This window comes from Microcaecilia unicolor, chromosome 9 (genome assembly GCF_901765095.1).
Source record: "Microcaecilia unicolor chromosome 9, aMicUni1.1, whole genome shotgun sequence".
In the NCBI taxonomy this organism is placed as follows: domain Eukaryota; kingdom Metazoa; phylum Chordata; class Amphibia; order Gymnophiona; family Siphonopidae; genus Microcaecilia; species Microcaecilia unicolor.
The window spans coordinates 28,156,205-28,420,839 of record NC_044039.1 but is presented as its reverse complement, the minus strand read 5'-3'; the positions used below and the strand labels follow the sequence as shown (position 1 = coordinate 28,420,839).

General features: G+C 43.6%; 3 protein-coding genes and 1 long non-coding RNA gene across 10 annotated transcripts; 2 read left to right on the top strand and 2 right to left on the bottom strand.

The window, feature by feature from the left end:
- Positions 1-9,947: 9,947 nt before the first annotated feature.
- On the top strand, positions 9,948-25,362 carry LOC115477827. Its single transcript, XR_003943382.1, has 3 exons — positions 9,948-10,069; positions 25,289-25,298; positions 25,330-25,362. It is a non-coding gene; the product is annotated as an uncharacterized LOC115477827 (long non-coding RNA).
- Positions 13,508-48,432, bottom strand: GLT8D2 (glycosyltransferase 8 domain containing 2). Its single transcript, XM_030214919.1, has 11 exons — positions 48,128-48,432; positions 47,931-47,996; positions 45,653-45,697; positions 34,164-34,256; positions 31,172-31,352; positions 29,128-29,245; positions 23,784-23,868; positions 22,443-22,555; positions 19,153-19,319; positions 17,288-17,400; positions 13,508-14,124 (listed from the first exon to the last, which is right to left on the bottom strand). The coding sequence occupies exons 3-11, from the start codon at positions 45,669-45,671 to the stop codon at positions 13,952-13,954; spliced, it is 1,062 nt and encodes a 353-aa protein (XP_030070779.1). The 5' UTR covers positions 45,672-45,697; positions 47,931-47,996; positions 48,128-48,432; the 3' UTR covers positions 13,508-13,951.
- A 10,332-nt stretch (positions 48,433-58,764) lies between these two features.
- HCFC2 (host cell factor C2) lies at positions 58,765-165,357 on the top strand. 7 transcript variants are annotated; one of them, XR_003943341.1, is made up of 17 exons: positions 58,765-58,928; positions 78,747-78,895; positions 80,124-80,284; positions 89,009-89,217; positions 89,743-89,827; positions 90,461-90,567; positions 90,968-91,156; positions 93,923-94,165; positions 103,091-103,188; positions 105,443-105,605; positions 117,961-118,161; positions 129,541-129,617; positions 140,305-140,424; positions 146,355-146,540; positions 146,738-147,026; positions 147,793-147,897; positions 148,006-148,226. XR_003943341.1 is itself a non-coding variant. In XM_030214415.1 (17 exons), the coding sequence occupies exons 1-16, from the start codon at positions 58,766-58,768 to the stop codon at positions 152,738-152,740; spliced, it is 2,478 nt and encodes an 825-aa protein (XP_030070275.1). In that variant the 5' UTR covers position 58,765; the 3' UTR covers positions 152,741-152,760; positions 162,463-165,357. The 7 variants fall into 7 exon arrangements, 6 of the variants coding, with proteins under 6 accessions (XP_030070275.1, XP_030070274.1, XP_030070278.1 ...); XM_030214415.1 differs by lacking the exons at positions 147,793-147,897; positions 148,006-148,226 and adding exons at positions 152,700-152,760; positions 162,463-165,357 and having other exon boundaries at positions 140,308-140,424; XM_030214414.1 differs by lacking the exons at positions 147,793-147,897; positions 148,006-148,226 and adding exons at positions 152,700-152,760; positions 162,463-165,357.
- Positions 165,358-174,226: 8,869 nt separating this feature from the next.
- NFYB (nuclear transcription factor Y subunit beta) lies at positions 174,227-231,658 on the bottom strand. The gene is made up of 7 exons (XM_030214952.1): positions 231,521-231,658; positions 207,576-207,669; positions 206,234-206,367; positions 200,176-200,373; positions 198,326-198,407; positions 184,973-185,052; positions 174,227-174,804 (listed from the first exon to the last, which is right to left on the bottom strand). Exons 2-7 carry the CDS (start codon positions 207,667-207,669, stop codon positions 174,772-174,774), a joined length of 621 nt encoding a protein of 206 aa, XP_030070812.1. The 5' UTR covers positions 231,521-231,658; the 3' UTR covers positions 174,227-174,771.
- Positions 231,659-264,635: the final 32,977 nt, after the last annotated feature.

The following is a 264,635-nucleotide window of genomic DNA, read 5'->3' as shown; positions in this document are numbered from 1 at the left end:
CCCAAGCAGTGGATTTTTCGTTGTGGTATTTGACGGATTTCCTTTTGTGGTGTTTGATGATAATCTAGAAGGTGCTGGGTGGTCAGAGTTAAGTAAGAAAAGAGATTGCAGAAGATTGCCTGTCTGAAAGCCATATCATGTGAGGAAGTTGCTTTGAGACGGTGTTTAGTGAAAATATGTAATGCTGCCACCTGGTCCTCAGTTCAGTTTTCCACGAGAGGGGTGATTCTAAGGTTAGCCATGCATGCTGCTCTGGCTCTAAGGTGATGGGCACCATGCTGGTTGCTGAGTGACCTGCTCTTAGCAAAAGTCAAATCAGTCTTAGACCCAAGTGGAGATGGTGCATTTAGCTGCCAGTAGACCTGGGTTTGAGAAGACTGACAGACTTTATATTCCACAGAGGTAGTAGAGGAGGGCATGTCAACAGTTAATATACATTTTTTTAAAAAGGTCACATTAATATTAGTGTAAAGCAAACCAATTCAAAACTGCATAGAGCAATATAAAATCAGAAACTTAAATACTATCTAATTGCTCCAAATCACAAAGGTTTTAATGAGTCTTTGAACTAATATAATATCTTTTAATTATATGTAGCCTCATAAGCCCAGGGTACCTTTTTTCATATTAGGACACCACTGACTGACATTCATCATCGGCTACCACCACCTACCCAACACCGCAGAGAAAAACTCTCCTATCTATTTCTAATCATGAGAGAAAAGTCTGCAATGTTCAGGCTCATGGAAAAGAACCAATTTTATAAATTCACAGTTCAAATGCTCATCAAATCCTCAATCTGACCTATGAAACTCTACAATAGGTCTAAAAAAGAAGAAAAAAATGTAATTCAACATGAGCATTTGAACTGTGAAATTGGTTCTTTTCCATGAGCCTGAACATTGCAGACTTTTCTCTCATGATTAGAAATAGATAGGAGAGTTTTTCTCTGCGGTGTTGGGTAGGTGGTGGTAGCCGATGATGAATGTCAGTCAGTGGTGTCCTAATATGAAAAAAAGGTACCCTGGGCTTATGAGGCTACATATAATTAAAAGATGTTATATTAGTTCAAAGACTCATTAAAACCTTTGTGATTTGGAGCAATTAGATAGTATTTAAGTTTCACATTAATATTAACAAAAGTACAACTAAACTAAATATACAAATAGCTAATAATGTGACCTTTTTGGAAAGGGACTTCTTCAAATGTTTCATGGTAGGCTGCAATTGTGGATAGGAGGAAACACATAAATAAATGGAGGAGTAGCCTGATGGTTAGTGTAGAGAGCTGAGATCACGGGGAACTGGGTTCAATTCCTACAGTAGCTCCCTGTAACTCTGGGAAGTCACCTAACTCTCCATTGCCCCAGGTACCAAAAAATACCTTAGATTATGAGTCCACTAGGGATACAGGAAGTATCTGCTTATAATGTGTACAGTGCTGTATTCATCTAGTAGCACTATAGAAACGTAGTAATAGTAGTAAATGCTGTCTTGATTTGTAAGACTTGCAGGAAATGGGAGAGAACGTGCAGCAAGGAGCATGTAACGAGATTGTGTCCACTGGATTATGCACAGCATGAAAAATGCATCCTTTTGAACTGGTAAGATACTGAAGCTTTTTTGCAGGATATGATGAACTGAGATGGCTAAAACTTTGAGAGCTCTGCCAATACAGACAAAAAGCACCATGTCTTGCCTCATGTTTCTGCAGCACCTAGCTCTAGGGCTTTGGAAAATCTCTGCAGGAAACACGTATAGGAGTTGTCCTCTTGAACTGGGTGTGATGTGGGTGAGGGAGGCGTAGTTGGTTGGAGGGTGGCAATATCATCCTCTAGTTTATCCCCATTAGAGGCTCTTAACTTTCTCTGCACTGAGGGCAAATAGGATCAGAGAGGTGGAGACCAATCCTCCATGGGCACCAGAGGCAGAGTTTGGGCTGCAGGCATAGGTTCCAGGATAGGGTGCAGTGTGGTGGAGGAAGGGCAGCTGCTGCGTACACAGGTGTGCCATTGTCTACTGCAGTATGTTGGGCTCTAGCCTGCATAAACCTCTGCAGTAAAGTATGCCTATAGATAGCATGGTGGCTGGGGTGAACACACAGATTGGGTTGGAGCTGCCTTTGTGGGAAGGGATCAGTGGGCTTGGCCTAGCAAGGATGAAGGCCTTTTGGTTCCTGCAGTCTTTGGGGATTGTTCAGATCTTTTTGTTGTGGCCTGGCACAGTTTCTTTAAGGTAGCCAGGGCTGGTACAAGTTGGGGCAGCATTAGGGTGGAGTAGCAGTCCAAACGATGTTGCCCATGCACTCCTTTCAGTGGTGCCACCACCGCTATGAGGACTTTATCTTGGTGAGAGGAAGGGCCAGGAGAAATTTTGTGTGGAAGTGACTCCCTTGACAGCACTGTGCTTGGATTGTTGGTGCAGCTGGTGAGGAGACTCGGAGCAGCAAACTGAGGATCTGCTGGCAAGTGGAGCTCTTAATGTAGTTTGTTTTAGGGTTTTTATTATTATTTACTTATTTTTAAGGAAGAAAGATCTGGTCAACTGCTAGTAATAAGCCTCTTTTTTTCTGAAAAGTTCAAGGGGAGCTGTGCCTTGTCAGGAGTGCAAAAAATGACAGAACTGAAGCGATGAGGAGCCTTTCCCAGAGCAGAAACCTCTGTCCATGCTTTGAGCTGATGAAGGACTCTGGCACACAGGATGTCTGATGACCTTGCCATTCAGTGTGCTGACATGGTCCCTGCTTGTCTGCACAGAATAGTTGCTACAGTTGGATGTCAATCATATAAATATTTTACAAATTTTGCTGAGGTCATTGGCTTCATAGTTTTGCAAAAATGTTCAGTTGATTCTGTGCTAAACTCCATTTACAAGTCTGATTGCTTCTGAGAGGTTTAGCCCTGCTGGCTTTACAAAGAAGACAACTGTCAACAACCATCAGTGGGTCATCATAGTGGGTCACACCAATGGTCCATCTAGCCCCATATACTGCCTCGAACAGTAGCCAATCCATGTCCCAAGTACCTGGCAGAATCCTAAAAAGTAGCAAGATACCCCCAGGGGTAAGTAGTAGCTTTCCCCATGTCTGTCGTAATAGCAAATTATGGACTTTTCTTCTAGGAACTTGTCGAAACCTTTTTTTTAAACCAACAGATTCTAGCTGCTATTACCAAATCCTCCAGCAATAAGTTCCAGAGCTTAACTAATCATTAAATAACAACGTATTTCCTTTTATTTGTTTTAAAAGTATTACCATGTAACTTCCTTGAGTGTTCTCTATCCTTTGTGCTTTTTGAGAGTCAAAATATCAATTAACATTTACCCGTTCTACTCCACTCAGGATTCTGTTGGCCTAATTAATTTCATTTAGTATGTTTATGGATGTTTAACAAAAGCACATTCCTAAATATCTACATTAAGGTCTAGATTCTATATATGGTACCTAAAAAATCAGCGCCAAGACATCTACTATAATAAAACTCACCCTCAACATTCTGAAGACAACGTTCTGAAGTCACTCAGTCACTCCCTGAAGGGTTCATGGATACATGGTGGTGAAGCCACAACACTGACCATGTCTCTGCCCTGCCCTCGCATGACGGACCAATCAGAAAAAACACCCTCAACATTCTGAAACACAAAGGACCATCACAACACCGTTCCCAGGCAACACTAGGCAACGTAAGACGGACCAATCAGAGGAAACTACGTGACAATAAGGGAGGAGCATTCCCCAGCAGAATGGCTCATTATCTGTGCAGCATGGAGAGCACAGAACCACCGCTGGAAAAAAAAAAAAAAAAAAAGACACATCAACAACCTGCACACACACCGCACCCTCACACACACACACACAAAATAACTCTGTGACACATACATACACACAAAAAAAGCCACATGCTAGCACCCGTTTCATTGGTTTCGGAAACGGGCCTTTTTTACTAGTATTCATATAAACGGTATTCTATAAGACACACCTAAAATTTATAGAATACACACTTAAGCAGAGAGTCATGCATAAATATAGGCATGGTCATTTGCACCAACAAAAACATGGTGCAAATACCTATGCCTAAAATTACAGGTAGAGCACCACTATTCTTTCATTATTTATTTCTTGCATTTGTACCCCACATTTTCCAAGATTGTCGGTTCAATGTGGCTTACAGTTTACAACAATTAAGGCATTTTACATTGTTGTTCAAAGTCAATGTGTGCTTTGTTCAGTTTCTGTTCGTGATGCGAGTTTCGTGGTGTGTTCGTTTCAGTTTTGCTGTGCGGGATCGTCTAGTAGAAATATTCTGACGAAGTGGGCTTTCAGGTGTTTTCGGAAAGTTAGGTAGTCGGTCATGCATTTTAGGACTTTTGGTATTATGTCCGTATCTTGGAACAAACGTATATTCCTTAGCATCCCTTCGGACCGGCCCAGGATTGGACTGATGGGTTGTGCACGCCTACTAGCAGGTGGAGACTGAGAAAAAACTCTTACTCTAGAGAGCCAATAAGAGCCCTGGTCATTGGTTGAGTATGAAGATTTGTATTTCAGGCCTCGACATCTTGGGAAATGTAGGGTGAGGTAGGTTCTTGCGCCTACTATTGTGTTGCATATAGGTAGTTTGATTAGGTTTGTTATGTATTCTGGTGCAAGGCTAAAAATTATTTTATAGGTCAGGGAGCAGATCTTGAAGGATATATGTGTTTTAATGGGTAGCCAGTGTAGTTTTTGGAGCACTGGCCTTGCGCTTTCTAATCGATTTGTTCCGAATATTAGTCTAGCAGCTGTATTTTGTGCTTTGCAGTTTTTTTTAGTAGTTGTTCCTTGCATCCGGCATAAATTCCATTGCAGTAGTCTGCAGGGACGAGGACCATGGATTGGACTAATGTGTGGAATACATCTCTCGGGAAGTAGTTTTTTTATGCGTTTCAGTTTCCACATGGTTTGTAACATTTTCTTCGTAGTGTTTGAAATTTGTTTATCAGAGGATAGATAGCGGTCGATGGTGACTTCTAGGATTTTTAAGTTGTCAGATATTGGGAGGGATGTGCCCATGGCGTTGATGTTGGGAAGTGTTTGGTGTTGTGTGATGATGCGAGTATCAGGCAGCGTGTTTTTTTTTTCCTTGTTCAGTTTAAGCTTGAATGATGATGCCCAGGACTCCATTATGTTTAACCGTCCATGATCCTGGTTGTAATTTCATGCAGATTCTTTTTGAAGGGGATGTAAATTGACACATCATCATTATATGTGTAACTTGAAACCATGCCCCTGTTCTCCCCCAAAACGAATATGACCCATTTCTGGGCTCCCTTTTTTGGACTGCACATGAATTTTGGGCATGGATCCCACACTTAACTATACGCATTGGTCCCAATTAAATCTAATTAGTGCCAATAATTGCTTGTTAAAATGCCAATTGTTGGCACTGATTGGATTGTTATTCAATTAAATGGTGCACACAAGTACGAGAAAGATCAGTAGCCCGCAATATGAGACAAATTTTGGGAGCGTTGGAGAGCTTACATGAATCATCAACCCCGGCCTTAATAATTAGTTTTGACGCCGAGAAGGCATTTGATCGGGTTAATTGGGACTTTATGTTCGCCTCCCTGAGGGCATTTGGGATGGAAGGGTTTTTCTTACATGCCATAGAAACGTTGTACCAGGGACCTATGGCAGAGGTATGGGTAAACGGGCAAGCATCGGAAACATTCAGGATAGCCAGGGGTACCCGACAGGGATGTCCCCTCTCGCCCCTTCTGTTTGTGTTGGTGCTTGACCCTCTTATAAGAGAAATCCAGAATATGGAGGAGGTGAGAGGGGTACAGATACAGCAAACTTCCTTTAAGATCTCAGCCTTTGCTGATGACCTCTTAACTATAATACGGGATCCCCAGGTGTCTTTGCCGTCCCTACTGGACATTTTTGCTGAATTTGGGGACTACTCTGGTTTTCGTCTCAACTTAGACAAATCTGAGGTCATGACACTTCAAATGAGCGAGGGGCAGTGGGAAAATCTGTGTTGTCCACTTAAGAGAGTGGGGGAGGCGTTCAAATACTTAGGGATACAGCTCACCAAGGACCACAAGCTGCTATATAGTGCAAATGTAGAATACCTGTTAGAAGACACCAAGAGAACATTGGGAAGATGGGCAGGGCTGCCGATATCGCTGGTGGGACGCATCTCCTTGTTTAATATGGTGCTTTTCCCTAAATGGCTATACTTTTTACAGACAATTCCACTGTATCTCAAGCACCAGGAAGTGAGATCTTTACAAAAACTGCTTACAAAATTTTTGTGGGCTGGGAAACGTCCCCAGATAAGATTTTCACATCTGATGAGGCCTTGGAGAAACGGGGGGATGGGGATGCCGGATATTAAACGCTATAATGTGGCATGTTTACTGCGCCATCTAGGGGACTGGTATCTGCAGAGGGAGGATTACACCCCATTGGAGATAGAAAAGGCAAGGTGCAGCCCCTTGGGCCTGATGTATGTCTTACACGGGGCATTAAAGGACCTACCGGCAGGACTGCGGACTAGTGTTTTGGTGGGGCCTTTAAAGGCCGTATGGAAGGACTTGGCTAGGCTGTGGTCCTTCGATCCTAGATGCAGTAGATTACTACCCCTTATAGGGAATGAAGCGTTCCGTCCGGGGGATGAAAATCCTATAGTGAGTTCCTGGGGAGAAGGGGACAAAGTACTTATACATTACTGGTTGGAGCCCAGCGGTAAGCTTAAAACAATGGCCGAACTAAACCTAGATGTAGCAGATTGGGGGGTATGTTTTGCATATGAACAGCTTAGACACTATATAGCTTCACTCCCCCGTGCTGCACTTGGTGTTGATTTGTCCACTAAGATGGGGGAATTATTTGAGACGACAACAGAGGACCCTATCTCGATATCAGTATTACATAAAAGGTTGTTAATGGCTAGACCACAGGGAGACCTTACACGAGTGGCAGCAACATGGTCAGCTGACATACAAAAAAGGATCATCCCGGGAGATTTGTTGAAGGGGTGGAGGGGAGTCCTGAAATGGACGCAAAACGCAAACCTTCGAGAATGCCAGGTCAGAGTGATCTACAGGGCTTATACCTCTCAGTCGCGTCTGTGTCAGATGAGATATATAGAATCTGCCACATGCAGACGCTGTAATGCGCCAGACAATAACTTCTACCATGCTTTTTGGAAGTGCCCAGCTATAACAGCCTTCTGGACAAGAATAGTTAAATATTTAGAAAAAATAGGAGGGAAAAAGGTTACTCAGCAGCCTACGACCATTTTGTTGGGTTGCCATGCGCCAGTAGAGGGGGGTACGAGATACCAGAATATAATGGCCCATAAGGCGTTTTTGGTGGGCATGAAGTGCATACTTGTTAACTGGACGCAAGAAATGAACCCCTCCTTCTGGCAATGGAGGAATCGCTTACATGACTTACTTATGATGGAGCTCCGGGACTCCCTGCTTAACCCTCGGACACAAGGCTATTTTTTCCTTACCTGGGAAGGTTATATTAACACCCTGTCTCATAGGGCGAGGAGCCACATTATTAATAAACTTGGAGCATTGTCTAAAGTTCCACCGGCAACTAATGGGAATTAAATGGGAATAGAGATCTTTTTCTACCAACCCTTTAGCAACTGACAAGACGGTAGAACAGACCATGGCTGGGGGGGGGGGAGGGGGGAGGGAGGGTTTAGGGAGGGGGGCAGGAGAGGAGACTGTTTTATTTGGAGTTCTATTAGTCCTTTCTCAGGGTGAAATGGATATCCTCCGTAGGGGGGTAGGGGGGCCATCAGAGCACAGGCCCCCTGGCTCGCCTGTGGAGGGGTATGAGCCCATATAGTAAGGTTTGATCTTAATTTGAGGCTTTGTGGCTGCACAGTTGACACAGGCAGGTGGTTATAATTTGGGGGGCCCAGCGTTTGAACACACGGTGTCAATTGGCAGTAAGGAAAGTTGGGGGGAAAGGGAGGGGGAGAATTTGTTGTTATTAGAGGTTGATGATAACATGTTAGTTAATAATATAGGAGGGGGGGGGGATAAAGTAAAAAGATTAATGGAGATAAGCAATATCGTATAATTTCAATACTTGGTGTGTGTTGATTGTTTGTAGAGACATTTACAAGATGTAACCACCATTTTTGAGCATTATTTCTGTGCTTCATTAATAAAAATGTTGAAACCTAAATGGTGCACACAAATCAAGAACACACCTAAATTTGTGCACACAATTTTTGGCAACCTTTATAGAATCAGGAGGTAAATGCAAATGAGTGCATGTTAATAAATCTAGCCCTTAGCTTACGTGGTTTGGGGGCAAGGAGATAGCTTCTGTACCTGAATAATAACTTACCTTGACCTCGGATTTAGAAAGACAAGTAATTAAGGGGCCCTTTTACTAATGCTTAGTGTGCATCCTATTTTATACCTATGGGCTACATGACACTTGGTATACACTAATGTTTGTTAGCATGTAGCACCCCTGTTTACTAATCCACGCTAGCAGCTGTCGTGCTCTAATGCCAACACAGCCCATTCACTTTGAACGGACTATGTGGGCATTGCCGTGCAGCTTAATAAACAGGGGGGTAAGTTTTAGTAAAGGGGCCCCATAATACCAAAAGAGATCCACTTTACGTGCTATCTAAGCCACGTAAGAGAAAAAAAAATGGAAACTACCATTGAGAATGATTGTAGAGGGCTCGTTGATTTTAACATACTTATTAACAGACCTACTTATTTGGGCAAGCTTACCCTAAAGATCCAGTCCTGCATCCGTGATTCCTGGACTACAAATCCTTTCAAGATTTTGTGAACTCATAGTAACATAGTAGATGACGGCAGAAAAAGACCTGCACGGTCCATCCAACAAGATAAACTCATATGTGCTACTTTTTGTGTATACCCTACCTTGATTTGTACCTGTCCTCTTCAGGGCACATCTTGCCCCTGTAACTTTACGCCATCCATATCCCTTTCACTTAATTGTACTTTACTGTATGTTTCCTAAATGTTGTAAGCCACGTTGAGCCTGCCAGTGGTGGGAAAATGTGGGGTATAAATTATATAAAATAAATAAATAAATATAAACTGCTACCAAAGCAATCTGTAAGAAATCAAACAGGATCTGGAACAAATCACATTTACCATTTTTATTGCAAAACTGATCATAGTTTTACATATTGAATGTATGCCCAAGCAAAATTAAATAAATAGTTCAAAGCTAATTTGCTTAAAAACACCAGGGTATGCCATAAATTCTTAAAAACAGTCATCTTATAAATTTCTTTCCTTACTAATAATTCCTATGCACAAGGCTGGGCTGTATGGCCCCTAACATCGGTGCACTTCATGCTCTGTTTTCTAAAACCCTGATGTTTTTAACAAATGCATATGTCAGTTTGTATGTATCTGTAACCATTCTAGTACTTCCTACTGGGAGAATGATGTTATATACTGACTAACTACTTCTCTCTGTTTTGAGTAAATCAATGTCAATATCTTCTCATTCTTCCATTAATGAGGAAAGATCAGCATGGTTTCCAAAGCTGGTAGTAGCACTAAATGGCAGAAATATAAGACCAGAATGCAGTGGCATCGCGAGGGCAGCTGAGACCCGGGGCAGGTCGCCGCTGCGCACCCCCCCCCCCGGGTACAGTGCGACGCACCCTCCCCCCTCCGTAGCGCACACACCCCCCCCCCCCCCACGAGAACATACTTGGAAGGCGGTGAGGGGCGGGCGGGAGAGCCAATCCGCCGAGTGCACGCCACTGGGGGGTGTCGACGCCTCGCTGGTTCCTTGCTCTCTCTGCCCTGGAACAGGAAGTAACCTGTTCCGGGGCAGAGAGAGCAAGGAACCAGCGAGGCGCCAACACCCTCAGCGGTGTGCACCTGGGGCGGACCGCCCCACCGCCCCCCCCCCCCCCCCACTTCCTAGGCCACTGCCAGAATGATGGCCAGGGTTGTACCTGTGACTGTGTGGGTTAACCCTCCTTTAAAGTCTTTAGAGTTGTAAGTAATGCTTGGTGCAGCCCAGTGGCATAGCCACAGGTGGGCCTGGGTGGAACAGTAGCACACGTTTAGCGGTAGCTGGTGGGGATCCCAAGCTCGGCCAGCTGAAGACTTACCCCCTGACGGTAACAAAAGTGCTACTCTCCACAATACCGGCACCTGAGCATGCTCATTTTTCAGCACATGCCTGCTACAGCCTGCTAAGGTGGCAAGAAGCGTTTTTCCGTGAGTTGAGATATTATTTTGGTGGCGGTTGGGGTTGGGGGGAGAACACTTGGTGCCCACCCACTTCTTGCCTAGGCCAACCCAAAATCTGTTGTCTGGCTACGCCCCTGGTGCAGTCTATCCCGGGCAAGATGGTGGAGGCTATTATTAAGAATAAAATTGCAGAGCATATACAAAAACATGGACTGATGAGACAAAGTCAGCACGGATTTAGTGAAGGGAAGTCTTGCCTCACCAATCTAATGCATTTTTTTGAGGGGGTAAGCAAACATGTGGACAATGGGGAGCCGGTTGATATTGTATATCTGGATTTTCAGAAGGCGTTTGACAAAGTGCCGCACGAAAGACTCCTGAAGAAATTGCTGAGTCATGGAATCGGAGGTAGGGTATTATTATGGATTAAGAACTGGTTGAAAGATAGGAAGCAGAGAGTAGGATTGCGTGGCCAGTATTCTCAGTGGAGGAGGGTAGTTAGTGGGGTCCCGCAGGGGTCTGTGCTGGGTCCGTTGCTTTTTAATGTATTTATAAATGACCTAGAGATGGGAATAACTAGTGAGGTAATTAAATTCGCCGATGACACAAAATTATTCAGGGTCGTCAAGTCGCAGGAGGAATGTGAACGATTACAGGAGGACCTTGCGAGACTGGGAGAATGGGCGTGCAAGTGGCAGATGAAGTTCAATGTTGACAAGTGCAAAGTGATGCATGTGGGTAAGAGGAACCCGAATTATAGCTACGTCTTGCAAGGTTCCGCGTTAGGAGTTACGGATCAAGAAAGGGATCTGGGTGTCGTCGTCGATGATACGCTGAAACCTTCTGCTCAGTGTGCTGCTGCGGCTAGGAAAGCGAATAGAATGTTGGGTGTTATTAGGAAGGGTATGGAGTCCAGGTGTGCGGATGTTATAATGCCGTTGTATCGCTCCATGGTGCGACCGCACCTGGAGTATTGTGTTCAGTACTGGTCTCCGTATCTCAAAAAGATATAGTAGAATTGGAAAAGGTACAGCGAAGGGCGACGAAAATGATAGTGGGGATGGGACGACTTTCCTATGAAGAGAGGCTGAGAAGGCTAGGGCTTTTCAGCTTGGAGAAGAGACGGCTGAGGGGAGATATGATAGAAGTGTATAAAATAATGAGTGGAATGGATCGGGTGGATGTGAAGCGACTGTTCACGCTATCCAAAAATACTAGGACTAGAGGGCATGAGTTGAAGCTACAGTGTGGTAAATTTAAAACGAATCGGAGAAAATTTTTCTTCACCCAACGTGTAATTAGACTCTGGAATTCGTTGCCGGAGAACGTGGTACGGGCGGTTAGCTTGACGGAGTTTAAAAAGGGGTTAGATAGATTCCTAAAGGACAAGTCCATAGACCGCTATTAATGGACTTGGAAAATTCCGCATTTTTAGGTATAACTTGTCTGGAATGTTTTTACGTTTGGGGAGCGTGCCAGGTGCCCTTGACCTGGATTGGCCACTGTCGGTGACAGGATGCTGGGCTAGATGGACCTTTGGTCTTTCCCAGTATGGCACTACTTATGTACTTATGTACTTATGTACTCTATAACCTTTTTTTCTTTAAAGCGTGAAAATTAAATTTTACTTGTGTGGAAACGCTTTATACCTTTATTCCATTTCAGGCCATATCTGGAACCTCTGTGTTTTCCCCACACTGTTTTTAATTCAGTCACTGTTTTCATCCCCAACACTTCCCACGGAAAAGCATTCCGGGCATTCAGCACCCTCCCTATAAAAACTATTTCCTGATGTTGCTTTTAAAAATTTCCCTCCTGGCAACTTTATTTCATGCTTTCTAGTTCTACAACCTCCATTTGTTGGAAAAGGCTGTTTTGTTTCGTAATATCTTTCAATAAATGTTTGTATTGATATCTCCCCTGTTCCTCCTCTCCTCCAGGATATACGTATTTAAGTATCTTCAAATCATTTTCTGGTACAAACCCCATACCATTTTGTGCACTTTCCTCTGAAAAGCTTTGAATCCTTTACATCCTTGACAAGACATAATGGCCTCCAAAAGTGGACACAATACTTCAAATGCAGTCTCACTAATGACTTGTGCAGGGGACATTGTCACTTTATTTATTCTGCAGATTACACCCCCTCTCAATTCAGCCAAGCTACTTCTGGCCTTGGCTACCACCTTGACACAATAGTGTTCAGGATCTTAAGTTGGTGAAACAATCACCCCAAGGTCTCTTTCCTAGTCCAGGCACTTAAGCCTCACCTCATATCAGATAAAGCTCCTTTGGAAGCTACACCACAACTTCATTACTCTCTGTTTCTTCACATTAAAGCTTAACTGCCAAGCATTAGCCCAAGCTTCTTATGCTTTAAGGAGTTCTTTTACTAAGGCACACTAATGGAATTAGCATACGCTAAATGCTAAGACACCTATTATCAGGGCTTTTTTTTGAGGGGGTACTGAGTACCGGCACCTTTTCCATTGTCTGCTAAAACTGACCCATGGTCCCCAAGTTTTAATGAAAGAGCTCAGGCTCTAAACGCAAATTCTGCCTTCTGTGACTGGTTGCAGGGGGCCTGGCAATTGTGGGGTGTGTCCCTCAGTGATCACCCCACCCCTGAAAGGTGGCCTGGCATTTAAGTACCAGCACCTTTTTCGCTAGAAAAAATGCACTGCCTATTATACTCCTATGGGTGTCTTATCATTTACCCCCTGGATTTTATATGGCGTGCCTAGCATTCCACGCCGAGATCCAAGTGGATTCTATAACTGGGTAACTTAATTGGCTTAACAATCAGCGTTAACAATACTTAAGCAATAATGAGCACTTATTGACAATTAGAATTTACGCACACAAATTGCTAAGTGTATCCTGTAATGCACTGTGCCTAAATTTTAATGCATGCAGGCAAAAAGGGGCACGGTTATAGGTAGGGAAACAGGTGTTTTGTGGGTGTTCCAAAATTTACATGCGTAATTATAGAATATGGCTCAGTGTGCCTAAATCTATGCGCCGGGATTTATGCCATGTTTTTCTTGATGTAAATGGGTTCTCATAGTTTTATTCGCTGAGAAACCAACTACGTATATTCTAAATACCATGCCAAAATCTAGGTGCCGCTTATAGAATATGCTTAGGCGGAAATGTTTTCTGCGCCATATACAGAATCCCCCCTTAGCGTGCGCTAATCATAAGCGCACACTTCATCCATTAATGTGCCTTAGTAAAAGGGCCCCTATGTTATTTTTCTTCTGTGTTTGCATTTCAGTCCACCATGTCGGCATGGTGCTAAGTGCGGAAGTGTGGTCACAGTTCTCTTGTTCCAGAATGTTCTGAGCTTCCTCGGTAACTAATTGATTTCTTTTTGTCTGTGGCCTTTTAATAAGCCCAATGGAAGAAGGGGGCTAGACCACAGCCAAGAAGATTAGCTATGAGATGTTTTAGCATGTTCATCTTATTTGCCATTTTTCAGAACAAAAATCCTCATTATATTTTCTGCTGGGATGTTAAGCAGGATGCAGTTGAGGTAATATAGAAAAAGGACTTCACTGTGTCCCTATCTCTTAAATCATTTTTTTTTAAGTAAACTGATGATCTTCCCGATTGAAGTCTTGGTTTTCTTTACAAAAGTAAAAATTCAGTCCATTGTAGATTACATGGATTGTCACTTTTCATCATTTATACAGGGATACGTAGGCATAAATTAATCTTCTTTCCGTCATTATCAGTGCTTGGGGCGTACCAGTTTGAATTGCCCTGTGGGGTCGGGAATATACCAGCTTTCCCATATTTCAGCATGAATGCTGGGAGAGTCCCAAGGTTTATATCTGCCATTCCAATGAAGTAATTTGGCCTCTTGCAGAAAACGTTCAGAGTATCTAGCATCTGGACTCCACCCTTTAAATGAAAAGACAAAAGACTGATGAGATCTTTCTGTAAAGGAATTTTCTTAACTGGGCATGTTACTTAATCCTCCACTGCCTCAGGTACACAATTAGGTCTTCTTTTACAAAGCAGCGCTAGCGATTCCTGCATGGCAAAGAGAGGAAACTCATTCAATTCCTATGGGCTTCCTCTCATTGTTGCGCAGCTTTGTAAAAGATGCCTTTCAATTGTAAGCCTTCCAGGTATAGGAAAATACCTAGGGCCCTGTTTATTAAGCCGTGCTAGCGTTTTTAGTGTGCACTAAATGTTAGTCACCCATATGTTTCTAGGGGCAACAGCATTTAGCGCATGCTAAAAACACTAACGCACCCTTACTGCTGCTTAATAAGCAGGGCCCCCTAGTGTACTTGAATGTTTCATGCCTTAAACTACTACTGAAAAAGGCATGAGCTAATTCATAATCCTTTACTCATCCCCCTTTCACCTTCAGCCAAAACTCCACATTTTTAACATTTTCTTTTAATTGAAAGAGGCCCATCTCCCTTGCATTTAACATCATCAAGGTTTGTAAAATGTGAACTGAACCCATATACATTTCCTGAAAATTAAAAAAAAAAAACTAAAAATATTAAAAATGTTCATCTTTTATTTATAATTTCAAAGCAAATCTATTAGATTATTTCTCTCTATTTACTTAGGGATCCCTTTACTAAGCTGCAGTAAAAAGTGACCACAGCACACCCTTAGCTGCTAAGAATATTTTTGCCACAGCTAGAAAATGGCCAATTTTCCTTTTATCTGAATTAAGGGCCAAGCACTAATTTTGCCATTATTATGTGGCCATTAAAAAATAGAAGAGAGCAACGGATATGTTTCCAGCTTATACAGAGGAGACGTTCCTTGACACAGCGACTTGTGCGAAACATGATTTCATGTCAGATTAAAGATGTCTCCGAGATGAATGATTACTTGTGAAAACAAGAATAAAATGTTGAAAAACATGGATCAATGACTAATACATGCCCACCATAATGAATTACCTGGCTTAAAAGTATATAGCCTGAATGGTGGAGACATGATTATCTGAGGGATCCAATACTCAGAACCCTTAAAGTGCTATATACAAGACATTGGTAAGGATTAATTGGAGCTAGGTATTGATAAGGATTAGTTAATAACCCTCTCCACTAAGGTTGAAACGATACTGTTTAAATTGGACATTAAAGAATATTAGCATGTGCTAACTTACCAACACCTATTTTGTAGGTGATGAAGGTTCACATGCTAATCCTGCACTAATCAGCATACGGTAATATACATGCACTGATTAGTGCAGAAATGCTTATTCTCCAACCCCGCCAGACACACCCCCTCTCAGAAAAATATTTTTAGCATGTGTTTTGCATGCACAGATCCAAACCTTACCACAGGACACCTAAGCATGTCCCACGGTAAGCCATTTTAACCCGCCATAAGCAGGTTTGTAGTTGTACCTGGGGTGTTCAACTTCGGTTTTAGAGGGCCACAACCCAGTTGGGTTTTCAGGATTTTCCCAACAAATATGCATGAGATCTATTTACATACACTTCCTCTATTGTATGCAAATAGATCTCATGCATATTCATTGAATCCTATACTACATAGTAACATAGTAGATGACAGCAGAAAAAGACCTGCGTGGTCCATCCAGTCTGCCCAAGAAGATAAATTCATATGTGCTACTTTTTTATTTGTACTGTCCTCTTCAGGGCACAGACCGTATAAGTGTGCATCCCTAAATGACAGCCAATAACTGGAAGATCTCTCCTCTCCGTCCATGTTCCTGTTCTATTGTAATCCTTAAGTGCTGGATTTACCCTGGAGTTCCCTACCACTAGCTATAAAGGAGGCAATTGGCCAGTGGCGTACCAAGGGGGGGGGGGTGGTCCGCCCCGGGTGCACGCGGCTGGAGGGGTGCCGTGCGCCGGTCAACGTCGTTAGTTTCCATGCTCCCTCTGCCCCGGAACAGGAAGTAACCTGTTCCGGGGCAGAGGGAGCATGGAAACGAATGACGCTGACCGGTGCGCGGCACACCCCCAGCGGCGTGCACCTGGGGTGAGGGGATTCTTTCACCGGGGTGAGGGGGGTGTTCTTTCACCGTGGGGGTCACGCTGCATGGGGGGGCGCTGCACATCGGCGATCCGCCCCGGGTGTCAGCGCCCCTAGGAACGCCACTGCAATTGGCAATTGTACAGGACTTAGATGCTGTGTACACATGTACATGGTTGATTTATGTATGTAAGTTGTCCTTGTGTATAATGGTAGCTTTACAGGAAGGTGCTAGTTCGATGCGTATGGCTCCTTAATCAGTTCCCCACAGAAGTGCAGGTTTACCAAATCTGCCACTTATGTGTACCAGCCACCTCATCATGGCTCTCCATTTTTTAAAATGCTTGTTATAAAATGACACCAAATAATTGTGCTTCTTTGGCAGCACTATACACCAGTGGTGTAGCGAGGGCGGCTGACACCCGGAGTGGGTCGCTGCTGCGCACTCCACCCCTGGGTGCAGCATGGCACACCCCCCCCCTCGGTGCGCGCACCCTCCCTTCGGAGCGCATTCTTACCACTGGCACTCCGCCCCGAGTGCACGTCGTCACTGGGAGCTGCATCGGCTCCGCTGGTTCCCTGCTCTCTCTGCCCCGGAACAGGAAGTAACCTGTTCCGGGGCAGAGAGAGCAGAGAACCAGTGGAGTCGACACCCCCCCCCCCCCCAGCAGCGTGCACTCGGGGCGGACCGCCCCACCGCCCCCCCTTCCTACACCACTGCTATACACATTTTAGAAAAAGTTCCAAATTCACAGAAGAAATGGATCCTCAGAAGCTTAGCAGAGATTGGGTGGCAGAACCGGTAGTTGGGAGGTGGGGCTAGTGATTGGGGGCGGGGCTAGTGCTGTGCAGACTTCTACGGTCTGTGCCCTGAAAATGGTAGATACAAATCAAGGTCAGGTATACATATAAAGTAGCACATATGAGTTTATCTTGTTGGGCAGACTGGATGGACCGTACAGGTCTTTTTCTGCCGTCACCTACTTTGTTACTATGTATGTATACGATGCTAGCATTGTTTTAAAAGCACAGACCTAAATGTTTTCTGATGTTTTCCTCCAAATATTTCAAACTGCAACAAACTTACCCAGATGCCTTATGTGCCACATAGGATCGATACTGGAATGCAGTCCATAAAATACTATGAGCATGGGAGGGGTGGCCACACCTCCACCAAGGGTGCTGCTATAGAGGTTATCACTATGGAAAAGATAAATAAATAAAAGATTTCAAAGTTCAGAATAAATTATTGTTAGGGTCTGTTCTGAATGGAGAATAAAAAGACCTGCACACCAGGGGCGTAGCTATGTGGGGCCATGGGGGCCTGGGCCCCCGTAGATTTGGCCCCTGGACCCCCCTGCCAATGACCCTCTTGACCCCCCTCCCGCCGCCAACCCGCCGTCACCTACCTTTGCTGGCGGGGGACCCCAACCCCCGCCAGCCGAGGTCCTCCTCTTCCTTCGTTCTGTTTCCGAGTCTGATGCCCTGCACATACAACGTGCAGGACGTCAGACTCAGAAACAGAATGAAGGAAGAAGAGGACCTCGGCTGGCGGGGGTTGGGGTCCCCTGCCAGCAAAGGTAGTCGACGGCGATGGCGGCGGGAGGGGGGGATCGAGAGGGTCAGCGGCGGGGGGGGGGGGGGTTCAAGGTGGTGGTGGCAACGGGGGGGGGGGGGTCAGCAATGGCAGGGGGGGTCGGTGGTGCGGGGGGGGGGGCTAAAATGTGCCCCCTCACCTCAGGCTCTGGACCCCCCTTCCCGCCTAAGTCTGGCTACGCCCCTGCTGCACACACAGAAAGTCACTCCACCAATCTCCAGGAACCTTCCTTTCCTCGGCAGCTGAAACTACACGTGCTGTTAGATGGCTTGCATACTTTCCTTGCAGAATAGACAATGTGCCAAGTCAGTGCATGCACTTCTCCGTTTGGGGCAGGTATAATGTGTTAATAACAAAAGCTTCTGAACAGAGGCAGTTGGAGATCCAAAGATTTTAGCGTAGTACAAACTTTCCCTTGGAACACTTAAGTACATAAGTATTGCCATACTGGGAAAGACCAAAGGTCATTCAAGCCCAGCATCCTGTTTCCAATAGTGGCCAATCTAGGTCACAAATACCTGGCAAGATCCCAAAAAAGTACAAAACATTTTATACTGCTTATCCCAGAAATAGTGGATTTTCCCCAAGTCCATTTAATAATGGTCTATGGACTTTTCCTTTAGGAAGCCGGCCAAACCTTTTTTTTAAACTCTGCTAAGCTAACCGCCAGTGGATTTAAGAATGGAAAGCAGCTTATTGTCCTTCTGTAAGAAATTGATCATTTTTTCTCCTCAGCTTTAGGATTTGTTGAATTTATTCTAACTTTGTTTTCTGTATCTTTGTATATTGTTTATAAGCCTGTAAAAGGGGAAGGGAAATGGGACTTGATATACCGCCTTTCTGAGATTTTTGCCACTACATTCAAAGCGGTTTACATATATTCAGGTACTTATTTTGTACCACATTTTGAATTACCTTTATTTAGTAAATTGATATCTAAAACCAGATCAATATTGGGTATATATACTTTTATATCCACATCGACTAGGTAATGATCAAAACATTGTTTCAAAATGTGCTTTTACTCACATGAAACAAACATTAACTTGACTTCTTTGTATCCCACAAGATAACTATTTGTACTTTATTTTGTCTTCAGTTAATGTTCTTAAGGCACACTTTTCTTGGGGTGCACTGTGTCCTACTGAAATGCATTTCTAAAATAATCTGCAACTGAAGGAGTCTTCCATATCGCTGCCCCCATCTTTCCATTACATTTTAATGTCAAACTCCCCACATATTTTCATCATCTGAGAGCTATGCGTGCCACTAAAAATACATTCTGAAATATAATATGCTCTGCAAGATAAAAAGTGTGGTGCAATCACATAACTGATTTGAACATGTGCACATACTTAGCGTTCCTCTGCATCCAGCTTTCTAATTGCCTGGTAATGCGCTGACGTTTCCACTCTGTCATATTGGCAACAATTACACCGGGATTAAAAGAACAGGAGCTGGGACTGATGCCAAGTTCTCGAATCGCCACCTTTCGGTAGTCTAGAAATCCCATGTATGTGTTCTGCAATGTAAATATATCTTTACTATAGGATGCATACATTTTTTTAAAGTGAGAACTACTGTGAGCTATTTGTTTATTTAGGGCTCTGTTTACTAAGCAGCGTTATAGGTGCATTAACATTTTTAGCGCGCGTTAACCATGTATGTGCCTACAATATCCCTATAAGCGCCTACAGCGCACTAAAAACACTAACGCATCTTAGTAAACAGCAGGGGCGTAGCCAGACAACAGATTTTGGGTGGGCCTAGTCAAGAATTGGGTGGGCACCGTGTTCTCCCCCCCCCCCCCCCCCAAAAAAAAAAAATCTCAGTTGGTGGAAAACGCTTCTTTCCACCTTGGCAGCAGGCATGCACTGAAAACTGAGCATGTGCAGGTGCTGGTGTTGTGGAGAGTAGCGTTTTCGTTACCATCAGGGGAAACTCTTCAGCTGGCGGAGCTTGGGATTACCACCAAACATGTGCTACTGTTGGGTGAAGCCCACCTGTGGCTACGCCACTGGTAAACAGGGACCTTAGACATTTATATCCCACATTATTAGAAGAAACGGGATATAATAAATAAACGTGCATGATTAGGTTTACTGCCCCATTTCAGTGTCCCAATTTCTTACTGTCACGCAGTACATATTATCACATTTATGTGCTCAAGTTCTGCTGAGTTGTGCTCCGATGGTAGTGGCAGGTATCACTAATCATACAGTTACTGTGTGCCTCTGCTTTTAATATTTATGAACTTGGAGTCTGCTCCCACTTTTTTTTCAGTAGCAGCTCAAGTCGCGTTACATTCAGATACATGGAGTATTTCCCTGTACCTGGAAGGACTACAATCTAATTTTGTACCTGAGGCAATGGAGGGTTAAGTAACTAGCCCAAGATGACAAGGAACAGCAGTGGGATTTGAACCGGGCACCAATGCCACTAGGCTAATCCTCCACTCCAATGTGAAAGCATCCTTGTGACCATAGGCAAGTCACTTAACCCTCCATTGCTCAGAACTTAAACTGTGAGCCCACTATGGACAGAGAAAGTACCTGCATAGCTTTGGTTGTAGCACAAAGGCGGTATCCCAGATCCGTGACCCTTGACTTAGCTGGTCTCTGAACTGATACTGGTTCAGACATCAGTGTGAGAAACAACATTTTTTTTCTGGATGGGTCAATACAGTGCAGTCTGTGCAATCATTTATACTTTGGTCAGTTACACAAATTCTTCCCAAGCTGCCCCTGCAGGCTGGGGGGGGGGGGGGGGGGAGGTAGAAAGAAGGTAGCCTGGAAGCCCCTTGCCCTGCAACAGCTACACAAATTCTTCCCAAGCTGCCCTTGCAGGCTGAGGAGGGGGGGGGGCAGAAAGGAAGGTAGCCTGGCAGCCCCTTTCCCAGCAACAGCTGATCAGCAAAAGGAGGCAAAGATAAACAGAACCTGTGAGTCAGCATGCACTCACAGGCCTTTGGCAGCCACCACTCCCCACTTCAGGGTCTGTGAGTGCATGCTGCCTCACAAGCTTGCCCTGACTTTCCTTCCTATTGCTGCTGCTGCTGCTGCCACCATGACCTGGACCAACCATAAAAGATAGGAGGAGAAAATGGTAGAATGGAGAGGACCCAGGAAGGGACCATAGAGGGGTTAGCGGGAGAAGCTCTGGGAAGTAGAGGGTAATAGGGAACGGGGCGGATTATGGGGAGAGCTGGAGGCCATGGGGATGGGGCTAGGAGCAGTGGTGTCACTAAACACTGGCACATGGGCCAGCATTATGAATGTTGGTCACTATATCTTGACCACTACTCTAAAAAAAGCAACATTTATAAGATGGCTACAAAAATTGAAGACAGGAAGTGGATCTCTAGAGGGGAACCTCCTACCCCCTTCTCTAGGAAGGAATCATGTGTGTGGGAGGGGGGGGGGCTCTCCAAAATTTTAGCCTGAGGTCAGTTATTTCATCTTTAGGAAACTGTCTCTGGCTTCATCATATACTATAAATGGATATCATAAAATAAATAAGAGACCAGAAGGAGAGAAGAAGCTTCATATTGGGACTCGCAAAGACGAGAGTTTATTCAAAAGCGCATCAGAGTGTTCTTGAATATAGCATTCTGTTGACTGATGTAGGACATCCGCTTACTTAATTCTTGCAGTATGAAGATGCTTGGAAGGGAAAATAAAATGTTTACTGAACATTTCTTTATTCTGTTCAGTAATTTGGTTAGTTTTATTTTAATTGTAATGACCTCCACTTTCAGACAGTCACCTTTTCCCATGCCCTCATGAATTAATTAATAATAAATTTCAACAGCAATCTGAAAAACCACAATGCCCCAATGGCTGTACATCTTTTTAACATGCACATTCAATATGAAGGGTTCTCTAAAGAAAAGGAGGAAAAGCCTTGAGAAGCTGGGTTGTCTTCAAGGAGCAGGACTTCATCATTGGCAGACCTGCCGTTGGCTTAGTTGAATGGATTTACAGATCAATAGGGCCCGTGATCCTGAAGCAGAAGCTGAGATTCGAAACACTGGCAATCATTGACCACGGTCAAGACCCAGAAAAATACGAAGAGATCGACTGACTGAAGATAAGTTTATTATACTAAGCCCTTCACCGAGATAATAACAAGTATAGTAAGCATGACGCTACATGGAGGTTTTTGCCAGTGATGAGGAAGTCCTGCTCCTTGAAGACAACCCTAAAAGTCTAGGAGCTTCTCGAAGGCTTTTCCTCCTTTAACAATCAGTGCGTTCACAGTTTCTTTAAAGAACCCTTCATATTGAATGTGCATGTTGGCAGAATAGGGATCTCACCCCCCCCCCCCCCCAGCTACTATTTTGTACATCTTTTTAAGTCATTTGCTCAGGTTAATCCAGGGGTTCTCAGGACATACCTAACCAGTCAGGTTTTCAGGACACTCACAATAAACAAGAGATAACATTGCATACAATGGAGGCAGTGCATGCAAATTTACTTTATGTGTATTCTTTGTGGATATCCTGAAAACCTAAAGGGAATAGGCGTGCTCCGAAGACTGGGTTGGGAATGGTTGAAGTATTGTACAAGGCATTGGATGGTATGTACACACTGTTCCTCTGTAGCTTCTGGTTTGAAAGACATGACACATAAGATGCAAGAACCACCTGCATGCCAACGCTTCGAACCATTTCATGAGTAGATGGTAAATCGCAGTCATCTGAAAAAGCAGCAACATGCCCGGGGGCTATCTTGGTCTCGTACAGTTCTTGAATGTCACCTAGTTGCAGAATCACAGCAAATGACACAAAAAGTACAGTTTAATGGTTGAGTTGCTCTGGGATCAAGATTTAGATGATTTATCCTTTGAACATTGGGAACCGACTGGATTTATTGTAGTATTTAAATTTCCCAAGCTGCTGACTGCATACATTTTAAGGTGAACAATTTGTCCTGCTAAAAGGTATGTGGTTATTTTAAGGAAGGGTAAGAACATGCTGTGGGTGTAGCCAACCGTTAATCGAATAGCACTGATAACCAACCAAAGGGATCATCTTAACCAGTTACTACCGAATAACTGATTATTAGTCCAATGGGGAAAGGGTGGGGCCTCTGGTTGTGATTCCCATCAGACTTGTTCTAGGACCATCCTTATACATAAAAACATAGAAAATGAGGCAGATAAAGACTATGAGGCTCATTTTCAAAGCACTTAGCCTCCCAAAGTTCCATAGAAACCTATGGAACTTAGCCTCCCAAAGTGCTTTGAAAATATGCCTCTATATGACCTATCCAGTATACTATATATCCAGAATATGAATACAGGATATACAGGTAAAGTCTGACCCTCAAAAAAAAAACAACACACACACACACATTTTTCAAGAGCAGGCAGAACAACAAAAAAAAAAGAAAAAAAAAAAAGAGGTATATTGTTCATAGTGAATAAATGAGATATTAAAAGAATGCATTTGCCTCAGGGGCGTAGCCAGACAGCAGATTTTGGGTGGGCCTAGTCAAGAAGTGGGTGGGCACCAAGTGTTCTCTTCCTCCCCCCCCCCCCCCCCCCTCCCAATGCGATGAGGCCAGTATCAGCAGCTTAGGAAGCTTAGACTGCTGAAATGGAAAGCAGTGTTTTCAACACCATCAGGGGGAAGTCTTTAGCTGGCGAAGCTTGGGATCCCCACTAGCTAGCACTAAATATGTGCTGCTATTGGGTGGGCCTGAGCCCTAAGTGGATGGGCCCCGGCCCACCCAGGCCCACCTGTGGCTACGCCACTGATTTGCCTGGTAATAAAGAAAAGCACTCCAGCAATATTAGGGAGGGAAAAAGTAATGAAAAAGGCAAGTTGGTGTTTTGAGGGACTGAGGTAATGATGCTACCACTGGTGCAGATGTCCTGGTGCTCTGTAGTGCTCTAAGTCTTAGGTCCAGGCTATGTTCAGATGTAGGGTTGTAGAACATAAGCGTCTATAGTAAACCCTCTCTAAAGAGCAGAAATAGCTCACCTTGTACAATGATATCATCATCCAGGTATATGACTCTCTCATGTTTGTGGATAAGCAGGGGAAGGTAAAATCGAACAAAGTTCAGCTGTTCCAAGATAAAAGATAAAATATAATGGTATGATTTCTTCATGTGTCACCATCTTAACAGAGCAGTCTCATTTCCTTCCATCAGGATTCCTGCCTTTCTCTGGGCAGACATACAATGAGTTTTAAGGGCTTAGTTGTGTCTCACTTTCTGTCTGCATGGACAGGAGAATGTTAAGCATTTTCTCCTTACAACACACACTAATACCTGAAGACCAGGGTCACATGAAGGGGTCCAGTGTTATTTTGGGTTTTGTTTTTTTTACTGCCCAATGCATTGCTTCCTAAACCTGGTCCTGGAGGCACCCCAGCCAGACAGGTTTTCAGGATACCCACCATGAATATTCATGAGAGAGGTTTGCATGCAGTGGAGTCAGTGCATGCAGATCTCTCTCATGAATATTCATTGTGGGTATCCTGAAAACCTGTCTGGCTGGGGTGCCTCCAGGACCAGGTTTGGGAACCACTGGCCCAATACATACTGGGCCCGATATTCAAAGCCATTTAACCAGGCAGGAGATGCTCCTACCCAGTTAAATGTCATTCAGCACCCTGGCCACCAATATTCAGTGGCACTTAACTTGGCAGTGCTGCTCTACATCAGCTCTGACCACCACAGCACTGTCCAGGTAGTTCCGGGGATGGTCTGTGGGCGGAGCTTAGATGAAGCCAGTGCTTAATCGGACTGTGCTGATATTTACTCCGCTAACCAGTTAAGTAAGTTTATAGAGTTAGGTCACCAAAAAGGCTGTCTAACTATCTGCCAGGCTAGGTGAATATTGACTGGTACATGGTTAGCTTCAGGGTGGCTGCTGGGACCTGGATATTCAATGCCAGTGCCTGGACATGATCTGGAATTTACAAATCTAGGTTCAGTTCAGCCCACAGCGGTCAGTGACTTGAAAAACACTGTCCACCACAGGTTGATTACAGAGGTCTACTCTGAAATAACTGTCCTTCTTCAATGTTGGTCACGTTTCTGGAAAGATCTGACTAACATACGGACTCCATGCTGACTGATTGATCAATTTCGCTCTCTTTCTCCACCTTCAACTTTCTATTGAAAAACTGGGGTCAGATTTATCTTTCAACAACTAATATATTTTGTTTGCCTCAGCGGTGCTACTCATTGAACTTCACTGTAATCAATGAGTTTTCCAGCACCCACCTCCTCAATCGACAAATCAATACGAACAAGTGCTTACGATTGTTTTGCATACTGAAATATTACTAAATAACCTCCACAATCACAAATTCCGGTAAAACTGGCATTACAGTGCAAAAAGGGGACAGTCCTTGAGACAGCTGGGTACAGCAAAACATGAATGTTGGACGATTTAGTCCCTGACCGACAATTTCTTTCATCATTAGATGAAAGTTTCATTAAGAGATAAGTGTATGTGACAGTGGCGTAGCCACAGGTGGGCCTGGGTGGGCCAGGGCCCACCCATTTAGGGCTCAGGCCCACCCAACAGTAGCACACATTTAGTGGTAGGGGTAGGGCCAGCTGAAGACTTCCCCCTGATGGTAACGAAAACGCTACTCTCCATGATACTGGCACCTGAGCATGCTCATTTTTCAGCGCATACCTGCTGCAGACTGTCAAGGTGGATAGATATTTGTTTTGGTGGTTGGGGGGAGGGGGAACACTTGGTGCCCACCCACTTCTTGCCTAGGCCCACCCAAAATCTGTTGTCTGGCTACGCCCCTGGTATGTGATTTAAGAAACTATCTAGATTGTGAAGGCTATCTAGTAACATTTTAGATAGTGGGTGCTGGAAATTTCATTGATTACAGTGAAGTTCAATGAGTAACACCGCTGAGGCAAACAAAATATATTTGTTGTTAAAAGATATATTCTGGTATTTTAGAATACTATCACGTATGTGCATATCTGTGCACATACCCACATAAGTTCCAGCAAGGCGCCTAAGCACGTTTCTGCAAATACCCACTAAACGTGTATCTGCAAGGGGGCGTACACAAGGGTGAAGCATAGGTGGGCACAGGCAGGGCCGCCGAGAGACTAGGCCGGGCCTGGGGCAAGGCTGCTCTGCCTCCGCCCCCCCCCCTTGCCCCCGTCGCTTACCCTGCTGCTGCAGTCCGCGGTCTCACCTGCCTGCCTCCATGGCTCCGGGCCCCCTGCATTCAAAGCGGCAGTCGCAGATCGCCTCTCTTTGGGCCCTCCCTCCCTGTGTCCCACCCTCGTCTGGTGTAACTTCTGGTTTCCGTGAGGGCGGGACACAGGGAGGGAAGGCCCGAAGGGAGGCGATCTGTGACTGCCGCTTCGAATGCAGGGGGCCCGGAGCCGAGGAGGCAGGCAGGTGAGACCGGGGACTGCAGCGCCAGCGCCGGGGCCCCCCTTGGAGGCCCGGGCCTGGGGAATTTTGCCCTCCCTCTTGGCAGCCCTAGGCATAGGTGAGGTTCCCGCTTACACATATGTCTTACAGAATACTGTAAGTTATGTGTGTCCCTGCCACATTTAGGTCCCCCAGAGGGCGGCTACTAAAATGGTCAGTGGTGTTCATCATAAAGTGTACAGAGACAGACTTAAAGATCTCAATACGCATACTCTGGAAGAAACGCAGGAGATGGAAGATATGATTGAGACATTTAAATACATATGTGGCATAAATGCACAGGAGGCAAGGCTCATCCAATTGAAAGGAAGCTCTGGAATGAGGGAACATAGGATGAAGGTGAAAGGGAACAGATTCAGGAGTTACGTGAAGGGTGGTGGCTACAAGGAACGGCCTCCCGGTGGAGGAGATGAAGACTGTAATTGATTTCAAGAAAGCTAGGGACAAGTACATAGGATGCTTAAGGGACAGGAAGGGATAGTAGATGACATGGGTGGGCAGACTGGATAGACCATATGGTCTTTATTTGCCGTCCTTTTCTATGTTCCCATGTGACATTTATACCAGCTCCAGGTACCTAGTTTTGATGCATCTACTATTCAGGTTATGCTAGTATTTCTGTCATGGAACCTACTTACCTAGGCTCCTATCATGCAGCCCTGGGGCTCCTAATGGAGGCACCCAGTTATAGAATCACCTCCAAGGAGTGCATGCATACAGATAAGTGTTGATTACATGCGTAACACATTAGAATAATGGCATAGATCTGCATATGTGTGCACATACATGTAAATGAATACATATCTTAAATAGCACATATTTTAAAGGCAGGAGTACATATAGATGCAATCTGGGTGGAGAATGGGTAGGATTCACACTTACACATTGTGATAAAGTCACCTCCAGGATAGTTGGGTTAAGGCAGTTTCAGTCTGAAATACAAGTCCCAGAAGGCATTGCAGGCAAGGAGCCAGAGGGTGATATGAGGAACCCGGACTGGACTCCTAGCTGCAATCAGGGAAGACATGGGTGTAAACTGGCAGGTTGTGTAGAGTGGCTGCCACTAGGCAGAAAGAGAGTTGGGAAACCCTGTGTACAGGAGCTTATCATTGGTCTCATTAGTCTAATGCTTAACTCAGCTGGTTTGGGTGTGAGGAAGCTAATGGAAAGAGAATGATTGGTGGTGATAGCTGAAGCCAGGGATTGATTAGGCGGGTGGGAAGGAGGCCTAGCAGAGGAGTTCAGTTCAGGAGAGAGAAGCAGAAGGAGAGAAGGAGTTGCAGGCTGAAAACCCTTGGGCAAGGCGGTCCCTAAAGTACTGGCAGTTACAGGCTGAGAATCCTTGGGCAGGGAGGTCCCTAAAGTACTGAAGCAGGCTGAAATTCCTTGGGTGAGAGGAAGTCCCAAAAGTATTGAATTAATTGTGAAGCTGATGCAGGGGAAAACCCTTGGCTAGAAGGAGTCCCTAAAATATTGAACGCTCCTGAATGTAAAGAGGACAGAAGGTAGAAAATGCTGCTTGGTGACTGAACTGTGATGATGAACGGAAAGAACTGTTTGTCTTGGGAATTGAATTACTGTTTATTGTGCACTGGATAAAGAGCCCAGACTGGAGCTGACTGTGAGCCTGTATTGAATCCTGGTATGTGCTATGCTGCTATTGAAACTGTGTACTAGAAACCTGCATGGAATAAAAGTCCTTAAGATTGAAGTTACTGGTGGACATCTGTTTCTTCACTGTACCGGGAGCCTGTGGCTGGACGAGATTGTTCTATCCTTGGCTGCACAAGAGAGGTAACCGTTTACAACATGTACCACCAGAACTTTTAGACACACACTCTTATATTCCTTTATAGAAAAAGGTCCTGTCAGATGCCCTCTGGGCATCTAGCTATAGAATTACCCCCGTTCTGCCTGGGTGGAGTTAGGGCAGAAACAAAAAGCTATTCATGTAACAGTCATATTCAGCTGCTATATGGATGGCACAGGTGGTTTATTTTAGGACTGTAATCAATGCCGCTGACGATACGTGTAATAATGCTAAATCTGCATTTTTTGTTGATGCCTCAGCCAGCATTTTCAATATTGACTCTGCTGCTTTTATTACTAGAGATACTTTTGTTAATACGCAAAGAAACATCATGTCAAAGACCCATGAAGCTACAAAAAGGAAAAAAATATATATAGAGGTAATATGTAATAAATAATTTTTTAAATGTATAATTTGTTTATATAATGTGCTCAGGAATTCAAAAGTGTCACATATCAATTAATGAGAAGGCAGCTTGTAACACATCATAAGTACAGCCAAACTGGGACAGACCAAAGGTCCATCAAGCCCAGCATCCTGTTTCCAACAGTGGCCAATCCAGGTCACAAATACCTGGCAAGATCCCCAAAAAAGTACAAAACATTTTATGATGCCTATCCCAGAAATATTTTCCCCAAGTCCAATTTAATAACGGTCTATGGACGTTTCCTTTAGGAAGCTCTCCAAACCTTTTTTAAACTCTGCTAAGCTAACTGCCTTTACCACATTTTCTGGTAACGAATTCCAGAGTTTAATTACACGTTGAGTGAAGAAAACTTTTCTCCGATTCGTTTTAAATTTACTACTTTGTAGCATCATCACATGCCCCCTAGTCCTAGTATTTTTGGAAAGCGTAAAATACTAGGACTAGGGGGCATGCAATGAATCTACAAAGTATGTACACTCAAGTAGACTGAAATATATATATTATTACTTTCTATTATTATGACTACAAAAAGTTAAAAAAAAAATAAAAAAAATCAAAGCGTGTACTTATCTGAGTGAGGGTAACAAAAATCTGTGTTTCATTGTAAGCTTTCTCAGGGGGAGGTGAAATAAAACCTAAATTGAAACACACATATATACTCACAGGCTGCAGAAGGTCAGGGCGTGCTGCATCTGGTCTGATTTTCCCTTTAAGGACCAGAGGATTGAATTCCACAATTCTGAATTTTATTTCTTTCAATTTGGAATGTTCAATCCACTGTCTGAAATGCAAACCAGACATTAAAGTGTAAGACAATTCATGGGTGCAGCAAAGGGAGGCAATGCCCTGTAATAATTCCTAATCAACCTACTTTCCATCTTATAATTTCCCACTATTTAGGTGCCAAACTCTGGAATGCTCTTTCTCTGTATTTCAGAGCTGAACCCTCCCTTTGAAAGTTCAAATCCCTCCTCAGAACCTACCTTTTCTATGAAGCTATGAGAAAGGAAGTGTTGATGCCCCTGTACAAGTCGTTGGTGAGGCCCCACCTGTTCAGTTTTGGAGGCCATACCTTGCGAAGGATGTTAAAAAAATGGAAGCGGTGCAAAGAAAAGCTACAAGAATGGTATGGGAATTGCGTTCCAAGACGTATGAAGAGAGACTTGCTGACCTGAACATGTATACCCTGGAGGAAAGGAGGAACAGGGGTGATATGATACAGACGTCCAAATATTTGAAAGGTATTAATGCGCAAACAAATCTTTTCCGGAGATGGGAAGGCGGTAGAACGAGAGGACATGAAATGAGATTGAAGGGGGGCAGACTCAGGAAAGATGTCAGGAAGTATTTTTTCACAGAGAGGGTGGTGGATGCTTGGAATGCCCTCCCGCGGGAGGTGGTGGAGATGAAAACGGTAACGGAATTCAAACATACGTGGGATATACATAAAGGAATCCTGTGCAGAAGGAATGGATCCTCAGAAGCTTAGCCGAAATTGGGTGGCGGAGCAGGTGGGGGGAAGAGGGGTTGGTGGTTGGGAGGCGAGGATAGTGGAGGGCAGACTTATACGGTCTGTGCCAGAGCCGGTGATGGGAGGCGGGACTGGTGGTTGGGAGGCGGGGAATCCTGCTGGGCAGACTTATACGGTCTGTGCCCTGAAAAGACAGGTACAAATCAAGGTAAGGTATACACATATGAAATTATCTTGTTGGGCAGACTGGATGGACCATGCAGGTCTTTTTCTGCCGTCATCTACTATGTTACTGTGTTTTACTATGTAAGCTTTCAGCCTCCCCCTCTCTTGATGATCTTCCACTTGTTTTTCATTTTCCTTCCTTGTTTTATGGTCTCCCTTTCCTTCTTTCTAGCTCTTCTCTGTTCCTCTACACTGATTTTGCTTTAGCTGTTTTAATCATTGTAAACTGCGTAGACACCATTGATGGATAATTAGCAGTATATCAAGCAAAGTAAATAAATAAATAATTTAACTGTTATCACTCTTTGGAGATCATTTACTAACAGTGTGCATTAATGGCATTAGGATCTGCGATCTGTCGCAGGGTCCACGTTATCTTGTGGCTGTTAGTGCGTGTTGTCAGTACATGACCTGCTTTATTGTTCATTATCTGTCAAACATACTGGGACATACTGTCTACTGGAAAGGTTGAGAATATAGACACTGGATACCAGTAGCCACGTTTGCTACCACAAGCTATAATTTCAGCTTTAAGAAATGTAATGAATAGTAGCTGAAAGTTCTGTGGATCCAGAACCAGTCCAAGGGTATGTAACACGCCAGTTAAAACTTCAAATACTCACTTCCCTTCCTCACCATCTGGCAACTCTGGGTGTCGGGCACAGTAGCGATGGTGGGCAGGAAAGAGTGGGGTTCTTTCCTGCCCCCAAAGAAGCCACAAGACCACCAGGGTCTTTCAAGGTAGAACCGGGAAGGGCCCACTTTGATTCAGGATGTGTGTGTGTGGGGGGGGGGGGGGGGGCTGTAGTGTGCAGGAGGGGGGGGGGTAGTGATGGAGCGGCAGGTAGTGACCTTTACTGCCCGGGGAGGGGGGCCCCAATGACCTTTACTGCCCGGGAACCCTGACCACTGTCAGTCTGCCCCTGCCTTTAAGAGTCCTTTCCCCTCCCCCCATCTCTGTCCTCCATGTTCTCCATTAGGCTCCTCCCCTCTCTCTCTCTTTCTCATTACCTGATATGGAACAGGGAGTTCTTTAGTGTGACAATGTAGAAAATCACATTGGCATCTGTATTACTGGAGATACTATTGATTGCCGCTATAGTCCCTCCCATTCTGCCTGCAGCCGCACAAATCACAACAGGTATCTCTTCTTCAACGTCTTCACGATTGTCATAATCCTCTGGCAAGTTCCCTCAAGATGTAAAGATAAATAGTGAAAGCAATGTTAAACAACTGTGCCCCAGTTCTGGTGCATATCATCAGAATGGTATGGTAGCCATGTTAGTCCACTCTTAAGGTTATCAATAGAAATCAAACAAAATAAAACATGGAAAAGAAAATAAGATGATACCTTTTTTTATTGGACATAGCTTAATACATGTTACCTTTCAGGGTTCTAACTATGAAATCACTGGTGCAGTGTCCTGGGCCAGCATTTTACAAGACCAGGACACTGCACCAGTGATTTCATAGCTAGAATCCTGAAAGGTAACTTTAAAACAATACAGGAACGTAAGACCTTTGAAGTCAGAATGATTGAATATTTTGACACCCAACAGACAGGACTTAACAAGGATCTGGGTTTTCTAGCCCATTATAAACCATAAAATTGTATTTCTCTGTTTATCACCATCCTCCCATCTACCCACACCCATCCTGTTAGAATATCAATGAAATGCTTTGATGTCCCCATGCATACCTCCTACCCACCCCCACCCTGTCAGACTGTCAAAGTAATGCTTGGATGTTTCACTTATATATACTATCTGCTACCACATTTGCTTATTTCCGATCTGACGAAGAAAGCCAACCTTCGAAAGCTAATCAAGAAATGTATTAAGTTATGTCCAATAAAAAAGTATCATCTTATTTTCTTTTCCATGTTTTATTTTGTTTGATTTCTATTGATATCATCAGAATGAAAGCTAATGTATGGTGCAGCACGTTGGCATAAGGAATTACCTGAGTAATGATATGTGCCCCTTGGACTTTTATGCTGGACCTGCTGCTGGTTTAAGCTGAAACTTTTTCTCACCCTAAAGTTATTTTCACAAAGTGAAACCAAAGATACAGCAATGACTAATGAGAAGGTGCGACAAGAGGTGAAGAGGGCCATTTAAGTTCTACAGCAGGGGTACACAAGTTCAATCCTCAAGGGCTACGCAAGGGTCAGGTTTTCAGGAGATCCCTAATTAATATGCATGAGATAAGATTTGTATGCAATGGCAGTAGTATGTATGCAGATCTCTCTCATGCATATTCATGAAAACCCCAGTGGTCAAGATGGGTGATTCCTTTCTGATGATATGGCAGATCAGTCATTCTTCAAATACATAACTGCACTCTAGCAGCTACATCACTGGAGGAGGATGGACAGACTGGCTGTGAAAGGAAGCCTTTTATTACTACTAGCACATGGAAAGGGAAATGGGACTTGACATACCGCCTTTCTGAGGTTTTTGCAACTACATTCAAAGCGGTTTACATATATTCAGGTACTTATTTTGTACCAGGGGCAATGGAGGGTTAAGTGACTTGCCCAGAGTCACAAGGAGCTGCCTGTGCCTGAAGTGGGAATCAAACTCAGTTCCCCAGGATCAAAGTCCACTGCACTAGGCTACTCCTCCACTAGCAACATTCCATGTAGAGGCCTGCCCTTGCAGATCAGCAATGCGGCCGCGCAAGCTTTTATTCAGGTACTTATTTTGTACCAGGGGCAATGGAGGGTTAAGTGACTTGCCCAGAGTCACAAGGAGCTGCAGTGGGAATCAAACTCAGTTCCCCAGGATCAAAGTCCACTGCACTAACCACTAGGCTACTCCTCCACTCCATGGAGCACTGCTGTCCTATCTTTCTCGCTTCTTCTGATGGCTCTTCTTGCTCCCAGCCATAGTGCCTGTATAGACACACATTTCCTCATTCTGAACGTAGCCTCTCTCATGTCATATGCTGCACTTATGCAAAAAGCCCTGAGATTTATACAGAGGCAGACAGCAGGAGCGATTTGGCCTTTTGACATTTTTCACATGTTGAAAAATAGATATTTTTGTGTCAGCTCAGACGATATCTGACTTTCTCCTGTGGATTGGTTCATCTATTTAATTTTGCATGCCTCTGGACTGCACAGGTCTCACAGTCACTCATGCTGCTGCACATTCTGACACTTGTCATACCCCTATTCATTTTATTTATTTAAAAATATTTATCCACACCATTTTCTTTCTTACTCAATTGTAAATGGAATAAACTTTTTGAACTATTAGTTTTAGCGCAAGCTTTTTCGTAATTGTGGCCTGCTTGGGCAGGAGCAGATACCACAGTTCCGTTTGCAGCCTGGTACACGTGAATGCCGAGTCTGCTCAGTAGATGTCACTGTTGTATAATGACCAAGGGCCCCTTTTACAAAGGCGTGCTAACTTTTCATTTTCAGCATGTGTTTAATGCTAAGACGCTTATTATATTATTATGGGCATCTTAGCATTTAGCGCACATGAATTTTTAGTGCACTCTAAAAACGCTAGTGCGCCCCCCCCCCCCCCCAAGACTCTGAAGCCTCTTTAGTATGTAGGTGCCTCTTTTACAAAGCCACGCTGCCGATTCTCGGTGCGTCAAATGAGAGGAAGGCCATTCGATTCCTATGGGCTTCCTCTCATTTGCTGCGCGGGAATCACTAGTGCGGCTTTGTAAAAGAAGCCCTAGTATAGGTATTATTAAAATTATATCTTTGTGGTCAAGAAGGCAAAACAGCTGTAGGACCGCAACTAGTTATTTCCCTAGGTAACAAAAATAATTCTTTGTAAACTCAAAGATAGAAACTGAAGCACATTTTTGGTTGGTACGGATCATTCCAAATTAGCACAAACTGAATAATCAGTAGCCCATATGACCCAAACAAGTCTGCCACCACGATGCCTAAACAATGCAAGACGTGAAAAGCAAGGTCAGAGAACTCTCATAATTATTGTGCTTTGTCTTTCTGTAAATTTCTCTGTCATTTGCTTACCTGGTTCACCACTTCGAATGGATTTCTTGTGATTATTATTGTACCAAATCACAGTTGCAGTCAGAAGAAGAAGAAACAGCAAAATCTGATTAACTGAAATTAATAAAAGCCAGCTAATTAAAAAGCAAAGTAAAAAAGGAAGATTTAGGGACCCATTTACCAAATAGCATTAAAAGGTGGCCCACAGTGGCGCTGGTGCATGGGATTGCCACATGTTGATTTGCCATGCGCCAAGCTGCTGGTAGCCCTACCGCCCTTTAGTAAAAGGGCCCCTAACAGTTTCCCCTTAAATTTCAGCCCTTATTTTATTTATCATGTATTTATTTCTCACATTTAATATTCTACTTTCTCAAACAGCTTAAGGTAGCTTATAATAATAAAACATTGATAAATATTTAAAAATTAAATTAATGCCTGATTTAATCAAACTTAAATCGAAGGTTTCACAAACTAGTAAAAATATACAAATAAAATCCATGCCCTCTCTATGTCAGGGCTTCCTAGGGCTGGCCCTACCACTAGGGCAACACAATTTGAGCAAAACCAGTGTGTGGCAGTCAGGGTCACTAAACAAGTATCAGCCTGGTCAGCACAGGGCCTTCAGCAACTATAGAGCTCAGGCCTGCCTCATCCTGTCACCTCCAAAACAGGAAGCTTGGAGACAGCAGAAAGCAGCAGGCCTTGATCACATATGGATGCTCAAGACCTCTGACCAGCCACTTTGATTCTTGTTTAGTACCACAGCCTTGGGTGAATTTGGTGGAGCAGCAGGGACAATGAGTGCAACAAGGGGTGAGGGGACGGGAAGAGGCTTGACACTTGGAGAGATAGGAAGAAGAGAAGTTGGACACCTGAGGGGTATGGAAGGGAAGACGCTGGACACAAAGAAGATTGGAAAATGTAGAGGAGACAATGGACATAAAGGGAAAGGGCCTTGAGCTACCCCGGTGGGTAGGAGAGGGTATGCAGGGATGAAGGTATGCCTAGGGTGTCAGATACCCACAGGCCAGTCCTTGGGCTTCCTGAGCCTGCCACAAGGAGCCCACAGCCAGTTAGGTTTTCAGGATATACACAATAAGTATGCATGAGATAAAACCTTCATTCATCAGCAGCCCAGCATATGCAAACATAACAATATAAGAATTGCCATACTGGGTCAGACCAAAAGATCCATCTAACTTAATGTACTGTTTCCAACAATGACTAATCCAGGTCACAAATTCCTGTCAGGATCCCAAAGGTAGCAAGATTCCATACCACTTACCCCCAGGGATAAGCAATGGCTTTTCCCAAGTCTATTCTTTCTGGAGACCCTGAAAACACGACTGGATGTAAGGTCCACAGGACAGGTTTTAGAGGCCCTGCTGTAAGTCTTTGAGTTATTGCAACACCTTTTTGTTTAGTATCCCCCCTGCTTACTAAGCTGCACTAGCAGCTGCCATGCGCTAATGCCAACACAGCTCATTCACTTTGAATGGGCTGTGTCGGCATTGCTGTGCAGCTTAGTAAACAGGGGGGTATGTGTTTTATTTTACTGATTTCAGCTCAATGCAATATTTATAGAACACTAGTAAAAAAGGCCCGTTTCCAAAACCAATGAAACAGGCGCTAGCATGTGGCTTTTTTTGTGTGTGTGTGTGTGTGTGTGTGTGTGTGTGTGTATGTGTCACAAAGTTATTTTGTGTGTGTGTGTGAGTGTGTGAGGGTGCGGTGTGTGTGCAGGTTGTTGATGTGTGTCTTTTTTTTGTTTTGTTTTTTGCTTGGGGGTTGGGGGATGTGCTGTGCTGTCCTTGGTCGCTGTTTGCTGCTGGCTGGGTCGCGGGTAATCCTTCCAGCTGGGCCGCAGCTTGTCCTGTGCGCCCACGTCCCTGTTGGTGACGGGCACGTTGTTTTCCGGCTCCTCTGACTCCATGTCAAGCGATCCCAAATATAGTCTGTGCTATAGGCCCTCTGGCACTCTTCAGTACTGGCATTAGGCATTTAAAAATTCCCCCCCCCCCCGGTCTATTTTTGCACATACCCACAGCAGGAATATTCTTCTCTCATTCCAGCGGTGGTTCTGTGCTCTCTGTACTGCACAGATAATGAGCCATTCGGCTGGGGAATGCTCCTCCCTTATTGTCACGTACTTTCCTCTGATTGGTCCGTCTTATTGCCTAGTGTTGCCTGGGAACGGTGTTGTGATGGTCCTTTGTGTTTCAGAATGTTGAGGGTGTTTTTTCTGATTGGTCCGTCATGCGAGGGCGGGGCAGAGTGACATGGTCAGTGCTCTGGCTTCACCACCATGAATCCATGAACCCTTCAGGGAGTGACTGAGTGACTTCAGAACGTTGTCTTCAGAACGTTGAGGGTGAGTTTTATTATAGTAGATGAGAAGTACTCAATGCAATATTTATAAAACACGAGAAGTAACAATATTCAACACAGTAACATAGTAAATGACAGCAGATAAAGACCTGTACGGTCCATCCAGTCTGCCCAACAAGATAAACTCATTTTACATGGTATGTGATACTTTATATGTACACCCGAGTTTGATTTGTCCTTGCCATTCTCGGGGCACAGACCGTCGAAACAATTTAAAACCAGTTAAGTTTTTCACCATTACATTATATTCACTGCCTCTAGTTTCCTGTGGCAATTCAAGGGTAGACACTGGCAAACTGTCTGAATTAGTTTGCTTATTTAATAACGTAAATGTATTTTTATAATAAAACTAAAACAATTTTTCAGCCTTCTTTTCAGTCTGTGTATTGTATTTTATATTACGTGTATGTATATATATATATCCTATATAATAAAACGCACCTCCAACGTTCTGAAGCTGACTCCGTGGAAGTAAAGCCTGAAGCATTCGTGCTCTCAGAAAGGATGCATCCATCTCCTGAACTGACGTCACGTACTTCCGGGTATGTCAAACGCAAAAGCTGACCAACCAGAGGTGGGAGGGCGGACACAAAAGCTGACCAACCGGAGGTGGGAGGGCGGGTGCACAGCGGTGAATGGATCGATTGTTCAGTGGGCCTGCACGCTGAGCTGTGCAAGGCAGCGGAGGTTGGCCGGTTGGTGGAGGGCCAGAGATTTGGCCGGTATCGTTAGGGGCAGGGGAGAAAGAAGAATTGCTGGGTGGCTGGAGGGGGGTGGCAGGGGAGAGAGGAGCATCGCTGGGTAGCTAGAGGGGGAGCAGAGCAGAGAGGAGAATCACTGGGTGGCTGGAAGGGGGGCAGTGGAGAGAAGAGCATCGGTGGGTGGCTGGAAGGGGGTCAAGGGAAAATGGAGAACCGCTGGGTAGTTGGAGGGGGGGGCAGAGGACAAAGGACAATCGCTGGGTGGCTGGAGGGGGGGCAGGGGAGAGAGGACAATCGCTGGGTGGCTGGAGTGGGGGCAGGGGAGAGAGGAGAATCACTGGGTGGCTGGAAGGGGGGCAGGGGAGAGAAGAGCATCGGTGGGTGGCTGGAAGGGGGTCAAGGGAAAATGGAGAACCGCTGGGTAGTTGGAGGGGGGGGCAGAGGACAAAGGACAATCGCTGGGTGGCTGGAGGGGGGGCAGGGGAGAGAGGACAATCGCTGGGTGGCTGGAGTGGGGGCAGGGGAGAGAGGAGAATCGCTGGGTGGCTGGAGGGGGGGTAGGGGAGAGAGGGGAATCACTAGGTGGCTGGAGGGGGAGCAGGGGACAGAGGAGACTCGCTGGGTGGCGGGAGGGGGGCAGGGGAGAGAAGAGCATCACTGGGTGGATAAGGGGGGGGGCAAGGAAAAAGGATAATCGCTGGGTGGCTGGAGGGGGAGCAGGGGACAGAGCAGGCATGCTCGCACCCAGCAGTCTTACTCTCTCTCTGTCACACACACACACTCGCACATTCACTCTCTCTCTCTCACACACACAGTCACTCTCACACACACTCTCAAACATACACAGTCCGACAAAAACCTTGCTAGCACCCGTTTCATTTGTGTCAGAAATGGGCCTGATTTACTAGTATATATATATATAAGGTTTGGGGAATTTTATGGATGGAGAATCTTTGGTATCAAAGTGAGGGTGGGGAAAAAGAAGAGATCTAAGAGTAGAGGGGGAGAGGAGGAGACAGGATCAGGAATAATGAGGTGAGGAAAGATAGAAGATGGTGGATGAAGAGAAGACTCCAGATTTCTTTCCTTTTATTTTTTTTTTATTATTTTATTTATGAATATACATAAATTTATGCAATTTAGAAAATAACAAATTAAAGATATATAGAGGGGCATAATTGAACGAAAACGTCTATCTCCATGGGCGTTTATCTCCGAGAACGGGTCCGTGAAGGGGCGGACCGAACCGTATTTTCGAAAAAAAATAGACGTCCATGTTTTATTCGACAATTTGTGAGCTGGGCGTTTTTGTTTTTCAGCGATAATGGAAAATGAAAGCGCCCAGCTCAAAAACGAATAAATCCAAGGCATTTGTTCGTGGGAGGGGCCAGGAGTCATAGTGCACTGGTCCCCCTCACATGCCAGGACACCAACCGGCCACCCTAGGGGGCACTTTTACAAAAACAAAAAAAAAGGTAAAAGAGCTCCCAGGTGCATAGCACCCTTCCCTTGTGTGTTGAGCCCCCCAAATCCCCCTCAAAACCCACTGCCCATAAGTCTACACCATTATTATAGCCCTAAGGGGTGAAGGGGGGCACCTACATGTGGGTACAGTGGGTTTGGGGGGGGGTTGGACGACTAATAAGCATTAAGCAGCACAATTGTAACAGGGGGGATGGGCCTGGGTCCACCTGCCTGAAGTCCACTGCACCCCCTAACAACTGCTCCAGTGACCTGCATACTGCTGCCAGGGAGGTGGGTATGACATTTGAGGGTGAAAATAAAAAGTTGTGAAACGGCATATTTTGTGGTGGGAGGGGGTTTGTGACCACTGGGGGAGTCAGGGGAGGTCATCCCCGATTCCCTCCAGTGGTCATCTGGTCATTTAGGGCACTTTTTGGGGCCTTATTCGTGGAAAAACAGGATCCAGGAAAAGTGCCCTACATTCTCGCTAAAAACGCATATTTTTCTTCCATTATCGGCGAAAGGCGCCCATCTCTGATCGCCCGATAACCACGCCCCAGTTCCGCCTTCACCACGCCTTCGACACGCCCCATCAACTTTGTCCGCATCCGCGACGGAGTGCAGTTGAAAACGTCCAAATTCGGCTTTCGATTATACCGCTTTATTCGTTTTTGTGAGATAAACGTCTATCTCCCGATTTGGGTCGCAATATAGGCGTTTTTCTTTTTCAATTATAAGCTGGATAATATGATTATCAACTTTAAATTTAACTATTTGCCCACAAAGTAATTAGATCCAAGAACAAAGAATGCATTATAAAGGAAATTAAGAAAAAAAAATTAATATACAATCGAGTGGAAGGAGAAAAAATCATGCACAATTCGACATAGCGTTTACTACCAAGAGGATCAACCTTGTTCTTTACTAGAAATAAATTGAACTAAATTCTTTGGGTCCAAAATTATATAAGTGGATGAATTCATGGAGATCAAGCACTTACATGGAAATTTAAGGAGAAAGGTTGCTCCTAATCAGGTAACTCTCTCCTTTAACATTAAGAATTCCTTTCTTCTTCTCTGAGTGTCTTTGGAAATATCCGGAAAAATCTGTATTTTGGCACCCAGGAATTCAGAGTTCAAGTGGCGGAAATACAAACAAAATATACTGTTCCGATCATGTTCAAGTGCAAATGAAACAATCATTGTGGTCCTATCAGTAATAGTTTCAACTGAGTTCTCCAAAAAAGCAGTTATGTTTAACTCAGGTTGCGTTTTTTCTGGCAATGTTCTTAAAGTGGTAATATATTGAGCATTGGTAATAGGTGGAAGAGCTTCAGGGGATAAACCCAAAACCTCTTTAAAATATTTATTCAACATATCCCTGCTGGAAATAAGCGGGGAATTAGGGAAATTCAGAAAACGCAAGTTGTTCCTCCTGGTTTGGTTTTCTAAATACTCAAGTTTCCGTGACTGAATATTGTTAGTTTTAACCATATCTGAGGAAAATTGTTTGAGAAGTTTAATTTCAGTCTCCAAAAGTTCCACTTTAGTATTTTGTTCTAGGACATTTTCAGTAACTTGTTGTGATTTTTTTTATCTCCGCCACTTCTCCACCCCAAAAGTTAGAGCCTTGTTGAATGTTCTTGTTTAACACTTGGATAGTGTCCCATAACATTTCAAGGGTTATAACAGACGGTCTTACAATACCTCCAATATTCTGGGGAGAGTCCTCCTGTAGATTTAATGGCATAGATGTTAGTTCTGCCTGCACCGATGTTCCGACAGGAGTAGGAGTGGCTGTTGGGCCTCCACCTGTAGCCGCCGGGACAATACCTTCCGTGGGAGTTCCCATAAGCTGCAGCACTCCAACCTCCAATTCTCTCCCCGGTCTTGGAGGCGCTGTCAACAAAGGAGGAGAAAGCGTCACTCCTTCGACGCTATGCGCGAGCTCCTCTACAGGGCTTCCCGAAGGGCATGGTTGTTCTCCCGGCGTCTGCGCTCACATCTCTTCGAGAGTCAACTGGCGCATGGCTGGGGCTTGCACCGCACTCGTGGAGGTGAGTGTCCCGGATTTTCCCTTCCTTTTCCCCATTGTGGTTGGGTTCTAGGATTCTCCACGGCCTGAAAGACTGCACGGAGATCAGAGCTAACGTAGCGCACGTCCACTCAGAAGCTCCATCTTGGATCGTGTCTTCTTTCCTTTTATATTGCCGCCCTATACATCTGGAATAGACTTCCTGAATCAGTATGTCAAGCTCCAGCTCTGGCCATCTTCAAAAGATCTAAGCTAAAAGCGCACCTTTTTTAAGCTGCTTTTAACTCATACCTCCTATTTTGTTCAGTACCCATGTCTATTTTATCATTCCCACCTTAAATAATTCCCTTATTTGTCCTTTTTGTCTGTCTTGATTAGATTGTAAGTTCTGTCGAGCAGTGTACAGTGCTGCTTACGTCTAGTAGCGCTATGGAAATAAGTAGTAGTAGCAGTAGTCTTTGGGATTCCGGAATCTTGTTATTCTTTTGGATTCTGCACAGTATCTTGCTACTCTTTGTCCTTATCTCTTATTTGTCTTGTTTGTCCTGATTAGCTTGTAAGCTCTGTCGAGCAGGGACTGTCTCTTACATGTTTAGTGAACAGCTCTGTGTACGTCTAGTAGTTCTATCGAAATGATAAGTTGTAGTAGTAGTAGAAGAGAAGGAGGGAAGATCATGGGAAAAAAACTGGGAGACAACCAGGATAGGGTGGTAGTAGTGAGGAGAAAGCTTCTAGTTCTTTGGGGGGGGGGGGCTAGAGATATGGGAGATCTGGAAAGGGACGTTTTGGAATATTGACAGGGATTTAAAAGAGGGTGAGAGTCTGAAAAGGGAGGTTATGGAATCTCAGGAGGATCCAGAAAATCTGGGAAGAGGAGAATAAAGCGTTCCTCCTCTGCTCTCGACTTGCTTCCTGAAACATCCCCAACCCACCCAGTTCCTCTTTCCCATACCCTGACCCCAGCTTCCCTCACTTTCACATATCCTCCAGGCCTAGGGCCAGGGCTGTACATGAGTTGTAGGCATCTTGGCAAACCTTCAGCTTGTCCTCCCCTCTAACCACTCTCCTGAAATGTTGATAATTAAACTCAACAGTTCTTATTACCCTAAATTCATGCTTCCCAAAACAATCTTGCACAAAATGGCTCTTATCAGGTATTAGGTTGCTCTCTTGAAACCTATAACAGTTGTGCCAGGAAATTAGCCAGCAGACACCTGTCTCATATTGACTATTCCCTCCCTCTCTCTCTCTCTCTCTCTCTCTCTCTCTCTCTCTCTCTCTTTCTACAAGCTTCTCCCATACTGCTTGCCTTTCTCCCTCTGGAAAGGCTCTAGATCAGTGTTTCCCAACCTTCTTCTGGAGGCTCATCTAACCAGTCTGGTTTTCAGGCTATTCATAATGAATATGAATGGCATACATTTGCATACATTGGAGACACACTGCATGCAAATCCTTCTCATGCATATTCATTGTGACAATCATGAAAACTCAACCAGACAGGTGTGTCTCCAGGAGAAGATTGGGAAACACGACACCCTGACATAATAGCCCAGACAAAAAAAAACCTGACAAAAAACCCCCCACCAAAACAGACTAAAAACAAAACAGACCATAACAAAAACAAAAAAAAAAACCCTTACAAAACAACCAACAACAAAACAGACCTAGACAAAATAGTCCCTTCCACAAATTAAACCCTGACAAAATAAATCAGATAAACCAAGTTCAAATAAACTAATCTAAAAAAAAGCTATTTTGATAAGGAACCATTATGTATCCAACCACATATGCCACAACCCATTTTGAGGGAATCTCAAAAGTTACAATCTTTTTTATTGCAAACGATTTTAACGGGATTCTTTTGTCACTAAACTATTTTGACGGGTCTTTAATGATGAAACTATTATAACGGACCTTGTTTGACCAGGTACCGGGAAAAACACTGCTCTAGAACATTCCTACACCTTATCAGTGACAACCTGGATCCAACCACATAGAGTGTCAGTACAGGAGTTGTTCAGGAGCTGGATCATCTAACCATAGGGTTACAGCAGTATTAGCATAAACCAATGCCTTTGCATTTGGGAGGTCTGGTGTGGGGGTATGGGTTTGGGGTTAAGGCTTGTAGTGAATTTAAACAGGTTTAATCTATGTTAACTCCTTTTTTTTCCATTCACAGCCTTCAAAAAAGTCCCAATATCATTTTACTAGTTACAAATGTCTTTGTGAATAGTGAAACAGTTTTGACAATTTTGCAGTTCTGCTGGTTTGAGATGTATCTCAGGATACAAAAACATCAGAAATGCAAGCCCACGGCAAACCACAGACACCAATGCAAAAACGTACATTGTTCCTCATTCCACAACATTTTCAAAGGTTTAACTATTTCCACCCAGACTATTTTATAGTGGAAATGTAATCATTTCTTTGTAGATTAGCTTCCTGCATTCAACTAGAGGCTCTACTGTAAAAACATGTTCCAAACAAAACTAAAACATTCTCCTGCATGGCACTGTATTATTGCAATGTGCTCTCACTGCAATTAAATCTGGAAAGGGATTTAGCCTGGTTTTGTAAACTATGCAAAACATGGTTATTTTCTGCTGGGAAAATCCACTACTTTTTTCTAGGAGAACCAGCATAAAATCTATTTTACTCTTTTCAGAACTGTTGGAAACAGATGGACTTTTGGTCTGTTCCAGTGTGGCAACACTTACATTGTTGTTACATTTGTAACCCGCACTTTCCCACTCATGGCAGGCTCAATGCGACTTACATGGGGCAATGGAGGGTTAAGTGACTTGCCCAGAGTCTCAAGGAGCTGCCTGTGCCTGAAGTGGGAATTGAACTCAGTTCCTCAATTCCCCAGGACCAAAGTCCACCACCCTAACCACTAGGCCACTCCTCCACTCCACTCTGACTGATATTTATTATTATTAATTTTATGGTGCTTATTGTAATTGTTATTTATATCGATTTATGTATTTTACCCCCCCCCCCCCCACACACACACACATGCACACACTTACTTAGCCGCTCTACCAGCTGCCAACACAACCCATTCAAAGTTAATGTGCTGTGTCGGAATTAGCGCATGACAGCCGCTAGTGTGGCTTAGTAAACGCGGGGGGGGGGAGGGGGGGTTAATATTGTTAATCTGCTCTGCAGTCCTGCATAGGAGGTCGATGTTTAGGGAGCTGTTTAGGAAGCTAAAAATATATATTTTTGTGTCAACTCAGAAGATATCTGACTTTCTCTTGTGATTGGTTAATTTATTTCATTTTGCATGCCTCTGGACTGCACCGGTCTCACAATCGCTCACGCTGTTGCACATTCTGACACTTGTCATACACCTGTTCGTTTTATTTATTTACAAATATTTATCCACACTCCCTTCTTTCTTACTCAATTGTAAATGCAATTAGATAAATAATTTGGAATAAACTTTTTTTACTATTAGTTTTATCTCGAGGCTTTTCCTCAATTTTGGTCTGCGGCCCTTGGGACAGGACCAGATACCACAGTTCCCTTTGCAGCCTGGTACACGTGCATGCTGAGTCTGGTCAGTAGATGTTTAGAGAGGCTAAATTAGAGTGAGGCAGGGTGAATTAAACTGTTTGGTGTATGTGTGTGTTGTGGGGGGGGGGGGGCGTAACACCCATGGCAGCAGTAAAGGGACAGTGGGGGCACTTTAAAATCTTAATACAATTATGATTTGCAATAACAAATAATATATATCAAAGTCTGTTGTATACATACAGCCCCACTAAGCAATCATACTTCACAAGGAGACATGAGATAAATATTCTACAAAACAGAAATGTAGCACTGGAAAAAAAAAATAGAGAAAAGAATACACATATACATTGCAGCTGTTACTTAAAACATTCCTCCAAACCCTTTAAAGAAGTACATATGAGAGACTTAACGCACCCTGTAACCCTCCCTTCCAGTCTCACCTGCACCCTGGTGCCACTTAAACACAGCAGAAAATAACCCTTTCACTGCTTGGCTCTCCCTTCATTATCTTTCTCTCTTTCATTTAATGCCTTTTTGAAAGAATTCACTCAAGGTGGTTATAGCATGAATTAGTTAAACATAAGCAATAGACAATTACAGCAGTAAAGATATTCAAATCAAACATATAAATAGCAAGTGACCGACTCACCTGCAAGTGCGCAGTAGAGACTTCCCTCTCTGTCCCGCCCTCACGTCAAGACGTGATGACATCAGAGGGCGGAACAGAGAGGGAAACGGAGTCGGAGTCACTGTTGGACGCTGCCACCTGGAAACGAACATCACGCGCATCAACCTCCACCCTCCCCCCCATCCCCGCCGCTGCTCCCGCCCCCCTCCGTATCGGGCCCCCTGCACTGACCTGACAGCGCCTCAGAGCGATCTGCTGCTGCCTGCAGTGCTTTCACATGGAGGTGAGAGGCGCTGTCAGGTCAGTGCAGGGGGCCCGGCACGGAGGGGGGAGGTAGCGGTGACAAGGAGGATAGCTGGAAATCTCGCCTGTTTTAACGGGCTTAACAGCTAGTAACAATATAAAGTATGGCTTGGTTTACTACTTACAATGTCAACACAATATGTAATAGAATATTTTAATAGACAGCATAGCGTATAATCAAAGATGGAACATCTGGCATATTTTTTGACAGGACCCCCCCCCCCCCCCCCCGTGATGTTATGTGGCTTCTCTTTCCGTTTTCCGAACCTGGGACCCTACTTTTACCACCGTTGTGAGCCGTGATCCTGCTTTTACTGCCTTTGTTTCTGCATTGTTTGAGGGGTTACCCTTGTTTTCCAAATTATACAATTTTCATTTATCCAACAACAGGTCGGTCCCATTTAGGTCAGATAAGCGAGACTTTACAGTACTACAAAGCAAAAAGAAGTGAAAAATATTGTCCATTCTCCTACCTTTTCTTAACAGAGCCATGTCTTTCTTTGGTTACAAATTCTGAGCTGTCAAAAGAAAAAACTCAAATTTTTGCACAATAGTGAAAATTGTCAGCTCCTAGGAGAGAGCACTGATGCTGGAGGAGGGCTTGGTTGCTTTGTTTTGAGCATCTTTCATCTGTACATTATGATTTTTAAAATCTTCAAGAAGCTTTATAGATATATTTGCATTAAGTGCACATATTCATACGGCTCACATATTTGTACATCTTGTTTATTTCTACCAATTTTTATGTTGTAGAGCTTGCTACTTTGGACGGCCATGTAGATTAGGGAAACCAGAAACAAATTTTAACAAAGGGGTTTTTTTTTGTGACACTTTTTTAGACATGATATATAGAATCTAGCCCTTAGTGCCTAACTTTAGACATGAGGATCTACATCAAATAAATCCTGGTGTAAATCTTCGCATCTAAATTAGGCCTGAATCCCCCTTATTCTATAACAGCGTGATAAATTCTAGGAACACCCATAACCATCCCCTGGTTGCGTCCCATTTTCAGAACCACATGTAAATGTTGCACACAGATCTGCATGATTAAAAATGCATGCATAAATTTAAATTAAGGCCAATTAGTGCTGATTATTAGCACCCAATTATCAGTGCTAATTGGCTCATCAATTAAATTGTGCGTGCAAATTAGGAACATGCCCAAATTTGCACATGCAATTTAAGTGCCATTTATAGAATTTGGGAGGAAATATTTCTTTTTAGCCCTGTCTTAGAATATTTTTTTATACAGTAACATATAACATAGTAGATGACGACAGAAAAAGACCTCTTCGGTCCATCCAGTCTGCCCAACAAGACAAACTCATATGTGCTACTTTCTGTGTATACCTGACCTTGATTTGTATCTACAGTGTATTTATGTATCTCAAGGGGCTCTTTTACTAAGTTGTGCTAAGAAATGGATTTACTGTGCTACTTTGCAGGACTTTCAGTGCGCCAAATTCCTATTCTGCTCATAAACAAATATAAATCTAGTGTTGTCACAGAAAAGCATTGCACTACAAACTGAGGGGCCCTTTTACTAAGTGACAGTAAGCCCACTATGGGCTTACTATGCGCCAATCTGGAGCTTCTGCTGATTGTAGTTCCACCCCCAGTTCGCGGCATTTCCGCAGAATATATCAAAAATGATTTCCACAGTGTAATAAAAGTGAATTTTAAAGATTGTTTTTTCAACTCTGTCTTGACCAACCAGTGCACTCGGGGTCTGTATTGTTGATTAGAAGTAATTCTGTTTAAAAATGGTTGTTTAACTTTGATTGTGTGAAAATAAGTTGGAATGCAGACGATAAGACACAGCTCTAATTAATTTGGTATGTGAAGAGGAGGATGGTGCTTGTTTTCGGAGTTCAGCCTGGCCACCTGGACTTGGAAAACACGTGAGCAAAATATAAATAAATAAATGACCCAGTGCCAGATTCAGTAAATGGTACCCAGAGCCTTATTTGATAAGCATACGTCAATAGGAGAAAAACTCTAGGCAGACTTTTACTAAGCAGTGGTAGCATTTTGTTTACCGTCAGCTGATTTCTACTGCAAACTAAAAACAATACCGTGGCTTAGTAAAAGACCCTCTTAAGAAGAGGCCTCTGAAAATTAAAACAGCATGAAGAAAGTTCTTCTAATAATCAGAGGTCCTTTAGATTTTGAACCATTCTGCACCCCAGAAAAATACTGTCTCAGCATAGCATAAAACCTTGCAGCTTCAGAGATAACAAGTTACCCATTTCTAGGCCAGAGAGTTTTGGCTCGACCTGGTTTTGAACTTAACATTCCAGAGAAGTGTGGGATTTGTAGTATCTGATCCTGCCCACTGAAATCAATGCTGCAAGTCCCACAATGCATTAGGATGGGGTGATCAGAAATCCAGGACTGTCCCAAAATCTCCAGCCTGGAACTGGGCAACTTGGGCATCTCTTATGAACTCCACAAAAGGGGGGGGGGGGGGTAGAATCCTCTGGAAACAATGCAAGTGTTGAGGAAGCATTGTTAGAAATCTCAGAGACTGAGATCATCTCCCGGGCATGGGGGTGAGGTTCATTCCTGTTTTGGCACACATTTGGCCAGACTGTCCAGACACAAAACAGTTCCCCATGTTTACAACCAAAAACAGTGACTTTATACACACTTTATGCATGCCTCATTTGCCTTTGGTGATCTATGTTATACACTTGGGACACTTCAAAACATTTCATGCTATTCTGTCCGGTAACTAACGGTACCTACCCCAGTTGCAGCCAGCTACTCATGCCATGTCTGTCTTGCCCATAGTTCTCAAGTGCTCCGGTCTCCCTGCAAGGAAGGAAGACACGTTGAAATATGGTAAAGAACTGCCCTCAAATGTGTCGTCTTGGTTTTCTGTAATGATTTACACTCTTTTCGGTTGGATTGAGTTGTTGTTTTTTCTAAATAACACGCTTTACCTCGCTTCTCCTTGACAAGCTCCTCAGAAGTACAACGTTGCATTTGCTAAACGAGTTCCAGATGTGCGCTTCCATCCCCTCCCTCTTTGCCTCACATCCATTCCTGCTGCTCACAAATCCACCCAGAAAGAAATGAAGTGGACAAAAATATCACTTTCTTTAACACGATCTTCATTCAGTCACGTCTAAAGGAAACAAAACCACGGGTTAACGTCCCGACTGAAAATAAGGGCTCTGGCAACGTGATTAAAATGTACGTTCTTTCAGCTTGCGTGTCAAACTTTCCAGAGCTGAGAGCTCTGAAAGGGGAGAGGGTGGGCTCAAGGAAATGCTAGAACGGTGTTCATTTCTATTTGAGAAGAACTTATGTAAACTAACTTTTAGAAGGAAGGAAAGGGAAAATTAATTTTGCTTTCACAAAGGAGAGCTGTTAACGATGCGGAAAATAGAATGCTCTGGAATGTATTTTGCCTATTTCTGTGTTATGACTACAGTAAAAAGGGAGCAAAATTTCAGATATAAATATTTTGGTTTGGTGTGGAGGTATTGTTCATACGTGTTCTCAAATATAATAAAAGTTTATTAGCATATTTTACACTAATTTGCTTTTAATTAATGTTGGACAAGGGGGGGGGGGGGGCTTGGAATCAAAATAGAAATAGATAACATGGGCACCAGGGGAAGAGGGATGGTTTTGATCTGCCTATCATCTCAGAATCTTGGAAAAGACGTTTTGGGGAAAACCAAAGACCTTTAGTCTGCATAGTTTAGATACTTGCAAAGCACACATACCTGAGCAGAATAAAGCCAGATATTCTCTCCCTCCTCTCAAGCCAGACAGCACATTATTATTATTTTACAATATGAAGAAAAGTGCCAACAGCTGAATATTTCCAGATATTCAGTCATGTTCAGGAGTGAGGGATTTTGCAAAATTAAAGCCAGTGGGAAGGGTTTAATACTACTTCTTACCAGTCTCAAATAAATCTCAGCATCTGAAATATTTTGAAAGAGAAATTTAGAAAAATAAACTGGAGAAGTGATCATTTTCCCTTGAAATAAATTAAATAATGGGTCTTTTAGGAGGGAGAAAGTGGAAAATGATAAGTCCTTTGGCCATTATGAGAGGAGCCTCCTTCCTAAAGAATGAACCTTATCGAGAGGTCCTTTTAGTAAGCTATGGTAAAAGGGGGCCTGTGCTAGTGTCAGTGCATGTTTTTGAAGCACACTGAGACCCCCCCCCCCCCATTTTACTGCAGCGGGTAAAAGGCTGTGCATTTCTGGGAAAAAGAAATGGCTGTGTGGTAAGCAGTGGCGTAGCAAGGATGGGGCGGTGGGGGCGGTCCGCCCCGGGTGCACGCCGCTGGGGGGAGGGGTCAGCTCCGCTGGTTCCCTGCTCCCTCTGCCCCGGAGCAGGTTACTTCCTGTTCTGGGGCAGAGGGAGCAGGGAACCAGCGGAACTGACACCCCCCCCCCCCCGAGCGGTGTGCACATGGCACAGGCAAGAATGCACTCGGGGGGGGGCTTGGGTGATGCGCCAGGGGGGGTTGATGCGCCGAGGGAGGGGGTGTCATGCTGCACCCGGGGGGGGGGGTGCAGCGGCAAACAGCCCCTGGTGGCAGCCACCCTCGCTATGCCACTGGTGGTAAGTGAACCATTTTGTTGGGGACCCCTTACCGCCACCTATTGAGATAGCAGTAAAGGCTCACTCGCTAACCCAGCAGTAACCAGGCAGCGATTACCACTGGTTAAGTTCAGCACCACAAAAATAGGACATATTTTTGTAGCGCCGGAAATGATGCGCAGTAGGGGTGGGAACTACCACTGGGCTCCTACGGTAGCCCTGCGGTAGATCAGAAATGGCGTGCGGCAAGCCTGCAGTGGGCTTACAGCTGCTTAGTAAAACGGACCCCAAATGACATTGCAGACGTCGGATCTTAAGCACTGGAGGAAGCTTAAGAAGATCATGGTGGTTGATGATTTTCCCAGGGATTAGAAAGATAGTAATCATATAACTCCTAGTCAAAAGTGACAGACTGAGCCAGCCTTGCATTTACTGCCATCGGATGCAAAGCTCTTATTTTTTGAAAGAAAAGCTGGACTGCTTTTCTCTGCATGGAAAGGGATCCAACCAGGATTGGCTCAGCCTGTCCCCTATGCCATGGTGTTATATAGTTATTTATTTATTTATGATCACATTTATACCCCACATTTTCCCAACTGCGTCAGGCTCAATGTGGCTTACATCACACTGCAAAGGCAAACACCAATCCAATTAAGCTAATACAAAATAAAACCTACATAAGAAATAATTGAGAGGATGGGGAAGGAACAAAAGGAACAGGGAAACCAGGGGAGAGGAGGGAAGGGTGGATGTGTCCAGAATTGTCATAAAATTGATGTATATCAAGCAGTGGAGACCCCAGCTGAGTCCTTGGGGTAGGCCTTTCCTTTCCAAATAAGATGGTCTTAAGAGATTTCCTGAAATTTAGATGATTTTGGTTTGTTTGGTTTATAGTTATGTTGGCAAGGCTTGTCATAGAAATGGATACTGATGGCATAAAGAAGTATGCTTAAATTTCTCCAACTAGGACCTTTAGCTTTGGAGGTGAGTTAAAAATAATAAAGCTAAAATAAACCAGCTGCCTGTATTATGAAGTAATGTATAAACCATGCCTTTGCACTTCAAGATAGGTTCACTTATTATCCTGTAGGGCCACCGTTAATGTTTATTTCAATTTTGTTATTTGATCATAACCCCATGTGAGATTTATTTTGTGCAAGTTTATGTATGCACATTTTTGGAGATAGTTGTGAGAGAAAGAATGCTCGAGGAAGTTACATGGAAATACTTTTAAAACAAAGAGGAGGAAATATTTTTTTCACTCATCAAATAGTTAAGCTCTGGAACTCTTTGCCGGAGGAGGTGGATTTAAAAAAGGTTTGGACAAATACCTGGAGGAAAAGTCCATAGTCTGCTATTGAGACAGACATGGAACGCAACTGCTTGCCCTGGGATTTGTAGTATGGAGTGTTGCCACGATTTGGGTTTCCGCCAGGTACTTGTGACCTAGCTTGGCCACTGTTTGGAAAACAGGATACTGGCCTAGGTGGACCATTGGTCTGATCCAATATGGCTACTCTTATGTTCTTATGGCCTACCTACATTTCCTGATGAACTTCAAGAGCTGTGCCTGAGTAGCAAGTAAGACACAGATAAAATAACTTGAAACTTACAGGAAACAGCTGATTGTGTAAGGGAGAGCTAATAACAAAAGCTGCTGTGGCTATAGGTGAACTGGATTTAAATAGTACTTTATATTTTAAATCTGTTTATTATGGAACAAGACATAACTTAACACATCAGCTAGAAACATCCACCAATTCAAGCACACATTATTGCGATAGTTACAGAACTTTCAGCTGTCTATACAATAATCACCCTGTTCCATATGTTTTTCTATTTCCCCCCTCCCTCTATCACCCCTTTCCCCCCCACTTCTTCCCTAACCCTCCCTCCCACCCTCCCATGCCTCCGAGACTACTGTTACACAATATTTCTCTGTCCTCCTTCCTTGACATTGTTATAAATTTAACAGGTGTCCCCGTGCTGCTGGCGTTAGCGTTTGCCAGAATGGTGCCCATCTCCGTTCAAACTGCTGTCCTCTTTTATTGTCCAACTGCACTATATCAAATCTCTCCATTCTCATTAAAGTTATCATCTGGGTCCTCCACTGTTGTAGAGTTGGAACTTTCGATGCCATCCATTCCAGCAGAATCACCTTCTTGGCTGCAATGACCGCCCTGTTTGTGAATTCTTTAAGTCCTTTAGGTTTTGGGGCCACAATTTTTACATGGCCGAACAATAGTTTGTAATCTTAAATAGTACTTTAAAAGAAAGAGAAGGATCACTTAAATCTGCACTTGTGTTTGAAACTATGAAAAGAGGGAGAACGATTAACGATTATGAATTAAGTGATACAACATTTGCTGGTTGAAATACAAAAGAGCATTGTCTTTCTGTAAGAAGATGCGAGAGAGCTTTTTCTATCAAGTAGTAATTACCCTGCTCCCATTTCCATTACACCCCAGGCACATTTTTAATTTTTAGACCCTTACTCCAATTAAGAGTCAGTTAGGCATTTATATTCACAAATGAGTAACCTTGATTTCAGGGACAAATTTTAGTCCTTTTACTGGTTATTGTCAAATTAATGTGAAATACACCAAGTAAATGAATAAATGTAAAGGATTAAGCACCCTCCCACTCCAAACAACTTTAAATAACTAATAGCAACATGAAGATGCAGACAGCAGTGAGATGGAAGCTACCCAGTCTTTTGCACCATAAGCCATATGAATCATTATCTACCAGATGGTGAGAGATTGTAAGTATGTGCCTGGTGCAAAGAGCTCCTGAACTTCAGTGAATGAGTTTGATCTCTTGGGTCAGAGTATCAGGCATGGTGGAGCTGAGGCACACAGAAAGGTAAATAGAGAAGCTCTTCAGCTTAGCAGCCCTTATGCTGCTTAGGAGGAGCAAGGTCACCTAAAAGGAAAAGATTGCCTAAGTGTTGCAAAAAAAATAATCCTCTAGCTAGGGTTTGTCCTGCAGGTAGTGCCTAGCATCAAGGATGTGTCTCCAGGGGATGTGCCTAGAAAGGAAGAATTAGAACTGCCATTGTAGTTGGCAAGTCAATCATTAGGAATGTAGATATCGAAATTAGGAACGTAACAAAAAAAAATCCAAAAGAACTGGGAACACAACAAAGGAGAAATGTAAATTTATGGACCTTTGGTCTGACTCAGTCTGGCACATCTTATGTTCTCATGCTGCTAACTGTCTTGACCACATCTTCCAGCAACAAATTTCATGGTACATTGAGTGAAAATACTTTTTTACAATTTGTTTAAAATGTGACACATTATTTTTATGGAGTGTTCCCTCATCATAGTACTATTTGAAAGGGTAAACAACTTTTTAATATTAACATCCCATATCACTCATGATTTTACAGACTTCTATCATACCATCACTCATGATTTTACAGACTTCTATCATACCTTCTCTGTCATCTCTACTCCAAAATGAAGAATTGTAACTTGTTTAGCTTTTTTTTCATCCTTATCCTCATCTTGGTTGCCCTTCAGTATCTTTTCTAGTTTCAATATATCTTTTTTGATTTGGGATAGCCAGAATTGCAGACAATACACAAGGTGCAATCATATCATGGCTCATTACAGAAGGATCATAATATGGTTTAATTCTTCATCCCTTTCTCAATAATTTTTAGCTTTCTATTGGCTTTTATAACAATTGTACACTGAGCCAAGGATTTCAATGTATTTTTTCCCCTGGATGATGACTCCTAATATGGAACTCAGCATCATGTAAGATTATTTCTCCCTATACATATCACTTTACATTTGTTCACATTAAGGCCGGATTCTATATATGGTGCCCAGATTTGCGTGCCCAAGATGCACACACAAATTAATTGCTTAACGAGCTCAATATCAATAATTGGATGCTAACAACCAATTATGGAGTTCAGCAGGTGTAAGTCTGGCATCCTAAGTTAGAGGCAAGATCTACGCTTAAGCACTATTCTATAAAGGGTGAAAAAAATGGTAGCACCCAAAGGGCATCCTGGGATGCAACGGGTATGGTTAGTCTGACAAATAAGGGAATTTTTCTCTCATTTGGTAGTCTGGGTTACGACTAACAAATAAGGGAGAAAAATGTCTTATTTAGCAGATTGATCCCACTTGGTCCATCTCATGATGCACTACACAGAGGCTCCACCATCTTGCAAGATGGCGGCGTTGGAGACAGGATTGATGGGCATTGCTCCTGCCTCTTAAGGTATGACGGAGGGGGATTGGGGAGCCCCTAGATGACAGGAAATGATTTTTTTAATTGGGGAGGGAAGGGGGATCATGTCAGGTGGGGGGGGGGGGGGGTCTGCTAGATACCAGGGATTTTGTTTATTAAGCAGGGATTGGGGACTCAGTTCTGGGAGTGAGAGGCCGTCAGCTGGTGTTTTGTGGGTTTTTTTAAATGTCACCCTTCCTGTCAGTGTGTGAGACAACCACTGTTCATGCACTGACTGGAAGGGTGACATTTTGCTATGAGCTGTGGACTTGTGCCAGTAATTTGCATGCTTATTAATTTGCATGCTTATTGATTCAGCATGCTGAAATATATTTGGATCATTAATTTTGCAGTAAAAGCCACATAGCTTTCAGCTTAGCCCCTCAGTCATCTATACAGTTCTATGCATCTGGGCAGAATAGTTTATAACCTCATTACCACTGATTATTTTTGTTTGTTTGTTTGTTTGAATTTAAAAGGTGTTTTATTGAAAACAATACCAGGAGAATGTTATAAAGGACAAATTGATTTTTAGAACACTGGGTTGTACACCTTCTGGTCATGCTGATTTCTTATTCTTTATTTTGTCAATTTACTCCATCACATCTTCCAGGTTTACCATGATATGCTTCAGTTGATCTGAGTCATCAGTATTTCCAATGTGGGCCTCTCCATAATGTTCTCATCACTAAAGACTGAAGTAAATAATTTAGAGGTTATATTAGCCCTCAACTCAAGTCACTTCACTGGCTTCCTATCCGTTTCTGCATACAGTTCGAACTCCTCTTATTGACCTATAAGTGCATTCACTCTGCAGCTCCTCAGTACCTCTCCACTCTCATCTCTCCCTACATTCCTCCCCGGGAACTCCGTTCACTGGGTAAATCTCTCTTATCTGCATCCTTCTCCTCCACTGCTAACTCCAGACTCCGTTCCTTTTATCTTGCTGCACCATATGCCTGGAATAGACTTCCTGAACCGGTACATTAAGCTCCATCTCTGGCCGTCTTCAAATCTAAGCTAAAAGCCCACCTTTTTGATGCTACTTTTAACTCCCAACCCTTATTCACTTGTTCAGAACCCTTATTTTATCATCCTCACTTTAATATTCCCTTATCTCTTGTTTGTCCTGTTTGTCTGTCCTAATTAGATTGTAAGCTCTGTCGAGCAGGGACTGTCTCTTCATGTTCAAGTGTACAGCGCTGCATACGTCTATTAGCGCTACAGAAATGATAAGTAGTAGTAGGTCCTTTTACTATGCTTTTGTCCCTACAATGAGCTTCTTTTCAAAATCTTATAGCCTTCCTTATGACATTTTTTCAGCTTATCTTTATGTTCTTTCTTATTTTCTTCATTTGGATCCACTTTCTAGTTTTTGAAAGATGTCCTTTTGGTTTTACTAGCCTTTTTTATTTTACCATTTAACCACGTAGGCAGAGTATTGTTCTTTCACTGACCTTTTCAATAAACAGAATTCCATTTGGTCAGAGCTTCTAAGAGAGTATTTTAAAACAATGTCCAAAACTGTATGCAAACTATAAGCTTTTACAGTTGCTTTTCTTTACTCTTTTTTTTGTAACCATTCTCTTCATTTTATCTCTTCTGAAGGTTAAATACTAGGCCAGTTCAAGTTTATTTCATTCTTGATATACCGCCCTGGAGCGGTCACGTTTTCCAAAAAGCAGGAACTAGGTTTGTGAGCCCTTGGGCCACTGCCGAGGAGCGGCAGTGGCAGGCAAAACCACCCCAAACCGGGATAAGGCAGAACTCTGACAGGGCCAGCTAGACTTCACCTGCACTTGACCACCGTTCCTCAGGAGTTGAGCCCCTGAGTGCAGGTGGCCGGCAGGACTCACTGGACAGGGCCGGAACTGGATACCAGCAGGATACCCAAAGGGACTAGAACACACAGGGAGGCTAGGCAGAATACTAGACTAGGACTCTCAGACAAGGGACAGAACTGAAAGCTACATGCTAATTTTATAACAATGCGCATAAATTTTAGGAATGCCCAAACCCATCCATGCTCCTTCCATGAACATGCCCTGTTTTCGGATCCATGCACTAGAATTTATAAGCACCTATTTATAGAATATGCCTAAAAAGATGCACATGTAAATTCTAACTATTGCCAATTAGTGCTGATAATTGCTTGCTCTTGCCCAGTTATTGGCACTGAGTGGCTTGTAGTTGCGTGCAAATTGGATAGACGTCCAAATTTGCGAGTGTAACTAAAAGCACCTTATATAGCATCCAGGGGTATGGTCCTTGTGGAAAAATGCGGGACAGGGTTCCCAAACTCCCCCAACAGGCTGTGTGCCTCCTTCAGTCTCAGACAGTCTCTACTCCTCTTCCTCCGCTCTCGATCTCAGTTGATAACACACTCATCCGCCCCTTCTCATCTGCCCACAACCTCGGAGTCATCTTCGACTTCTCCCTCTCTTTCTCTGCGCAAATCCAGCAGACAGCCAAGACCTGTCGCTTCTTCCTCTTTAACATCAGCAAAATTCGCCCCTTCCTCTCTGAGCACACCACCCGAACTCTCATCCACGCTCTCATTACCTCTCGCCTTGTCTACTGCAACCTACTCCTCACTGGCCTCCCACTTAACCACATATCCCCCCTTCAATCCGTTCAGAACTCTGCTGCACGTCTTATAGTCCGCCAGAACCGATATACTCATATCACCCCTCTCCTTAGGTCACTTCACTGGCTTCCGATCAGATACCGCATTCAGTTCAAGCTTCTCCTTCTTACCTACAAATGCACTCAGTATGCAGCCCCTCATTACCTCTCTACCCTCATCTCCCCTTACGTTCCCGCCCGAAACCTCCGCTCACAGGACAAATCCCTCCTCTCAGTACCCTTCTCCACGACTGCCAACTCCAGGCTCCGCCCATTCTGCCTCGCCTCACCCTATGCTTGGAATAAACTTCCTGAGCCCTTACGCCAAGCCCCCTCCCTACCCATCTTCAAATCCTTACTCAAAGGCCACCTCTTCAATGTTGCTTTCGGCACCTAACCTCTATACTTTTCAGGAAATCTAGACTGCCCCAATTTGATGACCCCTACTTGACTAACTGTATATTTGTCCTTTAGATTGTAAGCTCTTTGACCATGGACTGTCATTCTATGTTGAATTGTACAGCGCTGCGTAACCCTAGTAGCGCGTTAGAAATGTTAAATAGTAGAAGTAGTAGTAGACAGATGTGGGGTCTTCCGTGACATGAAGGCCCAGGGCCGTTGCCTTGTTTACACCTCCTCTCCCCCCCCCCCCCCCCCCGGGCCAGGCCAGCTCTGACATACAAGACTAGCCAGGGGTGTAGCCTGGCAGAAGTTCATTTTTGGACGGCCCTGGGGTAGACCACATGTTTTCTCTCATCCCTCCCCCCCGGCACCCCTGTAGCGGAGCAGGCACTGAGTATGCACGTGATGGGAGTGTTGGCAACCTGGCATCGGCAGCTGAAGTACACCACTGCCTTTTTTCTTTGCTACTCAGGTAGCATAGGAAGGGGCTTGGGCATCAGACCCCTTTCAGCTGGCATAGCTTGGGCATCCCTGGCAGCCATTCCACGGATGCCACTTCAGAACCTACAGTGAGGAGGAGGCCCAGGTGAGTCTGCAGGGATTCCTGGATTTATAAAAGTTTATCGACATGATAATTTTAAGATACTATAATACATATAAATGGTTAAAAGAAAAGGAAAGCCCTCAAAGTTCGAAATGCCTTATATGTTGATAAGGTGTGGCTGCCTTCAACAACCTTTCTTTAAACAAGAGTTCTTCATAGTACTCGAGTGTAAATTGCAGGTTTTGCTTCGAATGCATTCATAAATTGCTTCCCCCCTACCCTCGTCCTACCTCTGTTACCTGTCCACTGATATTCTTTGGTGTGATTACCTGATTATTTCTTGTAATTTGTAATTCCTACCCCTGTTATTAAAATTTAATAAAAAAATTTCTTTAAAAAAAAGTAAAACATGGAAAAGAAAATAAGATGATACCTTTTTTTATTGGACATAACTTAATACATTTCTTGATTAGCTTTCGAAGGTTGCCCTTCTTCGTCAGACCGGAAATCGAAGAAGGGCAACCTTCGAAAGCTAATCAAGAAATGTATTAAGTTATGTCCAATAAAAAAGGTATCATCTTATTTTCTTTTCCATGTTTTATTTTGTTTGATTTCTATTGATAACCTTAAGAGTGGACTAACACGGCTACCACACTCCTCTACTTAAAAAAAAAAGAAAAGGAAAGCTAAGAGGGAATTGGGATGATTAATACAAAATCCGACCTCACTGTACTCCGTTCTGTGCCTCGTCCATCGGAGTAGTTTGCCTGTTTACTTGCAGGGCCCCCCCACGTCCACCCAAAACTACCCTTGACCTCGTATGAAAGTGCTAACGTCATCACTGTCCCCCTCCTCCCCCCCCCCCAACTTGTCGTGTGACTGAAGACCCACGTCCGGCCGGCGTCCGCAGCGTCTTCAGCAGCTCCCCTCCACCCGTATCCATGGAGACCCGAATCCTCAGCTCCCCCCCACGCCCCACCCATGTCCATGGAGACCTGTGCTCAGTTCCCCTCCACCCGTATCCATGGAGACCCGAGTCCTCAGCTCCGCCCCCCACCCGTGTCCATGGAGACCCGAGTCCTCAGCTCCCCCTCCCATCCGTGTCCATGGAGACCCGAGTCCTTAGCTCCCACCTCTTGCGCCCCGTTGCATTATGGGAGCAGAGGCTGGCTTGCTCGGGGGGGGCGGGAAGATGGCGGCTCTCAGCCTGCTGAACTGGAGGCGGGTATTATCCTTCTCTGGTCCGGTGCCTCGCTCCCGCCATGGGCATCGTGCCGTGGCCATCCGCGAGCTGATGATCATCTTTGGGGGTGGTAACGAGGGTATTGCCGACGAGCTGCACGTGTACAATACAGGTAACGGGAGCTGGTGGTGGGCGGACAGGGCCGGCGCCGGGATTTCGGCAGCGCCTGAGCCGCCGGGGAGGAAGTGAAATTTCCTGCCTCGCTGCTGCAGGCTTCCGGTTTCGGGACTTATACGAGGGCTGGGGTTGCAGGGAGAAGGTTGCCGTTTATTATTTATTTTTTTTTGCAGTGCCACCGACGCTGCCAGGGCTTCATGCCAGCTTTTTATATAGGGTGGGTATGAAAGCTTCCTTAGTACCCACCGGGTGAGAGCAGTTTTCGGAGAGATATCTTCCCCAAAGGTGTTTTGATGCGTAAGGTTCCGGTTTCAGGAAGACTGGGAGCAAAACATACATGCATTGCCAGAGTAGGGGGGGGGGGGGGGGGGTGTAAGTTCAAAAGAGTCGGATGGTCAGAAGTTCATCCCTCTGACTTGGCTCTTTGCTGTAGCCTGTGTATGGTTCATGATAATTTATTGTCTAACTTTTAAAAGCAGACTGTAAGATCAGGCGTTCGTAATGGTCTGTTTGCTTCAGAGTAGCCACAAACACCCAAGTGTGTGCATCGTGCAAACTGTAACCACAAACCCCTCTTGACTGACACTGTTTATACTGAAATGAAGAATGTCGCTCAAAATTTTCCCCAGCCCCAGAGTCATACTTAATAAAGAAATACCTATAAGTGTAAGTAGTACAGTGAATTGGTGTTTCAAAGCTTTCATCAAAGTTTTAAAGCATAGTTATTGAATATATATATTTTTTATTCCATAGTTTTTTTTGTGGGAGTGGGTTAGCATTCTGTACTTGATGTGTTTCATTTATATATTTATTTATAACACTTATACCCCGCACTTTCCCACTCGCTAGCAGGTTCAATGCGGCTTACATAGTACACCAAGTTCACAAAGTGAATAGAATGAATACAGCTGTAATATAATGAATGAAGAGGTGGTCATTTGGATTTGGGTAGGTGAGAAGGGCAAGGGAGGAGGATGGTAGAAGTAGGGGAGAGGGAGGCTGGTGTATAATGGGATTATCAAGTTGTTTAGTATGGGAGAATGTGTAGGGAGGGGTTGGAAGAAGGATGTGCTGTAACATTGATTTTGTATTTCGGTATTGAATGTGTTTTAAATAATGTTTTTCTCTAAACTTGTGCAGTGCCTGAGAACCAGGGGAACTGGGTTTGATTCCCACTGCAGCTGCTTTGTGACTTTGGGCAAGTCACTTAACTCTCCATTGCCCCAGGTACAAAAAAATAATTACCTGTATATAACATATAAACCGCTTTGATTGTAACCACAGAAAAGCGGTATATCAAATCCCATCCCCTTTCCCTTGTCATGTTGCTTCTGTTGAAATTACAGCTTCCATTCAGGGTATCTTTCTGTTATTTCTGGTAGCATATGAATAGGGTGGAGACACCAGAGTTTACTATAATCTGTTCAAGATATAGTCAAATTGGTTTCTCCCATCTCATAATTAACTAGATTTAGTTCTTGTGTAAACATGTTGTAATGAATCCTAGGGGGCCACTACAACTACTTTGGGTTTGTCTGGAACCAAAAATAACTCGGAACAGCAATTTTCAGTCTCTTCTGGTCTGAAGACACAAGACCAATCCCCCCCACACCAGACAAATGGGTGCCAAAAAACCCCAGAAAACTAATGCTGATCCAGTGATGACGGAGATTCAATGAATCAAGGATATGCCTAAAATGCAGTTAGAAGTCACCAGAGAAGTTCAAAGGGAAATAGAGAGCATAAATAATAGATTAGACACTTCTCAATAGAAACTGGAAAATATTGTAAACAGAATTACATGCTTGGAATAAAAATCTGAGGTGATTCAGGCCAACTTAGAGGCCATTCGTTGACTGCAATTAGACATTGGAGATCTATAAAATCGTAGGCGAAGGATATTGGGAATACCAGAAGGAGCTGAGGGTAAGGACATGATCTCATTTCTATCTACAACACTTCCACAGTTATTTAATGTGACTTTTAAGGACTCATTTGAAATCAAAAGGGCCCACCAAGTGTCTTCGTATTTATCAAATACCGCTGCTCATCCATGCCCTATTGTGGCAAAACTTCTAAGATATCAACAGGTTTTACAAATCATTCAAACCTTTAAAGAAACAAAGCAAATTTTATTTCTGGGCTGTAAAGGTTTTGTGGTCCCAGACTTAGCAAAAAGTACGGCTGTAAAAAGAAAGGCCTTTTTGCAAATGTGCCCAACATTAAAAGCTATGGGAGCTAAATATGGCCTGTACTATCCTGCATGCATGAGGATTACATATGACAATAAAACGACAAACTATTTGAATCCTGAGAAATTGCAAGAATTTCTTGATAACAATAAAATGCAGTGACTCCACTTTAAATTTTGCTGCTAATATTTGATATTATTCTGCTTGTATTTGTGTGGTCTAACACAAAGCACACCACCACTTCAACTCTTTGAATTCTTGAGATTTTACTAATAATAAGTGGTCCACACATATTATGACCTCTCTTTCCAGTGTTCTCCTGTACACCGATTGGTATATGTGTGTGGAAGACCCCTTTTTTCAAATATTTTTAACTTAAACATACTGCCTTTATTATTGCATTTGTAAAATTTTGATGATACTGGAATAACCCTACCTAGAAGGACACAAAGTGCACAGATGTCGAGCATGTTCTTCATTGAATGTGCTCTCGAGCCCTTACTATTGGCTTTGAACTTCTCAAAACAGGTCTTTAAAGCTTCTTTTAAGCAACACATTATAGTTTATTCTCCCTCTGGGATTTGAACTTTAATTGACAGTCACAACAAGCGCCTTAGATGTCATTGGATGTTGTTTGACTTTTCAACATTTAGTCTCCCAAGACTAAACAGGCCTTTTCTATCTCGGATACAATAGGTGACTCCCACTCATAGTTTGATACACTCTTTATTGGCTTGACTTGTGTTTAAGCATTTCAGGACCTATTTTCCTTTGGTTCTACAGGCTGCTAACTCGTATTATCCTTTGGTTGACGTTTACACATAGTTATTACCTATGTGCCATTTTTTTCATTGATGTTTAAAGTCTATGTTTATGAAGGTCACTACTTCCATTCTAACAAATGTAACTTTTACTGGGTTTTGCCTGTCTTAAATGGTTAAGTTAAATATTGATGCTTCACCTCCTGCTAGTGCTGGCAATGCTACACTCTTATACCCATTTGTTTCTTCCTTTGTGAGGATGCTAGTTTGTTATAGAGTTTACTTTTTATTATTTTATGGTGCATAATCTTCAAATAATATCTCTGAATGTTAATGGCTTCAAAACCATCCAATTAAAAGGAAAAAGTATCTATATACCTAAAAGAAAATCCAGATACAATTTTTCTATGGGAAACACACTTAACACAAAAGGAATGTGTCAGTTACAAACCAAAATGGATTAATGACCATTTCTTCTCACCTGCAATAGGCAAAAAAGCTGGTGTCGATATTTTACTTAAGAAAAACCCAAGTTTTCATTTGCATAACCAAATTATAGACAATGAAGGCAGATGGTTGATCATAACGGGTTGCAATCAGAAATTAATGCTACTCAATAAATATGCACCTAATATAGATGACCCTAAATTCGGTTCTTCAACATATCTCCACTGATTATATTAGTTAGTGCTGGTGACTTCAATCTCCCCCAACACCATATATTGGATAAGCAATCCACTTGTTCTTCCAAACCTCAGTTCGGAAAAGCATTGTTAAATATGATTGACCTTCTAGATCTCTCTGACCCCTCATCATACTGAAATAAATTATACCTTTTATTCCCCACCGTATAATATATACACTAGAATTGACTTCTTTCTATTTCCAAAAAATTGACATTCAGTTTGATAGTGATATTCTTCCCATTATACTCACTGATCATGCTTCTGTTACTCTTATGCTTGACTTTAAAGATGTGGCTTCACGACATTCAAAGTGAAGACTTAATAATCTGTGGAGGAGCAGCCTAGTGGTTAGTGCAGTGGGCTTTGATCCTGGGGAACTGAGTTCGATCCCCACTGTAGTTCCTTGTGACTCCGGGCAAGTCACTTAACCCTCCATTGCCCCAGGTACAAATAAGTACCTGTATATACTATGTAAACCGCTTTGAATGTAGTTGCAAAAACCACAGAAAGGCGGTATATCAAGTCCAATTCCCTTCCCTTCTATTAACTGATACTGATTTTACTAAAAAGATAAAGAATTTTACTTCAGATTTCCTTCTCAATAACCCTATTGAGGAAAATGATCTGATTTTCTTATTTTGGGAAACCTATAAATTTGCACTTAGAAGTGAAATTATCAGTTTTTCAACTTGGAAACATAAGAGCATAAAAATGAAAAATCTTGAAAACCAAATTTCTGATTTAGAACAAATTCATAACTATCACCACTCCAGATATTTATATAAAACTACTTGAATCTAAATATCCATATAATAATCCTATGGGTGTCTACTGCTAAAAACACTAGCATGCCTTTGTAAACAGGGCCCATAATCAATTACTAAGCATCAATGCATGCCGTGATATTTTTATTAAAAAAAAGCTAGCCTCTGTATGGAAGAGAATAAAGCAGGAAGATCTTTAGCTAATTATTTAAAAGGTAAAAGATCTAAAGAACAAATAATATATATTCATGATAAGATATTGAACATACCTTTTACTATTTTTTATACTACACTTAAATTGGAATGCTCAAGAAATATAAAAGATCTGGATACTGATACTTTTTTACATAAACTTCAATCTCCTACCTTAATAAACAAAGCACACGAAGATTTAGGTAAACCACTAACAGCAAAAGAATTATCAGCAATTAAATCTTTATCCTTCAACAAAGCACCCGGTCCAGATGGATATTCTGCTGAATTTTATAAACTCTTTAAATTAACTCTTAATTCCAATATTATTATTGATTTATCAATATCTGTATAATCATTCGAACAACAAAGGAATTTTGCTAAAGCAATTATTATTATTCCAAAACCAAGCAGAGATCCTAAACAATAACAGATCTATATCTCTTCATAATAGTGACTACAAAATTCTAACCAGACTTCTGGCTATGCAATTAAATAAACATCTAGGTTCTTTAGTAGACCTAAATCCAGTTAGATTTATGCAAAACAGATATATTGGTGACGGTATTAGACTTTTTTATAACCTCAATTATATAGCAACACAAAGTAACACACCGATGACAGCCGGAAAAAGCCTTTGACCGCATAGAATGGGATTACCTTTTTAGAATATTAGACTGGTTCAAAATGGGTTTGGGGTTCAAGCAAAGGATTAAAATTTTGTAGTACCAACTAATCTCAAGAATATTGATTAATAACAATCTGTTTACTCCTATCACTCTCAGTAGAGGAACTAGACAAGGTTATCCTATTTCACCTCTGTTTTTCAACCTTGCTCTAGAACCTCTTCTGATAGCTATCAGACGAAATAATCTTATATCAGGAATCTGCCTTCCTATCACACCATCTCTTGAAATTAAACTGGCTGCATTTGCAGACGATCTGTTAGTTTTACTATCTAACCCAAGTTCATCAATAACAGAGTTAATTAAAGAAGTTAACACATTTTCTAAATGTTCTGGTTAGGAAATAAACTGGAAGAAGTCTGAAGTAATTCCTATAAAATACTTTCACCGCTTCAGATACAGATGATTCAACATTTTAAATGGTCACCGCTACAACTTAAATATTTAGGTGTCTGGCATAAAAAAAAGACCCCTTTCAAACTATTGAACTGAACTCAGATAAAATGAATGAATTAGTAGATGAGGCAATTACGAAATGGTCTCCTTTGTATATCTAATGGTGGGGGAGATTGGAACAATTAAAATGATGTTAACCCCTAAAGTAAATTACATCTAATCAATGCTACCGGGTCTCTGTCCTTTGCAATTTTATAAAAATGTAAATACTAAATTGTTTAAATTTCTATGGAATAATGAAGCACCAAGAATTGTACTTAGGACACTTAAGTCCATTAAAAATCAATGGAAGTGTTAGAGTTCCAGACTTTTATGATTATCATCTAGCCTCATTAGCAATGTTTGGCATTTTACTGGCTTTCTAATACTCAACTATAGTTTGGTCCTGGGTTCTCATGATAAGATACTAGCCGTTGAGCCCGTGAAAACGGGCTACTTTTGGAATGGGGGGTTTTCTGAGGCCCCCCCCCCCCCCGGAGTCGCTGCCACCCCTCCACCCGGCCTGAGCAGCACTGTAAACTTACATCAGCACGCAGCAGCAGGCACATCAGCAAAGCTGCTGTCGGGGCGGGCTTCCTTCTCTGCCTGTGTCCCGCCCTCGTGTGACGTAACGTCGGCGAGGGCGGGACAAAGGCAGAGAAGGAAGCCCGACGGCAGCTTTGCTGATGTGCCTGCTGCTGCGTGGTGATGTAAGTTCACAGTGCTCGGGCCAGATGGAGGGGCGACTCCGGGGGAGGGGGAGCGGTTCAGACGTCTGCAGCATGCCAGTAGAGACTTCCCTCTTTGTCCCGCCCCCATCATCACGTATTGAAGCGGGGGCGGGGCAGAGAGGGCAGCCTCTACTGCGCATTTGCGAGTGAGTACGGTCATTCGCCGTTTATATGTTTGATTGTCCTCAGAGATAAAAGAAGTGGGAAAAGTAAACCAGGCTTGTCCAAAGAACTGGTTTAGTTTTCCCACTTCTTTTATCTCTGTTTGCTGCCCCGTGGGATCTATTGAGTTCTCCACGGTACGTGGATCCTCTTTAGCTTTAAGATATTGTCCTCCCCGTTATTCTTTCTCCTACTCACTAGTCATCTGAACCTATTGAGTGTTAACAGTCCTGCCCCCTTCCTGAAGTCAGTCCAGGTTTCTCCTTTGACTCTGGAGTTCCAAACAGCTCCCCTGGGGATAATCCTATAGTGAGAAGGCAATGGGGATATAAGGACATTCTTTTTTTTTTTTTTAATTCTTTATTTATCATTTTAAAGTAATACAAAGATACCTTCTTTGAACAGATGCATCCATTTTAGATACATAAGAATTAAGGAAATATTCTACAAATAAGGACATTCTTATCTATCACAATATGCAGATTTGCAGCTTGTAGCTTAATTTTTGACACACTTATGATTTTATTTTTGCCAGTATTCATAGTTGTGATTAGTGCTACAGTGCTGATTGCTTACCTCCAAGTATTGTGTAGTTATTGAGGTTTTCCGCTTATAATAATGGATGTCACAAACACCCTATTTTTATTGTTGTGTAATGTTCTTTATACCCACTTCATAAATAAAAAGGAAACTTAGGGGCTTACTCCTGTTGCAGCAGTTTGAGCAGAGGAAGCTGGCATAGTAACATAGTAGATGACGGCAGAAAAAGACCTGCACTGTCCATCCAGTCTGCCCAACAAGATAAACTCATATGTGCTACTTTTTGTGTATACCCTACTTTGATTTGTACCAGTCCTTTTCAGGGCACAGACCGTATAAGTCTGCCCAGCACTATCCCTGCCTCCCAACCACCAGTCCCGCCTCCCACCACCGGCTCTGGCACAGACCGTATAAGTCTGGCCAGCACTATCCCCGCCTCCTACCACCGGCTCTGGCATTAAGCTGTATTGTCTGATAGGGCTGGCTGGAGTTGGGCATCACTTTTGAAGGTGGTGCACCTGATAGCAAAGAGAGAGAGAAGACAATTGTTGTGCAGGCCCTTGCTGGCCAGTGAAAGTACTGTTCAACGATCTTCTCAGAAGAGGCGACCTTCCAAACTTAAGGGATCTTGATGTCGCCCAGGTATGCAGTTTGGGCTGGGAGGTTGATAAACAAGAGGAAAAATAGGGAACCAGTCCATTGTTGAGTGAACAATTATGTAGCTGGTTGATTTCATATAAGCTGTTGATGTATTTGAATGTTATTTGTACAGGGTGTAAATGTATTTAGGTTCCATATAGCAGTAAAATCGGCCTATTCAAGTAAAGATATATTAGTAAGGCTGTAATTTTTGGAGGTACACAATTTCAAAGTATAGAATAAACCCAATAACAGTAATAGGAAAAGAAGTGTTGAGGATGGTTTTATAACTGGTTGGCTAATTTTTGTGACAGGTATTCTTTTAATTTAACATTAGTTTTTAAAGATGAAGTATATGTGTTCTTTTTCCTTTGAAAACACCCCCCCCCCCCCCCGCTCTGTGGCATATACATGTGTGTTTTTTGTAAAGTATATGCATAAGTCCAAATCCTGCCTCTGTCTAGGTTGTATAAGCATATACAGGGTATATAAGTGCATATATTTATTATTAGGATTTATTTACTGCCTTTTTAAAAGAATTTCACCCAATACTCTGGGCAGTTTGAATTTACAGTGCTATTTACCCATTGAAGTACCTTTTAAAATTACCCCCATTTTGGGGGGAAATTAGAAATGAAAACAAAAATTGAACTGGTAACCTCAAGAAGTCACAACTCAGAATGGTCAAAACTATGGAGCAGAACAAAGGTCCAGGCTCCCATTCAACATCCAGGCAACATAGGAATACTACTATTCTACCATGAGGAACAGAAGCTAGAGCACCAAGAACATTTCAAGTCCCTGAATATAATAATGTCAGCACCAGATCAGAATTTACTGAAATATTCCAGCTCTCAGCATTTTGCATAATGAGGAATAGGCATGCAGTGCTCTAGAACGGTCATAATACTATTATTTCAGTACTAGTAAAAAAAGGCCCGTTTCTGACACAAATGAAACGGGCGCTAGCAAGGTTTTCCTCGGAGTGTGTATGTTTGAGAGAGTGTGTGTGAAAGAGAGTGACTCTGTGTGTGAGAGAGAGAGAGAGTGAATGTGTGTGTGTGTGTGTGTGTGTGTGTGAGAGAGAGTGAGACTGGTTGCGAGTGTGTCTGTGAGAGAGAGTGTGTGCCAAGGGCTCCCTCCCGTGTTTCAGGGTCATCCCCTCCCTCCCTCCGTGTTTCAGGGTCGTCCCCTCCATGTTTCAGGGTCATTCCCTCCCTCCCTCCAGTTTTCAGGGTCTCCTCTTCCTCCAATTTTCATGGTCTCCCTCCGAGTTTCAGGGTCCCCCCCTCCGAGTTTCAGGGTCTCTGCACCCCCCCACACACGTACACACCGCCGGGGGTCCAACCACGTGGCTGTTGGACCGGTGGGCCCAGAGGCCTCGCCCCAACATTCTCTGTCCCTCCCTCCGATTTCCAGGGTCGCTCGCCCTCCCCCCCAGTTCCGCTCTTGCGGAAACAGGAAATGAGTGTGGCACCAGAGCTGAGAGAGACAGAAGGGGCGAGCTTGCACGTGTTTTACTGCTGCTGCCGGCCGCCGTAACCCTGACGTGGTAAGTGAAGATGACTTTTAAAAATCGGAGGGAGGGTGCCTGGAACTGGGAGGGAGGGGGGACCCTGGAACTCGGAGGGAGGGATGGAGAACGTTGGGGCGAGGCCTCTGGGTCCGACGGCCACGTGGTCAGACCCCCTCCCCCAGAGGTGAGGGGGCAGATTGTGCTTACGTTGGCGCTGTTCAGGCCCTCTCTCTGTCAGTGTGTCTGTGTGCGATGGGCGGGACTCAGTTGCTGACGTGAGGCACGGCTGTTCATGTTCAGGAACTGCTCAACTGGGCAGGTTTCTGATGTTGACATCATAATAGCTACGGTGACGTCAGCTTGTGCTACGGAGCCTAGCAGACCAACTCTGAAGAAGTCATGAACACAGGCAGCAAGACCAATAGAATGTTGGAGGTGAGAATTATTATTATATAGGATAGCACAGGGGTTCTCAGTAGTGTGGCTTTACTTTGAACCATATACTTAATTTGTGTTTGATGTAGAGAAAAATGCAATCTTCATTCAAGCAAGGCAGATCATATATACAAGGAAAGAAAATTCAAAAGAGAAAGGTGGAAGAAAAATGAAGTCATAGCACAGTACAACTGCTTACAGTACTTGTTTAGAATTAAATATTTAGTAGCCAAATTCATTCTTTTTAAACAAATATATATTTTTTTCTAAGCAGAGGCCCCTTTCCTGTGTGAGGCCCAGGCCACAAGGCCCTGATCCCTCCCTACCCCTACATCTGAGTCCATCATTTCATAAGCAGCATTTTTCAACATTGATTTGAAATCTATGCTGGTGTTTTTCACGGGTCTAAACTGTGGCCCGACACTGTTGGTGCTTGATTTGGGAGAAAAAGCTATTTTCTCTGTAAATTATTTGTAGAAATGGTACAAGTTACAAAAAAAAAAAAAAAACAACCCACGGTTAACTAGCACTGTGCAGCTAGTCCTCCGAATCCTCACTTCAATAATTCAGTGCTTTCTGCTTGCCTGAAATTAGCAAGGCTCACACTGACACGTGCACGGGCCAGTAGTATCAAAGTCATCGCCTTATTTACAGGTGGCTGTACATGGAGTTCACTACACGCACGTGCCAGTAGATTAGGTGATCTCTGATGCTGCTGGTCCTTGTGTGGGGTCAGTGACATGAAACTTTTTAACCTGAGCCTGGGCAGAGAGCAAATGTGACCGCTAAATTATTGAAGGGAGAAGGAGGCGGTACTTGGACATCATGGAAGACACTGGGGTGGGTAGGTGGTCACTGAGAGGTTCGTACACTCCCGTGGGATCCCTGTGGACCTGCAGAGGATGCCTGCGGGTTCCCTGCAGTCTCCTGCAAATTCTGTTCCCGAGTAGCAGCTCACTACCTTAATTTGACAGTGCATAAAATTAACATGCACTAAAAATGTACTATTGAAACAAATATGTGAAAGTAACCGAAATAATACCCAAAAACCTAGAAAAATTAATGAAAAAATGAAAACTAGTCAAAATTTTCTTGCCTGTGCATGATCCTAGTACAAACCCTATTTCTATCTAGCTAGTTTATAGCTTCTGTTTCAGCTGTCTTTCAAGGTTCATATCTTAAACGTTTTAAAATACTAACATGAATATATTTGTGGGGTGGTTTTAATTGGAAGGAGGTTTTTACTTTTACATAGTAGATGATGGCAGATAATGACCTGTACAATCCATTCAAGATAAACTCATAGTATTTATTTGTTGCATTTGTATTCCACATTTTCCCACCTATTTGCAGGCTCAATTTGGCTTACATAAAGCTGTAATGGCGATCGCCATTTACAGAATGAGAAATACAAGGTATTATAACATTTAAAGTACAAAAAGTATTAAAATAAAGTATATAAACAGTTCATAACAGGCGTAAGAGGTAAGGGGGTAATGCATAATGTTCAGTTGGTGACAAAGTAATTGAAGTAAACAAGTATAGTTCTGGTAGAGTTTTGATGTCGGGTCATTTATGAAGGATCATTATGATAAGTCTTTGAACAGGTTAATCTTTAGTAATTTCCGGAAGGCTGTCATGCTGCATCGGCTAGTCACATTTTAGGATTTTACCTTCGTAAACATCATGGCACCCTACTGCCTGCCGTGGTGTCTGGCCAAATTCAATTCTCATCTAAATACTTTTTCACATATCTTTCAGTTTCTCAGCTGTTGTTTGCACTGCCACGTAAGCAGGGTACTTATCTCAATGCCTGAAGAAATGACTCAGCCCCTGCAGGGTATGCCCCGATTTAGTGCTCTATTATCCACAGAGGTGTTCATAGTCCTATCTTCCTAGGTTTCTAAAACCTTCCTCTTTACACCAAGGTTCAAGCCACTTATTGAATTCCTCTGTTTTACGTGGTCTTTTCTGTCTCTTCCCACATGTAGGAATGACTTCAGAAAAAGCTGCAGTCCGATCCAAAGACTTTAGTCCCTCTCTAAGCTTCTGGAACACGCTTTGTTCTCTAAACTTGCTATTGTTGGCCAGGTCATTTGTCCCCAGGTGGATTACAACAGAAGTATTAGAGTCTTTACTCTCCTCTCAAATCACTTTATTTATTTATTTATTGCATTTGTATCCCACATTTTCCTACCTCTTTGCAGGTTCAAAGTGGCTTACAATGTATCGTTCTTGGTGGTAGTGGATTAGAACATAGTTACTTATTGTTACATGGAGAATTAGAGTAACATGGTAGAAGTTAAAACAAGCAGATATTATAAAATAGTTACATATTGTTACATAGAGATTTTGAGTAACATAGTAGAAGTTTAGAACAAACATATGATAAAAATAGGTCTGTGTAAAGGTACAGGAGTATTTGGTTGGTGCTTCTGGTAGCTGAGGACCTTGAAAGGCGTTTCACTAGGTTGGGACCCTTGAGCTATGTTCCTAAGTTAATACCCCTGATAATGGAATCTCCTAGCAGTAATAATTTTCTGCTTTGCCCCGATCTGTCATTGTTTTAAGGATGTCTCTTGGATTGTGTTACATTCCTTGCCGCTGGTTCTACATCTGTACTTCTTTTCTTTCTTTTTGACTGTTCTAGTTCTATACTTTTGGAGTATTTTTTTTTTAAACTCTAACAAAGAATTTAGATTTTGTGTTTAGCTCAGGGGTTCTCATCCCAGTCCTCAGGACACACTGATCTGGTCTGATTTTTCAAGATATCCACAATTAATATGCAGTGTAATAGGTTTGTATACAATGGAGGCAATGCATGCAAATTTATCTAATGACTATTCATTGTGGGTATCCTGAAAACCTGACTGGTCAGGTGTCTCTTGAGGACTGGGTTGAGAACCCCTGGTTTATCGCATGCCTTTTCTAGTACATTCACTCAGGTACTATAGTTATTTCCCTGTCCTTGGAGGGGCTCACAGTCTAAGTTTTGTACCTGAGGCAATGGAGGGTTAGGTGGCTTGCCGAAATTTATAAGAAGTGACAGTTTGATTTGTACTCTGGCTTCCTTGGTTCTCAGCCCATTCTTTAACCATTAGGTTACTCCAGTTATCATAGGCTTCCGCATTTTCTCGGAATGCCCCAACCAAGAAGACAGAAGAAGTTTTAACAATATAGGCAGCTAGATAGGCAGATGCATGGATGATAACATGAGTCCCTGAATCAATGATATGTTGTGCAGGAGAAACATTCCAACATTTCTGGGAGCCAGATAACCAGCAGTAAAGTTGAGAATGATGATTATTATTTTATTTAGTTTTAGGTGTGCTTCTCTGACTCAGCTTTATTTGCTGTAAACAAACTCTTGATGAACATCCATTGAAAATTACAGAATAGTAAGTGACCAACTATGGGAAAACATGACCAAAAGTCATGGATCCAAAATGTTCAGTATAGGCAATATTTATTTTCACAGCATGGGTTCAAAAGCAATCACATGTTTGAACTTCTAACTAACTGCTAACTCCCTGCTCCGTTCCTTCTATCTCGCTGCTCCCTATGCCTGGAATAGACTCCCTGAGCCAGTACATCAGGCTCAGTCTCTGGCTGTCTTCAAGTCTAGGCTTAAAGCCCACCTCTTTGCTACTGCTTTCGACTCCTAACCATGACTCTCTTACTCAACACCCTCACTTATCACCCCTACCACTGCAATTTCCCCACCCCTAGCTGTCTGTTCGTCTGTCCAATTTAGATTGTAAGCTCTGTTGAGCAGGGACTGGCTTTTCATGTTAATTTGTACAGCGCTGCATAAGTCTAGTAGCACTATAGAAATGTTTAATAGTAGTAGTAGTAACTTCTGTAACTTTTTGGGGGTTTTTTCATATAAAAGAATGGGGTTTGGGCTGTTACAAATTTTTTTTTCTCTAGTAGAATTAATTAAAGCCTAATTTTTTTTGTTCTGGTGACTTTAGACATGGTTTCCTAGAGATGGTCACATATTGGAGCATTCTTCTTAAATGCCTTATGCATTTGGCTCTCTGGCCATTTAATGATTGGTGTTGTGAGCACCCAAAAGCGCTCTCTCTCTTTTTTTAATCTATATCTATATCTATCTATACCCACAAAAACTATATAAATAAAATGTACTGTGTTCATGGTTTCTTTTAACAGTAAATTCTGGCTGTATTATGGATGTCAAGATTTTGTTGTTAGGTTCAGTACTTCAGCCACAAGATTTTGTTGTTAGGTTCAGTACTTCAGCCACAAGATTTTGCAAAGGCGTTCAGTAATAAGGTCTCTAATATTGTTAATTCTTTTCAGAATATTCCTCTACCTGCACAGAAAAATTTTAAATGTACTGAATTTGGGGAAGAATTTGACCTGGTTACCCCGTTACAAATTTTAACTTATGAGTGATTTAAATTTGAGTCCTTGTCCTCTAGGCATGTGTTCACCTACATTGATTAAGACATTGAAACCAAAAATAATTGATGTCATTTTTCTGGTTTAATAAATGTTTGACTGAGGCTTCAGTTCCAACTCGTTTAAAAAAGGCAGCATTATGACCATTTAAAAAAAAAAAAAAAAAAAAAAGAGTCTAGACTCTAATGATTCCGGTAATTACCATCCGATATCACTGGCATTTATTGCTAAAATCTTGGAGAAGGTTGTGTCATCACACTTGCAGGGTTTTTTAGACTTATATAATGTGCTAGGTAATTTTTAATTTGGCTTTAGACCAAAGCATTCAATCAAGACTATCCTGATATCTGTGCTAGACTCTATTAAAGCTGGTTTTGATATAGTAACTGAGCATCTTATGGTGACCCTTGATATTTCTGCAGCATTTGACACAGTACACCATGGAATACATAGAGTTAGGGTGTACCCCCCAAGGATTGACCTTATCGGCCATCATGTTTAATATTTACTTTAGACCTATTTGTCAAGTTCTCCTCCGATGTCTAGATGTTCAATTCAGACTCTATGCAGATGACCTTTGTTCCGGTCACTGAGGGCCATGTTTACTAAAGCATTTTTAGCGCATGTTAAAAATTAATGCATGCTAACCATATAGACGCCCGTAGGAATAATGTGGGCATCTGCACGGTTAGTGTGTGCTAAGAACGCTAACACGCCTCGAGCGTGGCTTAGTAAACAGGGCCCTGAGTCTGTTGAGAAGAGTTAGCAATTTTTGACTGTCATCAATCAGTGAGGGCTTGGATGAATGTTAATCACTTTAAATTTAATGTATCTAACTCACAGGTTTTGTTTTGTCAGATAAAGCCTCCCCTTCTTTGGTTCCAGAAATCTTTTCTATAGACTTGTTAAGAATTTAAAGTACCTTGGTATCTGGATGGAAACACATTTTATCTTTGGAAATTCACTAGAACTACTAGATGACCGAGGGGTAAAAGGGGCACACAGGAAAGACACAGCCATAGCAGAGAGATTAAATGAATTTTTTGCCTCTGTCTTCACCGAGGAAGAATTTGGAGAGATACTGGTGCCAGAAGTGGTATTCAAAGCTGAAGAGTCAGAGAAAGTAAATGAAATCTGTATAAACCTAGAAGATGTAATGGCGCAATTTGACAAATTAAAGAGTAGCGAATCGCCTGGACCGGATGGTATTCATCCCAGAGAACTGATAGAATTCAAAAATGAACTTGCAGAACTATTGTTAGTAATATGTAATTTATCTTTAAAATCAAGCGTGGTACTGGAAGATTGGAGGGTGGCCAATGTAACACCAATTTTTAAAAAAAGGTTCCAGAGGTGATCTGGGAAATTATAGATCGGTGAGCCTGATGTCTGTGGTGGGCAAAATGGTAGAGACAATTATAAAGAACAAAATTATAGAGCATATTCAAAAGTATGGATTAATGGGACAAAGCCAACATGGATTTAGTGAAGGGAAATCTTGCCTCGCCATTCTACTACATTTCTTTGAAGGGGGTGAACAAACGTGGATAAAGGTGAGCCGGTTGATATTGTGTATCTGGATTTTCAAAAGGCATTTGACAAAGTACCTCATGAAAGACTCTAGAGTTCTATTGTGGACTAAAAACTGGTTAAAAGATAGAAAACAGAGTAGGGATAAATGGCCAGTACTCTCAATGGAGAAGGGTAGATAGTGGGGTTCCCCTGGGGTCTATGCTGGGACTGCTGGTTTTTTTTAAATAAATGATCTCGAGATGGGAGTAGCTAGTGAGATAATTAAATTTGCTGACGATACAAAGTTATTCTAAGTTGTTAAATCGCAAGAGGATTGAGAAAATTACAAGATGACCTTACAAGACTGGGAGACTGAGCATCCAAATGGCAGATAACAATTAATGTGAGCAAGTGCAAAGATAACAATTAATGTGAGCAAGTGCAAAGTGATGCATGTGGGAAAGAGGAACCTGAACTATAGTGATGCAAGGTTACACATTAGGAGTCTCCGACTGGGAAAGGGATCTAGGTGTCATCGTTGATATGTTGAAACCCTCTGCTCAGCATGCTGCATTGGCTAAAAAAACAAATAGAATGCTAGGTATTATTAGGAAAGGAATGGAAAACAAAAATGAGGATATTATAATGCTTTTGTATTTCTCCATGGTGCAACCAAACCTTGAATACTGTGTGCAGTTCTGATCACTTCCTCTCAAAAAAGATATAGTGGAATTAGAAAAGGCACAGAGAAGAGCAACGAAAATGATAAAGAGAATGGGATGACTTCCCTTTGAGGACAGGCTAAAGTGGCTAGGCCTCTTCATCTTGGAGAAAAGACTGCTGAGGGGAGATATGATAGAGGTCTATAAAATTAGTGGAACGGGTACATGTGAATTGCTTGTTTACTCTTCCCAAAAATACTAGGACTAGGGGGCATGCGATGAAGCTACAAAGTAGTAAATTTTAAAACAAATTGGAGAAAATATTTCTTCACTCAACGTGTAATTAAACATTGCCGGAGAATGTTGTAAAAGCAGTTAGCTTAGCGGAGTTTAAAAAAGGTTTGGGTAGCTTGCTAAAAAAGAAGTCCATAAGCCATAATTAAGATGGACTTGGGAAAAATCCACTTATTTCTAGGATAAGCAGCATAAAATGTATTGCACTATTTTGGGATCTTGCCAGGTACTTGTAACCTGGATTGGCCACTGTTGGAAATAGGATGCTGGGCTGTCCCAGTATGGCAATACTTATGTACTTATGACTGGCTGATTCGGGACAGCATACAGGCAACGGATTGAGTGATCAGCTTGTTGCAGTCTCTCGGTTGGGTCATCAATTTCCCCAAGTGCCACCAGACTTCCACGCAATCGCTTGAGTACCTTGCTGTGATCTTCAACACGCAGGAGGCATCGGTGTCCCTCCCACCCAATCACAGGCTGCGCCTCCAGAGCATTCTTTGCCTTCTGGCACCCAAGGCGTGGGACTACATGCAAATATTGGGCTCTGGCGGCCACGCTGGACGCCATTCCATGAGCCAGGAGTCACGTGTGTCCACTCCAGTTGTCCCTGCTCAGTAGTTGGGCCCCTCTCTCGAAGGATTACCTGATTTGACTTCCATTGTTGTCATCAACTCGGGCAGCTGTGCGTTGGTGGCTGGAACCTGTGAATCTGGACAAGGATCTGCCCCGGGAACACTGGCCTGCGTAGTTGTGAGAATGGATGCCAGTCTGTTGGGCTGGGGAGTGCATTGCCAGGGACGGACAACACAGGGCATTTGGTTCCTGGTGGAGGCATTCTGGTCCATCAGTTTGGAGCTCCACGCAGTTCGGTTGACACTCCGGGACTTTCTTCCTCTGATCCAGATCCAGTTCAAGTTGTATGCAACAACACGACACCAGTTGTGTATGTTAACAGACATGTGGGCACCAAGAGCACTCATCTAACAAAGGAGGCGGCCCTCCTGTGCATTTGGGCAGAGAAGCATCTCCCCCTGCTCTCAGCGGCTCATGTTGTGGGCTCATTGAATGTCCAGGCAGATTTTCTCAGTCTTAATCCAGGGGAGTGGGGACTTCCATTGCAGGCCTTCGAGCAGATCATGCTGTGGTGGGAAGCTACCGGTGCTCGACTTGATGGCCAGCAGAACCAATGCCAATGTGCCCCTCTTCAACAGTGGGAGAGTACAGATTGAAAGGGATCGATGCCCTTCTACAGCCGTTGTCCACGGCTCTCCTCTACGTATTCCCACTGTGGCCTCTAGGACTGCGCGCTATGCAGAGGCCTCCCTTTGAGCTGTTGGGCTCCTTGTCGGTAAAAGGCCTACCGCTTAAAACAGTAGTTTTGGTGGGCATCAGGTAGATGAGTGTTGGAACTGCAGGCGTTGTCCTGCAGGGATCCCTTCCTTCGCTTCACGGAGGCTGGGGTTTGCATTAGGAAGGTACCTTCCTTTCTTCCGAAGATTGTGTAGCAATTTCACTTGAATCACCCACTTTTTCTCCCAGCTTTTCACCAGGAGCATTATCCACCCGAGTTTTGGGCACTACGGTGCCTTGACGTTAGATGCATCTTTCTCAGATACTTAGAAGTCATCAATGATTTCCACCAGTCTGATCATGTTTTCGTTCTTCATGCGGGCCGCAAGAAAGGTGACTTGGCTTTAAAAGCCTCAGTGGCTCAGAGAGGCGATTGCATTCTACCAGAGCACAGGCTAGGCTACTTCCTTTGAGGAGACCGGTTCATTTCATTGGATGAGATTTGTAGGGTGGCCACTTGGTTGTCGGTACATACGTTCTCTAAGCATTAAAAAATTGACGTGTCAGCGTGACAGGATGCGGCTTTCGGAGCTTGTTATAGCCGCTGGGGTGGCATTGTCCCACTCTACTTGAAGACTGTTTTGGTACATCCCACAAGTCTCTGGATTGATCTGTGGGATGTTATGGAAGGTAAAATTAGTCCTTACCTGATAATTTTCTTTCCATTAGTTCCAACAGATCAATCCGAGGCCTGCCCTGTTTTCTGCTTGTGCATGTGTTGTTACGGCATTTGATTTTTTTTTTTTTAAACAAAACAAGAAAGAAAGAAAGAAAGAAGAAGACTTACCTGTGTTGGTAGCAAGTGGCGCTTTAGGCGTTTTTCTCCTGCAGGAGCGGTTGAGGGGCCTGCATGGCCTTTATAGAGACGGGAGAGGAATATTCTATGGATTTTAGGCTTCTTCCACTGCTTTGGCATCAACAGTACTGAGGTTCTGGCGATACCTAAGGAATTAGATTTTTATGCAGTTGAGGCAGTGCATGCAAATTTCTCTTGTGAATATTCATTGTGGGTATCCTGAAAACCTGACTGGCTGGGGTGCCTCCAGGACCAGGTTTGGGAACCACTGTTTTATAGCAATGTCCAACTAATCCAACAGTAGTAGTAAATGGAGCTGATAAGTACTGTATTTTTCGGACTATAAGACGCACTTTTTTCCCCCAAAATTTGGGAGGAAAATGGGGGGTGCGTCTTATAGTCCGAAGGTAGCGAGTTCGGGATCGCCCTCCCCTACTTACGTGACGCGATGTTCCCTGGTGGTCTAGTGACGTCGGGGCAGGAAAGAGCCCCCTCTTTCCTGCCCAGCGCGCTGCTCTCCGTCCTCCTGACTGCTTCCTGACCGTCACTAGACCACCAGGGAACATCGCGTCACGTAAGTAGGGGAGGGCGATCCTGAACTCGGACAAGACGCACCGGAGCACCTAGGTTTTAGAGGAGGGAAAAAGGAAATTTTTTTTTTCCTATTTCCCTCCTCTAAAACCTAGGTGCGTCTTATGGTCCGGTGCGTCTTATAGTCCGAAAGATACGGTAGTTTACATTTTTAAGACTGTTTTTTTTTTTTTTTGTGCGCAGCTACTTCAGCCATTGTATTAGCAAAGATCTTATTAACCTTTTAAAAATTATTTAGGACTTGAAAAGCCTAATCCTTTCATGGAGACTTTTTTTTAGGGGGGGGGGGGGCTGTAGGTTAATAATATATTAACTTTTAATCCACTGAAGGTTGTAGATAAACCCATATCTTTAGAACAAACTGAGCTTATTCTTGAAAAATAAAAGAAGGTGGTGTAAAATGTTGGTTTAATACAGATAAATTATTTTATTTCTCACCAGCTACAAATCAGTGGTTCCTTCCTGCTGTGAGGGGAGATATTCCTCCAGGCTGTGCAGCCCATGGGTTTGTTTGTGATGGGACTCGAATTCTGGTATTTGGAGGAATGGTGGAATATGGGCGCTACAACAATGAGCTGTATGAATTACAGGTAGGAGGGAACACACAGAGAATTCTAGTGTTTTGAATTGTATTTTTTTTCTTCCTCATTTTTTTTTCTATTTCTTAGAAGCCCCCAGCTTTGGACAGTATACTTAAACAACAAACGTCTCCTCACCAGGCTGGAAGGAAATCTCCTCTTTTACCCACAGCACTGCTGGGGTCATCAGTGTAACAGCAGATCGCCCTGTGCCTTAGGCTAACCCCCTAAGGTTGAGGGCTCAGCGCTAGCAATTTCTGCTTTAGGATAGCTTAACTACTCATGGGTTGGAAAAAATGTTGGAAACCATTCGTACATAGACCCCTATTTTAGAGACCCTATTCAGAATTTACCTGTGTAAATACCAGCTTTTACATGTTTATCAAATAAACATTGCTAACCCAATTTTAGGATTTTCATGTGTAAATGTGTAGTATGTGCATATGGTGAGGGGCATGGTTTGGGTGAGATTTACAGGATTCCCTTGTAAAAGCAATCATTTTGGGCAGTTCTCATCAGAGGGATTAAGGCAGGTCGCCCTCTTATTCTCCTGGTGGGTTTTTTTTTTCTCCTGCAAAATTGATTATGCTAAATGGTTGCAGGCTCTCTAATTGGGTGCATTTAGACATGTGCATGTATGTGTTGGCACTTTACATATCTGGGTTTTGAAATACAGCTTACACGTGTAGCTGTTAACAGATGTAAACGTAGTCTAGTTGCCCCCACTGATGTTTGTCATTGACAGTAGTGAAATGATTATTTCCACTGCTTATAACCAGTGCTTGCCACTTGCATTTCTACATGTATTTAAGTACATGTATACTTTTTCTGAAATACTTCTGGAATTTAATACAAACCAACCTGGACATCTCATTTCTGATTTCTAGGTTCTATTTAAAATGGGGCTAAGAATATGCCTAAAACATTTGTAGAGTATAATGATGACTCACGGAAGAGCTCAAAGGTTAAACTGCTTCATTTGGCCTATAGGCATTACTTGGTCTATGTTTGACTGCAGGTTTCCTGTCTGGGTTTAAATGCATCACATCTAGAATTTGCTGAGAGAATAGTTCTACTGACCCAAAGCTTTAATTTTAAAGAAAAAAAAATCATTTTTGAGTTATTGAGAAGTTCAAGAGTATTTGAAAACTTAATCATAATAGACTGTGCAATAATATGTTGTTGTTGTTGTTGTTGTTTTTTAAATGTGTATTCAGAATCAAAATGTTTATTTTTTAAGGCAAGTCGTTGGCTATGGAAGAAACTAAAACCCCGCCCTCCATCCACTGGTTCGCCACCTTGTCCTCGCCTGGGCCACAGCTTCACTTTTCATGGGAACAAGTGTTACTTATTTGGTGGCCTGGCAAATGAAAGTGAAGATTCAAACAACAATGTTCCCAGGTATGACACTTGAGTTCAGGTACAATATTGGAAATTAACTGTATTTTTGCAGATAAAACATGGTGCAGACTGCAGTGTTCTGTTTGCCATGCGAAGACAAAGCTGCAGTGTTGTATCAAGGAACTTCTAGGCAACTTGAATACATTTTGTAATAAAAGAAATGTCCTTACTAAGTTTTATTAGTATCTATGCCTTGAAGTCTACTTGAACTTTCTGATGGAGCCTTTTTACTAAAGTGTAGCGCTTGCTAACAGAAAGTATGCACTAATGCTAAGAAGCCCATTTTATATCTTATATTTTAGTGATCACTACTACTAATCATTTCTTATAGCGCTACTAGAAGTATGCAGCGCTGTACATATTATATGCATGTACTTTCTCTGTCCCTAGAGAGCTCACAATCTAAGTTTTTGTATGTGGGGCAATGAAGGGTTAAGTGACTTTCCCAAGGTCACAAGGGGCTGCAGTGGAAATTGAACCCAAGTCACCAGGATCAAAGCCTACTGCACTAACCATTAGCGAGTTCCTGGATGATCCCTTCAGGGTGGCCGGAGTTTTTGATCATCTTTATGCCTTTGCTGAGGAGATTGAGAAGTGTTGGGCTTTCCCAAAGGTGGACGCCCTGGTTATGGCGTTCATGAAGGCGACAGCTATATCTGTCCAAGGGAGCTCCATGAAAAGAATGTGCTGCAGCAGCTCCACCGGACATTTTCAGTAAGGGACACATCATTCAGGCTGCTATTTGTGGCGGTTACATAGCTGCATGCTGCATTGGTTTCAGCAGTTATGGGGGTCCCCGGAGATTTCTCACCTGGAGCTGGAATGACCTTTTGTGCAGACATCTATGATCTGGTCATTCTGGCTTCCCAATCAGTGGTGGCATCAGGAGTTGCCGTTGGTTGTGACTTTTCCACTGGGTGCATTTGTGGCTTCCAAGAAGCTTTTGAATCAGCTGCCCTCTATGGGGCACTTGCTCTTTGGTGATGACTTGGAGAAGTTGGTGAAGGATATGGGGGAGGCGTGGCTCAATCCTCGACCTCAAGGGGCTGGGCCGTTTCTTGTCCGCTTGGCACCCTTCAGCCCAGGTGGGATGCATAGTGGTTTTTCAAAAAGGGGTCCTTTTGGAGGCAAGCATGCTGCACCCTCAGCCGGGACCTCAGCCACTTGGCCTGCCCAATAGGGTGTTCCAGGCTCCTCATTGTTTCTGGTGAGAGGCAGGCTGTCTCTCTCCTGCAGTGAGTGGGCCTTCATCACCTCAGATAAGTGGATTGTGGAGGTGGTCGAGAGGGATACTCCATGTCCAATTCTCTCCTCACGGCTTGGCACTAGAGCGCAAAGCTGTCACTCTTAAACTTCAGCATCTTTGTAATATGGAAGCGATGAAACCTTTTCCACTGGTGAAGCACGGCCTGGACGGGTACTCCCATCTATTTCATGGTCCCAAAAAAGGCTGGTTCCTTTCACCCCATCCTGGACCTCAAGGGGTTGGATGCTTGTCTGCAAGTCCAGTGCTTCAGAATGGAAACGCTTCACTCGATCATAGCCTCGGTATGGCAAGGGGAGTTCTTGACTTCCCTGAACCTCAAGGAAACCTACCTACACTTCCCCATTGCAGATAATCAGAAGAGATTTGAGCTTGTGTGTATTGGGGCAGCACTTTCAGCTTTGGGCCTTACTCTTTGGCCTGGCTATCGCGCCCCACACGTTTTCCAAGGTGATGAGGATGGGGGCTGGACACCTCTGGCATTCAGGCTCATTCCCACCTGGACGACTGACTGATTCATTCTGACTGTGCTTTTGAGGCCAGTTGGCTACCTCGCGTCATTTCCTTCCTGGAATCTCTGAGCTGGATAGTGAATTGGCCTGAGCCATCAGGCTCTGCATCTGTCCCTGGAGTATGTCTTGGTCTGCTTTGACACAGCCAGAGGGATGGTTTTTCTTCTGAAGTAGTGGGCAAAGCGGGTGCAGTTGTTCCTGTTGTGCGATTTACCAGAGCACATGGTTTGGGATTACTTGAAGTTCTTGAGCTCCATGGCTGCTGTGCCGGAGGTGGTGCCTTGGACAAGGGCTCATGTGTGCTCTCTGCAGCGGGCTCTGTTATCTTGATGGGTATTGACCTTGCAAGACTTCCATTCTGCCCAAAGTGAAGCTCATGAAGCTCAGTCTAGCCTGGTGGGACTTTCTGGTTCATTTGCTGAGGGGTGTTCTGGATCTCCTGCAGTGTGTTTTGGTCATCACGGATGCAGGTCTCCTCAGTTAGGAGCTCACTGTCTGCGTTGGGGGGCTCAGGACACCTGGTCGAGCTAGGAGGTGTCCTGGTCCATAAATTGCCTAGAGTCTTGGGTGGTCCACCTTACCTCAGCAGGAATTTTGGCCACTTCTTGAGGTGTAAATGATCAGAGTGGTGTATAAGCAGGGCGGTGTCAGGAGTCAGGCTGTGCCCCTGGAGGCAGCGTGTCTCTTGGCAGGAGGCCTATCTGCAAACCCTTTCTGTGGTCCACTTTGCGGACAAGGACAAGATACAGGCAGAAGTTCTCGGTCACTCCTTCCTGGAGATGGGAGCTGGGGCCCTGCTCAATTCAACTTGATGGGGTCCAGGATCAACTCTTGTCAGCGGAGGGAGCCGTCCTCCCAGGGGATAGACTCCCTGGTTGAACATTGGCTGTGGGAGGAGCCCCTCTGTCTTCTCTCCATGGCCTCTGATAGGTGATATCTTGCGCAGGATTGCTTGTCATCCACCTCTGGTTCTACTGATGGCAGACTGTCTTCGCAGGCCGTGGTATGCAGTTCTCCGACGCCTCCTGGTGGAGGATCCTCTTCCACTGCCCAGGAAACGGGATGTGCTCTGGCAAAGGCCAGTAGACATGGAAGATCCGGATTTCTTCTAGCATATGATTTGGCTGTTGGGAGGAGACTTTGGAGATGAGTGGGTTCTCCCCCACAGTGGCCTCTACGCTTCTGCACTCCAGGAAGGCCTCTAGGTCCCTGACTGGCGAGTTCTTGAATTCTGGTGTGGGGAGCGGTTCCTGTCTCCCTAGGGACTCGGATTCCTGATATTTTGGGGTTTCTGCATCTAGGCCTGGATCAGGGACTGGCTCTGAGCTCCCTGAGGGTCTAGGTGATGACTCTAGCCAGGTTTTGTTAGATGATGAAGGGTATCCCTCTGGCTTTGCATAGAGAGGTGGCTTGGACCCTGAATGGGATGGTCATCTGCGCCCTCCACTGCGCCCTTCCTTCTCTTCATGGGACCTCAATCTGGTGCTGTCCGAGGCTTCATTTGAGCATCTGTGCTCTGTTTCCACCAAGGACCTATCAGGGTGGTGTTTCTGGTAGCTATCACCTCTGCTCGTAGGCTGTCTGAGCTGCAGGCACTACTTTGTTAGAACCCATATCTGTCCTTCATGGAGGACTCTGGGTTCCTGTGTACGGTCCCCTCCTTTCTGCTGAAAGTGGTATCTCCATTCCATGTTAATCAGGAGGTCTGCTTGCCCTCCTTTTTGGTGGAAGGTTCGTCTCCTGAGGATCAGAAGTTCCACAAGCTAGATGTCCGAAGGATGCTGCTCCAGTACCTGAGGGAGACGAATGAATTTCGTCTATGTCCACCTCTTTGGAAGGGCCAAGTGGCCTCTAGGCTTCCATTGCGAGGTGGATCAAGGTGACTTGAGTCTGCCTACATTGGCAAGAATCATCCAGTGCCTCAAGGGCTGATGGCCTACTCTACTAGGGTTCAGGCCGCCGCCTGGGTGGAGGCTCGGGCAATGTCCCCTGAGGACATTTGCAGGGTGGAGACTTTGGTCGTTGCTCCATTCCTTTGGTTGAACATGTTGGCCAGAGTCCACTCGGTCTTTGGTAGAACTGTCACTCAGGTGGCCTTGTCTTCCCCTGTCCAGTAGACTGCTTCGGTACATCCCATTTGTGCAGAATGGTGGAGTTAATGCTAAGAGAGGAGAAATTCTTACCAAATAATTTTATTTTTTTAGTCATTGACACAGTTCTGCTGTCTCGCCCTTGGAAGACCTCAGCCTGTGGTTCTGGGTATGATCTGTGCTTCCTTTTCAGTGCTTTAAAAAAAAAAAAAAGAGCAATCCATTTTGTGATTGGAAGCCATATGGGGTTATTGACGAAGGGAAAAGAAGAACAGGAACCCTCACAATCACACTGATTCACCAATCACAGCGAAGGTGACACAAAATAGTAGAAGGTAGACGATGTTCAAAATTTATAGAAGTTTATTAAAACATGCAGTGACTCGACACGAGTCGTGTTTCGGCCACAAAGGCCTGCTTCAGGAGTCTTCTGTTGGTTGTTGCTAAACATGCTAACTTTCCAAATATACCCATGGATATTACTCATTTATTTATTTGATAACTTGTATCCCACATTATCCAAATACAATTATTCAGCTCTGTGGCTTACATAATAATAAAAAGTACAAGTTAATATATAATACGTGTTATGAAAACTGTAAGGAGAGGGCTTGTCTACAACCGATTTCAACATCTGGTGAAGGAATTTATTGGAAAGAAAAGCCTTCAAGAATTTGTGAAAGGTCAGATAGTTATTGAGTTGTTCTTTTACAAAACCAAACAAACGCAGTAAATGCTAGTGCTTAATTCAGGTAATCTAATACAACAAAGTGCACTAGTATGAAACATTCAAAAAAAACTGTTGATAGGGGTGAAATGGTGGCCAATATGTCCCAATATTCTCAGTTTGGAAAACTTTGCAATCGGTTATATTTAGTTTGGACACTTATTTATTTTTTTATTTGCTGCATTTATATCCCACATTTTCCCACCTATTTGCAGGCTCAATGTGGCTTACAATATAATACAACAACAATCACATTAATGGGATAAGGAAATCTGAATATAGATAACAAATAAGGTGCATGACAATATTATGGCAATCATTTTAACGGAATAATAATTTCAGCCTTGTTAAAAAAACCTGTTGCACTTTAAGCGTTAACACAAAAAATATGGAGTTTTAGCTCCATGATAGAAACTAAGCACTGGTCAATAAGTGAAACCGTGTTTAACTAAGGATTGCAGTCCTTTGGTTTCTGAGGGCTTTTCTCCAATATTATAGAATAACAGCTTTTTTGAATGTTTCATACTAGTGCACTTTGTTAGTTGTAGTTATTGAGTTGTCTTATTTCCCTTGGGATAGAGTTCCACTATTTAGTGCCTAAATGAGAGAAATCTCAAGTTAGAGTTGATTTGTATTTGATATTTTTGTAATTAGGGAAGTGTAGAATGAGAGAATTCTTTGCAGTTAAAGTTGAGTTTCGAGTTAGGAAATCTATCATGTCTCATACATACTCTAGAGCCATCCCGTAAATGATTTTGTAAATATAAGTACATGTTTTGAAAATGATTCTAGCTTTAATAGGGTAACCAATGTAGTCTAATGAGGAGTGTTGATGCCCTTTCAAATTTAGTGACCTTGCAAATCAGTCAAGCTACAGTGTTTTGTGTTTGTAATTTCTTATTCCCTATGTAGATGGCAATACAGTAGTCTTGTGATAATACCATTGTTTGAATAAATGAACCTTATTCAATTACAGAATCCTGAACCAAGTGCAAAAGCATACTCGAACTTCTTATATTTTGAACATTGTCTAGCTTCTACTATTTTGTGTTACATTTGCTGTGTTTGGTGCAGCCATATGGGGTTCCTATGGTATAGCTATATCCTGATAGTGCAGGGTAGCGAGTACCACTCTGTGGTGGTTTGCTCGCTTGATTATCATTGTAGCTGCAGTGGTTGATGGGGCATGTGTGCATTACAAAGGGACCTTCTTGGGAAGGTGCATACTGGATTGTTCCAGGGAGCACCTCTGCTTTATGCTTAGCCTGCAACAGGCCCTTAATTAGGAGGATTTCTTCCATTAGCGTAAAGCAAGACTTCAGAGTTGTGAGTTGGCACCATCTTAGTTGGGTACCAGGAGTCTTCCTTAGGCATTTTTGGTGCAGGCAATGGAACGGATCCAGGATCTATTTTAGCTTGAAGTCCCAACATAGCTGATGTTGTAATAAGTATAATTGCACCGCTAATATATTTAAAAGAGACCACTGGATGGTTGAAATCACAGGAGTCTGGCGATGGATATTGGGAGCTGTGAGGCTAGGCTGTCATGCTGCTTGGAGCTCACCAGTGTTTTCTCTACCTCCATCTGCTGGTAGGAAGGGATAACACCCATTTGTGCAGAACAGTGGAGCTATAAAGAAAAGAAATTTATTCAATAAGACTATTTCTCCTTTTTTCTCTAAAGCTTTCCCAAATGGCTAAAAATAGTAGAGTTTATATTTTTAATTTGTTGCTCCATCTTGTGGCACCGGGTTCCAGTGATTGACTTTGGAATCCTGTTCTCCTTTCATTGTCTTTCCATCACCTAACTTTTTCTTATGCTACTGTAATATTTCCTTTTATTCTGTCCCTGTTGTGTAATATTTGTTCTATATATGTTTGTCTGTTTTACCATTACCCCCATAACTTTTGTTTTAACTTTTGTAAACTGCATAGCCTGCACATTTTGATTGGTAGAATATCAAACAAAATTAACCTGGATCTTAACCTTTACCTTTGCATGCTTTATAAAATTTTTCTGTGCACTATCTTTTTATAGTGCTAGCCTAAGGGAAAAATGACATTCTGACTTTCATTTGGAATTAGAAGAGCACAAAAGTAGGTTCATGGGGTTTTTATTTTTTTTTGCCTCTTGATTGACTGAAACATTGTAAACACAATGGAGGAGTATTGAGGAGTTAGTCCTAGAAATCCTGTATCTTTGATCATTCATCAGCCTTGTTAAAAGCCCTTCTCTTAACACACATATATATATATATATATATATATATATATATATATATATATATATATATAATGTTTTAACTCATTTTTTGTGGGTTAACATGGTACTTTTGCTGCATTGTGGGCAGATAACATTATTTTTTAAAAAACTATATATTTTAATTGCTTAAAATGTGTAGAATTTCAGTTACTCGACTTGGAACTGTATTTCGGTGCTGAGTACCTGCCTTAACAGTCTGTGATTAAATGTATGAAGAACTGTCTGTTAGGACACTGTGTATCTGGTCTTAGTTGTTACCTGACCGTGATCAGCGCTGGTCATTTGAAGACTGACCAGACACGATGTCCTAACAGACTGTTCTTCATACAACTAATCTGAGACTCCTGAGGCAGGTACTCTGTGCCAAAACATGGTTCTGTGTCGAGTCTTAAAAGATGTATTTATTAGAATAAACACTGTGTGTGAAGAACCTTTTGAGTCCCTCATATCATTGGAAATGACATCCGTTTTACCCTTCTCCATTAGACCGTTTCGTTTGTAGGGGTTGGTGTTCCTCCACTTTCTGTGGTTGACTTCTCTAATAATAGAATGCCCTTCATCTTGTAAAATACATCCTTCAACGCTTTCACACTTAGACCTTTGTTAGTGTTGCTGAAGCAATTCTTCCTTATCAGTCTGCAAGGTGGTCTTGGCAAATTTTTTTTTTTTTTTTGGTTACATTTGTACCCCGCGCTTTCCCACTCATGGCAGGCTCAATGCGGCTTACATGGGGCAATGGAGGGTTAAGTGACTTGCCCAGAGTCACAAGGAGCTGCCTGTGCCTGAAGTGGGAATTGAACTGAGGACTAGATGCATCAACCAAACGTTAAAAAATCTAAATCGTAAAAGTGCTTAATGAATTTGAAACAACGAAGAATGCACAAAAAAAACCAGCTCAGAAATGTTTGGTGTGGTATTGAAAAGTACAATGTATCAAGCGTTCGTAATCCCCGTCATTAATTTGCCCCTTAAGCATGCACAGAGCAGCCACAAACGTATTAAACCTACGTAGGTTGCTTACGTCAGACTGGGGCGTGCGGGGGGGGGGGATCCCGACCTGCAAGCCTTTTAGCTGTCTGATCTAGCAGAAGAGTGCAGTTGAAGATAACTCTAAAAAGAACGACCCTCGTAAATCCCCTTTTGTAACAAAAGACCTCTTTGCAGCTTGTTTACAGTACTGGGAAAATTGGCTTCAGGGGATAGCAGGGAGTTTTAATTTTCGAAGCTGTGGGAGAAGGGGAGAGACAAGATTTTTAAGCTGCAGGGAGAAGCAGTATGTTTTGTTTTGTAATGATGCAGGGGAAAGCGGAGAGCCACGTGTTTGTGTTTGGATCTTACTTTTCTTTTTAAACATGCTGGCTTGGATTTTTATGGTGCAGGGGGCAGCGGGGAGATGATAGCTCAGGCCTTAACAACAGGTCTGAGCGCACGTAAAATTTCTGATGGTAAATGATTTGTTGCAATCGTCGGTATGGTTAGTGCATTCCGAATTGTCCACATTTCAATGGTAGTTTCTCCTTTGCATTCCGTTTTCGTTAGCTGCTTGCTTCATAGGAAAAAGGCCTTTAATGCATGCAACGGTTAGGAATTTCCTTCGTTAAAGGGTTGTTAGAGGGTCGTTAAGGTTTAGTGCATCTAGCCCTCAGTTCCTCAGTTCCCCAGGACCAAAGTCCACCACCCTAACCACTAGGCCACTCCTCCACTCTAAATGTCATGGTTAGCAGCATTCTGGGTTTCTCATACACTGGAATAACCAAAGCTGCTATTATCAATTGGAAATGGAAACGTTTTAAACACAGAAAGATCACCTGACCCCCCCCCCCCCCCCCTTATACTTATTGCTTTTCCCTTTTTTCATCCCATGCCAGGTATTTGAATGATTTCTATGAACTGGAGCTACGACCTGGTTCAGGGGTTGTGGGCTGGAACATTCCAGCAACTAAGGGGCCACTGCCTTCTCCTCGGGAGTCTCACACATCTGTGGTGTACTGCAGAAAAGATTCAGGAAAACCAAAGCTGTATATTTTTGGAGGGATGTGTGGTTGCAGACTTGGTGACTTTTGGGAACTTGACATAGGTGAGTTAAAGAAAAAACAAAAGTAGATGGATGCTTTAAAGGCCCATTATGCTCAGATTCTTTATTCATTGATAGCATGGAGGGTGGAACATTGATTTTTTTTGTTTGATAGTTTATATGTTCTTTGTAGCTCAGGCAAAGAAAAGAAACCTGTTAGGATCTATACTTCATATCATAAATTTAGCCCTTCCTCTACATACCAAGGGCAGGTCACAGAAGCCTCGTGCCTTTCAGTTCGTCCAGTTAGTTGGTGAATGGACATTTTGAAAGTGTATCTGAAGAAGAAGATGCATATAGCTTTCACTAACCTCATTTCATGATTCTTTTATCAATCTTACATTGTTAAATTGCATTTGAGTGTAGTTACTGTGTTATCTAAAATCATCTTGATGTGCAATCTTTATTAGGGTAAGAAACATGCAACTCTGGTGGTCTGGCTTGTCCTTTTTGTCACCTGGTGTAACTTTGGAGTATTCCATGCGACAGTAGAAAATATGTATAACTAGAGAATTTTTTTTTTTTTAGAAAGTATGTCTTGGTCAAGACCAGAACCCGAGGGGATATCTCCGCTTCCTCGCAGCCTTCATACAGCCAATGTTATAGGAAACAAGTATGTTCCATTTTAAAAGTCACCTAAACCACACCCAGATGACACTGAAACGGAGAAAGTGACAGCAGGGAAAAACCATATGTCTTATCCAGTCTGTCACACCAGCTTCTAAGCTCTGCAATTCCTGCTTCTCCCTTAAACATCCTCTGTGCTTTCTTGAATTCATATACTGTCCTCAACGTCACCTCCTCCACTAGGAGGCTTTTCTATGTATCCACCACCCTTTTCATAAGAAAGCATCTGAATCCATCTTCTTTCAACCTCATTCTAATGACCCCTCATTCCAAAGCTTCCTGTCAATTGAAAGAGGCCTGCCTCATATGCATTTGTACCATGGAGATATTTTCATGTCTCTGTATCTCCCCCCCTCCCCCTTCCACATCTTTCTTCCAACATTCCTCTTTAAATCTCTGCATGCTGCCACATAAATGTGTAAGTAGTACCATTTCTATTACACATGCTGATTTTTAAACATTAACTCCTAAATATATTAGTGTATACTGTTTTTGCTTTAGTCAAACAGTGTGTGCTAAAACATTTAACATGCACTAATATAAAACAAAATGATACAAAAATGCACATTGCTATTATCCAGATGCCTAATAGCCTCTTTTCTTGTTTTATTTGTATCAGAATGTATGTTTTAGGTGGCTGGATTCCACAGGCGTTGGCTAGTATGGAAAGTTCAGCTCATGACAATGAATGGAAATGCACTGGCTCGTTTTCTTACCTAAATTTGGGTCAGTGTCTTTATGCATGGTAAAAGAAAATTGAATACTTGCTTTATTTGCAGAGGGAGGTCCCTTATGATAAATCAGCATGTCAGCACGCTTCAAACAATTTTTTTTAGTATCTGTTCCCTTGATATGATATATCTTTGGGAAGCAGGAAATAGCTATGTTGTGAAAAAAAAACCCCCTCACTTTTAAAATATGTGTGGTATAGGTTTGTCATTTGAAAAGAATTGTTAAGATAGTGCCCCAACCTCAATAAGGGTCCCAGATCTAGTCCTTTCACTACAGTATGACCTGCCAGAAATACCTTCCCTGGTGAACTTTATTGTTCAGTTGTTTTTATTATTTTAATCTGAGAGAAATTGTTATCGCATAATAGAACTGATTTTGCCTTTTTATTTGACAGACACTATGGAATGGATTAGTCTTTCACCTGAGTCTCAGGATGACAAGAAGAATTCAATGCCCAGGCCGCGGGCCGGTCACTGTGCTGTTGCCATTGGCACCCGTCTGTACATCTGGAGTGGCAGAGATGGTTACCGAAAAGCCTGGAATTCTCAAGTTTGCTGTAAGGATCTGTGGTATCTTGATACTGGTATGTAAGAGAATTAATATGAAGGTCAAACAGTGCACTGTCCTCTATTACACCTGTTTTTTAATTTATTTAAAATAACATTCTGGGATCTTGAGTTGAACAATTTCAGGTGAGTAGTTGTAATATAAATCTTGGGTCTGGGTAATTTTGCTAATCTGTTTGTAGGCTTGGATGAATGGCCCTAAGGCCCGTTCAGGGTGAGATGTATGCAGGCTATTAACACTGATCTTTACCCACTTTACTACTGGTGCACCTTGTAAAAACTGCCTGAAGAATGCTCCAGGCAGTCTATGGCTGGTAAAAGATCAGTTAACTTTTGCACGATAGAAACCCCCCCCTCCCCCCCCCCCCAAAAAAAAATCTGATTATATTAATTGAGCATATGCTATATAAAATTTTTAACATAATAAATGTTGGCTCACGGTCCATCCAGTATGTCCAACAAGGTGGCCAGACTAAAATCTGGCACTCTGCACAGTTTCAACTTTTTCATGATTAAACACTTGACAATTCTCGGCAGAACCACTCCTAAACACCTATGAGAAATCAACTTGGGAGTTTTGGCTCCCGTGGAGGTTACATTGAATACCATCTGGAAGGCGCTTCGGGACCTAACGGTGGCAGTAAATAATTTTGTTTCAGATATAATTTTATTAGAGAGTTACATGGACAATTCAACTGAAATTCTACATGAGCAAGAAGTGGTTATGATTTTGAAAATGGTAATAGACCAGAAATTTTGAATAATAAAATGAATATTATTATAGATGATTAATATCGAGATTATTGTTTTTCCCAGAGTTCCGTGTATGACTCCTAAAGTTTTCCTCAAAAATATTTCCTCAAATTATTACTTTAAAAGGAGTGAAGCCTGTGAAAACTGGGATTACTTTAATCAGTGGGATTTGAATTAGAGACTTAAGTATATGTATTGTTAAATAACTTCTGTTTTTTAAAAGAGAGAGAATGTAATCAGATGTATTATTTCTAACTAATATTGGACAATAAGTATGTTTTTAATGAAATGATTTGACTATACACCAGATTGGCCTTGAAGCCAACCAGATGATTAATGTGGAATAATGAATTAGACGAGTAATATCTGGGGATAATCAGGTTAATACCACGTTTTGTTTTTCTGTTTACTGTTTAATTGATCTCCTTATCTTGTTTCACTCTCCCTATTTAGTGGTCTAAGGAAGAGAATAGAATTACCTGACTGAAATAATTCCTACATATTACTTTCGCTGTATTTCCAGCAAGTTGTTTTATCGCTTGTAAAAATTTAAATGGTTATAAATAAATAAAAAAAAACACTTGACAATTCAACTTAAAATATAAAAAATATAAAGGTGATTTAGTCCTTCATGGGAGTTTGTCTATTCCAAAAGGTGTCTTTAATACACATTGCTAATAAGTCTCAGCAGAAGGCTTTTCCACTCTGTCAGTGTATCGCTACTCAGATGTGTCATAGATTGACTTTTCACACAGAAACATCAGGGATGTTGGTGTCAAATTAGTGCCCTTACATTGAATAAACATGTCAAACTATTTGTAATATTTTTAACATTAAATTGAACAAACTTTTTTCTTCAGATGCATGGGGGTAGGGGGGGAATTATTGAGGTACTGTATATACTCGTATATAAACCTATTTGAGTATAAACCAAGGTAATTGTTTTCTCCCCCAAAAACAGTTAACTCGAATATAAACAGGGGAGGGAGGCTAGGTAACAATTGTTTAACCTGTTAAACAACACAAACACATGAAAGAAAAATCGGGGAAAAAAGCCAACTTTTCCAAAAATGAACTGAGGTTGTTTTATCTGTGCACATCCCTACTTAGAAGAGAATACAAGATCCCCGTAACATCATCCTTTTCTACTTCTCACTGTAAAACGCAGGTAGGCAGTACTGATGTGGCTGCCACACAAACATCCAGACTCATGGGTCATCTGTACAGGCTGCCAGACCCATACAGTTATTTTAGCATCCACTAGAACTCCCAGCTCACTACGGAGTATGTGGCCTCTTCATTCCTCCCTCTCCTCCCATCCCGTGGTTTCCGGAATTGCTGCAGTTCCTACCTCCAGCTGACATCGACAGAGAAGAGTTGTGTGCTGGCCAGGGGCCTTGAGCATCTGTGTATGTTCAAGGCACTGCACCAGCTAGCACATGGCTTTTCTCTGTCAGCATTAACCGGAGGTAGGAACTGTAGCAATGCCGGTAACTCCAGGAGGTTGGGGGGTGGAGGAAGAAATGCTGGAAGAAACGGGAGGGGAAAATGAAGAGAAACTCAAATATAAACTGAGATACCCATTTGGCCCAAAAATCTCAGTTTATATTCAAGTATATATGGTATGTTGTATTTATTTATTTTTTTTTAATCTAAAACTTGCTCATTTTATGTTAAGATATTGAGATTCAATAAAGAATTTACAGTACATTTGAATATTTTTTTCACCCAATTAAAAGTTTTCCTACATTAAAAAAGAATTGCTTTTCATTGGTAAATGCCACAGTCACAGGATTGCCCTGTTTGAGAATCTGAGAATAGCTGATGAGGCTGATCTGGGATTGATAGATTCTGTCACAATTTAGCCATGTATTTCTGAGAGGGGTTGTGGCCTTGGATTGTTGATTTGGTCTCCATAATAAAACCACAGTACTTCTCCGATGCTTTAGGAATGAGATTATAAACCTTTTCTATTTGAGATCTAAGAGACCAGAAAATTTGTAATTACTGATATACTGTTTCTTCCATAGAAAAGCCACCTGCTCCCTCACAGGTTCAGCTGGTCAGGGCAACAACACATGCTTTTCACGTTAAGTGGGAGGAAGTACCTACAGTTGAAGGCTATCTTCTTCAGTTGAGTTTGGATTTGCCGTCTCCCACCCTTCCTGCAGCACAGACTCCTGTGGCCTCTGAAAAACCATCACCATCGTCACAGGAGAATGTTACTCCAGTCGCTCTCTTAAGTGCCAAACAGCTGCAGTCATTACAAGAAAGTAGGTTTTGAAGTTATGTATTCTGTTAATAATCATTTCAAGATTTTTTTATTTTTGGATTAACCAAACAGAATTCTTTAAAATTATAACCATTAATACCCTAGAGGTAGTTGAACTTTGAGACATTGATGTGTGTGATAGCACTGTGCATAAGAGTTCTAAAAGGAGATAATGTCTTGATGTTTTACTGTTTAATTTATTTGAGTAGAAATATGGTCTAGACTTGAAGTGACAATGTACGGAGATATCATTGTATATTTCAATTTTAGATTACTCTAGATTTGAAATATGCTTAATCAGAGTTTCATCGAGCCCAGTGTCCTGTTTTCTAAAGGTGGCCAAACCAGGTCACAGGACCTGACAGGATCCCAGAGAGTAGTTAGATTCTATGCTGCTTACCCCAGGTCTCCCTTAGTAATGATCTATTGACCTTTTTCTACTATTACTACTTATCATTTCTATAGCACTACAAGGCATACGCAGCGCTGTACACCATACACAAAAAGACAGTCCCTGCTCAAAGAGCTTACAATCTAGCTAAGACAGACAGACAGAACAATTAAGGGTAAGGGAATAAAGAGGTGAGGATAAAAAGGACAGGGCAAGTGAGCAGTGGTTAGGAGTCAAAAACAGTGGTAAACATAGTAACATAGTAGATGACTGCAGAAAAAGACCTGCACGGTCCATCCAGTCTGCCCAACAAGATAAACTCACATGTGCCATTTTTTGTGTATACCTTACCTTGATTTGTACCTGTCTCTTTCAGGGCACAGACCGTATAAGTCTGCCCAGCACTATCCCTGCCCCCCAACCACCCGCCCCGCCTCCCACCACCGGCTCTGGCACAGACCGTATAAGTCTGCCCAGCACTATCCCCACCTCCCAACCGCCAGCCCCGCCTCCCACCACTGGCTGTGGCACAGACCGTATAAGTCTGCCCAGCACTATCCCTGCCCCCCAACCACCCGCCCCGCCTCCCACCACCGGCTCTGGCACAGACCGTATAAGTCTGCCCAGCACTATCCCCACCTCCCAACCGCCAGCCCCGCCTCCCACCACTGGCTGTGGCACAGACCGTATAAGTCTGCCCAGCACTATCCCTGCCCCCCAACCACCCGCCCCGCCTCCCACCACCGGCTCTGGCACAGACCGTATAAGTCTGCCCAGCACTATCCCCACCTCCCAACCGCCAGCCCCGCCTCCCACCACTGGCTGTGGCACAGACCGTATAAGTCTGCCCAGCACTATCCCTGCCCCCCAACCACCCGCCCCCGCCTCCCACCACCGGCTCTGGCACAGACCGTATAAGTCTGCCCAGCACTATCCCCACCTCCCAACCGCCAGCCCCGCCTCCCACCACTGGCTGTGGCACAGACCGTATAAGTCTGCCCAGCACTATCCCCACCTCCCAACCGCCAGCCCTGCTTTAAGTTTGGACTTGAAAACAGCCAAAGAACTTGTCCAAATATTTTTAAAACTCAGCAGTAAGTTCCAGTTGTTAATTGTGTTGAGTGAAAAATATTTTCGCCTATTTGTTTTGAATGTTTACACTTAAAAAAAAATCTCATCTTCCATCCCATTTATCATTTTGGTCACACTTTTCTGTATCTCTTTAAATTTTGCTATAACATTTTTGAAATGTGGCCACCAGAACTGCACGTGATACTCAAGGTGGAACTTCACCATGGAGCGATACAGAGGCAATATGATACTCTTTGTTTATTTTCTGTCCGTTTCCTAATAGTTCCCAACATTGTTTGATATTTTGGCTACCCCTCAGACTAAACAGAAGATTTCAACATATTGTCCACAATGATGCCTAGATCTTTTCTTGGATGTGAAACATAGCATTTCATAGCTATAATTTGGTTTGCTCTTTTTTTATGTGCATCACTATGTACTTTACAGTAAATTTCATGTACCATTGGTTGTCCAGCCTCTCAGGGTTTCCTGCAATTTCTCACAATATGCATATGATTTAACAACCTTGAATAATTTTGTCAACTGCAAACTTGATGACCTTGCTCATTGTTCCCATTTCCAGATCATTTATGGTGAGAAGAACGTGTGCATTTTTCACTCCATTGATTCAGATGGAGCCTGTAGGATTTGCAAAGTAAAAGTTAACACATTTGTATTAAAAATCCTTTCAGGAGACGTACTGGGGTACACTTTCACCCTCAAAGTCATACAGATGATATGAATGAAAACTCGAAGTATGCACAATTCCCAACCAGTCCTAGGAACACCTTTCACCACAGTTGGCAAAAGTATACATGCAATGGCACTGCATGTGTGTGTGTACTGACATTTAGAGTGAGAAGTTCTATTAAACCCATTTCCACGAGTAGAGCACAGTTTATTTTCAAAGCCACAGCTACAGTTGCTCTTTTTTAGAGGGCTATTTTATAAAACATTTTTCTTAGCATCAGCTCCACGGTTCTGAACAATGGGTGTTACCCCTTCCTACCAGCAGGTGGAGGTAGAAGAAGCTGAATTTTGCCAGTGACATCACCAGCATAGTTAAGGGGCTCCCAGGAGCAATCCAGCATTTTTCTTTACCTTAAGCAAGTGGTAGATTGTGCTGACGGTGCTCCTGTCTGTGGCGTAGCTCCCTGCTCTGCTGGCCTCGGCCGTATAGCATGGTCAAGCCTTACAACCACTCCCATGCCACAGTCTCAGGATCGTACCTGGTTGAGCTTGGAGCTTGGTTCCGCATCCTCCAGTCGCACTTCTTAGTGCCACTGTGTGAGGCCTTGGCTCGGTTCTGCAAGGCTTTGCCCGAGAGGTGCAGGTCCCCATCCCCCCACCCCCTTACCTGTTCACCCTGTTTGGGTGTATTCCTCACAGGCTCCCCCTGCAGCTCCAAGGCTTTCCAAAAATACTCACTTTGGCAGCAGAGAGAGATATATATATAATAATTCAATTGGCCTGCTAGCTTCAAGCCTTTTATCAGTGGCTAATGCTATCATAAAGTACTAAGTAGGGAATTCCCCTTTAGGCTCACCCAGAGAGCCAGGCACCATAGATGTTGGGAGTCCTGGGCCACATAGGCTGAGGCATTCATGTGCCGCGCTTTGGTAGGGCTACTCCACTATTGATACAATTATATTGGCTTCCTATTAAGACCAGGATTGTTTTCAAAACTCTGCTCTTATGTTTCAGATTTTACATGGTGCAGCCCCTGATTACGTTACCCCTTGTTGCTTTACCTTGTAATGCAACCTTTAGCATAAGAGACTACTTGTGTCTCCATTTCCCTACCTGTAAGAAAGTTATATTCAATCTATTCTGCTGATTTTTCTTACCAAGGTACTAAATGGTGGAATTCCTTGCCAAAATATATAAAATCCCAGCATGATTACTTAGTTTTTCACAAATTTTTGAAATCTTCAAAAATTCCTGTTGATACTAATGCATAATTCATTTTGCCTTGTTGAATTTTTTTTTTGTTTGAATTCCCCTTCCATTCTTTTATGTATGCTCTATTATCAGATTTTATGTATTTATAGCTATTTATCTTGCCTCTCCTTTCTTGAAATGTATGGGTTTATGAAATTTATATTTATAATGACTCCCTCTTGCTTGTTAGTCACATTGAACTTGAATTTGTGCAGGAAAATATGGGATATAAATGTCAAAACTATGTAAAAATAATTTGCTCTCAAAATTAAGAAAGGAGACGCCTTCTATACTCTTTATATTTAATAAACAAGCCTCAACTGCCCGGGGAGAGTCATAGACTTTTTATTCAAAAACCCCACTATCATTGCAGTAAGCTGAAAAAACTGTAGTGAGAAACAACTCCACTCATGGGAGAGAAAAAAAAACACTGCTGGAAAAAAGCATTTTTTTCTCAATGATGGTTGGCTCTTGTGGGGTTTTTGAATAAAGTCTACAACTCTCCCCAGGCAGTTGAGGCTTGTTTATTTACATATAAAGAGTATAGAGGGTGTCTTAGCAAATTATTTTTATATAGTTTTGTGCTTTATATTTTGCTCTTCCTTATAATTAAGAAGATCGGATATAAATGTCATAAGTAAATAAACATTCTCTGAATTCCAGGTTTAGTTTACAAGGTGGACTATTATGTGGTATTTTGAGATATGTGCATTCTTTACAAAGCATGTGAATGCCTACGAAATAGGATGTTAATCTTCTATCTGGGTTTTTATTTAAGAAAGAAAGTGCAGTCTGCTCCCACTTTTTTGTAACTAACAGCCTTCAAGACGATCGTGTGACATTTGTAGTTATAAGAATGCATTCAGAAGGGGCGACTTTCATTTTGTTATAAAAAGATCTTCTACTACTATTTATCATTTCTATAGCACTACTAGACGTACGCAGCGCTATAGACTGGACATAAAGAGACAGTCCCTACTCAAAGAGCTTACAATCTAATTAGGACAGACAAACAGGACAAATAAGAGATAAGGGAATTGCTAAGGTGGGAATGATAAAATATGGGTACTGAACAAGTGAGTAAAGGTTAGGAGTTAAAAGCAGCATCAAAACGGTGGGCTTTTAGCGTAGATTTGAAGACGACCAGAGATGGAGCTTGACGTACCAGCTCAGGAAGTCTATTCCAGGTATATGGTACAGCAAGATAAAAGGAATGGAGTCTGGAGTTAGCGGTTTAGGAGAAGGGTGCAGATAAGAGAGATTTACCCAGTGAACTGAGTTCGTGGGGAGGAGTGTAGGGAGAGATAAGAGTGGAGAAGTACTGAGGAGCTTCAGAGTGAATGCACTTGTAAGTCAATAAGAGGAGTTTGAACTGTATGCAGAAATGGATAGGGAGCCAGTGTGAAGTGACTTGAGGAGAGGGCTAATATGAACATAACGACACTGGCGGAATATTAGTCGTGCAGCAGAATTTTGAACAGATTGAAGAGGAGAGAGATGGCTAAGTGGGAGACCTGTGAGAAGCAAGTTGCAGTAGTCTAAGCGAGAGCTGATAAGAATGTGGATAAGGGTTCTGGTAGTGTGCTCAGAAAGGAAAGGACAAATTTTGGTGATATTATAGAGAAATAAACGACAGGTTTTAGCAGTTTGCTGAATATGTGCAGAGAAGGAGAGTGAGGAGTCGAAGATGACCCCAAGGTTACGAGCTGATGAGACAGGGAGGATGAGAGTGTTAGCCACAGAGATAGAGAATGGGGGAAGAGGAGAGGTTGGTTTAGGGGGAAAGATAAGAAGCTCAGTCGGTCATGTTTAATTTCAGATGTCGGTGAGACATCCAGGCAGCAATGTCAGGCAGACTGATACTTGGGCCTGGATTTCTGCTGAAATTTCTGATGTGGAGAGGTAGATCTGGGAGTCATCAGCGTAAAGATGATACTGAAAACCATGGGATGAGATCAGAGTACCAAGGGAAGACGTATAGATGGAGAAAAGAAGAGGTCCCAGGACTGATCCCAGAGGTACACTAACTGATAGTGGGATAGAAGTGGAGGAGGATCCACCAGAGTATACACTAAAAGTACGATGGGAGAGATGAAAACCAGGAAAGAACAGATCCGTGAAATCCAAGTGAGGACAGCTTATCAAGGAGTAGGCAGTGATCAGCAGTGTCAAAAGCAGCAGATAGATTGAGAAAGATTAGGATAGAGACCTTTGGATCTGGCCAGTAACAGGTCATTGGAGACTTTAGCAAGCGCTGTTTCAGTTGAATGAAGAGGGCGATGCATAATGAATGCAGGGATGCTAGAGTTTGAATGGAAGGTGGGGGTAAAATAAAATTAGATACAGAGTGCATTTCAGTTATGCAGCTTGTTAATGATAACTGTGTTAAAATATATGTGTATTTGTTTGATGTGATTGATGTTGTAATATTTTTCTTGCAACTGCACTGTGTATTGAGAATAAAAAAAAAAAAGAATGAAGAGGGCAAAAGCCAGATTGAAGTGGAACAAGAATAACATGAAATGAAAGAAAGTCAAGACAACAGCGGTGAACAAGCACGTTCAAGTATCTTGGACAGGAAAGGGAGGAGGGAGATGGGGCAATAGTTTGGTAGGACAGGTAGGGTCCAATGAAGGCTTTTTAAAGAGTGGTGTGACTATGGCATGTTTGAAGGCATCAGGAACAGTTGCAGTGGAAAGTGAAAGATTGAGGATATGACAGATAAAAGGGATGACAGTAGGAGAGATAGTGCTAAGTAGATGGGTGGGAATAGGATCAGAGTAACAGGTAGTTAGTTTCGAGGAGGAAAGAAAATGTGCAGTTTCCTCTTCAGTGATTTCAGAAAAGGAGGCAGGGGTGGGAGGTTTGAGAGACTGGACTAAGGGAAGGAGAGGTGGAGGTAACTTGGTTGAGAATTCAAGTTTAATTTTGTGAACCTTATCATGAAAGTACTCAGCCAGAGTCTGGGGAGAAAGTGAAGGGGGAGTTGGAGGTGAAGGCACTTTGAGGAGAGAGTTTATTGTGGCAAAGAGACTTCGAGGGTTTGAGCCAAGAGAATTTGTCAACTGGAGTAGACCTGTTTGGCAAGTAAAAGAGCAGACTGGAAGGAGGTTGGCAAGAATTTGAAATGTATGAAGTCGGCATGGGATTTTAGCCAAAGGTGTTCGGCAGAGCGGGCACAGGAACGTAGGTAGCGGATTCTAGAGGTCAGCCAAGGCAAGGATTTGGTACGCCTTACAGAACGGGGAATGGGAGGAGCGAATAGTATTATAGGAAGAGACAGCCTCATTGACAGACTTGGATAACATAGTGGTTGAGAAGAGGTTTCAAACAGTGGAGGACAGAGTAGAAGAGTCAATAGCCTGAAGATTCCTAAACGCATTGGTGGAGATTGGACGGGACTGGGGGGTAGGGTGTTTAAGTGTGAAAGTTATCAGATGATGGTCAGAGGGGAAGAGCTGAGGCAAGAAACTGGAGAGTGAGCAGTTTGAGAAGAAGATAATATCAAGACAGCGGCCATTCTGGTGAGTGGGGGTAGTGGAGCCCAGTTGAAGATTGAAAGAGGATGTTAAAGTGAGAAACTGAGAAGCACGTAAGAGTCACAAGAATCATTAGCATGAATGTTAAAATCCCCAAGAATGAGGGTAGGAGATGAAGATCTCTTATAAAGCAAACTAGTTGTAATTAACACTTTATAGATAATTAAGTCCAGCCTAATTTATATATACTATAACTTTTGATATCTAGGTTTTACAAATGATTCTTCTGCTACTGTCTTTCCTCTTTATCAAATCAAAATTCATTGTTCTAAAATGCATTGTAACTGTCAGCCCTTGTTACCATATGTTAATAGAAAAGGGTACAGTGGGGGAAATAAGTATTTGATCCCTTGCTGATTTTGTAAGTTTGCCCACTGACAAAGACATGAGCAGCCCATAATTGAAGGGTAGGTTATTGGTAACAGTGAGAGATAGCACATCACAAATTAAATCCGGAAAATCACATTGTGGAAAGTATATGAATTTATTTGCATTCTGCAGAGGGAAATAAGTATTTGATCCCCCACCAACCAGTAAGAGATCTGGCCCCTACAGACCAGGTAGATGCTCCAAATCAACTCGTTACCTGCATGACAGACAGCTGTCGGCAATGGTCACCTGTATGAAAGACACCTGTCCACAGACTCAGTGAATCAGTCAGACTCTAACCTCTACAAAATGGCCAAGAGCAAGGAGCTGTCTAAGGATGTCAGGGACAAGATCATACACCTGCACAAGGCTGGAATGGGCTACAAAACCATCAGTAAGACGCTGGGCGAGAAGGAGACAACTGTTGGTGCCATAGTAAGAAAATGGAAGAAGTACAAAATGACTGTCAATCGACAAAGATCTGGGGCTCCACGCAAAATCTCACCTCGTGGGGTATCCTTGATCATGAGGAAGGTTAGAAATCAGCCTACAACTACAAGGGGGGAACTTGTCAATGATCTCAAGGCAGCTGGGACCACTGTCACCACGAAAACCATTGGTAACACATTACGACATAACGGATTGCAATCCTGCAGTGCCCGCAAGGTCCCCCTGCTCCGGAAGGCACATGTGACGGCCCGTCTGAAGTTTGCCAGTGAACACCTGGATGATGCCGAGAGTGATTGGGAGAAGGTGCTGTGGTCAGATGAGACAAAAATTGAGCTCTTTGGCATGAACTCAACTCGCCGTGTTTGGAGGAAGAGAAATGCTGCCTATGACCCAAAGAACACCGTCCCCACTGTCAAGCATGGAGGCGGAAATGTTATGTTTTGGGGGTGTTTCTCTGCTAAGGGCACAGGACTACTTCACCGCATCAATGGGAGAATGGATGGGGCCATGTACCGTACAATTCTGAGTGACAACCTCCTTCCCTCCGCCAGGGCCTTAAAAATGGGTCGTGGCTGGGTCTTCCAGCACGACAATGACCCAAAACATACAGCCAAGGCAACAAAGGAGTGGCTCAGGAAGAAGCACATTAGGGTCATGGAGTGGCCTAGCCAGTCACCAGACCTTAATCCCATTGAAAACTTATGGAGGGAGCTGAAGCTGCGAGTTGCCAAGCGACAGCCCAGAACTCTTAATGATTTAGAGATGATCTGCAAAGAGGAGTGGACCAAAATTCCTCCTGACATGTGTGCAAACCTCATCATCAACTACAGAAGACGTCTGACCGCTGTGCTTGCCAACAAGGGTTTTGCCACCAAGTATTAGGTCTTGTTTGCCAGAGGGATCAAATACTTATTTCCCTCTGCAGAATGCAAATAAATTCATATACTTTCCACAATGTGATTTTCCGGATTTAATTTGTGATGTGCTATCTCTCACTGTTACCAATAACCTACCCTTCAATTATGGGCTGCTCATGTCTTTGTCAGTGGGCAAACTTACAAAATCAGCAAGGGATCAAATACTTATTTCCCCCACTGTATGTGTGTATAGAAGGTGTCTCCACTGATACAGTGGTTAGTGATTGTATATTGTGCTTATTTTTAAGGTGGTGTTCTGACACAGAATATGCATGTGAATGTCTTCCTTCCCCCGGGAATTAGGCTAGACCTACAGGGCCAAACCAACTCAAATGCTGTTCACACGGTAAGTAAAAGGGAACCTTTCAAAGCAGTAGAGAGGACATATGGGAGGCAGTTCTGTATAGGTCACCAAAATGTGGGCAAAAAGGAAGACACTAAGCACTGTTCTCTAATGGCATCTGCGTGACCAGATTATGTGTTAGAATACTAGCGTAAGTCTGCATTTAGGCACCAACATTTACATAGTAACATAGTAGATGACGGCAGAAAAAGACCTGCACGGTCCATCTAGTCTGCCCATGATAAACTCATATGTGTATACCTTACCTTGATTTGTACTTGTCTTTTTCAGGGCACAGACCGTATAAGTCTGTCCAGCAGTATTTCCCGCCTCCCAACCACCAGTCCCGCCTCCCATCACCGGCTCCGGCACAGACCCCGTATAAGTCTGCCCTCCCCCATCCTAGCCTCTCAACCACCAACCCCTCTTCCCCCCGCCACCCAATTTCAGCTAAGCTTCTGTGGATCCATTCCTTCTGCACAGGATTCCTTTATGCCTGTCCCACGCATGTTTGAATTCCGTTACCGTTTTCATCTCCACCACCTCCCGCGGGAGGGCATTCCAAGCGTTCACCACCCTCTCCGTGAAGAAATACTTCCTGACATCTTTCCTGAGTCTGCCCCCCTTCAATCTCATTTCATGTCCTCTCGTTCTACCGCCTTCCCATCTCCGGAAAAGATTCGTTTGCGGATTAATACCTTTCAAATATTTGAACGTCTGTATCATATCACCCCTGTTCCTCCTTTCCTCCAGAGTATACATGTTCAGGTCAGCAAGTCTCTCTTCATACGTCTTGGATCGCAACTCCCATACCATCCTCGTAGCTTTTCTTTGCACCGCTTCCATTTTTTTAACATCCTTCGCAAGGTACGGCCTCCAAAACTGAACACAATACTCCAGGTGGGGCCTCACCAACGTCTTATACAGGGGCATTAAAACCTCCTTTTTTTCTGCTGGTCACACCTCTCTCTATACAGCCTAGCAACCTTCTCGCTACGGCCACCGCCTTGTCGCACTGTTTCATCGCCTTCAGGTCCTCAGATACTATCACCCCAAGATCCCTCTCCCCGTCCGTGTCTATCAGGCTCTCCCCACCTAACACGCCTCCCTTGGATTTCTACTCCCTAAGTACATCACTTTGCATTTCTTCGCATTGAATTTTAATTGCCAAACGTTAGACCATTTTTCCAGCTTCTTCAGATCTTTTTTCATGTTTTCCACTCCCTCCGGGGTGTCCACTCTGTTGCAAATCTTGGTGTCATCCGCAAAAAGGCAAACTTTACCTTGTAACCCTTCGGCAATGTCACTCACAAATATATTGAACAGAATGGGCCCCAGCACCGATCCCTGAGGCACTCCACTACTCACCTTTCCCTCCTCCGAGCGAACTCCATTCACTACCACCCTCTGGCGTCTGCCCGTCAACCAGTTCCTAATCCAGTTCACCACTTCGGGTCCTATCTTCAGCCCTTCTAGTTTATTCAAGAGCCTCCTGTGGGGAACCGTGTCAAAAGCCTTGCTGAAATCTAAGTAGATGACGTCCATAGCACGTCCTTGATTTAATTCTCCTGTCACCCAGTCAAAGAATTCAATGAGATTTGTTTGGTGTGACCAGTTACACTTGGTCTATGGCAGGTGTAAATGCTTGTGCCTAAATATTGGCAGATATGGCGTAACTTACAGTATGCTATAAGCTTTATGTGCAGGTATGTGACTTGTTCATGCGTTTGCTTCTGTTGCAGTTATGCTCTATAGCATTGAGGAGCTACTTTACATAATAATGCCTAAGTGCAGTTATGTGCATAACTGCATTCATTACACTCTGCATATTATAGAATCAGGCAGATGGTGTTTTTTTTTTTTACACATTGTTATATTGTATGTATATTTCTTGTAATTTTTGGTCATTCATAATTGTGAAAATGGTTGAGAAAGAGGCCTGGAAATTTGGGGGTTTTCATATAAAGATGACAGTATTGTAAGATGCTTGATGACCAATTTTGTTTCCCAGTGGTCTATTTCCAGCATGCATCAGTATAATCTGTTTTGGAAATGCTGGATTTGGTAGTACAGTTGATTTTACAAATATCTGGGATTCTCAGAAGTGATAGGGTTTTTTTTTTCTTAGGTTCATTAGAGGCCCAGAGCTTTGACTTTTCATCCTTTGCAGCTGTAACTGAAGATCAAAGGCTAGGTGCTTTGTGGTTTTTCTTCCCCACATTTGTGACATAATTATGAATGGTTTTCTTTTGTTTAGGTGCAAGTTCCTGCTTCAACAAATTCCTTAATACAGAATACCACAGAAACTCAACCCTCAGACATGAAAGTAATCACTGCAGAAAAACAATCTGATATGGGAGGATTCAGTGAATCAAATGCCGTATTCCATTCACCTTCAGTATTTCATCTTAAAACTTTAGGTAAGACTGGTTTGTAGTTAGATAATTTGAGGTAAAAGAAAAAAATAAAACACCTTGTACCTCCACTTTTTGGAGCGGAGGAGTAGCCTAGTGGTTAGTGCAGTGGACTTTGATCCTTGGGGAACTGAGTTCAATTCCCACTGCAGCTCCTTGTGACTCTGGGCAAGTCACTTAACCGTCCATTGCCCCTGGTACAAATAAGTACCTGACCGCTTTGAATGTAGTTGCAAAAAGCACAGAAAGGCAGTATATCAAGTCCCATTTCCCTTTCCTTTCCCTTTTTACAAGATTGCATAATAGGTACAGAACAGGAGAAATGCCTTTTGGAAATGAGGCCTTGCCTGTGAATGATAGTCTGCTTAACCGTTGCCCTGGTCAAGGTGGGTTGCAGCAGCAAATAATACAGTAATTTACATCAAGTAACAAAAATTTGGGATAAAAAATTGACCATAAGAAACTATAAAATAGAATCATCCCAGGTTCTTTCCCAATTCCCACGTCCGTTTGTAATCTCAACAGCTTACTAAACTACTTAATAGTTCTCTTGGTTATCTTGTAATTAGTGAAAGAACCAGGTCTTCAGTTTTACCGCTAGTGTCCGTAATTCAGTTCCAGTTTTAACTCTCCCATCCGAGTTCTAAATTTGAAAAGAAATTCCTTGAATGGTTGATTCTACATAGATGTCTAAATCCCTAAGAAGAGGGAGTCACTAAACCTCAATACTGCTGCTGCAAAGCCCTAGTAGGTAGGTATATACTAGGAAAGATACCTAGGCCCAATGCCTCAAAGTGATTTGAATAAAGTAGTAAGGAACACTGTACTGAACCAGAAGACAGTGTAAAGAGATAAGGAAAGGAGCAACCCTCTCCCATCTCTTCCAGCTTATAATGCTCTCTTCAACAATATTTTGGAGTAATTGCAAATGTTGGGTTTTTTTTGGGGGGGAAGACCCAAGTAGACTGTATTGCAATAGTCCAGACATGAAATCACAGAGGCCTGCATAATCTGCCTAAACTCTGACTCGTGGAGAAAAGACTTAATCTGCCAAATATTTGCAAGTTGTTGAATGCTTTCTTGAAAACTGCCTTTCCTTGGTCATGCATAGTTAGCACCAAATCAGTCAAACCCCCAAGACTACAAATTTTATTTTGTACAATCAGAGGAGTCCCAGCAATAATAGGACCAGAGTTATTTTGTATATGTATAAAGTCAAACTGTGGAGTTTATAAGTATAATTTCAAAACACAGCCTTCACAGGGATTTTGGATTCATAGGTTTTCCCTCTGTCTTTCAGCGTCTCCTCTTGACTAGTTTCTGAAACTCTCTTGCATGCTACCTGTAGCTGGATAAAAACAATAAATTAGACACTTGTCTTAGAACAATAGTTCTCAACCCTGTCTCCTCAGGTCACACCCAGACAGTCAGGTTTTCATGATATTCACACTGAATATGCATGAAGTAAATGTGCATACAAAGGAGGTAGTGCATGCAATTTTATCTCATGCATATTTATTGTGGATATCCTGAAAATCTGACTGTGTGTGTTTCTTCAGTATTGGGTTGGAAACTCCTGTCTTAGACTAACAAATAGGGATGCCTCTGTTGTAAAGTTAGTTCTCCGAGGACAAGCAGGCTGCTTGTTCTCACTGATGGGTGACGTCCACGGCAGCCCCTCCAATCGGAAACTTCACTAGCAAAGTCCTTTGCTAGCCCTCGCGCGCCCGCGCGCACCGCGCATGCGCGGCCGTCTTCCCGCCCGAAACCGGCTCGAGCCGGCCAGTCTTCTTTTGTCCGCACTCGGTACGGTCGTGTTTTCGCCGTGTCGAGCCCCGGAAAGTCGACCTCGCGCGTCCAATTTGTTTTGAACGTGTTTTTTTTCCTTCGGGAAAGCTTTGTCCTAGTCGGGAAGTGCTCCGGAAACCCCCCGCCGGGTTTCGTGTAAATCCTCCCCGTACTTCCAGCTTTTTTGCCCCGGTAAGTTTTCTTTCGTCGTCGGGGTAGGCCTCTTTTCGGCCTCGGTCGAGATTTTTTCTCCCTCTAAATTTGGTGCTTCAAATTTCGCCATTTCGGCTTTTGATTTCGCCGGCGTGATTTTTCCGCCCATGACATCGAAGCCTTCCAGCGGCTTCAAGAAGTGCACCCAGTGCGCCCGGGTTATCTCGCTCACTGATCGACACTCGTCGTGTCTTCAGTGTCTGGGGGCCGAGCACCGCCCTCAGAACTGCAGTCTGTGTTCCCTGCTTCAAAGGCGGACTCAGGTAGCGAGACTAGCCCAGTGGAACGTGTTGTTCTCGGGCTCTTCGTCGGCATCGGCACCGGGATCTTCGAGTGCATCGACGTCGTCAGCGTACAGACCATCTTCCTCGGCCGCCCCTGCATCGAGTGCATCGAGGCATCGGGCCTCTGCATCGGCGCCGAGACATCGGATAGCTGCATCGACGTCGGTGGTACCAGGACCTCGTCTGCTGATGTCGTCGGACGGTGGTGCATCGGGTGGAGTGCAGGTGAGGGCTGTCCATTCCCTGCTGGTGGCGGTGAGCCCTCGGGTGGGTCTCCGCCTACCCTGAGGGCTCCTGCGGTACAGCCCCCCCGAGATCGACCTTCTTCAGTCTCGGCCCCGAGGAAGCGACGGATGGATTCGACGTCCTCCTCGTCGGTGCCGGGGAGCTCCGGTGACATGCTTCGGAAGAAATCGAAGAAGCATCGACACCGGTCTCCTCCCCGTGTCGGCACCGAGAGCTCTGGGTCGCCGAGGGATTCGGCACCCAGCAGGCATCGGCACCGAGAGGACCGCTCACCCTCTGTTCAGGAGGTGTCGATGCGCTCCGCTCTGGACAGCCCGGAACAGCCTCCACGCCCGGAACAGGTACTGACGTCGACGCCTGCATCGACCTCTCAGCCTTTCTCTGCAGCCGCTCTAAACGAGAGCCTCCGGGCCGTTCTCCCAGAGATTCTGGGAGAGCTGTTGCGCCCTACCCCTCCGGTACCGGCGGTGCTTGCGCCACCGGTACCGTCGAGCGTGGCGCCGGCTGGCCCATCGCCCAGGTTGAGGTCCCCGACGTCGGTACCGCGTGCTGGTACCGACCGCGGCCACCTCCCAGGAAGGCTCCCCGACTACGTCGGCGGAGGGAGCTTCGCCGATGCGGGCGAGGGAGTCTACCTCTCGACGCCCCCATCGTGGACGGGTTCCACGGAGTCGAGCAGGGCGAGGTTGCAGACACAGGTCCGTGAACTTGTGTCTGACACCGAGGGTGAGGCCTCGTGGGAGGAAGAGGAAGATCCCAGATATTTCTCTGACGAGGAGTCTGAGGGTCTTCCGTCTGATCCCACTCCCTCTCCTGAGAGACAGCTTTCTCCTCCCGAGAGTCTGTCTTTTGCCTCCTTTGTCCGGGAGATGTCTACGGCCATCCCCTTCCCGGTGGTTGTGGAGGACGAGCCCAGGGCTGAAATGTTTGAGCTCCTGGACTATCCTTCTCCACCTAAGGAAGCGTCCACTGTTCCCTTGCACCATGTCCTGAAGAAGACATTGCTTGCGAACTGGACCAAGCCATTAACTAATCCCCACATTCCCAAGAAGATCGAGTCCCAGTACCGGATCCATGGGGACCCAGAGCTGATGCGCACTCAGTTGCCTCATGACTCTGGAGTTGTGGATTTGGCCCTAAAGAAGGCTAAGAGTTCTAGGGAACATGCTTCGGCGCCCCCGGGCAAGGACGCTAGAACCTTAGACTCCTTTGGGAGGAAGGCCTACCATTCCTCTATGCTCGTGTCCAAGATCCAGTCTTACCAGCTCTACACGAGCATACACATGCGGAATAATGTGCGGCAGTTGGCGGGCTTGGTTGATGCTCTTCCCCCTGAGCAAGCCAAGCCTTTTCAGGAGGTGGTCAGGCAGCTGAAGGCGTGCAGAAAATTCCTGGCCAGAGGAGTTTATGACACTTTTGATGTTGCGTCCAGGGCCGCTGCTCAAGGTGTGGTGATGCGCAGGCTCTCATGGCTGCGTGCCGCCGACCTGGAGAATAGAATCCAGCAGCGGATTGCGGACTCGCCTTGCCGTGCGGATAACATTTTTGGCGAAAAAGTCGAGCAGGTGGTAGAGTCTCTCCACCAGCGGGACACCGCATTCGACAAGTTCGCCCGCCGGCAGCCTTCAGCTTCTACCTCTACAGGTAGACGATTTTTCGGGGGAAGGAAGACTGTTCCCTATACTTCTGGCAAGCGTAGGTACAATCCTCCTTCCCCGACAGCCTGCGGCCCAGGCTAGCCCCAGCGCGCTCGCTCTCGTCAGCAGCGTGCGAATCAGCAAGGCCCGCGGCTCCCCAGCAAAAGCAAGGGGCGAGCTTTTGACTGGCTCCAGCAGAGCATAGCCGACATCCAAGTGTCAGTGCCGGGCGACCTGCCTGTCGGAGGGAGGTTGAAAGCTTTTCACCAAAGGTGGCCTCTCATAACCTCCGATCAGTGGGTTCTCCAAATAGTCCGGCAAGGATACACCCTCAATTTGGCCTCACAACCTCCAAATTGTCCACCGGGAGCTCAGTCCTACAGCTTCCAGCACAAGCAGGTACTTGCAGAGGAACTCTCCGCCCTTCTCAGCGCCAATGCGGTCGAGCCCGTGCCATCCGGGCAAGAAGGGCTGGGGTTCTATTCCAGGTACTTCCTTGTGGAAAAGAAAACAGGGGGGATGCGTCCCATCCTAGACCTGAGGGCCCTGAACAAATATCTCGTAAAAGAAAAGTTCAGGATGCTTTCCCTGGGCACCCTTTCCCCATGATTCAGCAAAACGATTGGCTATGCTCTCTGGACTTGAAGGATGCCTACACACACATCCCGATACTGCCAGCTCACAGACAGTATCTGCGATTTCAGCTGGGCGCACGCCACTTCCAGTACTGTGTGCTACCCTTTGGGCTCGCCTCTGCGCCCAGGGTGTTCACAAAGTGCCTAGCTGTGGTAGCAGCGGCGCTTCGCAGGCTGGGGTGCACGTGTTCCCATATCTCGACGATTGGCTGGTGAAGAACACATCCGAGGCAGGAGCCCTGCAGTCCATGCAGATGACTATTCGCCTCCTGGAGCTACTGGGGTTTGTGATAAATTACCCAAAGTCCCATCTTCTCCCAGTGCAGAAACTCGAATTCATCGATCCCTGCTGGATTCTCGGACGGCTCGCGCCTATCTCCCAGAGGCGAGGGCCAACACTTGTTGTCCCTCGTCTCGCGGGTGCGAGCGTCCCAGCAGATCACAGCTCGGCAGATGTTGAGATTGCTGGGCCACATGGCTTCCACAGTTCATGTGACTCCCATGGCCCGCCTTCACATGAGATCTGCTCAATGGACCCTAGCCTCCCAGTGGTATCAGGCCGCCGGGGGTCTAGAGGACGTGATCCACCTGTCCACGAGTTTTCTCGAATCCCTGTATTGGTGGACGATTTGCTCCAATTTGACTCTGGGACGTCCCTTCCAAATTCCTCAGCCTCAAAAAGTGCTGACCACGGATGCGTCTCTCCTGGGATGGGGAGCTCATGTCGATGGGCTTCACACCCAAGGAAGGTGGTCCCTCCAAGAAAGCGATCTACAGATCAATCTTCTGGAGTTGCGAGCGATCTGGAACGCTCTGAAGGCTTTCAGAGATCGGCTGTCCCACCAAATTATTCAAATTCAGACAGACAATCAGGTTGCCATGTACTATGTCAACAAGCAGGGGGGCACCGGATCTCGCCCCCTGTGTCAGGAAGCCGTCAGCATGTGGCTCTGGCTCGCCGTCAAGGCATGGTGCTCCAAGCCACATATCTGGCAGGCGTAAACAACAGTCTGGCCGACAGGTTGAGCAGGATTATGCAACCTCACGAGTGGTCGCTCAATTCCCGTGTGGTGCGACAGATCTTCCAGGCGTGGGGCACCCCCCTGGTGGATCTCTTCGCATCTCAAGTGAACCACAAGGTCCCTCAGTTCTGTTCCAGGCTTCAGGCCCACGGCAGGACTGGCGTCGGATGCCTTCCTCCTGGATTGGGGGGAAGGTCTGCTGTATGCTTATCCTCCATTCCTCTGGTGGGGAAGACTTTGTTGAAACTCAAGCAAGACCGAGGCACCATGATTCTGATTGCTCCCTTTTGGCCAGCGTCAGATCTGGTTCCCTCTTCTTCTGGAGTTATCCTCCGAAGAACCGTGGAGATTGGAGTGTTTTCCGACCCTCATCACGCAGGACGAAGGGGCTCTTCTGCATCCCAACCTCCAGTCCCTGGCTCTCACGGCCTGGATGTTGAGGGCGTAGACTTTGCCTCTTTGGGTCTGCCAGAGGGTGTCTCCCGCATCTTGCTTGCTTCCAGGAAAGGACTCCACTAAGAGAAGTTACTTCTTTCATTGGAGGAGGTTTGCCGTCTGGTGTGACAGCAAGGCCTAGATCCTCGCTCTTGTCCTACACAGACCCTGCTTGAATACCTTCTCCACTTGTCTGAGTCTGGTCTGAAGACCAACTCCGTAAGGGTTCACCTTAGTGCAATCAGTGCATACCATTACCAAGTGGAAGGTAAGCCGATCTCAGGACAGCCTTTAGTTGTTCGCTTCATGAGAGGTTTGCTTTTGTCAAAGCCCCCTGTCAAGCCTCCTACAGTGTCATGGGATCTCAATGTCGTTCTCACCCAGCTGATGAAACCTCCTTTCGAGCCACTGAATTCCTGCCATCCGAAGTACTTGACCTGGAAGGTCATTTTCTTGGTGGCAGTTACCTCGGCTCGTAGAGTCAGTGAGCTTCAGGCCCTGGTAGCCCAGGCCCCTTACACCAAATTTCATCACAACAGAGTAGTCCTCCGCACTCACCCTAAGTTTCTGCCAAAGGTTGTGTCGGAGTTCCATCTGAACCAGTCAATTGTCTTGCCAACATTCTTTCCCCGTCCTCATTCCTGCCCTGCTGAACGTCAGCTGCACACATTGGACTGCAAGAGAGCATTGGCCTTCTATCTGGAGCGGACACAGCCCCACAGACAGTCCGCCCAATTGTTTGTTTCTTTTGATCCCAACAAGAGGGGAGTGGCTGTAGGGAAACGCACCATATCCAATTGGCTAGCAGATTGCATTTCCTTCACTTACGCCCAGGCTGGGCTGGCTCTTGAGGGTCATGTCACGGCTCATAATGTTAGAGCCATGGCAGCGTCGGTAGCCCACTTGAAGTCAGCCACCATGGAGGAAATTTGCAAAGCTGCGACGTGGTCATCTGTCCACACATTCACATCTCATTACTGCCTGCAGCAGGATACCCGACGTGACAGTCGGTTCGGGCAGTCAGTTCTTCAGACCTGTTTGGGCTTTAGGATCCAACTCCACCCCCCGAGGGCCCTGTTTGTTCTGTTCCAGGCTACACTCTCAGTTAGTTGGTAAATTTTTTAGGTCAATCTCAGTTATGTCCTCGCCGTTGCGAGGCCCAATTGACCAATGTTGTTGTTTTGAGTGAGCCTGGGGCTAGGGATACCCATCAGTGAGAACAAGCAGCCTGCTTGTCCTCGGAGAAAGCGAATGCTACATACCTGTAGAAGGTATTCTCCGAGGACAGCAGGCTGATTGTTCTCACAAACCCGCCCGCCTCCCCTTTGGAGTTGTGTCTTCCCTTGAAGTGTATTGTCTTGCTACATACTGGACTGGCCGGCTCGAGCCGGTTTCGGGCGGGAAGACGGCCGCGCATGCGCGGTGCGCGCGGGCGCGCGAGGGCTAGCAAAGGACTTTGCTAGTGAAGTTTCCGATTGGAGGGGCTGCCGTGGACGTCACCCATCAGTGAGAACAATCAGCCTGCTGTCCTCGGAGAATACCTTCTACAGGTATGTAGCATTCGCTTTCCTTATCATTTTCTACAGATCAGCCCAGAACTTGTGGGTTATGTTCATCCGATCAGGGGATGTATATAGAGAAAGAAAGTAGTTCTTGGTGATTTTCCCCTTAAGGGTATCGTGTAGTCCTGGAACCTTCAGTATTTTCTGTCCTGTATTGATGGTGTTGATACTTTGTCCAGTTCCTTGGCTTCTTAGCCCTACTAATTCCTAAGCTAGATTTTTTTTTTTTAGCCATTTTAAACTAATTCAAGAACATCTGCATCTTGGAAAATTCCAAGCCTCTTTCTTTTTTCTCCCTCCAGAAGGGGTTGAGAAGCATCCAAACAGGTCCTCTGAGGCTGACTGGGCCAGTTTCCTAGCTGGGACCCAGTCGAGTATAGGCGGTATTGCTGAACTGCTTGATACCAAAGGATAGTACTCGGTGGTGCTGAGTCCCTTCCCTCCTTTTTCCACTGATTTCCTCAAACTGCAAGTGTCACGCAACGCCTAGCACCTGCCTGGGGTTAACCCTGCGGCCACTTAGTGGGTCTGCCCTCACTACTGCTTAGATACACATGCACCTGCCGCTTGTACTGTACATTAGCACCCTCCTCCCACCAACTGGTACCACTTACCTCTGGGTGAATCTTCCACTCTCAAGTTATTCCCTAGTGATTTCTAGGACTCTGGATCACACTCCAAGGGTCCACAGTTCCTAGAAAGCAACCACAGACCCATAACACAACCACTAGGATTCTTAATCAGTCCATAACGAGCAGAGCCAATAAAGGAATTGGTTTATTATCATTAAAAAAAAATGTAGAACAGTGAACTGTAGAAAAAGGTGACAGCAAGCAATAACAGGTAACTGAAACAAGGATCACATTAAACTGTCTGAACACTTTTGTTACTACCTAGGTAGCACCTGGGAGTTTTAGGGAAAATTACTGCTCACAAGTCTTGAACAGGGGTCTCAGGACAGAGAGATTTCTTCTCTGTACCTTTAAGCTGAGACTAAAGAAAATCCAGTACCTTGTGGCTAGATTTGAACTCCAGGGCCAATCAGATCCCAGGACACCAGCTTTGAAAGTATCTGCCCAATGGTACTGCAGATTACCTTTCACCAAGCTTAATCTGGAAAAGAAAGTCTTTCTGCAACAGCTTCAAAACACAAAAACAAACGCCATCTGCTAGCCAATTAGGACAAATAAACTTCATGAAATTAATACAGTTCACAAGCTTAGAAAACCCACTGTTTTGTCAAAGCAAGTATACTCTTTTATTGCTTATTTTCAGCTATTGACTTTTAATTTAGTGTTCATTCTTGTGGCTGCCTACAGTCTTACAGTTGTAAATACTGTATTCCTTTATGTTGATTTACTATGTTTCTCGGCTTTTGACAGCCAGCTGGGTTTTTGCTTATTGGCGATTCTCTTCTATTCAGAAGGAGGCGATAATTCTTGGCATCGTAGTTCTCTTTGGTACTTGAGTATGTTTTGTACAATTTTCTTTTGGTGTCATTCTTTTAAGCCTGCAAGACACTTGGTGTCATGAGCCTAACTTTTTATTTTTTTTTTTAGTAAAAACAGAACTGTCTGCACTAACTCGGTTTTGTTGGCTTTTACCCCAGAACTTTCACAGCATATTTCTTTCAGGACTTCAGTGTTTGCCTTGATCCTGCTGGTGAGCTCTTTTCTCACTGTCTTCATAACTATTTTCTTTAGCACAGCAACTCTTCTACTTGCAGTTTCTATAATTGGTGTGTGCTGTAATCACATTTGGTTCACAGCCTGCATTTCTCTTAATTTCAAATGCATTTTCACTGTTTGCAGTGAGATTTTCTGATCTTTTTGGTTCTTCACTAAGCTTCTCAATATCTGTAGCATTTGGTTTTATTTTTCTTTTCACCTCTGCAGCTTTGGGCAAGGTTCACTTGTTTTTTTTTCTACTCACTGACTTGGTTTTTATGCCCTCTCGGTTTTCTCTGCACTTAGCTGTGCTTCTACTTTTGGATTTGGGGTCCTTTTCTTTGCAGTCTTAGCTATTTCTCTCTCTCTCCAGAGCTTGCCGTGAGAGAAGACAGAATCAACTTTGTTCTCCTCACACACTAGCGCTGCTAAGCTTGGTAGACTGAATTGGCTCTTTTCCTTGTAGCCTCAATTATTTGTGCTTACTAGTCTGTTTTATGGTTATTTGCACACCCTTAGTTGTACTAAGGCTTGTGCTTTTCTACACGCACTGTCTCAGCGGTGGTTCTTAGGTCCTGCACTGTCTCTCAGACTCTGATGGATTTTTTTCCTCTCTGATCTTCCTCTGCTTTTCTCATTAGTTCACCTAGATTGACTTACTGGTTTACTATAGCTTCACTCTCTTGACTGCACTAAACATCACAGGCTCGGCTCTTCTTGGCACCAACTCAATGATATTTTCACCTCCCAGTCTCGGCTGGGCCCTTTTTACTTGATCTTGGTTCTTTTGATTATGCCATCCTTACCCTCCAGCTTGTTTTTTGCATGGGAATTGTCTGGGATTCCTTCTTGGAATTCAGCAATATTTAGCTTCAAGGACTAAAGAGAAGATCTCTAAAAATTAGAAAATTGGTCAAAGGTCTGGCAGTTAACATTTAATGCAAAGAAGTGCAGAGTGATGCACTGGGGGTGCAGAAATCCAAAAGAGATGTACAAGATGGGAGGCAAGAGATTGTTGAGCACAGCTCAGGAGAGAGACCTTGGGGTGATGATATCTGAGGATCTCAAGGTGACAAAACAATGTGACACGGCGGTGTCTGTGGCCAGAAGGATGCTAAGCTGCATAGAGAGGGGTATAACAAGAAGAAAGGAGGTGTTGAGGCCCCACTTGAAGTATTGTATTCAGATTTGGAGGCCATATCTTGCTAAGGACATAAGACATGAAGTGGTCCAGAGAAAAGCGACGAAAATGGTATAGAGTTTGTGCCACAAGACGTATGAGGAGAGACTTGAGGACCTGAGGATGTATACCCTGGAGGAAAGGAGAGATGAAGGTGATTGATACCTTTCAAATACTTGAATTTCTGTCTCATATCTACAAACAAACCTTTTCCAGAGACAGGAAGGCGGTAAAACTAGAGGACACAAATTGATGTTGCAGGGGGGCCATCTCAATAATAATGTCAAGAAGTACATTTTCACGGAGAGGGTGTTAGATACTTGGAATTACCTTCCACGGGAGGTGATTGAGATGAAAATGGTAATAGAATTCAAAAATGTGCGGGATAAACATATAAAGAAATCTTATATGGATAGAGAATGGAACCAAACAAACTTAGCTGTGTTTAAATAGCAACTCCAGTAATTGGAAAGCAAAGCCAGTACTAGGCAGACTTTTATGGTCTGTGCCCTGATCGTGGCTAGACAGATGGGCTAGAGTGGGACATCAATGAACTTCTAAAGTCTGTGCCCTGCAAATGGCAAGGACAAATCAAGCTCAAGAAGTATAAGGTATGATGAGCTACTATGAGTTTCTTTTTTGGGCAGACTGGATGGACCATACAGGTCTTTATCTTCTGTCATCTACTATGTTACTATGATTCATTTTAAGTTCAGCTTCTCCAAATAAGCTATTTATTTATTTAGATTTTGCTCACACCTTTTTCAGTAGTGGCTCAAGGTGAGTTACATTCAGGGACTCTGGATATTTCTCTGTCCCAGGAGGGCTCACAATCTAAGTTTATACCTGAGGCAATGGAGGGTTAAGTGACTTGCCTAAGATCACAAGGAGAAGCAGTGGGATTTGAACCGGCCACCTCTGGATTGCAAGACTGGTGCTCTAACCACTAGGCCACTCCTCCACTGTCATGCCTCTTAAGACTTGTTAACTGTAAAGTCTCAATATCTTGAAGTATAACCTTGGCACACCAGCACACACCTGAAGTCTCTTCATTTTCTGAAGTTTCCTTTATTGAATAAACACAGATAATTTACTCACAGTCAGATGTTCAGAAGTGTTGCCCCAGGGCACAGAGACTCCGTAATTCTGAGAGCTGTATCAGTGGTTGGCGGTAGAAATCTGAAGAGAGGCAGCTTTATTGCAGAGGTGAGAAAATAGTTAAATGGGTAGAAGTAGCTCAGAGCTGGGTGACTGGAGAGTGCAATATCTCATTATGCTTATTTCAATGAATCTTCTGCTTTGCATTGTGCATATTCTGGTGGACATAATGATAAAGGGGATGGAACTCCTCTCATAAGAGGAAAGGCTTAAAGAGGTTAGAGCTCTTCAGCATGGAAAAGAGATGGCTGATGGGGGGATATGATTGAGGTCTTTAAAATGCTGAGCAGTGTAGAACAGATACAAGTGAATTGATTTTTCACTCTTTCAAAAAGTATGTGCTTTCTATAAGCTCCATTGCTTTGTTGTTTGAAATACTGAGGGCTCCAGGACTGCACTATAACTGCACCAACAACTACTTTTCTTACTCTGTCTCAATCTGCTGGTCAATGGATATAACCCACAAGTTGGGACTAAAGGAAAGAGAAAATTATCAGGTAAGACATAATTTTTCCATTTTGTTTTATGTTTCAGATCCTAAAATATCAACAAATTTAGGGGAATTACATGACTTGAACCCACAAACTGTGATCCCCGAAGCTTCTGCATCCTGTACAGTCCACAGCACACAAGCTATGGTAACCCAGCAGGCCATTAAAACTGAATCATCACGTACATACGGGGCACTTATTAAAGACGAAACGTCACTAACAACATTCAGTACAAAATCTGAAGGTTTGAAAATACGTTTCACGTACTGTATTTGGCGCCAGAAACAGACACACAAATACGTATATATGTACATATATATACATCATGTATACACATTTATATATGTGTATGTGAAAAAAAATATATATATATATATACATTTTGAATCTATTGAATAGGAAGAGAAGAGAATAGGACATATCTTGAATATTCTCATGAACACTCTGTTATCAGGGTATGAGTGTTGCCTGAAAAAGAGGGAAGGTGAAGTGTCAGACTGCTTGTGGGAGAGAAAAGCTGACAAAACATGGAAAGCAGTTCTCTTGTATTAGAATTAGCCAGAGCTTATAAAGGCTGATGGGTGTTTTGTACTTCATTTTCATTGAAAACTAAAATCAAGCTAGCCTATCTTGTTTCTGTACATGTCTGTAGGGTTCTTGTGAAAGATGAAATTATGACTGAAAGCAAATTGCCCAGGGCGCTTTTATAGACACAGAAGGGCTGCTGTTTTAATTAAGAGGAGAGTGTTCAATACTTCTGTTTCCTTTCAATGTGAAATAACATTATGATGCTACTTGATCAAGAAAGTGACTTTTAAATAATTGATCTCTCTCTCCACCCCCCCCCCCCCCCCCCCCGTTTAGTTTTAGGGTTATTTGTGTAACTTTATAGTAAGGCCTATCTTCCCACCCCCACCCCCTTTCCCTTTTTTTTTTGTAGTTTATAGTAGTAGTTAAACTCTGTGGGTAGGAAGGTGAAAGTTCACGTTTGCTTAGGGTTACCATATTTTGTCCCCCAAAAAGGACACTGCTCCGCCCCCTGTAACATTTTCCCCTCCCCCTCCCCGTCACCCCCCCCCCTTACCTTACTACTGCCCTGGTGGTCTAGTGACCTCTTCGGGGCAGGAAAGAGCTCACTCTTTCCTGTCCCGAGCACTGCCCTGCATGCATCCTTCCTGTTTGTGATCTCGGCGCTGATTCAAAATGGCCGCCGAGAGTTGAAGTCTCGCGAGGTCACTTCAACTCTTGTCGGCCATTTTGAATCGGTGCTGAGATCACAAACAGGAAGGATGCATGCAGGGCAGTGCTCCGGGCAGGAAAGAGGGGGCTCTTTCCTGCCCCGAAGGCGGAAGAGGTCACTACCAGGGCAGTAGTAAGTAAGGGGAGGGGAGGCTAGCAATCTGTCCGTTTGTCCGGATTTCTGGACAAACGGGGAGGCTGGCAAAACCCGCCCGGTTGCCCGGACATGTCCTCAAAAAGAGGACATGTCTGGGTAAATCCGGACATATGGTAACCCTACGTTTGCTGCATTGATAGCTTGGCATATAAATTCTATCTTCTCATGTTCATGGTCTGTATATGTATGAATCTGATCATCTGACTTACCTGAAAATTTCTATCACTGTCTCACAGGTTCTTGGTCCTGTGATGTTCACCAAATTAATTCCCCCAGAGCCATCTTTTTAGCAGAGCTGTGAATTGAGTTAATGTGATTAGTTAATTTTTTGCAGTTAAAAATTTTAATTGCAATTCATCTTGGACCAGCATTGTTATACTTGCATGGGTCGCGGGCAGTGTCTGCAATGCAAGCAAGCTTCCTCTGCCAGTCCCAAGAGCCTTCCTGTATGTGCGGAAACAGGAATTTGCATTAGAGGGCATGCTTGCATTGCAGATGCTGTCTGTGACTCAGGCAAGTACAGCGATGCCAGACCTGTTAGCCCAAAATGTAAAAAAAATTATGAAATTAATCATGATTAAGATTTTTAATTGTCCAACAGCCTTACTTTTTAGACACAACTTTGTTGAGTTATCGTAGTGTACTTGAATTCTAGGAAGTATTTGATTTCACCAATTTTTATGTAGCCTTTTCTGCTTCCAGAAATTAATTTCTTGGTTAAAATATATATATTGTTTCAAAACTTGTACAAGAAGAACTGGCTTGAAGGCATTTTGCCCTTTTTCTCTCAAAACTTAAATGGAGCTAACTATGGATCAATTGACAAAAATGAAGGGAAAATCCAGTCCTCAAAGCCAGGAAAAAAATAAAAATTGCTGCATACCATCGTTTCTATTCCATTAGAATGTTTTCTTTGGAAAGATTTACAGTGACTTTTTAAACTGATTATAATCTATATGCAGGTATCACTTTTTTGTTTTATCTTCCCTTTGGAAATTCATTCTGCAAACTTATGAAATTAAATTGAATGTACACTAAGTGGCCCTTTTACTGAGGTGCATTAAGCAGCTAATATGGCTTTTACTGCATGGTAGAGTATTGTGGGCCCATTCTACTGTCTACTACATTAAAAACAGTAGTGCATGGTAAAAATGCCATGTTAGTTGCCTAATGTTGGAGTGGGCAGGAGATGGGCATGACATATGTGGCTGTGACAGCTAGTACATGAGTTGGTACAGTGCACTAGCTTTCATGGCTGGCAGTAGCACAGCTAAACTTACCTCCACCTCAGGAGGAGGTGATAAGTACAGCTGCACTACTGGCAGTCCTGGGTTGGCAGGCCCCATAAAATCAGCCTTAGTGCAGTGGCAGTGGACTCTCTCCCAGATTCAATACCCTTCATCCTCCAACCCCCCACAAAGCTCTGATCCCACCCCCTTCCTCCCCTGAACATCTGATCACCCTCTTAATGCCCCCACCCAGGACCTACCTGAGGGTCTTCTGCATTAGCTCAGTAATACCAGGCAGGGCTTCCACCTAGGCCTCAGCCAGTCACCTCATGCCTGCCTTGACTCCTAGTGATAGTTTTGCAGCACAAGAGGTCATACTACACCAGGAGACTACCGTGACAGCTATTTTGACTGGCCAGTGCCGGGTGGGAACAGAGGGACTGCTCCTGGGACTGCTGAGCTATTGCAGAAGATCCTCGGTAGGTCCTAGGGGGAGAAAACAGGGTGGTGGGTAAGGGGCAGCCTCTGTTGAGGGTGGGGGGGATGTTTCCTTTGAGGAGCAGGATTTATGTGCAGGGTGTGTTTGGATCGGTTGGGGGAGCACTAAGAGGGCAATCAGATGAGAGGGGTTCTTCACTTCGGGTTTGGGGTTCAGGAGGCTGTCAGGGAGATCTGATGTGTGTGGGAGATTAGATCTTGAGGAGAGATGTGGGGAAGATTATATTGTGGGGGCCACGCCATGTTAACCTGCAGTGACAGATAGAATGAGGTACTGCTATGTTATCTACCACTCCAAGTAACATGGTGCTCTGCAGATACATTGCAAGTCCCGTGCATTTACAGGCAGATGATCAAAAGCCCCGTGCTGGAACAGCACAGGGCTTTACCGCACCTATGGTCAGAGATAATTGCATTCAAATTTAAGCATGCAGTTCTCTCTGATCATGTGCTCAGGCGCAATCCTCCCGCACTTGTCAAACACAGGGGCTGGAGATCCATGGGACCACGAGACCCCAACTACAACCACCTGAGCCAAGAGAAACGAGGGCTGGAGGTCCAGTGGACCTCCGATCCCCCCTGACTTCCCCCCTGGACACAGGTTCCGGGGGGGGGGGGGGGCTGGAGATCCGGTGGGTCTCCAGCCCCCATAACCCCCCCCCCAGCATCCCACTGATTTCCCTGGTGGCCTAGTGGGCCACGAGTAAATCCCCCCCCCCCCCACTTGGTGGTCTAGCGACCTTTCCCCACCCCCCTACCTGCAGTTGGTGGAGGGAGGTAGCTCCCTCCTCTTCCATTGGTGCCACCTGCAAAATGGCAGCGCCCTGCCCAGTGCATCCTGGGATGAAGCCCCGCCCAGCGCATCCCAGTATGCATTGGGCAGGGCTGGGTACTGGCATTTTGCAGGCGGCGCCAATGGAAGAGGAGGGAGGCCACCTCCCTCCTCCAACTGCAGGTAGGGGGGTGGGGAAGGGCTGCTAGACCACCAGGTAGGGGAGGTGGATTTACCCATGGCCCACTGGGCCACCAGGGAAATCAGTGGGATGTTGGGGAGGGTTAGGGGGCCTAGAGACAAACCAGATCTCCAGCCCCCCCCCCCCCCGAGCCTCTGTCGGGGGCCGGAGGACCGCCAGACCTCCAGCCCCCTGTTGCTGGGGATCGGGGGGGGGGGGGTGCGGGTCAGGTTGGGGTTCCTGCTGGGGCTGCTGCATTGGGGGGGAATGGGGGGTCAGCTAGCATGCAAATGCATGCTGGACAGGGCTCACCATTCCTCCCCAATGGTCTGCAAACCCTACTGCCAGCTCCGAGCCAATCTTTGGCGCACTGGTTGCTGATCATTGGGGATGAATAGGTTTGGCGTGCATTTTCATTCTACTTGTGCTAAGAGCCCTGTTTTGCATGCATTTGCGTGCTAAGAGCCCTGTTTTGCATGCATTTGCATGCTAGTTGCATTCAGAGCCCGCGAGCACGTTGTTTCACGTGTTCGGGGCTCTGATCATGGGGTGGTAGCAAATGCAGGCGCTAGTATGGTGTTAACAGCCTCTAGCACCTGCGTTTGCTTCTGATCATCGGCCCATTACTACATAACATTTTAATTTATTGCACGTTAATCTTTGCTATTAACGTGATAAGTGTAAATCCTACCAAAGTCCTAAAGGAAATATATGACCCAGCTGTCTGTAATCTGATTTTACTCATTTCTTTCAAGGTTGCCTTGAGACATTAGTTTGAAAAATGTCCAGTTTTCTCTTAAATTTTTTATACTTCAGTGGTGGGTATTGTGATTGTCTGTATAGTTTCATGTGACATTTTTTTCCTACTAAACTTTTGTTCACCCATACTTCAGGAATAGATTATCAAAGAATTTTGCTGTGGTAAAGAATAAAGATGTACGATCTTTATTTACAGTTAATGAAATCTGCTAAGGTGGATTGAGATTACAAATCATGGATTACATTTCAAAGAAATTTTAATGAGAGAGCAAAATAGAAACTGTGCTAAAGTATGGAGTAAAGTAATCTTTTCTAGTATTGGAGTTTTATTCCAGGCACAGAAATAACACAATTTTAAATTTGTTTTATTTATTCCTGACCATTGAGAAGTACATTAATCTTTGGCATCTAGGAATATCCCCAGTCTCTCCTATGGCTCCACAACGAACACGTTGGTTCTCCATAACAAAGGGCTGACAGGTTGCACTTGAAATCTTACTTTGTCTTGGAATCTAGATCAGATTACTAGAAATCTAACAGAACAATGAGCCAAGAACTAGAGGAGCCAGAGTTCAAATCCTGTTTCTTCCACTGATTTTATTTGTGATGTTGAACAAGTTACTTTGCCCTTATATAGCTTCAGGTACAAAGTGACCAGATTTTCTGACCAGTGTTAATGCATTTCCTTACTGTCTTTACCAGACCAGGCCTGAAACTGCGGGTTGTGCCCATCGACCAGCGGATGGGTGGAGACAAAGTAGTTCTGTGTGATTTGCACCTTAAGGGTACCATACAGCCTTAGCTACTCAGTATTTTTTTGTTTCCAGCAGATGATGACAAGCAGGTGTGCATCTTCTGGACAGGTTATTGAGTCAGCTCTTGCCCCGTTTGGAGAATTGGGTGTCAGTTGAGCTGAAGAGTACCTTAGTCAAGGTTGTAAGTTTCATTTTAAAAAGAAGTCATAAAGCAATCGAATTGGACTTGGAACAGGGATGATACTTGGAGTCTGAGTTCTTCTCCCCTCCTCCCTTATTCAGCACTGTTGTCTTCTTTTGCCCTGGAAAGGATTTACATAATTGGATGGGAAGTTGCTTCCTCACTTCAAACACTGTTTCCCTGTGAGTGCAGGGAGTATTCCAGTTCTTTGTGGCTTCTGTGTCACATGGAGCTTTGGTGATGGGATCAGATGCACATGATGGAATTGATGGTAACATCTGTAATTTTAGTCCAGTAGCCTCGAGCTCACTCAAAACCCTTAGAGTTCTGTATTGTTGCGTTTGTCGCTGTACTCCTAGAGCCATGAGTCTGCTCTACCCCTGGATTTCTTTGCATGGTGCAGTATAAGTTGGTGGTCTTGGTTCTGTACTGAGGTGTCACCTTAAATCTCCCAGTTGATTAATAACATTGGATTCTAGTCTGTTGACTGGGATGTTCACTATTCCGATCAGGTGGTGTTGGTCCATAATATTCTGATCTTTTATTTCTCTGTAGTTTTTTGCAGTTTGTTTACTGCTGTAGGCCGCCTGTTTTCATTTTCACAAAAGAGCTATGAGGGTGTGGTTTCCTGAAGATCTTATTACACTGCCTTAAGTCATCAGATAAGGAGATACAAGAAACATTTTCTTCTTCTGTCTCTAGTGCTCATTGCGGAATACAAAATATTCAAGCAGGATTCCAGTTGGGCACTTAACTTCTTGATCCAGAGGAATGGCATCTTGCCTCCTCCTACCTTTTAGCACTGTCCATTGTAGTCCCCATGGTGCTTGGGACCAACTTTAAGGTTCTGCACTTTTTCATTTACTAGATATTAGAATAGCTCTGAAGATCTGAAAACATTTCTTCTGCTCTGAACATAAGCGCATAAGCTTTGCCATACTGGGACAGACCAAAGGTCCATCAAGCCCAGCATCCTTTTTCCAACAGTGGTCAATCCAGGTTACAAGTACCTGGCAAGATCCCAAAACAGTGCATTACATTTTATGCTGTTTATCGTACAAATAAGCAGTGGATTTTCCCCAAGTCCATGTTAATAATGGCTTATGGACTTTTCTTTTAGGATTCTATCCAAACCGTTTTTAAACTCCACTAAGCTAACTGCTTTTACCACATTGTCTAGCAATGAATTCTAGAGTTTAATTACACATTAAGTGAAGAAATATTTTCTCCGGTTTGTTTTAAATTTACTACTTTGTAGCTTCATTGCGTGCCCCCTGGTCCTTAATATTTTTGGAAAGAGCAAACAATTCACATCTACCCATTCCACTCCACTCATTATTTTATAGACCCCTATCATATCTCCCCTCATCCGTCTTTTTTCCAAGCTGAAGAGCCCTATCCCCTTTAGCCTTTCCTCATAGGGAAGTTGTTCCATCACCTTTATCATTTTCGTTGCCCTTCTTTGTATCTTTTCCAATTCCACTATATCTTTTTTGAGATGCAGTGACCAGAATTGCACAGAAAGTCCTCCTCTTATTTTTTTTGTTGTTGTTACATTTGTACCCCGCGCTTTCCCACTCATGGCAGGCTCAATGCGGCTTACATATACAGGTACTTATTTGTACCTGGGGCAATGGAGGGTTAAGTGACTTACCCAGAGTCACAAGGAGCTGCCTGTGCCTGAAGTGGGAATCAAACTCAATTCCCCAGGACCAGAGTCCACCACCCTAACCACTAGGCCACTCCTCCACTCATCAGCTAGAGCGCCCAATTCCTCCAGAGCTTCGCAGTGATGCGAGGCTGGTTCACTCTTTTCTTCCTCTGGTGGGAGGATGTTTTGGAAGGAGTGGGCCAAAATCACGCCAGACCAGTGAGTTCTGGATATTCTTACAGAAGATTACAAGATAGAGTTCTCCCACCCAGTTACTGCTTTCTTCTTGCAGTCTACTTGTTCAAAGGGAACCAAAGTGATCAAGGTTCAGGCCACCATAGATTCCTTGCTAGTTCTGTGGGCCATTGTTCCAGTTCTCTAGGTCGAACAAGGACAAAGCAGATACTCGGTCTACTTCATTGCCTCAAAGGTCTAAACCACTGCCTCTGAGTGTCCTGCTTTTGCATGAAGACACTAAGAGCAGTCATAGCCTCGGATCAAACAAGAGAATTTCTCACCGCCCTTGATTGATCTCAAGGAGGTGTACTTGCAAATATCCATATGGTTGCCACATTAGAGGTTTCTGTTTTTTGCGTTGCTGGGCTGTCTCTTCCAGTTCAGGGCTTTACCTTTCAGTCTCTCCACGGCTCTAAGAAAGCTTACCATGGTTTTAGTGATTGTGACATCCTTCGGCGCCAGGGAATCAGAGTTCACTCGCATTCCAGTGTAGCTAAATGTAACTTACCTCGTGCTACTACTGGAAAAGGTGTGAGCAAATAATAAACTGACTCATTTGTGTGTTGTACTATTTGGATAGCATGGTGGCAACAGACAAAGTTGTCCATCTTCTTCAGTCATTGGGTTGAGTGATCAATTTCGAGAAAGTAGACTAACTCCCCATCACAGATGCTGGAGTATCTGGGCATTCTATTCGACAAAGCAAAGAAGAGGTTCTTCTTCATGGAGCACAGTTCAAGGCAGGGCCAGGGTCTGGGACTGCTTCCGGATTCTGGGGACAATGACGGTGGCGATGGAAGTAGTGCTATGGGCAAGGGCTCATATGCAGCTGTTAATCTCTTCTCAGCCACTGGTCTCTGGTGTCACAGAAGTACGTCCTTCATCTTCCTTGGCTGCTGGCTGTCAAATGGAGTATGCAGTGGTGGTTGTCACCTAGGAATTTGATCGTTTCGCTCCTTTTCAGATAACACAATGGGAGGTGGTGACAACGGATGCCAGTAAATTGGGTTGGGGAGTTCATTACAAGTTCCATCTCACACAGGTCATCTGGAGCTTGGAGCTCAGGGCAGCGCAGAATGCTTTACGTTACTTCACTCCCTTTCTAGCAGGGGCCCTTGTCTGGTTTTTCTCCAACAATGTGATGGCGGTGGCTTATATCAACAAGCAAGGCAGGATCCACAGTCCGATGGCAATGGAGGTGGCTTCCCTCAATTGGGTGGAGAAAAATCTTCTCTGCTTGTTGGCAGCTCACATCATGGGTCCTTAAATTGGAGGCAGACTTTCTCAGTAGGCACTCCTTGTACCTGGGAGAATGGGAACTATCCAGCCAGGGGTTTCAGTGGATAGTAGACCTATGGGGTTCTCTTGCTTCTGGACTTGATGGTGACGAAAAGGAATGCCAAAGTGCCCAAGTTCTTCAGCCATCGGAAAGAACCGGGTTCGATGGGGATCAGTGCCCTACTGCAGCCCTGGCCGGAAACACATCTACTGTTTGTCTTCCCTCCTTGGCCCATGGTAGGTCATGTGTTGAAAAGAATCACATTGCACTGTCGAGTAATTCTTGTAGTCCTGGATTGTCTGCGGAGGCCGTGGTATGTGGACCTGATTTGACTGCTGGGCGGGGGTCCTCTCCATCTTCAGCAGGTACATGGTCTACTGAAGCAAGGTCTGGCGCACATGGGGAATCTGTGCCCCTTGATCTTATGACTTGGCTTTTGAAAGGGCTCGGTTGAGATGAAAAGGTTATTCTGATTCGGTCATTTGCTATGTTGCATCAGGCTTGGAAGCACATATCTATCTAGTTCACTCTGTTAGATGCTTGCATAACCTTTAAGTTTGTACTTTTATTTAACTTACTGTAAGCCACATTGAGCCTGCACGAGTGGGAAAATGTGGGATATAAGCAATAAATAAATAAATAAATAAATATGCAAAGGTCTGGAGGATGTTCAGGGCTGGTGTTCTGAGCATGGACTTTTCTCCCTTCTCTGTTCGCACACATCCTAGAGATTCTCTAGGCAAGCCTTTAGAAAGGATTGGCGTTGGGTTCTCTAAAAGCTCAGGTTGTGGCTTTTTCCTGTTTTGGGGGCTGACTACAGAAGATGTCTCCTGCAGCTCATCTGGATATCGTTCGATTCTTATGGGGAGCGGGCTGCTTGCGGCCTCTCTTTCTTACGCCGTGTCCAGAATGGAGCCTTAATTTAGTCCTTTGTGCTTTTCAGAAGTCTCCTTTTGAGCCACTCCAGAAGGCCTGCCTTGACTGATCTTACGTTAAAGACAATGTTTCTGGTGTCTGTTGCATCGGTATGTAGGGTTGCAGTGCTTTAGGCTCTCTCTTGTCAGGATCCCTTCACATTTTGAAGTCAGGGGTCTCCATATGCATGGTTCCTTCCTTCCTTCTGAAAGTGGTATTAGCATTTCATCTCAACCAATCTGTAGAACGTCCGTCCTTTTGTAGAGAGGACAAAGAGGCTCGCTCAGTGTTCTTGAAGTTTCTCAATGTGCGTAGAGTCCTCATTAGATATCTGGAAGGTCGTGAATTAGATTTTTGCACATCGGACAGACTGTGTTTTTTTGGTAAACAGAGGCTTGGCCTTATGGCTTCCAAGCCCAAAATTGCTAGATGGCTGAAGGAGACTATCGCGTCAGTTTATTTGTTCATGGGGAAGCAGGCTTCTCAGGCCTCTCAGGCCTTACATGCTCATTATATGAGAGTACAGCAACATGCAAGGCAGTGACATTTGGGCAGAGATTTTGCAGTCCCACCCTCTTGGGAATTGCTTTGCTACATCCTACAGGATTTGGACTGGTTTGGTGAGAATGCTAAAGAAGGAGAAATTAGATCATATCTGCTAATTTTCTTTCCTTTTAGTCCCTCCAGATCAGTCCAGAGGTGTTCTACTTTCTCTAATGGTATTCTTTTCCTTCTAGTTGTACATCATTCAATTTTTTTTTTCTCCAGCAGGCTACCCTTTCGAAATTGTTTGAGTATTGTCATGGGTCCATTAAGCATGACTCCTCAAATGGGAGGGATAACACATAATCCATTACTTTGTCAGTGAAAATACTGAGTACCTAAGGCTGCACAGTGCTCTTAAGGGGTGAATTAAAATAGTTCTGTGTATCTCTCTCTCTCTCTCTCTCTCTCTCAATCAATCTACTGGTTGATAGACATAACCCACAGGTTCTGGACTAGACTGGTCTGGTAGTACTAAAGAAAAGAAAATTAGCAGGTAAGATCTAATTTCTCTTTAATGTACATGATTTCACTGTAAGACATATTTGTTGCAGTCATGCACATTAATGCATATGTGTAGTTCAGTAAATCTAGCCCTCTGAGTCTAGGATCTACCTATTGAACTTGAATTGTAACTTACCTAGAGCATCTTGAAAAACACATAATTTTAAAATTCAAAATCCAAGTAGTCAAACATGAGTTTTATTGGTCTGTATAGCTCAGAGCTTTCCAAGCTGTGGGTTGGGACCCCAAATGGGGGTCACAAAACCAACATTTGAGGTCTGGGTGGGGTCTCCTTAAGTGCATCATATATTTTGATCCTGGGGGGGGGGGGATCATACAGTTTTTACTTTGCCGCTATTGTGGGGTCGAGGCCACAAAAAGATTGGTAAGCATTGGTATAGCGATGTGCTTTCTGCCCCCTGCCACCAAGACAGCTGATTATTGCATTATTGTGGGAGTATTACAAATAGGTTGAAGAAAAATTAAATAATCTTACATTTTAATTGCAAAAGAAAGGGGGGAAAGATTCTAGTTTCTGATTTTACATGCATCTCTCAGAGCAGAGTCCCTCAAGTATGTCGTTGATTTCTGGCAGGAGGAGGATGAAGTGTGTATAAGCTTTTATTAGCTTATGATTAAAATAAAGTTCATTGCTGCATTTCTGAGATATCTACACTCATTAGTACATATCTAATGTAATGCTGAAATATCTTAAATTTTTAGTTGCCAAATCTTCCAGCTTGTTGATTCCTGCCAATATCTGCAATAATCAAGCAGTGGACCCAGTTGCTCAGTCACCAGTAAGTGTTGATCTAGGTCATTAGAAGTAAATAATAAAATTTATCTGCAGTGATGAACCCTGTGGGTAACTTTTACCTACGAAGTTTGCCGCAGTAGCCAAAGAAAAAGTATAGGTGTGCTTTGCTTTTAAAATTTTATAGGAAAAAGTATTGATGCAGTTGCATCTGCTTTTTGTGTGGGTACATTTTTTCAAGACCAAAAATAAGCGTGCTTTCCTTTCTTTACTTTTTTGTGGGCATTTTTTTATTTATAACTCCCAAAATGTAACAAACATCTGGTACACAGTTTTATTCGGAAACTAGCTATACAATTTACGACAACAAATGCATTTTCTGCAACTTCTTCCTCCTATTCCCACACCTCCTTATCAACCCAGTTTCCTACTTCAAAATCTTCTAAGCCAAATTAACCATTCTCATTTCTTACTGCTCTTCTTCCTCCCCCATTGCATCTGGTGACCCCCAGAACTCTACCTGTTTGTTGCTATTAGCTTCTCCATAAATATCACCATCTTAGCTCTCTTTACCCAATGTATTATACCAGGAACATTAGACTGCTTCCATGCCTTGGTGATCTTACATCTTGCCACCACTATTAAGTGATATACTATATTAGCTTTTTATATTTCCCCAGTCCTATTTCCTCCAAAAGCCCCAATAAACAGTAGTTTAGGGTTCAGTGATATTAGTTGCTTAGTTATTTTGAATCATTTTCCAATTAAGGAATATTATGGGACGATCCCACCAAAATATAATGGCAGTTCCCTTGTTGCCCACATTTGTGCCAGCATTCGTCTATGCTTTGTGGGTAGCATTTTTAATTGCTCTGATGTTAGGTATCACCTATATAATTTATAACGATTTTCCTTAATCGGCATTAAAATTTGAAAACTTTCCTGGTTTGGCTAAATGTCTTTCCATGTGTCTCCCCAGCTTTCTTCTCTGTTTTTGCAGTGCCTTCCTGTGCGGATATGTTTTCCCTCATTTCTTCATTTTTGTCTTTAATTTTTTTTATTTTTCCTCTTGGTTCTTGGTGTTTTCAGCCTTTCAAGTTTTCTTTGTTGTTTGCAGCTCCATAGGCCCATCTAGGCCTGAGCACGGACTTCGATTTGGGCCATGCACCTTTTTGTAGTCCAAAATTGAGAAATTTAATTTGGCCGCGATTCTTTTCTCAATGTTCAAGTAGACCCCCAGTGTCTTCAAGAGGTGCGCCCACTGTAATCGGGTGATCTTGATAACGGGCCCACACACTTGGTGCCTTGGGCCTAACCATGACCTTAATGCCTGTTCTCTCTGTTTGAAAATGCACTTGAAGACACAGAGGGTGCATCAGGTCCAGCAGGAGAGACATTTTGGCTCCTTGAAGGCCAATCCATCACATTGATGGCTGTCCAGATAGCTACCACTGTGAATGCATCAGCATCAAGGAGGTCTCCACCTCTTGCAACATTGGGCACTGATAGTTGGCCCCAGGACCTGACAGCAAGGACATGTACAAGTTTGGATGTCGTCCTATTCAGCACCAAAGGACCACAATGCTCAGTGTTGGGGGAAGCCCAAAAATCACCAGCATCGGTCCTCTTCGATGCACGGTGCTGGGGGCATCGGCATCACTGGTACTCAAGAAGTGTCGACACCGGGAGGATCGCTCCCTCTCCCCTTGGAGGTGCTGGTGCGCCAGTCTCCAGGCAGCCAGGTTCTCACTTTTGGTTTGCAGGCTGTCTCTGTCCTGGCTCCCCAGCCTTTGCTGATTCCTACCTTCGATGAGTGGTACAAACCCATGCCCAGGGAAGAGTGGCGCAGATGCTACTGCTGCACACCACTCAGACAAAGAGGGCACTTGCGACAGCCGCAACTGCCCGAGACCCAGATTCTTCCTGAGGCTCCTACCTTGCCTATAGAATGGTCTTTGACTCTGGCGCCCTGACGGGTGTTGATATCGACCCATGCAGTGCTCTCAACGTCGGTGGGAGAAAGGTTCCCCAGAGTCTGAGGGTAGGGCTGTATCCCGACTCCTTTTGGGGTTTGGGTGGTACCACTGAGCTGGGGTTTGGGTGGTACCACTGAGCTGGGGTTGGCACAGACTCACTCTTTCAGTCAGAGTACAGTGAGGAGTCTGATTGGGACCGCTCTTCGGACTCAGAAAATGACCCTCATTACCTATCAGAGGAGTCATCTTATGGGGTCCCTTCTGATCTCTTCCCACCTCAAGAGAGACATAAATCTTCACCTGAAGGTCTCTTTCACGGGTTTTGTAAAGGATATGACTTTGGTCATTCCTATTTAAGTTGGAGACGGAGGAGGAACCCAGGGCAAAGATGTCTGTCCTAGATTGAGTCTTCTCCTAAGGATGGGATTGCGGTTCCATTAAACCCTGTCGATAAAGATGTGCTGATGAACTGGGAGTCTCCCCTCTCAGTGCAGGTTTGCACTTAAGAAGATTGATATGCAGTACCATATTTAGAGGGCTTCCAGATTTGAGAGGGCTCATCTGCCTCACCACTCTTTGGAATTCGAATCTGCCCTTGAACGAGCTAGGAGTTCCAGGACTCATGTCTCAGTTCCCCCAGGTACAGAGACTCGGACACTGGACTCGATTGGGAGGAAAGTTTCAGGCCTAAATGCTTATTGCCCATGTCCAGTCTTACCAGCTCTATGCAAGCATCCACTTGAAGTCTTTGCTAAGCAGTAATCTTATTCTCGTGGTCTCTCTCCCTTAGGAGCAGACTGCTGATCTTCTCCAGTTGGCCAGTGAGTAGCTGGAGTGCAGAAAGTATCTATCCAGGGGCACTTGTGACACCTTTGATGTTGCATCCAGACTCTCCACTATGGGTGTGAGGATTGTAGACTCTCGTTGCTGCATGCCTTTGACCTAGAACCAGTGGTTCGGGAAAGATTAGCGGATGCACCTTGCCAAGGAGGCAATCTTTTTGGGGACAAATGTGGAAGAAGTCACTGACCTCATACAGAAGCACACTGACACCATCCAGTTCATCTCTCATCAGCCTCCAGCTGCATCCTCCTCAACCAGAAGATTTTCAGGTGGGCCTAAGCAATGGACCTACTAAAAGGTGTAGGTTTCTGCTGCCTTCTCGCTGTGCCCAGCAGCACCAGTCCCAGCACACTCTCTCTCAGAAGCCTCAGCCTGCTCCCCAGTCGAAGCAGGGGATGGGCTTTTGACTGGCTCTAGGAGAGCATAACCATAGTCCAGATGACCTGGTAGGGGGGAAGCTAAGTTTTTTCCATCAAAGATGGCCCCTTGTAACCTCCAACTGGTCAGTTCTTCAAATAGTCCATCTCAGTTACGCACTTCATTGGTGTTGGAAACCACAAAATTGTTTACCGAGAACAACACTCATCAGCTCTTGGCACAAGCAGGTACTTGTAGATGAAATCTCTGTCCTTCTACAGGCCAATGCGGTCAAAGCTGTGCCATCAGGGGAACAAAGGAAGACATTTTGTTCTAGGTACTACCTTGTGCCCAAGAAAACAAGGAATTCTGTCCCATCCTTGGATCTAAGGGGCCTGAACAAATTCCTTGTCAAAGAAAAGTTCAGGATGCTTTCGCTGGGCACCCTTCTTCCCATGATTCAGGAAAACTATTGATTATGCTCTCTGGGCTTGAAGGATGCCTATACCCACATATTGATACTTCCCAATCAAGGAACTGTCTCGGATTCCATGTAGGGAAACACTACTACCAGTATTATATGCTGCCTTTTGGCCTTGCATCAGTTCCCAGGTTATTCTCCAAAATGACTTAACTTCAAAACTACACCAGAACAAACCAATATTGAACTCTTGTTATTAGGTTACTTTAATCACATTATTATTACTGTATGTTGTACCTTGTCCTTCATGTCATATACCTGATATGAATTATTTATTCATTTACTCCCAGTTTAGCTGATATTTTTATGTACCTTAATTGTATAAACAATCTAAACTTTTCATTCCATTAATGGCGATCGCCATTGTGGCATAATGTAAGCCACATTGAGCCTGCAAATAGGTGGGAAAATGTGGGATACAAATGCAGCAAATAAATAAATAGATGTCTAGTAGTAGTTGCAGTGTTACTATGCAAACTGGAAGTTTACCTGTTTCCCTGTCTGGACAGTTGGCTGGTCCAAGAGTACATTGCAGGAGTGGGCGCAAGAGTCGATGCAAAAAGCTATTCAGTTGCTGGAACTACCAGGTTCATCATAAACGACCTCAAGTCCCACCTTTTCCTAGTACATCATTTGGAGAACGTTGGAGCTCTGCCTGTTAGAATGCAAGCTCAGGCTTTTCTGCCCCAAGGGAGAGCGGATGCCTTGGTAGCAATCGGCTCACAAATCCAAAGCAGCAAGCAGATCACAGCTCGGCAGGTGTTGAGATTGCTAGGCCACATGACCTCCACAGTGCATGTCACTCCCATGGCTCGTCTCCATTTGAGAGAGGCCCAGTGGACCCTAGCTTCCCAGTAGTCTCAGGCAGTGACCTGGATGACTTAGCGGAAGTCATCCAGGTTCCTCCATTCTCTGGTGGACAGTTCGATAAAATTTGACTGTGGGAGTACCGTTCCAAATTCTGCCACCTCAGACAGTGTTGACAAGGGATGTATCCAACCTGGGAGGGGGAGCTCATTTCAGTGGGCTTCACACCCAAAGGACATAGTCTGCTCAGGAAACGGATCTCCATATCAACCTCCTCAAGCTGAGGGCCATTTGGAACGCCCTAAAGGCTTTCAGAGATTGGATGAAAATAATTTGGTTCTGTAGCCCTGCCAAATGGATAATCAGGTTGCAGTGTATTTTATGAACAAGCAGGGGACTATGGGCTACTACTCCTTGTGTCAGGAAGTGATAGAGATGTAGCAGTGGGCCCGCCTTCATGGGATGGTTCTGCGAGCCACGTACCTAGCAGAAAAGGACAACAGCCTGTCAGACTGAGCAGGATAATGCAATCTCAAGAGTGGTCTCTCAATATGGGTGTAGCCCACAAGACCTCCTGAGAGTGGGGCCTTCCCTCAGTGAATCTTTTTGCCACTCACCTCAACAACAAAGTGCCCCAGTTCTGTTCCAGGCTCAGGTCACATGGCAGATTAGCATCAGATGCCTTTCTCCTACATTTGGGAACAGGTCTTCTGTATGCATACCCTCCAATACCTCTCACAGAGAGAACTTCGTGGAAACTCAAGCAAGATCGGGGAACTATAATCCTAATCACCTCTTATTGGCTGAAGCAGATCTGGTTTCCTCTTTTTCTGTTGTCCTCCAAAGAATCATGGAGAGTGGAGTGTTTTCCGACTCTCATCATGCAGAATGAGAGACCTCTTCTGCTTCTCAGTCTCCCATCCCTGACCTTCACGACCTCATAAGTACATAAGAAATGCCATACTGGGAAAAGACCAAAGGTCCATCGAGCCCAGCATCCTGACCCCGACAGCGGCCAATCCAGGTCAAGGGCACCTGGCAAGCTACCCAAACGTGCAAACATTTTATACATGTTATTCCCTAAATTGTGAATTTTTCCCAAGTCTGTTTAGTAGCGGTCTATGGACTTGTCCTTTAGGAAACTGTCCAACCCCCTTTTAAACTCTGCTAAGCTAACCGCCTTCACTACGTTCTCCGGCAACGAATTCCAGAGTTTAATTACACGTTGGGTGAAGAAATATTTTCTCCTATTTGTTTTAAATTTACTACACTGTAGTTTCATCGCATGCCCCCTAGTCCTAGTATTTTTGGAAAGTGTGAACAGACGCTTCACATCCACCTGTTCCACTCCACTCATTATTTTATACCTCTATCATGTCTCCCCTCAGCCGTCTCTTCTCCAAGCTGAAAAACCCTAGCCTCCTTAGGCTTTCTTCATAGGGAAGTCGTCCCATCCCTGCTATCATTTTCGTCACCCTTCGCTACACCTTTTCCAATTCTACTATATTTTTCTTGAGGTGTGGCGACCAGAATTGAATACAATACTCAAGGTGCGGTCGCACCATGGAGTGATACAATGGCATTATAACATCATCACACCTGTTCTCCATACCTTTCCTAATAATACCCAACATTCTATTAGCTTTCCTAGCCGCAGCAGCACACTGAGCAGAAGGTTTCAGTGCATTATCAACGACGACATCCAGATCCCTTCCTTGGTTCGTTACTCCTAACGTGGAACCTTGCATTATGTAGCTATAATTTGGGTTCTTTTTTCCCCACATACATCACCTTGCACTTGTTCACATTAAACGTCATCTGCCATTTAGCCGCCCAGTCTCCCAGTCTTGTAAGGTCCTTCTGTAATTTTCACAATCCTCTCACGAGTTAACGACTTTCGAATAACTTTGTGTCATCGCTATTTGATTACCTCGCTGGTTACTCCCATCTCTAAATCGTTATAAATAAATTAAAAAGCAGTGGTCCTAGCACTGACCCCTGAGGAACCCCACTAACTACCCTTCTCCATTGTGAATACTGCCCATTTAACCCCAATCTCTGTTGCCTATCCTTCAACCAGTTTTTAATCCACAATAGGACATTTCCTCCCATGACCCTCCAATTTCCTCTGTAGCCTTTCATGAGGTACCTTATCAAACGCCTTTTGAAAATCCAGATACACAGTGTCAACCATCTCCCCTTTGTCCACATGTTTGTTTACTCCTTCAAAGAAATGAAGTAAATTGGTCAGACAAGATTTCCCTACACTAAGGCCGTGCTGACTTGGTCTCAGTAATCCATGTCCTTGGATGTGCTCTGTAATTTTGTTTTTAATAATAGCCTCTACCATTTTCCCCGGATCTGACATCAGACTCACTGGTCTATAATTTCCTGGATCTCCCCTTGAGCCTTTTAAAAAAAAAAAAAAATTGGCGTTACAATGGCCACCCTCCAATCTTCCGGTACCACGCTTGATTTGAAGGATAAATTGCATATCACTAACAGTAGCTCAACAAGCTCATTTTTCAGTTCTGTCAGTACTCTAGGATGAATACCATCCGGTCCAGGAGATTTGCTACTCTTCAGTTTGCTGAACTGCCCCATTACGTCCTCCAGGTTTACCGTGAATTCAGTAAGTTTCTCTGACTCGTCCGCTTGAAATACCATATCTGACACCGGTATCCCACCCAAATCTTCCTCGGTGAAGACCGAAGCAAGGAATTCATTTAATCTCTCCGCTACATCTTTGTCTTCCTTGATTGCCCCTTTTACCCCTCGGTCATCCAGCGGTCCAACCGCTTCTTTTGCCGGCTTCCTGCTTTTGATATACTGAAAAAAATTTTTACTATGTTTTTTTGCCTCTAATGCTATCGATGTTGAGATAGTTTTTGCTGTTGAATCTACCCGAGGGTGTCTCCAGAATCTTGTTTACTTCCAGGAAAGACGTCACTTTTTAGTGGAGGAAGTTTGCCATCTGGTGTGAGAGGCAATGCCATAGATCCTCTTACTTGTTCTACCCAAAAACTACTTGAATACCTCCTGCACCTTTGGTTTGTAAACCAACACTGTAAGGGTTCATCTTAGTGCAGTTAGTGCTTCCCATCTCTGTTGTTTTTTTTATGAGAGGTTTGCTGTTGACAAAGCCCCCGTCAAACCTCCCACTGTGGTATGGGATCTCACTGTTGTTCTCACCAAGCTGATGAAAGCTCCTTTTGAGCTGCTTGACTCCTGTCATCTGAAGTATCTGACCTTGAAAGTTGTATTTTTGGTGGTGGTCTCTTCAGTTCGCAGAGTCAGTGAGCTTCAGGCCCTAGTAGCTGATCCACCTTATACTAAGTTTCATCATAATAGAGTAGTTCTTCACATGCACCCTAAGTTCTTTCCTAAGGTGTTGAGTTCCATCATAACCAGTGAATTGTTCTGCCAATATTTTTCCCAAAACTTGCCATCCTGGCGAAAGCATTTTACATACCCTAGACTGCAAATGGCCTTAGCCTACTATCTGAAGCAGACTAAAGCTCATAGACAGTCCACCCAGCTTCTTGTTTCTTTTGCCCCAAACAGGTTGGGGATAGCCATCAGTTAGCACACAGTTTCCAGTTGGCTAACAGATTGGATCTCCTTCACTTATGCCCAGGCTGAGCTGACTCTTAAGGGTTATGTCAAAGCTCATAATGTCTGAGCCATGGCTGCGTTGGTAGCCCACTTGAGTTCTGCCTTCATAGAGGAGATTTGCAAGACAGTGACATGGCCTTCAGTCCACACATTCACATCTCACGACTGCCTTGAGCAGGATACCCAACATGATAGTCGGTTCAGTCAGAAAGTCCTGTAGATCTGTTTAGTGACTAGAATCCAACTGCATCCTCCTAGGCCCCGTTTTGATATGTTCCAGGCTGCACCTTCACAGCTAGTGTGTATATAGGTTCAAGTTAAAATGACTTTGAGGCCTCGATGTTTCGAGTCCCTATTGTCGTAGCATTCTTGTTTTTGATGAGCCTGGTAGCTAGGGATTCCCACATGTGAGAATACAACTGGGCCTGCATGTCTATTGGAGAAAGAGATGTTACTTCTAGCACATGTTTTCTGAGGACATCAGGCCAGGTATTCTCACATACCCTCCCACTTCCCCTAGGAGTTGTATTCCTTTAGCTATATTACCTGATTGAGGGACCCATGCTTGCGTGTTGGGTGGGAAGGCACCCACACATGCACAGTGGGACGCTGCTAGAATTTTCTTGAAACATCTATACGCTAGCCAGGATCCACTCTAGACTGTGTCTGATGATGTCGCTTTCTTGCTGCGGCTAAGAAAGCGAATAGAATGCTGGGTATTATTAGGAAAGGTATGGAAAACAGGTGTGAGGATGTTATAATGCCGTTGTATCGCTCCATGGTGCGACCGCACCTTGAGTATTGTGTTCAATTCTGGTCGCCGCATCTCAAGAAAGATATAGTAGAATTGGAAAAGGTGCAGCGAAAGGGCGACTAAAATGATAGCGGGGATGGGACGACTTCCCTATGAAGAAAGACTAAGGAGGCTAGGGCTATACAGCTTGGAGAAGAGACGGCTGAGGGGAGACATGATAGAGGTATATAAAATAATGAGTGGAGTGGAACAGGTGGATGTGAAGCTTCTGTTCACGCTTTCCAAAAATACTAGGACTAGGGGGCATGCGATGAAACTACAGTGTAGTAAATTTAAAACAAATCGGAGAAAATTTTTCTTCACCCAACGTGTAATTAAACTCTGGAATTCGTTGCCGGAGAAAGTGGTGAAGGCGGTTAGCTTAGCAGAGTTTAAAAAGGGGTTGGACGGTTTCCTAAAGGACAAGTCCATAAACCGCTACTAAACGGACTTGGAAAACTCCAAAATTCCAGGAATAACATGTATAGAATGTTTGTACGTTTGGGAAGCTTGCCAGGTGCCCTTGGCCTGGATTGGCCGCTGTCGTGGACAGGATGCTGGGCTCGATGGACCCTTGGTCTTTTCCCAGTATGGCATTACTTATGTACTTATATGAGAATACCTGGCCTGCTGTGCTCGGTGAATATTGCATTAACTTAAGAACTCCCAAGCCTCCATCCTCTTTACTCTTATATAAAATACTCTCCGAGTTATTCTTGGTGATTTGTTCCTCCAAATGAAGTGGAAAGGCTGATTCTGCATTTTCTTTACACACAAATTGAAAATGGTCCAAAGCTAGAAAATACAGGGGCAGTAATCACAGATGTATATCAACAAAGCCCAGCACAATGTCACAAAAGGTATAGACAAGCAGAGATAAACTGTGAAACAAGAGACCTCGGCAGTGACTCATTTCATGCCGGGAGCACTGCCCAACAACTCACTAGTCTGGGTTGTCTCATTCTTTTTTTTTTTTTTTTGAAGTTAGGTGAGCAGACAATTCTTAGCTTTGTAGTCACTAACAGTGTGGCTACGTTATTCTTTGCTGTCACTTGACGAAAGCAAAGTTGCTCACCTGTAATGGGTTCTTGGAAGACAGCAGGATAATGTAGATATCCCATTCCTCTCACCTCCTCAAAATAAATATATTGCCATAGTAGCTACTACTAATATTTAGCATTTCTATAGCGCTATAAGGCGTACGCAGCGCTGCACAATCATAGAAGAAAGACAGTCCCTGCTCAAAGAGCTTACAGTCTAATAGACAAAAAATAATCAAATCAATGTGTACAGGAAGGAGGAGGGGGAGGGTAGGTGGAGGCGAGAGTGGTTACAAGTGGTTACGAGTCAAAAGCAATGTCAGTACACTATTCATGTTGGCAGACTGAACAGGGAGATTTCAGCACACTCTAGCATGGGAACCACATGTACACACTTAGTAAAACCTTTTTGAAAGGCTCTGGGTTGGGGAAGGTGATTCTCCATCTTAGAAACCGTTGAATGACAACTAGCTGTGTGCCTGCATTATCCTGATATCTATGGAGAGCCTCTGTTACATTTAAGCACTCTGCTTTCTCTACTTTGGCTGCCACGTTTCATTTGGCTCTTGGTGGGGGTGTATGTGTAGGCTCAGATAATCCTGTTTGGTAAAAATCTAAATCTTTCTTTGCAAACCAACATAAAGAGTTGCGTATGAAAAAAAGTTTTTCCCTTTCTAAATTTGTTCTGATAGCAAAATGTACTGGTAAGTTGTCTGGAACTTTATTTTAACTTGTGTTCGCTTTTTAAATGTAATTTTTCGTTTTGAGAATTAGGCTAAATTAGAGCTGGTTGATATAATAAATCTGTTGTTCTTATTCAGCAGAGCACAGTAACGAAGACTGACAGTCAGTGGTATGATGTAGGAATTTTTCAAGACAACAATACAGTAGTGACTCAGTTCTATCTACTGCCAGAAGAGAGACACAACCTATCTAACAAGGTAGCCTCTAAACAGTATGATTGTTTTTTTATTTACAACTATATATTTGAATTTACAATTTTAAAAATATGAAGTATTTTTGTTTAAAGAGACTATTACTAAAATAATATCTAGATTGTTAATGATTTGGAAAATTTATCACTTGTCATCCTCAGTTTTTGTTCTGATTTTTATTTTATTCTTGTTGAGAGATTATGTAATATTTAAAGGATTGTATGTGTGTGTGTTATTACACATCATTCTCTATTAAATGGATACAAGGACTTTATGCCTGGAAGATACTAAAGGCACATATGGCCTATCCAGTCTGCCTGTCCATACCAACTGGATCCCTTCCTCTTCCTTAAAGATCCACTGTGCTTCTCTCATGCATTCCTGAATTCAGATATAGTTCCGGTCTCCACCTCCACTGGGAGATCATTTCATATATCCACCACCTTTTTCATGAAGAAATATTTCCTTAGATTACTCCAGAGTCTATCCCCTTTCAATTTCATCCCATGCTCCCTCTTTACAGAGCTTTCTTACCTTTGCCAGAGGCTCGCCTTCTGAGCATTTATGTCACAGAGGTATTTAAATGTCAGCTGACAAAGGTACATATGAGAATGGAGCAGACATGGCATCATTCAGGGAAGAAAGTGTTTGCGAAGAACTTGAAAAACTAAAGGTGGACAAGCCATGGGACCAGGATATTGAGGGAGCTCAGATGTTCTGGTGGATCTTCTAAAGATTTATTTAATAAATCTTTGGAGACAAGAGTGGTTCTGTGGGATTGGAGAAGAGTGGATGTGGTACCTCTTCACAAAATTGGTGACAGAAGAAGTGGGAAATTACAAGCGCTGCTGAAGGAAAGGATAGTGAATTTCCTAGAATCCAGTGGGTTGCAAGATCTGAGACAGCATGGTTTTATCAAAGGTAAATCATACCAAACATCTGATTTCTTTGGATCGAGGACACATGTAGTCTACTTGGATTTCAACAAAGCTTTTGACACGGTTTCTCATAGGGGGCTCTTGAATAAACTCGATGGGCTGAAGTGAAGACCCAAAGTAGTGAACTGACAGATGGTTTGCCTTTTTGCAGATGATACCAAGATTTGCAACACCTCAGGGAGTGGACAACATGAAAAGTGATCTGTAAAAGTTAGAATGGTCCAATGTTTGTCAGTTAAAATTTAATGCGAAGAAGTGCAAAGTGATGCACTTAGGGAGTAGAGATGTATGTGCTAGGAGGTCAGAGGCCGATAATCACAGGGAGAGGGACCTTGGTGTGGTGGTGTGAGGATTTCAAGGCAACAAAACAGTGTGACAAGGCAGTGGCCACCGCCAGAAAAATACTAGGCTGCATAGAGGGAGGCATAACCAGCAGAAGAAAGCATAGTTGCCCCTGTTTGAATCGTTGATGAGGCGTCACTTAGAGTATTGTGTTCAGTTTTGGAGGCCTTATTTTGCTAAACTTGTTAAGACTTGAAGCAGTTCAGAGGAAGGTGACAAAAATGGTATGTGGTTTGTGCAGAAAAACATATGAAGATGCTGTAAAGCAGACTCTCTTCTCTACTGCTTCATTTTATTTGAAACAAGCACTACAGATTTATTGCCCACTGCGTACAGGGTCTGAATCTGCTATGCTTCTTTCAACTGATGTGATTAGACAGTTGCACTATGTGGACACTCCAGTCTCAGCTTTTGTTCCAGCTGGTATTAATTTGTGAAATGCACTGTCTAGACTTTGACAGTGTAGTAGTAAAACACAATTTAGAAATTTGTTGGAAACACAACTATTTGTGTCTGCCTTTTAAAAAATGTTTGATTATGTGGTATATCTATGTAGTTGTTTTTGTAGGATAATGTGAATGTTATCTTGTAAACCACCTAGTCATAGGTGGTATAGAATTTTTTAAATAAATATGTATACCCTAGAGGAAAGGAGAGATAGGGGAGAGATATGATACAGATTAAATACACAAAAGGTATTAAAAGGGACACATTAAAACTGAAACTAGAGGTCACAAATTGAGGTTACGAGGTGGTAGACTTAGTGGTGATGTCAGGAATATTTTTTCTCGGAGAGGATGGTCGATGCCTGGATTGCCTTCCTGAATGAGGAGATTGATGGAGACAAAAATGGTGACAGAATTTAAAAAGACATGAGATGAACACAATACCAATACAGTGCTTATAACCCGCAATCGGTTCAATGTGGAAGGATCCCTAGTTAGAAAGAGGATGATATAAAAGCAAAACTTACATAACTGTATACATGTTGATGTGTTGGGTGATGCTTAGATAGCAGCTCTCACTATGAGGAGCTAAGGCCAGTGCTGAGCAGACTTCTATGGTCTGCGATCCATGTATATTTCCACCTAATATGTATTGCAAGACAGATTAGGATGTGCTGGAGCAGGCTTCGTCAGCTACTTCAGTAGTTGGATTGTTTGGACAATGCCAGGCAGACTTCTTTGGTATGTGTTCCAAAAATGGTAGAGAGAGATCATATCAAATATATGTATTTTATACCACATTCATGGTTGGTTTAATCGTGAATTTATAATGTGTGTGTGGCTACTGGACATACTGGATGGATCGTTTGGGTCTTTATCTGCCATCATCTCCTGTGTAACTATGTAACATATCTCTTGTTCAAACCTTTTTTCCAAACTGTACATATTGAGATCATTGTCTATCCCTTTATGCTTTATGATGAAGACCACTGATCGTTTTAGTAGCCAACCTTCTAGACTGAAGGTTGGCTACTATACTATACCACTGCTTTGGGTTTTTGCAGCCCAAATGCATGACCTTGCACTTCTTTGTTGGCAAATTCTAGACCATTCTTCAAGCTGCTGAATTCCCCTTCGTTATGCACAGGGTGTCAACTGTATTGCAGATTTTGGTATCCTCTGCAAATAGGCAAACCTTACCTGATAGCCCTTCTTCAACATTACTTACAAACAGCAGGACAAAGGATCTATCCTTGTAGCACACCACTGATAACCCCATTTTTCTTAGGGTGAACTCCATTTACTACTACCTTTTTTGTTGCTTTCCACTAAACCAGTTTCTAACCTAGTCAGCCACATTATGGATGATACCAAGGGCATTCAGTTTTGCCTTTGCAGAACTGTGTTGAAGGCTTTGCTGAAATCTAAGTACACCATGCCTAGTGCTCTACCTTGATCCAACTCTCTGGTGTCACCCAGTCAAAGCAATTAGATTTTGTCTGGCAGGACCTACCTCTAGTAAAACCATGCTGTCTTGCGTCCTGCAACCCATCAGATTCCAGCAACAGCAATATCCTCTTTTTTTTTTTTTTTTTTTTTAAGAAGTGTTTTATTAATTTATCACCACAAAGATCCAACTAACCATCCTGTAGTTCCCAACTTTCTCCTTACTTCTGCTTTTCTGTAGAGGGACCACATCTGCCCTTCTGCAATCCTCTGGGATCACTCCTTACTCGAAAGAAGTATTGAAATAGACAGCAGAGCTGCCAGAACTTGGCTGTTATTTTAGTACCTGTCTGGTCCCATTGCTTTGTCTACCTTTTGTCTTCAGGTGCTAGCTAAACTAGTCTTTTGAAAATAATTCAAGGTCTGCATCACTTCATACCTATTTCTGGCACATACCTCACATAGCTTGCTACGGCCCTGTGCACTGCTTACAGAATATTGTAAGTTATGTGCACCCTTGCCGCATCTAGGACCCTGCGGTTTCACCAGGTCTATGGCTGATGTAACTGCGGGTGCATAAATTTTAGGGATGTCGATGCTGGGTTACACTAGTATTCTATACTGAAGTTTGGGCACCTAGGTGCTTTTACAGAAAAGGCTGTCATCATGCAGCATTGAGGCACCTAAAAGAAGGCATCTACTTACAGAATTGCTCTCTTAGTCCACTTTAAGACAGAATCTGAAGTTCCCAGTGGTGCTTTAGATTACAGGGAATAAGAATTGATTTTGTAAAATTCACTGTAAAACGTGTGATGACACTTTTAATCAGTCTCAGGGGGGGATAAAGGGTATATGGGGTTTTCTAGAAAAATGAAGTTGGTATCAGTGTATATGGATACAAAATTTTCCTCTTTCTCCAATGCAATGCCTTATAATGTATTTGGCCATTAGATAACCACAGCTAAAGGCTAAATCGCTAGAGCAGTGGTTCCCAAACTTTTTTGGTTCACGGCATCCTTCATGTGTGAGTAATTTTTTGCGGCACAGACCCCAACGGTCTTTCTCTCCCTTAGGTGTAACAGTTAAAGAGGCTCGATAAAAGAATTGGAGAGTTTGCCGTGTAGTAGGATCTTGTCGAAAACAGTTGGATGTCACTTGATACAGTTCTGCAGCTAGGGAATCAGGTCCAGCTTCTTTGTTTCGTTAGTTTATTCATTGCCTGTTAGGCCTTTCATGATATCTGAAGTACATCTGTTAAATATCAGATATCATGTAGCCTAGGTATGTGTAAGGAGTCCAGCCGTTGAGAAATAGAATACTGGGAGACAATAAGTTGGGATGTATAGAGGTTCTGACAAAATGGTAGAAATTTTAATTTGGTTTTGCCTGAGGTAGTAAAAATGACAGATGAGGCCATTATTCAGATAATGCTGCTGAAAATCCGTGATCAGTGGCATTTATCTGAGTAGTAAATGCTGCTACCTGGATAAATGCTTTTAAATATGAGGCTCGTTTTAGATTAAGAAATCTTTTTATATCACAATGTCTGAAGATGTAGCTTCTTGCCCTAAATCCAAACATCTCATTAATTTGCGTGTTCCCCCACCTATTCTGATCTCATACTCCCCCAGACTGCTCTTACACAGTTCAGGAATTAACGAACTCCATAATCAGAAGGACTCGCTGGGATATAAGAAGATAGTTTATTACAATCTTACCAATAGCAGTACAGGGAAATCAGGCATTCGTATGGTTGAACAGCAGTTCACGACACGTCTGTCACCCTCCTTCTCTTGTAGCCTTCCTTCTGTTTTAATACCCATCAAACTGCTCCTTATATACCATTTTGGCCCTCTTCATTTCAGTGGTCCCCAGCTTTGTCACCAGGGTTCTTGGACCTTATCAGTTGATCAAAATGACTTCACATATTCTCAAGCTCTAACTATAAACAAGATATGCTCAGAGCGCATCTTATTAGATGACTTTGCATGTTCCCCAAACTCTCCCCTAGCCCCCTCCTTTGGATGTTCTCACCCGGGGTGCAGCTGACCCAGTACTATCTCTACATAACCATAGCAACTCTTGCTCATGACGTCTTGCAGGTGCCAGTCCTAGGATTGTAGACAAGAGCAAATGCCCCCTCCCTTGCCAGTTCTCAATTACCTTATTTCAGCACTTGCTACAGTGAAATGTAACTGTGTCAAAGGTGATCTCTGATTCTTACAAAGCCTAGTTCTCTTTTGTATCAGAGATGATTTTGATTTTAAGAAGTCGAGCTTTTATTATGAGCTATTGGCCTGTATTTTACTGAGAGCAAGGGCTAGCATAACTCTTCAGTGTTGTTTGTTATATTACCCTTGTAAAGATAAGCTTTAGTTGCATAATTTTTTTAAAATATTTTTTGGAGCCTAGACCAGTTGTTTAAGCTACTTCAGAATGAGAAAGGGAAATCGGAATCATAGTTTTTGGTGGTCAGCTGTTTTAAGTCTGTTTTGTTTTTAGAGCCAAAAGATTGTTTCTCTATTGCTGGAATGTATTTATAAGTGGTGTTTCGAGTATTTCTTTTTCTTTCTCCTTTGCCATCTCTCCTTATCATGCTGGTGGTTATTCTGTATGTTAATTAGTATGTTATATATTAAAGCTTTTTAAAAAATTATTTTGAACATAAATTGTTTTAAAAAGAATGTATTTAAAATATTTTGCTTGTACATTTACCATACCCATCTGTATAAATATATATATGTTCCACGATTTAAATTCCTAGGAAGAAAATACAGATATTCCAGATAACAGTTTGCTGATGAAACAGGATCTTATGCCAGGCAGTGTGTACCGATTCAGAGTGGCAGCAATCAATGGCTGTGGTGTAGGCCCTTTCAGTAAAGTCAGTGAATTTAAGACATGTATCCCTGGTTTTCCTGGAGCACCATCAGCTGTCAAAATTATAAAGGTGAGAAAATGTGTTAATTCAAATTTACACTATATATGTACCAAAACCAAGAAATTCTGCAGCCACTAGAGCGACATTTAAGGATTCACTAGGTCTTAGAGGCTTATCCAAAGAGGAAAGAAACCAACAGTTTTCTGATTTATCAGGAAATATTAATGTAATAATTCTGCTTTGCTTTTTCGTATTCTTCCTCACAGAACTTGGATAGCATTCGTCTTTCCTGGGAACCTCCCTCCTCGCCTTCTGGAATTATCTTGGAATATTCAGTTTATCTGGCAATCCGTACAACCCAGCTCCCTGAAGAGAATCCAAATCAGCTTACGTTTATGAAAATTTACTGTGGATTAAGGACTTTCTGCACTGTGTCTACTGCACAGCTTGCCAGTGCTTATGTTGATTGTACGTCCAAGCCTGCAGTTGTGTTCAGAATCTCAGCAAAGAATGAAAAAGGATATGGACCAGCCACACAAGTTCGATGGCTTCAAGGTAAAGTGGGCAGTAATTGCATTTTAGTATAGGATTTTTGTACATTTTGGCAATGCATGCCATGCTAAACCAGCCCAATTTTGCTATTGCTGTGTTCTCCGTAAAGTGTGAATTACTTTCATTCTGTAAAGTGTTCTAAAAGCTTAAACATGATGCTGAGGCCTTTTGCCTTGTGTTGCATCTTGCATGACATATTCCCATTGCCAAAGGAAAAAAAAATCAACAAGCATTTTATATACAAAACTATAGATACAGTACAGTCTTGATTTATCTGTCCTTCACTAATTCAACCATCCAGCCTATCTGAGAGACCCCCCCAGTGACGTCGTCATGTTGCCGTTAAGAAGCGCGCAACTTCTCTTCCTGTTTTCCTGCTTCACACACTGCAAGGAAGCCATGTTTTTGATCTGAGCTGATACTCCTTCATGCGCCCCTCATTGCTGTTAAGAAGTGCACGGCTTCTCTTCCATTGAAGAAGTTTTAAGCTGAGACCTTGCTTTTACGGCATGGCAGCAATCTTTGGACCTGGGACACCGCTTTTTCAGCGAGGCAACCGTTTACGAAGTTTTAAGCTGAGACCTTGCTTTTACGGCATGGCTGCAATTTTTGGCCAGTCAAAAGAGGAAAAAAAAGTTGTTTTGTCTGTAGAGCTAAAATGTTTGCGGAAAGGAAGTGCTAAAGAAAGTGAACATTAAAGATGTTTTGAGCTGAGACCTTGCTTTTCCTGCCAGGGAACCATTTTTGATCTGAGACCGTGCTTTTGCAGACATTTTTGGACCTGACATGCTGCACTATGTGACCTGAGAGCCTGCTTTTCATGCCAGGGAACCACTTTTGATCTGAGACTGTGCTGTTGCAGCAGTGAACCGTGGTAAGATTCTTGTGCACAATGAATGCTATGCAGTACAGTACTGTATGTACACCTATTCGTGTTTGTTATTTAAATTTACAGCACTTTTCTTTATTCTCTCATTCTTAGATCCTGAAGGTTTCCAGTTTCAGTTCTGCTGTATTGATTTCTGCTTCAAACTGTTATTGACTGGAGAAGACAAAGCTGTGAGCTCTGCTTAGTTCACATTGCCCGGTGTAGAAGACAACGCCAGTGAGGCTGAATATATGCAGTACATAAATATGGTTCCCTTAATCGGTTCTGTATTTCTTTTCACATTGCCTGCTGTACAATATTTTTCATTTTTTGTTGTTGCTGATCAGTGTTAATAAACAATATTTTAAAATTAAAGATACCCTACGCCTGTTCTTTGTGCATAAAGTATGTTTTTCTTGCATTTTTTAAGGGGTTGCCATTGTTTTCTGTATTATCTGACTTTTCCTTTATCTAACAGCAGGTCGGTCCCATTTACGGCGAATAAACGAGACTGTACTGTAGTTCGTTGCATAATGACTTAACAGTCTATCTTTTAACACCCAGCCAGGGTTAACTGTGTGGTTACTTGGAGGATCCTGTGCCTCTTCATTGGCAAAACCTTTCCTGCAAACTGGGTTCCTACTTTCCTCTGGGCACCCAGCTATTATCCGGTAGTTTGTAAGGACATTGTGACCCCAGAAAGGGTTTGTCAGCTTCAAGAAATGCACCTGCCTCTTTGATCTACAAATCTGTCTCATGCATATTCATTGTGGATATCCTGAAAACCTAATGTTCCCTTAGGACAGGTTTGGGAATCACTGATCCTAGATAGCAACTAATCATTGATTAGTTAATAACAGGAGAAATAAATAATCCCAGGAAAAATAGTCCCTACCACCCCTCAGCAAAATATTAGGGCCTTTAGAATAAGGGAGAGCCACCTCAGAAGTTATTTATTTATTTATTGCACTTTTATCCCACATTTTCCCACCTATTTGCAGGCTCAGTTGGCTTACAAAGACCTGTTATGACATCACCATTTCAGGGTACAGAAATACAATTGGTGTTACAAATATATTAAGAATAACAAGGCTAACAAGTCGATCTAATCAAGCAATTGTGGAAAGAAGGCAGTTATAGTAAGGGAGGAGTGGTGAAGTGTTGTGGTTAGTTATGGGTTCTCATGGTAAGCTTTGATAGAGAGGTTTTCAGCGATTTACGAAAGTTTATTTCGTTAATTGTTTTCAAGTAATTGGAAGTGCATTCCACAACTGTGTGCTTATGTATGAAAAGCTGGATGCATGAGTTAATTTGTATTTTAATCCTCTGCAGCTGGGGAAATGTAGATTGAGAAAAGTGCGGGCAGATCTTTTAGTATTTCTAAGTGGGAGGTCCACAAGGTCAAGCATGTAGGACGGGGCGTCTCCGTAAATGATTTTATGAACAATCGTGCAGATTTTGAACGTGGTCCGTTCTTTAAGTGGGAGCCAGTGTAATTTTTCTCTTAGGGGTTTTGCGCTTTTATATTTTGTCCTACCAAATATAAGTCTGGTTGCGGTATTTTGGGTGGTTTGGAGTTTCTTGATACTCTGTTCTTTATAGCCAGCGTAAAGTGCATTGCAGTAGTCCAGGTGACTTAATACCATTGACTGTACCAGGTTTTGGAAAATGGCCCTTGGGAAGAAAGGTTTTACTCTTTTGAGTTTCCACATGGAGTGGAACATTTTCTTAATAGTATTCTTCACATGGTTTTCAAGCGTGAGATTTCGATCTATGGTAACACCAAGAATTTTCAGAGTGTTAGAGACGGGAAGGGACATGTTTGTGGTGGTTATGGTGGAAAATTTACTTGTGTTATATTGTGAGGTGAGTATAAGACATTGTGTTTTTTCTGAAATGCGTCCGCCCAGGAGTGCATGTTTTGGAAGCTTTGGTTGATCTCTTTGGTGATTTCCTGTAGATCGTGTTTGAACGGGATTTAAGCTTGTGACCCCCCCTTCTAATTGTATAATAATCGGTTACCTGTAGCGTTTCTTGTTAAGTATAAAATGTTGATTTTGGTTCACAGCTCTCTTCATACAGATTTTCCACATTTAGCAAATCATCATATCTGCCCATTTATCTATTCTTGTGATCTCTTCTCCTCTAAAGCTTTCTTGAGATTTTACACATATTGCAGCTGTTTCTTAATTGGTACCCATCTTATGGAATGCCTTTGTTTACATGAAGAACATTCATGACCCTGCTTTTGAAAACATAACTATTTGAATTGTTTTTTCCTAATCTGTAGCCAGCTGTTTGGCTCCCTATGAGACCTGTGGATGTACAAGCTAGTTTCAAGGGAGCACAATAGGCATTGATGTGTCCAGGATATCTTCAGCTTACCTGATCAGTATAACAATTTCTTTCCATGCTGATGGCACATGTTCCAAGATTTCAGAGAATTAACTAAGTTTTTCAGCAAACATCATTTTGGTCATAAATAAAGGCTTCTGTCTCATGGGATTTTTCCATTCTTTAAATTCCTTAGGCATGTACTTTCCACGCCTCTCACCTTCTAAGACCATCAACAGCTCCAGGACTGGTGTTAAAAGGGTACAGACAGGGCAGCTGCTCTGGATCCCCGTTCCTGTCTGAAACTGCAGGAAGTACAGACTGTTAGCAGTTTTTAAGGTGTCTTCTCACATTTTGCACTGGGCCTCAAAATCTCTAATTCCAGCTCTGAGGCTTTCGTTTCTCACTTGCTGGAAGGTTGGCGAGTTTGACATTTCTGTGGCCCTGACCTCATAGAACAGTGGGCTCATTGTTAGGTTGAGTGCTTAAGAAGATCGATTCTCTCTGTGACCCTGTCCTTGGTATGGGACAGATCTTAGGAGTGAGCTTTTTGACAGCAGCTGCAGAAGTTGGGAAGTAAGACCATTGCCAGGCAAATTTCTGTGGTCTGGATTCCATAAGTGGTAGACAGATCAGGATCAAGACTGGAGTGAGTTTCCATGGCAACTCCAGTAGTTGGGAAGTAGGACCGGTGCCAAGCAGAATTCCATGATCTGAACCTCAAAATTGGTAGGGAACAAGAGAGATTAAGTATGCATATATCATATTACATTCAAAGCATATGCTGTGATTACAGGTGTTGTATGGTGGGAGGGGGGGGAGGTTAGAATAATAAAAGTTGAAATTAGCAAATAAATGATGCGGGTTAGTGGTGGGAGAGGGGAAATCTTTCTTAGGGTTGAAAGCAATACATAGTGGTATTATTTTCCAAGATTGCATCTTATAACTGCCTATATGAGGTTGGCAAGATAGCAGGTTGCTGACTGCCCTGTTACGTTTAGTAATGAAGTGGAAGCTGTGTGGAGTGCCAGATTCAACTGTGACCATCTTGCTGGGCAGAATGGATGAACTGGCTGCTGAATCTTCTCAGCATCTCCAGAGCAAGTGATTCGGTGGCAAGATCTGATGGTTGAATACTCCATTTCTCTTGTTTCTCTGACTTGAACGGTCTCACTTCAGGCACCCAAGTTTTGAGAAACACATCCTTTTCATAACTGCGGTCTGGGATGCATTTTTCCTTCCATAGCTTGCAAATATGTTGAGCAGATCTTACGATATGGAGTGCAGATGAGTCAGTTTTACTTTTCTTGAGTCTTTCCCTCCAATTTGCAGCCTTCTCTTGTTTTCAAACATCTAGGAAGCTTCTCCTGGGTGATTTTTTTTTTTTCATATCTGGTTAAGTATATTTAGCACAAAGGGGAGTTTATTCTTTTGCTCAGGTTGTAGGGATTACCCTCCTTTGTGCTTTTATGGAGATACTTGAATGTTTCTCACCCTCAAGAGGATCTTTGATATTTTCCCCTTTTCTAGTGGCACTATCTTTATGGCTGGTTCAATTCTTCAGGCTTGTGTTTTAGTAGTCAAGATGATGGCGCTCTCTCGCTCTCTCTCTCTCTCTGTATGTGCATCTATATTTATATCTCTACATCTAGGACATGGAATTAAGGACAAAATTGGACATCTCCATCTTGACTATTAAAATGCAAGAAGTCTGAAGAGCTGATTCAGGATATGTAAAGCATCGTTATCTAAGTACAGTCTAATGTCACAAATGCATCACAGAGCGAAAAAGCTGAACTTGGCCCCTGGAGGAGATCTGACCCTCGTGAGAGTTGAGAGTGTAGATGACAACCTAAGATCAAAAGGGAGTTGGTGATTGTGCAGGAAGTTGCCTCTGTCTGTCTACTGCTTGTGCTTTATGCCTAAGTTATCTATCTTTAGTTATACTTATTTGGATCCTTAGGTCACCATTTAGGTAGCCTTTCTCTGGACTACCTGTACTATTATCTGTATCTTTTTGGAGGTTTGGCTTCCAAATGAAATCTGAGCAATCACCTGGACAGAGAGTTTTACCTCCTTTTTAGTCTAGTTTCCATTGGGGAAAGCTATCCTTAAAAGATCATCATATCTTCTCCTTCCAAATAACTTTTAAACCATACCTTCAATTTAGTTCAAATTTGTCACAGATGATTCAGTGCATAGTGCCCTCAGCATCCTCACCTCTTAGATTTCCTATTTCTTGGCGACTTGTTTGCCTTAAAAACAAATAGTCGACTAGTGGCTAGAAATGTACTGTCTTTGTTTGAATTTGGTTGGCCCTTGCTAAAGGAATGGGTTGTCTGTATGTAGGGAAGGCAAACTAGCCCCCCCCCCTCATTGAAATTCAGCATAGTCTTCAACCATAAATCCTTAAGCCATATTATAAAAGGAAATGTCTCTGTTATGAATCTAATATTGTATTTTTTTTATTTCAGATTCAAATAAAAACAGAAAGGAAGGAAAGCATACTGAGTAACAACCAAATCCATTCCAGAGGTATGTTTGGATAAACTACTAGTTTGCAGTATCTTGAATGCTGAATGAGGAAGAGTACATTTTGTTAGCTAATTTCTTCTTGTATTAAACTTTTAACTGATAACATAGATTTCATACCATTAAAGGGAAAAAGGTTGAGGTTATAACTTAAAAGGAAAAAAAAAAAGGTATACCTACTACACAATAGGGTTGCCAACTATTTGAAAGAGGAAAACCCACCACTTGCCTCTGCCCTGCCTCTAGCAAATAACTGTAGTGGGTGTAGCTTTGCCGGATTCGGCACTTCTAGGCCACATTGAAGGGGGTGGGGGGGGGGGAGTACAGGAGATTGCCCCCTCCTCAGTCTTCCAGCACATACAGTAATACCTCGGTTTTCGTTGACATTGGTTATCGTTGGTTTCGGTTTTCGTTGATTTTTTTCAGCGAAAACTTTGTCTCTGATTTCATCAGCGTGCCCACGTGACCTCACTGCTAATTTTGCGAAAACAAAGGGTGACCCACACGTTCTCCTGATCATGGCGTTGTTTCTTCTTGTGTGAGCATCACCTCGCGCGTGTAACGCAACGCACATAAGATAAAATCACATGTGCTCAAATCTCATTGTCCCTGTTAAGTATTTCCCTTGCTAATAAGTTAACCCTTTCCCTTTAGCTCCATCATGGGACTATATTTATTCTCTATAAAATGTGTTTTTAGTATGTATTTTGGAGTGTCTAGAACGAATTAATTGGATTTACATTGATTCATATGGAAATAATTGCCTCGGTTTTCGTCGGTTTCGGTTTTCGTTGATTGTTTTCGGACGGATTATCAACGAAAACTGAGGTATCACTGTATATTCTCCTCCATATGGTATCAAATATATTATACAACCACGTAACCCCTTATCCCCGCCCCAACAATGGGTGTAGAACAGAGCTAGGACATTTCCTCATAAATCTTACCATACAAAGCAACGTCCAATTCTAGAGTCATCTTGGCAACAGCAACATAATCCCTCTCAATACCAGACGTATTATGAAGAAATACAAAACTCTACAGAGATTCACTCAGGACTTAGAGCAAATCTACCATTCCAGCGTAACTTCCAGAACTTAAATAACAAGGATCCTATGTAAGAAAAGGCTTCACTGTAAATATGCAGAGGGCCCTAGAACATTGGTACATCTATGGGAAAACTTAAGCCAGATTACTACAGATCCATATATAGAAATTCCATACTAAACAAATACCCAGCCTCAGTCACACATACGCAGAACACAGACCACAAACTGAAAATAGAAATAGAAATTAAACTGAAACCCCAAGAAGTCACTCTCGCATGCAGTACAACATCAGAAAAAGAAATATTTCCCCTTGTACTGTGCAAATATAAAAATAGCAGATGCACATTGCAAAAACTGAAATTGAAAATAAATTCTTTCTAGCTTTGGTTGTTTTTTCTAATTTGTGTGGATCCCGGGGTCTGATTTCAGCTTTTTTCTGTGTATATTTTCTTAACTCTGTTTCTAGGGTCTCCTGTCCTGTACATTTGCCATTTCTCCCCTACATCTAATTTCTTTCTTTCCCTCTCCTTCCTATTCAACGTTTCCCCTCTCTCCAGCATCTCCTATTCTCCCTATGTCAAACTTTCCTTCTCTGTCTCCCTTCTCCCTCTTCCATGTCCAGTATCTCCTATGTTATCTTATCCTCCTGCATGACTGTGTCTAACATATTTCCCTCATATCCAGCATCCCCTCCTTTCCCTACTCCATGGCCAAGTCCAGCATCTTCATTGCCTTCCTACCCTCCTGAGTCCAGGCTGTCTCTCTCTTCCCTCCCCTAGATCCAATATCTCCCCATCTCCCTGGAACTCCCATGTCAGGCATTTCTTCTGCCTCGCTATTCTCCCCCATCTCCCTCATCTTCCTCAATTTTCTCTGTTTTTCAGTTCCGACCCCAGTTCTCCCAATGTCTCCATGGCAAACCGAGTCTAGGATATCTCACATGTTCTATACTGAGCAGTCAAATTCCCCTGAAGTTCATCAACATATCTCTTCCTTACCTGCCTAACAGCTGACCCTACCACTTTGCTGTCATGGCCTCCTCAACCCTGCCTAGGACCTTCAGCAGTGCCAGAGTTAATAACAGAAAGGAAGCACGAGGCCTGCATACCACCCCTACAGAAAACACCAAGCCTGCAATAGAAGGGGAGATATGATAGAGGTCTATAAAATAATGAGTGGAGTGGAACGGGTAGATGTGAAGCATCTGTTTACGCTTTCCAAAAATACTAGGACTAGGGGGCTTGCGATGAAGCTAGAAAGTAGTAAATTTAAAACGAATCTGAGAAAAATTTTCTTCACTCAATGTGTAATTCCTCTGGAATTGCCAGAAAATGTGGCAAAGGCAGTTAGCTTAGCAGAGTTTTAAAAAGGTTTGGACAGCTTCCTAAAGGAAAAGTCCATACACCATTATTAAATTGGATTTGGGGAAAATATTTCTGGGATAAGCAGCATAAAATGTTTTGTACTTTTTTATAGGATCTTGCCAGGTATTGGTGACCTGGATTGGCCACTGTTGGAAACAGGATGCTGGGCTTGATGGACCTTTGGTCTGTCCCAGTATGGCAATACTTATGTACTATGTAAGGGGCAGGATGCGGCAGAGCCCTTCTTTCCACATACTCTCAGGCTGAATGAGATTGTGTTTCTGTTTTGTTATTACCGCTGGCACGGCTGAAGGTCTCGAGCAGGGGTGAGGAGGCTGCTACAGTGCAGTGGTGGAGTCGGCTGGCATGTAGGGAAGGGAGATAGTGGGTAGAGCCACTCCTAAGATCAGGGGTGAGGAAGCTGCAGCAGCACAAGGGTTGGGTCAGCTGACAGGTAGGGAAGGGAGATGGTGGACAGAGTGGCCTTGAGATCAGCAGTTGGCAACCAAAATAGCACTTATATTGGCTGTTTCTTTTTTGTTCTGCTCTGTGGGTACCAGTGAGTGCAGAGCACCCTAAATATTGATGAAGTGCCTTCACTGTGTCCAAGGAGGGATAATTTGTATTGTTTGGCATCCCTAATCATTTTTAAATGAGAGAGGCCACATTCTGTACATTGTGGATTACTATAAATGACTGTGGTGTAAGAACCAAACTAAGCAGGGCAGCATCCAGATACGCTGACACAGTATCAGTTACAATTTGAATGTGGGTCATAAAGACTGTAAGTTTGAACCACCACTAGTTTGGAATTCACAAGTGGCATTGGAAAGTTATCTTTAATTATAAGAGGTGTAATTGGATTAGGAAAAACGTGTTTTATTGTTTATTCAGAAAGTCATTAAAGACTAACCTATTCGGAAGGGCATATCCGAATGACCCAACTTAAATGACTCAACCCTGCAACACTTCACTATTAAAGATCATATTGGACGGGGGGGGAAGTGACGTCACCGACGGAGATGGCAGCGTGAACTGGGAGCTCCGTCGCACCCCGAGCAAATAAAGCATTTTAATCCCGCTAAAGAGCCGTAATTTGAAGCAGAAAACACGGAGCAGCGAGCTAAAGTAATAGCCGAAAGAATGACATCGATATCGCAAGCAGCCATGATAGATCTATCAGCGTTTGCGTTTGAAAACGCATCGGCGAAAAAACATGGCGGCGCTCCGGCGGAACAGCGAGCCAATCTATCACCAGAACAACAATCGCATAACTCCCCACCTTTATTTGAAACGGGAGATGTCCCGGAGCCCGAGGAAACTACTTTGCAAGACATCGGATCCTGGATAAAGGAGATTCAGGCAGATCTTAAAGCTATGCGATCTGACCTCACGCTATTGGGGGCGGATCTGAGAGGTGAGATTGGGGCCTTGGGAGTCCGCGTGGCAGAGAACGAAGACAAGATAGAAGAACAAGCGGAGGCCATACAGAGCTTAAATGAGCAGGCAATTAAATCTAAACAAGAGTTTCAACAAGTATGGGACAAGTTAGAGGATCTTGAGAATCGCAATAGAAGAAATAATTTGAGATTCAGAGGACTGCCAGAAGTACCATTATACTCAGACTGTGAGACAGTAGTGCAAAAAATAGCGAGTGCATGGCTGGCAACAATAAAAGTTAACAAAGACCCCTCAGACATACAAATAGTGCGGGCCCACCGGGCGTTGGGAGCGCCAAGAGCTAATAAACCGCGAGACCTAATTGCCTGCTTCGGTGACTTTAAAATAAAAGAACTGATCATGCAAGCAGCTAGGGAATCCCCAGATTTTCAATGGGAGTCCTACAATATTGCTTGCTACCAAGACCTGGCAGCCGCCACTTTGAAAAGAAGAGCGGAGCTAAGGCCCTTGACTCAATTCTTACAGGCAGAAGGTATACGTTACCGATGGAGCTATCCTTTTGCTCTACGCTTTTATAAAGAGGGGAAACTTCACCAAATACGACATCTTGAAGACGCAAGAGAGCAATTGCCAAAAGCTTTTGAAAGCGCAACACATCAATCTGCTAAAACTAATCTACCAAAGCCACGGTGGCAGAGAGTCACTAGAGGCAAGGGACGACTTTGTCGGCAACAGTCAGACTCTCGACTTCGACATGATTTGGATGCACACGGATCCTGAATAAAAACTTAGAAAGACAACTTCTGAATTCAAAGAAGATCCGAAACTGAAACGAGAGGACCAACTGAAGAGTGAGACTTACTGGTTGGGAAATGTTTGACAGATTTGATATGTTATAAGTTGTAGAAAGTTGTATACTGTTATTTCATGAAAAGAGTATGATATGGAAAGGTTATATGAAGGGATTAATAAGTAACCACTTGAAGGCGAAAAAACACCAATGATATGCAAGAACAAATAATGGGGGTGAGGTCCCTTCCCCGAAAACACACCTGTGCAATAATAACAGATGTGTCTAATAGTAGGGAGGGAGAAGGGGGGGAGGGGGGAAGGGGAGGGTAATAGAAGGGAAAAGCAAGAAATACGGATGTCCGGAATAGGTAGAAGAAAAATAGAGATATTCGGGAGCAGTCCACACATAAACTTAGAATATGACGGTCTATTTAACAAAAAACAATGTATAACATGATCTGCATGACCCTTAATGTCAAGGGATTAAACTCTCCCATGAAGAGACAGTTGTTATTTAAAGAGATGCAACGCCTAAAAGCAGATGTGTCTTTCATACAGGAAACGCATCTGCTACCAACTAAAGAACACCTATGCCAGGGGGGGAGAAACAATTCTATATATTTTGCATCGAACCACAAAGAGAAAAAGAAAAAGGGAGTCCTCATAATACTGACAAATAGACAACCATGGCAGGTACAAGAGATAATAAGGGATAGAGAGGGACGATACCTATTGTTAATAGTTCAGTTGGGGGATGAAATATTGTCCCTATTGAACATATATGCACCCAACACTCAGCAAGGTACCTTCTATAAGGAAATATCCAAGACCTTGAGCAAACATGTTAAAGGCACTTTACTAATAGGAGGAGACTTTAACCTGACACTACACCCAATACTAGATAACACAACAGGAGGGATACGATATGCCCAATCCGAAAGAGCGCAACTACATAAATTTATAGATAACTGGCAGGTACTGGACATTTGGAGACAGATACATCCGAAATCCAGAGGTTATACCTACTACTCTGCGGTTCACGACTCCCATTCTCGTATAGATATGTGGTTGGGACCACCAGATATATTCTCTAAAGTAATAGAGATACAAATACTTCCAAGAACGTGGTCAGATCATGCACCTGTTTTATTGGAAATAGAATGGGTAGTCAGACCTCCGGAGATTCCAGCCTGGAGGTTCCCGGATGAGCTACTGGCTGACCCTAAGATGCTTTTGCAGTTGGAAGGGGAGATAAAGGAGTATCTAGATCATAATGATAACGGAGAAGTAACTTCGCAAATACTTTGGGAAGGTCTGAAAGCAGTGGTTAGGGGGAAAATAATAACAATACAGATACATGTGAAAAAGAAAGCAAAGGCCCATGCACAAACACTACATGCGGAATTAATGGGGCTAACCATACAAGCTCAACAGCACCCTCTACCACAACAGTCACAAGATAGGATACATAGTATTCGACTAGCGCTTAGAGAGATACAGCTAGCAGAAGTAGCAGAACATCTACAGCAAGCTAGACAAACTTACTTTGAATTTGGGAATAGGCCCTCGAGACTGTTAGCATATAAACTTAAAAAACGCAACCTAAGTTCATATATACACACGATCCAAACAGAAGAGGGCACAATGGGCACTAAATTGGAAGACATAAAAGATACCTTTTACAAATATTATCAGAGGTTATATCAGGCTGAAGACATAGCAACCCCACAAGCCACCCAGGAATATCTGGCACAAGTGACACTTCCAAAATTGACAACTGGGGAGGCAAAGGCTCTATCTGATGCAATCACTCTAGAAGAGGTACAATGGGCAATCCAGGACCTACCGAATGGGAAAGCACCAGGGCCCGATGGCTACACAAACAAATTTTATAAAAGATATAATAAAATTCTGGCCCCGCTATTAGTTCGAGTATTTAATGAAATGGAGCCCCATCGAGAGCTGCCATACTCATGGCGGCTAGCAGGCATAACACTTATTCTGAAGCCAGGTAAAGATCCTCAGAGATGTGAGTCATATCGTTCGATTTCCCTTTTGGGGACGGACTATAAAATTTTCACAAAAATCCTAGCCCATCGTCTACAACAAGTTATGCCGAAATTAGTGCATGGGGATCAAACGGGGTTCATAAGTGGGAGACAGACTTTTGATAACATTCGTAGAGCCATACATTTGATTTATGAGGCAAGAGACACAGAACAACCGATGTTGATATTGTCCCTCGACGCCGAAAAGGCGTTCGATCGAGTTCAGTGGCAATTCATGTTTTCAGTTTTGGAAAAGATAGGTATTACAGGAAGATTCGTCTCATGGATGACATTAATATATTTGAACCCTATAGCTTCTCTGCGAATAAATGGAACCAGATCTGATTTGATCTACCTTGAGAGGGGTACACGTCAGGGATGTGCGTTGTCTCCATTACTATTCGCACTTACAATGGAACCGTTGGCCCAACATATTAGACAACATGTAGATATACGGGGCTTGACCATAGGAGAGGAGACACATAAGATTATGCTGTTCGCAGACGACATTTTGCTTACGTTGACATCCCCGCGGGAATCACTACCGTGGGTGATGCAGTGTTTACAGACATATGGGAGGATAGCGGGATTCCGGGTGAACATGGCTAAGTCAGAGATCATGGGGATAGGCCTCTCCAATGAGATGACACTGGAGTTAAGTCAAAAATACCCCTTTCGGTGGGTCAGTCGATACTTGCGATATTTAGGGGTTAACCTTACAGCTAAATTAGTAGATCTATATGAGGCTAACTTCCCACAAAAAATCAAGGAATTGTTAAAGGAACTGGAAAGATGGGAAGGGCTAGAATTATCATGGATAGGACGGATTTCGGCAGTAAAAATGATGCTACTACCAAAGATTTTATATTTATTCATAGCATTGCCCCTACCGATTCCAAACCATTTTTTTCGTCACCTACAGCGCAAAGTCTTCGCATACATCTGGCAACACAAACCACCCAGGGTGAGGGCAGATATTATGTATCAACCAAAGAATAGAGGGGGCATGGGGGTACCCAACTTTAAACAATATTATCAAGCAGCCCAACTGAGGGTATTGGCGGGATGGGGTTCCAATTTCTCACCTCCTTGGCTACAGATTGAAAAACACTGGTTGAAGATAGAGAGACCAGATGCCATATTATGGGCTCCACAGAATCAATTACTAACATGCATTCGGCGGGCACCCCCCGCAATAAGATTTCCCCTCCAGACTTGGAATGTGTTACGACAGAAACTCCTCCCGGGCAGGAAACACTTTAAACGAATGAAAATACGGACAGCCATGGGATGTCCGATAGGGGCGACAGACAATGTGTTTCGAGTCTGGAAACAAAAAGGGCTGGTAGCAATATATCAGCTATGGGAAGAGGGGAATATGATCCCATTTGCAGACCTCCAGGAGGAATTTGAACTCCCTATGTCCCACCTATATCACTACCAGAGGGTTAAGGATTACATACAACGAAAAGCTAAAAGAGAGCTTACCCTTGACGATACAGCCCTAGAAAAGGCTATAGGAGGGGGAAGTCAGAGGGGATGTATTTCCCGTCTATATAGAGCGTTGGGATCCCATTCAAACCCATTAGAACGATACACTCAGAGATGGGAAAAGGTTATGCAACAGAAATATGACAGTGATAACTGGGAAAAAGCATTGAGTTATCTGCTTAAAATATCTATTTCTAGCTCATTGGTTGAGAATGGATATAAAATGCTATACCAGTGGTACTTGACACCTAATAAGATAGCGAGAATGTATAAGAAAGAAAGTAGTTGGTGCTGGAGAGGATGTAAAGAGACTGGAGATATGGCACATATTTGGTGGATATGTCCCAAAGCACAGGCATATTGGCAAGAAATAATTAAAACATTAGAGAAATTCTTGGGGAGCCCTTATCCAATGAAGATGGAGACATGCCTATTGCAATTCCAACCGGCAGGCATAAATTCAATAACACATCGCTTGGCGTCGATGTGGATGGTAGCAGGAAAAATTGTGTTAGCATCAGCATGGAAACAATCTTTCTTACCACCGATGATACGGGTGGTACATAAAATGGACTATGTGTATCAAATGACTAAGCTAACAGCAATAAAGACAGGAAGGATTACACAATTCTACAAACAATGGGACAAATATTCAACCTGGAGGCTGAAGGATGGAGTGGACTTGGATGCCCCCAGACTAATGACAGCCCCATGATTTGATCATGGAGTAAAGACATATCATGAACCTATACCGGTTAGCAACCGCACTAGGGGAAAGTTGGGGGGGAGGGGGGTTATGTACTGGAAGTATGATTAAGTTGTGATTATCAGCATTTATGATCAATATGTAAAAACTTCAATAAAAATATTAAAAAAAAAAAAAAAGATCATATTGGACATTAATGAACTCTTTTACCTCAACCCAACTTGATTGAATCTTATCTTCCCTATCCCAATACAACATTTTGTACCTATCCCGTACCGGATTTGGCGAATGCCTTCACAGTATTATGTAAGCCACATTGAGCCTGCAAATATGTGGGAAAATGTGGGATACAAATGTAACAAATAATAATAATTTGATATTTGTGGTACAATAAAATCATATTAGCTAAGACTATTACTTGTATAATTATATTTTAAAAAAAGGTATGCATATTCATTGTAGATATCCTGAAAACCTGACTACCTGGGTTTCCCACAGGGCAGATTTGGGAATCACTTCCCTACACTTTTCCTTAAGTATTGCTGCAAATTCCATAGAGACTAATACATGTGGAAATTGCTCCTTTGAAAATCAAGGTGTAAAAAATAATAAAATAGTGAACCTAATTTTAATTGTCGGAGACACATTTCTGCTGAGAGGGAGGGTAAATGAGTTGCAAAAAATCTTAGCAGTACAGAGGAATGCTGTGGTGATCTTTTCTTGATTTTTCATGGTTTCTAAATAGACTACCTGTAACATGTTAGCTATATGGATGAACAAATTTGTAACTTGCTTGAATTTGCAATCAGGCACAATTAAAACTGAAAATGAATGAATTGTGTGTTCTTTTGCAGCAGTGAAATCAAGGCAAACTAGAAACACCATAGGAAGATGCAAGTTAAGAAGACAGATGTCTCTTACATTTGTAATATTTTGTAAATTGAAAATGTTTATTTTTGCATTGTGGTTCTTGGAAATCTTATTGTATACACTTTTCTTTTTTAGATATAAGCATTAGAAATTTCATACTCAAGTTAAATTACATGGCACTGATTCTATTTATAGTATATCAAATACTGATCAACTACAACCATTTTTTTTGTTTAGAAATATTTCAGTTAGCAGTGTCATCCTGTGTTACACCTGGCATTTTTAGCAATAATATGTTAAAGGAGACTGTCCCTGATTTGAAAATTGAGTGTGTTTAAGATAAAACTGTGCAATAATCCCAAGCACACTAATAACTGCACTTTTTTTTTAAACTACCACACAGGGATCAGTTTTCCAGGTTAACTACAGAACATTACTTTTAAAGTGTCCTGAAGTTGCACAGATTCTGTGGAATTCACATTTTATTTGTAGAAAAAAGTATGCGTGAGTGTGTGTGTGTGTTTCCAGCAAGTAATTTAAAAGGTACAGAGTATTTTAATATATGCTTTTAAAAAAAGAAAAAAAAAGAATTTTCTACCATTTTTATCAGATATCTCCCAAGTTTTCCAGATACATTACCTTACCTTGCAGATATGTAAAATGTAAGATTGTGTTTCCAATGCAAATACATAAAAATACAAAAATGAAAGCTCCTAAAAAGTGATATAATGCACTGCCGGTGTTTTGGGATTACCGTTACAGATTTGAGAGGTGTAGAATTTAGATTTCTAAAACCATGCTCGATAAAATGTTTTATTTCCGTATCCTCACTCCAGCACTTCTAAGCTTTCCTTTTTACCTGTAGTTTCCAATAAGCCTCCACTGTAAGGGCCAGTGACTATAGAGATGTTTAGTGGGGGATGGTGGAGAAGCCTCCTGTCCTCTGTACACATGTGCAAATCTTGTTGCAGTTACCTCCTTCAAATAAGTGAATGCTATCTCGTTTTTCTCCCTGACCTGTACAGTAGGAGCGTAAAGTAGGACTTGGGTGTTTACTAAGCTGTGTAACATGGGAATTAACATGTGCTAACAGTTAATATTTGGCAACATGCAGTCATTCCTATGTTGATTAAGTGGGAGGGAGTTGAGACGGTGCTTTACAGTTAGTTATTGCACATTTATTGTTACAGGTAAAATGGAGCAGTCAGTTCCACCTCAAAAAGTGTATCTAACTGCCATGCAGTTGACATGCTGTTCAAGTGCAATAAAACTAAGCTAAACTAGTGATTTTCTTCATGGACAAATAGGGAATATGCCACCACATGCATGGGTGATGACGTCCCCAGCAGCTCTCCTTCCAAAGCTCTGGACAGCCCATACGAGGGCCTCCTGAGCATGCTTAGGTGTAACGGTGCCCTGTTGGCTCATTTATGGCAGGGTAAGAGGGGGTGGGATTGCGTACCTGCATTCTCATGTCCACAGAGGACCCCTAAATAAACAATCTCACTTTTCTCTGTATAAACTGAATGAGAAAATACTGGGGACATCTACAACAGTTAACACAGACGTTTTGCAATTATCCACAAGGTAACTTGATAACCTTACTACGCTTTAGTAAATAGGCTCTGAGGACTTCAGTAAGCTTTAAATATTTTCACACCATCTGCTTAGTTCAATGCTGGCAGCTGTTTAATTTAAAAGCAGAGATACTAGCAAATTATATTTAGATAATTAAGCTGGGAGTTAATATTTTTCTTTCTAAATTCATTATATGGGACATGGCAAAGCAAATTGAAGTGCTTGCTTTTTACATGCATGGATGTCTCTTAGGAATCTGAAAAGTAGATACAGAGAAGGGAATTTTTAAATCGTTGTGGAGATAATAAAATGTGCACAGTACGTCCTTCAAAGAGGAGACTTTTAAGACCCAAAGAGGCAATTTGATACCTTAAGCACTTTAGCTAATTTTGACACTTTACCTTGCGTGGCATTGCATGGAGTTATACAGCTGTAGTACTTGCACCCCTTCTGTAGCTCATCAAAGTCTAGCCTGTCTTTTTATATTCATCGGTGCCTATTCCTCCATATATCGAAAGATATATTGGCTCTTACAAATAACCAGAGGCACAATATGTAATGAACAATTTTGCATATATATAAAGCTGGGGCTTTTTTTCACAGTGCTGATTTTATGCCAGAGCACACCAGATTGCTGACCTGGAACCTTTTATGAATTTTCTTCCTTTTCCCCCTGTTGGCTCTGACCTGGTACTTTGTTTTTTTTAATTACCACTGCTTTTCCACATGAAGATCTCTTAAACATGTGACAGTGTCACTGTATAATACCTTTTATATTTGTCTGTGGCTTGCCACATATGAAAAGTAAATAAGATGACATGTACCACGTGAAGAGCTGTGCTGTGGCAGCATATTCTCTCACCTGCTTCCTCCAGCACTGAGAGTTTGAGACAAAGCCCTAGGAAAGGAGTTTGAAAGAGTGAGCATTTGGAAAGCTGGGACATTTTTTTTTCTTGTGTAGTAAATAAGAATCTTCCCTGTTAAGCTCATGGACTCACTCCCCTCCCCCCTCCCAAAAAAGTATAATTGACAGTACATACATTTGATATTGGTTCTAACTGGATTGGAAGTTCAGGTTGGGTCAATCTTAACAAAACCACCTCATGAATGGGCTACAAACAACTAGTATGTTCTCACCCATAGGTGTCCAGATTGTACAGTGGCTGGGACTAACTGCCCCAGGGGGTAGGAAATGCTACTTTTGCAGCATCCTCTTCCTGGAGCAGAAGCCTAATGGCTAGTGCAGTGGCCTGAGAACAAGGGATGCTGCGTTGAATTTCCTCTGCAGCTCCTTGTGACTCTGGGCAAGTCACCTAACCCTACTTTTCCCCTGCTACAAAATAAATACCTGTGTATAATACCTAATCTCAGAAAGGTGGTATATCAAATCCAGCAAAAAGAATTGTGTGCACACTGGTATCGGCCCATCAGACCAATTGGATTTTTCCCCACCTTACAGTTTAATCAAAACCATACCTCAAGCCTTCATTTTCCCCTATTCTCTTCAAACTTGCTTTTTTCCATTCACTGCACTTGGGCTGTGTCTGGGACTCTGCCATCATGAATCCGAAATCTGGCCATTAGTATCACTGTTGCATGGTACTGACCTCTTTTCCTCCCAGGCCCTGTGAATGCTGTTCCAAATCATCCCTGGCCAACCCAAGGAAAAGAAGACTCGCGTCTACTGTGTTACACAGCATTGCCACTGAACTGACCCAATTAAACTTCTGTTTTAATTTTTTCTTTTAGGTGGTTAACCCTCACCAGCTAAAAGACACATACAAAGAGCATTATTGTACTGAAATAATTTTTTTCTGTACCTTGAAATGTCTCTTTAATGCCCGCTTGCTTGGTCTTCCTGTATAACCTTTCAGTTGGTGCTGCATATTCCTAATTTTTATCCATCAACAGTTGCTATGTTTAGTTTGAATAATCTGTTTGTTAAAAAAATGTACCAGTTCCCCATTCTAAGGGAGCTGATTCTCAATAAAAATGTTTATGTATAATGTCTTTCATGAATATAAAAGGCTTTGGTAACTTTTGAGATCATTTCTTGTACAACTGATTATACTATTTATCAAGTCTCTGGCTATCGTGACAATGGTACTGTATATTGTAGCAAACAGCCTGTTGTGCTCCTGATATTATAGCTCAGATTTACTAAGAGGTTTTGTAGAATTTTGTGTGTATAGGAGAACCCCTTAGTAAATCAGGTTCTATATATTTTTATGTGAACATAACAAATTTGTTTTCCTGTTTAATGTTTGTGTAAAAAATATTTGATATTGTCTGTATGTGACACTTTTCATTAAACATTACTGTCCTTGACCTTGTGTCTCTTAGAAACGACTATTTAGAAGACTAATCTACAACGGTAAAAAGAATGTAATTTGACCCAGTGAAGAAATTCTTGAAAAGTGTGAGCTTGGTGAAAGCAAAGATGTTGTGTGGGGTTTACACATTTCTTTCAAAATAGTTTCATACCACTTTATACCAAAGTTGAAACTATTTTTGTTCCTACTGACTTTATTTAAATAAATGTAAGGGTTAAAATGAAAAGTAATGGCTCTACCGCCATAATTCATCAACAGATGGCAACACTAATGTACCACACATGCTCATTTGTTCTTTGAAATCTCATCCTTCACACAGAGTTTTCATCAATTGAGGGAAAAATGCTGTTTGGCTATTGCTCGTGAAATGTAAGCATGCAGTGAACACTCTTCGATGTGATTTAAGCAATGTGCTGTGATAGAATCTGACTGTTGAAGGTGCCCCTCCAATTGAAATTCACTGCTGAATGCAGGTTGTTTATGGTGATGACTGTGTTGACATGATTACTGTGTGTCACTAGGCCAAAAAAATGCAAAGATTGTGGAATGGGAAGGGCCAATTTATGTGACACAGGCAGCTCCTTGTGACTCTGGGCAAGTCACTTAACCCTCCATTGCCCCATGTAAGCCGCATTGAGCCTGCCATGAGTGGGAAAGCGCGGGGTACAAATGTAACAAAAAAAAAAAAAAAAAAAGTGGATGACCCTTGACAGCAAAGGACAAGTCTTGCATGAGAGGTTGATGAACTCATAAAGGGCAATGGGAGGATCACTCAAAGCATTAAATTGCAACCCTTCTTTGATGGAACTATTGAGAAGAGTTCGGAAGCACCAGAAGGAAATTTTTGTGTGATGTAACACTAGTCCTCACACAGCATGAAACACCATAGAGGTCACATATTACCCATCCACCATACAGACCAGGCTTGTGGCTTCCATTAGTTTTCATTTAACCTATGTACAAAGGATTTTAACTTGTATATACAATTTTCAAACATATCTGGCCTTTGGTAGAAGAGATTCCATGAGGGTTCCAGTAGGATTGATGTCCTAATTCAGCCATGGCCTCTGAAGTCATCTTTACATTTTTCTTCCACAGCCATTTATTGGCCAACTTGTAAGATGTATTAGTCATGCAGGTTGCTGTGGATTGGCCCAGTTGTGCATAGAATGTGGACCTCGATAATCTAAGAGCAGGGGAATCCTTTCCTCTTGGTTATGGTATGGTTTAGTTATAATGGAAGACTTGAAGGTGACTCCCTCTCCACCACTCATCTATCCACCATATGTATTCAATTGTTAGAATGTTCTTATAATAGCTCAAGGAACCTCAGCTGTGCTTGACCAAAGGAGACTCACTGTATAGACTAGATTTCAAGGACTCTCATCTATATTCCAGTTCATGCCAGCTGCAGGCACTATCTTCATGTCACCCTGCAGAAAACAAAAGTTACCTGTATCAGGTATTCTCACGGGTGGGTGACATCATCTGATGGAGCTTGGTGCAGATGCTGACTAGAATATAGATATTTAAAGAAAATTCTAGTGTCCCCCTCAGGTAATATAACTAAAGGAATACAGCTCCTAGGGGAGGGTTTGTGAAAATACCTGGCCTTTACTCTGAGAACACCTGCTACAGGTGCATAACTTCACTTTCTCCAGGGACAAGCAGGCCCAGTTGTATCCTCACATGTGGGAAATACCTTGCTGCCATTTTTACCTAGAACAACCACCCTAGGACAATAGGGACTCAATGTCGAGGTCTTCAATTCAATTAACCTGAAACCATGTGTGTGTGTGTGTGTGTGTGTGTGTGCATATATATACAGTGGTGGAAATAAGTATTTGATCCCTTGCTGATTTTGTAAGTTTGCCCACTGACAAAGACATGAGCAGCCCATAATTGAAGGGTAGGTTATTGGTAACAGTGAGAGATAGCACATCACAAATTAAATCCGGAAAATCACATTGTGGAAAGTATATGAGTTTATTTGCATTCTGCAGAGGGAAATAAGTATTTAATCCCTCTGGCAAACAAGACCTAATACTTGGTGGCAAAACCCTTGTTGGCAAGCACAGCGGTCAGATGTCTTCTGTAGTTGATGATGAGGTTTGCACACATGTCAGGAGGAATTTTGGTCCACTCCTCTTTGCAGATCATCTCTAAATCATTAAGAGTTCTGGGCTGTCGCTTGGCAACTTGCAGCTTCAGCTCCCTCCATAAGTTTTCAATGGGATTAAGGTCTGGTGACTGGCTAGGCCACTCCATGACCCTAATGTGCTTCTTCCTGAGCCACTCCTTTGTTGCCTTGGCTGTATGTTTTGGGTCATTGTCGTGCTGGAAGACCCAGCCACGACCCATTTTTAAGGCCCTGGCGGAGGGAAGGAGGTTGTCACTCAGAATTGTACGGTACATGGCCCCATCCATTCTCCCATTGATGCGGTGAAGTAGTCCTGTGCCCTTAGCAGAGAAACACCCCCAAAACATAACATTTCCACCTCCATGCTTGACAGTGGGGACGGTGTTCTTTGGGTCATAGGCAGCATTTCTCTTCCTCCAAACACGGCGAGTTGAGTTCATGCCAAAGAGCTCAATTTTTGTCTCATCTGACCACAGGACCTTCTCCCAATCACTCTCGGCATCATCCAGGTGTTCACTGGCAAACTTCAGACGGGCCGTCACATGTGCCTTCCGGAGCAGGGGGACCTTGCGGGCACTGCAGGATTGCAATCCGTTATGTTGTAATGTGTTCCCAATGGTTTTCGTGGTGACAGTGGTCCCAGCTGCCTTGAGATCATTGACAAGTTCCCCCCTTGTAGTTGTAGGCTGATTTCTAACCTTCCTCATGATCAAGGATACCCCACGAGGTGAGATTTTGCGTGGAGCCCCAGATCTTTGTCGATTGACAGTCATTTTGTACTTCTTCCATTTTCTTACTATGGCACCAACAGTTGTCTCCTTCTCGCCCAGCGTCTTACTGATGGTTTTGTAGCCCATTCCAGCCTTGTGCAGGTGTATGATCTTGTCCCTGACATCCTTAGACAGCTCCTTGCTCTTGGCCATTTTGTAGAGGTTAGAGTCTGACTGATTCACTGAGTCTGTGGACAGGTGTCTTTCATACAGGCGACCATTGCCGACAGCTGTCTGTCATGCAGGTAACGAGTTGATTTGGAGCATCTACCTGGTCTGTAGGGGCCAGATCTCTTACTGGTTGGTGGGGGATCAAATACTTATTTCCCTCTGCAGAATGCAAATAAATTCATATACTTTCCACAATGTGATTTTCCGGATTTAATTTGTGATGTGCTATCTCTCACTGTTACCAATAACCTACCATTCAATTATGGGCTGCTCATGTCTTTGTCAGTGGGCAAACTTACAAAATCAGCAAGGGATCAAATACTTATTTCCACCACTGTATATATCCGGCTAGCATTGGAGACTTTAGCAAGGGCTGTTTCAGTTGAACGAAGAGGGCAAATGCCAGATTGAAGTGGATGAAGCATAGTTTGAGAAGTCACGAGATTGGCAATGAACAACACGTTCAAGTAGCTTGAATAGAAAAGGGAGGAGGGAGATGGGGTGATAGTTGGAAGGACAGGTATGCACCAATTAAGGTTTTTGAGGAGAGGTGCGACTACGGCATGTTTGAAGGCATCAGGAACAGTCACAGTGGAACATGAAAGATTGAGGATATGACAGTAGGAGAGATAGTGCTAAGTAGATGGGTGGGAATAGGATCAGAGGAACAGGTAGCTAGTTTTGAGGAGGAAAGAAAATGTGCAGTTTCCTCTTTAGTGATTTCAGATAAGGACAAAAAGGAGGCACGGGTTGAGAGAATGGACTGAGGGAAGGAGAAGTGACTTGGTTGAGAATTCAAGGTTAATCTTGTGAACCTTATCATGAAAAGTACTCAGCCAGAGTCTGGGGAGAAAGTGGAGGTTATGGCTTTTTTAGGAGAGAGTCCAAGGTGGCAAAGAGATGTTGAGGGTTTGAGCCAAGAGAGTTTGTCAACTGGATGTAGTAGTCCTGTTTGGCAAGTGAAAGAGCAGACTGGAAGGAGGTCAGAAAGAATTAGAAATGTATGAAGTCAGCATGGGCACGGACTTTCAGCCAAAAGTGTTCGGCAGATCGAGCACAGGAACGTAGCTAGCGGATTCTAGAGGTCAGCCAGGGGTTTGGTATGCATTACAGAACGGGGAATGGGAGGAGTGAGAGAATAGTATTATAGGAAGAGACAGCCTCATTGTCAGACTTGGATAACAGTGGTTGAGAAGAGGTTTCAAACAGTGGAGGACAGAGTAGAGTCAATAGCCTGAAGATTCTCTGATTTTTTTTTTTTGGGGGGGGGGGGGGGGGAAGAAGAGTGTTTGTGATGGTTAGGGAGAAGAGTTGAGGCTCAGAAACTGAGCAGTTGGAGAAGATGATCAAAACAGTGACTATTGTGGTGAGTAGGGGTAGTGGAGCACAGTTGAAGATTGATGTTAAAACAAGGAACTAAGAAGCTTAAGAGTCAGAGGGATCATCAACATGAATGTTAAAATCCCCAAGCATGAGGGAAGGAGATGAAGGTTCAAGAAAGAAGGAAAGCCAGGAGTCAAAGTCAGTGAGAAAGGAAGAAAGGGACTTATCAGGAGTTTGATAAACGACTGCTACTTGGAGAGGTAGAGGAGTGAATAGACGGATGAAGTGGACTTTGAGGGAAGAAAAATAGACTGCTTCAGTTATAGGTCATAAATTTTTATAATGTGCAAAGTCATTAACACTCCCAACATGTGCATAGTGAAAGTCCTAAATCTATCTTCAAAAAATGGCAGTATAGAACTTATTGAATAGTAAAGAAAAAAAAAAGCTTTTTATATATGTAATTGCTAGGGGGATCTCCGTTTCACCATCAGGCTTCAGGGGAGAAGTGAAGATTACTGCACAATCCTTGGCCATGACTCTGTAAAGGCAAAATTACCAGTCTGATGGTGAAACGGAGATCCTCTTAGGGACTGAAGACTTACAGTAAGTGCTGCCTATGAATTTCCTCATTCATAAGGCTCCCATTAAGTGCATATAATTTAAATAACATTTGACATTTAATACATATATTGTCCCAAACAGTGTCTCTTCAATAATAAAGCCACAAAAGCTCAGTACTTACGTGGAAACAGAAAAATGCAGGCAGATAAAGACCATATGGGCTATCCATCCATGCCATCTACTCTTCCTTTCGCTCCCTTAGAAATCCTATGCATTGGGCGCAAGCTCTCTTGAATTCAGATACTGTTTTTGTCTCCACCACTTCCACTGTGAGGCCATTCCATTAATTCACCACCCTTTCCTTGAAAAAGTATTTCCTTGTGTTACTTCTGAGTCTATCCCCTTTCACCTTATTCCACAGCTTCCCTTCAATTGAAAGAGGCTCAGCCCTTGTGCATTTATTTGCCACATAGGTATTTAAACGTATATCTCCCCCTCTCCCACCTTTCTTCCAAAGTATACATATTAAAATTTTTAAGTCTGTCCCCTTAAGCTTTTTAATGAAGACCACTGACTGTTTTCATAGTCGCCCTCAGGAGTAAATTGTTGCTACAAACACCACAGTGATAGCCATGTGCTGCTGTAATAGCTTCCCTTAGAAAATGTGGTACCTGATCTTCAGGCTGTGGCACAAAGTGACTAAGATATTAATGCAGGGCATGCATGGCTCCCAGCGCTGATTACTGGGGTATGACTGCTGACTTAGACATTAACCAGGCACTGAATATCAGCCAGTGCCTGATTAATGATGCATAAAATTAGGACAGCTGTTTTGCCGTCCTAGCTTTATGCCGTTACTTAGTTGCTGCTCCATACTAACTCCACCCCCACACTGCCTACAAACTAGCCGGTTTCAGCATAGGTGGTTAGAGGGGATAGTCAGTGGCACTATCTGGTTAAGTACCACTGAATATCCCCAGATAGCCCCGCCCAAGCGATTTAAATGGCCAGGAGTCTCTTCTGCTTATTTAAATTGCTTTGAATATCAACCCCCATGGTTTATAGATGTGTTTCACTTAAGTAATAGTGTCATTTGAGGAAAGTTCAATCTGTCCACTATCTGTTAGGGGAGCTATTACAGCAGTACATGGATATTGCTGTGATGTTTACATCAACACTATATTAGATCATTAAGGGGTCCTTTTAGAAAGCTGCATTAAAAATTGGCCCTAGCGTGCCCTTACGTGGGTCTTTCCCACGTGCTAAAGTCACTTTTACCACAGCAGTAAAAACCCAAATTTTCTATTTTTCATTAATGGCCAAGTGCTAATGTTGGAATTACCATGCAACCATTTTTTTAAATGACTGTGGGAGTACTTACCCCCACACATTTTATAGGCAGTAACGGCTCCTACATTATTTGTGCTCTAATCAGCATGTAGTAACAGCATGCATTAACGCAGGAATTCTCTGTCTTCTCAAAAAAAAAAAAAAATAAGCATGGTTAGCACATGGACATCCTAAAATTAACATGGAACGTGTTAGTGCCTAAAGCAGCTTAGTAAAAGGACAAGTAACTGACCGTCTTATTGGATTGATGATTTATATGTAGTAACCCACTGTGCCCAGTATCTGTATCCTAACAGAGACTGGAGTTTGTGACTTATTTCATACACTGGTTTCTGTGAAACACGTATTGTGTTTCCAGTGTTTAGGGGATTTCATACAGATTTTAGAAATGTTTGACATCAAAAGGAATTTCAGCACAGATTATATAGGTTATCACATCTGTTTTCTTTTTTTGTTCAGATATCTTAATTCCCCAACAGACAAGTTGAAAAGTGCAGTGTGGCACACTAGCATGTTTTCCTTTTCCTCCAAACTAAGCCATCTCTCCCCTTCTCTGAAACTAGTAACATAAGTACATAACAATAATATTTGTATACATGAAGTTCTAAGTAATTCATTTGCCATACTCTTATTTACAAAAACAGGGGGAGTATCTTTAATGTTGTGTTATTATATAGCTTAAGATTTACAGTATACCTTAAAGAGTGGAGGTAACCTGCACGTTCTGCACAGCATTGCAGGAGGTACAACTCTAACCACCTTGCCAGGCAGTCTGTTACTTTACTATAAATCCTTTTAATTTTCAAGCAACCTTGCAAAGAGGTCCACTATAGAATCACAAGCATTCCCAAGAATAGTTCTTACTAGACACAGAACAAGAACCAGGTAGCATTTATTGCAATGATAGAAAAAGGACAGGAAAGCAAGCCTGAATCTGCAATCGTTTTCACATAATACAGGTGCCCTGATTTGTGAAGTCTCTTTTAACATTGGGGAAAACTTTTTAATTAATCAAGCCTGCAGAGTGTAGGGTTGATACCAAAGCACACGAAAAATGTCTCACCTACAAAAAGAAAACGATAGGATAGGTGGTTTGTTCTCCTTAAAGGAAATACAATTATTCTACCAAACTAGGGAAAAAAATAAAAACAATTTTTATATAGAAGAAAATTATTTTGAAACATATATAAAACAACTTTTATATACATTTTCTTCCAGTTATGAATATACACAAAATATCATTACTAGCTTACAGTAATAATTATTAGCTAATTCAAAATAAAAGACCATCATGAACCATCGCACTGAGCAACACCTGGAAGATACTATACAATGTCTGAGCTACTGCAGATACAGCCCTTTCACTTTGAATGAGCTGTGTTTGCATTGCCACACAACTTAGTAAACAGGGGGGTTTGTTTCCTGGCACTGAAAATGTAAACAACCTCTGGCAAATTAATTTGCCCTGGACTATATAGCCCTAACATTATAATGAAATATATAATAATCGAGTCCCAAGTGTCTTAAAAAGTGACTTTAATAAATACATTAACAATTAAAACTTAGCTAAGACTTCTCCATGCAAGACTAAATTATATACTGTATAACCAAAATTAATTCCATTTTTAGGAAGGCAAACTTGCATTTATGTACCCTATATTTTTATTAAAAGGGTAAACATCTTGAAGTAAACCCAACATATTTGAATTACAAAAAGTTACATGATTCAATACGAAAATAAGAAACTGTCTTAAATCTCAGACAGTAGTAAGTCAGCAATTTACAATACATACAAGAGTCCGAGTAATAAACTCTTATACAAAAACAAAAAATATTTCAACTAATATATTTAAAATCCAAGTTGTCTTAAAATCAATGAAAACCATTTTTCAAGTTGGAATTTATTCCTCGATCAGTCAAGCCTCAAGAAGCTACATTACGGCTATTTATTATACAAAAGAGAGAATCCTCTGCACCAGTTGTCACAGATGTCCTCATTCAGGAATTGTACAGCTTTTGTCCTGTCTCTCCCATTTTTTAGGTGGGTTCAGGTTTTTCTTCAAATTATGAGAACTGAATTTGTTGAACGCCAGAAATCTGAAATAAAACACCATGACATTAGTGACAGAAAAGAGCAGCAATGTTGCTTAAAAAGGTTCTTGTCCCCTTTTCATAACCAGTGTAATGTTTGGTCAGAATTTCATATGGTAACTGAACTATCCATATAACTCACTCTGAAAAGGTTTATATTAAGAAGAAAAAGGTAGAGAATTCCTGACCAAAGCGATGGCAGCCCTGATTTACCAGCAGAAATGCAGTTTGAGTGCTTAAAAACACTACCGAAATCAGAGCAACATGAAAGTCAGTACAATATAAGTAATGAAACAATGCAACTTCTGATAGCATTCTAATAAGAAAAGCTTAACTTCAGTCTTATGCTGCAATGAAATGGATTTTTTTAATCTTCCAAAAATAGCTCAATATACAACACAATAAAAAACCTCATAAATTGACAGATACCCCCTCTCTAAATCTTAATAGCAGACATTTAAAACAGCTAGCTCTAATCTTAGTTGTGCAACTTTCCTTAAAACCAAATAGCTATTTTTTTGATAATTTAAAGGTATGATCTGACAGCTCTAGGTGAGGCTGCCTCCTTGATTAGTATGTCCAGCGATAATCTCTTGCTTTACAAAAATCAGGTAAATAGTGCAAACACAGCAGCCTGAATGTTTATGGAGTGAATGCCTAGTAACAGGTGTTTGTGACAGCAGGATAAATCATACACATGCAAATGTGACATCCCATGGCACAGATACAGATGTGTTTTTTTTTTTTCTGAGCATATGCTTTCAGGTAGGCAGGTATCTACTGTCGTTGGAGAACCCCTGTTACCGGCAAGGAAGTTTGCTTACTCTACTTAAAAGCATTATAAATCAGTTTGACAACAAGGGAATCTTAACAGCTCAGGGCTATATTTTTACCTTTAGCTTCTGAATTTTTAGGAAACCTGGATAGAAATTATACAGGAAGTTGTCTTAATTTAAAAGACAATTGCTTGGTTTTCAGGCAGTGGCCCGAGAACCAGGTTGGATTCCCACTGAGCAACTTGCGACTCTGGGCAAGTCACTTAACCCTTCCATTGCCCCAGGTACAAAACAAGTACCTGTATATATGTAAACCACTTTGACTGTAACCGCAGAAAGGCAGTATATCAAGTCCTATCCCCTTTAAGAAGTATTGAAACACTGGCTCTCTGAGATATACTGTCTATACAGTAGTGGAACGTAAAGATGTAAATTGAAAACCATACTGCAGTACTACGTATTTCTTCAGTGGAAAGTGACCAGAGATGGGCAACTGCTGTCTCCATTGCTGCTGATATAATTCACCTGAAATGTTTAAAAGCAATCTTGCTATGCACATGCAGGAAATAAGTAGTCTTATAACCCATTTGATAAAATTTTTTAAGCTACTGCAGGTTCTACCTTGTTAGAATTAAAGGGTATAAGGAATCCGATGGATTGGCAAGGTGGCTGTTATCACGAGGAGAATTCTCAAATCCACTTAAAGTGACAAACTGATTCCAATACAGAATAAACATCACACCTATGTATCAGTAAAAGATGTTATTCTTGACCAGAACTAATTTTATCAAAGAAATCAGTTTTTTGGACTTTTCTCATGGAGAAATTAAGGGAATGGGGATGGGACTTGATATACCGCCTTCTGTGGTTACAATCAAAGCGGTTTACATTTTATATACAGGTATTTATTTTGTACCTAGAGCAATGGAAGATTAAGTTACTTGCCTAGAGTCAAAGGGAGCTACAGGTATTACCTGATTATTTTCTTTCTATTAGTCTTTCCCACTATTCCAGAACGTGTGGGATAGTTGTGCCCATCAACCAGCAGGTGGAGATAGAGAACTGAAAACTGAGCTGAGACATATGTCTCTTGGCATCCAGTCCTGCTCCTCCGTATTTACATAGACAAGCAGTGAGGAGAAACTCAGAATAAACACAACAACCTTAAACTCTTCACTAACCGAACACTAACCAGATGAGCAAACGTGGACCTCTCTCAACTGGACAACTTGTAGAGAACAAGAGATATGCAGGAAGCACCATGCAAGGTGAGTCATTATTTGACCCATTACTTCACACTGACTAAACACCTCAGAAACCTCGGGCAGGCCTCTGGAATAGTGGAAAGGACTAATGGGAAAAAAAAAAAAAGATCAGGTAAGACCTAATTTCTCCTTCCATTACGTAACTTCCCACTATTCCAGAACATGTGGGATGTTCAAAAGGAATTCCTAGCATGGGTGGGATCCTGCTGTTAATGCTCTGTGGGCCGAAGACCCATAACTGGCTTCCGAGTGCACCACGTCTACCCTGTTGTGCTTGCAAATGGAATGCAGTGTCAACTATGTTGCCGCCTTGCAAATATCTGCTGGAGACAGTAAGGTAGCCTCTACCCAGGATGGTGCTGTTTGCCTCGTAAAATGAACCCACAAGGCCTGTGGAGCCTGCTCCCCACAAACAAATAAGCGGACGCAATAGTTTCCTTCAGCCATCTAGCAACTGTGGGCTTGGAAGCCATGAGGCCAAGCCTCTGTTTACCAAAAAGTACAAAGAGTCCCAAGTCCATCTTATGTTTATATCATTTGTAATATAACAAAAGAGAGGGAACGAAGTACAAACTAAAGTCCAAACAAAAAAAACAGCACCACAGGCCTTTAAAAATGGAACACAGTTCTTTAATGAATGAGCTTTGACAAAAAGACCCGACACGGGCCGTGTTTCGGTGACTAGCACCTGCGTCAGGGGTCCCCACGTCTCATATAGTAAAAGCTACAAAGCACCAAGGCACTTTCACTTTCTGTATCCATTTTTAAAGGCCCGTGGTGCTGTTTATATCATTTTTAATGCAAGTTCTAAACAGACCACATCAAAGTAACAAAAAGGCAGTTTCAAACGTGATTTAAAGCATACACAGTGCAACAGTTTTACATTTAAGTTACTTATCCCAAGAACACCCCCTTTTGGTTTGCACTCCTCTCTGCTCCCCCCGCCGATCCCACTCAAGACATTACAAAGCAACATTAGGAAAAGGTCTAGGACTGAAATCCTAGATGTTGAATAAATGACTACGTGCCCTGGGTGGTACAGTGTCCCAAAAGGGTACCCAAGTAGGCTGAAAATAAGAGGTTCAGGTCCCCGAGATAGAAAGACGCCAGATGCAGAGCCTATGTGTAAATCTCTCAGCATCAAGACACGCCACTGTTGAAGCAACAGGGCAGTGGGTAAGAGCCAGCTCTGGAGAATAGACTTGAGAGCAAAATGCACCACCCGGCGCAGAAAACAGCTGCATCCACGGCATCTATGGGAGCCCAATGTGTAAATCCCAAAAAGAAGTTGAGGCATACAAGCCATAGAGACCGACCAAATCTTGGCAAAAAACTGAAGTACACGATGCCAGAGGTCTTGGATGAGAGGACATGACCACAACGTGCACCCTGGGCGTCTGATACTTAGGGCAATGTCCAGGAGAGGCCAGTGCTGCCTGGTGTGCTCTGTAAGGTGTAATGTACATGCATAATGCAAACTTGTATAGTGTTTCTTGATGAAGTGCACAGTCTAAGTAAGCTTTAAGTTTCAGAATAAAAGCCTGTAAATGATCGCTGGTAATGGCAAGATGTAGGTCTGCGCTCCATTGGTGAGACAACCAGCCACAATCAATATCCGGCATGGTGTCCAGATGTTGGTGATGAAATTGTTTAGGGGCCAACAGCTGGGATCCCAAATAAAGGCATCAAAAATAGTCTTCAGTTAGATCTGTCCATTGTAAAAAGCCTATATAATGATGGACCTGCATATACGCACAAATATCTGCATCAAGAAGAGTAAATTTCTATTAAAGATGCAGAAAGGATTTCTTCTTCCCCTCTAAGTCCAGTAATTGCAGCAAATAATAGATACCCTGCTGCTTCCAGTACGCAAAGACATGTGTCTGTGTCCCAGACAGAAGTCCGAGTTATCACAAACTGCCAAGTAAGGTGTGACTTTCATGTCGCTCTGATTTCGGTAGTGTTTTTAAGCACTCAAACTGCATTTCTGCTGGTAAATCAGGGCTGCCATCGCTTTTGGTCAGGAATGCTCTACCTTTTTCTTCTTAATATAAACCTTTTCAGAGAGAGTTATATGGATAGTTCAGTCACCAAATCGGAGAAAAGTTTTCTTCACCCAACGTGTAATTAAACTCTGGAATTCATTGCCGGAGAATGTGGTGAAGGCGGTTAGCTTAGCAGAGTTTAAAAAGGGGTTGGACGGTTTCCTAAAGGACAAGTCCATAAACCGCTACTAAACGGACTTGGAAAAATCCAAAATTCCAGGAATAACATGTATAGAATGTTTGTACATTTGGGAAGCTTGCCAGGTGCCCTTGGCCTGGATTGGCCGCTGTCGTGGACAGGATGCTGGGCTTGATGGGTCTTTTCCCAGTATGGCATTACTTATGTACTTATGTAAAATGCTGATGTCCGACAGATCCACTTTCAGGTGGCTCAGTCAGCTTTAAAGATATGATGATTTTTATAAAGTCCTGTGGGCAATGTCAAACCGTGCAAAATACAACTAAAATGCACTCCTGGAATCAAGTGAGTCTCTAGGTGTGTAAGGGAAAATAATTAGTAGTGGCACATGCCAATAGACACTGCTAAGTATTTGAGATCAAGCAATCCCATCCTCCCAAGTCTCAATGGAGTCTGCAGCACCCTCAGAGGCAACCGAGGTCTTTTGTCCTGCCACAGCAAGTGCCTCAGAATCAGATTTATTCTCTGTTCATCACAGCCCTTCAAAAAGAGAAGTAACATTTGAAAAGTGTATAGCCATTTAGGGGCCAAAATCATATTGAAAACGTGAACATGTACCCAAAGGCTGGCTCCCTATCCGTTTTCGCATCCTGTTCAAACTTCTTCTACTAACCTATAAATGTACTCACTCTGCTGCTCCCCAGTATCTCTCCACACTCGTCCATCCTTACACCCCTTCCCGTGCACTCCGCTCCATGGATAAATCCTTCTTATCTGTTCCCTTCTCCACTACTGCCGACTCCAGACTTCGCGCCTTCTGTCTCACTTCCTGAGCCCCTACGTCTTGCCCCATCCTTGGCCACCTTTAAATCTAGACTGAAAGCCCACCTCTTTAACATTGCTTTTGACTCGTAACCACTCGCCTCCACCTACCCTCCTCTCTTCCTTCCCGTTCACATTAATTGATTTGATTTGCTTACTTTATTTATTTTTTGTCTATTAGATTGTAAGCTCTTTGAGCAGGGACTGTCTTTCTTCTATGTTTGTGCAGCGCTGCGTATACCTTGTAGCGCTATAGAAATGCTAAATAGTAGTAGTAGTAGTAATAGAGGATAGGCCCCCCCCTGAGTTGCAATTTCAGTCGAGTCTCTGCTATCAAGGGCTTAATATTGTAAGCATACAAATTAGTAAGGTCTGCTGGTAAAAAAAAAATACCCAAACAGCTAAGAGCCATGTTTTCCCACTGCAATGGAAAGTCTCCCAGCCAATGATCTTGTACCCCTCTCGGGAGTGGCATTGCCCTAGACTTAGATAGGTTGAGAGAAACCCGAAAGCATCTCATAATGGTGATCATCTGAAGGAGGGCAGGCAGGGACTTCTGTGGCTCGGTCAAAACTACCAGTAAGTCATCCGCAAAAGCCAGTCCCTTGATCTGACAGTCTAATACGTGCACCCCTGAGATCCCTGCATCATTATTCAGGATACAAAGCAGGTAAAGATAAACAAAAGAAGAGAGAGCAGGAACCCCCTGCCTGTGCCCCAACCAATGGGAAAGACAGAGGAATGTCTGCCATTCACAAGAAGTTGCGCCACAAAAAGAAAGCAAATGGCCTGAAGAATTCTGCCTTGGAACCCAAACTGAGAAAGCACTTCAAAGAGTGAAGGCCGGTGAACTTTACTGAATGCTTTCTCTGCATCAAGGCTGACCACAAGGGCCACTGAAGGTGACAGCGGGTCATCATGAAGAGGACCTTGCAAACATTCATAACCAACTAGCGGGCTCGGACAAACCCCCCACCTGCATCTCTTCCATCAGCTGAGGCACTATCTCCCCCAGACGGGCTGCCAAAATTTTGGCAAAACGTTTTAAATCAATATTTACAAGGGAGAGAGGTCTATATGAATCTGTCTGGTCTCAGGGTTTGTTAGGTTTTGGGATGAGTGTAATTAATGCCATATTGGCATGGAAAGGTACTTGCTTCCACCTCTGCTGAAAAATATGATAATAGAGGCCCCAACTGTTGTAATTGAAAGTTTTTATAGAAGTCTCCCGAGAAGCCATACGGCCCCAGGGCCAAGTGATTCCAGAGAGATCTGATAGCATGGAGAAGCTCCTTGGCCTGGAGTGGTTTACTGAGCGACTGTGTCAAAGAGGGAAGAGAGACGACCCATAAGAAGTCAACCATGGCATTAGAAGACGCTGGAGCCCTTGCAGCATAGAGAGAGATGAAGTGATGTAGGAAATTTTTGATTATGCGCTCGTTATTACCTACGAAACCTCCTGCTGGATCCTGCAGTGTGGATAGCCCTAGATCCTCCCCAGGTCTTCACTATATGGAAAAACATCTTTACAGATTTGTTGCCATTTTGGTAGAAACAAAATTTATGATATAGTAAGGAGCAAGTTGTGTGTTTGTGTATCAGGGTATTTAACGCAATTAGAGTGGAATATATCTTTAGTTTCTAAAGTAGGAGATCAACTGAACTGCTTTTTGGCCTTAGACAACTGCGCTTCCAGTTACAGGATGGTAGCAGCTCTCCTAGCATTATGGCGCTAGTGAAAATTATTACCTTGCCACATATGACTACCTTGGCTGTGTCCCAAAACAAACAGGGTTGATCTATGTGTTGACCATTAGTGGTCAGAAAGGTATTTGAGAAAATCTGGGTCTTTTGTTAAGTAAGCAGGGAAGCACCAGGTCCCTGAGGGTTTGTCTTGAGCTGGGGACTCCAGATCCACCCACACAATAGAGTGATCAGACACACCCCCTGGGCCCACAACTGCCGCAAGCACATATTGGAAAAAAGAGAGTTGCAGGAGCATGTAAATCTAAGAGAGACAACATGCCATGGGCCCTGGAAACATGCATATAATCCCACTCTCCTAGGTGAGAGCCGCCATGTGTCCACTAGATTTAGTTTGGAAGCAAAGAACGAGAGAACTCCCTTACCCGGCCCCCTAGCACCCTCATTGGGAGAGTACCCCGAGCAATCTAGTGCGCTTTCCATAACTAGGTTTGTGTCCCTCATATGATCAAATTTTGTTGATGGTAGGGGAGCAATTTGTACAGTAAAGATGGGTGGAATTGTTTATCAAAGTGGGTGGGACGATAAGAGTACTAAGAGGTGGATTTCCTGATCTTGTAACCAGTAGATAATGGCCCTTGTCATCCTTAAAAATAAGCTCTGCACGATAGCTGAGTGATCTGCAAAATAAGATTGCAACTCCTCCCCTTCTACTCATAGAGGAGGCAAAAAACACCTCCCCTACTCATTGCCTCTTTAATTTAAGGTGTTCACTACCTGTGAGTCTAGTATCCTGGAGCCAACTAAAGGAAAGAAAATTAGCAGGTAAAATCTAATCTCTCCTTCCTGAGCATCCCTCCAGATCAATCCAGACACGTGGGATGTACCAAAGCAGTGTCTCCTATGGGTGGGAAGCAGTCAATACTCTCCCCCTGAATTCTGCACCCTGGCATGCTTAAATGTTTAAATGAAAGTGCCTTATAAAAAGGAATGTAGCAGTAACTACATGGCCATCCTGAAAATATCTTGAGGAGGAATCAGTTGCATGCCACCCATGAAGTTGCTCGACTCCTAGCTGAATGAGCCTTCAACTCTTTAAGAACCTTTCATCCCAAAAGATATATGCTAAAGCAATGGCTTCCTTCATCCACTGCTTTAACACAGACTTTGAGGCATTTTCGCCTTTCCTCTGTACTCAAACAGAACAAATGGTCCGAATGGTGAAACTCCTCTGTTTATTGAAGATCACCACATAATGCTCTCCTAACATCCAGAAAGCACAACCACTTCTGCTTCTTCCCACCCTATCCTGTCCCCCAAGACCAGAAGCAAAATACACTGGTTCACATGGAAGGCTGATACCTCCTTCGAAAAAAGGATGGTATGTGACAAAGCATTACTTTCCTTTGAAAAGGAAAAAACAGGTTTTCTACAGAATAAAGCCTGTAACTCTAAAATAATACCAGCGGAGCAAATAGCCACCAGGAAAATAGTATTCCTCATATCCTTCAACGCCGTCACTCTTCATGGCTTAAAGAGGGCCTGGACTAAGGCCAATAAAGCCAAACTTAAATCCCAAGGAGTTGGGCACCTTGAAGGCCTCAAACAACTCTTCTCAAAAAAATGAACATCCTGATAGAAAGCCAAATGGTTTAACCTTAACCAGATCACAAAAACAAGCCATGCAGAAACCTGTACCTTAAAAGAGGCCAAAGCAAAGCCTTTATTCAAACCATCCTGTAAAAACTCCAAGAGGACTGCAACCATTGAGCATAAAGGTACCACCTCCAACCTGGCTACCCCAGAGCCCAGCTCCTACAGTTAATTCCAAGCTTTAGCCTCCGGCCCCTCAGAAGGTCCTGAACCTGTGTCTGTAACTTGGCCACTCTCTCCTTTCTCAGAAACATTTGTCCCACTTTCATGCTGAACCACAACCCAGGTACATGATCTGAGAGAAACTGCAATTTCCTCTTGACCAAGTTGACCACCCAACCTAATTTCTCCAAGGAACTTGACATGCTTTGCGACTCTCTCACTTTCCTGAAATGATTTCACCCAAATCAACCAATCATCCAGACAGGGATATACCAAAATGCCCGCTCTGTGAAAAACGACTGCCATCACCACAATGACCTTGGAAAAAGGTGTGAGGTGCAGTTGTAAGACCAAAGAGAAAAGCACAGAACTAAAACTGCTGCCCTAAAACCACAAAACGAAAGATGATTGATCATTCAGACAAACTGGGATCTGTAGATATGCTCCTGTCAGATTTAGAAATGTCAATAACTCTCCGAGATGGAACACCACTATAACCAACTGAAGAGTTGCCTTATGAAAACTGGGTACCCTTAAAGCCCTGCTATTTTGATATCCAGGATAGGTTGGAAGGTTCCTTCCTTCTTTGGAAACGGACAGTAAATGGAATATCTTCCAGTTCTTTCTTTCTTCCTTTGGCAGAACAGGGATCTCCGCTTCAAGTTCTACCAGTCTCTGAAATATCTATCCAGCCTCTGACCATGCTCTCCTTTGTCAGAAAGCAACAGGGACGCAGAGGCTAGAGAACTCCAGCATGCCACATACCTATCATGAATGACTTCCAGGGCCCACTGGTCTGAAATAAACTGGACCCAGCTCCAGCAGAACCTGCAAAAGTTACCTCCTACTGCCACTACTGGAGCATGGGTCCCAAAAACCTCATTGGGACCTCTGAGTCTCGTCTGGTCCTTTGATTGCCCCTCTGCCCATACCTAGACTGCTGAGTTCCACTAGCTCTTCCTGGACTTTTTTTCCTGCATTTGCTGGAGACTGAAAAATGCTGCACAGGATACTTATAGGACCACTTTCAAGTCAGTAGTACTCAATCTCCATCTGCTGGTAGTAGTACACCCATGCATCTGAATTGGAGGGATACTAAGGAAGCAAAGGTTAGACTTTGGAAATGAACAGATCTCCCGTATGGCAGTGGGCAGCACTACTATATAGACCAGACTCATTTTTATTCTGGAGTTTTATTCAGATTTGCTGAGGTCTCTAGTTTCAGTCCAGGTGTTATCAGGTGAAATCTTCACTTTATCTTGTGGTCTTTACACTGCAGTGTAATTTAACCAATAATATGATGGAAGTGTTGTAAATTAAATTTGCCACCCGCCTCCATGCAGGTTTGATAGTTTTATAGGAAGAGATCAATTTCACAAATTATGAGATCTGTGAGGGCCTTGACAAAAAAACAAAACAAAAAAACAGCCTTGTCCATGTTTTCAGTAGACAAAGGACTCGTGAAGCTAATTCTCAATACAAAATGCACTGACAGGTTCAAAGGAACTCTATTCCACCAAAATGATCATGCATATTTTGCTCAGAAAGGGGGTACTGCAGTAGTATTTTACAGTGTATAATACTGCAAGTAATGAAAGGAAACAGCACCTGTTGATATGATGTCGTATAAACCATAACATTCTGTTGCTGTCCATCTGTAGTTATTAAACCTGCTGGCAACTGGGTAGCTAAAGAAAGAAAAATTACTTTAGTCAAGAAAATCAGATAAAAACAATATATTTAACTTACTCATATCATACTTTATACATACACTGTACATAAGTCTGTAGATTTCCTTTTTTCTTATTTCTCAATCCCAGTTTGGTTGTGATATTACAGTTTATATTTAACAAATAGGTATGAAAATTTGATTTAACATAAAAATGTCACTTGAAATCGAATGCTGACATTTGAGACTTCCTAGCTTAGTGTTTAAAGAGTTTCATTAATATTTTATGTCTGTGTGCATGCAGGAAGGGCAAAAGGAAGGATTATGCTTAGCTTTATGATACCAGAAGTCATGACTTCTACAATTACACGAGCCTCAAACCTTTTAGCACCAAGTCACAAAGGGGTCTTTCCACTAAGAGGCGCTAATGGATTTAGCCCCCCCCCCCCCTCAACTATTAGCGTGAGCTAAATGCCATACAGCCCATTATATTCCTATTGCCTGCATGATATTTAGTGTGTGCTAAGCAGTAAATCTGTTAGCACACCCTGGGTGTGAAGCCCATCTAAATGAACTCCCTAGCCCAAGTGGGATGCATCTGTCCTCAGAACCTTCTGGGGCTGAGGAATTTGGAATGGAAGTCCCACAGTTGAACTGGATTGAATTGTCCACCAAAGCAGAACCAACTCTGGTGTCACTCGGATAACATCCATTAGGTTCCCCGAGGCTAGACACCACTGGGAAACTAGTGTCCACTGGGCAGTTCTCATGTGAAGATGTGCCATTGGCATAACATGGACAGTGAAGGCCACGTGGCCTAACAACTTCAACATCTTCCGAGCTGTGACCTGTTGGCTGTCTCGGACCTGACTGGCAAAGAGTGGCAAGTGTATCCACCCTCAACACAAGGAGAAAAGCCTGCACCTGCTGTGTGTCTATCAGGTCTCCAATGAACTCCAATTGCTGAATGGGATGGAGATGGGACTTGGGATATTTTAAAATGAACCCTAGTAGCTCTAACACTCGAATAGTTCTCTGCATGGACTCCTGAGGAATCTTCCTTCAACATGCTCTTCACCAGCCAATTGTCCAGATAAGGGAACACATAGACTCCTAGTCTGCGTAGCGATGCTGCGACTACTACAAAACACTTGGTGAAAACTTGGTGAGCCAACACGAGGCTAAAAGGCAACATGTGGTACTGAAAGTGATGTGTCCCCTATCAAAGTCGAAGATAACTTTCAGGTCACAGAACGTATTGGGATGTGAATGTAAACAAATCCAGAGACCATGAATTTGTTCATGGCCCTTGGGTCTAGGATAGGACACATCCCCCCTGTTTTCTTTAGCAAAAGGAAGCACCTGGAATAGAATTTCTTCCCCTTGTGGAATGGGCTAAACCACATGGGCCTTTAGAAGGGTGCAGAGTTCCTCTGCAAGTACCTGCTTGGTGAGCAATTTGGTGGTCTCTATTACCAATATAGGGCGTAACCGAGATGGACTATTTGAAGAACCCACCATTTGGAGGTTATAAGTGCTACCTTTTTTAGAAAAAATTCAGACACCCGCCAACTGGCAGGTCATCTGGGATGGTCACTTTTACTGCAGCTGTGTTCTGCTGGAGCCAGTCAAAAGCTCATCTTTGGCTTCGACTGGGTAGCAGGCTGGACCTTGGGTACACGCTGCGACTGAGCCTGCTGAGGCTGGCAAGAAGGTGTACCCACATCTCAGAAAGTAGTAGAGACCCCTCTTCGACTTGCCCAAAAACCTCCTGGATGAGGAGGAAGCTGCAAAAACGTCCAGTGGGAGAAAGTGTCAATAATGTCAGTGTGTTTCTTGATGAGGTCAGCGACCTCCTCCACCTTGTCTTCAAAAAGGTTATCTCCCTGGCACGTGGCATCCGCCTGCCTCTGCTGGACTGCTGGGACCAAGTCAGAGACACATAGCCACAAGAGCCTGCACATTGCTATACTCTGGACAGAGATCCTGGATGCCACGTCAAAGGTGCCATAGGCATCCCTAACCAAGAACTTTCTACACACCTTCTGCTGCTGCTTCTGTGGGAGAGAATCTGCCAAATCAGACATACCATGCATCAAGTTCTACAAGTATAGGCTCATGTAGAGCTGGTAAGATTGAATACGAGAGATGAGCATAGAGGCCCGATACATCTTCTGCCCCAAAGAATCCAGGGTTCTAGCTTCTCTGCCAGGGGGCACCAAAGCACAGTCCCTAGAACTCCTGGCTCTTTTGAGTGCGAATTCCACCACTAAGGAGTGATAAGGCAACTGAGGCCTATCAAACCCAGGGGAGTTCTGGATCCGGTACATCGTGTCTACCTTCTTAGGGAGGACATCTGTAAAATCCGCCCCTTTCTTTCCGAGCACTCTACCAAAACCCTCATCCACACCCTTGTCACCTCTCGTTTAGACTACTGCAATCTGCTTCTTGCTGGCCTCCCACTTAGTCACCTCTCCCCTCTCCAGTCGGTTCAAAACTCTGCTGCCCGTCTCATCTTCCGCCAGGGTCGCTTTACTCATACTACCCCTCTCCTCAAGACCCTTCACTGGCTCCCTATCCGTTTTCGCATCCTGTTCAAACTTCTTCTACTAACCTATAAATGTATTCACTCTGCTGCTCCCCAGTATCTCTCCACACTCGTCCTTCCCTACACCCCTTCCCGTGCACTCCGCTCCATGGATAAATCCTTCTTATCTGTTCCCTTCTCCACTACTGCCAACTCCAGACTTCGCGCCTTCTGTCTCGCTGCACCCTACGCCTGGAATAAACTTCCTGAGCCCCTACGTCTTGCCCCATCCTTGACCACCTTTAAATCTAGACTAAAAGCCCACCTCTTTAACATTGCCTTTGACTCGTAACCACTTGTAACCACTCGCCTCCACCTACCCTCCTCTCTTCCTTCCCGTTCACATTAATTGATTTGATTTGCTTATTTTTTATTTTTTGTCTATTAGATTGTAAGCTCTTTGAGCAGGGACTGTCTTTCTTCTATGTTTGTGCAGCGCTGCGTATGCCTTGTAGCGCTATAGAAATGCTAAATAGTAGTAGTAGTAGTAGTAGTAGTAGTAGACAGGGACCAACAGAGGGGACTCCTAGATCTTCACCTGAACGCCCTATAGGACCTTGTAAAGTGGGACCATCACAGCCTCTCTAGGAGGGGAATCATAGTTCAGGACCTCGAACATCTCAGCCCTGGGCTTGTCCTCAGTCTCTAAATGAATTGGAATAGCAATCACCACTTCCCTGACAACAGATGAGACGGAAAGGCTCTCAGGTGGAGAGTTTCTTCTTTCCTCAGGAGGGGAGAAGTCAGAGGTCAGATGAGATACCTTCTCTGAGAAGTACCGTGGATACTCATCAGACTCCCATGAGCACTCCTCATCAGTGTCGATAAAGAACTCCTCATGGGAGGGTCGAGACCGAGCCTGCCTCGATAGGGAGGAATCATGTCCTCAAGATGGGTGTCGGCTCCACCCTTGACTGGCGAAACTTCCTCCACTAACGTCTAGGGGGTGCGAGCACAGGCGGCTGTCGACAATGGAGCCACAAGTGGCACCAGCATCAGAAACCTCACCACAAGCTGAGGGCCTGGTGGGGCAGCAGCAAGAGCCACAGCAGATGCAAGCACCCCAGATGCAGATGCACTCTGTTGTAAAAGCCTCGCCAAGTGCTCATGGAGCATGACCCAGATGTACTCATTGAGAGAGGCCATCGGAAAAAGGCTGAGGCATCGGGTCAGAGACAGGCTGCTGAACTGATGGGGTCGAAACGGATGCTGGGTCCTGGCTGCATGAAGACCTGTGCATTGGCACCTCTTGGAGGGGGAGCGGTCCTCCTGGCGCCAACGCTTCTCAGGGACTGGAGATTCCCTCTGTGCCTCAGAGGTCCCAGCACCATGCGTCGAGGGGGATTGATTCCGATATTTCTTGGCCTTCGTCCAATGCCGGTCACTGACGGTTCTCGGTGCCGAAGAGGATGACATTGAATCCTTACGTCACCTTGTGGTCAGGTCCGATGCTGACCGATCCTGGGGCCCTGTACAGCAGTCAGCATCTAGGCAGGTGGAGACTCCCACTGTCCGAGACGGGCCTAGCAGCCATGTGGACCGATGCACCTGATACCGGTGCAACTCTCAATGTCTATGCTAATGATGACCATGTCCAGAATTCAGACCTGGTTCCAAAAAGTTTATCTTGCTGAGCCTCTCTGGCCACCCTGGGTTCTTTTCTTCATACAAAGACAAAGAGCACAACTGGAAGGTGTATGTTCAGACCCAAAACACTGAATGAGCATCTTTGCCAGAGATGGTCCTACTGCACTGGTACAGCACTTAAAGTCACTGGGAACCCTTGATGACATGGAAGGGAAAACAGCCGTGGCCAAATCAAACAGCTTGAAGGTACCAGAAAAAAAGGGGCAAAGCACCCCCAAAAAATAAGAGGAACAAGTCCCTACCAGAGCTCAAGCCTAAAGACCACGGAAAAAATAAGACAACTTAAAAGTGGAGAAAAAATACCTAAACCAATAAAGGAAGTAAAAAAAAAAAAAAAAAAAAAAGGGACCAAAAAAGAATAAAATTTCTTAGGGAAGGCACTAGTCATTCTGAAAAAGTAGTCACACAACAGATGGTGTGAGGAGTTGCAGAAGTGTGTCCTCTCCTCACAATGGATAAGAACAGACTTCTGGTCCTGCACTTTTGCAGAAGGTGAGAAGGCACTCACGTATGAACGGTGGGGACATTGCGCGTGCTCTTAAAGTGATATTAGCTTTTAATGCTCTGCACCAGACAATGTGGATGATGTCAGCCACATGTGAGAATATGGCCTGCTTGTACCTGTAGAACAAACATTCTGCTGTGTATCACCTTGAGCATATTATAAATGGGCAATTTATAAATGTGCATAAATACATAAAAATTTACTCATTCCGGCTCCTAGATCCTAAGAAAATTTAACATAAGTAAGATGGAGGTTCTATTCAGTATATCAAGCTTCTGACCCAGAGTCTCCTTGCTGGTTGCAAGTGACCAATCAAATATCACTGATTTTTAACTTATATACACACACACAGACAGACACACACTACACTTTATTTATGCATTTTGCGGTGGCTTCCGATTGGTGCATCAAATGTAAATTAGTGAGACTAATCTTTAAAGCCTTCAAGATACCCCAAATTACTTTAGCTATCTCTATGGTTGTCTAATAAAAGAATGTTTCACAGTTTCTTTGCAGAAAATATTCAGAACTCTCCTTTTTTATAAAGTGATTTCATTATCTTGTCCCTTTAAATACAATAAAACATTATTTTACATTTAAAACAGGCACACAGTAATAAAACTAATTATTGAGAGAACACTCCATTTATACTATGGGGCTCATTTTCAAAGCACTTAGACTTACAAAGTTCCATAGGTTACTTTAGGCACTCAGGTCAGACTTGCTTAGTCTGGTGCTTCTCCAATGCACTAAAATGGTTTACAAGATGATAAAACCATTAAAGAAATTGCTCATAGTATTAGGATTGACCAACTGTCCCTTCTAATGGTATCAAGTTGATGAGCAAGATACATAAGTGATTTAAATTCAACAAATTAAAAACAAATGATGAGAGATAAGAGAGACACCCATTCAGCTCTAAGGTTGCATGTACTTACCCTGTATATAAATGGAAAACCTTTCACATATTAGATATACATAGTAACACAGTAGATGACGGCAGAAAAAGACCTGCACGGTCCATCCAGTCTGCCCAACAAGATAACTCATTTGTGCTACTTTTTGTGTATACCCTACTTTGATTTGTACCTGTCCTCTTCCGGGCACAGACCGTATAAGTCTGCCCAGCACTATCCCCGCCTCCCAACCACCAGCCCCGCCTCCCACCACTGGCTCTGGCACAGACCGTATAAGTCTGCCCAGCACTATCCCTGCCTCCCAACCACCAGCCCCGCCCTTGAGGGAGGGTGGGACCATAGGAACAGCTGAAACACAAGCGAAAGAAAAAGCTGTCGGAAGCGGCGTCCCTGCGTGCAGGAGGTAAAAACTTTTAAGCAGACAGCTCTTACAAAGGGGAGGGCCAGACAGGTGGGGAGTGGGAGGGGGGTCCTGAAACAACATGGGGGGAGGGGATTACTGGAAGGGGGGGAGAGGCAGAGCGGGAAGGGAAGAAGTGGGAGGGGGTTCTGCAAACTCTCAGTCTCATACACTCTCGGTCTCACAAAGAGTCTATATATCGCACACATACTCTCACACTCGCTCTCTCTCACACACACTGTATCTGTGTGAAAGACACTCTCTCTCACACACACTGTATGTGTGTGAAACACACTCTCTCTCTCACACGCACACTGTATCTGTGTGAAACACACTCTCTCTCTCACTGTGTCTCACATACGCACTCGTACACACTGTCATTCTCACACACACACACACTCTCTCACAGACACACTCGCACCCAGTCTCATTCTCTCTCTGTCACACACTCGCACAGTCACTCTCTCTCTCTCGCACAGTCACTCTCACACACACACTCCGAGGAAAACCTTGCTAGCGCCCGTTTCATTTGTGTCAGAAACGGGCCTTTTTTACTAGTAGGATATAGTCAGCTGAACACAACTACACCCCTTTCCCAAAACACATGTAAGATTTATGTATTCAACCAAATCCAATAGAACAATCTGAATACTTAATACCATGGAAGCTACTGTAACTTGATATAGGGTATGATACATACCTGTAGCAGTTGTTCTCCGAGGACAGCAGGCTGATTGTTCTCACGACTGGGTGACGTCCGCGGCAGCCCCCACCAACCGGAAAGAAGCTTCGCGGGACGGTCGGCACGCAGGGCACGCCCACCGCGCATGCGCGGCCGTCTTCCCGCCCGTGCGCGACCGCTCCCGCCAGTTGAATGACTAGCAAAAAGATGAAACACACAACTCCAAAGGGGAGGAGGGAGGGTAGGTGAGAACAATCAGCCTGCTGTCCTCGGAGAACAACTGCTACAGGTATGTATCATACCCTTTCTCCGAGGACAAGCAGGCTGCTTGTTCTCACGACTGGGGTATCCCTAGCTCTCAGGCTCACTCAAAACAAGAACCCAGGTCAATGGAACCTCGCAACGGCGAGGGTATAACAGAGATTGACCTACGAAGAACAACTAACTGAGAGTGCAGCCTGACCAGAATAAATTCGGGTCCTGGAGGGTGGAGTTGGATTTACACCCCAAACAGATTCTGCAGCACCGACTGCCCGAACCGACTGTCGCGTCGGGTATCCTGCTGGAGGCAGTAATGAGATGTGAATGTGTGGACAGATGACCACGTCGCAGCCTTGCAGATCTCTTCAATAGTGGCTGACTTCAAGTGGGCCACCGACGCTGCCATGGCTCTGACACTATGAGCCGTGACATGACCCTCAAGAGTCAGCCCAGCCTGGGCGTAAGTGAAGGAAATGCAATCTGCTAGCCAATTGGAGATGGTGCGTTTCCCGACAGTGACCCCTAGCCTGTTAGGGTCGAAAGAAATAAACAATTGGGCGGACTGTCTGTTGGGCTGTGTCCGCTCCAAGTAGAAGGCCAATGCTCTCTTGCAGTCCAATGTGTGCAACTGACGTTCAGCAGGGCGGGTATGCGGCCTGGGGAAGAATGTTGGCAAGACAATTGACTGGTTAAGATGGAACTCCGACACCACCTTCGGCAGGAACTTTGGGTGGGTGCGGAGCACTACTCTGTTGTGATGAAATTTGGTATATGGAGCATGAGCTACCAGGGCTTGAAGCTCACTGACCCTACGAGCTGAAGTAACTGCCACCAAGAAAATGACCTTCCAGGTCAAGTACTTCAGATGGCAGGTATTCAGTGGCTCAAAAGGAGGTTTCATCAGCTGGGTGAGGACGACGTTGAGATCCCATGACACTGTAGGAGGCTTGATAGGGGGCTTTGACAAAAGCAAGCCTCTCATGAATCGAACTACTAAAGGCTCTCCAGAGATGGCTTTACCTTCCACACGATAATGGTAAGCACTAATCGCACTAAGGTGATTCCTTACTGAGTTGGTCTTGAGGCCAGACTCTGATAAGTGCAGAAGGTATTCAAGCAGGTTCTGTGCAGGGCAAGAACGAAGTTCTAGGGCCATGCTCTCACACCACACGACAAACCTCCTCCACTTGAAAAAGTAACTCTTTTTAGTGGAATCCTTCCTAGAGGCAAGCAGGACCCGGGAGACACCCTCAGACAGACCCAACGCAGTGAAGTCTACGCCCTCAACATCCAGGCCGTGAGAGCCAGAGACTGAAGGTTGGGGTGCAGCAACGCTCCGTCGTTCTGCGAAATGAGAGTCGGAAAACACTCCAATCTCCACGGTTCTTTGGAGGACAACTCCAGAAGAAGAGGGAACCAGATCTGACGGGCCCAAAAGGGCGCGATCAGAATCATGGTGCCGCGGTCTTGCTTGAGCTTCAGTAAGGTCTTCCCCACCAAAGGTATGGGAGGATAAGCATACAGGAGGCCGGTCCCCCAATGGAGGAGAAAGGCATCCGACGCTAGCCTGCCGTGTGCCTGAAGTCTGGAACAGAACAGAGGCAGCTTGTGGTTGGTCTGAGAGGCGAAAAGGTCCACCGAGGGGGTGCCCCACGCTCGGAAGATCTTGCGTACCACTCTGGCATGGAGCGACCACTCGTGCGGTTGCATGACTCTGCTCAGTCTGTCGGCCAGACTGTTGTTTACGCCTGCCAGGTACGTGGCTTGGAGGAGCATGCCGAACCGACACGCCCAACGCCACATCCCGATGGCCTCCTGGCACAGGGGGCGAGATCCGGTGCCCCCCTGCTTGTTGACGTAATACATTGCAACCTGATTGTCTGTCCGAATTTGGATAATTTGGCAGGACAGCCGATCTCTGAAAGCCTTCAGTGCGTTCCAGATCGCTCGGAGCTCCAGGAGGTTGATCTGCAGATCCTTTTCCTGGAGGGACCACAGACCCTGGGTGTGAAGCCCATCGACATGGGCTCCCCACCCCAGGCGAGATGCATCCGTCGTCAGCACTTTCGTGGGCTGCGGAATTTGGAATGGACGTCCCAGGGTCAAATTGGTCCGGATGGTCCACCAGAGCAGTGAAGTGCGGCAACTGGTGGAGAGGCGGATGACATCTTCTAGATTCCCGGTGGCTTGGAACCACTGGGAAGCTAGGGTCCATTGAGCAGATCTCATGTGAAGACGAGCCATGGGAGTCACATGAACTGTGGAGGCCATATGACCCAGAAGTCTCAACATCTGCCGAGCTGTGATCTGCTGAGACGCTCTGGTCTGCGAAGCCAGGGCCAAGAGATTGGTGGCCCTCGCTTCGGGAAGGTAGGCCTGAGCCGTCTGGGAATTCAGCAGCGCTCCTATGAATTCCAGGGACTGAGTTGGCTGGAGATGGGACTTTGGGTAATTTATCACAAACCCCAGCAGCTCCAGAAGTTGAATAGTGCACTGCATGGACCGGAGGGCTCCTGCCTCCGAGGTGTTCTTGACCAGCCAATCGTCGAGATATGGGAACACGTGCACTCCCAGCTTGCGTAGGTAGGCCGCTACCACCACGAGGCACTTTGTAAACACTCGTGGGGCAGAGGCGAGCCCAAAGGGCAGCACACAATACTGAAAGTGCCGTGCGCCCAGGCGGAATCTGAGATACTGTCTGTGAGCTGGCAGTATCGGGATGTGAGTGTATGCGTCCTTTAAATCCAGGGAACATAGCCAATCGTTTTTCTGAATCATTGGCAGAAGGGTGCCCAAGGAAAGCATCCTGAACTTTTCTTTGACCAGGAATTTGTTCAGGCCTCTCAGGTCTAGGATGGGACGCATCCCCCCTGTTTTCTTTTCCACAAGGAAGTACCTGGAATAGAATCCCTGCCCTTCCTGCCCGGGTGGTACGGGCTCGACCGCATTGGCGCTGAGAAGGGCGGAGAGTTCCTCTGCAAGTACCTGCTTGTGATGGGAGCTGAAAGACTGAGCTCCCGGAGGACAATTTGGAGGCAGGGAGGCCAAATTCAGGGCGTATCCGCACCGCACTATTTGGAGAACCCACTGGTCGGAGGTTATGAGAGGCCACCTTTGGTGAAAGAATTTTAACCTCCCTCCTACCGGCAGGTCGTCCGGTACGGACACTTGTAGGGCGGCTATGTTCCCATGGATCCAGTCAAAAGCCCGTCCCCGGCTTTTGCTGTGGAGGCGCAGGGGGCTGCTTAGGCGCACGCTGTTGACGAGAACGAGCGCGCTGGGGCTGTCCCTGTGCCTGACGAGGCCTTCGGGCCGGCTGGTTGTACCTACGCTTTGCAAAAGAATAGGGTGCAGCCTGCCGGGCCCGGGAAAAACGCCCGCCCGTGGGGGCGGATGCTGAAGGCGCCCGGTGGGAGAGCTTGTCGAGAGCGGTTTCCCGCTGATGCAGTTGGTCAACCATCTGCTCGACCTTCTCACCAAAAATGTTATCCCCCCGGCAAGGGACGTCAGCCAGTCTCTGCTGGGTGCGGTTGTCCAGGTCAGAGGCACACAGCCATGAGAGCCTGCGCATCACTATACCTTGGGCCGCAGCACGAGATGCCACGTCACAGGTGTCAAAAATCCCCCTGGACAGGAACTTTCTGCACGCCTTCAGCTGCCTGACCACCTCCTGATAAGGCCTGGACTGCTCCGGCGGGAGCTTGTCGACCAGGTCCGCCAGCTGTTGCACATTGGTCCGCATGTGGATGCTCATATAGAGCAGGTAGGATTGGATGCGGGTCACGAGCATGGAGGATTGGTAGGCCTTCCTCCCAAACGAGTCCAGAGTGCGAGACTCCCGCCCCGGGGGCGCCAAGGCGGTATCCCTCGAACTCCGTGCCCTCTTGAGAGCAGAATCCACGACCGCTGAGTCATGGGGCAACTGGGGCCGCATGAGCTCTGGGTCAGAGTGGATCCTGTACTGGGACTCTGCTTTCTTGGGAATGGTGGGGTTAGTTAATGGTCGCACCCAGTTCCGAAGCAGCGTCTCCTTCAGGACATTGTGCAGCGGTACCGTGGAGGACTCTCTAGGTGGTGATGGATAGTCGAGGACCTCGAGCATCTCGGCCCTCGGCTCTTCCACAGAGACCACGGGAAAGGGAATGCTGATAGACATATCCCGCACAAAGGAGGCAAAGGAGAGACTCTCAGGAGGTGAGAGCTTCCTCTCCGGTGACGGCGTGGGGTCCGAGGGAAGGCCCGTAGACTCCTCGGAGGAGAAATATCTCGGGTCCTCCTCTTCCCCCCACGAGTCCTCGTCCTCGGTATCGGACATTAGCTCATGTAGCTGAGTCCGGTACCGGGCCCGGCTCGACGTTGAGGCACTGAGGTCTCGGTGTCGTCGAGCGGTGGACTCCCGCGCCGGCGGGGACGGAGCTCCCTCCATCGACGTCGACGGGGACTCCACCTGCGTGGCGGTCGAGACCGGCACCGCAAGCGGCGGCGGTGTCGACAGCCCCGGCGCCGGGCTAGAGCTCGCCGGCGCCACAGTCATCGGCGCCGAGGGCGCAAGCACCCCCGACGCCGGCACAGCCTGGCGCATCAGCCCTTCCAGGATCCCCGGAAGGATGGCTCTGAGGCACTCGTCCAGGCCCGCTGCCGGGAAAGGCGGTGGGGCCGGTAAGGGTGTCGGTGCCAGAAGCTGTTGGGAGCCAGGAGACGGCACCGAGGTGCCGGAACCCCGACGCGTCGGTACCTCCACAACCGACGGAGACCTCTCCTCTCGATGATGACGCTTCGGCGTCGACTCCTCTTCAGGATGCACCGAGGGCGTCCGGTGACGGCGCTTCTTATCCTTTTTCCGATGCACGTCACCGGCGCCGGAGGGCATGGAGGAGGAGGAGGTCGATCCCCCTCGGTCTCGAGGTACCGGGTCAGATAGGGTCCGGTCCCGTGGCTCACGAGCTGAGGGAGTGACCGGGGCCGACTGCCCACGCGGCCTCTCAACCCCACTCTCACCGGCGGACCGGCGGGCCGACGGGACCTGTTCTCCTGGGGTCGCTGCCATCGGTGCCGATGTCTCGGGCATCGATACCGGTACCGAAGAACCGGCCTTCGATACCGATGCCGTCGAGGTCGACGTCGAGGGGCCGGCGCAAGTTCCAAAAAGACGGTCCCGCAGAACTTGCCTCGCAACCTGAGTCCGTTTCCGGAGACCGAGACACAAAGCACACGACTTGAGATTGTGCTCCGGCCCGAGGCACTGGAGGCACCAAGCGTGGGTGTCGGTCTGCGAGATCGGCCGGCCGCAGCGACCACACTTTTTAAATCCACTCGGGACCTTCGAGGACATCGACGGAAAAATCGCGTCGGCGAAGTCAAAGTCGGCAATGGTGGCTAAAATCACACCACGAAAAAATTAACCGACCGAGCGGCCACTAGGCCGCAACGTGGCGTCCCCGCTAGAAGCGAGGGAAAAGGGGAGCGCGTGCTCCACACGCGCAAAATTCTTTTTTTTTTTTTTTTTTTTTAAACAATACAAAAGAAAAGAAGGAAACCGAACGGTAATCCAAAAGCGACGATCCGCGTAAACGCGGTCGAAAAATCCGGCGGCTGAACAGAGAGAGAGGCAAACGCACAACTCTCTCCAGTCGCGGAAAAAAAGGAACTGGCGGGAGCGGTCGCGCACGGGCGGGAAGACGGCCGCGCATGCGCGGTGGGCGTGCCCTGCGTGCCGACCGTCCCGCGAAGCTTCTTTCCGGTTGGTGGGGGCTGCCGCGGACGTCACCCAATCGTGAGAACAAGCAGCCTGCTTGTCCTCGGAGAAAGCTTATTACTACATACATATAATATATACAAACACACTTTATATGCATATATATAACATTACATTTCTGGTCTGGTTAACTTGTGCTGACGTGCTGGAGACCCAGGTTTAACTCTAAGATATGGTTCCTACTCCTTGGAAAAGGAGATACTAGAAGCACTCTGAAAGCAGCACTCGGTCTCCATAAAAGTCCCAGCCATGTCCTGCCCAGAATCAGGGTACATGTCTACTGGATTTGGAGGGAAGCTGTGGTTTATGATCACTGGCCAAGAACTATGATAGCTTGGTTACAGAAGAAAAAGGGATTCTAAATATAGGAGTGCAGAGAAAAAAAAACATTTGTTAAAAAGAAAATGAAGAATCAATTAGCAAATAAATGAGTGGCGGTATTACACATTCTACATATACGCTAAATTAGGAGCTCAAATATTTTTTTGTAAAATGTAAGGACTCAACTGGTTTATTTCCACCGGTGAAGTTCACTTACCAAATGTGTCTTCTGTAAGCTCATCACCGAGACCATCTGCTGTTGTAATGGTACCACCAATTCCTTTCTCTCCTTTCATTGCCTTATAAACAGAAGCACATTATAATAAAATTATATTTATGTTTTGAGTTCTGATTCCAATGCAAAAAATAAAAAATAATCCTTCAATATTAGCAATTTCTTTTTTCTCCTGGAGGTGCCAAACGATGCAATGGCATTAAGGTAAACACATACACCTTTCTGAACAAAGGGTAACCCTTCCCAGCTACGTATGGGAGATGGGGAGGAAGTGGGGAGGGACCCGGGGACACCCAAGTTTAACACCCCCAGAGGCTGTAAAAGAAAGAAAGGAAAAGAAATCCCTACCTGACCAGCATCTAACAGAGAATTCCTAGGCACAGAAGAGGTAGCATTGTAGTTCTTATTATTAACCTCTAAAAGAGAAAGATAAAGAGAGAGACTAATGGGCTCGCTTCCTACCTGCTGGGAGACTGAGAAAATACTGAGGCTAAGGTCACATGACCAGGGCTCCTATTGGCTCTCTAGAGTCAGAGTTTTTTCTCAGTTTCCACCTGCTGGTAGGCGAGCACAACCCATCAGTCCAATCCTGGTCCGGTCCAGAGGGACGCTAAGGAAGGTAATGTTTATTTATAGTAGTGATTAAATTGCTTAGATGGGTCATTTTTGCAGTTAGTGGTACTAAACCTGCATGCGGTGACTATTAAACATCTGTAAAGGGGATGGAGAATGTGTAGAAATACGTAATTACTGAAAAGGCAGGTAAATGTTTATTTTTATTAAACTCAGAGCTTCACTACCAAACATAGATCAAAAGTGCCAAAGATATGACAAAACATTGTACTCAAAAATATTTTTTAAGCTTATAAATTTAAAGCTTAAAAAACATATTTGAATTCTTCTAGATGATATCACAGATATAGTAGCAACTTTATAATAGACATGACTCCCAGCTGGAAGATGTTTTCTGTTGAATTTTTAATAAGGATGTAATTTATTCGAGGAGAGAGGGGGGGTGGGGAGGGGGTGGGAATTGAGCAGCGGGGTGAATGAACCAAGCAGGTAGTAATTGGGGGGGGGGAAGGGCCAAAAGGGAAAGAAGATACATGGCTCTGTTTGTGAAAACATTGTTTCGTTTGTGTGTTAAAGTCAGTTGTAATAAGTTCTGTGCTTTTTGTAATGTTTTTTGAGTTCTGTATCAATAAAAATCAATTGAACATAATAGACATGACTGTTAATTTTCATCTCACATAGCAAAATGCTGGCTATTATGTTATATACTCTATTATGGATATATACAAATTCAGATAAGTTTTTTTTTAATTTATAAGCTTAGAAATAATGTGTGTGCACGATGTAAAAAGAGTCTTGGCACTCAGAGAATGAGTCCAATCTCTAAAGGCCAGAGTGGAAACTTGAAGGAGCTGAGGCAGGCACATAGTTGAGCACATCCACTTCTAGTCTAGCAGTCTCTGTACTACTTTGGAGGAGATAAAGGACTCATCTTTGAGTGCCTATTATAGAATAGAATTGAGTGCCAATTTTTTTCAGCACTGATTTTTGAGCATCATTTACTGAATCTAGCTCCATGTGAGCCCAAATTAAATAAGCCATAAAATCTTATACTTTAGCATTTATGTGCTATGAAAAGTTAATAAATATTTTTAATAGATATACTGCATTAAAAAAAATCTCAAATGTATAAGAAAATTTACTTCCCATTCTAATCATTCTTGTTCAATATACTGTACTCCCAAGAATCTTGGCTGTGGTGTAAAAAGTCCATTTCCAACATAACTGTTGGAATTTCTAAGGAAATATATATAACTAACCTCTCTAAACTTCTGAAGATAGAGCTTCAAAGGTTCTACATAACTATCAAATCCCAATGTGGACATGGCAAACAAAATATCTTCTCCGTTAATGGTCTTTCGCTTCTCCTGATGACATCTCTCACTTGCTTCAGATGTAATAAAACTGATGAATTCGCTTACACACTCCTGCACACACTCTTTAGCATCTTTGGCAATCTAGTACGAGAAACCATCAGTTATTATAACACAATAAAATGAAACTAACAAAACAGCTGAATGATAATGATCCATACAGAAACAAATCTCTGATCCTGCAGTATTACCATTACAGTAGCCAATGAATGAATTTTTTTCTAACGGGTCCAATTTATCAAGGTGTTTCTCCATTTCTTTATCTATGGGAAAACACTTCTAATGCAACAAAGCTAAAAGCAGCAGCTAGCAGACAAAACAAATTGTTAATTCACTTTTTCCTTCTGAACAGTGTATGACCAAGATGAAATAAAGAAGTTTTCTTTGATTACTGCTGCTACTTAGGTGACTGTTGTCACAATAATAAGAAGTACCAGCACAATATGTTAAATTTAAGAGCCTGGGTCTGTAAAGGGGCAATTCTATAAGCGACACCTCCATGTAGGCTCCCTGATGCTGCACGGTGAGAGCCTGTTCTATAATGGCATCTGGGCGCACGGATTCAGTTATAGAATACTAGTAAAACAGGCCCGTTTCTGACACAAATGAAACGGGCGCTAGCAAGATTTTCCTCAGAGTGTGTATGTTTGAGAGAGTATGTGTGAGATAGAGAGTGAATGTGCGAGTGTGTGTGACAGAGAGAGTGTGAGACTGCTGGGTGTGAGGGTGTCTCCTCTGTTCCCCCTCCAGTCACCCAGCGATTCTCCTCTCTCCCCTGCTCCCCACTCCAGCCACCCAGCGATTCTACTTTTTCCCTTGTCCCCCTCCAGACACCCACCAATGCTCTTCTCTCCCCTGCCCCCTCCAGCCACCCAGCGAGTCTCCTCTGTTCCCTGCCCCCCTCCAGCCACCCAGCAATTCTCCTCTCTCCCCTGCCCCCCCTCCAGCTACCCAGCGATTCTCCTGTGTCCCCTGCCCCCCCTCCAGCCACCCAGCGATTCTTCTGTTCCCTGCCCCCCCCCAGCCACCCAGCGATTCTCCTTTTTCCCTTGCCCCCTCCAGCCACCCAGCGAATCTCCTCTCTCCCCTGCCACCCTTCAGCCACCCAGTGCTTCTAAAGTAATAAAACACACCTCCAATGTTCTCCTGGGGGGGGGGGGGCGTGGCGTTGCGGCGAGGGCGGGGCCTCGTGCTGCTGTGCAGTTGGTCAGTGCTTCTCTGCTTCAGAACGTTGCAGGAATGCTTCAAGGCTTCACTGGGGCGGGGCCTCGTGCTGCTGTACGGTTGGTCAGTGCTTCTCGGCTTTAGAACGTTGCACGAATGCTTCAAGGCTTGAAGGCTTCACCTTCTCGGCTTCAGAACACTGGAGGTGTGTTTTATTATATAGGATTTATTGTAACCCAGGATTAGGACGCCTTACACTTATATGCCTGCAGTTACATCAGCTGTAGACCCAGCATAACTGCGGTTGAATAACATGTGAAACTAGGAACCCTGCCCATGTGTACACCCCCTTGCATTTACAAGCGCTGTTACAGAATAGCACTTAGGTGTATGTGCTAGTTTTCTGTACATTTACATGTAAAAAAGAGGCGTGTAAATATGTGACGCCCAGTTACAGACAAGAACATGAGAAAAGTCTTAATGAATCAGGTCTCAATATATGAATACAAGACAAACAGGAGTGGTCAAAAAAGTTTTTTGTTTTTTTTTTAAAGGGCATGTCACCATAATTCTACACAAAGGTGTAACTAGTAGAATTTAAAAAGTAACTGAAAGGATGGAGAAAAAAAACCAGAAGCTGATAGAAATATTTTAAGCAACTCAAGTAGAAGTGCTCTTTTAACTAGCCTTTTTTTTTTTAACCATGCTCAAAGGAACTTATTGAAGCCAGGAACATTCCATGAAATTAGGCAGACTTTCTGCACTTCCTATCTTGCCTTAATCATTGCTTGTTAGTGTTATTCAAATTCATCCAGTAGGTCTCTCTCACTTGCAGGATGAGCTGTTCTCAGTCTGAACTCTGTGACCGAAAAACATGCTCGCATGCTTATCTAAAATCTTTGCAGAAAACAAAGCAACTGACCTTGTACCATAGAAAGGCGGTACATCAAATGCATTACCCTTACCTTAGCAGAGGTTCTCCAAGGACAGCAGGATGAATATTCTTATTACTAGATAATGCTAACCAACAGAACCCGGCACGGGCACTCTCCCCAGCATCTCTTCTAGAAGCCACTAACAGCAATTCACGGAGCATGCGTGCACCTTCTCACCCACCATCATCACACAGAATCAGCTCAGTCTAATAAAATAGCTTTCAGAATACAACCCCAAGGGAAGGTGGGCAGAATAGTAACAATATTCATTCTGCTATCCTTGGAGAACATCTGCGGCAGGTAAGTAATTTCATTTTCTCCGAGGACATGCAGGTTGATACCTTCTTACTATTGGGAATCCCTAACTGCCAGGCTGACTTCAAAGAAAAAAGGGGATACAACTGAGGCCTACAACAGGCAAGGACCAGAATCAGAACTAAGTATCAACTAACATATTTTCTCTCTCTTTCTTTCTTTGCAAAGCTGGGAACTGAAAACAAATAGGCCAACGGGACAGAGTTAGATTCTAGACCTCAAATAAATTCTGAAAGACTGCCTGACCAAACCAGTTGTCATGTCGTCATGAATCTTGTTCTAAACAATAGTGAGATTGCAGTTGTGCAGATCTCCTCTGTGGAGGCTATCCTCAAGTTGGCTACCGATGCCACCTTGACTCTCACACTGAGCCTTGACACTCTGGAGTCAGCCCAGCCCAAGTATAAGTGAAGGAGACACAATCTGCCAGCCAATTCAAGACAGCGCATTTACCTATGGCAGCCCCCATCCTGTTTGGGTCAACAGAAACAAAGTTGGGTGGAATTTCTATGGGCTTTAGTCCGTTGCAAATAGGTGGTCAAGGATCTCTTGCAGTCCACAGTGTGCAATGCGCTATTACTTTGTTGGGCATGTGGCAGAACAACTGACTGATCAAGATGGAATTCCAACACTAACTTAGGGAGAAACATAGGATGGATGTGCAAAACCACTCTGTTGTAAAACTTTGTGTAAGGTGTATCAGCTACTAAGGCCTGGAGTTCACCGACCTTGCATGCTGAAATGACCACCACCAAAAACAAGACCTTCTAGTTCAGGTAGTTCCGGTGACAGGTATCAAGTGGCTCAAAGGGAGCTTCCATCAGCTAGGTAGAGACAATGTTGAGGTCCCATGACACTGTTTGGGGGCTTGATAGGAAGTTTTAGTAGTAGCAAGTCCTGCATGAAGCAAACAATTAGAGGCTGAGAAGGGATGTATTTACCCTCTACATGGTGATAAGCCCCAACTGCACGGATATGAACCCTTACAGAGTTGTCTTGAGAGCTGACTCCGACAGATGTAGAAGTCAAGCAGATTTTTGTGTAGGGCATAAAAAGGGATCTAGGGCTCTACCCTCATACCAGACCTCTTGAATCCATAAGACCTCTTAGTGTAATCTCTCCTAGATGCAAGCAGATCCTGAGACACCTTCTGGTAAGTTCAAGGAGTCCAGTTCTAACCTCTGAACATTCAAGCAGTGAGGGCTAAGGACTGGAGATCAGTCTTCATAGATCTTTGGAGGCTAGCTCCAGAAGCAGAAGGAATCAGATCTGTCACAGCCAGTAGGGAACAATCAGAACCATGGTTCGCCAACCCTGCTCGATTTTCTGAGTGTTTTCACTATGATGGGTATTGGACCTTATGTGTACAGAAGATCTCTCTCTTAAGAACAAAAGAGTAGCCATACTAGGTCAGACCAATGATCCATCTATCCCAGTATCAAATTGTAATAACACTGAAGGAATGTTTTGGCTAAGTAAATTCTTAACCTTAGTAACCACTGTTATTAAAAACATCTCAGTGCTATGCCCTTCTCTGAATCCAAGTAGCCTAGTGGTTGATCCTGGGGAACTGGGTTCGATTCCCACTGCAGCTCCTTGTGACTGTGGGCAAGTCACTTAACCCTCCATTGCCCCAGGTACAAAATAAGTACATGTATATATGTAAACCACTTTGAATGTAGTTGCAAAAATACCACAGAAAGGTGGTATATCAAGTCCCATTTCCCTTTCTTGGAGCGCCTCTGGGGAAGACCATCTCCTTTCATGGGGAGGGGAGGGGTCTGAGGGAAGACCAAGGGACTCCTCCTCCAAGAGGACCTCTGGTGCCTCCTCAGACAACCAGGAGCAGTCTGAATCTGACTCCTAGAAGTATTCTCTCAGAGACATCCAAGCCTCTGCCTGCCTCAAATGAATGAGGCTATAGTCAGGCCTGGGCATAAGTATCGAGGTACTGGGGAGTCCTGGTGCCCCAAGGAGGAGGAGACGCCCTGGGGAGTAATACTGGCTCAATACACACCAGCTCCGATGCCCTTCAAGGCAGAGAATGGGCCTTCAGAATAGGCTGATTGTCTGAGATGCCAGCACTGATGCTTTTGATGCCATAGACTCTTGCCAAGCAAATAGGTGTTCCATCCGTTCCTAGAGCATGGCTCTGAGCCACTCATCGAGGGCTGCCCTCGATGAAGAAGGCTGAGAGGAAGGCCAGAGTGGTTATGTCTTTGAAAGGCATTTGGATATATTGGTAACCTGCTCTCAGCTCGATAGAGGCAGTTGCACTCGGTTCCCAGGAGGGTGAGCTACCGTCATATTGGGGAACACTTTGACGACATTAGTGACCTTGGTTTCTCGGCATCAATGAGGGTGATGACAAACCCTTCCTCGCTCTCGGAAAGGGACTGGAGGATGCACGATTCCAGCAGCTGCTATCAAAGTTCCATGTGGAGTAAAGTGGTGGCCTTCTCAATGTCAATGTACCCCCAGAGTTCGATGCAACTCCTGGAGCCATACAGGCCAATATTTTTTATGTCAAAGTTGATGGACTGGACTTCTTGGCACCAAAAATTGTTTGTGCTGCTTCTCACTACCTTTGATGCTTCTGGTTGAACTCTGCAAAGTTTACAAGAAGAGAATCATGATCGTGTCCTAGGTATTACAGGCACCACTTGTGTGTCCAGATACACTTTTGGAAACCACTGGGAGTTTTATGGGACCCATCAGGAAAAACAGCTGCAGAAAAACCAAACAGCTTGAAAACTGTACCTGGATGGATGCCTGAGGCCTAAGGGGGCCAGTGATCCCAGGAAAATAAAGGCAACTTTAAAAAATGCCAAAAAAATCTAACTTAGGAGAACTACAGGGAAGTGGCTCTGCACAATCAACGAACACACTATACACTATTGGAAAAACACTGCTGGTACCACGATGAGAGGATAAAGAGACACAAAGAACAGTCTATCCTCACTGCTCTGCTGAGAAAGACAGACTGAATAAAGATGACCGGGGGGGGGGGGGGGGGGGGGGGACGGGACACAAAAGCATGTACAGTGAATTGCTGCCAAAAGCTTCTAGAAAAGACACTAGGGAGCATTCCTGCACCTGGCTCGGTTGGATGACATCAACCAGTAGTATGAAGATATCATCCTGCTTGTCCTTGGAGAGTACAGCCTACCATGATAATCATGGACAGTCTTTGCTTCAGGTGATATACATCATGCATCTTCCTCCTCTCCAAACATCAGGAGTAAAAGGGAAATAATAAAATTGGTACAATGTATTTAAGCTGTGCCCCACTGCTTCTAGATAGCTTATTAAGAAAACAAAAGGTCTTGATCTTACAAGTTATTCTTGTGACCAATGCACCTGCATAAATATATCTTACAAGAGATTCACGAGCCCCTTCTTGTTAAAAGGCACATACAAATGAAGTGCCCTTTTAATCTCCCTAAAATTAATACTTTTAAAAAAATCTATAACTTCAGCTAGGTTTTTCTACATTGTACTGACAGGAGTATGACTGGTGAAGACATTACTTTTCCTGTATTAGGTATGGCATTTTTCATTATCCTTGCCACATTTGCAATTGGAAGGTATATATCTTGTTCTCTGAAGCTCTCCTTTGATCCATTTGTATCATCAGGGTCATTCAAGCTGTCCTCTGTGTCACCTAATAAAATAAAATTATCAGCAATGTTCAATATTCAATAGATGTAATGCAATAAATGGAAGCTTTCTTCCATCTTGCCATTCATGGCATCCCTGTAATTCTTTTAAAAATGTGTTATTTATGCATTTTCTTATAAAGATAACAGTGAGTCAAAACACAACAATAAAATCATCCCTGTAAATGTTAATCAAGAACCAACCCCAACAAAACAATTATATCTGGGAAAAAATTACTGAGCCACAGAAAGGCATAACTGATCTTGTAGGATATATATATATTTTTTTTTAATAAACAGAGCTGTTTGCTACTCAGGTTCACAGGTGAGCAAATAGTATTTTGTTTAGCTTGGCAACGCTATGTCTTCTGCCAAATATGTGTTGTAGCAGGTGCTACAAAGAGAACACTTTTTTTTCTTAGACCTTGTGGTAGCCTCCTTTCCTTTGGGCTTCCAGTTCAGATGGAACCAGCACCACGACTACATTTGCAACTACTCGGAAATTCTCCCCCTAATTTTATATCCCCCTTTCAGAGCTGTACTATAGAATAAATCCAGCCACCAGGTATCACTGTGGCACAATAACTATGACTCACTTCCTCCCTCCCCACGTTGTGAATGCTGTCACTGCAGCAGCCCCAACTCCAACTGACATGGTGACCAGAAGACCTGAGCTGGGAATCAAATCCAGGTTCCTCTGCATAGTACTGCCAATGAGCCATCATGCTGGCCCAAATAAACCTTTTCAACTTGAACATAAAAAGAAGAAAAAAAGTTATCCTGGGAGATGTAGGTTATCACATCAACCAAAGGAATTTAGGCAGTAAATTCTCCAGTCGTTCAGACCTTCATCTGCCTGTAAAGGCCAACCATAGACGAAGTGGAGAAAGGGATACCATACAATCTTCCTTTCTTCCTTCCTTTGGGGGGGGGGGGGGTGTTAAAACTGTAGTGACCCTGGTAGTCTCAAGGAAGAAAAAACTCAGTTTCTCATTTCCAAAATTCTAGAGCATAATGTACATCTATGAATGCTATAAAATGATTAGTGGTGAAAGTACAGTACACATTTCACTCCTCTTACACTCCTGGGATGTCAAACCTCGCTTCGGTAGTGCTCCCAACCCCAGGCACCTTGAGAAACAAGAAAATGCAGGCAACTTAACTCAAAGCCTCCCCGATCACTGGAATAATCTCAGTTTTAAAGACTTCTTACCATCATGAGGCTGTATTACATAATGACTTCCACTAATGTAATCTCCAGAAATTCCTAATTGGGAAGCATCAGTTGTAGCACTGTCACCATCCATCTATTAAAAAGGGAGGAAATGGTCAATGTGCAATGTCATAAATAATAATCAAATTATTTACTTCAGGGTCCAGTCCTTGGGACACACTAGGGATTTGTCAGCACTTGTGCACAGCCAGCCGCACTAGTGGTTTAGTAAACCACAGCGTTAGTCCAGTAAGGTTTTCAGCATTTATAAAATGAAAATGCATGATATAAAATTTGTATGCTACTATTTCATGCATATTCACTGTCAGAAGCCTGAAAACCTGGGTTGGGTGTGTCCTGAGGACTGGGTTGAGAACTGCTGGTTTATTTTAATAAAGGGTTATAATTAAGGCAGAACTAACAAGTAACCATAATAGCACAATGAACTGAGTAATAGGAGGAATAAATTAACATTAAATTTAAAAAAAAACCCCATAAAAGGTTAAGGGGTCCTTTCACTAAGATGCGATAAGCACTTGTACGTGCTTACCACAGCTTAAAAGGTCTTACCATGGGACTCGCTGAGGCATCCTGTTGTAATTTTGCAATCTGCTTGTGCAAACCGCGCACAATAGTTTTAATTTTTTCATAGAGAATCCATGTTTCTGAGGGCAGTGTGGCCGTTTCTGCACTAATCAGTTAGCACACCTGCAATACTGTACACTGATTAGCACGTGATTACTACTACTACGTGATTAGCGCACAAGCCCTTACTGCCTACAAAACAGGTGGCGTTAAGGGCTCAAACGCTAATTTTTGTTAATGGCTGGTGCACTAATGGCAGCAATGACAGACATGAAGATCATTCAAAAGCTAAGTAAAGATGATAATTTTGTCTTAATAGGAAAATGGTAGAAGAAACTGAAAGAAAATTAAGTACATAAAGAAACTAGTATAATACACATAGGTATTTTATACCACAGACCGATGATGAGAAAAGGTGGGAAATACTCAACATATGTGAACTACTAATGGTGTACCGCCAATTAACGGAGTACCGCCTCTGATGGTCTGAAGATACCATATATGTGTAAATAAGTATAACAGTAATCAAATACTTAGTAGTATATTATATATAACATTCTGATTACTGAATATATAAATAAAGTGGGCATCTTTTGAACATTAGCACATGGCCATTAATTAAAAAAAAATGGAAAACCGGCCACTTTCCGGCTGTGCTAAAAATGGCTTTGGTGTGAACGAAAGACTCACTTAAGGGCACGCTAAGGCCATTTTTTAGTGCTGCTTAGTAAAAGGACCACTAAGAAAGGGCAAAAATACTATATATGTTTTCATTTCCATTTATCAATCATCAAAAGGAGTCAGTTTGAAGAAGCATTTCAACTTGTCCAAATCAGAAACTAAAATACTCCCACCACAGAGGCATGCCAAAACAGAACACTGTATACTTCCCCACAAAAGGAGAAAATAACTAATACAAAGCTACCTAAACTGTTTCCTAGAAGTTCTCTCTGAGAAGAGCACCTCAGATTATAAAACACCTTATAGCAGAGAAGGACAACCACAGTCTTTGAGGGCCACAACTCAGTCAGGTTTTCAAGCTTTCCACAATGAATATGCATAAGATCTATTTGAATCTCACGCATAGCCCTTGAGGACCATGGTTGCTCATCCCTGCCTTATAGCCTTGGTCTTCATTCACAGTATTCGAGCCATCAATGGGTTGAGTATTCAGGATACCCCTAATGAATATGCATTGACCAATTAGAAAACATACATTATCAATTCTTTACTAATCACATCACAATATCTTAAAATACCTCACTAACTGGCTACCTCCCAGAAACGCCATAAGATCATCTCGTACATTTCTCAATCTGCACTTCCCCAGCTGTAAAGGATTAAAATACAAGCTGACACATGCCACTACCTTCTCTTACATGAGCACTCAATTGTGGAATGCATTACCTACAGCACTGAAAACAAAGCCTACAAAGAGAACCCATAGCCTACAAAACCACCTCACCAACCCACCCAGTTATGAAAGTCCACCTTCTAGACTAACCTGCCTTACACTTTCCTTCTCTCTTTCCTTACTTAAGCTTGTACATTACCATTTGTATTCCTTACTTAAGCTTTATACATTAATTGTATCTGATATCCTGGAATAACTATGTCATAACAAAACTCTGTAAGCCACATTGAGCCTGCAAATAGGTGGGAAAATGTGGGATACAAATGCAATAAATCTATTCTCATAGCGTCAAAATACATTAACCAAATTCAAAATATTATAATCCCTAAACTAGACAATGAATCATTATGCTAAGATAACACAAGATCTACCCAAACAAATGTCCCCTTCTTAGCTCTGTAGGACAATGATAAAAAAAAAAAAAAAAAGAGTCCCTTTAGAGTTAATACCCGATATCACTTCTTGTATTGCTGACAAATCTCATGGTTCATATTCCAGTTAAACCCTGTGTTTGCTCATACCTGAATTATTCTTGTACATTCATTCCTTGAAGTGTTTTTACTTATCAAAAGCTCCTTTGATACAATCCTAGCATCAGTTGCTTGACTCTCTCTTTAAACTCAATCACTTAGTCTCAACATGGTATTATGTTTCGCCAAATGGCATCTTCAGGAGACTAAACAAACAAGACTTTTCCCAAAATATGCACAGACATCGCTAGCACAGGATATTCACCTCGCTGGGTACTCCTAAATCCAGAGCAACCCTGCTGGTAACTGCTGCTTTCCTCTTTATTTTAAATATTTATAACTTATCTACAACCCTGGCAGAGTATAAATCAACATACATAATCATTAAAAAAAATCAAAATTTTTGATTGTATCTCATACAGACATATCACATTATTTTCAATCCCCCTCAGCTAACATCTAGCCATTTCAAACTCACTATACCAAACTGTCCCGTCTACCTCATTTGCTATAAACAAGAAAACATACAATAAAGGGGAAAACCTGCTGAAAGAGATACAAATTAAATTGCTTGCGAACTGTCATTGTGCAGGTCAGAGCTCTTAAATCATCTGGTACTAACGTTTTGGACCAGCAACAGCAAACACATGAGCTTGAATTTCATCAAGGCAGGTGCAGTGAAAACAAGGAATACCCAGCAAATTCATATTTGCTGATCTGAGCATCCAGGGTCGTCTATAAATACTAGGTATAGTACTGATGCACAGTGATGCCTTATTATTCAGTGCTTTAAATATTAAGAACAAGATCTTAAACCGAATTCTCCACCAGTGCAATTCATAAAGAATTGGGGTAATATGATCAATTCTTCAGGCAACAACTAACTATGATTCTAGCAGTGGCATTTTGGATGACCTGAAGAGCCTTCAAAAAAGAAACAGGAAGGCCGAGATAGAATGTTAAAATAATCCAGTGTTTAGATTACTAATGATTGCATCACTGTTTGAAAAATTATCAGCCATAAGAAAATGCTTTAGACAATAAGGTGCATTTTAAAGAATACCTTTCAGACAACTGTCTTAAAATGTGAATCTTCCAATGCAGATCAATAAATCCACCCAGATTTTTCACGTTCAAACAATTGGTATTGTCCATCCACAGATGCTAACTTTTCAAAATGACTGGGGGTGCCAAACACAATACAAAATTACCACTTCCTAGACATAATAAAGTAATTTGCTCAATATTAGGGAGGTGCTTGGTACCCACTAAGCTGGCTCCTATGTGTCCATCTGTCTATCACAAGGGATGAAGGTACAACTTGATTACTGGACTGAGTTAAAATCAAAAATATTAGGGAAAACATAATACAGTACCAAATCAAATCAAAAACATAACTAAACATGCAAAGATTGATACAGGGCCCCATTTACTAAGGCACACTAATTTTTAACGTGCGCTAAAAATGCCGGCACGCCTACAGCACGTTTTGTAAACGGGGCCCATAGTTCGTAATAAACCCAACACAATTAAAACAACAAATAATATACTATTTAAAACAATTTTTTTTTCATGTGTTGTACTCAGAATAAATCGTGTCATGCCTCACAGCACAGTCCTTTGATATTGAGCTCAGTCACAAAAAGTCCTTTCAGACTGAATAATTATAATACTTATCTTGCTGGGGTTGAACGTTCACAATACTGACAAACATCTTATCAAAAAGTCCTGTTCAATTCTTGATGCAATTTATCCAATCACCTCCATAGTGCCCTATAAAATGACTTTTTCATTGTCTTTTCGTGCTATTCCCTCTATTGTTACTATCCCCTAGTTCCAACCTACCACAGCCATAATTCCCTCCAGTACTTGCAGTGCCAAAATCAAAAATATTAGGGAAAATATAATACAGTACCAAATCAAACCAAAAACATAACTATATATGCAAAGATAACTATGGGCCTCTTTTACTAAGCCGTGCGGCAAATGAGAGGAGGCCACCGGGAATCACTAGCACGGCTTAGTAAAGAGGCCCCATATCAACGCAAACAATAAATAATATACTATAATATGAAAAACGTGTGCAGGTGTTGACAATTTATTCTGAGCACAACATACACATTTTTCTTATTATAGTATATTCTGTATTTGCATTGATTTAGTTTGTAATAAACCCAATCTTTGTATGTTAGTTATGTTTTTGGTTTAATATACAGAGCTACAAATTTGAGTTAGTTCATCAAGAGGAATAAACTGTAAAATTATTGGTATATAATCTACAATTAACCCTGAGTGTAAAATAATTTGCAAATAGGAGCTATGTTAAAAAGCACAGCAGACCTTTGAGACCTATGCAACAAATCATCTCTACCAGATTTTACCTGTTGCATATGCTGAGTTAAAAGGGAGTTAAACCAGTACCCCCATATCCATTAACCATAATAGCATGATATCTTGATTAACAGTATCAAAAGCCATTGATGTATCAAGCGAGATGAGAATAAGTCTTACCTATTAACATCAAAACACGTCAGCAGCCATGATGCCACAAACACCACAGTTGTGTGTGCATGATCTACAGCATTTGTATTCTTTAGTTCCAGCTTGTTTCCTAGGCTGGCTGTCACTGCTTAAGGGTCTTTATAATTAATTTGCGCTTTTATACACAGATCCAACTTAAGTTCCTACATCCTGCAACACAGCAAAACCAAGGACTGTATTGGACACTTTTACCCTCCCTACCTCTAACCCCTTTGTGCTTGAAACACATGATCCTCATTCGACCACTTATATCTACCGGACTGGCGACCGCCTTTACGGTACTATGTAAGCCACATTGAGCCTGCAAATAGGTGGGAAAATGTGGGGCATAAATGTGATAAATAAATAAAATAGGTCACATGACCCTCTCCCTCCTATCATTGGACCCCCCCCCTTGGCAGATGCTTGCTTCAATGCCCTTAGTGATATGCACTGTGGTCTAGTCTCAGGCACTAACATTACTGGTCCCTTTCCTTGACCTATAATCTTGTGGATCTTCTTACTCTTGCCACCCTGTAAGGCAGAAGCCTCCACTTTGGCTCAGAGCATACGCCATCTCTTTCTCCTCCCTTGGAAAGCACTCTTAACCAATCCCTTCCAAGCCCAACTTCACAGGTTTTATTCTCCATATCATTCCATTTCTGCAATAAATTGAAGAAAAACTGGAGGTTGTGCTGCTTGTTTAAGTGTCTGGTAATGCAATATGCACGGGTTATGAGAACAGCACTTTATGATCCTGTAATACAGCTGTCTCGATTACTTTAGACAAAAATAGAGAGAAGAAATAGGATGGCAGCTTTTTTTTTGGGGGGGGGGGGGGGTCACCTGACTCTAAACTCCAATTTAATGGATGGACATATACCTTTTTTAGCTTATAGGGAATAAGCCTTCAGTTAGCAACTTGTCTACTGTACTAAACACTGGCTCACAAATTGAATCTGAGGTCTTGATGACAGATTACTGAACAATCATCATGGGCTAGTGAAGTTGCTGCTCTGCACTCATATTTTTCTACAACATTTTAGTCATAAGGAGCTCATTTTTCCATTTCTTTTCTCATTTTCAACAGCCCATCTCCTCTGTGAGGATTCATAAAACCTGGATGCAAGGTCAAACTTCAGGGCCTAGCTACTAGGCCCGAGCACAGGCACCAAAACTGGAGTTGTGCCTAGGCCCTGGAGGGTCAGGCTTTTTCCAGGCAACAATTCTTCACTGAGACTGGATCCAGGAGGAGTATTTGCTGTTGGGGCCAGGAGAACCTATTGTTGACAGTTTAGGGAGAGTTAGGACACACTGCTACTGCTTGGTTCAGTCCAGGCAATTAATCTACTACTGGCAGGTTAGGACTGGAAAGGCTCTGCTGCTGAGCCTTAACCAGGACGAGCTGGGATGAGGCACATCCTGGTGGTACGTGAGAGAGCAAAATAAATAAATAAAAGTCATTTACATAAAATTCTGGCTCTTTAGTGTTGTTTGAAGGAGTCCAAAAAGAAGCACAAAGGGATCTCAAGAAGGGAACAAGTGCACTTTTATCGATGACCTAACACGGGTCGTGTTTCAGCGTAACCCAACACCTGCTTCAGGGGTCAATTCAAACGAGCAACACTAAATATGCTTGAGTACTTGCTCATAATGCAATAACTCATTGCAATGATTATCCACACTAAAGTCAGAAACGCTTCCTAGTGCGGAGCAGATCATCAATAAAAGTGCACGTGTTCCCTTCTGGAGAGCACTTTGTGCTTCTTTTGGACTACTTGTGCTGTGTACTTTGACCCTCTCCAGTGCATGCTTCTTTAGTGTTTGACAACATTTTTCATTCCTGATGCTCTCTGCCATACATACTGTTCTTGCAGACTCCAAAAGGAAGTCCATTTACATAAGTACATAAGTAGTGCCATACTGGGAAAGACCAAAGGTCCATCTAGCCCAGCATCCTGTCACCGACAGTGGCCAATCCAGGTCAAGGGCACCTGGCACGCTCCCCAAACGTAAAAACATTCCAGACAAGTTATACCTAAAAATGCGGAATTTTTCCAAGTCCATTTAATAGCGGTCTATGGACTTGTCCTTTAGGAATCTATCTAACCCCTTTTTAAACTCCGTCAAGCTAACCGCCCGTACCACGTTCTCCGGCAACGAATTCCAGAGTCTAATTACACGTTGGGTGAAGAAAAATTTTCTCCGATTCGTTTTAAATTTACCACACTGTAGCTTCAACTCATGCCCTCTAGTCCTAGTATTTTTGGATAGCGTGAACAGTCGCTTCACATCCACCCGATCCATTCCACTCATTATTTTATACACTTCTATCATATCTCCCCTCAGCCGTCTCTTCTCCAAGTTGAAAAGCCCTAGCCTTCTCAGCCTCTCTTCATAGGAAAGTCGTCCCATCCCCACTATCATTTTCGTCGCCCTTCGCTGTACCTTTTCCAATTCTACTATATCTTTTTTGAGATACGGAGACCAGTACTGAACACAATACTCCAGGTGCGGTCGCACCATGGAGCGATACAACGGCATTATAACATCCGCACACCTGGACTCCATACCCTTCCTAATAACACCCAACATTCTATTCGCTTTCCTAGCCGCAGCAGCACACTGAGCAGAAGGTTTCAGCGTATCATCGACGACGACACCCAGATCCCTTTCTTGATCCGTAACTCCTAACGCGGAACCTTGCAAGACGTAGCTATAATTCGGGTTCCTCTTACCCACATGCATCACTTTGCACTTGTCAACATTGAACTTCATCTGCCACTTGCACGCCCATTCTCCCAGTCTCGCAAGGTCCTCCTGTAATCGTTCACATTCCTCCTGCGACTTGACGACCCTGAATAATTTTGTGTCATCGGCGAATTTAATTACCTCACTAGTTATTCCCATCTCTAGGTCATTTATAAATACATTAAAAAGCAACGGACCCAGCACAGACCCCTGCGGGACCCCACTAACTACCCTCCTCCACTGAGAATACTGGCCACGCAATCCTACTCTCTGCTTCCTATCTTTCAACCAGTTCTTAATCCATAATAATACCCTACCTCCGATTCCATGACTCTGCAATTTCTTCAGGAGTCTTTCGTGCAGCACTTTGTCAAACGCCTTCTAAAATCCAGATATACAATATCAACCGGCTCCCCATTGTCCACATGTTTGCTTACCCCCTCAAAAAAATGCATTAGATTGGTGAGGCAAGACTTCCCTTCACTAAATCCGTGCTGACTTTGTCTCATCAGTCCATGTTTTTGTATATGCTCTGCAATTTTATTCTTAATAATAGCCTCCACCATCTTGCCCGGCACCGACGTCAGACTCACCGGTCTATAATTTCCCGGATCTCCTCTGGAACCCTTCTTAAAAATCGGAGTAACATTGGCTACCCTCCAGTCTTCCGGTACTACACTCGATTTTAGGGACAGATTGCATATTTCTAACAGTAGCTCCGCAAGTTCATTTTTTAGTTCTATTAATACTCTGGGATGAATACCATCAGGTCCCGGTGATTTACTACTCTTCAGCTTGCTGAACTGACCCATTACATCCTCCAAGGTTACAGAGAATTTGTTTAGTTTCTCCGACTCCCACAGAGATGGGCAGAAACATCTGTTGCCTCTTTAGGTCAGAAAGTATTAGTTATCCTTTTGAGGACTTTCACTCTTTATCCAATATGTGCCAAGCTGTATACAAAATTAATAAAGTTTTTCTGTGGACATCATAGTGGCCTTAACATTTGTTTTCAGTAATATATCACTCACTGTCCTAGCTAGAAGACCTACAACTTGGCCCGAGTTCTTGCTTCTTGCATTTGGCTCCACTGTTAATGTAAAGGAGATCTGTTGCAAATGTAGCACTGGCATCCCTGACAAAGGAGTTCTGAAATGGGGGTCTCTGCAATTCATATACATCAATTATTGAGATAAGTTTGTTCACTCCTTACTGTTGGTTTTTTGTTTTTTTTAACTACTGATGTTCTTACTTTGGAAGTTTTTATCACCAATTCTTTGAACATTTTTCACCCAACAGATTGTGCCATTTTGGCTATTAGATTCCTTGTGGATCTTTTTACAATCATAGTTTGAGAAAAATAAATTGTTTGATGTATAAAAAATAAATAAAATAAGGGAAGAGAATAACGAGTACTAATGATGTATAGCGCTCTTTAAGTCAGACAAATTATGCGGCGTTATTCACGGAGATGAAGCTTGGCTGTGGGCTACAGCCTATACTGAATTCTCCTTTGTTTCCCTTTCAAAAATATTTTTTTTTCTAGATTGTTAATTTGATATTAAGGTATAGGTCCCTTAGAACCAGATGCCACACCTATATATATATATATATATATATATATATATATATATATATATATATATATATATGATTGTAAGCACCAAGAAGCAGGAACTGTTTATTATTGTTTGATCAATGGATGTTAAGAAGCCTGAGCATCATGCTTCTTTAGTAGCTCAAAGAAAAGGGTGATTGAAGCCCCAACGCAAGCATTACAAGCTCCCCATATTACTGGAGTTTAGACCTTGCAACAGTAATCGATCTGGACATGAGAGAATGATAGAATGAAGAAGAGATGGCATAACACAAAGGAAAGGTTAGAGGAGTGGTGTGGCTGCTAAGAGCACTCAACAAGCAAACTTTCAAATACACCAACAGTGGACTCTGCTCATCACATTTTTTCTGAAGATGCAAATTACAATGGATATATAGATCTAAGTATGGACATGAGATACTAAATTACAGACAACACAGTAAAATTGGATATAAAGATAGGCCAACGCAAAACATTTTCTTGAGCAAGAAGTTAATTATATTTATTTTTATAGTGCTACTGGATGTACATAGCTGAACATTTTTCCAGGGACAAGGAAACATCTAGTGTACCTGAATGTAACTCACTTTCAGCTACTAGTTACAAAAAGAGCAAGCTAAACCCAAATAAATGTGCCCCTGCCTCAAAGAGCTTACTATCCAATCCAAGACTACACCTGAGGCAATGGGAAATAAAGTGACTTGCCAAAGTCACAAGGTAGTCAGCGGAACCAACAGTATTTGAACCTTGGCCTCCCTGGTTCTCAGCTCAGTGATCCCTGAGTCCATACGCCAAGCCCCCTCGCTGCCCATCTTCAAATCCTTCCTCAAAGCCCACCTCTTCAATGTCACCTTTGGCACATAACCATTATACCTCCATTCAGGATATCTAGACTGCCCCAACTTTACATTTCGTCCTTTAGATTGTAAGCTCCTTTGAGCAGGGACTATCCTTCTTTGTTAAACTGTACAGCGCTGCGTAACCCTAGTAGCGCTTTAGAAATGTTAAGTAGTAGTAGTAGTAGTAAGGTCACATCCTCTCCACTTGACTGGCATTTGATAGGATCCAAACAGAGACAATAAAATAGGTAAGCTTTAGACTCAGTCCTGAAAACCAATTATTTAAAAAGTTCTATTAAGCATTCAAATCACAGTCATGCTGTCTCTGATCCTTGTTTTTTTCTGGTAATAAACACATTACTGTTATATGAAGGCTGTATTTGGATCACCACCTCAGAACACCAATTTGTTCTGACACAACTCATTTGGGAAATGAAAACAACCCTTTCAAAATCAAAACTGTCTTATTGTGCTTTTTTTACCTAAACAAAAGTTGGAAACAGTAGAATGTATTTTAATGCAAGTTTTATTTAACTCTTCAAAAATAACTGAATAGTAGTGTTCTACAATCCTGTGTTCAATACACAACACATACATAATGACAAAAATATTTAATACAAAAAAAAAAACACCCAGCTTTCTCAATTGTTCACCATTTTCTTTTGGGATAATCAAGTCTGTCCCCCAGGCACTTCTAAGTGTCATAACATTTGACATAAAAATCCAATTTAACAGATGTAAATATTTCATTTAATTCAAAATATAGTTTGAATCTAATATACCATATGCTGGATTTTTCCAAAACATTCCCACTGCTTTCAAATTGAAGCTAGCACATAAATGTTAACACACAGAACCTCAAACTTCCCAGTAGGGAAAGTGCCAAAAGGCACTAGCAAATCCACTACAATGGGAACAGAGTATTATCATAGGTTCATAATCAAACAGGATTTGAAAACCAGAAACACCTAGAAAAACCACCCCGTGGGAAAAAAAAACAATCCCACTAATAGGGAACTATGGAAAAGCCATTACATGGTGTATAAAAGTCAAGGAAAAACACCCTGCCCAAAATAATAAATAAACTAAAGGAAAAATAAGAGATTATTACTGTCATAGGCACAACAAAGGACAGCTGCGGCAATTTCTGCAATGGCTTAAAAAAAATCTAAATAAGCACTTAGCTGCTGGAAGTCTACATCCAAAACGCATTTCACAGCTCAATCAGCTAGATCCATGCTGAAACAGTCCATCTTCATACATCACCACGAACAAGTAGTTGCAGAAGTCACCACCTACGAAAAACGTCCTCCGGCCATACAGGTAAGTATCTCACATTCCATCCAAGAATATCCTAGCTTCCTTCAACAAGAGCGCCTTGTTTTGCTCAAGAAAAAGCTGCTTCAGGAAGGAACCGAAACCATTACTTGTCACATTGCGTGTATTACCAAGACTAACACATATCACTTCACATCAAAATGGCGGGCTAGATTTTTTTGAAGCCATTGCAGAAATTGCCGCAGCTGTCCTTTGTTGTGCCTATGACAGTAATAATCTCTTATTTTTCCTTTAGTTTATTTATTATTTTGGGCAGGGTGTTTTTCCTTGACTTTTATACACCATGTAATGGATTTTCCATAGTTCCCTATTAGTGGGATTGTTTTTTTTTTCCCACGGGGTGGTTTTTCTAGGTGTTTCTGGTTTTCCAATCCTGTTTGATTATGAACCTATGATAATACTCTGTTCCCATTGTAGTGGATTTGCTAGTGCCTTTTGGCACTTTCCCTACTGGGAAGTTTGAGGTTCTGTGTGTTAACATTTGTGTGCTATCTTCAATTTGAAAGCAAGCAGTGGGAATGTTTTGGAAAATCCAGCACATGGTATATTAGATTCAAACTATACTTTGAATTGGATTTGACATCAGCAGTTTGAATCCCCCCCCTTTTTTAAATATTGGGTTTCAATATTTCATTTAAGCAATATCTCACTTCAAATTAGAATTTATTTTGTTTCTAAGCTACAGGACCAGCATTCTTGCAGCCATCTTCTCTCTTCTTTCCTTTGATCATGGTAGACGTGCTCTAAGATTCACCACAGTCATCAGTGTAGTTTGCTTACTTTTTGGAGGGAGGGGTGTTCACTTCAAACTATGCCTATGACTGTAATGTTCATCAGTGCCCCTCACCAACTTGAAACCCCTGCTGCCATGTTCTCAAAGCTTTCAATCACTAGCCACTGCTGCTCCTCATGGTCCCGATCTCCAGCTGCTGTTGATTTTCAAGACCCCTCCTGATACCATGTTCCTGCTGCTACCTTGCCTCAGTCACCCTCCAAATCCCCAACCACTGCCAGTCCTTGGCCATCACTCTGATTTTCAGCTACTACTTTTTCTCCTCAGCCAATCTGCAGTAGCTGCTACCAGCTTTCTTTGGATTCCGTCCCAATCCCCTGCTACCATTAGAAAAAGTTCCTCTAATTCCTTCCTGATGCCCAGCTGTTCATGCTCCTCCATGGTACCCCCCCCCCCCCACCCCTTTCACCTTCAATTGTAAGCTCTGCTTGGTAACTCAGACTTCAAGCTGTGGCTGTTGTTGCCTCTCCTTGGTACACACTGACCTCAGCCTGCCACTGCTGCTCCTTGGCTCACCTACTCCTCTCCTACCCCTCACCATTCCTTTGGCCCATCTAGCTAACACTCTTCATGTTCTTCCTCAAAATTCTGCAATCATGACACAAAAAGAAAATCTCTTTTCCTGCAGGCTTCTTCAACAGAACCAGCACACATGTGAGTATGCTTCTCACAGTACTGATATCTCTATTACCCTATAAACCCTTGCAACAGGAAACAAAGGTAATTTACTACCAGAATGTGCTATCAGCTAATGTATGTTATTCACCAGAGTCCACTGCAACATATTTTAACACACATTAATGGCATTAGCTCACTGTTAGTAAATGACCCCCAAATATATATATATATATATATATATATATATATATATATATATATATATATATCTTTAAAATGTGTGAACATTTCATGATGCCCTAACCCTAATTTCTGTATCTGACAACAGGCACTAACCAATTGCAGGGCTGCTTTCAAAATGCTTGATGACATCATACTGTGATCTGACCTTCCAGAGATTTCAACTGAACTAGCCTGTTTCCCGTATAGGAAAGAAAAAGAAACAGGCAAAGTAATTAAATCTAAATTCTGTGAATAGTGTGATGTAGTACTCCAGGCATGCTTAGTTTCTGGCAAAATTCGGAATGAAACTGGAAGAACAGTTCAAAGCTTATGAAGGCAGGAACAGAAATGATGCCTGCAAAACTGTTTCTCTGGAAGAATCTGGGCTAAAATAGGCAGATTGTAAATACTTTGCTGCCTTTTCTGCACAATCTTGTAGACAAATTTTTGACACTATTCCCCTGTTAACCCCTTGTTCCAGTGTGAAGATAATAAGCAAGCTTGACAGTCTGAAGCAAGGCAGCATTGTATGTTGCTCTGTGTGGCAAAGAACAAAAAGTGACTCAAAGAAATTAAATTAAATGTAAAGTTGTATCCCAACAAAGCCATTCAAAAATAAAACTTGTTCCCCCATGCTGGCATTTTCTTTCTTGAACTTGTAATATTCCACTGTTTTAAGGCTGCATTGAATGAAAATCAAGTAAATTGAATGCTCATGCAACAGGACACACCATTAATTTTTAATCTGTGAAGTTATGATAAATGCACAATAAGTCAAATGTGTATACTAATCTATCGGGACAAATGGACTGGTGATTTAGAAGTGCTATTTTGAGAGCCAATTGTTGAATTTTGTTGGAAAATGTTTGCCCAAGATACTTTGAACTTGGATTAAGGATTCCCTGATACAGAGCTCTATTGCTCAGAACATGATTGTGTCAGATGATTAGAATGATTCATGAGCTAGAACCGAGATAAATTGTCTGAAGTTCTGCCTTTGTGAAGGTCCTCTTCACATATTTATTATATTTTACATTGAATGTCTGCTTTGTCAGTTATGTTTATTGTGTGCTGTGATGGTATTATAGATCTAGAATTATCAATTGCTGGATTAATTTTTGATTCTAGTAATAAAATGGGGCTTCTAACAAACATTAATACATAGGGTGACTGACTACACACTCATTTTGCACTGGACTAGCTTGCTTCACACACTGTAACTTAGATCAGTTCCTTCTCTCTTGCTTAATTATGCAAAGAACTTCACTTGAGTTTAGCTAACAATCAAATTATCCAAAGTGACTCTGTACCACACATCTTGCTCCCATCATATATCTGCTCTTGGTCCCTCAACTATATGGTGATCTGTATTGTAGAAAATCTTTAGCATCGTATCTGTTAGTTGAATGTTGTAATGCATGCGTATTAGGTGTATCATTAGTATTATGCTAACATTTATTTTTATTTATCATTTGGATTTTGCTCACACCTTGTTCAGTAGTAGCTCAAGGTGAGTTACATTCAGATACACTGGATATTTCTCTGTCCCAGCATTTGTATTGTATCTCTGGTATTTGAATTCCAGTGCTGTTAAATGTGTATATGTTTGATACTGTTTCACAGTAGTTCTATTATGGTTTCAATTTACAGTTTTCAAGTGCACCTCATTTATTGTATTTGTTTATTCTTGGTTATTTTACTATTGTTATGTTAACAAAATTGTAAGTTTTATGTTAAACTGTATTTGCTGTACACCACCATGGTGAATCTCTTCATAAAGGAGGTTAATAAATCCTAATAAACAAACACATATAGAAGAGAACATGGCAGAGATGAGTGTGTTACATGGATATCTACATTAACATTTCTTTCATTACTTCAAAACATCTAAAGGTAGAGAAAATAGAACCCTCAGGAATCTGATAAAATTTTTAGGAAAATTTTGTTTTCCTTGCATCTCAGCTATTTTTTTCACTTAAGTGTTTACTTTTTGTTTCTTTGCTCTTCTCTGCATCCTTCCTTGCAGGTGTCTCTCCTCTCCCCAAGTACCAGCCTTCCCCGCAAGATTTTCTCTCCCTCTGAGCACTCCTCCTTTCCAAGCTTCTTCCTCTCTCTACAATATCTAGCCTCCACCCATTGCCAGCATCAGACACAAATCTCCCGGATGTAACAGAGGAAGCAGTCATTTCATTTCCATCATAACTCCATCTTACCGGCTTCATCCCATCAACCGCTTCTGTTGAGTACCAGAGCCTGTGTTACAGGCACTTAAGATTTTAAACTATCAATGTTTCTACTACAAATACATTTCTAATAATGCAAATAAAAGATCATACAGTGCTGTTGATGTTCACTGAGCAACCAATAAATGCACCAATGCCCTTATGCTTATTCAGTGAAGATTTTTCCTAAAAAGCCCACAGAATTGAAGACTCCCTCCTTCGGTATTTTCACACATACAGTGAAGAGTGTGTACCGAATTTCAGACATCTCCCACCAGAATGTGTTTTCTCAGGCCATGTATTTCTATAAAATTGAAGAGTGCACTTTGGCCCTCATACTTGTTTTTTCCCCTCCTATCTCTTATCCTAGGAAGATGTCTGGGATTCAAGATAGGTGCTGCCAGGCCTCCAGAAAAATCCCACGGAAGGATGAGACATAAGTAGTTAAAAGTGGAGTTAGCTCCATAGTACTTTACTACATATTAGTGGAGACAGTGTAAAAGTGCCTGTCCGACCTGTGACGATGCTACAGCAGCCATGGTGTTAAAAAGTATCAACTGAAGTTCCTCACAATTAAAAATAAGTTTATTCTCCCTCTAAACAACAAAAGGAGCTCTACCATGTTCACTCAGGCTAAAGTTACTGCCTCCTCCCACCCCTCTTAATAACTGAAACTGAAAGGGGATACCAGACACTTTGACAGCATCAGGTATTATAGGCAAACCCAACAGAGCAGCAAGCAGCTCCCAGGAGTAGTCTGTGCAGTGGACTGTGAACAAGGGGATCCAGATCCAAATGCCACTCTATCTAGTATATTTACTTTATCTAAATATAGGACACACTTGCAGCCGGGGAAGGCAATTGTATGGTGGACAGTAGGTTTTGTTTTGTTCCTGGAGGGCAGGCTCACAATATAAAAAATAAAGGAGCTAGGGTGTGAATTGTACCTGGGTGCCATTGTTTAAAGTCCACTGCCCTGATCACTAGGTTCCCCCTATGACTGGCAGGGACATCGTTGTGGCCATTTCTCTAAAAATGATGACCCAGTCTTGTTTTTTTAGAATTTGTAAGTTAGACATGTCAGTTTGGAAAATGGATATTCTTTTTAGGTGTCTTCCGTGCAAGTGTCCACATTTGAGCCATTTTCAAAACAGAAACCCAGACATTTTTCCTGTTCAACAATGGATATAAGATGGATTTTTTTTTTTGAGGGAGGTGTTCAAAATGAGCAAAAAACATCCTAATTTGGACTTGGATGGTTTATAAAAAATGCCCCTCAAAGTGTCAGTGACTTTTTATTCTTTCCAACAAAATGTAATGTTGAAAGAAATTATACATAAACCATCTGAAAAATTGCTTGGAGGGGAAGGAGCAAAATAACGCCAAACCCTAAACTGAATGGGACCAAATTTGGCATGCAGGGAAGACAGGCGAAATGGCTGATTATGTTTGAAACTGGGCCACAGTGACCTCAGGGTTTCAGAGAAGTCGTCCCCCCCCCCCCCCCCCAAAAAAAAAAAAAAAGATACCCAATAATTTCTATGGGGGACAAAGCTGCAGCATAAACATTCCTACAATTAAAAGCTAACAGTTAGGGAATTGCTCTTTTCAAACTACATCTCATTTTCCTGATCACAAACATACCCAGAGCCCCAAACATACCACACAGTCACAAAAACACACAACTGCAAAGAAGCTGCATCAGAACTTGGCTGGGGTCATATGTGATGATCTTAATTGGGTTAAACAGGTAGAAAAGGCAACAACGAAAGCTAAAAAAGGTACATAGGTCAGTAGGAAAAAGGAGGTGATAATGGCCCTGTATAAGAGTCTGGTTGAGACCTCATTTAGAATATTGTGCACAGTTCTGTTGATCACACCTTTAAAAAGATATAAATAGGATGAGTAGGTCCAGAGGGCAGCTACTAAAATGTTCAGGTCTGCCATGAAACACTTTAGGACAAAGATCTCAATACGCATACTCACATAGGTACCAGCTCTGTGGGTGGTTGAGCACCCCCACTACTATTATTATTATGCCTTCACTTTGACCAAGGAGGGGTAACTTGTAACGGATTTAGCACCCCCATTCATTCTGAAAAGTTGGCTCCCATGCTACGGAAGAAAGGCGGGAGAGGGGAGATATGATCGAAATGTACCTCTGTGACAAACACCCAGGAGACAAGTCTATTTCAGTTGAAATGAAGCTCTGAAATGAGGGGGCATAGGGTGAAGGTGAAACAAGCCTGAGAAAATACTTCTTCACAGAAAGGGTGGTGTATTGGTGGAACAGCCTCCCCGTGAGGGTGGTGAGTTCGTGAAAACAGCCTCCCAGTGGAGGAGGTGGAGACAAAAATTGTACCTGAATTCAAGAAAGCTTGAGACTGTTACACAGGATCTCTAAGGGAGAGGAAGGGATAGCAGATGGCATGGATAAGCACACTGGATAGGCCAATGACCTTTATCTACCTTCATTTTTCTATGATGGGCTACCTTAGTGATTCAGATTTGTATTTCATTTTCTTAATTGTAAATTCTACTGTAAGACTATCCCTCCCCCCTTTACAAAGCCACGCAGTAATGCTAACAGTCCATTCCCGCTGAATGGGCTGTATCAGCATTACCGCAGTGGCAGCCGCTAAGTGAGACTTTGTAAGGGGGAGGGGTTAGTGACTTAACCATACAGCTCTCTTAATGGTTGCTATGTCTGGTGACACCTAGTCACTGCACTATTTTGGTACTGGTTAGTATATGTAAGTGAAAAACGGAATACTTGTTGCTTTGCATCCTTTCAAAAGCAACATAGAAAGTTAGAGCAGAGAGTTGAGAACCAGCACTACAGCTCCTTATGATCTTGGGCAAGTCACTTAACCCTCTATTGTCTCAGATTATAAGCTCTCAGGGGAGAGAAAAGTACGTACTGTACTTTCAATGTACACCACTTCGATAAATTTTGGGTTTGTGTGCATTTGTGGGCAGTAGATATTAGATTCTTGATACACCATCTCTATAAGAAATGAAAAATACTATATTTCCTCAAATCTAAGATGTAACCCCCCTTGCACATGAGGGAGGAAAACACTTGTTTTTCCAAGACACACCCTCATTTCGCAAAAGTGAAAAATATGGCAAACATATGTAGAAGGAAAAGCACAAAACATTTACTTTCAATTACTAGTATAACAAACATCCTTTCACTTACAGTAACAAGAACCATACAGTACTACAGTAAAACTTACCAGTTAACTACCATACCATATAACTTTTGAAAAACAATTAGTGGTATATGGTAAATGAACATATGCAGAAAGAAAATCCCAATATTACCATTCAATTACCAGTATGATAAACACATCATTTTTGATACAAACAGTACTATCCTATATAATAATTCTCACCACCAACTTTCTAATGTCCTGCCTGTGTCCGTGGCTCCTTCGGCGTTGCTGAGCTAGGCGCTGTAGCCAGGTTGACGTCACTGATTCTCCCCACACACACACACTGCCACGCGCAAACCTGGCACCAAACAACACAGCAAAAACACAAACAGCCTTGCGCTCATCAGCTGTCGCACTCCTAACCGGGAGAAAAAAACAACTCGAGAGAGATGGGGGAAGAGGGATCCCTGTCCCGAAAAATAAACGTCTTGCGATTGCGAGGGAGAGAATCTGGGTGAGTGAGTTATGTAAATTGCTGTTACTGTTTGGGAAGAGAAATGGTTTTCTGATTTCATTGTACAAATTCAAAACGAGACGTGACAGGGTAATTTTAGCCCTCATCTCAGGCCCCTAAATAGACAAATTCCTGCTTTTCACACGGAGAACCTGAAGGTTTGGGTTAATTATGAAAAAAAAAACAAAAAACAATAATTTGTTTTGTCTGTGACATCTTCGTCTTAGTGGTGAGAAGAGCAAGGGGAGGAAAAGAAATATGTGTTTCAGCCAAACAGGTTTTTTTAGTTTTCTTCATTGGATTCCTGGCACTCGGAGGGAGGGGACGACCCTGGCACTCAGAGGGAGGGGGGGGCGACCCTGGAACTGGGAGGCCCCTGGCGCACACACTCATTCTCACACACACATTTACTCTCTCTCTCACAGTCACTCTCACATACACTCTCTCTAACATACACACTCCAAGGAAAACCTTGCTAGCGTGTTTCATTTCTTACAGAAACGGGCCTTTTTTACTAGTGGTAAATAAACTTACCAGTTAACAACCATATAACTTATGAAAAACAAAATTATCAGAGGCCGCCAACTTGAGGCAGCACTGGGACTTAGCTACTCAAAGATCACATACCCTAGGGAGGGAATGGTGGGCAAAAAAATAAAAAAAGGGAAAGAGTGGACAAGACAAGGGCTCTGAATCACACACTAGTGAGCACTTGTCTGCCAGAAATGCATGTGGCAGATAGATGGTGTCACAGCACAACTCCGGATGCTGAGAGTGTACTGTGGAGTTCTGTTCCTCACCAGCCCTTCAACAGGTATGTACCGGTTGGGGAGGGTGGAGAAGCAAGTCCCCAACGGCTATGTGGGTATTGTAGTAGAGAGTCACATGATTTGAAATTTTGGACCTCAATTCTAAGATGCCATCTGTAAGCTGCATCTACTTTCCATGGACATTAAAACCAGCAAAAACAAAGCGCGCCTTAGAATCAAGAAAATAAGGATCAATAATCAGCCCACAGCTCAGTATTCTTTTTTTTTAAGACACAGCTGCAGGCTGAACTAAGCCCAGTTATTATAAACACATACCCCAGCAAGGAATGCTTAAAATGCTTTGACTGTAAGCACAGAAAAGTGGCATATCAAGTACCATGCCCTTTCCCAGCACTGAATACTACTGTGGTCACCTGAAAGCTATCTTCATACCGGTGCACGGTTAGCTTGGCAGATAAAGCAAGGCCAGCCTTTTGGTTGTTTTAACTATCTGCTTTCTTAATCAGTTAGCAGTAATACTCAATTGCTAATGAGTCATATATTGGCTTAGCCCAAGCTCCACTCTGGCACTAACTAGACAGTGCTGCGGCAGTCAGAGCTGATATTCAGCAGCACTGCCTGGTTAAGTGCCGCTGAATATTGGCAGATGGCCCGCTCAGCAGGGTTGAATTGGGCAACGATGTTGTTTATAGCCATTATGGGCCTAATACGCATCACCATATTGGGTATAATTTTATTTTTCTTTCCAAAGAGCATTTGGGAACTGCTCCATTTAAATTACCTCTACCCTCAAAATCAGATATGCAAGGAAATAACACAGAAAACACAAATACTGTCTGGAAACCATTTAATGAGCCATGTTCTCCTCAATGTATATTCAGAAGAATATTTCATCATAAATTTACATCAATTAAGCTGAAGTATTGCCAGTATATTTTGTTAATAGAATTACCCTATGGCAAGTACAGCTCCTCCAGCTAGTAAGTTTTGAAGAACAGGATTCAGCTTCACTCTAAGCCCTTTTGGGCTCTGCTTCAGCCATCCTTCTGTTCAATGATGTTAGGTAAGCAGGATCCATTGGGCAGAGAAGTCATAATTTGTGGCATCGTATTCTATGAAAGTACTCGACCAAGAAGCCCATTCCAGTTTACAATGGGAATATCTACCCCTCGCAGCTAGTATGAAAGTCTTCTGAATGAGTAACCTAGCGTTAGAAAATGATTCCATAAGCAACTTTTCTATTCAATCTTCTATAAAATTCCCTATTTTGCTTCCAATTTTTATTTCATTTTTAATAAGACAGCAGTGTTCAAAGTTTTTTAAAGCAGCTCTTCAGCCAGTGACCTCAAGGTTGGAGAAACGGGCATGTAACCTGGAAAGCAAGAGGTCAAACCTCACCTATCTACATACTCATCATTAGCGATATGTATTAACACACATTTGGTTTGTTTAGACATCTTAAAAATGTTAGTGCATCACTATTTTAAAGCGCTGCACCCCTCCAGCAACACTATAAAATATATCTTGTTTTTTAATGTAAAGGTTTATTGACTTTTCAACCTGTAACACATAATATACCAGAAACTCACGTATCTACCAATGCATACACCCCCCCAATTCTATACAATGCACATATTCGCTGCCAAACTTTTGGAAAGCAAACAGGAGGTAGGTGTCAAAACAAGGGTAAATGGCAGTTGTACACTAACTGCTCCCACACTCTGGAATGCACTCCCTGAAAGGCTCTGATTAACACTAGACCATCCCTACTTCAGGAAGCAGGTGAAAGCTTGGCTCTTCAACCAGGCCTTTAATGGAAGAAGTAACTGTTAGTCTTGCACACACAAAGTATGACACAGGCTGCACATATTGCAGCAGGACATGTTTACTCACTCCTACCCTAGCTGATATAATATTTTATCACCTCAGACCTCATGTGCAACTTTCTTTAAAATTAGTCCCTTTATTTTCTAACTCCTCCTGCTCTCTTACCTATCGATGAGGCCCTTTTACTAAGATTTAGGCACCTATGCACGTGCAAGGTGCATCAAATTAGAACTATCACCTGGCTATTGCATGCCCCGGGCGGTAATTCTAATTTTGACACGTATCCAAAACACATGGCAGAAAATAATTTCTATTTTCTACTGTGTGGCGCTAACCAGGTGGTAACTGGCAGTGTACATGAACCGACGATTACTGCCCGGTCAACGTAAGAGACCTTACCTCTAAGTCAATGGGTGGTGGTAAGGTTTCAGGCCCAAAATGGACATGCAACGATTTTTATTTCGCCACACGTCCATTTTCAGGAGAAAAAGGCCTTTTTTGCAAGCGTGCTTAAAAATGGACCTGTGGGTGTCCAATACACGCGTACACCAGCGCAGGCCATTTTTCAGCACACCGTAGTAAAAAGTGCCCCTAAATGTTATATCTTTGCTTTTAGCCTACGCTATTAAAATTTTTTACTATATATTATGTTAACATTGTAAGTAGTATACTATGCCATACTTTATATTGTTATTTGAATATTTTTACTGCTGTAATTGTCTATTACTTATGTTTGATTTATTCTTACTATACATCACCTTGAGCGAATCCCTTCAAAAAGGCAGCAAATAAATCCTAATAAATAACTGCAGTTAAGCCCTATTGCATAAGTACTTTAGCAGTAACTGCAAAGGAGTGTGCAGTGGGTTGGGCAAGAGCAGGTCACACATCTACATGTGCAATTTACAAATAAAAGCTAAGCTTACATTTTGAGCAACTTCTTACTTTAAGATCTGCACTTGAAAGAGCCAGCAAGGTACGGGGTTTTTTTCCCTAAGACCAGGGACTCAGTTAATTTCATTAAAAAGTTCTTATATACAACTAACGCAACGCCTAATCCAATTCATCCTGTTTAGAAACAATGTACACCCCTTTGACAAACAAAAAAACGATAAACACACACACACACAAAGCCTTTATCAGAAGAATAAAAGTGCTAAACAAACGTCTCTTAAGATTGACCATCACCATGTATTTAAGACATCATCATGTACCTAAGAATCAAGCTTTCCCCCATCACTTCTGCCACATAAATAAAAACAGACATAACCCCGCCGTCAACCATGTGCACAAAAGGGAAACACGGGCCAGACAGACGCCAACTTCGCCAAGCTTCCTAGAGCTTTGTTTTTTGTCAGTGTTCTGCCTCCTCCAGCCCGTCGTTGAGACGCAACAGTGGAACACAGAAACCACGAACCGGGGTGAATTTTCCCACGTCACAATAGCCCGAGCCCTGTTCCGCCCGTGGGTTCGCTGTAGCAGCGAAGTCGGGGTAGGCTCGTCTGTTCCCGTCAAATAGAAAAGCAGCAGCAGCATGAAGTAGACACGCGGCCAGTGACTGACCGAGGGGCGCCCGGCTTATTGCCACCTTCCCCACTCACTCACATACGTTTCGGACTCGGCGGCCTCGCTGCACTACAAGAACGAGGGTCGGGTGTCATTCGAAGTGAAGGGAAAGGAACGCGGCACCGACACCCGCCGCCGCTATTATTCTCCTCAGGGTTACTAAATGGGCGGGAAACCGAGCCGGGAGCGCCGAAGGGGTCGGAGTCTCCATCCTCCGGCGCGGCCGGGATCTACTCGGCGCGCAGCGGCCACGGAGAACCGGGGACAGTTCTCAAGCCACACAAAATGGAGACCCGGCAACAACAAGCGCTTTTTTTTTTTTCTCGCAGCCGCTTCGCTTTATCCGCTTTGGGGCGCAATTTTTTTTTTTTTTTTGTTTTCTCCTGAGGAACCAGGTTTCTCCTCCTCCTCCAGACCCGCGGCTCACTTCCAGCCACTGCCCCCCGTCTTTTTTCTCTCAACGCTCGTTTTTTTTTTTTTTCTCTCCTCTTCTTCATCTTGAAGCGCAAGGCCGGGAGAAGAAGAAAAAAAAATGTGAGCATCAAAGGCCCAGACTTTTTTTTTTTTCCGCGTCAAACCCCGCGCTCCTAGCTGAAAGCTTCCATTAAAAAAAAAAAAATCTTTTCCACTTCCTGCTCTCAAATCTCATCCGCACAGACAACAAATAAACTCGGAGACGGACATTTCATTCGAGCTATAGTGAAATCGGTTAGCAATCATTGGCCGAAGCCAGGCACAAACCTCCAATGCAGCCCTGGTTGGTTACCTCCTCAAATCGGCTGTTTGGTTGGACAGAAAATGGCTGCGAAGGAACCAGTCCCAGCGCGGAGCTCCGCTTCCAGGACTCGGACGCCCCTCCCGCCTCCACCTGATGCTGGTTTTGGCTCTTCCGGCTGCGCGAACTCACCTCCCTCCTCTGCCAGATGCCTTCTCTCAACTTCCTGCCCCCTCACCCCCCCCTAGTCCCACCTCCTTTCTTCGCACAGAGCTCCGCCTCCCGCTGGCGAAAAGGGTGTGTGTTGTGCCGCTGCTGCTGCTGCTACAGCTGTCATCGCTCCCCACCCCAGTTCGACCCGGAACACGTGGGCTTTCGCTGTTCTTAGGCTGGGGTTGTCTTCGTAACTTGGTAGCGCTCCGTAATATCGAGTTACTGCGATCTGCAGCTTTCTCTCGCGCTGCTGTGATTCTGAAACCTTTGCCCATGTTATTGATCCTTGTACAGGAGCAGCGTAAATTACAAAAAAAAAAAAAAAAAGGCTTTCTAGTTGTATCGTCTCCCAAATTTTTCTTTCTTGCTTTTATGTGGATCTGCAGAGCTCTGTGGGGACTCGAGCACCACCAATATTGAACTTAAAGAGCAATTTGTTTTGAGTTCAGCACCCCCAACCTTTTTGAAAGGTTGGTTCCTATTTAAATGATTCTAATTTATTTTCCGCATAAAAATTTGTGCCAAAAAAATTGTGCCGTTTGTTTACTGTAAACTCAATGAAAATTAATATTCCATCATACTTTGTGGAGTCATTTATTCTGTAATTCTGTATGCAAGTGCCTAGCACCCTTTGTAAACAACTGTGGGGATTACAGATTTACCCACCCCCCCTCTTCCCACCCTGTCAGACTGTCATAGTAATGCTTGAATGTTTTCACTTATATACACTGTCAGCTAGCACATTTGCTTATTTCCGATCTGAGGAAGAAGGGCAACCTTCGAAAGCTAATCAAGAAATGTATTGTTATGTCCAATAAAAAAGGTATCATCTTATTTTCTTTTCCATGTTTTATTTTGTTTGATTTCTATTGATAACCTTAAGAGTGGACTAACACGGCTACCACACTCCTCTACTTAAGATTTACAAAAAAAAAAACTGGTGAACAGCCAAAAAAACCCCAAAGGGTAGAACAAATTAAAGTTTTCAATTAATGGGTATAACCCTCAGAGACCAAGGATTGACTGAGGTCTGACCTGCAAGACTCCAATATCTGCATGAGATTATAGTGTCTGCGGTCCTATCTCTTTCATAGGGCTATCATATACCCATAATAATTTTACTTACATACAAAAAGTCTTTTTTTTATATATAGTCATTCTTTTTGTTGAATATTGCAATCTAAATAAACGACAGCAAAAACTTCAAAAACAGCACTTAGCTTTCACTGAAGTTGTACAATAACCCCTCTGATGGAATAAACAATGGGGCCCATATCGTTTCGCCTTCCTACAGGCTTCTTCAGGTTTTGCCCAATATGAATATTAAATGGGGTTTCACCTTTTTCCAGGGGGTCAGCTTCTTTGCTGGCTTCTGTTTCTTTTGTCTGTCCTTTCATACTGTTTTCTTGCATTGATTACAGATTTACCTCATCCTGTTACAGTTGAAGCCAAAACCTGCTTGAACCAAATTCTAATTCATGGGGCTATTGTACTAAAAAGTTGAGAATCTGGAGGGGGGGGGGGGCAAACTGCCCAATACATTTGATTTAGGGCTGGATAAAAGCATAGGCAAACTAGGTACATACCTAGGGTCCAGATGTTTAGGAGGGGACCTTCCAGATGGTCCAGTGCAGCAAGTGCTTTACTTGCTACACAGCTATTTCCTGTAGGAAAAAAGACTACCCTTACAGCTGCGGTAAAAGGGGGCCTCTGCGTGCATCAAAAAACACGCGCTAGTGCCAGCGCAGGCTCTCTTTTGCCTCAGCTTGGTAAAAGGGGCCCTATAAGACGTGTATTCTGCCTTCTTTTGGACTGTTTGATTCCTTATTGTCCATGGCAGACCAGACCAAACAAGTGGATTATGTCCCTCTGTCTCTGCCAACAGATGGCGCCAGAGAAAAACAGCTCAGAGCTGATTTCCCCTATAGGGAGCTGATGCTGCCTTCAGCTTTTCAGTATATCTCAGGGGCGTAGCTGCGGGTGGGCCCAGGTCCACCCATTTTTGGATCAGGCCCACCCAGTCTCAGTGATCCACCATTCAGTTGCCAGCCATAGTACTCCAATTGCATTAGCTCAGCCATATGTAGGAAGCAGAGAAGTACCCCCGAGCTAAGCCCTGCAGCTCCGGTGTTATTTTTTAGTTTTTTTTTTAATTTATCAGTGCATTTTCCCTCCAGGCCCACCCAACATCCTTCGCTGCTGTCACTGCCTTTTCCTGCGGCTCTTGGTATGGCCGTCTGGGAGGCTGCGTTCAGCGTTGCCTACCTGTTCTGAAATAATTCTTCTTCTCCCCAGGCTCAGCTGCATTGGTTTTTCGCCCGTCGCGCAACGCTGCCATTCTCACAGGCAGCTCCGCTCCCCCCTGCTGCATCCATCCGGCCCTCTCTATGCACTTCCTGTTTACATAGGGCCAGATGGATGCGGCAGGGGGGAGCGGAGCTGCCTGTGAGAATGGCAGCGTTGCGTGACGGGCGAAAAAACCGTTGCAGCGGAGCCTGGGGAGAAGAAGAATTATTTCACAGCAGGTAGGCAACGCTGCCTCCCGGACCGCCGTACCTGGAGCCGCGGGAAAAGGCAGCGACAGCAGCGAAGGATGTTGGGTGGGCAGGCCTGGAGGGAAAGTGGCTGAGAGCTGCTGGGTATGATGGGAGGGAGAGGAGGAAGGGGTTGGACATGGGAGGGAGAGGAGGAAGGGGCTGGAGATCTGCTGGACAAGGGAGGAAGAGGAAGAAGGGACTGGAGGGAAAGGACAGAGCTGCTGGACATGGGAGAGGAGGAAGGGGCTGGAGAGCTTCTGGACATGGGAGAGAGAGTAGGAAGGGGCTGGAGATCTGCTGAACACGGGAGGAAGAAGAGGAAGAAGGGACTGGAGGGAAGGGACAGAGCTGCTGGACAAGGGAGGAAGAGGAGGAGGGGACTGGATGGAAGAGAGAGAGCTGCTGGACATGAGAGGGAGAGGAGGAAGGAGCTGGAGATCTGCTGGACAAGGGAGGAAGAAGGGACTGGAGGGAAGGGAAAGAGCTGCTGGACATGGGAGGAAGAGGGGACTGGATGGAAAGGAGAGAACTGCTGGATGTGGGAGGAGGAAGAGGGGACTGGAGAGAAAGAGCTGCTGGATGTGGGAGGAAGAGGAGGAGGGGATGTGGAGGGAAGGGAGAGAGCTGCTGGATGTGGGAGAAAGAGGGGAAGGAGAACTGGAAGGAAGGGAGAGAACTGCTGGTACAGCACAAAGAGGGAGGAAAGGGAAACAGAGATACCAGACCAAGGAGATGAAGGAAAAGGGAACAAATACTAAACCTACAGCTTGAGGGAGGACAGAAAGGAGGGCGGGCAGGCAGGGAATCAAGCAACCAAACCAGATGCTGGAAAGGGGAGGGAGTGAGAGGGAGAGAAGCTGGATGGGGTAAGATCAGAGAGGGTAGAAATATAATGGCACTGGGGACAAAGAGAGGGGAGAAGCTGGACAGAGAAATATAGGGACACAGAGTAAGGGATATACTAAACATGGAGAAAGATAGAGGTACAGAGATGGAAGAAGATGGATAGTGGACATGGAGAGAGAGTAGAAATATCAAATGGACATGAGACCTTGGTGAGTGAGTTAAGAGAAGACAGAAGGATGTAGAAACCAGAGCCTGAGACCAACATGACTTGGAAAAATAAAATGAGCAGACAACAAAAGGTAGAAAAAAAGAATTTTATTTTTCTATTTTGTGATTAGAATATGTCAGATTTGAAATGTACATCCTGCCAGAGCTGGTGTTAGAATATGACTGGGGCCCAAGGCAGATATTTAGGAGGGGACCCCAAAGCTTACTAACAGGCTGCACCTTCTTTAGCTTCCAGCTGGCCTGGGGTTCTCTCTGGCTAGGGGGCCAAACCCAGTTGCCCTAGTTGTACTTCCCCTAACACTGTCTGTTGCATGTGCTATCATATTTTGCACAGTATAGGAGAAAATGCATCTCTTTGTATTTCTCTGTGCTGTGCTGAGCTAAATGCAAGGTCTGGCCTCTTGGGATTTCGATTTAATTTGTTTATGGTTTGTGGTCACTTATTCTGTATTTGGCATTTGTGCATCCATCCGGCCCTCTCTATGCACTTCCTGTTTACATAGGGCCAGATGGACGCGGCAGGGGGGAGCGGAGCTGCCTGTGAGAATGGCAGCGTTGCGTGACGGGCGAAAAACCGTTGCAGCGGAGCCTGGGGAGAAGAAGAATTATTTCACAGCAGGTAGGCAACGCTGCCTCCCGGACCGCCGTACCTGGAGCCGCGGGAAAAGGCAGCGACAGCAGCGAAGGATGTTGGGTGGGCAGGCCTGGAGGGAAAGTGGCTGAGAGCTGCTGGGCATGATGGGAGGGAGAGGAGGAAGGGGTTGGACATGGGAGGGAGAGGAGGAAGGGGCTGGAGATCTGCTGGACAAGGGAGGAAGAGGAAGAAGGGACTGGAGGGAAAGGACAGAGCTGCTGGACATGGGAGAGGAGGAAGGGGCTGGAGAGCTTCTGGACATGGGAGGGAGAGTAGGAAGGGGCTGGAGATCTGCTGAACACGGGAGGAAGAAGAGGAAGAAGGGACTGGAGGGAAGGGACAGAGCTGCTGGACAAGGGAGGAAGAGGAGGAGGGGACTGGATGGAAGAGAGAGAGCTGCTGGACATGAGAGGGAGAGGAGGAAGGAGCTGGAGATCTGCTGGACAAGGGAGGAAGAAGGGACTGGAGGGAAGGGAAAGAGCTGCTGGACATGGGAGGAAGAGGGGACTGGATGGAAAGGAGAGAACTGCTGGATGTGGGAGGAGGAAGAGGGGACTGGAGAGAAAGAGCTGCTGGATGTGGGAGGAAGAGGAGGAGGGGATGTGGAGGGAAGGGAGAGAGCTGCTGGATGTGGGAGAAAGAGGGGAAGGAGAACTGGAAGGAAGGGAGAGAACTGCTGGTACAGCACAAAGAGGGAGGAAAGGGAAACAGAGATACCAGACCAAGGAGATGAAGGAAAAGGGAACAAATACTAAACCTACAGCTTGAGGGAGGACAGAAAGGAGGGCGGGCAGGCAGGGAATCAAGCAACCAAACCAGATGCTGGAAAGGGGAGGGAGTGAGAGGGAGAGAAGCTGGATGGGGTAAGATCAGAGAGGGTAGAAATATAATGGCACTGGGGACAAAGAGAGGGGAGAAGCTGGACAGAGAAATATAGGGACACAGAGTAAGGGATATACTAAACATGGAGAAAGATAGAGGTACAGAGATGGAAGAAGATGGATAGTGGACATGGAGAGAGAGTAGAAATATCAAATGGACATGAGACCTTGGTGAGTGAGTTAAGAGAAGACAGAAGGATGTAGAAACCAGAGCCTGAGACCAACATGACTTGGAAAAATAAAATGAGCAGACAACAAAAGGTAGAAAAAAAGAATTTTATTTTTCTATTTTGTGATTAGAATATGTCAGATTTGAAATGTACATCCTGCCAGAGCTGGTGTTAGAATATGACTGGGGCCCAAGGCAGATATTTAGGAGGGGACCCCAAAGCTTACTAACAGGCTGCACCTTCTTTAGCTTCCAGCTGGCCTGGGGTTCTCTCTGGCTAGGGGGCCAAACCCAGTTGCCCTAGTTGTACTTCCCCTAACACTGTCTGTTGCATGTGCTATCATATTTTGCACAGTATAGGAGAAAATGCATCTCTTTGTATTTCTCTGTGCTGTGCTGAGCTAAATGCAAGGTCTGGCCTCTTGGGATTTCGATTTAATTTGTTTATGGTTTGTGGTCACTTATTCTGTATTTGGCATTTGTGTTCTGTGTGTGTTAGCATCAATTTTCTATGTAGTATTCTATAGTACTTTGGCTTGTTCAGTTTTCTTCATAGTTGTATTGATATTTTAGGGCCGCACTGTAATATTTAGGGCACATTTGGGGGGAGCATATGTGTGTTAGCGGACCGTGGCTCAGTGGAGGATGAAGAGTGCACCCTCTTATATTTCCCCTAGCTTTCAATGTGGCCTGCAGCCACTGAGGCCAGCACTGCTACTCCCATTGAAGTTATTGGGAGTGGGGTAGGTGTGCGGTAGGAGCAAGGGGGTGGGCGGGGCATATCAGGTGGCAGGTGTTTCTCTAGTGCTCATCCATCCAACCTGTTGGCCCACCCAAAAATTGCCTTCTGGCTACGCCACTGGTATATCTTTGGCTCCAGCAGATGGTATAGACAAGTGTCCTAGTGCAGTAGCTATGAGAAGGCTGTTCCAGGAGGCTGTAGGCCCAGATTCCCAGTGGAGCACAGATCAACTCTGGGGGATGCTAAAGGCACAGTCCTTTGGGGCAAGGATGTAGCCTATCCACTTTCAGCTCAGGCCACCTAGCAGTGGTGCACCCTTGGCATAGGTGGCAAGAATTCCCAAGCTCTGCCAGCTGAAGACATCTGCAGCCCACCATAACTCCTCTCAACAACTTTGGTAGTCTGTGGTAGTGCTCTTGAGCTGCCAACACTAGCATCCTGTGTACAGGAGTGGGAGACAACGGATTGGGAGTGATTTTTGTGCCCTCCTTTCCCTTGCATCCACCCGGATAGTCCTGCACACGCATACTCAGTTGTGGTGCATGCTCGGTTCATGAGCAAGAATTGAGCATACATTAGGCGTATTTTCAAAGCACTTAGACTTACAAAGTTCCATAGTAATCTATGGAACTTTGTAAGTCTAAGTGCTTTGAAAATGAGCCCGCTAGGGTGTCAGTGGCTGAAAGAGCTGTCACTGACTTCCGTAGTTGACTGAAGGGACTTAAAACAGGCAGCAGATGTCTTCAGCTGGCAGAGCTTCATGATCTCTGCCAGCTAAGTTATTTCATTTTTAATTTGAAGGGGAGGGGGGGGCGGGCACGCAGGAGGGTGGCAGAAAGGAAATACACTCATTCTACCCATTGGCCCACCCACAATTTGCCATCTGGCTATACCACTGCTTTGGGACTGATTTCCCTCCCCATTGGGAACAGACTAGAGGGCTAGAATTGGTGGAGGCTGGATCATAGAGTCCAGGGGTGCTAAACCTTGTGCTGCTGGGTCCCTCCCCTGCCCTCTCCCATACTTGCAGGGATTGTGGCTGCAGTGCCTAATACCCTCCTCCTCTACTCTTGGGAAGGGGCCAGAAATATGTTCTCTGCGTGCTGGCCAATTAATATTGTTGGAAGAGAAAGAAGGAGGCAATCAAGATGGCTGCCGTGCCAGTTGATTGCTGAGACATTCCTGAGTCTATGAGCAAAATTTGCCTCTTTTTCCTTATTGAAAATACCACATACAAAACGTAAGGGAGTGTTGAGACTGGTGCCTCCACCTACCTCAACCTCCTCACTGGCCCAGACGTCTCTGGAGCGTTTCTTTCCCGGCGTTTGCAGATTTCAACGAGGAGAGGATCCCATTGTGGGGGGAACCGGAGGAGCAGAATCCCCACCAGGAGAGGAAGTTTCCCTATCACCACCATCCACTTTGTTCATCCCTCCCAGCCCGGCGTCGAGAGCGGCCCTGGTGGGAAACCCGATCGACCTCGAGGATGTGTCGATAGGGGTGACCGGTGAAGACCCAGGCATGCAAACGGCGATTCGGGGCACTGGAGGAAGTTTGTCTTCCACAGAGCAGACCTCGGAGGTGACTACAAACCCTAAAGGTGATGTTGAACCAGACTGCTGCCACGTTACAGAAGACGTCAGGTGATGTGATTAATCTTAATACTAAATTTGAAGAGTTGCAAAGTATTGTAGATTCTGTTAAGAGTGACTTAACAACGCAAGTTCAATCTATACAGAAAGAAGTTGAAACGTTGAATTCCTTTAAAAATGTGGTAACTAAAGACTCTCTGGATATCAGACGTAAAATTGAACAACTTTGAAAACTTTAACAGGTGCCTAAACCTCCGTTTTTTTAATTTCCCAATAATAGTGGGGGAAACTCTAATAAATACCTTTCGGAAATACCTGATGGAAATTTTGAATATTCCTCCTGAGGCTATACCCCCGCTAAACAAGATTTATTATATTCCTATTTCTAGAAATGGAGCTCAAGGTCCTGTGAAAGATACTCCTGATTTACGAAATATTTCTGATATTCTGGAGCAATCTTCTGAAATTATAATGAACAGAACTACAATGATTGTATCAATGGTCTGAGCAGGACTATAACACCATCTTAAGACTTTACTTTAAAAATCTTAAAGCTCAATTCTATGGCTCTAAGGTTTGGGTATATCAAGACGTCACTAAATCAACCCAACAAAAAAGGAAGCTTTTTCTTGCTTTAAAACAAAATACAATAGATATAGGCGCTTCCTTTTTTCTTGCATACCCTTGTAAGTGTGTAGTAAAGCTTGGTCAAACTAAATATACATTCTTTTCACCAGAACAGCGAAAATCGTTTATAGAAATGAAGAAATTTAAGTGAAATGATAGATTCTGGAAAATGTAGCCTTTACTTTAATGAGATTATTTGTCTTTAATACTTCTCTAACTCTTTTCTCCCCCTTCTAGCATTATTGTGGTCTAAGAAAGGCTTTAAAACATTAAGTTTTGTATAAATGCTCCAAACAGAGATTTTCTTTATAGTGTTAAACTATTATATATGAATGTTTGGAACATAACTCTTTGTATTTTAATTTTGCCTGTATTTCTGCACAAGGATATCCTTGAGTAATTGTATTAAAAGCATAAATAAAAGAAACAAAAAAGGAAGAGAAAGAAGGAAAAGCCTTCAGTGCAGCTTTGTCCCAGCCTGCTTCCTGGTCTGTGTGAGAAGAAGCAAGAGGCCCCTTGAAAGATAATACCGTTACTAAATAATTAGTTTTATACAGTCCTATACATCGTCTAGGGAAATTTCTGTTTTAAGTGCTTCCTGTCTGCTGAGACTTGCTCCTTCAGCCGCTAGAGGTCACTAGACGAAAGAGCAAGAGTGTAGACTGGAGGAAGCAAAAGACCACAGATCATCAACTTGAAACTGGCTCAATTTCCCGGAGCAGCCCTCGAGCTGTGCATGAGAGAAGTGTTGCTGTGACTTTGGGAGGCTTTCTGTTTGCAAACAGGAGAGCTCAGGAGATATCGATCCAGTAAAAATCCCCTTGCACTGGAAATTATTATAATTCTTACTGCTACTTTTTTGACGACACCAAATAACTATCGTAGACTTTTTGAACATTAATTAGTTTTTACTCTAATAAATCCCAATAAATAGACTAAGCAGGTGTTGGAAAGTAGATTTAGAAAGTGAGTTCAGGGAGACGGGGGAAATAAACTCCATATTTGTATGCATTTTGGGAAAGAGTTTGCAGGAGTGTATTAATTTGGTGACATCTACAACAAGCTACCCAGCAAGCAATCACGAATTTGCACGTTAACTCTTCTCTGGGTTTCCAAGGTGAGCAGAGAGCTGGAGGCGGAATAACCACAGCGAAAGCCGCAGGTGGCAACCAACAGACCATGCTGCAGGATGGGCAACTCGGTAAGGAAAGGGAAAGCTGTGGTGGTGGATCCCACCCAGATCAGGAGCCTACAAAACTCCAACGCAGGTGATGTTAGAATTCTTTCGGTGCTTATTTTTCTTTAGCACATTGAGGGGATGGAGGGCATTCCCACCACTTCGTCCTCCTGTATTATGCAATTAGAAAGGCAAGAGAGGTATATATATTGTGGTAGTTTCTGATATGTTAACTTTGTAGCTAGGATCATTTATATCTCCTTAAATATTTCCTTGAGTTTGGGGAATAATATGTGCTGATGAATGGTGCACTACTGTTTCTCAGACACTCTCTATTGCATGTTTTGTTAAATAGTGTTGCAAAGTGTTCACTGTATCAGAGAAAAGAAATATGTTATATAGCAAAGTCTGTTTGTGATGTCAGTAGTCTTTGGCAAAGCTGGTTTGAAAATGACAACAGTCACCTACTATATTTTTTCATCCTTGCAAATTTCTCTCTAATTACAAAGTATTATTATTATTTGTTACATTTGTATCCCACATTTTCCCACCTTTTGCAGGCTCAATGTGGCTTACATATAACTGATAACGGCGTTGCTGATTGCGGTCTGAACAAATACATTGTATGAATGAATACAAAGTGATATTGTGGTAGAATGAGGTACATGTATGGTATACATTGAAAGGTACATTTCCAGTCAGGCACCTAACAGCAACAATATGCATGAACTTTAAAACCTAGCCGATTTTCAAGCATAAAAGGCCTAGGAGCATCATGGTTGAAGATCAGTTTGGTAATCTGACTAGAAGTACGTAATATATGGTGTACAACTATGGTACAATGTTTTTACTTCAGTAGCATGCCAACACACATGCTTTAAAACAAATTCAGTGTATGCACATAGTTTCAAATGCCTCTTGCTCTTTAAATGCTTTTTTTTAAAAATGCAACTAAAAGTATATGCATTATGAAAATACACATGTACGTTCTGGAAACTAAAAGTCCACCTACCCAGATATGGCTGACTTGGAGGGGCATTTTCGATATGACATCTAAGTCCAACTTTGGACGTTTTGATAAAAACGTTCAAAATTCAAGTGGGGAATGTAGCCATTTTCAAAACAGAAAAGCGTCTTCTTTTTTTTTGTTTTTTTGAAAATGGCTATTTGCTAGATGTTTTTATGCTCTGTACATTTAAATTTCTAGTCCATTAAAAAAAAAAAACCATCCAAGTGAAAAATACACAAAATCAAGCCGTTGGGTTGTAGGAGGAGCCAGCATTCTTAGTAGACTGGCCACCCAGACATCCCAGGAGAGCAGTGGAGCATCCTTGAGGTGGACTTCAAATAAGTGCTCCCAGGTACACATTTCACTGTTGCGCCCTTATCCTGTCTACTGAGCCGCCCAAAACCCACTATCCCCAACTGAACACCACTACAATAGCCCTTATGGGTGAAGGGGGCACCTATATGTGGGTAAAGTAGGTTTCTGGTGAGTTTTGGAGAGCTCACAGTTTCCACCACAAGTGTAACAGGTAGGGGGAGGTATGGGCCTGGGCCCGCCTGTCTGCATTGCACTGCATCTACCACTATACTACTTCAGGGACCTGCATGCTGCTCTAATGGACCTGAGTATAACATCTGAGACTGGCATATAGGCTGGTAAGTAATGTTTTAAATCACATTTCCATTATGTTCATTCCCACTATTCCAGTACGAGTGGGTAGTTATGTCTATCGACCAGCAGGTGGAGATAGAAAATACAGAACTGAGCACCACTACATCTCTCCCTGCTAGCAGCTCAGCTCCCCAGTATCTTCTATCTCCAGCAGGTGGATGGACAGACTTCCTCTGTCTCCGGTTCTGAGGCTTTGCTCCTGGTCCAGTTGGTCAACTGGTTCCCTGTCGTGCCTTCCCCCTGGGGTGTTCTGCACCTTTTCCCTGTTTTTCCTCTGTGTGAGAGCCTGCTCAGCGACCAGTCTGCTCAGAAGATGAGGAGTCGCAGGTAACACAGTGAGTCTGGCAGGCCGATGCTGCGTGCCCTGCTCTGAAAGGGGGGGTGACTGTGTCCCCGAGTAGCGTGGACCCAGGGTGGTGGGTCCTTTCTGCTGTGCTTCAGTCCTTGGGACATCGATGGGAGCACTGTGTGTCGGTGCTACAAATAAATAAATAAAACCATGGAGGAAGTGGAGGAGCAGTGGCGTTCCTAGGGGGGCTGACACCCGGGGCGGATCACCGATGCACCCCCCCCCCCCGGCGAAAGGACATCCCCCCACCCCGAAGAAAGAACCCCCCCCCCCAGGTGCACGCCATGGGGGAGGGGGGTGCCGTGCGCCGGTCAGCTTCGTTCGTTTCCATGCTTCCTCTGCCCCGGAACAGGTTACTTCCTGTTCCGGGGCAGAGGGAGCATGGAAACGAACGAAGCTGACCGGTGCGTGGCACCCCCCCAGCGGCGTGCACCCGGGGCGGACTGACCCCACCCCCCCCCCCTTGGTACGCCACTGTGGAGGAGCAGTTTAATGATTAGATCAGTGGAGTTAGAACCACGGGAGCCTGGTTGAAATCTCACAAGTGCTCCTTGAAGTCTTTGGCAGATACAAACAGACTGTGATTCCTCTGAAGACAGAAAACTGCCTAATCTACCTGAATGTTAAAAAAAAAGGACATATTTTTGCTTGTTTGTGCTGTGCTCCTGTAAAAAAAAAAAAAAGTGGATGTGTAGCGCGGTGCGCCGCATGTTTTCCTGCGCAGCAGCAGTCTCTGGCAATGGCAACCCCTGCTTAGTGTGTGACCTGCTGCCCGTCTTGCAGTGAGCGGTGTTCCTTCTTGGGCCGCTGCACGGTGTGCAGTCCAGTTCCCAAGTGGAGGAGCTGATTCGGGGCTTGCACATACAGGGCGCGCTTGGTCACAGCAGTGTGTTTCTTTCGGCTCTGGTCCCTGGTGCAGGGCCTTGGTGCTTCGCCTCAGAAGGTGGTGGGAATGACGGCTGTGTAGGTGGGGGTCCCTTCAGGGGGGGGGGGGCCTGGGTCAGGGCCAACCCTTCGTCTGCTCCATCGGGCCTTGGGCTGGTGCTAGGAGCCTTTTCTCTAGCAGGCCTGGCAGCTTCGGGGAGAGAGAGGAGATGGGGATCAACCTGCCTGTTCCCAGGGGATCGCAACTGCTGCCCCGTGGAGACTTTTAGGCTTATTTTGTTTTCTAGCCCATTATAAACCATAAAGCTGTATTTCTCTGTTTATTTCTCTGTTTATCACCCTCCTCTCACCTACCAACACCCAATCCTGTTAGAATATCAATGAAATGCTTTGATGTCCCCATGCATACCCCCACCCTCCCACTCTGTCAGACTGTCAAAGTAATGCTTTGATGTTTCTCTTATATATACTATCTGCTACCACATTTGCTTATTTCCGATCTGACGAAGAAGGGCAACCTTTGAAAGCTAATCAAGAAATGTATTAAGTTATGTCCAATAAAAAAGGTATCATCTTATTTTCTTTTCCATGTTTTATTTTGTTTGATTTCTATTGATAACCTTTAAGAGTGGACTAACACAGCTACCACACCTCTCTATTTAGGCTTATTTTTGAAAGAGAAGGGCACCCATCTTTCGACACAAATCAGGAGATGGGCGTCCTTCTCCCAGGGTCGCCCAAATTGGCATAATGGAAAGCTAATTTTGGGCATCCTCAACTGCTTTCCATCGCGGGGACGACCAAAGTTCACATGGGCGTGTCAGAAATGTAGCAAAGGCGGGACTGGGGCGTGCCTAACACATGGGCGTCCTCGACCGATAATGGAAAAAAGAAGGGCATCCCTGACGAGCACTTGGGCGACATTACTTGGTCCATTTTGTTTTTACGACCAAGCCTCTAAAAGGTGCCCAAACTGACCCCCCCACCCTAAAAAAAAAACGTTTTAAATATTTCTTGCCAGCCTCAAATGTCATACCCAGCTCCATCACAGCAGTATGCAGGTCCCTGGATCAGTTTTAGTGGGTGCAGTGCACTTCAGACAGGCGGACCCAGGCCCATCCCCCTCCCTACCTGTTACACTTGTGGTGGTAAATGTGAGCCTTTCAAAACCCACCAGAAACCCACTATACCTACATGTAGGTGCCCCCCTTCACCCCTTAAGTCTATGGTAGTGGTGTACAGTTATGGCGAGTGGGTTTGGGGGGGTGGTTGGGGAGGCTCAGCACACAAGGTAAAAGAGCTATGCACCTGGGAGCAATTTGTGAAGTCACTGCAGTGCCCCCTAGGGTGTCCGGTTAGTGTCCTGGCATGTGAGGGGGACCAGTGCACTACAAATTATGGCTCCTTCCATGACCAAATGGCTTGGATTTGGTCGTTTTTGAGATGGGTGTCCTTGGTTTCCATTATTGCTAAAAATCAGGGACAGCCATCTCTAAGGACGACCAAATCTAAGGTCGACCTAAGTTTTGCATATTTGGGTGTCCCCGACCATATTATCGAAACGAAAGATGGATGCCCATCTTGTTTCGATAATACGGGTTTCCCCGCCCCTTCGCCGGGATGTCCTGCGAGGACGTCCTCAGGAAAACTTGGGTGCCCCTTTCAATTATGCCCCTCTTAGTCTCAGATTTCACTGCAGTTGGGCTACTAGGAGGCGGCTCCTTGATTTCAGAGGCACTTGAAGCGCTCCCTTGGGGAGTTTCCGGAAGATAGTTAGGTGGCTAGCCTTATGAAGAGCCTCAGGGGGCCGTTCAGGGTATTTCTCCATTCACCTGGACATTCTGGTGAAGGAATCGCTAGCACGGTTTGGTAAAAGAGGCCTTAATTACACGTTAGTTGGTTAGTGCTCGGTAAATTCAGCGTAAACTCTCTATGCCCATTCTCTGGTCATTCCCCACCTAGTTCCTCCCCAACACGAAATTCCTTTAACATGTGATTTAGCATTTGGTAACCCTAAAAATAACACGAAAGCATTTAGCGTACTTCTGCATTAGCCAGTGGTTTAGTGCATTAGCCATTACCGTAGCCTAATGCTCTTTAGTAAAAGACCCTTACTTCTTTTAGTTCCATGACTAAAAGCCATTAACCTGTTCAAATTCCTACATAAAATTCCTTTCCAGCAGTGTGCAGTTTATAAAGAGTAAACGTTTATTGATTTCGTTTGCCTGAATATGGCATTTTGAGGCATGGCATATGGAACTTTTTGTTATTTTATGGATATTTAGAAAGATGACAGATCTTATTGCTGAATGTGGATTATGGTTGTTTATATTTATGGTGCTATTTATAATTAGATGCTATATCAGAGAGTTAAACACAGATGTAGAAACAAAAAAAAAAGTCAAACCTTTTACCTGCTCTAGGATAGCAGAAATCTGTTTTATTAAAATTGAAGCGTGTCTTTGTGCTGGAAATCCTGGGACCCTTTTATCAACCTGCGGTTAAAAGGACCTTGCACTGGCCACACGCTGAGGCCCTTTTTAATGCAGCGGGTAAAAAAGCTGCAAAAATACGGCTGCAAAATTACATGGTCATGCGGTAAGATTGTTCTTACTTCGTAGCCATGTGGGGCAGGGGCATAGCCAGACCTCACGGTGGGAGGGGGCCAGAGCCTGAGGTTGGGGGCACATTTTGAGTGCTGCCCGCCGCCCCCCCAGCGCCACGCCTCGCCCCGCCTCCTCACTCCCACCACCTCGCCCCCTCACAAACAAATACCTTTGATGGCGGGGTCCCCAACCCCCACCAGCCGAAGCCTTCTTCAGCGCGGTCTCCGCACAGCTGCTTTCACTGCCTGCCCCCTGCAGTTCTTTCTTCTTGGTCCTCCTGTGCACACTGACGCTGAGCGTCAGCGTGCACAAGAGGAGCAAGAAGAAAGAAGAGCAGGGGGGGCAGGCATCGAACACGGCTGCGCCGGAGACCACACTGAAGAAGGCTTCGGCTGGTGGGGGTTGGGGACCCCGCCAGCCAAACCAGGGGCCCGGATTAAATTTGCGGGGGCCCAGGCCCCTGTGGGCCCCCCCATAGCTATGCCTCTGATGTGGGGGGGAGCACTTACTGCCATCCATTGAAGTGGTGGTGAGGGCTCCTGCACTAACCCAGAGCTAACCAGGTAGTGTGTGGAGCTGCCCGATTACCGCCAGGTAAGCACTGCACAAACAAATGCAGCACTGTTTTCCCCAGTGCAGGAAATGGCGCACGCTGGGGCTGGATCTACCACTGGTGGTAGCTTCAAATTGGCGCACGGTAAACCCGCTTTGAGCTTACTGCCAATTGTAAAAGGACCACCCTGTGAATAGGATCCATCTAGGAGTCTAAAGTCCTCTTTTTAAAGCCACTGGCTTGGCTTCGAATGCTTAATGATGCCCTCAGTATTAGTCCACATTTTGCTGAATAAGTCTCTAAAACATCCATATATAGGTGTCCTTTACCAAGTGCTAGCGTGTGCTTATTGCAGCTTGAAAGAGCTTACCATGGGACATGCTGAGGTGTCCTGAGGTAATTATGCAATCTGCACGTGCACACCATGCACTAAAAAAGTCATTTATTTTTGTGTAGGGGCATGTCTGGGGGGTGGAGAATGGGTGTTTCCATGTTCATCTGATTAGTGCGTGATTAATGCATGAGTCCTTACCACCTACAAAATAGGTGGTGGTAAGAGCTCATGTGCTAATCTTTGTCATGTTGTATATCCCGTTTTCCCTGGAGTCATTGGTCCACTTTCCACTTCCTTTACACTGTTATATTTGCGTGGGAGTTAGTGTTCTTCCACTTAGGTGGATTACCTTCTCCCTAATGTTTGTCATGGCCGTATGCTAATGACAACATTAGCACGTGGCCGTTAATGCTGGAAATCGACCATTTTCCAGCTGTGGAAACAAATGGCCTTAGTGTACGGAAAATAGACGCATAAGGGCACGCTAATGCCACTTTTTCCATGCCAGAACCACCAGGAGTGGTACTCTTCATGGTTGGGCAGGAGATCCCCTGAGTACTGTGGTCAATGGCATTATTCCTGTTTGGGAAAGGGGATTCTCCTAAGGCGCCATGGTTGGAAACATTGCTAAAGTCAGCCCTGTCCAAAAAAACCTCTAAAGAGTGAATCTAGTTCTGTGAGATGAGTAAACATGCACACAGTCACAGCAGCGGTTTAGTATAATACGAGTACTACTACTACTACTACTACTTAACATTTCTAAAGCGCTACTAGGGTTACGCAGCGCTGTACAATTTAACATGGAAGGACAGTCCCTGCTCAAGGAGCTTACAATCTAAAAGACAGGTGTACAATCTAAACAATCTAAAGACAAGTGAAGAGTCCGTCTGATAGGGCATACTATATTTCACGAAAGGTTAGGTGCCGAAAGCAGCATTGAAGAGGTGAGTTTTAAGCAGAGATTTGAAGATGGGTAGGGAGGGGGCTTGGCATAGGGGTTGAGGAAGATTGTTCCAGGCGTAGGGCGAGGCAAGGCAGAATGAGCGGAGCCTGGAGTTGGCAGTGGTGGAGAAGGGAACTGAAAGGAGGGATTTGTCCTGTGAGCGGAGGTTACGGGCGGGAACATAGGGGGAGATGAGGGTAGAGAGGTAGTGAGGAGCAGCAGACCGGGTGCATTTGTAGGTAAGGAGGAGAATCTTGAATTGTATGCGGTATCTGATCGGAAGCCAGTGAAGTGACTTGAGGAGAGGGGTGATGTGAGTCTAATACGAGTATAAATCTAATACTGAGAGATGAGTAAACATACAAGGCCTGTGAGATGAGTAAACATAAACACAGTCACTGCAGAGGGTTAGTATAATAAGAGTCTAAATCTAATGCTGAGAGATGAGTAAGCATACATAGTTACTGCATATGGGCTAGTACCCTGATGGCGAACCTATGACACGCGTGTCAGCACTGAGACACGCGTAGCCATTTTCGATGACACGCGGCGCCGCCGCAGTGTGGTCCGCCCTCCCTCCTCGCTCCCGGAAACTAACCTTAAAGCCTCCTTTCACGTCGCAGCAAGCAGCAGCAGGGCAGGCCACTCCTTCCTTCCGTGTCCTGACCTCGCCTGACGTAATGTCCTCGAGGGCGGAGCACAGAAGGAAGGAGGCGAGGTCTGCCCTGCTGCTGCTTGCTGCAACGTGAAAGGAGGCTTTAAGGTTAGTTCCGGGCCCGGTAGCGGGTGAAGGGGGGGCCCGGCGACCTCGGGTGGGCAGCGATCTCGGGTAGGGGGGGCCCGGGGGCGGTCCTAGTAGCAGTGATTTTTCTTGAAGTGACACACCACCCGAGTTATGCTCGGTTTTTTGGTGAATTTTGACACACCAAACTCAAAAGGTTGCCCATCACTGGGCTAGTATAATAAGAGTATATATCTAGTCCTGTGAAATAATGAGTAAAAAAATAATAAGAGTATAAATATTATAATAAGAGTATAAATTCAGTATTGAGAGATGAGTAAACCTACACACAGTCATTGCAGAGGGTTAGTATAATTAGCAATGGTGCTCAATGATTTGCAAATTGAAAGCACCATTATCATGGGGTAAACTTTAAAGTTATGGACTCTGATTTATCAAAGGCCTTTTGCAATTGTTTGCTGAAACCAATTCTGTGCCTAAGCATTCCTGCTGACTCTTTTGCATCTGTTTTTTGATGTTACAAAAGAAAACACTTTTGTTTTATTTATACATCAAAGAATGGTTTTGTAATGTAGCAGAGCCAGATGTTTAATTACCATTATATACTTTGCTGTGAAAAACTGACTATGTTTACAAATGGTCTGCCTGATATGCTTATATTACTAATTCAGTGTTACTTCCCCAAATGAAGAGGCTGTGTTGTTCATGTACCTTTTGTCACATGAAAGTAAGGATGAAAGGTCACAAATTAAAGAAAACTTCAATTTTTCAAATCAATGTAAAGGTCAATTTACTGTAATAACCAGGTGCAGAAAAACACCTTATTTGTTGTTTCGGTCCCTGTTTCCCCAAGTTCCTTAGCTGCTGATACCCTATGGAGGCAAATAGGTGGTCAGGCCATGGCCCTAGTGCAGGGGTTCTCAACCCATTCCTTGGGACGCATCCCCCCATATTCTATATACGACGCCTTAAGTTGTGCGCATTAATTTGGCTGCATAGACAAATTGTGCGCACAATTTCATTAACAAACCAATCAGCGCAGATAACTTAATGTTAACAAATAATTAGCAGCACTAATTGGCTTTAATTAAAATTTGCATGCACAGCTTTCTAGGCATATTCTATATCGCGGTGCATGTAAATTGTAATGCGCACAGCCAAAAAGAGGGCATGGCCATGGGTGTGGAATAGGCGAGTTGTGGGCATTTCAAAAAACTATGTGCACTATTATAGAATATACTCGATCTGCACCTAACAGGCGCAGGTATTTAGGCCTGGTTTTATGTGGCCTAAATGGGTGCGCCTAAATTTTAGGCACAAGAATGGTGCATAAGCGTATTCTGTAAAGTACGCCTGACTTTAGGAATACTTTGTAGAATCACGCTAACCGTGTGGTTTTACAGTGCTGATTTTTAAGGCGCCTTATATAGAATTTCACCAACAACGAATATACATGAAATAACTTTGCATTTACTGCCTCTTTGGTATGTAAATATGTCTTATGCATATTCATTGTGGATATCCTGAAACCCCGACTGGCTGGGTGTGCCCCAAGAACTGGGTTGAGAAGCACTGCCCTAGTGCAGTATTTCCCAAGTCAGTTCTGGAGTACCCCTTTGCCAGTCAGGTTTTCGGGATATCCACAATAACTATGCATAAAAGATATTTGCATACACTGGAGGCAGTGTAATCCTTAGTTTAGGATTAAAGTTCTACACAAGTTTGTATTATCTTGGCGATGTTTTATCTTTGGAATGGTTTTGTACTTTTGAAGTTGAGTTTACTGTACTATACATTGTTTTCCTTATATGCTTGTTTGCACTGTGCTTTGAAAGCCACATTGAATCTGACGTTGCTTGGGATAATGTGAGGTATAAATGTAATAAATAAATGATAGATAATTTAGGAGTAATTTGTTTTCTGTTTTTTTTTCTTTTGAAAAATATAACTTTATTAAAGCATTAAAACGTACAAAGGTTTAGAAATGCCAAATAAACAAACATAGTTGGCCAAAGTCCCATCCTCCCTTCTCTATCCCCCACTCCACTCCCCCACACCCCCAGATACATACAATGGAGAGCCAGAACCCTTACCCCCTGCAAACAAACAACCAAAGTGAAGTCATCAGACCTCGTCACTGTTGGTAACGGTGCCAAGTTCTGAAGAAGGAGCCCGTGTTACCATGTTTCTTGGCTGTTAATTTAGACATCAAGTAAAGGTAATCTCTTTTGATGATAAGTTGGTCTCTGGATGGTAAAGTGGTACAAATAAGTACCTGTATACAATATGTAAGCTGCATTGAGCCTGCCATGAGCGGGAAAGCGCGGGGTACAAATGTAACAAAAAAAAATAGGAAGCCAAACAAATCCTGGCCACTGTAACGACCAGGGCAACCAATTTTTTTATGGTCATCAACTGTTTCCGTCATAGGTCTATTCAATAAACAGGTATAAATATTCAAGGGAACAGGATGACGAAAGATGTCCCTCCAACAATTGCCCAACATGTGTCCGGCATGTCTGAACCTTTACACAGTCCCACCAAATGTACAAAAAGTCCCCTGCTGAGCACACCCCCTCCAGCAATATTCCATCCCAGATCCATACATTTTCTGTAGTCTATCTGGTGGGTAGTACACTGGAGCAGCATTTTATAGCCATGTTCCACCAGGTTCAAAGTAATAGTTGTACATATTTCTGCTCCCAGTGTTGACTTTCTAGCATGTGTTCCAGCCACTGTTCCCACCTAGCCTCATACTTTTAAACAGGTGGTGGCAGAAAAGAAGAGCCTTTCATAAGTGAAAAATGAGTCTCATCCCTTTGCCCATCTTAAATATTTTGAGAAATGCATACTTCTCCCATCGCCACTAAGATAAGACTCTCTTCTGCATAAAATCGTACAGTTGAGAATAATGGAAACGATCCCGAGAGTCTAACCCATATTCATCCTGAAGGGCTTCATAGGGGATCGAGGTCTCACCTATAGTCAATTGGCCCAGCACCCTCAACCCACAAGAGGTCCAGGATCGAAATGCAGTGGTTATTGCCCTCGGTGTAAAGCCAGGAGTATTCTGGATAGTTGTATCATAAAAATATAGCTGATGTGGAAAACATTTCGCTCTCAGGTCTTGCCAAGAACACAGAGTCCAACTTGTACCAAATGATGCCTGCCCCACATATTTGGTAACTTCTCCTAAAAGGAGCCAGGGTAGAGAATGGAGGGACATGTCACCCGTTACTGCCTGTTCTAACTGTACCTGACATTATATGGGAAGATAAACCATTCCAGTATCACTTTCAGATGTGCAGCCTGATAAAAGGTGGAGAAATCAGGGACCCCTATCCCCCCATTCATTCTGTCTAAATGCATCTTTTCCCTCTTCACCTTTGGGAGGTTTATGCTTCCAGACATATGAGAATAACTTTTGCTGCTACTTAGTAAGAAACAATTTTGGTGTTGGTAAGGGGAGGCTAGCGAAAAGATATATAAAAATTTCGGTACCACTAACGTGTCCCTCCCAATGGTCCAATTCCACAAATACTTGGTGAAGCGGGGGGAGGGGTGTTAATTTACGTCAAATAGCCGTTCTAAGTTTGCTGGGATATGAACCCCCAAATAACGACTACGCAATGTTTTCAGCAAAAGACTGATCTCAGAGCGTTGCTTGCCAAGTTTTAATAGCTGCAACAGCCAGGCTGTTTTTAAAGTGTTACACCAGTTGGTCACTACTGCCACTGATGCAGCCTGTAATTCTGGCGAAACATGGCCATGTTGGGCATTGTATGTTGAACTTCTGAGAGCTTTTCGTTTACCAATAAAGACTGTTCTTCACAAGGTCTGCCTTTTGGTTTTATCTTTTATGTTGTAGGAGGACCTGCAAAGAATTCTGTAAATAAAGTATCATCAGCATACAACATTATCTTATTTTGCTGACCAGCCACAAACCTCTGGGCTGTCCCAGATTCTCTGGAACAAGGGCTCCATCACTAAAGCAAATATTAAAGGGTATAGGGGGCATCTTTGTCTAGTGCCTTGCTTCAGCAAAAAGGGTGCGATGTATCCCCCATTAATATGAAGACACACCACTGAACTGTTGTATATGAGAGACAACCAGATTAGAAAATCCCCTTCCAGCCCAAGCTTCCTCAAGGTAACTATCATAAATGATGTGGAGGGGCATAATCGAACAGGGCACCCAAATTTTCCTGAGGGCGTCCTTGCAGGATGTCCCTGTGAAGGGGCGTGGAAACCCGTATTATCGAAACAAGATGGGCGGCCATCTTTCGTTTCAATAATACGGTCGGGAACGCCCAAATCTCAACATTTAGGTCGACCTTAGAGATGGTCGTCCATGATTTTCGACAATAATGGAAACCGAGGACGCCCATCTCAGAAACGACCAAATCCAAACTATTTGATCGTGGGAGGAGCCAGCATTCGTAGTACACTGGTCCTCCTCACATGCCAGGACACCAACCGGGCACCCTAGGGGGCACTGCAGTGGACTTCAGAAAAAGCTCCCAGGTGCATAGCTCCCTTACCTTGAGTGCTGATCCCCTCCCAATCCCCCCCCCCAAAAAAAAACCCTCCCCACAACTGTACACCACTACCATAGCCCTTAGGGATGAAGGGGGGCACCTAGATGTGGGTACAGTGGGTTTCTGGTGCGTTTTGGAGGGCTCACATTTACTACCACAAGTTTAACAGGTGGGGGGGGGGGGAATGGGCTTTGGTCCACCTGCCTGAAGTGCACTGCAGTACCCCCTAAAACTGCTCCAGGGACCTGCATACTGCTGTTATGGAGCTGGGTATGAGATTTGAGGATGGCATAGAGGCTGGAAAAATATTTTTTAAAACATTTTTTGAGGGTGGGAGGGGGTTAGTGACCACTGGGGGAGTAGGGGGAGGTCATCCCCGATTCCCTCCGGTGGTCATCTGGTCATTTAGGGCACATTTTTGTGGCTTGGTTGTAAAAAAAAGAGGACCAAGTAAAGTCGGCCAAGTGTTCATCAGGGACGCCCTTCTTTTTTCCATTATCGGCCGAGGACGCCCATGTGTTAAGTATTCCCCAGTCTCGCCTTCGCTATGCTTCTGACATGCCCCCGTGAACTTTGGTCATCCCCGCAATGGAAAGCAGTTGAGGATGCCCCAAATCGGCTTTCGATTATGCCGATTTGGGGGACCCTGGGAGAAGGACGCCCATCTCCCGATTTGTGTTGAAAGATGGGCGCCCTTCTCTTTTGAAAATAAGTCTGCAAGAGACCCTGTCGAAAGCCTTTTCTTCATCAACCGTCAGGAGTCATTTGTAATGTAAAAGTCACAAAAAATCCACATTGGGCATATGTATCTTATACGGATGAAATGCTATTGAAAAATCACAATGCAATACCTAAAAATCTTTAAACCCTCAAACAAGACAAAATGCTGTACTAAATAACGAGATAGACAAACTTTTCAGCTTCTTAACTGTGGTTTTATTGGCACCTTGGCTGTTGACTTGTTTGGCTAGGTGTTTAGGTACTTTCTGACTCTAGAGCTCAAAAAGGTTTCTCATGACCTGAGTGGTGTAGAATGGGTAATCACTCTTCTAAAAGTACAAAGACCAGGGGATACTTAATTACATGCAAATACTTTAAAAACAAATAGGAGGGAATATTTTTTTCACTCAAAGAATAGTTAAGCTTCGGAACTCGTTGCTAGAGGATGTGGTAACAGTGGTTAGCTTATCTGGGTGGTTAGCTTATCTGGGTTTTAAAAAAAATTTAGACAAGTTCCTGGAGGAAGAGTCCATAGTCAGCTATTGACAAAGACATGGGGAACTCACTGCTTACCCTGGGATTGGTAGCATGGAATGTTGCTACTATTTGAGATTCTACATGGAATGTTGCTACTATTTGAGGTTCTACATAGAATGTTGATACTCTATGAGGTTCTAGATGGAATGTTGCTACTAATTGGGTTTCTGCCAGGTACTTGCGACCTGAATTGGCCACTATGGAAGCAGGATACTGGGCTAGATGGACCATTGGTCTGACCCAGTATGGCTTTTCTTATGTTCTTATCATTAGTTGTGACACATACAGTTAATAAAGTTTCCTTCTCTGTAATAACTGGGCTTTGTTCTGCTTGCATTTTTAACAGTCAAAGAAGACCTTTATGATGTCATACAAGAAGAAAAGAAAACTGAGAAAACTGTTCATTCTCCCTTCACTGGAAAGGGCACTGCATTCATTAGAAAACGTGAGAAAAATGACCTGAAGCTAGAAGTGCTGTCCTACATAGATATGAACCCCGTTATGGTGTTTAGTAAATCAACATGCAGTCATTGCACCGAGGTACAGTAATGTTCACATTTTAAATCTGCATGTAAAGTGGTCTGTGTGAGAAGCTTTCAGGCTTATTTTTAAAGGGGAAGGACGCCCATATTCCGACACAAATCGGGAGATGGGCGTCCTTCTCCCGAGGTCGCCCAAATCGGCATAAGCGAAAGCCAATTTTTTTGTGTCCTCAACTGCTTTCCGTCGTGGGGGTGACCAAAGTTCATGGGGGCGTGTCGGCACTGTACCGAAGGCGGGACGGGGGCGTGGTTAAGAGATGGGGTTTGCGGACGAATGGGCAGGCTGGCAGGCGGACAGGCAGGTGGACCTAAGTGTGTCCTATCCTCCTCTCCCCTCCTTTACCTTACTGTAGTGCCCTAGTGGTCTTTCAAGGTCACTGCTCGAACTCTCAGCAGCCATTTTGAATCTGCACCAGGACAGGAGGCAGCAAGACAGTCTGCAGCTGCGCATGAAAGTGGGGGCTCTTTCCTGCCCTGAAGAGGTCACTAGACCACCAGGCCACTCCAGTAAGGTAAAGGAGGAGAGGGGAGGATAGGGCACTCTTAGGGGTAGTGACACGGGAGGGGGGGCAAGGGGCGGGTGGGGTGTGACAGGAGATGGGTGGGGGTGTGGTAGGGGGCGGGGCATGTGTCCTCTTTTTCTCTAGGGCAAATATGGTAACCCTAGATGTAGATATCTATAATTGAAATTATTCATCCCCTTTCTTGTTGCAGGTAAAGAACTTGTTCACTGCAATGGACGTGCTCTATTTTGCCCTTGAACTAGACCAATTAGGTAAGAATCTTTGCTGTTCATGAAATTCTTGTATGTAAATAAAGATATTGCTAGATTCTCCTAGGCTTCCACAGCTAGGCTTTTAGGATAGGTACACCTGACTATCTCTCCCACTTCACTATCCCCTATTCACCTGTGAGGGTACTCCGTTCCTTAAATGATTATTGTCTTGTTCTGCCAAGCCGTAGACTTGCCCAACTCATAACAACCAGGCACCGCGCTTTCTTCCTCCATATTTGGAATTCGTTGATTCTTGCCCTTCCTAGTGACTGTCCTCCCCAGCTTTAAGGCAAATTTGAAAGCCTGGCTTTTCTGACAAGCTTTTGGAGATTAGGGCTGGTCCAAAGCTGCTGTCAGTTGAATCAGAATTTGGTTTTCTCTGTGTTTGAGTAATGCGTGCTCTTGTACCTTCTTTTGCATGATTGTAACTTTTTCTATCAAATTTTGGAGTTCCTTTTCCTTTTTCTTTATGTATTTAAGTTTTTTTTGACTCTGTACACCGCTCTGCTCTGTTGAGGCAGTTAGAGCTGTCTAGCAAGTCTAAATACTACTACTACTACTACTTAACATTTCTAAAGCGCTACTAGGGTTACGCAGCGCTGTACAATTTAACATAAAAGGACAGTCCCTGCTCAAAGAGCTTAAATAAACCAGGGGTGTAGCCAGACAAAAAACTTTGGGTGGGCCTAGGCAAGAAGTGGGTGGGCACCAAGTGTTAACCTCCTCCCCCACTACCACCACCAAAAAAATAGCTGGAGGGAAAATGCTTCTTTCTACCTTGGCAGTCTGCAGTAGCCATGCGCTGAAAACTGAGCATGCGCAGGTGCCGTTGTCGTGGAGAGTAGAGTTTTTCATTACTATCAGGGGGATATCTTCAGCTGGCAGAGTTTGGGATCCCCACCAGCTACCACTAAACGTGTGCTACTGTTGGGTGGGCTTGAGCCCTAAGTGGGTGGGCCATGTGTAGCCGCCTACGTACCTTACTAAAAGGGCCCCTAAATGCCCAATAGAGAGAAAACCACACTAGCATTAGAAAGAGGGTCATTATAGGGCTCAGTTCAAACCTTCTGCTGTCTGCTGTGCCTGGAGTGGAGGAGTAGCCTAGTGGTTACTGCAGCAGACTTTGATCCTGGGGAACTGGGTTTGATTCCCACTGTAGCTCCTTGTGACTCTGGGCTAGTCACTTAACCCTCCATTGTCCCAGGCACAAATAAGTATCTGTATATACTATGTAACCCGCTTTGAATGTAGTTGCAAAAACCACAGAAAGGCAGTATATCAAGTCCCATTTCCCTTTCCCTATCTGAGATTCTATATGGAATGTTGCTACTATTTGAGATTTTCTGTGGAATTTTGCTGGTAGAGAAGTAGCCTAGTGGCAGAAAGGGCTGAATCAGCATTGTAGCTGCAATCCTGGCCATGAACCCAGTTTTCCTTGTTCCAGGATGTTGATTAAGAAATGTCCATGTCTTAAAGGATGTTCTGAAGCAATCCTGGCTTTCCCCTCTCCATCTGTGGCTTTTGTAGCTGTTGTAATAGATCCAATAGGGTAGAACCAGCTTAGTTTATTATGACATGGAGCTGTCTGATCATTGTTTATTAACAGTAGGGAATTAAACGTGAATAACCTGTTGGTAGTTAAATTCTCTGGTTCTAAAATGTACTCACAGTAGTGGATGGGAATGTCACAAACGAAAAAAGGACTGTTAAGGGTGGATATGGGGGTCCAGTTTCTTGATTTGTGTGGGGGTGGGAGTAGCATAAGAAAATGAGCAATCACCATCGGGATCCAAAGAAGGGGAGGACTCTTGAAGCCGTCAGTTATGCAAATAAAGGGTGGTGGGAGGGAGAGAAGGACTAGGAGGAAGAAAGCCGAGGGGAGAAAATGTAACATAGAGGGCCATAATCGAATGGGGCCGGCCATCTATAAGGGCAGCCATCTCTAATGCCGGCCCCGTCAAGCGGCGTACCCGACTGTATTATCGAAACAATATGGCCGGCCATCTTTTGTTTCGATAATACGGTCGGGGCTGGCCAAATCTCAACATTTGGCCTGCCCTTAGAGATCGCCGGCGTTAGAGATGGCCGCCATTGGTTTTCACCGATAATGGAAACTAATGGCGGCCATCTTAAACCCGGCCAAATCCAAGCCATTTGGTCGTGGGAGGAGCCAGCATTTGTAGTGCACTGGTCCCCCTCACATGCCAGGACACCAACTGGGCACCCTAGGGGGCACTGCAGTGGACTTCATAAATTGATCCCAGGTACATAGCTCCCTTACCTTGTGTGCTGAGCCCCCTAAATCTCCCCCCCCCAAACCCACTACCCAGAGCTGTACACCACTACCATAGCCCTTAGGGATGAAGGGGGGCACCTACATGTGGGTACAGTGGGTTTGGGGGGGTTTGGGAGGGCTCCCATTTACCACCACAAGTGTAACAGGTAGGGGGGAATGGGCCTGGGTCCGCCTGCCTGAAGTGCACTGCACCCACTAAAACTGCTCCAGGGACCTGCATACTGCTGTGATGGAGCTGGGTATGACATTTGAGGTTGGCATAGAGGTTGGCAAAAAATGTTTTTAATTTGTTTTTTTTTGGGGGGTGGGAGGAGGTTGGTGACTCCTGGGGGAGTAAGGGGAAGTCATCCCCCATTCCCTCTGGTGGTCATCTGGTCAGTTGGGGCACCTTTTTGAGGCTTGGTCGTGAACAAAAAGGGACCAAGTAAAGTCGGCCAAATGCTCGTCAGGGCCGGCTTTCTTTTTTCCATTATCGGCCGAAGCCGGCCATCTCTTAACCACGCCCCCGTCCTGCCTTCGTTACACTGCCGTCACGCCCCCTTGAACTTTTGCCGGCTCTGCGACGGAAAGCAGTTGAAACCAGCCAAAATCGGCTTTCGATTATACCGATTTGGCCGGCTTTAGGAGAAGGTCGGCCATCTCCCGATTTGTGTCGGAAGATGGCCGGCCTTCTCGTTCGAAAATAAGCAGGATAGTGAATTAGTGACTACTTTTGACTGTGATATTATTATTATTATTATTTCCATTCTTGTATCTCACTGTTTATCCAAAAACAAGTTTCGGTTGAAAGTGGCTTACAGTTTTACGGTTAGTGAGGATACACTGATGTAATAGAGCTACAAGTGAATCAGCGTGGCTTGCAATTCTACATTTAGCGTAGTTACAGTGATGTAATACAGTTACAATGTGGTGGGATGATCTCTGTGGCGTATAGAATTTCTTGTAGAGGTAGGTTTCCAGTTGTTTTCAGAATTGAAGATAGTTTGTGATGTTTCTCGGGACCTTTGGTATTGAGTTCCACCATTTGGATCCCAGATAGCTGAACCAGCCATATATATAAGGACTTGTAGGCTATGTTTCTGCAATAGGTAGGTGAAGTAATAAGTAACTTCTGTTTTCTGGGCTTGTATTTCTTGGAGACATTTCAGTCAGGTCTAGCATGTATTTGGGGGACATGCCAAACAGTATTTTGAAGATTAGAGTGCTAGTTTTAATATTGATTTCGTTCAATTTCAAAAAGTTATAAGTATCAATTGAATTATTGTTTTGCCAATGCATATTCCCCAATAAGAGATTTTAGTATAAAATGCTGAGAAAGTTTGGATGTTTTATGTCCCTTGAGGTGACATAGGGACTTCAGTCTATTTTATATGAAAAATGTTTTTGTCCTCTTTATACGGATGGGTAATACTGTTCAGAGATCCTTGACAGTATTGCTGTGCTGAAATGCTTGTTTAAAATAGGACTCTCAGATCAAGAGTAACTTGTATTTCAGACTTACAAAAACCATTGTGCTCTCTGCTCAGCTTTTTGTTTTGATTCTATAGAATTTTCTTATACTTTTCTAATTGTTCAGGTATTTGAACAAAGTTTTTATTCCATCCAAGATCCCATTCTCTTTTTCCAATTCACACTGCCATGTAGTCATAAAGGTGAATCGGTGACATAGTAAGTTACTATGGAAACGGAAAGGAAATCAGAGGGACCCCAATGAAGAGCTGTGATTAACACCACCAAATGAAACCCCCCAGTTAACTTCCTTGAAAGATGTGTGGCCAGCTGGCCTCACAGGTAGGTAAGATCCTTGTATCAGAAGTGATTGAGGCCATGTGAGTGATTGGGGCACCGTGGCACTGTCAGGGCTCAACTGGGGACTGGTAGTGTCAAACAGGAACTCAGTTGAGATTCATCAGTGTATAATTAGATTTACAGACTGAACCACAAGCAGAGTCAGCTCTTTGTCCTTTTTTTTTTTTTTTATTAACTTTTTATTAGTCATCTGTCTTTTACTCCTAATGATCCTTGGGCATTTGTTTTCATGTGACCTATTTGTATTTCTTCTGTGACCTACATTTGGGTCTTGTTGTGGAGGCTGAGAACCACTGACATGGCAGACACAGCAAATCAGTGGCAAAGCAAACGAGTGGGTTTTGTAAATGATCTCATTTTCAAATTGTTTAAACTTCCCACTTCAGATAAGTTATTTCACATAAGTAACCAAATCTTTCATTGTTTTTGTTTTTTTTTAATGATAGCATATGCAGACGTTACTGGTTTTTTCTACTTCGTCATCCTCGGTCTGGCAGCCTGCCCAGGGGCGTATCTGATATAACTGTAAACAGCGCACCGGAAACATTTTCTGCTCGGTCTTGATCTGGAAACTTACCTGTTGGGAGTTTTTCTGTCTCTAAAAATAACCTCTTGTGATTTTAACTCTTGTAGTAGCTTGTCATTTAGGGATAATAAGTTTAAGAAAAGGCTGGTTCACTTCCTGTCATCCCAGAATGTTACAATTTGTTCCGCAATGTCATCATAGAATATCCAGGAAGAAGAGACTTTTGGTCACCACATTGATTTCTAAGCAAGGTGTTATACAGATAGAGAGCGAGAAAACATTAACCCCCCCCCCCCCCCCGTTTACTAAGCCATGTTAGTGGCTGCCGTATGCTAATGCAGACGACACAGACCATTCACTTTGAATGGGCTGTGTCGGCATATCCGTGTGGCTTAGTAAACGAGGGGGGGGGGAATTGTTTGTAAGAATATGAATATTGAACTTTTGGGATTCAAAACTATGTTAGTTTATATCTAAAACAATTCTTTATATTTCAACATTTTTATTGATGACAGATTATGGTAATACATCAGTGTCTTTTTGACAAACAATGATCACCAGCAAAACATTCAAAACATAACTTTATGATAAAAGCCATCACCATCCTTTTTTTTTTACATTACCAGATTAGTATAAACGGCCCCAGTAAAGCATTCCTTTATACAGTATATATTTTGACTAAACCAAGAATATATAAGTAGGACTAACACATAAACAGCTTTTCATTCTCCTATATCCATCCCTATGACTCCTTGAACGCTATAACGTGTATAAACAACTTCTATACCTATATCTATGAGAACTGTCTAGAACCCTTTCCAGAGTCCCAATTACGGAGACCTCAATGGTCATAAACGGCAGCAACCATGGCACTAAAACAATTCTTTATTGCAACCATCATTTTTTTATTTCCTAACTACTAGTCATATCACCCCTCTCCTCAAGTCACTTCACTGGCTTCCGATTAGGTACCGCATACAGTTCAAGCTTCTCCTACTAACCTACAAATGCACTTGATCTGCAGCCCCTCCCTACCTCTCTACCCTCATCTCCCCCTACGTTCCTACCCGTAACCTCCACTCTCAAGACAAATCCCTCCTTTCAGTACCCTTCTCCACCACTGACAACTCCAGGCTCCGCCCTTTCTGCCTCGCCTCACCCCATGCTTGGAATAAACTCCCTGAGCCCATTCGCCAGGCCCCCTCCCTGCCCATCTTCAAATCCTTGCTCAAAGCCCACCTCTTCAATGTCGCCTTCAGCACCTAACCACCTATCTCTATTCAGGAAATCTAGACTGCCCCAACTTGACATTTCATCCTTTAGATTGTGAGCTCCTTTGAGCAGGGACTGTCCTTCTTTGCTAACCTGTACAGCGCTGCGTAACCCTAGTAGCGCTCTAGAAATGTTAAGTAGTAGTAGTAGTAGTAGTAGTAGTCCTGTAGTTGAGAAGTGTAATTAATATTATATCCAGTGCTGCATTAAAATATGTCCACTGTTCAGAAAACATAACCTCAAATATTGTGTGCAATTTTGGTTACTGTACCTCAAAAAAGATATAATGGAATTAGAAAAGGTACAGAGAAAGACAATTAAAACGATAACGGGGGTGGGATGACTTCCCTAAAGGCTAAAGAGGTTAGGGCTGTCCTGCTTTGAGAAGAGACAGCTGAGGGGAGATATGATAGAGGTCTATAAAAAAACTGAGTTGAGTGAAACAGGTAGACGTGAATTGCTTGTTTACATTTTTCCAGGGCCGCCGAGAGGGGAGGGACAGGAGGTCAAGATTCCCTGGGCCCGGCCTCCAAGGGGGCCCGGGGCCGGGGTCTGTCTCTCTCTCTCCAGCTCCTGTGTGTTGGGACCCAGGTGACTTCGTTAACGTGATTACCTGGGTCCTGGCAAACAGGAGCAGGACAGTGACAGACCGATTGAGGAGCAGATGCAGAAAGGTGAGGGGGCGGGGGCAGCGGCTGCCCAAGTGGGGGTGAGTGGGGGGTGGCGGAGGCCTGAGTTGGGGGGGGGGGTTAGATGGCTGTGGTGGCCCTGCCCCAGGCCTGGCTCTGTCTTTAGGCAGCCCTGCTCTTTTCAAAAAATACTAGAACTAGGGGGCACGCAATGAAGTAGTAAATTTAAAACAAACTGGAGAAAATATTTCTTCACAGCTTTTAATTAAACTCGGAGAATGTGGTGAAAGCAGTTAGCATAGTAGGGTTTAAAAAAGGTTTGGACAAGTTCCTAAAAGAGAAGTCCATAAGCAGCATAAAATCTGTTTTACTCTTTTGGGACCCTGCCAGGTATTTGTGATCTGGATTGGCCACTGTTCAAAAAAGGGTTCTGGACTTACTACTACTACTACTACTATTTAGCATTTTTATAGCGCTACAAGGCGTACGCAGCGCTGCACAAACATAGAAGAAAGACAGTCCCTGCTCAAAGAGCTTACAATCTAATAGACAAAAAATAAAGTAAGCAAATCAAATCAATTAATGTGTACAGGAAGGAGGAGAGGAGGGTAGGTGGAGGCGAGTGGTTACAAGTGGTTACGAGTCAAAAGCAATGTTAAAGAGGTGGGCTTACAGTCTAGATTTAAAGGTGGCCAAGGATGGGGCAAGACGTAGGGGTTCAGGAAGTTTATTCCAGGCGTAGGGTGCAGCGAGACGGCGCGAAGTCTGGAGTTGGCAGTAGTGGAGAAGGGAACAGATAAGAAGGATTTATCCATGGAGCGGACTTTATGGATCTTTGGTCTGTCCCAGTATGGCAATTCTTTTGTTCTGATGTTCTTAATCTTTAGCTCATAAACTAACCTTTAGTTCATCTCAGTTATGTTTGCAGTACCATAGTCCTGAGGTTTTCTGGTGTGACAGTCTCTTATAAACAACTTGTACTGTAACTATTCAGTAAGTGCTAATATCTTATGATTGACTTTAGATTTCTGATTTATAACGTGGGCCCTATGCAGACCTCTCTAGCTGGTGTGGATTTCCCTCTGGAAAAGACGTTTATCTGGCAGATGATCCCCTCTGAGAGAGAGAAATCTACTAGGCCAGAAGGTTTCAGTCATCCCTGGTACAAATAAATACTTCAGTCATATGAGTACATCAAGATGCTAAGGAACTGTGAAGAGTGAGACATTTGGTCGTTTCATTACACTTGAGTTTGATAATCGTTGAGACTAAAGTATTGGACATCTCCTTGGTATACTTCCTTGTGTACCGTTTTAGACGGACAAATATCCAAACACTTTTCACTCCAATTAAGACTCCTGAGGCAGGCCTGTGGCCGAAACACAGTACTGTGTCGAGTCTTCAATAAAGTTTATTCTTTTACATACCATCATAGTCTCTACGTCCTGAAGTCATTGGTCCACTTCCCACTTGTTTTTGTGCATCTATATACCTCCTGGGATTTAGTGTTCATCCACTCAGTGGAGAGCCTGCCCCACTGTGAAAAAAACCCCATCTTGGCTCTCTTATTTGGACCCTTTTTCTCTTTTTTTGCCCAGTGGTCTCTGCCATGTCCTCTTCCCTGGATGGATCCCTCCCTCATTGGCCTGAAAGCTGGAAGGGCACCTCTTATAAAGTGCCCCCTCAGTGCTGCTCATTGAGTGGCAGGGGATTGTCACAGTAGTGGTAACTATCTTTCCTACCTCCCAGAGCATGTAGTGC

Excerpts from the sequence above, each read along its gene's own strand:
- GLT8D2 (XM_030214919.1), bottom strand. Across the intron at positions 22,556-23,783 it reads TGATGATATCATTGTACAAG|GTGACATTCAAGAACTGTAC; the intron begins GTGAGCTATTTC and ends TTCTGCAACTAG. Across the intron at positions 14,125-17,287 it reads GTGGCACATAAGGCATCTGG|GGTGGAGTCCAGATGCTAGA; the intron begins GTAAGTTTGTTG and ends TTTCATTTAAAG.
- HCFC2 (XM_030214414.1), top strand. The coding sequence starts at position 58,766 with ATGGCGGCTCTCAGCCTGCTGAACTGGAGGCGGGTATTATCCTTCTCT. Across the intron at positions 80,285-89,008 it reads TCAAACAACAATGTTCCCAG|GTATTTGAATGATTTCTATG; the intron begins GTATGACACTTG and ends ATCCCATGCCAG. Across the intron at positions 118,162-129,540 it reads ATTCAGTACAAAATCTGAAG|TTGCCAAATCTTCCAGCTTG; the intron begins GTTTGAAAATAC and ends TTAAATTTTTAG.
- NFYB (XM_030214952.1), bottom strand. The coding sequence starts at position 207,669 with ATGGATGGTGACAGTGCTACAACTGATGCTTCCCAATTAGGAATTTCT. Across the intron at positions 206,368-207,575 it reads TGTAATACAGCCTCATGATG|GTGACACAGAGGACAGCTTG; the intron begins GTAAGAAGTCTT and ends TTATTTTATTAG. Across the intron at positions 185,053-198,325 it reads GCTTACAGAAGACACATTTG|CTACCCAGTTGCCAGCAGGT; the intron begins GTAAGTGAACTT and ends TTCTTTCTTTAG.